The following is a 283,949-nucleotide window of genomic DNA, read 5'->3' as shown; positions in this document are numbered from 1 at the left end:
TATTGAAATTTTAGTATTTTTTGGAAGCACTGAAATTGGTACTTAGGTGACGAGGGTAAATTTTACGACGCTCAAACAAAACGCAATAATCTTCACACACTTTAGACCTTGACTAAAAATACTTATGACAAGTCAACTGCTAGTCATAAACAATCACAATCAAAAATACACACAGAGCATGCCATAATGTACCTGCAACCTTAGAAAAATACTAGTGACAACCTAGGCACTTAGAAGGACCCGTCAATCTAGGCATCCCCTGTGCTAGCAACAACTATGGTGAAAGTGTGTGAAATCATCATAACCAAGTAAACACCAAACAGCAGATACAGATGACTAGTCAACTACAATGACACAAACCCAGAATTCATTTGATGACTAGTGAACCACCAAGAACACAAACCCAGAAAAATAACAGAGTTGCAAATCAAAAATTGTTCACCCAGAAACCCACCATTGGGAAAAACTGGGAGTCATCAACCGACCAGGCAATCCACTAAGTAGAAAAAGATTCTTATAAAGGAATACAAACAAGTTCAAGAAAAACCTAAATCTATTTAGGAAGATGAGCTATACCTCCTTTGTGCAATCTTCTTCTCCAACTTAGCAAAGCTTGAAGCTCAGTTCTTCATGGTAATGGCAACTCCTTTTCCAGCTCGTTCATCCCATGGCACTAGCTTGCAAGCTCTAACTCAGACAGAAACCAAATTTGGATTCAAAGGAGAATGACCAATTTCTTCAAGAAACCATACTCTTGAAGAAATCAGTCTTGAATCTGACCTAGATATAAATGAGAGAGTGTTTGATCTAGCAAGATGAGGTTTTCATATTTCAAATGCAGTTTTTCAAAAGGAAACCATTTGGAAAACTCAAGGATGAAAAATATGAAGGTAGCTCTTGAGGAAGAAGCGATAGTTTCCAAGGAAACTTTCCAAAACTTCCTACAAAAGTGACGGCTGCCAAATGAGGAATTGGTTTGCCTTTACACCAAAATTCCTAGGTTAGAATCATACAATGGCAGCTCATAATTTTGCAAAATAAGACAAAAACATATGGGTTGGATCCAGCTGGAACAGTGAGCTGGAATTCCTACTAAGGCAGAGGTTGATTAGTCATACGAAGGAAGGATGACTAGTCATAATCTTCAGAAGTTAGAAAATGCAATGTAATGCAATGCAAAATTTACCTTAGGTCAACCCATTGTTGTCCATCATAATGTAGCCAATTAAGCATACCTAGAGATGTAATTCTTAATCTAGACTAGAGCTTGAGAAAATACAATGATTGTCCTATTACAAAATTGTCAAGGGAAGCCAAAAGAAATACTCAAAATGCATACATTAACAATCTCCCCCTTTTTGGCTTTCCTTGACAACACACTCTCTAAAAAGCACTCAACCCAAAACCAACTCATAGCGATGTACCTGCAAGAACAACCAATCTCCCAGGCACACAAACAAGCATATTATGTCACAGATATTGAAACAATATGCAATATGGGGTTGAGAGTGGTTCTCCCCCTTGTTGATAAGGAAAGTGCAAAAAGGCAAATATAGAGAAACAGTAATCAAGTGAATTAAATACAAGGCACAGAATCAGATTTGAACAATATGAACATAGCACAAGATGATTACACAGCAAATAGCACTTGTTCAAAACAGTACACAACAACTCCCCTTATCAAAGTACACAGACTACCTAAAACAAAAATGATCCCCATATCAAAGTGCACAGACAACCACAAATAACGTGAGGAGATGATGACTAATCAACCAAAGCACTATCAGAACAAGCATCAAATTTAGGAAAGACCCTGTGGAAGACTAAGAACTAAACCAAAGCACAAGGAAGAACCAGCAAACTATCAAGTGAACAAGGATTTCTTAGCAATCATTGGCTAGACCAAGTCTTCAAGCACATGAGTTTTAAAAAAAATAGAAGAAAGAAACTAAAAAAGAATTCACATGCAAGTAACATTGGCAATCAAACACTGAGAGAAAGAATATGAAATGCAGCTCATGCTCAGAGACAAGGCATATTCTAGAATAGGGAGGTTCAGAGCCAAGGGACACAAGAGATGATATCTTATCTCTTCTTGGAGAGACACGCAGATAATGAAATATAATGACATGATCAGAGTATAGGCTCAAAGTGCAAGTATCATCACTCTCTACTGACAAAATATTGGATTATTTCTTTTGTTTCACTTGCACATCCTAGACATAAGTGCTTGAATGGCCCAATTTTGCGGCTCTTTGCTCTAGATGCTTCAATCAAATCACCTTATACCTTCCTAGAGCCGTGACTACATTGGTCACACTTCTTTCCCTTTTTTTTTAAAAAAAAAAACTTGAATAGATTGGCTAGGAGAGTGAGACAAGCTAAGAGACAATAACAATGACAGTCCAAAATGAAGCATAGCCACTTGACTCACCAAGAGGATACGATAGCACAAATGAAGTCTCATCTAATAGCTCTAAACAAGAAGGGGGGGTTATGCACAAATCAGACAAGCACAAGAAGCAGTCAACCCTCACACTATCAAAGATGAGAGATGTGAAACCATGACATATCCATTAAACACATTTTAAAAAAATATATTAATTAGACTTGACTAGTCAACTTTAGATAATATGACTAGTCAACTTTTTGAAATGTGCTGGAGACGAGGAACAGACAAGCTAATCAATCAATTGAGCAAAGGCCAATGGACTGTCTGAGTGTGATATGTTTCTGAAAGTCCAAAGCCTTGGTGAGTATGTCTGCAAGTTGTTTCTCAGAAGGAACAAAACTCTAAGGTTAAAATTTTGTCTTCCACAAGATCTCTAATAAAATGATGTCAAATGTCTATATGCTTAGTCCTAGAGTATTGAACAAGATTTTTAGAAATATCTATGGCACTCATGTTGTCACAATAGATTAGAAAGCATGATTGAGCAAGACCATAGTCTTCCAACATTTGTCTCATCCAAAGGAGTTGATTGCAGCAACTCCCAGTTGCAACATACTCTGCTTCAGCAGTGGATAAGGAGACAGAGTTCTGTTTTTTTCTATGCCAAGCAACTAGGTTGTTGCCTACATAAAGGACCCCCTGGAAGTGCTTTTCTTATCATCACTACAACCTGCCCAATCGGCATCACTATACCCAACAAGAGTGGCACAAGTGTCATAGGTATACCACAACCCAAACTCAACAGTCCCACTCACATATTTTATGATTCTCTTAACAGCAAACAAGTGAGACTCTTTTGGGTCACTTTGAAACCTAGCACACACTCCAACACTATAAGAAATGTCTGGTCTACTAGCAGTCAAGTAGAGAAGACTTCCTATCATGCTTTTATAGAGAGTTTGATCCACACTTTTGCCATGTAAGTCTCTATGAATTTTAGCACTAGTGCTCATTGGAGTTCTTGCAGATTTTGCAGCTTCCAAACCAAATTTTTTCACAAGATTTTTTGCATATTTTGATTGAGATATAAAGATCCCATCATGGCTTTGTTTGATTTGAAGACCTAAGAAATAGTTAAGCTCACCGACAAGACTCATTTCAAATTCACTAGTCATGACATGAATAAACTCTTGAACATGCAAGTCAGAGGTAGAACCAACCACAATATCATCAACATACACTTGAGCAATCAAGACATCTCTTTTGAACCTTTTTACAAACAAAGTTTTGTCAACCAACCCTCTAACATAGCCATTTCCTAGAAGATGAGAGGATAATCTCTCATACCATGCTCTAGGAGCTTGTTTCAAACCATAGAGTGCCTTTGTTAACCGAAACACATCATTTGGATGATGTGGATCTTCAAAACCCTTTGGTTGCTCAACATAGACCTCTTCATTTAAAATACCATTCAAAAAAGCAGTTTTGACATCCATTTGATAAAGTTTGAATTTCAAGTGACAAGCAATAGCAACAAGTAATCTAACTGATTCTAACTTTGCAACAGGGGCAAAAGTTTCATCAAAGTAAATGCCCTCCATTTGAGTGTATCCTTGAGCAACCAATCTAGCCTTGTTGCTTACCACATTACCTTGTTCATCAGTTTTATTTTTGAAAATCCACTTAGTACCTATAACATTAGTGTTGACTGGTCTAGGAACAAGGTACCAAACATCATTTCTTACAAATTGATTCAATTCCTCCTACATTGCAAGAAACCATTCACCATGGTGCAAGGCTTCTTTCACATTTTTAGGCTCTTCCTTTGAGACATAACACACATGACTAATTTCTTGAGCTATTTGTTTCCTAGTTCTCACTCCCTGATTAAAAGGACCAATAATGACACTCTCAGTTTGAGTGAGAGGATTGTGAACAGCATGGGAGCTGGCAACCTGGACAGATGAGATGGAACTAGAGGTTGAAGGAGTTGACAGGTCAACCGGGACAGAATTTCCAAAAGTTGACAGGTCAACCACAAGATCTAGACCTGGAGATTTTTGCTCGAAAGGAGGAGGAAAAAGACCATCCTCATCTAATGCCATCTCAGTAGAGGCAGCAAAATCATCAATATTGATATTTATGGACTCAATGATGGTTCTAGTCCTACAGTTGTACATTCTATAGGCTCGGCTTGAAGTGGAATACCCTAGAAATATTCCCTTATCACACTTAGAATCAAACTTAGCAAGATGCTCCCTATCTCTCAGAATATAGCATGTGCTACCAAAGACTCTAAAATGTGACACATTAGGTTTCTTTCCTTTCCAAATCTCGCAGGGAGTTTGTTTGGTACCAGACCTCAAAAATACCCTGTTTGAGATGTAACAAGCTGTATTTACAGCTTCAGCCCAAAATTGTTTAGCAAAATTTTTGCTATTGAGCATCACCCTAGCCATCTCAACAAGAACTCTATTCTTGTGAGAGTTCGTTTTTTTTATAAAAAAAAATTAAAGAAAAATAATTGTTATATATTTATAAGTAATTATCTTGGTTAAATATATATATAAGCTCAATGGATCAATTCGGATATACTCATTTTGTATACTAAATAATATTTATATCTTATTATATTATATTATATATATATATGTATATTAATTAAATATTTTCTATTTAAAAGAAGAGGTGGCTGTAGCTTATCAAATATATTAAGTGACTTACAAGTGGCGATCATGAATGTTAGAATATAGAAGATATTTTTGTACCGTCATTAGTTTGATATAGTTATCCACAACTTGGATAACAAGTTTATTGCCAGCCAATAAGAGAACTTTGGTGCACCGCCTCTTCTTAGTATAAATAGGAATAGATGTTCATTCATTTCAAGCAAGAATTATTTGAGAAGAAGATGATAGTTCTTTTAAGTGAGAGAGAGAGAGAGAGAGAGAGAGAGAGAGAGAGAGAGAGAGAGAGAGAGAGAGAGAGAGAGAGAGAGAGAGAGAGGTGATTGTTGGAGGAGATAGGTAGATGGGTTGTCTTGCCAATTTATTTAAAGGGTTCTCATTAGCGAGGTGAGTGGTTTATGTAATGTGTTCTAAAAGTTCTTATTTTAAATATGAAAACCATGAATTATCGTGGATTTATTCTATTTACAAATATCTCTCTATTTCAAGTCAAGCATGTCTAATTTTGTGCAATCTTTCACACTATGTATATATATTGATTGGAATATGAAGTATGTATTATTCATGGAACATGAGAACTTCAATGTTGGAATATCCGAAGGATAGATGTACCACACGGGGACATAGGGCAGTGAAGCCAATATAGGGATCACGTGGTTGGTTACATGCTATGAAGGATAACCAAGATATGAAGGGATGATGTGATATGATCTGGATTTGGTGTATCTTTTCATTATATTTTCTAGAGTGTGTAAAACGGCATTGCTTGACTGGCATATTACATAATCTACTCACTGAGCGGTGGTTGCTCATCCCTCACCTTGTTTAATTTTTCAGATGAATTAGTGGGCAAGATGATCGGTTCATAATTGTATATCATTTTGTACCCTTCTAGCTTATGATTTGGTTATGTTTTTGAGTTAAACTTGTGCTTTTAATTCATTTTCTATTTTGATAAGTCCATAATTTCATACACTTGCATGCCTTCTTTACTTAGTGATTTTGCTTAGTTTCTCTTTATTTTGAGTCACTTACCTATGTTTGTGTGTTTTGTAGGTTAAGATAGCAAGAGATAACATTTGATGCAATACATGCATGTTAAGGGCTGATTGGCATATGAGGAATATGAGCTTAAAGACAAACACATTTTGGCTACAACCCCTTTCCAGCCCAATTTCGTAGGTCAACTTCTTGGCCTTGGATCAGCATGCTATGGGGCTCGAATGAGGTGAAGATCTTCATGAAACTTGTTCCAATGGGTGTCTACTACAACATATCCAAATTTCAGCCCAATTGGACATTTGTGGAGTGCTCAGCCCGTCCAACACCCAACCTTGCTCAGCAGGATTGGCAGCTGCCAGCTTTGAGCCTTGTCTCCTCCTTTAAGCCATGTGCCTCACCCATGCTGCAACTGACTATGGATCCAACATAATGAGTGAAGTGGGGAGGCATTCCAGCAATGAAATTCTAAAGGAGCAAGTTGGTACATAATGGAGCTATTAAAGAGAAAGCATGTGCATGCATGTAAAGCATAAATGAAATGAAGTCAATTCCAGTCTCTGTTCGGCAGCCAAATTACAAGGCCTAAAACGCACAATTCTACTGCTCCGATGGGAATACTTTCTTCATAGAAGTTGTTCCAATGGGTGTCTAGTATAACATATCCAAATTTGAGCCCCATTGGATACGTTTTGAAACCTCTGGCCTTCCTACACCAAGACTGGTTCAGAAAACTCGTTTTTCAGCAACCAAAAGGAAGACCACATGGGTTGGCAGCAAAAGGCAGCCACAATTGATCACCTTTGATCCCATGTGAAGAAAGCTTGAGGTGCAGCAAAAGAAGTATGGGATGAGATTGATTCCAACCACACTAACATAGACAAGATGAAGTGTGAGTTATGGGTTGTATTAAAAGATGAAGGATGGTGTGGGAATTCATCATGTTGTTCCTCCCTCTTAGCCCTATAAATAGAGAAGCCTTCAAGCTTCAAAACCACACCCCAAGGGGGGGAGCTCTCAAACACTTCTCTAGAGCTCCCTTCCCTTCTCTCCCTCAAATTCTCTTAGTTTCCTTTCAAGTTGTCAATTGTTGTAGTAAAATGAGTTTACTTAATTTTCCTTCAAGTTTTTCTTAGTTTCACTTTACTTTTATTTGTAATGTACATTCTTTCTTAAGTATTCAAGTTTAATTAGTTTCCAAGTTTTAATTATGGTTTTTGTTCTTATTCATTATGCTTATAAGTTAATAGGCTAGTTTGAATGATTGATCACCATTTAGGCTTGCATGTTAGCTATCTTGGTTTGAATTAAGAGTAGACACCATGCTTTAATTCGAATTGAACTATGAATAAGAAGAGTATGTATGGACATTCGACAACAGGGATTAGATACATGCTTGGTTGTTTAAATTGTTCTTCTATGCTTAATGGGTTCCTAATGCTTAGTTTTAGGTTAGACAACAAATGATCAAATTAGGGAATTAGGAACACAAGGTTATGACCAAACACCATGGCTTAATCATACTTTAGCTAGAATCAATCCGTTAATCTAATTGAACTTGGGAACTTATTTGCTTGAGTTATTTCATTTTTCTTGTTTTATTTATTTTCTTTTTCATTTCTGTTTTGTGTAGGGAAAATGAATTGGATCATTCAATCACCAATCCTCGTGGGATCGACCTCGCACTTACATATGCTATACTACCAAACGGCTCGTGCACTTGCGAGTATCACAAGTTGAGGATGCAGCTGAATCTATTTTGGTGCAGCTGAATCGAAGCAACAAGATTTTGGCGCCGTTGCCGGGGATCGGTAACATTGTTTGATTCTATTTGATTTTCCTATTTTTTATTTATTTATAATGTTTAAAGTCTACTTAGTTCTCTATTGTTCATTCCTAATCCTTTTAATTCCATTTCAAGTTTGTGTGTTGGTTTTAGCAATTTATGACAGCTTAATAAAAATGGAGAGAGATGGCAACCTCAATCGTAAGAATGGGAAGTGTGGAGCAATGGGAGAAGTCGACCTCCAAGTGCATCCATGCTCGACCTAATCGCTTCAAGAGGGAGCATTTCAATCCTTTCTCTTCTTTGAATTCTGTTTATTTCTGTTATTGTTTTTGCCTTTTGGTCTGCGCTAGGTTCTTTGTTTTTCTGTGCTGAATCCAACCATATAAAGAACGTGAAATTTGGACTTGCGGTTGGAAAGTTATGGCCTAAAAACTGAACACAGGTCGAAGCTGAAAAACAGAGAAACGAATCTGTCCAAATGGTGATAAATAGGTGATAGAAAGTGCTGTTTGTGTTTTTCTTTGGTTTCTTGGTTTGTTTCTTTTAGTACAACAATTTATTTCGTTTGTTTGAGTTTGTTTAGAGTACTTAGTTCATTTTCATTTATGGTTTGTTGTTTCATTTTATCTTAATTTGTTTTTGTTTTTTTTATCTTAAAAATTTAAAAAAGATTTTTCATATGAGCTGACTTATGGTAACCCCAGTGAGCACTTCTGTCAATACAGTGTCTAGGAGTTCTTTAGGCGACACCTTCGGTGTCTAAGAAGTTTGGGTTTTAAGCGGGACCATTGTGACCCCTCCAACCTTCCCGAATCCCCTGGCTGTGTTTTCTGAGGCCCTTAACTGGTCATCCGTGAGTTGCTTGTATATTCGTGTGTTTTTAAATTAAATTTTTTTTATTTTTTATTTTCTTTGTTTTCTTTTCTGTTGAGTCTTTGTTTTTGTTTTTGTTTTGTTAAGTTAGTTTATGTATTTATTTATGTGGTATGGTTAGTTAGTTTATTTCTGAGTGTTAAAACACATTTTTATTTTCACTCCAAACTCTACATTACAAAAAAAAAAAAAAAAAAAAAAAAAAAAAACACATTCAAGTAAAATTAAAAAACAACATCATCATCATCTTCTTCTTTATCTTCATCTTCATCATCATCATGGCTTGCCTCTATTGTCTCGCACTTGTAGAATCTGCAGCAGCTCTACATGGTCCTCATTCTTTCTCTGCAGTGCTTCCACATGCTGATTGGCACAGTAGAGCCGCTTCTGCAAATCTGCCACCATAGCCTTCAAGGAAGCCACTTCCTCGTTCAGCGCTGTGCACTCCCGCATCCTCGCCAGTAATCGCATGCCCAAATTGGTAGCCGAGACCGCATGGAGCACAGATAAAGAGTGGGACTCATCCACTGCCATCTTGTCAGACCTACGTGCCACATGCAGATGATCTGCCGGTGTGAGTATACTGCCAATCATGCCACCCAGCAGCACTGCTCTGTTCGGCCTTGCCTCAGCAAAGTTCGGTATTGCCTCAGCAAAGTTTGAGGCCGTGCCGTGATGATATGTAGAGTTTGGGAAGATAGGGTTTGGATGAGCTCTTGTCTGGGCATTCGGTGGTGCAAGTGAGAGCTCAAGGTTGAGATCATCAAGGTGAGTGCATGAGGATGCCATTTGTTTTGCTTCTGAATTTTTTTGATGTTTTTCCTTGAGTTTGCAGGAAGAAATGCTGGGTATCATCCGCTTGCAGAGGTGTGGTTTAAAAAGACATATGCTGATGAGAGAGAGCCAACACCATTTCGGATTTCCCGGGCATGCTCGACCTAATCGCTTCAAGGGGGAGCACATTAACTTTCACTTTACTTTTCTTTTTTCCGTGTTTTCTGGTGTTTTGTGTTTTTGCCCGTTACTTTTATTTTCTAGTGCTTTGTGTTTTTGCCTTTCCCTTTCGGCTATCATCTTTGTCTTATTTTAGTTAGGGAAATGTGTTTTCTTTTTCGTTTGTCGTCTTTGTTTTATTTAAGTTTGGGAACTGTGTTTTCTTTTCCGTTTGTCGTCTTTGTTTTATTTTAGTTGGGAAGTGTGTTTTCTTTTTCTTTTTCGTTCTGCAACCTTACTCTTTTATTTCCGGAAAAAAAAAAAAAAAAAACAACCAAAAAAAAAAAAACAACAATAATGCAGTAGAAGTCATTTCTTCACAGTGCTCGGTGTCTCGACCATTGGAGCTTTGAGTTTGGCCCTATGGTTGTCCTCTTCTGGATTTTCACGCACAGCCTCTTGGGGCTCATCACTTGAGCTCCCAAAGATCGCACTCTTAGCTTGAGCGTAACGTATCTCGCGATCTGCTTGCTTGCGTTTACCCGGTCGGTCTAGGTCCTCCAGCTGCTTTCGCATGTCGCGAGAATACAACTCTACCATCTTTGATAGGTTTTTATTCTCGTCCCGCAATACTTCTAGCTGGTGTCGATTCACCTCCACTATTCTTGCCCTCTCCCTTTTCAAGCTTTTTATAGCACTCTGACACTCTTCAACCATACTTCGCTCCGCCGCCAACTGACCCTTTAGCACCTCTACCTCATGGGACTTCGCAAGTAGGCGATGACCCAAACTTGCGACTGTTGCCGTACTCTGCACGCTCAGTGCCAGGGCATCGCTCACGACCCGGTTGTCATCCCTTGTCCCCAGCACACGTATATCTTTAGGAGTCACTAAATTTCTAGCCACTCCAATGGCAACATCGTTGTCCAGGAGTATTGAGTCAGTTACTGTCACAGGCCCCCGTGCGGAAGCAAAGTAGGGCATCCATACTGGTGCCGCTGCTTGGCCTCGTGTCTGAGTCGGTGGAGCTAGGTTGAGATCCAACGAAAATGGGTAGTTAGAGGCCATTTGATTTCTCACTCTTTGTTCTTCTTTCTTTTCTGTTTTGTGTGTTTCTGAGTTTGTGTTTTTCACCCGTTCTTTTTACCTTTTTATAGACTTAGTCTGCTAAACCCTAGCCGCTGCGGTTCTGGGTTATGCGCAGCCCTTACGGCTTATCTCTATTTGTCGCCGCACCCGTTTCCTAACCCCCCTTAATTGCATTTTCACCTTTCACCACCTTCAAAGTGAAAAAGTCATCCCGCTTCACCCAAGAGGCCAATAATTCTAGCTTGGGGGATGTGAAAGCGGCCTCTGCGCGCCGACACGTCCCTCACCTCTTTTGCCCGTGACTTCACAGGAGCCGAGACATCAGGGACCACATTCTCTCTTTTCAAAAATCCCGTCTTTGCACTCCCAATTCACGTGTCATCTTAAAAATTAAAAAAAATGAAAAAATGAAAAAATTTGTGGGCTTCGGATTTCGTTTTGGGTCGGGTTTTCACCGTTGTTTAGGTTTCAAAGTGGGCTAACTTTCTTTTGGGTTGAGCTTTGAATTGTTTGGGTTTTGGTTTGCATTTTGGGTTGAGCTTTGAATTGTTTGGGTTTTGGTTTGCATAAGACTGTTTAGGGCTTTCTGTTTCGTTTCTTTTGGTTGTTTGCTTTGTAATTTTTATTTTTGTAATTATTTTATTTTATTTTTATTTTATTTGTGTTTTTTTTTGTGGTTTATATTTACTTTAGTACCTTTCATTTCTTGTTATGACATTGCTTGTTCCTAATTTTTAAACATTGAGGACAATGTTCATTTCTAGGTTTGGGGGTATTGGAGTTTAGCATGTAAAATTGGTTTTTTCTTAACTTAATTTAAATTTTTATTTTTTATTTGCTTGTTTTTATTTTTATTTTATTTTGTTTAAGTCTTGCTTTTATTTTTATTTTTATTTTATTTTGATTTTGATTTTATTCATTTTCCGAACACATTTGATGAGATTGTGATAAATGTTTGCATGACTTAAATGAAAATTGAATTTTATTTTTTATTATTATTATTTTTCCTTGTAAATTTTTATTTCAAAAAAAAATTAAATAAAAAAAATTGGCATTGTTCTAGCATGATATGTTCAAAATATTTGCACTTGCCATTTGTTTCATAATTCTCCAATTAAAGGATTTGCATGACCCAAAGAATTGTATCAAGCATAAATTAGACTTATATAACCATATAATGTGAGCTTTTGAGCCGTGTGCTTCATTTCATGAGTGTTATACACATACTCTTATTTTCTTGTCATCAAAGTTGTTGTTTGATCTCATTATTCATTGATTTGGTTGAACACTTAAAAGTCATTCATTCTTTTGCAATTTGATTTCATGACATTTAAGAAATGATATTAAGGCCCTCTTTGGATCGTTTGTGCCTTTCAAGCTAACCTTATGCATGCTTAAGCATGATTTTCCATTGTTAACCATTTTGAGCCTACATGTAAACCTTTTCTTTCATTTTACCAATTATATTTCCTCACCTTAGCCCGAAAAACAAATATTTACCTTTCTAAGGAACTCATGAGCTCTAATTCGGATGTGTTTTTCATGCTAAGTTTGGGAAGGGATATTACATAAAAAAAAAAGAAGAGAAATTCACACAATTGGTGAAAGAAAAGAAAAAAAAAAAAAGTTGTGATTAAGTGGTGGTTGATTGAAAATTTTTGGGCCTTCAAAAATAAATTGGTGTTTGGAAAGGAGTGTAAACCATTGTAAATGAAGGTATAAGGAGTTTTGATCATGTAAAAGAAAAAAAATCTAATCGTGATGGTTCGAAGTCTTGTAAATTTTTTTTATGCTCTTACATTGTGAGTTCCTTGGACTTTGTATTATCCATACCTTTCATTTCTCACTCACCTTACACCCTTAACCCCATTACAACCTATAATAAAGACCTAAATTGATCTTAAATGTCATATGGTTGAATTGCATGCATTTTCTTACTTTTAAGTGTTTGGCATCCTTCTTGAGATCATATTAATGCAAGTTCTTCATCTTCCTATTTTGAGTTAAGTCTCTTATGGTTTAACTCTAATCTCATGTTTATAACTGAGTGATGCATTGTAGCCCTCTTCTGAGTGATTCATTTGTGAGAGGACAACTTTGGTGAGATTTGAAGTTGCATTTGTGCTTTGTATGATTTTTTTAAAATTGTGTGGAAACTAAGATTGGAGAATTTGTTGCATTTGGCTATCACACTATACACTTTGAGCATGTTGTGTTTTGAACTTTGCCACCTTGTGAATAATGTCTAAAATTTTGTTTTAACTTTTGAGTCCTGTGCATGAGTCATTTCTCTTCAGAAAATGTTCGGAAAGATTGTTTTGAGTTTTATTTTTATTTCTTTTATTTTTGTTTTTGTTTTTGTTTTTGTTTTATTTTGCTTAAGGACTAACAAATTTAGTAAAGTTTTCTAACCACTTTGTTTTGTAGAGTTAGTAAAACGTTTGTGGGTATCGTTTCTGTTAAACCCTCAGGAGACACAACTCCTCCTACTAGGGATGCCTAGAGGTTTAAAGGCTTGTTGCATATGCTCGATGCAATCGAGTTACCTGCGGAAGTGGTTTAGTTAACTTCTTGTTTTGTTTTTAACTTTGTTTTGTGTTGTTTTGCTCGAGGACTAGCAAAATCTAGGTTTGGGGGTATTTGATCGGTTCATAATTGTATATCATTTTGTACCCTTCTAGCTTATGATTTGGTTATGTTTTTGAGTTAAACTTGTGCTTTTAATTCATTTTCTATTTTGATAAGTCCATAATTTCATACACTTGCATGCCTTCTTTACTTAGTGATTTTGCTTAGTTTCTCTTTATTTTGAGTCACTTACCTATGTTTGTGTGTTTTGTAGGTTAAGATAGCAAGAGATAACATTTGATGCAATACATGCATGTTAAGGGCTGATTGGCATATGAGGAATATGAGCTTAAAGACAAACACATTTTGGCTACAACCCCTTTCCAGCCCAATTTCGTAGGTCAACTTCTTGGCCTTGGATCAGCATGCTATGGGGCTCGAATGAGGTGAAGATCTTCATGAAACTTGTTCCAATGGGTGTCTACTACAACATATCCAAATTTCAGCCCAATTGGACATTTGTGGAGTGCTCAGCCCGTCCAACACCCAACCTTGCTCAGCAGGATTGGCAGCTGCCAGCTTTGAGCCTTGTCTCCTCCTTTAAGCCATGTGCCTCACCCATGCTGCAACTGACTATGGATCCAACATAATGAGTGAAGTGGGGAGGCATTCCAGCAATGAAATTCTAAAGGAGCAAGTTGGTACATAATGGAGCTATTAAAGAGAAAGCATGTGCATGCATGTAAAGCATAAATGAAATGAAGTCAATTCCAGTCTCTGTTCGGCAGCCAAATTACAAGGCCTAAAACGCACAATTCTACTGCTCCGATGGGAATACTTTCTTCATAGAAGTTGTTCCAATGGGTGTCTAGTATAACATATCCAAATTTGAGCCCCATTGGATACGTTTTGAAACCTCTGGCCTTCCTACACCAAGACTGGTTCAGAAAACTCGTTTTTCAGCAACCAAAAGGAAGACCACATGGGTTGGCAGCAAAAGGCAGCCACAATTGATCACCTTTGATCCCATGTGAAGAAAGCTTGAGGTGCAGCAAAAGAAGTATGGGATGAGATTGATTCCAACCACACTAACATAGACAAGATGAAGTGTGAGTTATGGGTTGTATTAAAAGATGAAGGATGGTGTGGGAATTCATCATGTTGTTCCTCCCTCTTAGCCCTATAAATAGAGAAGCCTTCAAGCTTCAAAACCACACCCCAAGGGGGGGAGCTCTCAAACACTTCTCTAGAGCTCCCTTCCCTTCTCTCCCTCAAATTCTCTTAGTTTCCTTTCAAGTTGTCAATTGTTGTAGTAAAATGAGTTTACTTAATTTTCCTTCAAGTTTTTCTTAGTTTCACTTTACTTTTATTTGTAATGTACATTCTTTCTTAAGTATTCAAGTTTAATTAGTTTCCAAGTTTTAATTATGGTTTTTGTTCTTATTCATTATGCTTATAAGTTAATAGGCTAGTTTGAATGATTGATCACCATTTAGGCTTGCATGTTAGCTATCTTGGTTTGAATTAAGAGTAGACACCATGCTTTAATTCGAATTGAACTATGAATAAGAAGAGTATGTATGGACATTCGACAACAGGGATTAGATACATGCTTGGTTGTTTAAATTGTTCTTCTATGCTTAATGGGTTCCTAATGCTTAGTTTTAGGTTAGACAACAAATGATCAAATTAGGGAATTAGGAACACAAGGTTATGACCAAACACCATGGCTTAATCATACTTTAGCTAGAATCAATCCGTTAATCTAATTGAACTTGGGAACTTATTTGCTTGAGTTATTTCATTTTTCTTGTTTTATTTATTTTCTTTTTCATTTCTGTTTTGTGTAGGGAAAATGAATTGGATCATTCAATCACCAATCCTCGTGGGATCGACCTCGCACTTACATATGCTATACTACCAAACGGCTCGTGCACTTGCGAGTATCACAAGTTGAGGATGCAGCTGAATCTATTTTGGTGCAGCTGAATCGAAGCAACACAAGACAAGGACTAAACCAGTTGAGGATGGATTAGATGAGAGTGATAGAGCTTTATTTATTTATTGTAAAGTTGTAAGATTTTGGGAGCTATTTTTATAAGAAAAGTTTATTTTATGCTTCGGCTTCCTTTTTATTTTTATTTTATTTCACTCACGCACCGGGCGCGGGGTTTCCACCTACCCCCGGGTCCGGGGCGTGACAATTCTTTCTCTCCACAACACCATTTTGCTGAGGTGTAATAGGTGCAAAGAACTCATGCTTAATTCCCATCTCTTCACAAAATTTAGAAACTGAGAATTCTCAAACTCAGAACCATGGTCTGTTCTAATTCTAACAAGAGGCAGATGACTAGTCATCTTCTCTTTTTGCAAAAGATGACAAACAAACTTAAACCTTTGAAAAGTTTTAGATTTCTCACTTAAGAATGAGACCCAAGTGAACCTAGAGAAATTATCAACCATGACAAGAATATATTTCTTTCCACCAAGGGACAAGGTTTGGATAAGACCAACAAGGTTCATGTGAACAAGTTCTAGGCTTACTTTTGTTTGAATATGTTTGACCTTCTTGTGTGACACTCTAACTTGCTTGCCCAATTGACATCCTTCACAAACATGTTGATCAGATTTGTCAAGTTTTGGTAGACCGCTCACTAACTCTCTCTTTGACAATTTATGCAAGTTTCTAAAGTTTATATGTCCAAGCCTTTGATGCCACAAGACACTTGTTTCATTCACAACCTTGTTGCAAACTACTTCTTTTGCATCATTGACACCATCAATGCAATAGCAATTGTCCCGAGACCTTGCTACGCTCATAATCTCATTGCCACATTTTCCAATGATTTTACAGCCATGCTTAGAGAATCTAACTTCTACTACCCCTATCATCAGACAACTGACTCACACTAATGAGATTAGATGGGAGACCCTCAACAAATCTAACATTCTTAAGCTCGGGTAATCCAGGGATACAAACAGTACCTTTTCCAACAACTTGAGACTTGTGACCTCCACCAAATGTCACAGTACCTCCATCAAAAGGGCTGAGAGATGAGAACACACTCTTATCACCAGACATGTGTTTGGAACAACCACTGTCAAAGTACCAAGAGTTGGTGTTTGAAGCAGCAAAAGCATTTAGCACAACAAGACATTTGGTATGACCTTTTGCAATCCAAGTAGACTTAGGCACAATGGTTGAACTCATTTTAAGGGAGACAAGTTTGGCAATCTTAGTTACTTCATTTAGCAAATGATCAACCTGATCTTGCAAAGATTTGGGATTCCTTCTAGATTTTGAAGATAATTTTCTAGTCTTATCTTTTTTGTACATATGACAGACTGGTCGAATATGACCAGTCAACCCACACCTGTGACAAGTTGTAACAAACTTAGGTTTCTTGTCTACCTGCTGAACATTAAGAGGTGCAATGGCTGGAGTTTTTGACTTGACAAACTTAGTGGTAGAGCTAGACGAACTAGAATCAAAATGATTAAATCCAAGACCACCTTTGTCCCCATGAAGTTTTCCCATATTCAACATTTTGTCAATTTTTGAGGCTCCAATGGTCATAGATATAACCTTACTTTTTGCTTCATTCAATTCACCTAGGAGCTGTTGTTTGAGTTTTGAAAACCAATGTTACTCTCCTTGAGCACATTAACTTGATTTTCAAGATTACTCCTAATTGACACAAGTGCAACAATTTCTTTTTCTAGAGACTCAAATTTGTCACTCAACTCCTTTTTGGTTTCTTTTAAGATGAGAATTTCATGTTGAAGATCTCGGTTATTGGCCTCAAGTTTGAGACACTCTTCTTTGAAGGAAAATGTCTCTTTGAACAAGCAATCATATTTTCTTCCTAATGACTCGTATGACAAGTCATCTAACTCAGAATCAGATTCATCAGACACCAGCTGCACAGAGGCAACAAAGGCAACTTGTTGGTCATCATCATCAAAGGAAGATGAATCCTCTTGAGATACTTCACTTTCACTCTCACTCCAGCTCACTTTCATGGCTTTGTCCTTTCCTTTGGAGTATTTTTTCTGATTGTTTGCACAGTTGGTAGCATAGTGCCCAATGCCTCCACAAGTGAAGCACTTGACTGATTTTATAAAATCTTTAGTGAAAGGTTTGACATCCTTGTTCCTCTCATTAGACCGATCAGTTGATGGTCTAAATTGTCTCTCACTACCAGAGCTGCCCTCTCTAGCAAACTTTCCTTTATCCTTAAGAATTCTCCTAAATTTTGTGACAAACAAACCCATCTCATCCTAAAAAACTGAGGATTTATCACCACCTTTCAGAGATGAATCATATACTCCTTAAAGTGCAATATTTTTTGATTTTTTAGTGTCATTTTCTTCCATATTCAACTCCATCTCATAGGTTTTCAATTTTCATACAAGCTTGCCAAGCTTAATTTCATTTAAGTTTTGGACCTCCATGATTGCGGCTTTCTTTGCTTTAAACCTAGATGGCAGAACACGAAGGATTTTCTGAACAACAAAAAGCTCTTCAATAGGTTGACCAAGACTCATGGCTTCATTTGTGATCATTTCAACTCTCCCATAGAACTCAGAAATAGACTCAGTTTCAGACATCCTAAGTTCTTCAAATTGTGCAAGCACCATATGAAGTTTTAGGGTTCTAACTTGGTCATCCTCTTCATGAACCACTCTTAGTTTATCCCAAGCCTGTTTAGCATTAGGGATGTGTTGTATATGTGAAAACTATGTGCTAGACAAGGCTGTAACTAAGGCATTTCTGGCCTTCTTGTTTGAATATGCAACAAACACCTCAGCTTCAGTCCATTCCAACCTAGGCTTGCGGACAACTTTACTCTCAACAGTCTTGACTGGAGCAACCCACTCTTTTGTGAGATACTCACTTGCATACTTATCAAGGGCATCAAGGAATATCTCAAATTTTTCTCTCCATGCAGCATAGTTGTTTCCGTCAAAGTAAGGAGGAGAGTTGCAAAATCCAGCAACTTGATCCCTTTCCATAGTGAGCACACCTAAACACCAAAACAAATCCTAAGATCTCTCTATTTGTGTTAAAAGCTGACACTTGAAGCTTAGTTCTTCATGGCAATGGCAGCTCCTTCTCCAGCTCGTTCATCCCATGGCACTAGCTTGCAAGCTCTAACTCAAACAGAAACCAAATTTGGATTCAAAGGAGAATGACTAATTTCTTCAAGAAACCATACTCTTGAAGAAATCAGTCTTGAATCTGACCTAGATATAAATGAGAGAGTGTTTGATCTAGCAAGATGATGTTTTCATATTTCAAATGCAGTTTTTCAAAAGGAAACCATTTGGAAAACTCAAGGATGAAAAATATGAAGGTAGCTCTTGAGGAAGAAGCGATAGTTTCCAAGGAAACTTTCCAAAACTTCCTACAAAAGTGACGGCTGCCAAATGAGGAATTGGTTTGCCTTTACACCAAAATTCCTAGGTTAGAATCATACAATGGCAGCTCATAATTTTGCAAAATAAGACAAAAATATATGGGTAGGATCCAGCTGGAACAGTGAGCTGGAATTCCTACTAAGGCAGAGGTTGACTAGTCATACGAAGGAAGGATGACTAGTCATAATCTTCAGAAGTTAGAAAATGCAATGCAAAATTTACCTTTTGTCAAACCTATTGTTGTCCATCATAATGTATCCAATTAAGCATACCTAGAGATGTAATTCTTAATCTAGACTAGAGCTTGAGAAATTACAATGATTGTCCTATTACAAAATTGTCAAGAGAAGCCAAAAGAAATACTCAAAATGCATACATTAACAAGCACCGTATTCATTGATTTTGTAGGACACAATTGGATGCGGAAACGTTTTTCGATTTGTCTAATTTGTTTCAAGGATGATATATGAATGAAGACTTGAAACATAGATGGTTGAAAAAACAAATCGTGGGGTACCCTAAAGGGTGTCCCTTAAAATAAATTATTTGAGGGATCCCTCAATGTAAGGGGACTAAATATATAAGGTGTTTCCTTGTATATATATACATGCCTTACAGGTAATAGTTTTTTTCTTGAGTTTTCCAAAGCAATTTTTATGGTGTATTATTTCAATATACTTAAGTGTGAGTATACGTGTTGTGGTTGTGGAGGTATGATTTTCTTTTCCCTTTTTTTTTTTTTTGGTAACCTTTTAGATAGGTACGTTTTAAAGATCCATACCAAAGATATTATATGAGGCTTGCAGAACTGACTGTTCTTGCAGATAGAGGCTTGCAGAATTGCAATGTCCTTGAAACAAAATTTCACCCCTACTAAGTGCTTATAGTTTTGCAGGCATCTATCCCACCAAGATACAACTATCTAAATCAAAGTCCCAGTACTGGCAAAATCTATGTGTTTATCGCTTAGGCTTATACATGAATATGATATGAAGTTGTCTACGAATTTGATGTATATATCTCTATAAGAGAACATATGTATTTGTAGAGTGCCTGTATCTCACAAAAGACACAACCCAATCAGATAATGTTTTAAAGATAACGTTTTAAAGACATTATCTAATATTTAATCTAATTAACTAGGTTTAATCTAAATCACAGAGCCCAAGGCTCAATGCCCATCTTTTGATTAATTAAGTATATATTAATTAATCATTGACCCAACTAATTAGGCATTGACCCAAAGGCCAAACTCACAAGCCACTCAATTGGGCCACTTACATAACCTAACCCAAACTAATCTATTTCCAAGAGTCATTCTATAGTGAGGGCCTAATGTAATATCCCACATCGACCAACGGAGAGGGGGGTGATGTGCCTTATATGTGCATACCCTCATCCATCTAGCACGAGGCCTTTTGGGAGCTCACTGGCTTCGGAGTCGTAGGAACTCCGAAGTTAAGCGAGTTGAGGGCCAGAGCAATCCCAGGATGGGTGACCCACTGGGAAGTTAGTCGTGAGCTCCCAGAAACAAAACCGTGAGGACCAGAGAGAGGAGGTCAAAGCGGACAATATCATGCTACGGCGGAGCCGATCCCGGGATGTGACACCTAATATATGGCCCTTAGGTAAGGCCCTATATATCTTTTATCTATTGGATCAAATTGGTTAACTTGATCCAATGATTACGAGATAGGGCCTCACATAAGGGCCATATATAAAGCGCTCATTGTAGAATTTTTGCTACTTCCAAGTGGAGGTCTTACAATGTGGGACTAATTTCAACTCAAATATGCTTGCAATGCCTTGCAAAGCCAACAAACAGTACATTGAAATTATTCAATACATTATTGACCAATAAAACATTAACATCACAAAGACTGCCATGAATAATCTGGCCGAAAGAAACATAATAGAACAATTACACAACCTGTACTCCACATTACAGGAATGGGAAATTAGATACCCTTTTATTCTAGCATAATATCCACTGCTGCAGTGGTACTAAAAGAACGGAACCCAGAACTTAATGATGCACATTAGGAGCATCAATGTGGCAGCACTTGTAACTGATAAAAGTCTCCATGCTACGGTTGCAATCGGGACATTTCATTGTGTCCGGGACCTTCCCGGTAGAGCCTGGAATATCAAGGCGGCAGCAAGGTGTAAGGCGAATCTTCCCATGGTATGTTGTGAAACAAAACTCAAAGCCTTTCTCTCTCACTTGTCCCTTCCATTTGTCAAAGTCCTCTATCACCTTCAAAATTGAGATACCATGACCAGCGACAACCAAAGAAGACCCCTTGCTGAGCACAGCCCATCCACTTTCATTTTTGTAAGAAAGTAGCTTTTGGATTTCTAGTGTGGCTGAGTCGGCCTGCTTGTGTATCTTGGTGTGGAACAGGCTTTCTACTCCGGTCCAGAAGCGCCATAGAATGCCAAAGTCATCTTCTCCCTTGCTGTCTTTACCCACACAAAACAACTTTATGTTAATCTTTGCTTCTTTCAAGACGAGATCATTTGCAAGAGCAGTTGCTTTCTCTTTGAATTGTTTCATCCAGTCTTTGTCTTTGCCTCCATAGAAGAAAATGTAGTCATCCTCTTTCTGTTATTAAACCACCAAAACTTGCTTTGTCATGAAATTTATATCATAGATTCAAATACGGGTAATGTCAGAGGGACCCTAAATGTATGGCTTTGGTTCAAATTGCATGCATGCAATGTCATTGATAAATGTATGGCTTTTGTTGGAATTATTAATTAAAAGGAACTTACAGCGTCGGGTGGAGTCGGATAAATCTCTCTGATTAAATTGCCAAACCATTCGCGAGACTTTGAGATTTCTTTTTCTGTTGCTTCTGTGAAAGGGAAAGCCTTGGGTCCCCATACCCGAATCATGTGGAATGCGTTGTAATGTTCAACCTTTCCTTGTGGGCTCATCACCACCAATGTAGGCTTACCCTTGAAGTTCCACTCCTCCTTGATGAACCTGATACCAGCTATGGGTGCAGAAATCTGCACTGTGTACCACGGCATCTTGATCCTGAGGGTGTCGAACTTCTTTCGCAGCTCGTCGGTCCACTGCTCGACGATTGGAATCCACACAATCTTATGCTGGTCCTCTCTCTTAATGAACTCATAAATCGGTTTGAGGATGGAAATGTCATCGTCAGTGATTTCTAGGCTCGAAAGGAATAGTAGTATGTTTTTCTTCCTCAGGATGTCGATATCAACCTGTTTAAACAATTAGGCCACCACAATTTCACTCTATTTAAAACCTAATATACTTCTTAAACAACAATTTGTAAGGGCAGTAGAGCAAACCGTTTGTTTAGTAGAACCATCAATCAGTGGCTGAACATTGTCTTTGCTAAAGATCAGGGCCTTGAAAACCTCCTTGATTTCAGTAGGAGTTCGAAAGATTTTCCTTATCCTCCGGTAAGCTTCTGCGTCCTCTGTGGATTATACAGAAAATTACTTTCTTCAGCATTTCATTAATTGTACAACATATGATATTAATATGACTCCTAATGAAGGATCTGCAAGTAATTACACACCAACTTGTTTTCTACAAATTCTCAGATGTATGTTAAGCTTGTTCAGGATGAAATGGATTTTTTGAGCGTACGGGACTAGGTCATGCTCATGCTCCTTGTCCCTGAAACAAAGGCAACCATGGTCATATACTATTTTGAAGTACTAAACAAATATTGAATTTTTTTTGGTCAGATATCAATTAAGAATGAAGAGTTGACGTACTCATCACTGGTGAGAATAGTGACCTTAGTTGCGCAAGCAACAAGAGTCACAATAGCCCAAAACGCATCCACTGGAATATGTTCCATTGCTAATGCCAACTCCGGCACATCCTTTGGATCGTAACTGGAAAGCTTTTCGAACTGATCGAAGATCCCGATAACTTGCATTGTAACCTTGATCAAGTTGTTAAGCTCAAGCACTGCTTGCCTTCTTTCTTGCAGGTTTGAGGGCTTGAGGAGGAAAGGGACTCTCTTCAGGATTGAAATTGATTTGGCAAGTCGGTCCGATTCCTGAGCCTGGGCAAGGAGCCAGAACTCCCCATATTCCATAGCAAAAGCTGCCAGAGTCAGCACTGCCTTTGCTTCCCATGAATAGTTTGACAGCTTGTTCAGTATTGCAAGGGCAGTTTCATGGGCAACTTTCTCACCAGGAGGTTTGCATTGCATCTGAAAATTTCAAGTATTTAATAGTTTTAATATGAAAAATACGAAAGCAAACAATAAAATAAAAAATAATAATAATGTATGTACATGAAAATTGTTACAAGCAATATAAAAAAAATTTATTTATTTTGTGAGGTAATTACCTCGCTGGCTATGGACTTAAGTGTGCACAATGGTGTACTGTAGTTGGCTTTGAGGGGATTCTCCTCTATGTTTTCCTCATGCACTTGGATACCCTGCAACAACCCACAAGTTTACGTAGCAGCGCTTTGGATATTAATAATAATTAATAATGATCAATGGTATGATAATATAACAGATTATATATATAAAATAATAATAATTAATAAGAATATTTGTGATAAAGTACCTGCATAATTTTGTCGACAGTTCGGATTGCATGCTTGAGGATGTTTTCAACAATTTCGAAAAGAGAATCCTCATCAAAGGAAGTATCAACATTGACATGATGAGTTGCATAAATTTGGTCCAAGATTTTCTTATCAGACATGGAAAACAGGCTAGCCTCAACTTTGAAAAATAAATTTTTGGTGAGGTCGCCTAGCATGATGATGACTCTTGGGGATTTCAAAGGCTATAAGGCTAAAGAACGGGTATTGGTTCGTAGCTTGATGTGTTGGTGCAGCATCCTTGCAATATGCCTGCCCTATTTATAGCCATATTCAGTTTGCACTGGTCTAAACTTGTCCCAAATAAAATATTACTCCCCACGTTATCACCATGTGAAGCTACTGAAACTGAAAGAGACAATAAGGTTGAAAACAACAGACAAAAGGCCATCACAAATATCACAGTGGACACGTATATGTAAATGTACCTCGTCACATTACAAAAAAAAAAGGTTTATGTACACATTTCAGATTGTAATTTGTCTATAAGGAGTCAAGTATATATTTTCCTATCAAAATCCCAAATAGTAGGAACAGTACTTGAGTAAGGAGTCAAGTATTTTCCTATCTGAACTCTGGAACAAATATAGAACTTGGGTTCTAATTGTGTTAAAGAGGTTCAATATCATTTTGAAGGTTAAAAACAGAACTCACGTAATTGCTTCACCACAAAGACAATATAAATATAAATGCATAATCACATAATATAGAAAATAATTCAATTTGAAGTATTATAGAACTTTTCATGACTTTTTTTTTAACTTTCATATTGCACCTCCGGTTAACTATCACACTCACATTTTCATTCTCCCCCCTATAGATTAGTCGTGTTCACATAAATCATGCATTTTCAATTAGATATTCCAACTACTCTAATTGGGTGTTTTAAAGTATGATGCAAGAATGATGACAAGTGTCATAAGATTAGCTATTGTGTATATATTAATTCTTTCTTGTTTAAAAAAATTAAATGGCTTTGGACAGATAATCAATCAGAAATGATTGACATGGTCTGAAAGAGAAAAGCCCTACAATTAATTCTACCAGATTTTAGATTATAGAAACACATTGGTCAGTTTCGTTGATCCCACTTGGGCGCTTACAGTCTTGTCTAATAATTTAAAAATTCCCACTAAACTAACCATGGCTGACAAAGTGTGAATGTTTATGTACCTCGTATTTTGAAAATTGAACATGCATGATTAAATATAAAGACACCTGATTAGCGTACTAAAACAGTTTACTCTCTTTTTCTGTGCAGATCAGAAGATCATGAAATATATTTGTGCATGTATTATTAATGTACGCAACTCCACCACTTTTGTACATATGTGGCGAGTCGTCCGACGTCATCCATTTCGTTGTTGCCTTACGTCATTTGTCTTTTTTTCAATTTCTTATATCACCGTTCATACTTACGTGTTAATTAGTGGCTTCTTAGAAAACAGAACAATAAAATATAGGATATGAATTGTGTACATCAAATCATCAAACCCCAAATTGAAATTAGGATGCAACAAAATGAAACAATATATTAGAGCAATTGGTATAAAGGGGGTGTCTTATACGTTTTAAAACATTTATAGGAAAAGTATGGATTTAGCCGAGTTTTTGAGGGCCTAATGTGAAAGTAAAGAATTAAATCTCTTTCTATTGCTTTATAATTTTTTATTATTAAATACATCCAAATTTTTATAGACTCGTAAAAAATTCCGATTGACTACGTATATGAACTTTTTAAAAACTTCATTAAAATCCAAAAAAAATCCTGTATTGATTCTTCAACATAGAATACAATACAGACCCACATTATTTGCCCAAGAACCCCAACAAATTATAAAGATTAATCTACAGTATTTTAAATGTCCAGATGTGTTGTGTATTCCCGTTGGCCACTAATTGTTATTATTATCTCCAATTAACCATTCCCACTAACTAAACCATAATTTTCTTTTATGTCTTCATATTCACATGGCATCGCTTAGCAGTCTTAAATAATAAAATATATTGCTGCTGCAAAACATATCCCGACTCTTTCTGGGTAGATCCGATCAAAAGATCGTGAAATATATATTCTGTACACTTGTATTTTCTTTCATTCATCAATGACCATTTCACTGTTGCAACGTGTGAATATCATGCACGTCGGCACTTGTTAAAGATAAGATTAATTACCAGACCAAAAAAAAAGGTAAGATTAATTAGTGGAGTAGTATGACTATTTGTTTTACTTTCACACTGGTTATTAGTTTATACCACAAACACTGTTATGAAATTTGCATGATGTCATACCTTAATAGGGCCGAACTAAAATTTTTTCAATGAGTGGGCTAGTTAAAGTTATTAACTTCAAATCTAATGATAATTTTTCTTTTGGTATTTACATTTTTTATAAGTTTTCTAGAAATAAAAGTATACATTAAATCATATAAATCACGCTAATTACAAACACAAGAAAAAATAAAATTAGAGCCATATAATTCACCAAAGGGTGAATTTCATTTAGAAAAATGCTTCTCTTTTGGAGATAAATTAATGGAAAAAGATTAAAATTGATGTTGGGACAAACTTTGACACCAAATACAAATGTGGAAGACCTTTGACTATGCCTATTAGTGTTGAAAGGTATGAAAATGTATATATTTTTATTTATTTTTAGTTTAAAAAATTAGGATATATATATTGCATTTGTTTTTTTTTTTTTCCCAAACCTTCCCTAGGCTGAGGGCAGCCCTTGCACTGGTTCCACCCATTAATATGCAGCTAAGGGAAGAGAATAGTCAAATGAGTATCTTTGAGGATGCGTCCTTCAGAGAGTTGGGTGCGGATTTGTTAATGAATTTTAATTTTAATCCTTAGATAACTTGGGCGGCTGAGATGTAAAATTAAGGGTTATATACAGTTTTGCCCCATGAACTATACCATAATTGTCAATTTTCCCCTTAAATTTTTTCTCCAGTAAATTAAGGTAAATTCTAGACAATGCATATATACACCCTGTGCACGTAAATATTGTATTTACATTTTCACATAATATTAATTGAAGCGGAATGCGAGAAATGCGTGTACTCTAAATGTAGAGGCTCGCAATCCGTGAAAAAAAAAAAAAAAAAAAACACCCAATAACCTAGCTAGTCCTCCTACCCAGCAATACCCGTCACAAACATACTACAAACTATCAGCACTTTCACTTCCTTTTTCTACTGCTAAAATCTTGTAGATGTGAGATTGAGATTGGGTTCTTTTTCCACATATAATTGATTGATAAGGTTCAACTCTAAAATTAATTGGCAATAAGTAAGTGATAAGCTCGTTTAAAGTCCCTTAACTTTTCATTGTGACGTATAAATTAAAAGAAGAACATGAGTGAGCGACCATGAAAAATTTGCGGTGAAATATGTTTAAACGTAACTTTATTGAAAAGATTAACATAATAGGATTGCAATTTTCCAACATGCAGTACTTGAAACAAAAACAAGCATTGTGGGCATCACAATCACATTACGAACGTAATGGCTGCCCATTATTTTATCAAATGAAGACACGAACTCAAATGAAAACAACATGCATTCTTAACCCTTGCTGATCTCTCGGTGATCTTTTTGTTTCATGGTGCGGAGCGCGCAAGTAATTACCAAGTGATCGGAGGCGCCTACTTCTTGACATGGCAGCACTTATATCTAACAGATATCTCCATGAGATTGCCACACTCGTAGCAGATCATGGCCGCTAAGGTGCTTCGTGCTGCACTTGGGATGCTAAAGCAGCTGCAGACGTGACCAATTTTTACAACCTCCTCCTTATGCTGTTGCTCAAAAACTTGTCCAAAGTTTTCTATTGTTATTGTTACTTGCTGATTCCACGTGTAGTATTTCTCCAGGACCGTATAGATTGTCGAACCGGCACCAATGGTCACGATCCTACGGCCTTGGATGAGCACAGCCCATCCACTCTTGTCATCTTTGTAGGAAAGCAGCTTTTGAACTTGTCTTACCACGTCGTCAATCTGCTTGCTGCTAACCTTGATATGGAACATGGTTTCTATGGCGGACCAGAAGGTGTTAAAGCTGTCATCACCTGCATCATTATTTGCATTCTTCTCCACATGATATAACTCAAGAGAAATCTTTGATCTCTTTAGGATGTCATCATTTTTAAGGGCACTTGCTTTCTCCTTGAACTGATTCGTCCAAACTGAATCCCCTCCGTAGAAGAAAATGTACTTCTCCTGCTTGATCTGTTGGTAACAGAAATGTAAATGTAGAGTCAGTCGATGTTTACATTTAAGAAATGTGCGACCTTCACCGCACGATTCAATGACCATAATACTAATTTATTAAAGTTCTCCTTTAAAGATCATCCATATTTCAGAAAAGAATTAACTTACCCATTCGGTTACAGATGTGTGAATCCCGTCTATTACCGCGGTAAACCATGTATCTCGGAGAGAAAGTAAGAGTTCTTCTTCTTTTTTCTGGTCGAAAGGGAAGGCTTCTTTTCCCCATATTGAAATCATGCGCAGAGCGTTCGAATGCTGGAGCTCACTTTTTGAGTTCAACACCACCAGCATAGGCTTGCCATGGAAGTTCCAATCTTCCTTGATGTACTTGTTGAAGAAAAAAAAAAAATGGCTCAATTAAAGATACAAAAATGAAGACAAGCGACCGGTCGCAGGTTATGGGCGACCGGTCGGTTTCAGGCAGATTGCAAAGTCTGAATTGGTTTTCAACTCTGTGCCAAAGCGACCGGTCGCAAGGTATCTGCGACCGGTCGTAAGGTATCCGCGACCGGTCGCAAGGTATCCGCGACCGGTCGCCCTGACTTTGCTGTTTCAGTTTTCTACGCGTTTTCAAGTCTTCCTTTGTGTGCTATCACTTTCTATCGACTTGCAAGGATATTTCTGATCAATTCTGAGATATTAGAAGGTGGCAAGCAGCTGGAAAGATGGGGAGAACACTTTGGCAAATTGATGACTTGCTTCAATGAGTGAATACTCTCTTGGTTCAAGAGATATATGGCAGCTATCATCCATTGTTCCCTTGCTTTGTGAGCTGCCAAGAACAGGTGTCTAAAGTTATATAACTAAAGCAAGAACGTGCAGAACTTAATGATACCTTATCTTGGAGTCCAAAGGCCTATATAAGAGGGAAGAGGAAGCAAGAGAACATTAAGTTGTGAAGAGCATAATTTTGTGCAAAGTATAGAGAGTTGTAGAGAAGCTGGAAACTTATAAGTTCAGAAAATACCAAGGGGAGAGTAAAAGAGTTCTCTAAGTGTATCAAGTTGTTGAGCAAGGGTGAGAGAGAAACAGATTGTGAGGGTAGATTTCTAAGGGGGTTTCCTTCTTTGTAAACCAAAGTTGTAATCTATCTTCATTAGTGAAAGTTCTCAAGGAGATCACCAAAGAGGAAGTAGGCATTTGGCTGAACCTCTATAAACACTTGTGTCATTTCTATTTGGTTAAATTTCTGTGTGTGTGTAAGACTCATCCATCATAGAGTTTGTCACAAAGTTCATCAACAACAAGGTCCTAAGGGGAAGTGAGTTAGTCTTAATTCACAACAAGTGGTATCAGAGCTGTGTTTTGGCAGCTGGGCTAGTTCTTTTTGGAGTGCTAGTGTGTTGAAGATGACAAGTGAACAAGAAGCTGAGAGTGGTAGTAGTTCACAGCATGTGAAGCATCCACAGGCAGCAAGCATGAAGGTGGAGCTAAAGCCTTTCACAGGCAAGGAGAACTTCACCCTTTGGCAACGAAGGATGAGGTCTGCTCTTACACAACAACATCTCCATGTTGTGTTAGTTGGCAAGGAAAAGAAGCCAGCAGACATGAAAGATGAGGAGTGGAGTGTACTTGACGAGTTAGCCAGAGGAGCCATCGAAAACTACCTCTCCGATGATGTGCTCATCAACGTGTTGAAGGATACAGCGAAGCAAACATGGGAGAAGCTCGAAGAGATGTTTGCAGGGAAGTCGCTGTCCAACAAGCTCTTCCTAAAGGAAGAACTCCTAAATCTGAAGATGGAAGAAGGAGGTAATCTAATGGAACATTTAAGTAGTTTCAATAGATGTGTTGCTGATTTGCAAAGGATGGAAGTTATTTATAGTACGGAGGATAAGGCACTTATGTTGCTAACATCCTTACCTCCGTCCTATAAACACTTCCGAACCACTCTTATGTTCGGGAAGGTCACTCTGGATTTTGAGCCGGTGCTACAAGACATCATGACGCACCATAGGATGGCTCAACGTTCTGGAGAAAACTCTCAAGGTGAAGGTCTATTTGCTAAGACCGATGAGAGGGGTCGTTCAAAGAGGCGTGAAGGCAAGAAAGGCAACAAAGGAAGATCAAAATCCAAGGCGAAAGAAGGTTGTTTCGAGTGTGGGTCAAAGGAGCACTGGAAAAGGAATTGCCCCATATGGAAGGAGAAGAAAAACAAAGGGAAGAATGCAGCAAACACAGCTGAAGAAGTCACGGAAAGTGATGGTGAGCTTTTATGTGTTAATGGCCATGTTAAGACTAATACATATGCTAATTCTTCAAGGTGTTTCTCTTCCGATTGGATTTTGGATTCCGGGTGCTCATACCATATGTGCTCAAACAAGGAGTGGTTTGACACATATGAGAAAGAAGAAGGTGGCGAAGTTGTGATGGGGAATGGCTCGGTTTGTAGAGTCATAGGCACCGGTACAATCAAGATAAAGATGCATGATGGGACGGTTAGGACGCTTGGAATGGTAAGGCATATTCCAAAGTTGCGTAAGAATCTTATTTCCCTTGGAACTCTTGATAAGAATGGTTATTCTGTTAAGGCTAATGGAGGGAAAATCATAATCTCAAAAGGTTCACTTGTGGTTATGAAAGGAGAAGTTCAACCTAATTGTCTATATAGATTGTGTGGTACAACAATAACAGGTGGAGCAGCTGTGTCCACAAGCAAAGACTCGGAGGATGAAACTCAGCTTTGGCATTTGAGGCTAGGGCACATGAGTGAGAGGGGCATGCAGGAACTACACAACCGAAAGTTGTTGAAAGGTGTTCAAAGCTGCAAGCTGGAGTTCTGCAAATTTTGTACCATGGGAAAGCAATCAAAGATAGCTTTCAAGCTGCGAGACAAAGAAGAAGGAAGCACAGGGGTGTTAGATTATATTCACTCGGATGTATGGGGGCCATCACCGGTTAAATCAAAGGGTGGAGCTCGCTATTTCGTGACTTTCTTGGATGATTTTTCCAGGAAGGTTTGGGTCTACTTCATGAAGGAGAAATCTGAGGTCTTCACCAAATTCAAAGTGTGGAAGGCGGAAGTGGAAAATCTAACCGGAAGAAAAATCAAGATCCTAAGGAGTGACAATGGTGGTGAATATAATGGCAATGAATTCCTTGAGTTTTGCAGAAACGAAGGCATAAAGAGGCACTTTACCGTGAAGAAGACGCCCCAACAAAATGGAGCTGCGGAAAGGATGAATAGAACTCTCATGGAGCGTGAAAGATGTATGAGGATTCATGCAGGATTGCCCGAATCATTTTGGGCGGAGTCAGTTAACCACGCTGCCTATTTGGTTAACCGATCACCTTCAAGAAATCTTGAGTTCAAATGTGCAGAGGAGGTATGGTCAAATAAGTCAATAGATTTAACTAATCTTAAAGTGTTTGGATGCAGTGCATTTGCACTTATTCCTAGTGATGAAAGATCCAAGTTGAAGCCTAAGTCACTTGAGTGTATTTTCATCGGCTTTGAGAGCGGTGTGAAGGGCTACAAGCTATGGGATCCAGTGAACCACAAGAAGATACTCAGCAGAGATGTTGTGTTTGATGAAAAGACCATGCCTATGAACAAAGTCAAGAATTCAGAAGTAAAGGAGGATGTTGTTGGGAGAGAAACAATCATTGAAGTTCCACTCAAAAGGATGTCAAGGAAGACTTCACAAAAACAGCCAACTGAAGACGTTCAGGAGGAGGAGGAGTCTGACATAGAGGAGGAAGAAGCTGGGCAATATCAACAACAAACTCAAGAAGAAGAAGAGGCTCAAGATCAGGTGGAGCCGTCATCTATAGCTCGGTCCAGGCCCAAGAGAACCATCAAACCACCTCAAAGGTTTGGATGGGACACGGACTCAGTTCACTATGCCCTAAATGCAAGTGAAGAAGAACCAACCACGTTCCAAGAAGCTGTTGAGAATGAAGAGCGGGAAGGTTGGATGGAAGCTATGATGCAAGAGATGGAATCTCTACACCGAAACTCAGTTTGGGAGTTAGTTCCTAAACCCAAAAATCGCAAGGTTATTGGCTGCAAATGGGTGTTTAGGAAGAAAGAAGAAAAGCATGAGAAGGTAGCCACCATGTTCAAAGCTAGATTGGTGGCCAAAGGATACTTGCAAAAGGAGGGAGTTGATTATGATGAAATCTTCTCACCGGTGGTGAAACATACTTCTATACGGCTGCTACTCTCCATAGTAGCTCAAGAGAACATAGAGGTGGAGCAAATGGATGTGAAGACTGCTTTCCTCCATGGAGACTTGGAGGAAGACATCTACATGAGCCAACCTCAAGGGTTCATTGAAGCAAACAAGGAAAATCTGGTTTGCAGGTTGAAGAAGTCTTTATACGGGCTGAAGCAATCTCCAAGGCAGTGGAATAAGTGCTTCGATTCTTTCATGATGAAGATTGGATATAGAAGATGTGAATCAGATTGCTGTGTATATAGTCATGCATTTAAGGATGGTAACTTCATCCTTTTACTTCTTTATGTTGATGACATGCTAATTGCATGTAGAGATATGTCAAAAATCCAGGAATTGAAGATATTGCTTGGAAAGGAGTTTGACATGAAGGATCTAGGCTCTGCACAAAAGATCCTAGGAATGGAGATAAGGAGAGACAGAAACGCAGGCAAGCTATGGCTATCACAAAGTAAGTACATTTCCAAAGTACTTGAAAAATTCAATATGATGGATTGCAAGCCTGTGTCTACTCCTTTGGCGGAGCATTTCAAATTAAGTGCGCAGGAATGTCCTTCTACGGATGATGAGAAGGAAGAAATGAGCAAAGTTCCATATGCAAGCTTGGTAGGGTGTCTCATGTATGCAATGGTTTGCACACGCCCCGACTTAGCTCAAGCCGTAAGTGTGGTGTCAAGATACATGGCGAATCCGGGTAGACTTCATTGGACAGCAGCGAAGTGGATTCTCAGGTACTTGAAGGGCTCAAGGAGGCTTGGGATATTGTTTGAAAAACAACAAGGTAATGCATGTGTTTCAGGGTATGTAGATTCTGACTATGCAGGGGATTTAGACAAGAGGAGATCCACCACGGGATATGTCTTCATTTGTGGTGGAGGACCAATTAGTTGGAGAGCAGTGTTGCAATCGGTTAGTGCCTTGTCTACTACAGAGGCGGAGTATATGGCGCTCACGGAAGCTTCGAAGGAAGCGGTGTGGCTGAAAAGATTGGCTAAGGAATTCGGGATAGCCCAAAACTTGGTGGTGATACAAAGTGATAGTCAAAGTGCAATCTACCTAGTGAAGAATCAAGTATTTCATGGAAGATCTAAGCACATTGATGTCCGATACCACCGGATAAGGGATTGGGTGAAAGATGGAGACGTCATGATAGAGAAGGTTCATACAACGGAGAACCCTTCAGATTGTCTAACAAAGCCAGTCACAACATCAAAGTTCAAGCATTGTTTGGGCTTGCTCAATCTTGTTCCATGCTAAAGATTGAGGTGGAGTTCTTGAGAGTTATCCGGACGATTCTCAAGAAAGTAAAGATGTCCTGGAAAACCAATGATGTCCACAAGGAGTTTTAATCTCGCCATGGTGGAGATTGTTGAAGAAAAAAAAAAATGGCTCAATTAAAGATACAAAAATGAAGACAAGCGACCGGTCGCAGGTTATGGGCGACCGGTCGGTTTCAGGCAGATTGCAAAGTCTGAATTGGTTTTCAACTCTGTGCCAAAGCGACCGGTCGCAAGGTATCTGCGACCGGTCGTAAGGTATCCGCGACCGGTCGCAAGGTATCCGCGACCGGTCGCCCTGACTTTGCTGTTTCAGTTTTCTACGCGTTTTCAAGTCTTCCTTTGTGTGCTATCACTTTCTATCGACTTGCAAGGATATTTCTGATCAATTCTGAGATATTAGAAGGTGGCAAGCAGCTGGAAAGATGGGGAGAACACTTTGGCAAATTGATGACTTGCTTCAATGAGTGAATACTCTCTTGGTTCAAGAGATATATGGCAGCTATCATCCATTGTTCCCTTGCTTTGTGAGCTGCCAAGAACAGGTGTCTAAAGTTATATAACTAAAGCAAGAACGTGCAGAACTTAATGATACCTTATCTTGGAGTCCAAAGGCCTATATAAGAGGGAAGAGGAAGCAAGAGAACATTAAGTTGTGAAGAGCATAATTTTGTGCAAAGTATAGAGAGTTGTAGAGAAGCTGGAAACTTATAAGTTCAGAAAATACCAAGGGGAGAGTAAAAGAGTTCTCTAAGTGTATCAAGTTGTTGAGCAAGGGTGAGAGAGAAACAGATTGTGAGGGTAGATTTCTAAGGGGGTTTCCTTCTTTGTAAACCAAAGTTGTAATCTATCTTCATTAGTGAAAGTTCTCAAGGAGATCACCAAAGAGGAAGTAGGCATTTGGCTGAACCTCTATAAACACTTGTGTCATTTCTATTTGGTTAAATTTCTGTGTGTGTGTAAGACTCATCCATCATAGAGTTTGTCACAAAGTTCATCAACAACAAGGTCCTAAGGGGAAGTGAGTTAGTCTTAATTCACAACAGTACTTGATGCCTGCTATGTGGGCACCAGCCTGGCCTACTGTGTACCATGGCATCTTAACCCTCAGGGTCTCAAACTTGACTTGCAGCTCTGTAGTCCATTTCTCCACAACAGGAACCCAAACAATCTTGTACTCGTTACTTTTCTTTGTAAAATCATATATGGTTTTGAGAAGAGAAATATAATCTTCTGATATATCTAGGCTCGAAATGAACAATAACACATTTGTCGTCCTTAGGACGTCGATGTGAACCTGTTTAGATAATATTAATGAATTCAGGATCTTGATACATTCTATATATGGTTATTCATTCAAATTCAAAAGAAATATGTGCTATGATCAAGAGAGCAAACCGGTTTCTTAGTAGAACCATCCAAAATGGTCGTGTTGACATTATCCTTGAAAAAGATCAGGGTCTTCATAACCTCCATAATCTCAGTAGGAATTTGAAAGAGTTGCTTCAGCTTCATGTAGGTCTGTAGCTTCTCTGTATTAAATAAGACAAAAAAGGAATGTCAGCATTGCATTACAACTTACAAGAGCAACGTATAACCTTTCCTTGTGAGTTTTCATCATGCAACCTACCTATTTCCTCTTTGCAGATCTTAAGATGTAGTTTGAGTTTATTGAGGATGATTATGATCTTATGAGCATACTGGACAAGATCGGGTGTGTTCCCCCTGACATGAAGGAAGCAAAACAGTTATACTATGTACAAATCAGTTGCTTCATACATATACTGTTTTGGATGATGTACATGTTATTCGATTCGACTGTCAGTCTAAACAATTGAGTAAGGTACATGATGTATAAGCAAGGAGAAGATGGATGAAACTTACTCATCACTAGTAAGGAGGGTGATATTAGTGGCGCAAGCTACAGTTGCAATGATACACCAATAGACATTCACTGAGATATCTTTCCTTGCACTTGCCAAGATTTCTCTCAACTCCTTTACCTCATTATAAGTAATGGACAGCTTCTCCAACTCAAAGATGCAATCAATGACTTGCAAGGTGGACATTATCACATTGTTGAGCTGAGCAACTGCTTGGCCTCGTTGCTTGAGGTTTTCAGGCTTGAGAAGGACTGGTACTCCCTTGAGGAATGCCACGGACTTGGCAAGTTGGTCAGATTGTTGATGCCGGGCAGTGAGCCAGAACTCACCATATTCCAAAGAAAAAGCAGCCAGGGCCAGCACAGCCTTCGCTTCCCATGAATACTTTGACACCTTGTTAAGTATTTTCAGCGTAGCATCGTGGGCATTCTCTTCACCTGGAGCCTTACATGGCACCTGAAATGTCATATTTAATTACTATGATTATTAGTTAAATATGTATTAATATGGATAGAATTCATATTGTCCTAAAAAATGAAGAAAGCATCTATACACACACACACATAGATTCATAGGGCTTGGGTTTAGTGGTATTTATTGTCCCAAATTCTGAGTTCCTTCTCCCAATTGATAAAATGAAATTAATTAAAGAATCAAACCAATAAGGAAATTATAATGCAATGAAATTACCTCGCGGATTATGGACTTTAGAAGGCACAATGGGGTGCTGAAGCTGGGTGCAATAGTTATTCCATCCCTAGTGTCAGCATACACTTGGGTGGCCTGCAAAAGAAGTCACAAGCAATAAATTACAACCCCTTCTACTTTCCTTGTCCGATTGGTTTGATATATGATCCTAGATGAAACCCTAACCCACTACTTCCGGAATCTTCACACGCCCCACCCACTGAAGTTATTTTGGGAAAGCATGGTCCTCGTTCACGTCCACAGAACCGGAAATTCTTCCTTCTTCTATTTGATTACGGATTTGATCCATGGAAAATGTATCATAATTGGTTCTTTTTCTTTTGTTGCACTTGAATTGTTTGATGCAATTTTATTGTGTTTGTAGATGCATATTCGATTGATAAAATGAAAGGGTATATTATGTTGGAAAAGAATGTACCATTGGTTTGAGGTTGAGCATTATTTGGATTAAATAATCAAATACTCCAATGGGTTCCGTGACATTTGTAGTCTGTACACGTTAAATCAAATGAAAGATGTACACATTGTAATGTGCAAATTGTAGAATATATATATGTTCCCTAATGTGCCAAAAAAAAACAATTAAGAGCCATGTCGAATCACAACCAACATCAAAATCATGATACTAGCGCTGGTGATTTGCACCGTGAGTAAATTATAATTTTTATTTGTACGTACCTTGTGGTCAATATTATCAATGATCTGCTTTGAACACTTAATGATGCTCTGAGTGATGGAGAAAAGGGAACGCACGTCAAAGGAATCATGCTCATGACTAACTACATGAGTGGCATAAATGCCTTCCAAAATTTCTGTGTCACTCATGGCAAACAGGCTCTTCTTAGCAACCTCCATTGCTTCATCACTTGCAGTAGCACTAGTCACTACTTGAGAGACCGAGATCGAGACAGAGACCATGGTGATGGCTTGGTTGGAATGGAAACTCTAGGTATTGGGGTTTAAGGCGCAGAACACAAAATAACTAGGATGGCTTGTCTTTGCAGTGAGTTCAGTGCCTGCCTACAGCCCTATTTATAGTCTTCTAAGCTGATTCCCGTTGGACACCTTAATTAGGTCAGTAGCGTATAACAAGGATCCACCATACTATTTTATTATGCTCCCGATTTGCCATATGATATGTTTCACATTGGATCCAACTTCTTTTATATTTATTAATGCTTTCTTGTTTCAAAAAATTAAGGGAGTTTCACTAAAATACCCAAAATGGGGGCTGAAATTATAAAAATACCCAACACCCAAAACACTTTATAAACATACCCAAAACTCATCATTACACACACTCAAAACCCATTTATAAACATACCCAAAACTCATCATTACACACATACCCAAAACCCATTTTGGGTATATTTCTATGTTTAAATAGTGCTTGAGTATTTTTATAAATACATGTCTAGGATTGGGTATTTTTATAAATATCTGACAGAGGATAATCAATCGGAAATAATTGACATATAGACTTAACAAATAGATGGTTTGAATCGAAGAAACAATAATAAATATCGCTCACATTCTAATATAATTTATATCGCTCGAAGAAACAATAAAATAAAATAAAAAAGACTCTACATATCTCGTGTTTTGACTCTTGAATGAAGAATACAGTATATATCACGATGCCAGTTTGTGTTTGCAACAAAATGTTATTATTATTTTCTCCCGTCCAGTTAAGCATTCCCACTGCCTAACCATCCATGGCTGAGAAAGTATTTAATGTTTATGTTCCTCTTATTTGGAAATAAGAACATGCATGCATGATTAAATATAAGACACCTGATTAGCGTACCAAAACAATTTACTCTTTTTTTCTGTGTAGATCCGAAGATCACGATATATATATTTGCACTTGTCGTCTAACGTCATCGATGTCGTTCCTGCCTTACGTCACCACTAATTTTTTGTTAAAATATCCATGCGAGAATTCGTACTTACGTGTTAATTGGTGGCTTCTGATAAGTTTTTTGGCTTATTATCACAAAAGGTCCCTAAGGTTTACGAAACTATCAGATTGCATCCTTAATGTTTTTTTGTGTCACTCGTGGTCCTCAAGATTAGTATGTATAATCACAAATGGTCCTTACCGTTAGGTTCCGTCAAAAACTCCGTTAGTTTGCTGACGTGGCATATATACATATCACAAAACATCCCTAAGGTTTACACATCTATCACAAATGGTCCTTGCGAAATTTTTTAATTTTTTAATTTAAAATTCATAACATTTTGGTTTTCTTTTTTATATTATTTAAAAATATATATTGTATTTTAAATACATATGACACTATATTTTTGAAGATGTGGGCTCCACATATATGCCACACCAACAAACTAATGAAGTTTTTTTAAAATAATTTAAAATTCATAAAATTTAAAAATGAAAAAATCATTTATATAAGGATTTTAACCTTAAAGACCATTTATAATCCCTAAACCCTTGGTTTTTTTCATTTTTAAATTTTATGAATTTTAAATTATTTTTTAAAAACTCCATTAGTTTGTTGATGTGGCATCTATGTGGAGCCCACATCTAAAATAATATAGTGTCATGTGTATTTAAAATACAATATATATTTTAAAATAATTTAAAATTCATAAAATTTAAAAAATAAAACCAAAATTTTATGAATTTTAAATTTAAAAAATTTAAAAAATTTGCAGGGACCATTTGTGATAGGTGTGTAAACCTCAGGGATGCTTTGTGATATATATATATGCCACATCAGCAAACTAACGGAGTTTTTGACGGAATCTAACGGCAGGGACCATTTGTGATCATACATACTAACCTTGAGGACCACTAATGACACAAAAAAACATTAAGGATGAAATCTGATAGTTTCGTAAACCTTAGGGACCTTTTGTGATAATAAGCCAAGTTTTTTTTATAGTGGAAATGGCTTCCGATAAGTGGGAACGAGAATAAAATATAGGATATTAATTGTAGGCATCAAATCATCAAAGCCCAAGTAGAAATTAGGATGCAACAAATGAAACAATAAAATAGCATTTGTGAATAATTAGAAATTTTTAACGGGTGAGCTAGCTAAAGATGTTAACTTAAAATTTAATGATTAAGGACATAACATAACTATGCTTTTAAAATTCCAGCCCAAAAAAAATTATAGACCAGCCATCCAATTGAATAACCTACCCTTCCAAGGAATTCTTTGCTTGCACTGCATTGCACGTGGAGAATAAAAGAGAGAAAAGAAAGCTTCAGCATGTCTCTAGTATACAACACAAAAGGGGGAAAAAGAGAAAACTCATATTGCACCCTTGCACACGTAAAGGAATGCTCTTGTTGCCGTTGCACTCTGCCTCCTCCAATTTGTGAGGAGCAACCTCATTCTAAACCTCAAAGAGTTGAATTTGAAAGTGTAAGAGCTTAGTCTCAAAGAGCCAATTTTGATCATACTTATTCTCTTGAGTGTGATCCAGGATTACGTTCTCAAAAATCGGGTTCAAAACAAGATAAGTGATGAGTTTCTTGATGATTGTATGTCACTTCACATTAAAAGAGAATTTGATGATAATATAGATAAAAAAAATCAATAATTAATGATTTTAATTCTATGAAGACTAATTAAGGCTCATTATCCTCCCCCCTCCCCTGCGCGCGACTAGGTGTATTATTCATTTTTTGTTATCAATGAAATTACATCGTACTATCGAGTTTTCTATATATTTAGTATTTTTATATGTAAGGTAAATTTAGCCTAGTCAAGTTTGAAATCTTGGGTCCGTCCCTGCTAATAATCAATTTTTTTTGTACTTGTCATTTATGTAGTCTTTTTATAAATAAAAGTATACCTTAAATCATATAAATCACACTACTTCATAACTTCATTGACTAATTTTCAATAAGCTTTAACATAAAATAAATACATATTAAATGTGACCAAAAAACACTTCAACAACATAATTAAAAGTGTACCTATTCAAGTTGTATCATACAATCTTTGAGAGAATTGAATTTTTTTGTTATTGCATTTGAATCAATAAACATTTTTTTTATTAATTATAGATAGAAACTCGTTCTCCATTTTGTTGCTAAGAGCTGTTTTAACAAGTTAGAGAGTTAGGGTTAAGCACTTTACCCTTATAGATTAGTCCTGGTCGGTTGATTGACAATAATGCATTTTCAATTAGATATTCCAACTACTCTAATTAGGTATTTTAAAGTACGATGCAAGAATGATGACAAGTGTCATGAGATTACCTATTGTGTATGCTGTACAAGAGATTTCTGAGTCTAATACAATAACAAGGATCCACCTCATTTCAAATTGGATCCAACTTCTTTTATATATTAATTCTTTCTTGTTTAAAAAAATTAAATGGCTTTGGACAGATAATCAATCGGAAATGATTGACATGGTCTGAAAGCGAAAAGCCCTACAATATTCTAAATTTTTGTTAGTGTCCGACTTTGTAATAGTAGATATAATTACTTATCTTTTTGAGAAAACAAAAAATAAAAGACATACAAATCTCGTGTTTTGACTCTTGAATATAGAATACCGTAGAACATACAAGTGTCAGTTTATCTCTGCCTCAAATTATTATTAATATTTTCTCCAGTTAAGCATTCCCACTAAACTAACCATGGCTGACAAAGTGTGAATGTTTATGTTCCTCGTATTTTGAAAATTGAACATGCATGATTAAATATAAGACACATGATTAGCGTACTAATTAACAATTTACTCTCTTTTTCTGTGCAGATCAGAAGCTCGTGAAATATATTTGTTCATGTCTTATTTAAGTACACAACTCCACGTTTGTGCATATGTGGCGAGTCGTCCGACGTCATTCATTTCGTTGTTGCCTTACGTCATTTGTCTTTTTTATAAAAATTTTATGTCTTCATACTTACGTGTTAATTAGTGGCTTCTTAGAAAACAGAACAATAAAATTTAGGATATGAATTGTGTGCATCAAATCATCAAACCCCAAATTGAAATTAGGATGCAACAAAATGAAACAATATATTAGAGCAATTGGTATAAAGGGGGTGTATTTCATGTGTGTTGGGGCCTCTTACAAATTATAAATAATCAAAAATTCGAACTCACAATACATACGAAAAATAGTATATATATTAAAGACTAAAATACCCTTCAAAATGGATGGAAAATTGGATGATGTTAAAGTCAGGTGACAAATCATGGATTTTGAAAACTTAAGGTGACATTTTGCTTAAATTTTTCTTTAAGGTGACAAATTGAAACTTATATATAAGTTCAGGTGACATTTCTACAAAAATCTCATATATATATATATCACATATGTCAAGAATTATATTGCTTATTGGTTGCAATCATAATTGTCCTCAACAAAGGGATAGAAAAATACATTCTGAGCAAGAAAAATTGCAAGAGATAGACAAATAGTAGCGATTTAGCAAATATCTTTAAAGTTTTTCCCCCATTAAACCCAATAGAAAGAAAAAATCAAAATTTCACAAACTAAAAAAAACCTTAGGTCCCTTCATGCATTCATATCATACATGAAAAAATATTTTATATAAAAATATTGACTAAGTATGAAAAATAGTTTTTCGGAATAATCATTTTCTCAAGATAATTTTTCGGCTAAAGTATGGATTTAGCCGGGGGCTGATTCTGTGTTTTTGAGGGCCTAATGTGAAAGTAAAGAATTAAATCTCTTTCTATTGCGTTATATTTTTTATTATTATTAAATACATCTAAATTTTTATAGACTCGTGAAAAGTTCCGATTGACTACATATATGAACTTTCTAAAAACTTCATTAAAATCCAAAAAAATCCTGTATTGATTCTTCAACATAGAATACAATACAGACCCACATTATTTGGGAAGGTCTATGCCCAAGAACCCCAACAAATTATAAAGATTAATCTACAGTATTTTAAATGTCCAGATGTGTTGTCTAGATACAATCAGAGACAAGTACCCGTTGGCCACTAATTGTTATTATTATCTCCAATTAAGCATTCCCACTAACTAAACCATAATTTTCTTTTATGTCTTCATATTCACATGGCTTGTCTTGATTATGTTTCTCGTTTTGAAAATTGAACATGGTTAAATAATAAATATACTAGCCTCTCCGTATGCGCTTCTGCGCCTATGAGAGGTTTTTATTTTATTTTATTTTAAATTTAAATTTATTTTAGAATTAAAAAAGATAATGGGTAGTTGTGTTCCATAAAAATAGGATCCATTATCTTATATTTCTTTTAATTTTAATCTTGTTTAATATGAAAAAGTGTGAATTTACCATATTAATGTTTGCATTAATTAAGGGCATTTTCTAACAATTTTGAATGTTTTACTATTTTCTACCTTTTATTTTATATATATATATATAGATGACGTATCATTAATTAGCATACGTGGCGAAAAGATATTACTACTGCAGAACATATCCCGACTCTTTCTGGGTATCCGATCAAAAGATCGTGAAATATATTTCGTACACTTGTATTTTCTTTCATTCATCAATGTCCATGCCACTGTTGCAACATGTGAATATCATGCACATCGGCACTTGTTAAATATAAGATTAATTACCAGACCCAAAAAAAAAAAACAAGATAATAAGATTAATTAGTGGAGTAGTAAGACTATTTGTTATACTTTCACACTGGTTATCAGTTTATCATAAACACTGTTATGAAATTTGTATGATGTCATCCCTTAATAGGGCCGAATTAGAAATTTTTCAATGGGTGGACTACTTAAAGTTATTAACTTAAAATCTAATGATAATTTTTCTTTTGGTACTTACATTTTTTATAGTTTTTCTAGAAATAAAAGTATACATTAAATCATATAAATCACACTAGTTACAAATACAAGAAAAATATGAAATTAGAGCCATATAATTCACCAAAGGGTGAATTTCATTTAGAAAAATGCTCTCTTTTGGAGACAAATATTGTTGTAGCCGGCAATGTTAAGTAATACAACCCCCCTATTCATTTACCATGTCCAATCGTCTCGTGAGTCCTGAGATCCTGAAAAGAGCAATGGGTAGAAAAGAAAGTAGCATATGCGTTAAGTGTATCGAGTAAATGACCAATATATAATAAATTGCAAACGAATATTAGGAACCAAAAATGCACGAGACAAAGGCAAAGAAGGGGTGAGATGGATGGTACCTTCACCGGTAACAAGGGAAGGTAAACCATTAGTGACAGGACCCGCCCCGAAATTCTTCGGAACCCGAGACGAATCCTGTGGAAATTCCGGCATCACACCAATGTCGGGCCCACTTACTAAAAACCAAGACTTTCTGCCGAAAATTCGGTAGAGTCTCCCTTGTAAATTTGACTTTTCCCAAAATTTCAACTTGAAAATTTAAACACAATTTATAACACAACTGGCAGCATGCACAAGTTATCAACATGCAAATACAAAATAGGACTCCGGCCTTCAAATAATTCAAAACAGGACCAGCAATGTTCTTATGTCAATTAATAAATAAACCATACCATTTATGATCTCAAACAACTATACGATTACCCCCAAAATCATTAAACCGGATTCAAATCCAATAACTACATCAGAATCCTATCATGTACTCAGAATCAATCAAACCTTTTACACACAATATAATTCACGGCTGCACCTAGGTAAGACCTCAGGCTGCCTACGTACCCTTGGACAAGGGATCAAGCCACACGTAGTTCTCATCAATGGTCACAACTCCGATAATAAACAATTATTTACAGCCGAACCAACTATACATTCCAGATCTATCACAATTCTAAATCCGATAAAAACACAATGAACATATTCTCAAACTCTCCCTTTATATCAGTTCAATCCCACAACCATACCCTATCCAAGGCGTATGTACATTAAACACATCATCAATTTATTCCCTTTATATCAATTCAATTTTTTTCCCAAGGCATCGTATTAAGAAGACATCCGAAGGGCCTGGACAAACTCCGACGGGCCTGGGCAAAATAAATAATCTGAAGGGGTTGGACAAATTCCGACAGGCCTGGGCAAAATAAATAATCCGAAGGGCTTGGACAAACTCCGACGGGCCTGGGCAAAATAAATAATCCGAAGGGCTTGGACAAACTCCGACGGCCCTGGGCAAAATAAATCAATCTCCGAGGGGCCTGGGCAAACTCCAACGGACCTGGGCAAAATAAATCAATCTCTGAAGGGCCTGGGCAAAATAAATCAATCTCCGAGGGGCCTGGGCAAACTCCGACGGGCCTGGGCAAAATAAATCAATCTCTGAAGAGCCTGGGCAAACTCCGACGGGCCTGGGCAAAATAAATCAATCTCCGAAGGGCCTGGGCAAACTCCGACGGGCCTGGGCAAAATAAATCAATCTCCGAGGGGCCTGGACAAACTCCGACGGGCCTGGGCAAAATAAATCAATCTCCGAGGGGCCTGGGCAAACTCCGAGGGGCCTGGGCAAAATAAATCCTCAAACATAAAACCCATAACCGGGGAGGTACCGAAAGTAGTACTAATAGCACTCAACTAACATTCCAAGTACCCCACACAAAATCAACAAAGATAGCATTTCCTCAAATATTATATATATAACTCAAGAAACTCGAAATATTAACAATAATAGGATTACTCACAAAATAACAATCTACTTATAACTATAAATATAAATCTCACGGCAAACTATTAAAACGATATGCATAAACTTTCCATCGCAAAACCATAAAAATAATTTCATAGACCCATAAACTCAACATCCAACAAATGACGGTCAAGACCCGTCCAAAAAGGGTCATCCTAGTACTTTTCGAATAGTAAACTACTTCGGAAGACTTACGGTCAACCGAGGGTCAAACCTTCCCAATTTGGTCAACCGGGCCCGTAGGCCCCACGACCTCCGTTTTACGATCCAAAAGTTCCTATGGGTTCCACAAGATCTAGGAAATACATCCTACAAGTTTGGTTCAGATCGGACGGTCGGATCCCTCGCGATCGCACAATCGGACAATTATCGTAAAACACAAATTTCAAGTTATTGAATCGGAACATCCGAGGCTCCGATTCACGATCCGTCGAATCCTACACGATCCTAGGAATACCTAGATCAACATATAATAATTTGGAAGCAATCCAACAGTTCTAACGTATCGAACCCGGAAATCACACAATATGTAAAATCCGTTTGGGGTTCAAACGTTATCCAAATTGAGATCCGCAAATTCCTATGCACTCGTGGCAACTAGGAGATCATCTTAGGACACAATGACAGGCCAACATGTGGCCCACGCGCCACCCCACGCGCCGGCAGCGCGTGGGTGTCCAAAGAAATTTCCGGCGATCGGAAAACTCCAAACCGGCGGCCAAGCTCCCCACCCTAGGTAAAACCCCTAATTTGGAACCACTTTTGTTCTTGAACCTACCCCAAAAAGTGGCCGGAATCGGAAGCCGAAATCGGCAGATTTTCCATCGCTTAATTGACTTCCAAAACTCAGAAATTTCTCCAACCTAAAACAACCAGCAGCTAGTACGTCTCGAGAGGTTGAGAAAGCATACCTGGATTGACGGAAATGGTGGCCGTAAGCGTCCGAACGAGCTCCGTGAATTTTGGGTTAAAACCGGTCGGATTTTTGCATTTTCCGGCGATCACAAGTGGTTCCAACAGCTGAGATCGGTCAAGATGGAAAGAGGGAGGTGGCCTGGTTCTTTTGGGACCGGTGCCACCCCAAGTGGTGGCCGGATGCGACGGTGGTGGCCCAAAAACCCCGGCGGTGAACAGTAACAAGGGGGGTTTTCTTCTGCGCGCAGGGAGAGGAGGAAGGAGAAGGAAAAAAAAGAAAAAGAAAAAATATTAAACTCGGAATTGGGCATTCAAAAAAATTCCATATACGTCCATTTCGTTTCCAAACTTTTCCTCCTTCGTTATAACTCGGAATTGGGCATGCCACATGTCTACGAACTCGTATCAACGAGCTCTACGCAACGGTACCACTCATTTTCCCAAAATCCTTCCGGATTAAAAAGTGACCAAAATACCCCTATCTCCAAGGGTAAAATTGTAATTTCAATTAAATAATTTAAATGGATAATTAAATTTGGAGTCGGGGTGTTACAATTAGCACTAGTAATATAGGGGTCATGAGGGGTACAAGACAACTCGTTAAACATATTAATATCACAAGTCATTTGATTAGAAGCACCAGTGTCAATTATCCAAGTGTTAGAGTCCATACCTTGCATAGTCTTAGAAGCACACAAATTTGCAGACGGGGCTTAAGGATTGGCCTCGTCTTGGGTCATAGTGCAAGGGGCCTTAGGATCGTACATACGAGCTTTGTAGTCAGTAAACCAATCAAGGTAACCATTGTTAATGTATGCATTTTGAGTATTTCTTTTGGCTTCCCTTGACAATTTTGTAATAGGACAATCATTGTATTTTCTCAAGCTCTAGTTTAGAATAAGAATTACATCTCTAGGTGTGCTTAATTGGCTACATTATGATGGACAACGATGAGTTTGCCAAAAGGTAATTTTTGCATTTGCATTACATTGCATTTTCTAACCTCTAAAAATTATGACTAGTCATCCTTCCTTCGTATGACTAGTCAACCTCTGCCTTAGTAGGATTTCCAGCTCACTGTTCCAGCTGGATCCCACCCAAAGGTTTTTGTCCTATTCTGCAAAATTCTCAGCTGCCATTGTACGATTCTAACCTAGGAATTTTGGTGTAAAAGCAAACCAATTATTCATTTTGGCAGCCGTCACTTTTGTAGGCAAGTTTTGGAAAGTTTCTTTGTAAACTTTCGCTTCTTCCTCAAGAGCCATCTTCATATTTTTCATCTTTGAGTTTTCCAAATTGTTTCTTTTTGAAAACTGCTTTGAAAAATGAAAATCTGCATCTAGCTAATTAAAACACTCTCTCATTTATATCTAGGTCAGATTCAAGATTGATTTCTTCAAGAGTATGGTTTCTTGAAGAAATTGGTCATTCTCCTTTGAATCCAAATTTTGGTTTCAGTCTGAATTAGAGCTTGCAAGCTAGTGCCATGGGATGAAAGAGCTGGAGAAGGAGCTGCCATTGCCATGAAGAACTGAGCTTGAAGCTTTACTATTCTGAGTCACAGTTTAGGTCTTCCGAGCGGCCTCTCATATATCAAAAGCAATAGCATCTTGTTCAAATAAGGCACGAACTGGTTTAGTAATGGAATTGAGAAACCATAACTGCACCAAGCAATTTATCTTCTTCCCATTCAGCATATGCAGCAGAGGCTAGAGACGGAGCAGGCTTCTTCCCATTGATCCAATTTGCCATACGACAACTATTAATCGTAATACGCGCACCACGAGACCAAGAGCATAATTGGAGCCATCCAATTTGTCAGAAGTAATCGGGGTAGAGTAATCACGCGAGGGACGTTCCTCCTTCGTTTCAGATGCACTAGAACGCGCCACGACTTTAGAATCATCACCCATGATAACAGCGGAAACACAACATGAAGCAGATATGACAAACAGGACACATGCACGAGCACAATAGGAAAACCCTAAAAGAAATTAGGGCACACAGTAGAACATGAGTGGGCACAACACACACAGGTCACCAGAAAGTCGGCTCTTATGCCGAGTCAAACAATATGGGTAGAATATTTTCAAATTGTATTTGATTTTCCGAAAGGAGGTATTTATAATACAAGGTTACAAATCCTAGTATAGTTAAATTAGGAAATAAGATAAAGTCCTAATTACATAAGATCTATACAAAAGGGAAATAAATTGAATCCTAATATACTAGGAAATAAATCTCCTAATTACACTAGGATCTCACTAACATGGTGTTGTCACAGAATGAAACTATATATATATATATATATATATATATATATATATATATATATATATATATATATATTAGTTTAAAATATTAGGCTATATATACATTTAATTTGTTTTTTTCCTAAACCTTTCCTAGGCTACAGTCAAGGGTAGCCCATGCACCGGTTCCGCCCATTAATATGTAGCTAAGGGAAGAGAATAGTCAAATGAGTATCTTTGAGGATGCGTCCTTTGGATGAGTTGGGTGCCGATTTGTTAATGAACTTTAATTTTAATTGTTAGATAACTTGGGTGGCTGAGATGTAAAATTAAAGGTTATATGCGGTTTTGCCTCATGAGCTATACCTCTCACCGTTAGGATTTCAAACTCCATCCAATTTTCCATCAATATTAAAAGTAAATTCGTAATTTTCAAAAATGCACCTTATTAAATAATAATAAAAAAAGTCAAAAACAAAATTAACCAAAAAAACGTAGGCCCTCCCTTTATACACATTTGCACGCTCCTCCGCTGACGAACCCACCCCACCCAATCCTGATCTCTCTCTCTCTCTCTCTCTCTCTCTCTCTCACTTACACAGATCCACAATGCTGCACCTCTTTCAATGTTAAACTCAATTAATTAGCCTTGAGCAAGTATCAAAGCCCAAATCTAACAATAAGAGGTAAATTGGCTATTTTTAAATAATTCATGCCCTTAATTTACCCAAAAAATATAAGGGGAAAATTGACAATTATGGTATATTTCAGGGGGAAAAACCACATATTAGCCTAAAATTAAAACTAAACCAAGAGAATGCCCATAGCCCATGTTTCACACCTTGCTGAAGAAAATAGAACTCATCAAGAAATTTGTAGACCGCACCCGACCCTTTATTCTTTCATCCATAATGGACAAGGGTCAGGTGCGGTCTACAAATTTGGGGATATATTTCTATCTTAAATCAAAGATAATTTCTCTAATTAAATAGAATAATTAGTTGACCTAAGGAATATTCCTTTTTCACGTGTCATCTTCTTATTGGCCACCAAAATATGTGTTCCCACAAACATCTAGGACCAAATTAGTTGGGTTGTTATAGCACGTGCTATTAGTTTTAACTTTTAACAGTTAGAGCTGAATCAGTTGAGTTGTTATAGAGAGAATTAGCTGCTAAGTAATTCTGTTAAGCTAGTTCTCTATATAAAGCACTAAGCTGATGTAAACATTTGATTCATTAATAATAAAAATATTTTTATTATGGGTTCTTTAGAACCAAGCCAAATCGTTCCCTTTTTTTATTACGATTAATCCATGGTTTTTCTGTCGTTGATGTAGATTTAGTGGCATTTATATCTTAATTTTGGGATTTTTGTAGAAATGTCACTTGCACTTGTACCTCAGTTTTAATTTATCATCTTAAAGAAAAATTTAAGACAAATGTCACCATAATTTTTCAAAATCCATGATTTGTCTTCTGACTTTAACATTATCTAATTTTCCATCCATTTTAAGGGTATTTTAGTCTTTCTATTTTCAAAGGGAAAAAAAAGAGAAAAAAAAAGAATTATTTTAAGGGTTTTAGGCTTTTTTTTCCTAATTATTTTTTTTCATTTTTAATTGTTTAAAAGATATACATTTTTTTAATAATTATTATTTTCATTTTAAAAATGCCCTGGAAAATTATTTTTTTCATTTTTAAGTGACAAAATCAAACTGAGATATAAGTTCATGTGACATTTCTACAAAAATCCCAATATGCATTTTGCCCTTTGAAATACATATAGTAAGAAACTTAAAATCCTGATTAAATGCATCTTTTACTACTAATTCAAAATTTGAATTATGAACTTGGTAATTTTCGTCATATAATCCACCCTACAGAGTCTATAATAAGAAATTAGAAAGACATTGCGAGGGAGGATGAAAAAGTTGTATCTGTGTGTAGCGAAACATGACATGGATGCACTGATATTCAAAACATGAACATAACTACTTGATCTTGTAGTTCTGGAAATCAAACCGACGAACATATACATCGGTGATTATCACATTCACAATCATATTATTAAAACGAGGACATTCGAAAATCCTCATATTATTAAGGACCGACGTTCACTGAAAAATTAAACACATGCAAATATGAACTACGAACTCTGAACCCTGGATGGAGTTGGTAACCTCCCTCGGTCGTATCTAGTACCAATTGCATGGCGACAATTAGTAGGGAGTGAGATTGCACATGAGACAGCACTTATAGCTCACCAATGTTGCCTCGATGGGGTTCTTACAGACTGGGCAACACTCCATGTTTCTAGCATTGCCAAAGCTGCAGCCGGCAGAGTGGGCACCAGAAGTTGTAGTCTGAGCTATAACCTTTTCGTGGTATGCTTGGAAACACGTTCCGAAGTTCCCTTCATGTGAAATCTGTTGCTTCCACTGGTCAAATTCATCCAAGACCCTAGAAATTGACCAGCCATGACCACTGGTGACGACACTAGACCCTTTGCTAAGCACACACCATCCACTTTCATCGTTTTTGTAGGAAAGTAGCTTGTGGACTTGTTTTCTCAAGGCCGTGTGCTCCCCATGCAGCTTAAAATCAGATAAGGTAGACAACAAGCTTTGTATGCTTGACCAGAAGCCCCCAGCATTTGAGTCATCTGAGAGGCTTCTTCCTTTTTCCATTTTCCCCACACAAAATAACTTGATATGGATTTTTAATTCCTCAAGGATGGAAACCTTTGCGGAGTTTGCTTTCATTCTGAACCGCTCCATCGAGTAGTCATCTGTGCCTCCATAGAAGAAAATGTATTCTCCCTCTTTCATCTATCGACCGAACAATAAGTTATATACACTAATTCGGGATTTGCGGATAAAACTCATATACATTTTATTTTTGGGAAATATTAGCTAATTTGGACATCATTTTAAGGCATCAAACTATTATCAAATAAATAGACGAACGAACGCTGTGTTTTTATGAACATTAAAATTTCATGATGATAATTAAATGGTTTCCAATTAGGATGATTTTTTGTTTTGTTTAAAGGTGATCTTTGAATGAAGACTTAAAAATAGATGGTTAGTGTCGAACAACTATTACATACTTACCCAGGTATCTAATGTCGGGGTGATAATTTCTTGCACTACGGGCGCAATCCATGTCTTGACATTAACGTTTCGGAAAGCAAAGAAATTGATTCCGTGTATCCGAATCCAGTTGAGTGCATTCAGATTTTCAACATCTCCATGTGGGTTCATCAGCACCGACAAAGGTTTATTCTGAAAGTACCACTCCTCCTTGATGTACTTGATGGTTGCAGGCGATAAATACTGCACTGCGTACCACGGCATCTTAGACCTCCATTCCATAAACTGCTCCTCTCTTCCATATTCAGTCCAGTCCTCCACAATAGGAATCCACACAATCTTACACTGGTTGTTTTCAGTTCCCTCATAAACTTCTTTAAGACTTAAAATATCTTTATGAGAAACATTGTCTAGGGTCGAAATGTAAAATGTTATGTACTTTCCGTCCAGCACGTCGATATCAAAAACCTGTGTGGAAAAAAGAAAAAAGAAAAAAGAAAGAGGAAACAAAAAAAGATTTGAAATGGTGAAGTGTCAAAATTAGTAACAGCATACTAAATATTACAAAAAGCAATGTGCTATGAGAGCAAACCTCCATGTTGGTGTAACCGACACTAAGGGTTGCTGGCTTCGCATAAGCATCATCCTTGAAAAGAATCAGAGTATTGAAGACATGCGTAATTTTACGAGGGGCATGGGCTACATGTTTCAGGAGCTTCCAATAGATCTTTGGCTCATCTGTGTCAAATAAATTAGAAAGGAAAAAAAAGAAGAACGAAACAAAATATTCAGTGTTGCATGCACTGGATTAAATGTCAAGTTCAATATTATATAATTCATCCACAAGCATCCCACCTATTTCTTTTCGACAGATTGTAAGCTGTCTCTTAAGCTTGGCTAGGATGTCGTTGATTCTTTTAGTAACAAAGTGGGATAGAATTGAAACAGCTTGTGGCTTCTCTCTGAAATGGAGGAAATCATGGTCTCAATGAGTTAATTGTGTCTATATGGTTACGACATGAATAAAAGAAAGCATGCCCGAACTACTTACTCATCTCTAGTAAGATAGAAGACCTCCGTGGCGCAAGATACGATGGTTAAGATTGACCAATATGTATTTATTGGGACATCCTTTTTGGCACTCTTCAATGATGCATGGTTTGGATCAGTATGTGCAGAAAGTTCATCTAGCTTAAGGATGCACTTAATCACTTGCAGCGTCGTATTGATTGTTTTGTTGAGCTCAACAACTGTTCCCTGCTGTTTCTTAAAATTTGCGGTGGAATTGAGAAGGAGTGGAACACGATTAAGGATTGCGAGTGCAGTGGTAAGCTGGTCAGATTGGGGGTAAAGCTGGGAAAGGAGCCAGGAATTTCCATATTCCATAGCAAAGGCTGCTAGGGCCAGCACTGCTTTCGCTTCCCATGAATACTTGGTTAGCTTTCCAAATATTCCTAGGGTTGTGGTTTGGGCACTATTTTCACGTACAGCCTTACATGACATCTGAAATTTCAAGAGCAAACAAAGACTTAGATGTGTAAGAAAGTAAATAATGATCATGCATATGCATATATCATTTTGGTCATGCAATTGAATTAAAAGAAAAAGAAATTGGTATGACCTCGCATCCAATGGACTTGAGAGCGCACAGTGGGGAGATGAAGTTGTCGAAGTTTTGGGGCTTGATCTCATCACTTTTCGATACGATTGAGGTATGGGTCGAATGGTTGATGATGTTTTCAGTGATGAAGAAAAGAGAACGGACATCAAACTTGGGATGGTTTTGCCAAACAAAGTGTAGAGATTTGTGTAAAGATTTTCTGGTTTAGAATTCTTTCTTATATCTCTCATTACTTACAATCAACACATATATATACAAGTTCCTAAGCCCACCAAGTTAGGCAACCAACCTAGTTAGGCAACCAACCTAGTCAAGCCCCCCAAATATTGTAGGTGCCAAACATAGTAGGTGCCAAACATTAATTGACTACATAATTAACACATTAATTGACTACATAATTAACACATTAATTGACTACATCATTAACACTCCCCCTCAAGTTGGTGCAAAGATGTCACGCATGCCCAACTTGTCAATAGACTCATTGAAAACTCTACTTGACACTGCCTTTGTCAGAATATCAGCCAGTTGATTTTCTGAGTTTACGAACGGAAACTTAATCATCTTTTTTTCCAGTTTTTCTTTGATGAAGTGTCGATCGACTTCCACATGTTTAGTACGGTCGTGTTGTACTGGATTATGTGCTATCTCGATGGCAGCTTTATTGTCACAATATAGGTTTGTGGCATTCACTTGTTTAATGCCAAGATTCTTTAGTAATCTCCGCAACCAAAGCAATTCACATACTCCTTGAGCCATTCCTCTAAACTCAGCTTCAGCACTGGATCTTGCTACAACTCTTTGTTTCTTACTCCTCCAAGTAACTAAGTTGCCACCCACAAATGTAAAATATCCAGAAGTTGAACGTCTATCCGTGATACACCCTGCCCAATCAGCATCAGTGTATCCTTCAAGATCCATGTGTGTATGTTTGGAGAACATCAATCCTTTTCCAGGGGCAGTCTTCAAGTATCGCATTATCCGTATTACTCCATTCATGTGAGCTTCACTTGGTTGATGCATGAATTGGCTTACCATACTCACAGCATAAGCTATGTCAGGGCGTGTGTGGGATAGATAAATCAATCGCCCAACTAACCTTTGATACCTTTCTTTATCAGTAGGAGCTTGATCTGGATACATTCCCAATTTGTGATTCTGTTCAATAGGTGTGTCAGCTGGCTTGCAATCCAGCATTCCTGTTTCTGTCAACAAATCTAACACATACTTTCTTTGGGATAGAAATATGCCATGTTTAGATCTAGCAACCTCAATGCCAAGAAAATATTGTAACTCACCCAGTTCCTTCATCTCAAATTCACTTCCAAGGAGCTTCTGTAGATTATGCATCTCTTCATTGTCATTACCGGTAACCACCATATCATCTACATAGATGATCAGGGCCGTAAGCTTTCCACCACGATGCTTTAAGAATAATGTGTGATCTGAGCTACTCGGAGTGTACCCAAATCGCTTCATGGAATCAGTAAATCTCCCAAACCAGGCTCGGGGTGATTGCTTTAGCCCATACAGAGATTTTCTTAGCTTGCATACGGTATTAGGACCGGATGTCATAGGAATCCTTGGTGGTGGATCCATATATACTTCTTCTTGTAAGTCCCCATGAAGAAATGCATTCTTTACATCATATTGCAGTAGTGGCCAGTCAAGATTTGCAGCCAAGGATATGAGAACACGTACAGTATTGATTTTGGCAACTGGTGCAAACGTCTCCTGGTAGTCAATTCCATATGTTTGTGTATATCCCTTGGCCACTAATCGAGCTTTGTATCGGTCTATGGATCCATCAGCTTTGTATTTAACAGTGTATATCCACCGACATCCAACTGGTTTCTTCCCATGTGGTAAAGGAACCATTTCCCATGTAGAATTCTTTTTCAAAGCTTCCATTTCAATTGCCATTGCTTCAATCCATCTAGAATCTGTCACAGCATCCTGCCACTTACTTGGAACACATACAGTAGATAATTGATTGACAAATGATGCATATGACTTTGACAATCTATGAGTGGACACATGGTTATTGATGGGGTATTTAGATTTAGCATTAAGGTCAGGGCAATATTGAGGTTTAGGTTTTCCCCTAGTGGATCTAGGTGGAAGTATATATGGTGCAACATTAGGTGGCTCAGTGATTACCTCAAGTACTTCTTCATCACTAGACGAATGATGCTGTGGCAGGGCAAGAGGGGTTGTATTTTGTAGTTGATCATCTGGGGCATCTGGATCACCTTCTGGTTCCATAGTCTCAAGGTCTTCACTGAGGTCAGAACTGAGAAGATCAAGATCTTCAGGATTTTCAACTCTGTGAAAACGCGACTGGTCGCTGGATTCTTCGTGACTGGTCGCCTCAGGCACTTCTCCATTTTTTTCAGTATATTTTTCGATCGTTTCTTCAAATGATGAGTCCTTCTCTTCACTCCCCCTCTCCCCCTGAAGAGAAGGGGTCTTGGAAACCACAAAGTAGGCCAAATCTTCATGAAAAGTGGCATCCATAGTGACAAAGAGCTTTTGAGTAGGAGGATGGTAACACTTGTATCCTTTTTGATTCAAGCCATATCCAACAAACACACATCGGAGGGCACACGGATCCAGCTTACTCCGTTGATGAGAAGGAACATGAGCATAAACAACACAACCGAACACACGAGGAGGCAACTTAAGGATGGTAGGAAGAGAGATGTGATGAGCCAAGGTATCTAGTGGAGTTTGGAAATCCAGAACACTACTAGGCACTCGATTAATCACATAGACTGCAGAGAGAAGAGCATGACCCCATAAGTGGTGAGGAACTGATTTATCAAGCATGTAGGCACGGGCAACTTCAAGTAATTGGCGATTCTTCCGTTCGGCGACACCATTTTGTTGTGGAGTGAAGGGTGTGGAGGTTTGATGGATGATGCCTTGGTCCTTGAAGAATTGAGCCAAGGCACCATTTACATACTCCCCACCATTGTCGGACCGGAACACTTTGATGGATGCTTGGAACTGAGTGGTGATCATAGCATGGAATTCCCGGATTGTGGTAGTAACATCACTTTTATGGGCGAGCAAGTACACCCATGTCATGCGGGTGCAGTCATCTATAAATGTAACAAACCATCTTTTGCCATTAGAAGAGATTTTAGCAGGACCCCAAACATCAGAGTGAACCAACTCAAAAGGAAATTCTGTTTTATTATCACTTGAGGGAAATACGGCACGATGGCTTTTGGCCAATACACACGTTTCACACTGAAATTTTTGATCAACTAGACCTCGAAATAAAGATGGAAACAACCGGCGAAGATAAGCAAAAGATGGATGTCCTAAGCGACGATGCCAGAGCCAAATCTGTTGGTGAGCATGTGAGTTTGGAACATGAGTATGAGCGGCACGTGGTGGTGGCGGTGGTGAGACTGTCAAAGAATACAACCCCCCTCTCCGTTTACCATGCCCAATCGTCTCGTGAGTCAAAAGATCCTGAAATGTACAATGAGAAGGATAAAAGGTGGCATAACAATTATGTGAATCAAGTAATTTTCCAACTGATAATAAATTGCAATTAATAGACGGAACTAAGAGTGTATGGGGTAAAACTAGAGAAGGGGAAAGTGATATGGTCCCTTCTCCAGCAACATTAGAAGGGACCCCATTGGCACTAGTAATGTAAGGATGGCGGGACTGAGTAGACAGTTTAGAAAAAAGGTTAGAGTCAAAAGTCATATGATCAGTGGCACCAGTATCAATTATCCATGTAGTGGGATGCGTACCTGAGTTGGGGTTGGAGTTAGATAGCAAGGCAGGAGACGGGGATGCATCGGTAGTCATGACACAAGCAGCTTTGGGTGTCATATTGCGGGTCTTGTGTGTATCCCACCACTCAGGATAACCATGAAGTTTAAATCATTTTTCGACAAGGTGATCACCACCACAATGGGTACATTTTCGAGTTCCTTTTGCATCATCAGGTTTAAGGCCACGAGGGGGCAGCCCAGAGGATGCACGGTGGGGTGCCCGATAGGGCTTGACTGCCATGGCACTGCTACTTCCAAGCATGGAGGATTGGCGACTATCTTCCTCCATCACAAGTGCATAAGCTTCAAGGACAGGTGGTATTGGGTTCATAGCAAGGATCCGGCTACGGACTGAATCATATTGAGGATCGAGTCCTCCCAAGAAATCGTACACTCGATCGGCATCGAGTGCTTGTTGGTGAAGCGCCACACCATCAGGATTTGTGTGCTTACAAGGACGAAGGACGTCGATTTCCTGCCAAATTAGATGCAATTTTTCATAGAAAACACTCACAGGCTCACCATTCTGAGAGGTGGTGACTGACTGACGGCGGAGCTGGTACAACTTAGAGCTATTCTGAGTAACAGTATAGGTTTTCTGAGCTGCTTCCCACACCTTACAAGCTGTTGGGCAGTGATCAAATAAGGCACGAACATTCTTGGTCATGGAGTTGAGGAGCCATGACTGCACCAAACAATTGTCTTCATCCCAAGTGTCATAGCTGGGGTCATCAATGGCAGGGGCAGATTTTTTACCATTAATGAAACCAGCCATACGCCGACTTGTTATGGCCAAACGAACACTACGAGACCATGCAGAGTAGTTGGACCCATCCAACTTATCTGGAGTGATTTGAGAAGGGTAGTCGTGAGAGGAGCGGACTGGTGGAGTAGAGGAGTTAGCCTTGGAGGAGTCGGAGGCGTCACCCATGAGATAAGTCGGGATAAGTATATGCAGCGGAAGGATAAAACAACCAAGGGAACTCAACACAAGTTTTGTGTTGGAACAATATAGGAGCAAAGAAGTAAAGGCAAGATTAAGTAGAGGCAAGGTAAGGCAAGAATAAGGTAAGAACAAGGTAGAACAAGGTAGAACAATGTTATGCAGAGGCAACCAAAATCGATTGCTCTGATACCATGCCAAACAAAGTGTAGAGATTTGTGTAAAGATTTTCTGGTTTAGAATTCTTTCTTATATCTCTCATTACTTACAATCAACACATATATATACAAGTTCCTAAGCCCACCAAGTTAGGCAACCAACCTAGTTAGGCAACCAACCTAGTCAAGCCCCCCAAATATTGTAGGTGCCAAACATAGTAGGTGCCAAACATTAATTGACTACATAATTAACACATTAATTGACTACATCATTAACAGGTTTTCAGGAGCATGGTTTTCACAAATGATCTCCAAGATTTCTGTCTCGGTTAAGGTAAACCCGTTATGGCTGAACTCATTTAGCCGGATGCTGTTCATGATTAACAACTAGGGATGGCTTCTAAGTGTTGCAAGTGTTGCAAGTGAGCTCAATGTGCCTTGTCCACTATGAAACTATACCTTTTTATAGCCTTTGCTTCTTCATCTGACGGATGGACGGTAACATGTAAACTACGCAAAAAGCGGATCGCCCTCAAATTTACTATATATAAAATACCCAATTTGCCATGTAGCACAGTATTTTGAAATGACCAGTCTACGGTTTCACACATGGATCGCGACTTGATTTATATATGCAGCTCATGAATGGAAAGTCAGTGCTCTCTCCCTCAGCCTCAACTGTCTTCAGTTTATCGATTTGATTCTCCAATATTATTTTGAGTCACTCGATCATATTCTTAAATAGCAATTGCTTATGAAATAGGAGCAATTAATTCCTCTTTGCAATTGAGGATCTGAGGTGGCTCAAGATTGCAATTGAAAGAAGTTGAGGTTTCGATCTCAATACAATTTATAATGAAAAAAGTAGCTCAACATCTTATAAATCCGGCTGTGTAAAGTTTCTTAACATTCAACTACTCTTCACATCTGTGCACCTATGTACATAATAATCACATTCCAGAACCCCCCCAGTTAGGCACTAATAATATTATATATTTCATTAAGTTGAGGATTGCCACCCGCCATGGAAAGCCACATGCATGTGAGTTTTTGAGTTTTAATAAGATATCATGAAATATGCTTTCTATATGCCTATCGAAAAGATTGAAACCCAATTTGCCGGCTTCAATCCCAACAAGTTAATCTTTTCTGCCGTGCTGATCGGATCCGAAATCACAAAATATACTTTGTATGCGCACAAGTCCACGACTCTTCACAAGTGACAAAGTCATCCACCGTTAATTGCCGACCTCATAGTAGTCTACGTCATTATTTTGGGTCAGTGTCTACGTCACTTTATTTATTTATTTTCTTCCTGTTTCAGAGAAGTATCCACCTCAGTATTACAATTGTTTACTAAACAAATTTTAAGTGGGGTTACAGGCGTGTTGGACAGGTTAGAGGTCACAACTATGTTACTTTTGTGCAAGTTTTGTAGAAAAAGATATTTGGCTTGAATGAATATTTCATTAATTAATATAAAATATATGCATGAGTTTTCCTAGTACAATAAGGAATTCTACAAGAATTCCATCTAAGGGAAGGATTGGATATGAATCAATTACAAATTTTTTTCCTATCTAAAATATATTTACTTTCTAACACTACCCCTCAAGTTGAAGAGTAAATGTCATCAAGAACGCCCAATTTGCGTAGCATAGCTGAAAACTTCTTTTTGCCCAAAGGTTTCGTAAATGTATCAGCTAGTTGTTGTGAAGAATTCACATGCCATGTAGAAACAGTACCTTCAAGTATTTTGTCACGAATAAAATGACAATTCATCTCAATATGTCGTGTTCTCTCATGGAAGATTGGATAAGCTCACCGGTAACTTGAAACAAGACATGGCATGATTTGGCATTGCCATGGCCACAGCTTTGATCAAAATCTCCTTCCCAACAGCAGATAAAAATTGCTCAGCCCATCCGTGTAGCCGACCACCAATTTTCTGATGCACAAATTCAAAAATCTGTTTTTTAGATGCACCAAAATCTGCTTCAAGGCCCAAATATTTGCCGAAACCATCCTTACACTGTTTAACTTGGAGGATGAAGGATGACTATTCATAAGAGGTTGATAACTGAAACTTATCCCTCATAATCCCTCTATTTTCAAGGGGATTAGATGGGATAAGTTTTAGCCATCAACCTCTCATAGTCCCATTTATCCACTAAGTTAGACAATAATGTCCATATTATGCTATAAATGTGCATAAAATATAGGCATTTTCCAATCTAATCTAGTGCTCCCCATAAATAAATAAATAAGTGTTAATGCTGCAGTGGGTATTACGGGAAAGCAAAATGTTTAAACTTGTTAAAAATCTTATTGGAACAAGACATATGGCTCTAAAAAGAGATAGAGTTTGATTTCTCGGTGAATAGCAAACCACAACATGGCTAAACATATAAATTTGAGATATCAAACCAAATTTATTGAACCAAAAGTTTTGGGGTTTGCACCCTTTTGGGATTTGAACCAAATTTGTTGGACCAGAAGTTCAATTCAAGTTTTTTTTAAGGGAGATTCACTATTATACCCAATATATGGGTCCAAATTAATTATTAAAACAAAAATACCTCATATGAAATGGACTTTAGAAACACATCCAAAGCCCATTTACAACATAACAAAAAAGCTTCGAACTTCTTATAAATTACAAAATTGCCATCGATTTCTTAAAACAAGCGCAACCCCAAAACCTCATATAAAAAAAAAAAACCAAAAACACTTAATATGGCATCAAAGTAATTTAATAATCAAAATTAAATTAAATAGGTCCAATTGTCATTTTTTGGGTTTTTTTGGGTTTGTTTATAGAAATTAAATGGTGTAGGGTTTATCTATATCACTAGTGCTAAAAATAGGTATATAACTAAATATCCCTTTTTATTCTTATAATTATATTATATACAATGGAAAAGGGGTATCTCACACATACAATATCAAGGTGTCATAGAGTTTCAAACCTGAGATCACTAGTCTGCAAATCAATGCCTTTTTCCACTGAGCTAGAACTCGTTGAAGTTCGGTTCAAGTTTCCTTATTCCTTGTAAAACAGTCAATTTGAGAAACACTACACCGCATGTACCTCCCTCAGTTTAGATGAGAAGTGTCGAGAAAATTGTTGCCACAGTTTCACCTGCATAGGCTGGCTACCTTGTGATCAAGGCCGTAGGAATTAGTTCCGTGTAGAATAAAAGGTTGAGGCCCCCTTTATGTACTAGTAAAAAGTTGAACTAAAACCAATAAAACTACTGCCAACATCAATAATGTCCCAAACTTAATCGTCCGCACAATTGGATATTTGTGTAGTTTTATACAAAAAGTCTTGATGTTATTAATCGTGATATCATTCATTATATGTACTTATTTTATCAAATATTTGGTTCACATAACTCAACAAAATAGACCCAATCAAGTTTCCCTATTCCTCGTAAAACAGTCAATTTGAGAAACACTACACAGCATGTACCTCCCTCAGTTTAGATGAGAAGTGTCGAGAAAATTGTTGCCACAGTTTCACCTGCATAGGTTGGCTACCTTGTGATCAAGGCCGTAGGAATTAGTTCCCATGTAGAATAAAAGGTTGAGGCCCCCTTTATGTACTAATAAAAAGTTGAACTAAAACCAATAAAACTACTGCCAACATCAATAATGTCTCAAACTTAATCGTCTGCACAATTGGACATTGTGTAGTTTTATACAAAAAGTCTTGATGTTATTAATCGTTATATCATTCATTATATGTACTTATTTTATCAAATATTTGGTTCACATAACTCAACAAAATAGACCCAATCTTTTCACAAAATTTAAGGAGTCCCTTTTAATGGAAAAGAGGTAGAAAGCCCAAAACTATCAACCAAATACTTGCAAAAAGGCCTTTTTTGCTCTCTTATTTACTAGGCTTACTCATCTCTAAGAGGCCTTTTATGTTTAGGCCCTGTGTGAGTTCACAGACTGCACAATAGCTCTAATAATGAGGGGTTACAATGAGGGGTTCAATTCAACAGTCCAATAATAACTCTGCACTGAATCGAACGGTTATTAAGGACACCCTCATTATAACCCCTCACAATAACCCATCATTCTAGCATCCATGCAAACCGCACAGGCTTTGGGCCAGACTTGCTTGTGATATTGATGTCATGAAACTCCTATTAATGCTAGCCATGATGTACTGAATTGGTTGTTGGATGACGTAAACTTTGTTAATATTTTGTGGAGTATGAAAGCATAACTTGACAGGTTCTTCTGAGTGCATAGGATGTGACATGATTACTCTGTGTTTTTTATTTGATCCATCCTAATCTGTTTCTGTGATTTACCGTGTTTACAGTTTTTCTAGGTAGTTGTCTAGTCGTAGCAGCTACTCACCTAGTGGTCTTTTTAGAACAATTGTTGTAACAGAGTCATTTGGTTTTAGTCTTAATGGTCTTGTCACCTACTACCAATTTTTTCCCTATTGGCATCACATAAATCATAGTCTCAAGAGAAACAACCATTTCGAATGGCTTCTGATGCTAAAATATTCATTTCTCCATGCCTAGAGCACATATAAGAAGCAACAACAAATCTTGAAGTGGCTACTAATTCGAGGAAAATACATATTATAGCGATGATGAAAAAGTTGTGGCCGATCACATAACATGACAACATCCAACAACAAAGATGAACATTACATTCGCAATACTGGACACACACACAACACTCAGACTCAGACTCAGACTCATACTCACATTGGTGGACATCACATTACCAAAGTAATGAAATGCCCATGATTATTGTAGAAGCCAAAACAAGAAGAAAAACAGAAAGCATAATACTTATTCTCATCTGATGCCCTCATAAACTCAACAATAACAAGAGCTTTAGTGATGTGCGTTAATGGGACCATCAGTGTGGCAACACTTGTAGCTCACATATGTCTCCATGGTGCGAGGACACTCGGGGCATTTCATGGTCTCAGGCACCTTCCCAGCAACAGTCGGGATATCCAGGCGGCTGCAGTGCTTCACAGTCTGAATCACCTTCTCATGGTGTGCTTTGAATGCAAGTTCGAATCCCTTTTCCTTTATGAAGTTCTTCCATGTGTCGAAGTCGTCGAGGACCTTCAAGATTGTGAAGCCATGACCGCTCACCACCACGGTAGACCCTTTGCTAAGCACGGCCCATCCACTCTCGTTTTTGTAGGAAAGCAGCTTTTGGACTTCTTTGGTCACAGTGTCAGTTTGCTTGTTGACATTGGTGAAGAACAAGCTCTCTATGCCATTCCAAAAGCGCCCAAGAATGCCAAGGTCTTCCCCTCCTTTGGGGCTCTTCCCAACACAGAACAGCTCAATGTTGATCTTTTGGTCCTTTATGAAGGGATCATTTGCAATGATGGTTGCTTTCTTTGTGAACTGCTGGATCCAGTCATTGTCTTTGCCTCCATAGAAGAAAATGTACTTCTCCTCTTTGATCTGTCAATGGATCAAATCAAATATGTTACAAGTTAAATCGAACCATGAATTTATTTGTGCACATTGTAAAACTTGAGTTAAAATGCATGCAGTTGTGAAAATTAATTTAATTACCCAGGTCTGTATGCTTGGGTGAATATCATTCACAATGGGGGTGATCCATTCTCTGTCATTTGTGATTTTATCTTCTATCCCTTTGTAGAAAGGAAAGGCCTTCATTCCGTGAACCCGAATCAAGTGGAGGGCATTGGTGTTTTCCACCTTGCCCTGTGGGTTCATCACCACCACTGCAGGCTTACCCTTGAAGTGCCACTCCTCCTTGATGAACCTGATGCCGGCTACAGGTGCAAAATACTGCACCGTGTACCACGGCATCTTGGCCCGCAAGAGCTCGAACTTCTTTCGTAGCTCATCAGTCCATTGCTCCACAATGGGGATCCACACAATCTTATACTTATCCTCTTTCTTTGTTCCCTCATAAACCGGTTTGAGTATCGCAATGTCATCATCAGAAATATCCAGGGTGGAGATGAACAACAGCACATACTTCCTCCTCAGCACATCAATGTTAACCTGTTTGAACAATTAGGCACAATGGCAAAATTAAGTGCCAAACTACAAAGAGCAGTGGTTAAATTAATTTATAAGAAATGTGCTATGAGAGCAAACCGTTTTGTTAGTAGAACCATCAATGATTGGCTGCACAGTATCCTTGGTGAAAATCAGGGCCTTGAAAACCTCCATAACTTCGGCAGGGGTCTGAAAAAGTTTCCTCAACTTTCGATAGGTCTCTGCCTCCTCTGTTTCAAATAGAAAACAGAGAACAGACTTTAGTCTTCAACAACAACGCATTTATAGTGCAACATATACAAGTAGTGAGTGATATGAATAAACTAGTACCCACCAATTTGTTTTTTGCAGATCAACAATTGTATCTTAAGCTTGTTAAGGATGTAGTGGATTTTTTGAGCAAACTGGGATAGGTCATAGGGTTTCTCCCTGCACCAAAGTAAACCAAAGTCATGTACATAAACTAGTGCCAATAAAATCTCTTGCATATTGTTCAAAGAACTCATCTTGCACTTCTCCAAGGGCAATTTCTTTCTTGTGTTTTAAAAATGGCGGAGTGCTGGATGTTCTTTTTGGAGTACTGATACGAATTCCTTAAACAAAGACTATAACTTGTATAGACATGAACTTACTCGTCACTAGTGAGAAGGGTGATCTTCGTGGCACAAGCTACAATAGTTATGATAGACCAATAGACATCCACAGGGATATGATCCATTGCAATTGCCAGTGCTGGCACATCCTTTGGATCATAAGTAGAAAGCTTCTCCAGCTCAAAGATACACTCAATCACTTGCAATGTGGTCTTGATCAGAACGTTGAGCTCAACAACCGCTTGCCGGCGCTTCTGGAGATTGGCAGGCTTCAGAAGCACCGGCACTCGCTTAAGGATTGCCACAGACTTGGCAAGGAGGTCAGATTGATGAATGTTGGCAAGCAGCCAGAACTCTCCATATTCCAAAGCAAAGGCTGCAAGGGCCAGCACAGCCTTGGATTCCCATGAATAGTTTGAAACCTTGTTAAGTATTGCTAGTGTTGATTTGTGGGAAATCTCTTCACCTGGAGGCTTGCATGACATCTGAATTAACAAATATAGCAGATTAGTTCTAGGAATTATGTGGAAGAGTTAAAAAAATGCGAATTAAGAATTAATTACTATGCAATGTAATATTTAATGACCTCGCAGCCAATGGACTTAAGAGTGCACAATGGGGAGCTGAAGCTGGCTTTGGGGGGCTTCTCATCTATGGTGTCAACGTGAACTTGGGTGCCCTGCAACAAATTCACAAGTAATCAACAATAGCAGTGTTCTATACTCAAAAAGCTCAACGAACTGGTTACTTTTACTTCTTCTAACTATATAACCAGATATTGTTTGATCAGTACCCAAAAAAAAATATTCAGGCATTGGTGGAGAAATAAATAAAAATACTCTCATTTTCTCCATTTTACAATTTTTTTAGGGATCCATTTTACAAAAATTATAATTTGAAAGTTAACTAATATATTTTTGTAAGAGCAAGTTAGCTACTCATTGAAAATGCAAAAAAGGATACGATAAAATAAAATAAAATAAAAAATAAAAAAATTTGTTGACAAAGTGGGAATAAGTTTTTTAAAAAAAATTTAAATTTAAAGAATCAATTCGGGGGAATAATTTTGTTTTCTTTAATTTCAAGACCGATGTGGGGTCAAAACTCATATCCATTTTTCTTTGCTTTTTTTTATTATTTTTTTTTTTTAGGTTTTGTTTCCTGGCATTGCAAAAATGGTAGACCCCATTCCCCTTATCTTGAAGACCAAAAAGGTGTTAGTTTAGAAAACCAAATTACATGGATGGACCATGCAATAATGCAGCATGATGATTAGGGTGACTTTGGGTTAAATTTGGTGCGATAACTCAACTTTTAGAAACAATTACAAAAGAAGCTGTAATGTTGGGGGACCGGGGCCCCTATAAGATTGGGGCCTCAAACGACTAAATTGTCCCATTTACTTGTCCTATCCTCATTTCTTCTGGTGCCATTAAAGTAGGACAAAGCCAACTCATAACTCAACCATATGAAGAATCAAAGTACTTGTAAGAAATAAAAATAAATCAACATCACCACTAAGCTACATGGTCTGTTATTCACGCGTCTTAAATGACTGTAGCTAGCATTTTTCTTATAATAAAAATACTAGACAAGACGAGTAGCAGCATACCTGCACAATGCTATCAACGATCTGAGTTGAACGCTTGATGATGTTTTCAGTGACCAAGAAAAGAGAGTCAACATCAAACGAGTCGTCCTCATGAACATGGGTTGCATAAATGAGCTCCAAAATTTTGTTGTCGGACATGGTAAAGAGGCTCAGCTCACCCTCAATGTGGTGAGCAGTGTTGGTGACTACTGAGGTCACCTTGCTCACCGCATTTTGTGCCAAGCCTAGCATGGTGGATGGAAATGGCTTACAGGTTTAACAACTCTTGGAAAAACGCTTAATGGTAGAAGAAAACAGAAAGACGGTTTATGGCTTATATGAACCTATGGCTGTGCAGTTTAGTGCTTCCCAGTGCCTCTATTTATAGCCATGTTCACTTTGGACAGTAGCATATAAGTGTGGTCCAGCTCAATAAAATATTTCCACGTGTAGAATTTGGATTGGGATATTTCCCAACAAGGACCTGTAGAAGCATTTAGAGAGATGATATGCAATATTGTCTTCCATACTTTTTTGTGCATATTACAATGAAGAAATAAATTATCAGCTAGGTTTATGTCTTGTTAAGAGAGGGCGATTCCACTTTCTTGAAAACAAATTAAACAATAACCTTTTTATTTTTTTTGTTTTGCAGAAAGGATACTTGGATCTTTCCTGTTTGAAAATTGGCTAAACACGCTTATAATTTCATCATATTCTGAATCACAAAATACCCTTTTTTTGGCCTCCAGAAAGTCCCTTTGTATGATATTGAAGAGCATCCGTGTTTGCAATTAAGAAGTAAATTCTACAAGTTTCTCAAAGAAAAAAATAAGTGCCCCTTTCTTGGTCTCTGTTGAGGAAGGAACTGGTGCCCTCCCATGAGGTCATGAACATGATGACCTTCTTCCCTTTAATTATTTTAGTTGTTTTGCTTCTATTTTAAATCTGTGTTGGATGTGAAAAGCATGTGGGTGTGTGGATCCCTTTCTTGGATGCAAATATATCGACATTTGTCTACTTTTATTTAGATAAAGTTAAAAACGTGAACGCGTAGATAATGATAATCTTATTTTGTGATTCACATGTGATGTTTGGAGTATGCATAGTTTAACGTACCAAGTGTCACAAATATCACAAATGTCACTATGTGAATGGGAACACTATCATCTTCTAACAAACCTGCTAAGTCTCATAATATGAAAAATGCTAAGAATATCTCATTTATAAACCACAATGTGTATCAACTCTTTAATAAATGCCGAATCAATTATATTGGTGGACTCCATCAATATTAAAAAAATTGGTAAAGTGGTCTATTAATAGTCATATCATAATAAGCATTGCCTAGGCTAAAAGTAGATTCCAAAGGATAATGCAAACTAATTTCAAACATGACAGAAAGCAAAGCAGGGCAATAATTTGCGGAGTGAAGACCAAAGTGTGGTGCAGAAGCAGATTAAGTGTCTTCGTTTTTATTTTTGTTTGTTGTTGTATCTAAAATGAGTGTAGAGTTCGTAGACTCGTATTTTTCTATTGTTGCTTCGAAGCGTATAGCTCAGTTGGTTGAGCTCTTCCACCTTAACCCATGTGAAGCAGAGGTTCAAAACTTCTAAACACCCAATGAATATTTGTGTAAACCCCCCCTTCCCCCCCAAAAATTCTTGTACTAAAAAAAAGGAAGACATTCTTCACCTCAAAACTCAACTCATCATTTTTTTTTGGTCTATTCCAATTAATTTTTTGTTGATTATAAATAATCTAATACAAAAATTATGTCTTATATAAGAGCATCCATAATGGGCTCCCTAAATCGTCTTTAGACAAATTTTACAGAGGAATTGGAAAAATACAACTCCAATCATGCCATCTATACACCTCATAAAATATGAGGAGTGAGAAAGGACTCATAGTGTCTCCCTATAATTTAATGCTGCTTTGTTTTAGGCGTATTTTAAACTTTTAATTAATATTAAATATTTTTTATAGAGATTAACCAATTATATTGAATTAAAAAATAATTATAATATTTAGGACTCCCTAAACAGGGAGTATGATCGGAGTTCAAATTTTTTAGAAAGTTTCAAAAATAATTTTTGTGTGTTTTTCGTTAAATTTTAATTAAAAAATAGGAAACATAATTGTAAATGCTCTAAGTCATAACAATGTCTTTTAATTGAGATGATGGATCACTCTTGAGTTAAAGAAGTTGTACTTAGCATCTAATATTTCATATACATTAGCCTCTCTGCACGCGCTTCCGCGTCTACAAGAGGCTTTTAAAAAAAAAATTATTTTATTTTAGAATTAAAAAAGATAATGGGTAGTTGTGTTCCATAAAAATAGGATTCATTATCTAATTTTTCTTTTAATTTTAATTTTATTTAAATATGAAAAAATGTGAATTTACCATATTATCCTCATTTAATTAATAATTTCAATTCTTAATGTTTGCATTAACTAATGGCATATTTGGGGTTTTTGAATGTTTCACCATTCTCTGCCTTTTACTTTATATATATAGATATAGATAATAAATAGGGGCATCCAAAATCAATTGGGCGAGACAAATAATTACTTTTTTAACATTCCTTCTCTCAACTTAATAAATTTGTCAGGAAATCACAAATTAGAAAATTTTAAATTTTAAAAAAAGAGAAGAAAAAAAAAAGGAGAGAGATCTCTCTCTAGAGAGGGAGAGGACCTTTTGCTTTTAAAAAGGCGACATGGAGTGGAAAAGTCTAAAGAAAAGCAATTATGGTAATTCAATTTCATCCACATGTGCAAAGCAGATCAACCCTCGTGTTGCGCATGTCTCTCTAAAAAGGTTTTTTTTTTTTTTTTTTTTCTCGGAATGAGGACCAAACAGAAAACATCAGCTTTACAGATTTTGAAGTTTGCTCTCAAAACCATGAACCCATAGCTGCTTAATTAAAAGATTAATTAACATGGAGAATGCATAATGTTCAGACAAAAAGAAAATAAAATCATGATTTACAGATAACAAGAAGTAAGAAATTTCTCAAATATTTTGTATTATATTTTAACGATGTCTATTTTTTAGGTCTTTTCTCAAAAATTATGTGTGTAAAAAAATCACTTCAAATTTTTTATTTATCTCTACAGCTGCAACCAGAATTCGTTTTGGATTTCCAACCACCACCTTATATGCAAGCCACAAATAATTTTCTCAAATTATTTGTTGCCATGGGGAGAAGGAGGTTTTTCACACACACATTACCAAAGTGTCATGAGAATTTGAATATGATACTATTCATATTGCATTCATTTGCATAGTTTGTGACTCATACAGTTGAGGGTATCAAGATCGTGGTGGCGATTTTTCTCCCGTAAGCTTGAATCGATCGTGACCAATATCGGGTTCAACATAAGGAGAGTTGGAAGGTCATCTCATGGCAGAAGTTGAGATACGAAGAAGTCGGTAAATATTATCTAGATTAATGTATCTAGGATAAGTAAGTGAGTACTTCTTGTAATCATCATTCTCTAGTGAATTTGTTTTGAACTGAGGAGTCTCATAGATTTCCTTCATAGATGAGGTTTTACTATGTAAAATAACTCTCTCTGTGTTCTTTTATTTTATGCTCTGCACGTTTCAGAATTGATAAGCATATCAATCTTGATACCAAAGTTTATTTTTATTTATTGATTATAATTTTAAATTGGCATATTCACCCCCTCTAGACATATCAGTCATCCTACAGGTAATTTTAATTTGGCATAGCATTTTTGGTCCATAATCAATTATCAGACACTCGTTTTGCTTCATGAATTTATGATTTATCATACGATAACGGTTCCATGAAAAGATATACATAAAATCTTAATAAATAAAAAAAAGATATACATAAAACATAGAGACCCTACCACTACTATCCAGCGACATCATAACAATTTCTAGACTCGAAAGTCGTAGCCCTACCTAAACTCTAAGGTACCAGCTAGGGCTGTGGATAAATTTAAAAAAACTTCAACCATAAAAAGGATGAATGGAAATGGAATCAAATTAATGAAAAAATATAAAATAAGATGTATGTTGAAAGTTGGATGATCAATGCAACTGTTCAACTACTGTTCAACTGATCACGTGCTGTAAAACCAAGAACATATATTTAGGTCATGGCGTGACACCGGACAAACACATTCTCATAAACAAAGTCACAACACAACCACAAAAATCTCACCAGTTTTCATGTCTTTTCTAATTAGATGAGAAATTAATGTAGTATTGTTTTCTCATATTTAGTAATGCATATGAAAAGATTAAGAACAAAAAAAATTATATATATAGAAAAACAAATAAAAGTATTTATCAGGTTACAATTAAACCACATAGATTGGATGAGACTTCGTGGATCCAATTTATGAACGTAGATAAACACTTATCAAACGACAAAGGACTTATTATAGCTCCAGTGATTAAGAGCATTTCTTTTGAATATTTTTTATAAAAAAAAACATGCATATGAAAAAGATTAAGAACACAAAATTATATATAAAGAAAACAAAAATGTCTGGTTATAATTAAACCGCATAGCAGATAGGATAAGACTTTGTGGATCCAATCCAACGAACTCGTAAGATTTTTTTTTTAGTTGAATGGAAGATAAAAGTTGCTATTGCCATGGGAGCCACTCTCGACAACAACTGAACACTAGCAATCTTCACACACACAGCACGGTTTTTTGGGTCTAAAAATAATAAGCAAGTACGTGGAACAAAACAAGTGAGTAATTTGAGAAAGAAAAGAGGTTCCAACTTTTGGATGTACCTATGGAAGGGATTCTCATGGTGCGTGCTTAACATTAGTATTGAAACTCAAGGGGCTTAAAATAAAATCTAGGAAAATATATATATGCGATGACGAAAAAGTTTAGTGCATAGCATACCATAAGTTTTATGTATTTATTATACATTCATTATTTTTTATTTATATGAACGTAAAGATACACACATTGGTGGGCATCGCATTCGTATTTCTCCATGGTGCGTGGACAGACGGGGCATTTCAGGGTCTCATGGACCTCTCCACTCCAGCAGCACTTGGAATGTGCACGCGGCTGCATTCCATCACAGATGGAATCACCTTCTCCAAGTGTGCTTTGAACGCGAGTTCGAATTCCTTTTTCTCAAGTTCTTCCATGTATTGAAGTCGTCGAGTACCTTCAACATTGTGGATCCGTGGCCACTCACCACCATAGTTGACCCACTTACTGGCAGATCCATGAATTTTTTTAACTGATGTGTACTTTTGAAAGGCTAAAAACTTTATGTAAAAAAATATTGACAATCAAATATCCATATAATTTAAACAATACCATTATCATTCGTAAGTTAGAGAAAAAAATAGCATCATAGATAGCCTACAATTGTTGTAGAACAAAAAGAACGTCTTGTTGATAAAAGCCCTAGAGTTAAAAGTCTTTTGTCCTTTTATATGTAGGCCCTAAATGGAAATAGGTTAAAGCCCATGAAATGGCAGCCCAGGTTTCCTTTATTTATTAATTATTATTTATATATATATATATATTTTTTTTTTTTTGGATGAGATCCAAGGGTGTCCACCGCCGACAGTAGTGACTAATCCCTTTCGCCGCGGAAGCTCTCCAAAGGAGGTAAACAGCTAGCCACAATTTAAAACAAAAACAAAAACAAAAAGAGACTCGCTGCGGGCAGCAGCGCAACGCAATACAGACTTCGTTTAAGCTTTTTGTTGAAATAAATAAATAATTTCCTAGTTTAAATGAAAGTTGTACTTTCTTTTCTTGTCAATTTATTTGGATCATTATTCTTAGAATATTAGTTACTGTACACTAGATATTTTTGGTTTTCTATAAAGTTGTTCTAGATACAGCGTTTTCTTATCCATGTTATTTTTCTACTTGGGGGCTGTGTCTGTTTTATTCTCATTTGTTCATTTGTCGTCTATGTTCAACTTTTTAGGTGACATGTCTTTTCCTACTTTTACTTTCATTAATTTAAACAAAAAGCGCGGGTATTTTCACCCCATTTCTATTTTTCCTACTTACTTTATCTTACCATTCACTTTGTAAATTTAAAATAATATAATCTATTTTTTCCGCACACTATTATCCCTGAAATGCCCTTTCATTATTAATTCAAGAAAATTCTCTTCGCTAACTATTAGTAGTTGAGATATGTTTGTATAATATCTGGTCAAGCACTCCCCAAACACTACCAAGTCAAAGGGAAGGGAGTCCCACATCGACAAAACACAAGAGGAGGGGACTCTCCCTTCTTTATAAAAGGAGACCTCTCCCCTTCAGGAGGATGGATAGGGAGTTTGGGCAGGCTACTGGGGCCTCATAGGCTTACCCATGAGCCCACTTAAAAACCCACAGATCATACCAGATCCTCAACCTTCGGCCTCCAGCCTTCGGCATCTGTCTTCGGCCTCCAGTCTTCAGCATCGGCCTTCGGCCTTCGACATCTGCCTTCGGCCTTCGGTATTCTTCCTCTTCTCCTTGAGTTTAAACCTATGTGCAATGTATACTCACATTATCGTAATGAGAACATACTTCTCCGTGGACGTAGCCCATTATTCGGGTGAACCACGTACATTTGTCTTCTATATGCATGCCTATTTACTTACCGAATGCTCTCACACACTGAGGGTTCTTACCTTCATCATCCACCTCATCTTTAAGTTGGCCTATTTACTATCCATCTAGTTTTAGCGCAAACAAGATAAAAAGGATCAAGTTGCGTTTGACAGACTGGATAAATATTTTAGTCTAATGTTTTGATTTTCTGGATCTTTTAGTTTTTTATTCTTTGCCTTGTAGCTTATGAAAATATTAAGGATTAATGTTTTAGAGTGGTGATTTCCCCACTCCAAATTTATCCACCTACATTCCATTTTATAACTAAAAAAGGAGTGTAAGTAGATAAAAAGGAAGTGGGGAAATCATTACCCATGTTTTATAGAGAAAGGCGTACATTTGAAGGACAATTTTCTATTGTTGTGTTCCGTTTGTGCGTAACAATATGATGAAAAATACTACAATTTCCTTACCATTTCATTGGAATCGTTCTCTTCAACATCCATTCCCTTGTTGTTTTCTTCTTCAGAAACAATTTGATTGAATGAACAGAAGAGAGAAGAAAATTGTTTGAGAATGGAGTTATGAGCACTGAGGTGTCGTATGCTTTCTTCTTTCTTTCTTTTTTCTTTTTGTCAAATGGTAGAATAGGTGGGTTACGTGAGCTGAGGTTTTTTCACTAAGTCCTTAGAAGTCATTTTACAAAGGAGTAAATTTGTCTTTAAATTTTTGAAGATGAGGAAATATGACAGGAGGTGGAAATAAAAGCACTTCAAACAAATTAGATACCATTACCGATCTTTAATCACCATTAATAAAATATTGGGTTTTACCTTCCAAATAATAGAGAGATTTGTTTTTCAAACACAAGTTATAGGATCAGAACTTAAGATAGTTTAAAATATTATGGGTAATATGATGAGCAAATGATTTTTTGTACAAAAAAACAATTGTTGGAAAGGAGAAATTTATGTAGTAGAGTACATAATCAACACACCAACACAAATGTTCCTAACCTTTTAAAAGAAAAAATCTCTAGATAGGTTTTATCCAACCTCTCCAGTACTCTCCAACAACAATGGCCCAAATTACGTACACATAAATTAGACTGTATGATGGGGTCAAGAGTGGTGACGGGAATAGAATCTGGACAATTTTCCCTTTGATCCTGGAGATTAGAAGAGCAAGTGCTATTTTCAACAATCTTGAGTGGAGTTGGATCCCTGTGAGAAGAATCGAGCTGCTCATGCAGCAGCTTCGATTGGTGCTAAGGTGGTGGATCTGCAAAGTTGGGCCAACAGGCCACCTCCGTCTTTACTGCGTGCCTTCGTTTCTCATGGCCTACCTTCCCTTCCAAGTTAACGTATGGCTTTTGTCCGGTATAGAACCTGATTCAAGCCTTGCCTTTGAGGTCTAGTTGTTTCTGTATCGGTTATTATGGTCTTATTGTTTCTCTTAATGAATGTACTGTGTCTTTCTACACCTATTTTGGGGCTCCTAATGAAATCAGTTTGTGTCCAAAAAGTAGACTGTACATTTTGACAGTCTTTAGTGAGTCAAGCATTTGATGTTTTGGCTGTCATCTTCTACCAAAGCTGCCAAATCGTAATAGGCATTGCCAAAAAGCAGTAGATTCCAGAGAGCACAGCCTAAATCGTACATGACAAAGCTCTTTGTTTTTTGGTAATAAATAAAGGACAAAGCTATTGAAGATAAGAATGGATTGGAGAAGCGTTACTTTAGACACACATGACAGAAGACATCAATAATGGAAGGGAATGCCAAAGAGATCGATAATGAAATGAAAGGGAACAACATAGATGGGAAGAAAAGACGATGAATTTTTCTTCAATAGAAACTCGTGTTCATTGTGTGTGTTTTCATTTCGGTTGGTTTTTGGTTGTATATTCTGTGCTTGTTAGCGCGGATTTCTGATTTGTGGGATGGGATGAAGGTTTTTTTTAATGATCCATAAAAAGAAAATATTGCACGTTACAATAACATACAAACAAAAGAATCTAAGCCTTTATGTTTAGCATTTGTGCATTAATACGCATTTTAAAAAGATTTATAATTAGGACTTGAAGCTAAACCAGTTCAAGTCATGGTTGATGGTAACGAAACCAAACCACCACAATTCTTGTACATGCACCTTGCTTCATTAATTTTCTTTTTTCTTAGTCACAATGGATAAAATTAGAAAAACCCTATGCATAAAAAAAATCCATAGAATAAATGTGTTAGATAATTAGAAAAGTTATCAGCTGAGAAGATATTAATACAGACAAAGAACAGTATTTGCTCCATCTCCCAATGCTCCCAATATAATTTGCTTTTTGCAAGGCCAACATAATTTGTTGGGAATGCACTAATTTAAAATTGGAAAATAAAATAAAATAAAATAAAGGAAAGGTAAAAACAGAGAGAAATCTAGAGAAAGACTTTGCGTTGGAAAAGGAGACGGAGATTAGAAAAGGGTAACTATAAAATGATGTGGTGGTTCGATTTTGCTCCCTCGTGCTGCACATGCCTGTAACGGAAAAGACTAATTGCAGTCTGGACCATTGACCAATAAAATATTTCTAGTGTGGTCCAAAAATGAAAATATCAGCTTTGCATTTTTGCCCTAACCATGAACCCGTAACAGCATTTATTAGGTGACAAAGTAGAATATGCATGAAATAGAAATTAAATTTTGGAGGTACATTATCTGAAATATAATTTACCGAAAAATTAATAACCTGAAAATTAATTTTCTTGGAAAATATAGGTAAGAGATGCTACAACAAAAGTACAAAGATGCTTGGAAAAATAATTTACCAAAAACAATAAATAAGCTGGAAATTAATTTGCTTGGAAAATATAGGTAAGAGATGCTACAACAAAAATAGTTTACCTACAAAGACAGGTAAATTATTGTACATGCCTGTGAAAATAATTAACCAAAAAATTAATAACCTGCAAATTAATTTATCTTGAAAATATAGACACCTAAAAAATAATTTACTTAAAAAGATAGGTAAATTATTGTAAATTATTGTACATGCCTGGAAAAATAATTTACCAAAAAATAAACAAGCTGAAAATTAATTTGCTTCGAAAATATAGGTAAGAGATGCTACAACAAAAATAGTTAACCTGGAAAGATAGGTAAATTATTGTACATGCCTATGAAAATAATTTACCAAAAAGTAAATAACCTGAAAATTAATTTATCTGGAAAATATAGGTACCTAAAAATAAATTACTTAGAAAGATAGGTAAATTATTGTAAATTATTGTACATGCCTGGAAAAATAATTTAGGCACCATCTTTTCTCTCTCAACAGAAGAATTTCAACCCCCCCAAAAAAAAGCATGCGATACATAATGGAAATTAGGCACCATCTTTTATCTCTCCCATTTGAATGCAATAAAGTAAAGTTGGGAGATACTCAGTAAATAACTCATCATCATGCATGGAGAGGAGTGCTGAAGACATCTTCCCCTACTGGTGAAGACAGTAGATGGCCCTACTGAACGAGACCAGAAGAAATTTGAGAATGAATTGTTGATAGGGATTCGGGCTCTCGTGCTACACGTTTAGAAAACTTTTTTTGTTTTTTTGTTTGAGAAATTTTGGGACTGCATTCATAATTTAGCTACAAAAGTCACTAGATATAAAATGCCAATATAAACTAGTCATAAAGGGCCATTACAAGCGATCTAACATCAAAATTAAGACAATCTGGGGCTCATCCATTAACGATCATGCCTGATCGAAGAAACTCTAGAATAGGTATCCCAACTAAGGGAGCAAACTCATAATAATAAAAAATAAATAAAACTTGAAAAAAAGCAAGTCATAACAATACAAATAAAACTCTCACAAAGGAGATATGAAAAGCTCTCATAAAAGAAAACTGAAAAACTCTCACAAAAGGAGAGGTGAAAACAACATAGAAAATCTAAAGAGTCTTTGCGACTTATTCCAAACATAACGAAACTACAAAAAGGATGGTTGTAGAGATCCGACACCGAAACGCATGTGGAGATCCGATGCCTAGATGCATCCGGCTATGATGAGTGGAGGAAAATCATCACAAAACGAAGAAAAATATGGGAAACCTTATGTCTCTGAAAATTGGACATCTAATTATGTCAACCTTTCATTCATAGATCATCCTTACAAAAAATTAGACAAATCGGAAACCATTTAGACATCTAATTGTGTCCTACAAAATCAATTAATACAATACTTCAAGAAAGTACTATAATTTTAATAATTTAATTGAAGGGTCAAATAATATCGGATTCATATGTTTTTTTGTAGAAATGATCTTTAAATGAATATCTATCAAATAGATTGTTTGGATTAATGAAATACAATGCATGATGGGCCTTACAAATATGTTTCTAAAGTAAGCTTATTTGAAAAATCCCTCAACGGAAGCTAACTCTATATATATATATATCCAATCCACATCGTGCAATTCGCAAACCCAACAATTAGCAATGAGCTATTTCTGAATTCCATCGTACGACTGCCTGGACCACGAGCACGACTATCAATTTCAAACATATGTCTCTATTTCTTCTTCACCTTCATGCTTTTCCCGCTCTTGAAAACTTAAAAAGAAAAAAAATCGAAAACGTGTCCTCAATATTGTGAATGAGGATTTGATAGAACAGGCCTTTTTTGTTCGTATATTCCACAAATCTATCACCTCTCTTGTGCTTGTGCCACATGGCTCTGGCCTCTGCCAAAACTGGAAGGACCTCACCTCAACATGATTAAAGTTTTTTTTTGTGTGCCCTATATGACAAAATAAAAATAAAAATTCAATCACTTTAATGGCGTGCTAAGATAAATGTACGTAAAACTGATATGAAAAGTCAACATGATCATTCACACCAACTCACATAAAAGCTTAGGATGAGGATATAGGATAAGGTTTCGATAATAATAGGTGATGAAGTTTGGAAATGAGAGGTTGCTTGAATACCACACACTTGTTGGGAGGTTTTTTTTTTTGGCCAAATTGTTGGGAGTTTATGCAAAACAAGAAACAACATTAAAATGTTATGCAAAGTTTTCAATTTTCAACGCGGGACAAATATTCTCAACAAATACGCAATAAAAACAGAAAATTTGCTTCTCATGTTTTCCTAGCTTTGTTGAGTTAATATTACAACAGATTCTGTTTTTTCATATGAGAGCGCTTCACTCTCTTACAAAACAGTAGTTATGAGAATCTTCATCTCTAACAAACTATTTAAGTTTCTACCTTAACAATTCAAACCATTTCAAGTCTTTATTCAAAGATCTTGTTAAAAAGTTGGACAAATTAGAAATCATTAAAGCATCTCGTTTCAAGGGACTACCTAAAAAATATACATTGGAATCATTAAAGTACAATGAAAAGTGGGTATATATGCAATGGGTGTGTGTAATGGGTGTGTGTAAACACTCTAAAACAGTACATTGAAATTATTCAAACATTGAACAATAAAACATTAACATCACATAGAGTAGACTACCATGACTCTGACCAAAAGAAACACCACCAGTTCTCAACATTACAGGCATGGAAACTACCATGCATCAAAATGCATGAGTTACCCATTTATTCTAGCAATAATAAGTAGTACCCATTACATAGTAGTGGTGCTAAAAGGAGAGAGACCAAGAACTCAATGGTGTGCATTAGGACCATCAATGTGGCAGCACTTGTAACTGATAAAAGTCTCCATACTACGGTGGCAATCGGGACATGTCATTGTTTCCGGGACCTTCCCGGTAGAGCCTGGAATGTCAAGGCGGCAGCAAGGACGATTTGCAACACGAATCTTCTCATGGTATGTTGTGAAGCAAAACTCAAAGCCCTTCTCTTTCACATGGTCCTTCCATTTGTCAAAGTCCTCTATGACCTTCAAGATTGAGACACCATGACCAGTGACCACCAAAGAATGCCCTTTGCTTAGCACCGCCCATCCACTTTCGTTCTTGTAAGAAAGCAGCTTCTGGATTTCTTGTGAGACTGAGTCGGGCTCCTTGTGATTCTTGGTGTGAAACAAGCTTTCTATGCCAGTCCAGAAGCGCCCGAGGATGCCATGGTCATCTTCTCCCTTGCTGCCTTTCCCCACGCAAAACAGCTCAATGTGAATCTTTGCTTCCTTCAAGATGGGGTCGTTTACAAAGGCAGTTGCTTTCTTTGTGAATTGGTTAATCCACTCATTGTCTTTGCCTCCATAGAAGAAAACGTACTTATCGTCCTTCATCTGTTTCATCAAAATAATTCAACCGCAAAAGCGTGCTTTATCATCAAATGCACATCATAGATTCAAATAATATATACACTTGGTTAATTACTTAAAATTAACTTACCATGTTGGGTAGAGTCGGGTGAATCTCTTTGACTACATTGCCAACCCATTTATGTCCATGAGAATTAGAGAGTTCTTTTTCGGTTGTTTCTGTGAAAGGGAAGGCCTGAGCTCCCCAAACCCGAATCATGTGGAATGCGTTGGAATGTTCGACCTTTCCTCGTGGGCTCATCACCACCAATGTAGGCTTACCCTTGAATTTCCACTCCTCCTTGATGAACCTGATGCCGGCAATGGTTGCAGGGTTCTGCACTGTGTACCATGGCATCTTCAGCCTCAGGGTCTCAAACTTCTTTCTCAGGTCATCGGTCCACTGCTCGACAATTGGAACCCACACAATCTTATGCTGATTGTCTTTCTTAGTGAACTCGTAAATCGGTTTGAGGATAGAAATATCATCATCGGAGATTTCAAGGCTTGAAATGAACAGTAGTATATTCTTCTTCCTCAGGATGTCGATGTCAACCTGGTATAAAAGATATATTGCGATTAACTAACATGTAATGTTATTGTTGCGGTGAACAATATAAATACTGTACGTACTACAATCTTGTATGACAAAAATAGTGTTCTTAAAAAAACAATTTACTGTCATATTTTATTTTAAAATGTCATGACTCAGAAGTAATAAGGTCAGTAGCGCAAACCGTTTGTTTAGTGGAACCATCAATCAGTGGCTGAACATTGTCCTTGGTAAAGATCAGGGCCTTGAAAACCTCCTTTACTTCAGTAGGGGTTCGAAAGGTTTTCTTGAGCTTCCGGTAAGTCTCCGCCTCCTCTGGATTAAACAATAAATACTTTCTTCAGCATTTCATTAATTGCAAGGTACTACATATAGTTTATATGATTCCTAATGAAAGATCTGCCAGTAATTACACACCAATCTGTGTTCTGCAAATTTTCAGCTGTATCTTAAGCTTGTTCAGGACGAAGTGGATTTTTTGAGCATATGGGGCTAGGTCATGTTCCTTCTCCCTGAAACAAAGGCAACCATGGTCATATTATAAAGTATCCTAAACATATATGCAAATAATTAATTATTTTTCAAAGTTCTTGAGAATGAAGAACGTACACATCACTGGTAAGAATAGTGGCCTTAGTTGCACAAGCAACAACAGTCACAATAGCCCAATACACATCCACTGGAATATGGTCCATTGCTGATGCCAACTCCGGCACATCTTTTGGGTCATAACTAGAAAGCTTATCGAACTGATCGAAGATCTCGATAACTTGCAATGTAGTCTTGATCAAGTTGTTAAGCTCAAGCACTACTTGCCTTTTTTTTTGCAGGTTTGAGGGCTTGAGGAGGAAAGGGACTCTCTTCAGGATTGAAATTGATTTGGCAAGCCGGTGCGATTCCTGAAGCTGGGCAAGGAGCCAGAACTCCCCATATTCCATAGCAAAAGCTGCCAGAGTCAGCACTGCCTTTGCTTCCCATGAATAGCTTGACAGCTTGTTCAGTATTGCCAGGGTAGTTTTGTGGGCGACTTCCTCAGTAGGAGGTTTGCATTGCATCTGAAAATTTCAAGTATATCATAGTGTTAATTTGCAACACAAAAAAGCATACTAATGTATTTTGTATGTATATGAAAAATGTTACAATAAGTATATAAAAATCATTTATTTTTTGAAGTTACCTCGCTGGCTATCGACTTAAGTGTGCACAATGGTGTACTGAAGCTGGCTTTGGGAGTGTGCTCCTCTATGTTTTCCACGTGCACTTGGGTACCCTGCAACAACCCACAAGTTTATGTAACACATTAAAATCACAACATAACTAATAATAATCAAGAATCGACAGTTTGATAACATAATAGATCTCATACTACGAAAATAAACGTACCTGCACAATTTTGTCAACAGTTTGGGTTGCATGCTTGAGGATGTTTTCAACAATGCCGAAAAGAGAATCGTCATCAAAGGAAGTATCAACATTGACATGATGAGTTGCATAAATTTCGTCCAAGATTTTCTTGTCAGACATGGAAAACAGGCTAAGCTCATGGTGACCAGTGACGACTGAGGCCACCTTGGTAACCACATTGTTTGCTAAGCCTAGCATGGTGATGGTTGGCTGAGGAATTTCAAAGGCTAGGGCAGGGCTAATAATGAACAAGGAGAATTGGCTCTCGTAGCTTGCTGTGTTGGTGCAGCATACTTGCAATAACCTGCCCTATTTATAACCAGTTTCAGTTTGTACGGTAGTAACACGTGAATGTCGTTCTACTAACTTACTTTCCATATTATCTCCGCGTCAAATTACCCACAGAAACAGACAATTTTTTTTTGGTCGGTCACTGAAACAGAATTCAGACAAAGGGCCATCACAAATATCAGAGAAGCCTCGAGTAGTGGGAACACATATAGAGCTTTGGGTTTTAATCTTTAATATATTTGCCACACATACATAATTGCGTTGAAGAAGTTCATGAGGGTGCAAGGCCACTTCCTCTGCGTGGGAGCAGAGAAATAACCTCTTTTTTTTTCTCTTTTTCTTTTTTTTGAGAGAGAGAGAGAGAGAGCGCAAAGGCCAGTATTCAGTCCTTTCGGTTTTGAATTTGATCAGGTGCAAGCCGCGTAGCCGATTATCTTGTTGTCTTTTATCCCCTAACATTTTTGTTTGGGGAATGCTAGCAACCTTCTCTTTAACCTTTTCTTTTGGACATTCTCTATTTTTCTCATGACATGTGTCACTCTATTTACACTTGAAACAATGCCATTAATTATAAAAATAATAATAATAATAATATTTCCATATTTGCCCTTGGTAGAAGCTAAAGCATATGCTTCTCCATGCTTTTTTTTGGGACGTCTTCTCCTTGCTTTGTCGCTCAGAAGAATTCTCCGTGCCTATTCAACTCTCAATCACAAAATGCACTCTTTTTATGATTCTCTATCTATGAACTGATTGACTATGTTAATAAAATTTATATTCAACCAACTTTGTTCTTTGCCAATAGTCTTCTTGTTCAGCTTCTCTCGCTCCAAGTCTAAGGCCAAAGGTATGGTTTTTTCGTTTTTGGAGTATTATTGTGCTGAAAATTGATTTGTTTTGGAAGTATTTTCTTAGGTTAATGGGTATTTGTTTGCGGCTTGCATCTTTGCATAAGTCATTTATATGGGTATTTGTTTGTCGGTATGTGAAATTTAACAGATTTGTTGGTCTTTGCTTATTGTTTGCACAGGTTTTGGCTCTCCTTTAAGCCTTTTACCTTGGGTTGTTATAAATGTTTATCTTCATGACCATTAAAAAATAATAAAAATAGAGATGCAGACCATTCTTTCGTTTTTCTTTTGTTAATCTAAACTGTAATATATTTATTTTTTTTCATATTGAATTCGATGTTGTTAGGGGATATTTTGGTTTATTTAGTAGTATAAAAAATGCAATCAAGCAATTTCCAAAGCAAAAACCAAAGCAAGAATCATGTGATGTGCATAATGATAAACTATATAAGCTTAGTGATAATGATAAATGAACCAAGAGTAGTCATGACCAGAAAAATAATAACAATTATAGTAAGGCAAAGGGAAGATATCAATCAATTTACTTGGTGATATATGTGGCCATAGATCTAAATTTATTGTTCGAATTTATTGTGAAATCTTGACTCCGTCATTAATATTGTCGTTATATTATCTCCATGTGTGAATGTGACACGAAATTTGTTTGTTTCTCCTTACGTCAATGTCACTTTAATCAAAGACATGCCTCTGCAATAACTGGAAGGAAATAATATTACCCTTTTTTGGACCATCTTGAACCCTTGCATGTGACATTAATGCCATTGTCACTTTAATCAAACGTCCAAAAATCAAAGGACCACCATGATAGCCCCACGTACTGTTCTTAATAATTAAACGCATGCAAATTATTAACTTGTTTGTCTGTATGTACGTACTCCATTACTGGAAGGAAATAATATTAGCTTTTCTGGCCGACCTTGAACTATTTCCATGTGACATCAATGGCATTATCATCACTTTAACCAAAGGGGCAAGAGATTTCGTACTCTTTGTTCCACGCGCTCACGTCAGATTTCAGACTTCCACAGAGATTAAATTATGAAAGTGATACAACAGGCTTTACTTTACCTTCTTTTAATGAATATGAAGAAGCCAAAAAGATAGGTGAGGCGTAAAATGAAATAAGAACAACCTCCACGATTAGAGAGGATATGGATCATGTTACATGAAGAGGTTTAGAAATGAGTGGAGGAAATGTTGAATGTAAAACTAGGTTTATTTGGTGATGCGTAGTCCTTGAAGATTTTGCTGGGTGCTGAGATTAAATTATTTAGTTTCTAAAATCTTGTTGGGTGTAGAAAGTTAGTTTGCTAGGTGGGAAGAGTTAATAATAACCAGAAGGACATCGGGAAATAAAAGTATAGCCTTAAGATGCCAGTAATCTCATGTTTGAACTCCAATAACAAACAAAACCATATATATATAATGTAGGATTGGATTCGAGCTCCATGCTACACATGTACATGTCTAGATACAATTTGTATGTATTTGTCTATGAGAATGGTAAGTTGTTAGTGGAAGCAAACAAAACAATGGATATTATATTGAAGTTTTAATTGATTGTGTTCCGTTCTTATTTTTCATCCTCTCGTTTCCATTCTCATTTCATTTCATTCCAGCAATCAGCATTAACAACAGAATTATGGATGAATTCCATTGAAATGTTACTCTGTAGGAAAATATGTTTCCAGTTGATGTGGGTAGTAATTCACTCAATTATGCTCCTCTAGAAACCCTAAATTTACTACATAAAAAAACAGTATTTGGGGGTGACAGATACCACCAAATAGGGTTACGAATTCAACTACTGTTATAGCATGAGTGTAGTGAGTTGATCCTTACAATGTGAGTATTTAACTTAAAACTAATTGACAATTAGTCAAAAAAGTAAAAACCAAAGGACGACTACAATTTTCATCTCAACAGTTTGGATTGCATGCTTGAGGATGTTTTCAACAATGCCGAAAAGAGAATCGTCATCAAAGGAAGTACATTGTTTGCTAAGCCTAGCATGGTGATGGTTGGCTGAGGAATTTCAAAGGCTAGGGCAGGGCTAATAATGAACAAGGAGAATTGGCTCTCGTAGCTTGCTGTGTTGGTGCAGCATACTTGCAATACGCCTGCCCTATGAGAATTTTTTTGAGTAATGCTATTTAGACACACAATATTGACCACTTTAGCTGATCACCTTATATGGCAATTGATGTGTTATGCTAAGTCAATTAATGAATATCGCCATGTCAATTAAAAAACCCTAGCGTTCCTAGTAAGTGGCTTCATGGCAACATTCATTAATTGACATAACATGACACATCAGTTGTCACATAAGGTGATCAACTAAGGTGGTCAATATTGTGTGTCTAAATAGCATTACTCAATTTTTTTTTCGGTCGGACACTGAAACAGACAATTCAGACAAAGGGCCATCACAAATATCACAGAAGCCTCGAGTAGTGGGAACACATAGAGCTTTGGGTTTTAATCTTTAATATATTGGCCACACATACATAATTGCGTTGAAGAAGTTCATGAGGGTGCAAGGACACTTCCTCTGCGTGGGAGCAGAGAAATGAACCTTTTTTTTTTAGAGAGAGAGAGAGAGGGTGCAAGGCCAGTTTTCAGTCCTTTCGGTTTTGAATTTGATCCGGTGCAAGCCGCGTAGCCGATTATCTTGTTCTCTTTTATCCCTGAACATTTTTGTAAATGAGTAGCTTTATCGTCTTCCTTTTTTAAGGGTGCATGTGATACGAAATATGAATGCAGCAAAGGTCAGGCAAGTCCAAAGGGTCAATTTCCCCTTCCCTTCCTGACGACCCCCAAAAAAAAATCGAGATGCCATGTATTACCCAGAGCATTGTTGAGATGACACATGTACCCCCATGCGGACGTATAATAATTGTCTGAAGTCAGGGAAACATCAAATTCAAACAATGAACAAGACGTCATATTCTCTCGCCAGTTTTTAGGGAAAAGCACTCCCTCGTGTTACACGTTCTGTTCTGGATCCTTCTTATTTCAATTCAAACCCAAAATAATATGAGCATAAAAGATTCTTAATTCTTAATTATTTAAAACACACATCGTTTTTACAAATGAAAGAATAAATTTTATTATTATTTTCATTTACTGTTGATATGCCCTAGGAGCTTACATTTCCTAGAGTTCTTTAGAGGTATTGGTGTATTATTCTTATTAGAGCTGTCTTATGTCTTTCATAATTTTAATACAAGCGATATTAAAAGAGAGGAGAATCAAACACAACACCTCGAGTGAATGATCATTTCAGTTATAAGCTCTTTGACTCCATAGTGTAATTTAAGAAGACATCATCTTAAACTTGTTGCTTGCTAGTGTTAGTTGGGATTTGATAAAGGACTTATTTATTTATAATAAAAGTAATGATTTTCTAAGGCATTATCCTTTGTGCATGATGCTCAACGTGGGAATGCTTTTATCCTTTTCAGTTTTGCGTCAGTCTCCAGTCTCCACTCATCATTTGTATTTGCAGATTGCCTATCTATCCCTGACTTCCTTTGGACCACTGCCTTGATCAAATAATTAAATATAAATATATAAATATATGTCCTCCATTATCTAGCTGGGACTGGGAGCAGGACGCGTGAAATGTTTACAGCACGTGCTTTAATATCTTCATGCGGTGTGAATTGAATTATTATAGTTAGTAGAAATGCAAAATCTTTGACAAATTCATAAACGCCCTCTTTGCTTGTGCTTGTGCCACATGGCTCGGCCTCTGATAAAATTGGAAACAATTATATATATATATATATATAGTTATTCTCTTATCCGGATGTCCGCACATTATTATCGTGCGGATCCTATTGTAAACATGCAGGAAAATAGAAAGGGGTAGTACAAAATACATAGCGTCCGCACGATAATAACGTCCGGATGTCCGCATAAGAGAATTTCTGTATATTGTTTTTATAAAGTAAAAACAATATTGTTGTATTTTATTTTTCAAATGTGTTATCACAAAATTGATGTAGGTGTAAGATTTGAATATCCTTCTCTTAAAATTGGTTTATGATATTGTTGCTCAAAGTATTTAACAGACCTTTTTCTTTTGTTTTCTAAAAACATTATGCGACTATATAAGGATAATGCAGTTTGGATTTACTAGTATTACTAGGCTCTTTACCCTCACCTTCAAACTGAGAGTTCGAAAATCGACCCAAAAAAAAACACTCAGAGTCTGAACTTCTCTCTCTCTCTCTCTCTCTCTCTCTCTCTCTCTCTCTCTCCTTTTTAATAGAAGAAAAGATATGTGAAACAAAGAACCAATTATGTGAGACAGAGATAAAAATGACAAAAAATGAAAATGATTTTGCTTATAAAAAAAGGACATGGAATTGAAAAGGGAATTGTGGTCCGCTTGCTTGAAGAAATCGACTATATATGTCTGTTTCCCCTCCCGTGTTGCACATGGATCTGTAAATTCATCAAATTAATGGTTAAATTGTTAAACCAGGGCAGTGACATCAAGGGAGGCCCTGAGCACAAACAGGTAAGGCCTGCTTAGGGTCCCCGAGTTGAGAGGTCCCTCAACTTGTAGAAAGTCCTATATATACATATTTATGTTAAGTTTTTTAAAATATATATAAATATTATGTTAAGTCCAAGTATTGTGTCCGAGAGCATCTGAGTATTTTTCCATTCAAACTAAACTTCCATTGACAAGCGCATCTGAGTAACATATAATTCCGCCATATATCAAATTCCTCTTGGCACTTATGACTGAATTTTTTTCAAGTACGTACCATGGTAAAGTATCCAACCCATAGAGCTTAAGTACTTATGATGAGAAACCTTAATGGGTTCAAAAGAGCGGGTTATGGCAATGAGCAATTTAGAATATCACATTCTTCAAAAGAACGGATTAGAGTAGTGGGCAGTTTAGAATATTGCATTGTTAAAACAAAAGTATGATATTGCACAAAATTAATTCATAAATGAAACTCATTATTTTTCGAGCCCTACCTAACTTCGTATATTTCTCATGTGCCTCAATTAATTTATGGCATGGTTGTATTTTTTTTATAAAGGTAATTAATTGATTTACAGCTCATGTATTTCATTCTTATCTTTTAGCTAGGTCTACAAGATTCTAGAATTTTATTGTTTAGCTGCTTATAAGTTTGTAGTTTGTGCAAAGAACCCACTAATGTATTGCATTCATATATCATGCATGGACTGGAAGGAAACGATGTTTACTTCACTACTAAAAAAACACACACTAGCCACTGATATGAATTTGTCTCCTAAGTTGATTTTAGAGACAATAAATTGTCTCCATTAAGCAATAGAGACTATGCAGCGACTATTTTTGTTTCAGTATCCTAGTTTGGGGTTGCTATTGCTTATTAGGTACAATTTTGGGAGTCAGTCCTTCAATATTTTCAAATAAACAAATACATTATCAGCCAAGCCCAGCCATATTGAATTCTTCCAAGCCGTGGGGTCTTGGGAGAGGGTCTGATATTTGAGAGGCTATCTTCTAAATTAGGGACTAATGACATGTCAGTATCTCATTACTTTATTACATATGTTTAACTAATAATACAATTAAACCCATCAGTCCCCAATTCCATATATCCAAAAAAAAAATATATCCAAATATATGCACCATTTCTCTGAATATTAATTCCTAATTTTCAAGATGGATTTTTGGGTTCGAATCACTCCTACAAAAACTGCAAGCCATATATGCAACAATTCCTCGTCCTCGAAGTCAACCATTTCTTAGAGGATCACCAACCATTTGAAGTCACAAACCTGAAGAAAATATATTCAGAAAATCTCCATATGAGCAGAGAATCATATACCGAAAACCCTAAACTTTCTTTTGACCAAAAATTAAAAAAAAACCCTAAACTTTATTAGAAATATATATTATATCCAACTGTAAATGAGCCTTACAGTATTTCCTTTGGATCATTAGGTGATCCTGGCGTTTTCTCCTTTAAGATCTAGGGTTGCTCCAATCGTGTGAAGGAGCTGAAAAAAATAATGAACAGGTTAATGTAACTAAACTAAAACCAAATTTTATACAAAATAATTATATAAAAAATTTCTTACAAAGATTTTGAAGCTCCTCTGTTCAATGTGCTTTCCAAGCTCTCCATTGCCTTTCCTCAAAAATTAAAAAAGAAAAAGACAAAAAGCATTCAGTAACAGCCATATATAAATAAATATCAGACCAAAGTCAAAATCAGATGCTGGAACCAAAATAAGTAAAGGCACACTGAAAAAGAATGATATTATGATTTTTCAATTACCAGTTCATCAGCGCCTTCTTCCATAACGAAACCATCACGGTATTTGTCCCAGATTTTCTCTCATCAACTTCCAGATAGGCATCTTACCAAGTCACACTGCTCCAACTCTTCAATTTCCAGATCGGGATCTCAAGCCGCAGCCTAGTATTTTGTGACCAGATGGCTTTGTGATTCACGCAAAAAGAATAAGAGAGAGAGAGAGAGAGAGAGAGAGAGAGAGAGAGAGAGAGAGAGGTGAAACAAATCATTCTTTTTTCTCTCTTTTGCTTATGTCCAAGTGTTTGAAGTTGAGAAATAAAAAATGTGTTTTAACATTGGGCTGTGTGAAAATATCCAATGGAAGAAACTACCAAAAGCAATCAGTATCCAATTTAAGGCCAAATGCCAAAGCTTTTGAGTGAAGGGAGCCAGCCAAGCTTGTTTGTGTTATTTGTGAATGGAGCCGGCTTCTTTTGATAAGTTGGGACTGATAATAACAAGTTGGGACTGATAAAAATGCCCAAATATTAAGGAAAAATAAAGAAAAATACTTTTTTGTATTACACACTAATATCTATCCCAAATACCTTTAATAGGCATGATGGGAGAATTAGTATCCAAAAAAAAATCACAAGGCACTTTTATGAATTTGTATCTAAATAATCAGTGGCTAGTAGCCATATTTCTAGTAGTGCTTTCTCTAACTCATGTGACATTAATAGCATTATGTCTTTGTTCCACACGTTCTTGTTTAGACTTCAGATTCAAACTCCATATTTAATCTTGACATGCATACTCTACCTACCTTCTTTATTGGAAAATAATAATGGATATATGAAGAAGGACAAAGGTAGGCAGTGGCGGAGCCAGAAATTTATGTGTTGGGGGGCCAATATATAAACCAAACAAGACATTAAAAAATTTCACTTTTTCAACCTTAACAATGTTTGGAAAAATTAAAGGCAGAAAATAATTGTTTATTCAATTTGGTATCAAAATAACACTCGTCGTTCTTTCATATCTCGAAAACCATCTATGATTGAGTCAGTGCTAAACTTTTCTGCAATTTCCCTTTCGATGTACATAATCAAAGAGTCTGTGAGAAATTCATCTTCCATCTTGTTACGAAGCCTAGTTTTTACTATACGCATAGCAGAAAATGATCGCTCTGCAGTTGCTGTAGAAACAGGAAGAGTAAGCACAAGCACAACCAATCTATAAACAAGTGGATATGTAGTTGATCTTCTAGTCGTTACCATCCATTGAGATAGATCAGAAATTGTTGACAAGTTTTTGAACTCTGGAAGTCTAACGACGTCACTCTCAAAATGTTGAAGTTGTCTTCTCAAACCTACCTTCTCATGATCTTCAAAGTCTTGTGGATAGAACTTATCTACCAATTGACAAATATCATCAATTCTAAAAGATTTATTCACTTCACGAGGATCCAAAGCCGACCCCAGAATAAGCAGCTCTGTTGTTTGATCACTAAATCTGCTATTTAATTCTTGAAGTTGAGAATCTATTGCAGCATAAAAAATATCTATCATGTAATAATGCTTAATCGTAAAATCATCTTGTTGATGGCGAGCTCGACCTCGTCTTGCAACATAACGAGCATTCATATCTAGGATATCTATGTTCCGTGCTTCACAAAAAGAATTCACCTTGGTAAGCAAAGAATCCCATCCATCATCTCTTAATTCTTGGAAGAGTGCTTTAGTGGAAGAAACAAGATTCATGGCATTTATGATGTCTTGGGATTGACATTGCAAAGCTTGACAAAGATCATTAGTGATCTCCATAAGTTCTTTCATAAGATGTAAGATAAAGACAAATTCATATGAAGTCATTGCCTCATAAGCTGCATCAGCATCTCCTCGTTGAGAATAAGTAGTTCCGTTATCAATTATATTAATTAGAACTGTGCATGTTGCACTAAACATATTTACCAAGCTTGTAATTGATTTCAAATGAGAACCCCAACGAGTATCACCAGCACGTTGTAAGGTGCCAATTTGGTTAATTCCTTTCCCAGTCTCAAGCTCATCAATTGCAATCATGTGCTCAATTTCAACAGCTTGAGCATTTTTCAGTTCATCATTACGCTTACATGAAGCACCAACAATATTGACAATAGAAGTCAATTTAGTGAAAAAGTGGTGAACATGAATAAGTTCTCTTGATGATGCAATTAATGCCAATTGTAATCGATGTGCTAAACAATGAACATAGTAAGCATATGAGCAATCATTCAAAATCAAAGCTTGTAACCCATTCCATTCACCTCGCATGTTACTTGCACCATCGTATCCTTGTCCTCTAATATTTTGAATATTTAGTGAATTATGAGACAATATAGAGTATATACCTTTTTTCAGAGTTAATGCCTCAGTGTCTGACACATGAACAAGCCCAAAAAAACGCTCCTGAATAAGACCTTCTTTGTCAACAAATCGCAACACTATAGCCATTTGCTCTCTCTTGGATTCATCACGCGCTTCATCAACAATTATACAAAACTTTGATTCCCCAATTTCTTCACAGATTGCTTTCTTCACTTTAGTTGAAAAAACATGTAAAATTTCTTTTTGGATATGTGGTGATGTGTAAGAGGCATTTTTGGGAGCTTTATCTAAGATAACTCCAGCAACTTTTTCATTATATGCAGCCAATATTTCTAACATTTGAAGAAAATTTCCACGATTGATTGAATTCCTTTTTTCATCATGGCCTCTAAAAGCACATCCTTGGAATGCAAGCCGCCTGACTGCTTCAATTGTTGCCTTAAGTCGTAGTCGATTGTCTGCAATTTGTTGGGAAGAATAATTCTCAACGACTTTCTGTATATGCTGGGATTGATTCATCAAATCCAAACATGATATTTCAGCAATTTTATGAGGGGAGTTAGGATCTTTCCCCTCGTGATTTAGAAAAGAACAATTTTTTCCATCTCTAATTTTCTTCCAACTTTGAAATCCCTCAAGAGTGAAAGCATTTTTCCCAGTATGTCCAGATGGTTTGTTAAAAAGATAGCACGGTAGACAAAAAGCTGCATCTTTCACAGGTGAATATTCTAACCATGAAGGAAATAGTTTGAACCATGAACTTTGAAAGCTACGCTGATGTGTTACTGATCCTGATTTTGGATACTTGGAAAGTATAGGTTGGTATGGACCAACGTTAATGTAAGCTCGTCAAATTTCGTCACGTTGATTAACAGGATAATTCCATATTTGTGGACGTAGCCCTGGGTCGCGCTCTAAAGTACTAATATCAACTTCATTATCAGTAGTCTCAATTCTTGGAGATCCAGAACGATTTTCAGATGCTACTGTCTCAATATTAGAATCAGGTACAGATGAGGTAACTTCAGTGTGTTTTCTTTTGAAAAATCCATCAATTTTAGGTTGTTTCTTCATCTACAAACCAATTACAAATTTTATTAAGAACATGATTCATAAATTATACCCAAAAAAAAAAATTCATATTCTATGCATAGAACATATAAGATACGAAACATATAACTATAACAATGAAAACTTCAATTTTCACTCATATAAACATATACAAAAATATTCTCATAAAAAGTAAATAAACAAAGGAAAAAAAACTATGACCATGTAAAGTTATCTAACCTGGAATTAAAATTTTTGACACAGGAGGTTGGAGAGCAAACAACGAAATTCAATTATTTTCTTTTGTTGTGTGCGGCTGCTTCGAACTAAGTTCATGTTGCTTCATATAGGAACAAAAATTAAAATCCCAATCCTTTTTTATTTAGGTAAAAGTCTACTTCCTATTTGATAAAGGAAATTCTGTGAAACTTTATTTGATTGGCTGCTTTTATTTTTTTATTAATATATTGATGGGACATTTAAAAAACCAAAGCTGGCGTGTGGATTCACAACCTTCAGTCAAGTGGTGAATTATATATGCTTAATTTGGAAAGAGAAACACATCTTGAGGGGGCCACAAGCAAAATTATAATATATAATTCCTAAAATCTGTAGGAATAAAAGACCAAACATAAAATATTATAAAACTTTTGGGGGGGCCCAGGCCCCTTCAGACCTTCACATACCTCCGCCACTGAAGGTAGGTAAGGCGTAAGTGAACAAACAATTCAACAACGATGATAAGAACCAACTCACCATATGCATGAGAGTATACAAGAGGCTTCTAGAAGACCTTTAATTGGATCATGTTACATGAAGTGGGGGTGGAGGGTTTTACTCCTCTTTCTCATGTGCCAAGAAATCATTTCTCATGCATGAACTTACCAAACATAGGAAATCATCAAATGATTTCAATTTCCAATCTCATTTTCCTATAAGCTAAACACACCCTTACACTGCCCTTTTAGTTAATCGCAGTGCAACTGAACATACTGTTGATTACCTTTGTTTTTGTTTTTTTTTCTTTTTGGTGAAACTCTTTATTCATTTTTTTGGTGAGTAGAAAATTGTTAATTAGTTGTACTGATGACTAAACAATCGATTAGATGTATTATTATTTTTTGATACAAGCAATAATCTAAATTATTCTAAATTAATGTAATCTGGAGATAAATAATTTGAACTTCATGCAAGGGGGTGGACTCATTGCTCTCACATCAGTATTACTATTTTACTTGTTGAAATAATATCTCCATATCTCTAATATGCATGGACTCACTGCCACGTACAGCCCCGTGGCGGGGACATATAATAAGGGAGCTGATTTTCTCACTCCCCTTTTCTCCACTTACACTCCTTTTTGCTTTTTAATAATTTTTAATCAATATTGTTATTTTCTGTTATTTATCTTTCCTATTCTACTATTACCCTACATTAAGGAATTCATAACTGAAATTAAGAAAAGTTAAAAAAAAATAAAAATAAATTTTGTAAATGGATAGAAATGTAAGTATTTGTAAGCTAAATTCTTTAATTTTTTTTAACCAAGTACTGCTTATCTTTGTTGTAGTTAATAGATAATAAATTTTATGGGCTAACATGTTTACTGGTAGAGGACCTAAAGAATGTTGCTAACCAAACTGTCATTAAGAGCTTAGATATGCAGAGAGCAAGGTATGCATAATAGTCTCAGATTTGTATTCTTTTAAAATATTAGTAAGTGATTGTACATGTCTTTTTATTAAAGGGAATTGTTGAGTAAGGGTAGAATAGGAAATAGAAATAACAAAAAAGAATAAAATTAATTAAAAAGTATTAAAGAGCAAAAGGGAGTGTAAGTGGAGAAAAAAGGAGTGGGAAAATCACCTCCCTATAATAATTGTATGAAGTAAGGAAAACTGTTTGGTTTAATAGGCTTTGCCCAATTGCACAAAACGTGTAACACGCGCAAGTTTTCACACATCATAAATGATATTTGTTTTCTCAAATAGTGAAATTGATTGGAATGAATATGTAGCTTAAGTGGTTTAGAATAGTTATTCATGCACTTGAAGTTCTATGTACAAATCCTCCTCTTCCAATATTACTTGTATTAAAAAAATTGTAACGAATGTTCTTTTTAATGTTGCAGTTTGGGTTTAGAAGTATCACTAGGCTCCAACACATATATTTTTAACCTTATTTGAAGTGCATCAGTCTTGTGGGAATTTTTTATCTCAGTATAACAAAAGGTATTTCACAATCAAACTTAGAGTTTGTGAAAGAAATATACATCTAATGCTTAGGAAATGAACTTTAGCCACAACCTATACAACAAAAACATTCTAAATGGCGGATTCATTTTGTTTATACTAGTTGAGCTAAACCTTTTTCATTTTAAACCAAGTATCTTAGACTAGTCTTTTTGAACACAAATAGAAAAGGGAAAAAGGGAATAAATCTTTACCCTTGATAACCGTTTCTTGATTTCTCAAGAATGAACACCTTTGTTGGAAAGACCTTTTCTTTCTCTTGATTTTGACTCCTTCACCTTAAGGCTCCAAGATTGGAGTAATCTACCTCATCACACCAAATGCTCCTAGAGATGAAGAGAAGGCAATTAAGAAGTATGGATGCTAGTCTACTTCTTGATTAGACCAATTTTTGGTTTATGGAAGATGAGATACAAAGATGATCACTCATCAACCAAAGTAGGAAAACCAAAAACCCTAGCTAGGTTTTCTCCAACACTTAGCTTATATAGAAGGGTATACTGCCAAATTGCCCCCTGAACTTGTACATAACTCTCAATTTACCCCCCGACCTTTTTTTTTAGCGAATTAAAGGCTCGAATTAAATTTTATTCTCAATTTCCCCCTTGCCGTCTAAATCAACAACATGTCATCCAATAATCCGTTAAATCATTAAATTTTTTTTTTTTTTTGAAAAGATTAAAGAAAAAAAACAAAAATGAAAAAAAAAAAAATCATATGGCTTTTCTACACAGAAAAGAAGAATTCTGAAAAATCTGAAGAGATCGAAACCACGAACCACATCAAAATTTTGCAATGCTCTGCTGAAGAGATCGAAACCCTTCACTCCAGACCAATCCACCTCGCTTCCTTCAGTTTTTTTTACCCCCAGACCATTCACCCCTTCCCATCCTAACCCGATTCCCCCATGACTAGCACCCATCAACGAACCCAGAACCCGATTCCCCCCTGCGATTTCCTTCAAATCCCGACCCGCACCCTTCTTCCTCTCCCACTTGAGATCTATCAGCTCCTTCATCGTCTTGAACTCCGCATCCGAATCCAAAACCCTAGCTTCGTCTCCACTATCGTCTCTCTCCTCTTCTCCTCTCAGTTCGACCTCAAACTTTTTGGGCAGGCCTTTGCGGTCGTCGTCGATGTTGAAGAGCGCCGACAAAGTATTCCGAGCTCGAACATTGCAGGACTTGCGCCGGGTCGGGTCGGGGGCGTTGGCCGACAAAGACTCAGGTCTCTAGTCGGAGCATGACTTGCTGCGCCGAAGCTCGGACCCGGAATGGGGGTTCCGGGTCGGTGATTGGGGGTGAGTGGCAGCGGAGTCGAGGCCGGCGAGGCGTTCGCTGAGGCAGGGGGCGCAGAAGCCGGTGATGGGTTTGGTAGGGTGGCGGTGATAGGTGGAGAGGCGGTGAGTTTGGCGGTGTAGGGCCATGGCTTTTTTAGGGTTGCAGATGTGGGGTGGTGGGTGCAAAGTGCTAGCAAAGGTGGATATGGCTGGGGAAGGCACGAATGGGTCTTGGGTAGCAGAGAAAGAGAGAGGGCAAAAGGGGAGAGGCGGAGGTGAAGGGGGTAGGGTGGGTGGGTCCCACTCCTTTGTTTATAAAATATTTTTTTTCATTTGTATGTCATTTTATTTTATTTAAAAGTATTTAATTATTTTAAACATATGAAATGACCAATTTGCCCTCATATTTGACGGATTATTGGATGACATGTTGTTGATTTAGACGGTAAGGGGGGAATTGAGAATAAAATTTAATTCGAGCCTTTAATTCGCTAAAAAAAAAGGTCGGGGGGTAAATTGATAATTAGGTACAAGTTCAGGGGACAATTCGGTAGTATACCCTATATAGAACAACACAAAAGGCAATTGGGTGGGAATTTAAGGCTCCATTTGGTCCATGGGTCATGTCATCTTATGCCACTTATCCCTTGGGTCCAATAGCCTTTTGGGCTATTGTGTCCTTTTCCTTTTAAATCATATTTAAAAACCCAATCCAATATTTCTATATGTCAATATTAATTCCATAATTAATCTTTTAATTATAATTTAACTATTAAATTATAATTATAGTTTTACTTAATTGACCCGGTCGAACTATTTGACTTTAGTCAATTGTTCCGGTCAACATGTTGACTTTTGACTATTGACTTTGACATTTGATTATCTACCATTGACTTGTGTCTCCTCATTTCATTTCTCCTCATTTGTACCTCTAATCACTTTCTTTGGGTGTGCAGATCTGTAGGTTCCCTTTAGCAAGGTAGTGGGTTGACTCAACTCTTCAGAGATGATATATGACTTAAATTCCTATTAATAAAGGTTAACTGAAACTTTTTAGGACATCCACAAACCATGGTTGTCGCTTAGCAGCAAGTTACAGTTATCCGAGCTAAATGAGACATTATGAAAGAACCTATTTAAATTGGAATGACCATGCAATTGAATCCTTTTTTTTTTCAATACTCCTTATTCACATTATTAGATCATGAAATCCGATTGTCAATATCCTAATGTGAATCATTCCTTTTATATGATTATCCTGGTAAGATTTGAAGACTTCTTCTTTCAAGTCTTATCTATTACTCTGCGCAGAGATTTGACCAATCATATCTTGGAGTATTCTCTCTCCTTTACTGAGAGTAGAGATTCCTTGTTGTACATTTATTTGCTTCCATGACTCTATTGAGAATCCTGATGAGCACCTTTAAGTTATGCCTAATTCAGCATGACCGTATAGTGCCCTCAAAAATTAACAACATAGCCACAAAACATCTATGATGCCTCAGGTCTAAGGATTAGTTTGCACCATTGCAATTTATGAGTTCCAGCTTGACATGTGAATAAAGACTTCCATGCTGTAACTCATGTATTGGATCGCGTTCAATGTACTTGTTCTTCTACAAGCACCTACACACATATCGATGTGTCTCCACACTTAATGACTTGAGACCTTGCCATTCCCCACATATAGAGACGATACTGTGTGTATTGGTCTTTGTAGAATATTGACGCTTAATCAATATTCCTATGACCAGGAACATATTCAGGATTTAGGGAGGATGAGAAGTCTCCATGTATGCAATCTCATTACATAGCTCTCACATCCACTTGTGTATTCCTTGGACTATGGTTGTTCTACATATTGAAAGATAATGTAGGATGATTTAATGCATAAAACAACATTTCTTGCCCATTGATAACATAATGTGTCTTTTATCAAAAATTTCCTTAACTCTAACTATTACATAAATAGTTGGTTTTAAGGGCATATTTCTAACAAGGCTAAGGCCATCCTCTGTGAAAGGTACGCAATTCTAAGCACTAGAACCTATTGTGAAATTTTATTCTCAAACACTCGACTGACTTAAACATCAGAGGGTCCTTGGCTGGCACCACACCGGTGTCACCCATTGAAGCTATCTTGTTTTAAAGGTTCTGAAGGACGACTTGATTGGTCACGCTGACCTAGTCCGGAAGAATTGCCCAACCTCGATCTCAAAGAGGTCATCTTCTGTTGAACCAATTTTAGGCATCAACAAGGTATTTCTTTAAAGATCATCTCTTCAAAAAGTACTTAAATCAAAAATTATTTAAGCACTCAATTAAATGTTTGTAGTAGTTTAGAATATTTGAATTGGAGTCCTTTTTATAGATTAGAGTAGTTTATTAAAATATGGTCTTGTCAATTAAAACATTCAAGCAGTTAGATTGAGAGGTTTCCAAGCTCTCTCTCTCTCTCTAATCTATTATTTCTTAGTTCATCTCATCCCTCTTTTCTTATATTCTAACCCTAAAAATTTGATTCTTTAAAAGATTCTCAACCAAGTTTTATTGCGCTTTGTTTGTTGTTCAAATATTTTTTTATTGATAGTACTTTGGTTCATTGATTGTGTTTGCTTCACTGGTTGTATTTGGTGTGTTTTGTGATTGTCTGTTTTCTTTATAGACTTGAGACTTGCAGTAGAAAAATGCTTCCTAAGAAATATGAATATGGAAGTGAAAAAAAGAAATAAAAGGAACAAATAGAATTTAAAAAAAATTCAAACTCAAAAAGGAAAGGGCCTCATTTTGTGTATTGCTTTGGCCACCCAAAAGTCAGAATCGGCCTTAAACTCGAGACTTTTAATTTAAGGGAAAGCCATGATCCAAGAGGATCATTGCATGTAATCACATTTTTAATAGGCATTAGTTTCTTTCTTAAGCATGTAGTTCACCACCATTAATATATGGTTTTAAACTAAATAGTCTTTTTTTTTTCTGCGTTTGATACAAAACTAATAGTAGTTATTCTATTCAAAAAACCTAGAGAGCGAGAGAAAAAAAAGAAAGAACCAATAGTAGTTATTCTCCTCTCCCTCACCCCTCCTTTCCTAGCCTTCCCCTCTCTCTATCTCCTTCCATTTTTCTCTTTTGGCCCGTTGTTGATGCTTTATTGTTTTGCTTAATTTTTTTTTTTGGCAGATTTGAGATTCTCACTGTATTTTAAGCCCAACCCACAAGGTGTGCGGACTGGACGATGGTACAAGGCTGCCAAACAATGAGACCTCCTACACACCTCCAGTCCAATTAGTATACTAGTAAAAAAATGCCTTTTATGTGTGAAACTAATGCTTTTTTGACCTTTATTTGGGCCTTTTTATTTATCTGTCATAGAATGGGCCCTTTATATATATATATATATATTAACTTAAACTAACCTACTTACCACCTAAGTTTGAAATTTTTTATTATAATTTTTGTTCAAAATGAGGTAAGAGTTCAACCAAAAAGGCTTCAATTTTCATTTTGCTCAGGGCCTCCAAAATCAATGGACCGGCCCTGCTGTAGATCCACTTCATATATGTGGTCTGTTTCTATTTATGATTTGAAGACAGACGAAGTGACTGAGCGGCTTGTTTTTGCAGTTGTTTGAGTCACAATAATTCCATCAACTCTTTGTAAGTTGGGTGTTTATTTGTGTTTTAGTCTATATTCTACTTGTGAGATTGTTGTAGTTGTGTTTGTAATTTTGGGCATTGTATAACATATGTCTGATTAGCTTAGGCGCGTGACTGTTAAGTTGAAATGTATTTGGTCTTTTAGGGCTATTAGTGGAGATATAAGTTGTGCGATGTCGCAAATGTATCCTCATATATTTAGATTAACCCTTTGCGGTTACTTTGCATCTAACTTTGTATTAACCACGGAACTGTGTATAGGCTAGTGCAAGACTTTTGAAATACTAAACTTGGTGCAAATTTTATAAGCTATTCTTACCCCCACAAATATTAGCCCAACCCTTGTTTGATTTTTCTATTATAATAAACCAATCAAAAACATCATGAGATATTCAATAGTATATCATCTTGATTCCTGTTGTCTTCTTTGTCATCTTAATAGCATTTTTTTTTATGTAGATTGCTATTACAATTTACATCTAAATAACAATAGCATTGTCGAATTCGTTTCACTCCGATAAGTAAATTTTTTTTTGTTGACAAAAAAAATTTGATTTGGTGTTTATTTAAATATTATTATTATTTTTAAATATAGGGCTTATAAATCTCTCATTGAAAGAAAAAAAATATTAGTCCACTCATATAAAACTTCCTGATTCCGTCCTTGGTATTAACTATTTATGGGTATTTGGTCTTTGTGCCCAATTATTGAATGCAATTATGGCTAATTTTCAAAAAAAAGCAAAAGAAAACCAGTAGTAGTTTGCCATTTATAATGAATTTTCCCTTTCTTTTAATAATAATAATAATTTTGGGATCACCAAATGTGTATTTCAACACCAATCATTGACTTGTTGGCGTTTCTCTCAACTTTTCGAAGAGTTTTTAATTCTATTTCTGCTGCTCATCGTAAAATAAATAAATAAATAAAAATGTTTATTTAAACCTGAAAAGTCCAATCAATTAGACAAACAATTCAAAGCTATTGCCTTGCTTTATTGTGTTTTAAACTCCCTGCTATACCCATCTCTCAAATGATCTGTTTTTTTATTATTATTGTGCATCGTAGAAAGGAAAGGCCTTCATTCCATGCTTCCAAATCCAGGGGAAAGCATTGGTGTTTTTCACATCGCCTTGAGGGTTCATCACAACCAAGATAGGCTTACCCTTGTAACGCCACTTCTCCTTGAGGTCTAATATGGGTGAAAAACACTGGGCTGTGTACCACGGCATCTTAGCCCTCAACCTCTCAAAATCCTTTTGTACTTTTTCATTCCAATGCTCCCCAACAGGGATCCATACAATCTTATGCATGCCCCTTCTGTTCTTTACCTCATCATGAACTGAATTCAGACTTGAAATATGACGGGTAGAAATGTTCAGGTTTGAAAAGAATAAAAACAGAGTGTTCCACCTTAGCTCATTAAGGTTAACCTGTTTGAAAAGAACAAAAAAAACACACACACACAAGGGTAAAATGAAGCCAGGAGCAATCTAAAGTAGCAGCAAAACTAATAAAAACTCAAAAGCAATAATATTAATGTGAAAACAAGGCCAGGAAGAGGAGCAAAACCTGCTTATTGTTAGCAGAACCATCAGTAAGTATGGGATGCACTTTATAATTGGGACAAATGAGGCCCTTGAAAACCTTCACAGGTTCAAGACGCTCTGTGAACCTGCATTCAAGCGCCCTGCCCCCTTGAAAACCTTGTCGGCTTGTCACCGCTGACATAGGAATGCCCTTGAAGTAGTCCCAGTCCTTGTTCTTGGGGAAGCTGATGGCCATGGCTGGGGGTGAAACGTACCCAACTCTGCAAGGCACATTAGACCTAGTAAACAGGCTTCGATTACATTCCGTGTACTGTTGCATGATGATCAAGAGTAATTAAGATATTAACTCTTGGGGCTTGGGACCGGCGTAGAGTTTACTTCTGCTAAGGGTTTGTAAGTCTTGCAGATAGTGCGATGCCCTATTTATACTTGGGATTAATTGCTCTAGGTCGATGCCTGCTCACTCCGTTTGTAAGTCTTTCAAGGGGCACTGGAGCAATTAAGCATTTGAACTGTACAATAGCATATGTCGGAAAAAAAAAAAGGTCGGATTAGTGTGAATGACTAAATATTTTCTGTAGTGTGAATATGGTTGATTAAAATTTTGTTTGGCTCATGTGCAACGTCGAAGTCTGATCATTAAATTTATTTCATCCAATGGTTCGATACTCCCACAAATAATAAAAAAACGACTTGGTTTATATTTTTCAGTATTCAACACCGACATCAGGCAGCTGCCAGAAGGAAGAGCAATCGCCCTGTTTTATCGGCATCCCACAGTCAAGGTCTAACAACCCTCTATTTATTCCATCATGTTAAAGCTAGTTTATAAACTTATAAATATTTCAATGGAAATAAAATTAATCAAACGCCATAATATTACTTTATACAAATGGTGATGAACTATGCTTTGCTTTCCACTGAAAACTATTTCAGAAATTGTCTATTTCTACTCGACGAGAAAGACTTGTGTGAAACAGGAATATCATTGTTTTACTATATCTCTGGTCCAGCCAATCACGGTATGTCATCCATGATAACTTTTTTATTCAGCATACCATGATTGATCGGGGATAGCAAAACAATGATATCCTTGTTACACACAATTTTTTTTTTTTTTTTTTTTTTTTTTTCAACTCCTTTAACTCAAGTCTTTTGCTAGTTTTTTTTAAACTTGGATAAGTGAAGGAGAAAGAGACGAAGGCAGGGGAGGGTGACTTGCAGGTTTTTCTCTTTTTTTGAAAAAAAAAGATTTTTCATGGTTGTCGAAGAAAGGAGAAGGAAAGGGAGAGGGAGAAGGAGGAGAAAGCTTACATGCTAAATAGAGGTGAAACCAAAAAAATTTGCTGGTGCCGTTTGGTGGGCTGCCTTATAGGTTCAGTGGTTTTTGAATTTTCTTGATGGGTTATAAGAAGACGAAAGGAAAAGGCCAAGGATCAGAAGCAGAGATTGCAAGATTGAAGAGGGGGAGGGCGGAGTCGGTTAGAGATCTTGGAATATTGCTCATGATAGATGAATATCAGATTCAACAACCCACATATATGAGATGATGAACAATAAAAAAAGATAAAGTGAGAGGTTTTTGGAGAGGGCGAGGTTGGTGATGAGGGTGGATTTGGAATAGGGGTGGCGGTGTCTTTGGGAGCTGCAGTTAAAACCAGCCAAAAGGTTGGAGGAAGAGGAAAGAGGAAAGAGGGAAAAAAAAAAAAATACACACGTGTTGATTTTTTAAGAAGCCACGTCATGGTTGAGGAGGATTGGCTCTTGATACATCAAGAGCCAAGCATTGTCCAAACTTTCCAAACTATTTAAAGCAGACTCGTTAAGTCGTGCCTGATAAAATAAATAAATAAAGACTCGACGTCAGTGTCGATCACTAGTAAGTCTTCGTCCATGAATAATACAAATACAAACATCAACTTGATCAGCCAGGAAAAAGAAAAAGAAAGGCAACAAGTTGACTCATAAATCTATAAAATGATGAAATATATTGAGCAATTCTCTGTACTTTAACAGTTTCTATATCAGTTTTGGCTTCAAATACTAAAACCTAAAAAGAAAATTCAATTGTTGCGCCGCTCCTTTACTTAAGCAGAATCTGCCTTCTCTTTTTGCATCCCGTAGGTCAGTTGCTGGAGCTGGAGCTTTACGGAAGCAAATACTGTCTGTCTGCTCTCAAGGTACATTTCAACTGGTTCCCTTTTTCTTCCGAACCAGAGTGCGATATTTTCTCATTGTTTATTTATTATATTTTGGTGAGTATATGTTGTCGTTGTTAGTCATCAGTGTTTGTGAATGTTAATTTTGTTAGTCAAATCTACAATTTAATTAGAAAATAAAAAATATATGTTTTCTCATCTTCCAGATTTTAAATTAATTTGTGTGTAGAGAATGTTAATTGGTTAGACTGCATTTACTTCTTGCTGCAGACTTTGAGGACAACAGAGTTGTCACCATGGCAAATGATATAGAAATCACTAAAGATCATACTTCAATTGCTGTAGAAGATAATTTACTTGAAGAATTGAAAGAGAGCATGAGAGGAAAGCTTGGCCCTGATAGATCACCCTTGCCTTCCACATGCTGCATCTTCAAAGTTCCCCAAGTGCTCCGCAGACATAATCCAAAGGCATATCAACCTGACGTTGTCTCCATCGGACCCTTTCATCGACACCGTAAACAACTCCAACGCATGGAAACTGTGAAACAGTGGTATTTACGAAACCTTCTCTCCCGCATGAATATAAGCTTAGAAATATTCATCACACGCATTAACAAGTTTTTAGGTAAAAAAGAAAAAGGCATCGTTGAGTTTGAGAAACGCGCCCGTGAATTTTATGCAGAATCACTTGTTCACCTTACGCATAGTAACTTGATAGAAATGATGATACTTGATGGTTGCTTCGTAATACAACTACTTCGGAAGTTTATCCACCGTGAGGAAAAGGAAGATGACCCCATATTTAACATGGATTGCATGTTCCAATATGTGTGTCACGATCTTTTGCTCTTAGAAAATCAGATTCCTTGGTTTGTTCTCAGCTGTTTATATAGCGTTACCTTGGAAAGCTACCCTAGTGACCGCTCCCAGTTCAGTAAAGTCCTGCTCACCGCCTTCAGCAAGCTAGACTCGTTGTCGCATAATTGCAACTCCTATCTCGAATATCTTGATCGTGATGATGACCACAAGGTTGATGAGGATGGAGTTTTGCACATACTTGATCTCCTAAGAACTTCCATTGTTTTCTTATATAAATCTTTTGTACAGTAGAAATTTAGAAAATGACAAAAAATGTCGTTGGTGGTTCGCAAAAAAGAAACAACAAAAGTTGGGACCGGCAACTGCTCTCTCAGAAGCAGGCATTAGATTTGAAAGGGGCTCGTCTAATAATGCAAGCATAATGAACATAGACTTTAAGGATGGGGTTTTAACAATTCCAGCACTAGCGGTTGGAGAATTGACCGAACCATTATTGAGGAACCTCATTGCCTTTGAGCAATGCTACCATGGTCGTTCTCATCAAATAACATCGTACGCCGTTTTAATGGATAAACTCATCGCTTCCAAAAGTGATATGGAGTTTCTTTGCCAAGAAAAAATAATTGGTAACTGGCTGAGCGTTGAAGATGGTTCTGAGTTCTTTAACAAGCTTTACGTTGGCACACCCTAGTAAAAAAATTCGACTATTATCATCTCTGCGTTGAAGTGAATAAATATTACGATGTTACATGGAACAAGAACGTTGAAAAATTGAAGCGCGACTACTTTGGTAACCCATGGAAAATTACTTCTTTGATTGCAGCGAGTATCCTTCTGGTTCTTACCTTATTGCAGACCATATTTACCATTCTTAAATAGTATCCTGTCGTCCGTAGTTGTTAAGAGAGTTATTAAGAGTGTTGTAAGAGAAGATAACATAGATATATAATCTCAATCAATGTAGTGACCGATCTACCTGAGAAATAATACAAGAGAATCTCCCCTTCATCATATCTTCTCTTTTTCTTTCTCTCTTCCTCTTTAGGTAGCAAGGTAGCCTCAAATGCTCAACTTGATTTACTATTAATTAGCTTTCTAGTTTGTACATATATATGACTAATGAACTATCGGTTTAGCAGCATTATTATTTAGTTTTTCACAAATAGGTCCATTCTAACATGACATTATTTTATAATATATAAAAAACACATCAATCCAATTCTTTATAAAAACTTCATGTTATATTTTCACGTGAAAATATTGTAATACATTGAAAACCAATTAACACTACTAGAAATTGGGCCAATAAGGACCCTTGTAGTAGGCACTGATATGAAACCAATCTTCAAAAAATGGTATTTGGAATGGAAAGTAATATTTCCATCTCTAGAAATATAAAGACACATAAAACCGTTCCTATTGTAAAATTGAAGAGCCAAGCCGTATAACACGATAAATTCCTTGCTTCATTTATTGTCTTTCGGCTTCCTACTATATTATATGTTAAGAAATCTACTTCATATGAAATGCAACCTCTTAACCTTTTTCTTTTTCTTTTTCTTTTTTGTGATGAACAATGGGGGCAAAAGCCCCAACAAAAACAAACTGCATAACTTTTAAGATTACAATATCCATACCAAATGATCGATCCGTTTTTAATTGGAAACATCGTCGAAAGGAAAGTTCTGCACTCCCTTGTCCCGAATCAAGGGGAAAGCATCGGTGATTTCCACATCGCCATATGCGTCCATCACAACCAAGATAGGCTTACCCTTGTAACCCCACTTATTCTTGATGTCGCCTTCTAATTTGGGTGACATAGTGTACCATGGCATATTAGACCTCAACATGACAAAATCATTCTGTGCGTGTTCATTCCACTGCTTCACAACAGGGATCCATACAATCTTAAATTTATACGTAAGGCCTCTGTTTCTTACCTCATCATAAACTAAATTCAGAAGTCGAATATAATCACCGTTAGAAATGTCCAGGCTTGAAAAGAACAAAAACAGATTCTTCCCTTTTAGCACCTCGACATCAACCTGTTTTAAAAGAAAGGAAAAAGAAAAGCAAAGTGAAAAAGTGTTTCATTATTAATAATGTACGTGAAAATAAAGCCAGGACCCAGGAGCAATCTAAAGTAGCAAAACTAATAAAAATTGGATTAAAAAGCAATTTTATATTGTGCTAGAGGAGTGCAATTAAACCTTCGCGTGGCCATCAGACCCATCGGTAAGTTTGGGGTAATCCTGTTTGAAAGCACAAGTGAAAAAGTGTTATTAGTAATAACGTACGTGTGAAATAGCAAACCTAACAAAAATTGAATTAAAACGTAATTATATATATAATTGAGGGATCCTCAATTGAGGAGTGCAATTAAATTAAACCTGTTTACGGTCAGTAGAACCATGGGTAAGTTTGGTATCCACTTCATAACCGGAGTCCATCAGGTGCTTGAAAGCCCTCAGATGATCTACCTTCTGTTCTGCAAGCGTCCTGCTCCCTTGAAACCAGCGTCGGCTCGCCACCGCTGACATAGGAATAATACCCTTGAAGTAGTCCCACTCCTTGTTCTTAGGGTAGCTGGTGGCGGCTGGACGTGAAACATAAAACCGCCGGACTCTGCACGCCACGTTAAACCTAGCAAACAGGCTTCGACTACATCCCATAAGTTGCATGATGATCGATCAAGACTTGGGGCTTGGGGCTTGGGGATTTGGGGACAAGCTTACAGCTGTAAGTCTTGCATGCAGATAGTCCCATCCCCTATTTATATTATAAACTTAACCTTCCCCGTAGAAGCAGTAAATAGTTGTTGTACAATAGCATATGCCGGGGAAACAAAATGGTTGGATTATTAAGTATGAATGAATGAATAAATGCGTTTTCTGTAGTGTGAATGGTTGATTAAAATATTAAAGTATGATATTGTACAAAATTTATTTTTCGGGTCCTACTCCTTAAATTCCTTAGTTATATATATATAAAGATGTCTGCACATTATCACGCGGATGTCATTGTAAACATAAAGAAAAGCAGGAAGGATAATAGAAAATGCATGATGTCACACAATGATAAGATATGGATGTCCCCATACGAGAATATATATATAAACGTCACACAATAAAATATATATCTTCTCTTTCTCTGAAGGTTTAGGGTATAAGAGGCGTAAATGAACAGACAATTCAACAACGATGATAAATAAAAAATCAGCCCACTAACCATGATTATAGAAGACCCTTCTAGACTAGAAGAGGCTCACTACAAAAGAAAGAGAACAATTACAAGCAATCAATTGTTTTTCGTATTATTCATAATACTCAACATTCCACCAGGATAATCTATTTTCATGACCTTGTTTTTATTCTCATGTCTCTCTATTTTTCGTTGTTTTTAACCAAAGCACTATCATTTCAAATACGTTTTCTTTGTTTTAATTATGAACAGTGCTATTGGGTGAGTCCTGAAGTGTGGAGGAGGTATATTTGGTGTGGGAAGTATATGGGCGTATGGGCTCTTTACATACACATAAGGGCGGAATTAGGAATTTTTCAATGGGTGAACTAGCTATAGAGTTAGGGTAAAATCTAATGAACATTTTTTTTTTGTACTTGCAATTTCTGTAGTCTTTGTAAAAATAAAAGTATACATTAAATAATATAAACCACGCTAGTTCATAGCTCTATTGACTAATTTTCAATAAAATTTAACATAAAACCAATATATATTAAAATGATTGATGTAGTGTTGTTTACATTGAGAGATGTTTTTTCTTGTATTAATAACGAAACTATCATGCAACGTTTTCAAAATATAAAAACTCATCGTGGACAATTGAAGCTTGTATTGTTATTTTTGCCATTAATTATGAACGTAAGTACTATTTTTAGTGTTATTTTTTTCTTTAAAAAATTTAAGAAAATTTTACACCATAACCCCTCTGATTGAATGCCAATCTTTAGAAAGCATTTGAGGTCACAATTCTAGCTAAATTTTGAATACGCCACCGAGTGGGGACATATACTAATTGTATGAAGTAAGGAAAATTATTTATCTTTGTCACCTTCAAGATAATCCCAAAAGCCATTTTAACCTCTGGCACAGGAAGTAGATAAATGTCATATTCTGTTGCAAGTTTTTTAAGGAAAAACACTACGTAAAGTTATCTAATCTGGAATTAAAATTTTTGAAGCAGAAGGTTGGAGAGCAAACAACCAAATTTAATTATTTTCTTTTGATGTGTGTGACTGGACTGCTTCAAACTAAGTTCATCACTACCAAAAAAATAAGTGGTAATAGTTACCATTATTTAGTGATATTTGGTGACTGTTGTGGAGGTTACTGAAGGCTTTAGTCACTAAAAAAAGCAAAAAAATGTGATTAAAAGCCTTTTTAGTCACCAAAAAAGTAAAAAAAAGTGACTAATGCCTTTTGTCACGGCCACAAATATCACCAAATAATAGTGACTATTGCCACTTTTTTTACTAGTGTATGTTGCTTAATATAGGAACAAAAATTAAAATCCAAATCCTTTTTTATTTGGGTAAAAGTCTACTTCCTAGGGGATTTTTTGAAACTTTATTTGATTGGCTACTTTTATTTTTTATAAATATATTGGTGGGCCCAAAATTACTTACTCTTTTGCTTGTAAAGAGAGAGAAACACATCTTTTCTTATGTGAGGGGGCCACAAACAATTTACTATTATATAGACTTCCTAAATGTGTAGGAATAAAGAAAGACCAAAAATAGTTGTTGTTGTTTTTTTTTTAATGTGTAGGAATAAAGAAAGACCAGAATAAAGAAAGACCAAAAATAGTTGGTTTTTCTTTTAATGTGTAGGAATAAAGAAAGACCAGAATAAAGAAAGACCAAAAATAGTTGGTTTTTTTTTAATGTGTAGGAATAAAGAAAGACCAAAAATAGTTGTTTTATTTATTTATTAATGTGTAGGAATAAAGAAGAGTGCTGCTAAACGAACCCTGAAATTAACTGAGTACACCCTACTACCAAACTATTTATTGAATTACTAATTTACCCTAATATAAAATGACCAAAAAAGATATATTGAATTATGAAACTCCGTCGTCGTCTCCTCCACCAGACATAGCAACACTTCCTTCATAACATCGTCTCCTCCACCGTCACACTAACACCGTCGTCGCATCCGCTTCTCCACCATTACAACAATGCCGTCGTCGTACCATTATACTGGTGTCGTGGTCGTCTCATATTGGTAAATCTCATTTTGATTTTGTTATCAAATGGGTTATACTATCTTGATTTGTTCTTCACTGCCCACAATGTTTCGTAACCTTCCTCTGGAAATTGGTTTTAATTTGTTCTTCAAAGGGAGCAGTTTCTGGGTTGTTTAATATTGATGATTTGAAGAGATCCACGACCATGTGGGTATGCTGCAAACTTGCTACAAACATCGGAAATGCCTTTATAGCTTTTCTGGTTTAGATCCAAATAATATGTTGAGGGCCCATGAAAATTCCTTCATATAACTTGTGAAATCAAATAATAAGTTCAATGTTTGTGTCTGTAAATTCAATACATTTATAAATATAAACATAGGGCACAAATTCATGTAAAAAGAGAAATTTGGTTTATGACTGGTATTAAGGTGTTGTGTGATAGAGTGTATAGGTGTATCATGGGTATTTTTGGTAGTTAAATAGGGTGTACTTAGTTAATTTTATATTTTAATTAAAATATTAGGGTGTACTTAGATTATAGGGTGTACTCAGTTAATTTTAGGGTTCGTTTAGCAACACTCATAAAGAAAGACCAGAATAAAGAAAGACCAAAAATAGTTGGTTTTTTTTTTTGAATGTGTAGGAATAAAGAAAGACCAAAAATAGTTGGTTATGTTACACGTTCTGCGCAGTTGGACAAATCCAATTAAAATGATTGATGTAGTGTTGTTTACATTGAGAGATTTTTTTTTTTAATTGATTATGAAACTATCATACAACGTTTTCAAAATATGAAAACTCATCGTTAACAATTGAAGTTTGTATTGTTATTTTTACCATTAATTATGAATATAAGTACTGTTTTTAGTGTTATTTTTTTCTTTAAAAAATTTAAGAAAATTTTACACCATAACCCCTCTGATTGAATGCCAATCTTTAGAAAGCGTTTGAGGTCACAATTCTAGCTAAATTTTGAATACGCCACCGAGTGGGCACATATACTAATTGTTTAAAGTAAGGAAAATTATTTATCTTTGTCACCTTCAAGATAATCCCAAAAGCCATTTTGACCCCTGGCACATGAAGTGAAGTAGATAAATGTCATATTCTGTCGCAAGTTTTTTAAGGAAAAACAGTAGGTCATGTTACACATTCTGCGCAATTAGACAAATCCTATTAAAAGTGAACATGAATATTCATGTAGGAAGGCTTTTGGTGTATGTCTAGTGATGGTGGGTGTTACGTCCCCACCAACCCATCATGATTCAAGTTTCCACACATTTTCTTTTTTATTTTATTTATTAAAAAAACAATATGCTAGTATTGTAACTGATTTTTCAAATGTGCTATTAGAACATCTGTTATAGGATTTTGTTTAGCTATGTTTTGCTCTTCTCTTGACAAACTTAATCTTGATTGTAATCTCTTATGAACATAAACAAGCTCAATTAGCTAGGTTAGGATCACTCTTTCAGCTGAGATCAAGATTCGACATGGCAAGGTGCTGGATTAAAGTAAAATCATTCATGGTTGCATTGCGTTAATTAGTTTTTTTGTACTTGGCGTGTTTCATTTGTATGAATTAGTTTTGGGCTACTTCTTCATTCTCAATTAATTTTGGGCTGGAATCTCAACTTCCTTCATAATACAAGATGAGGTTATATATTTACGTTTGTTTTGAGTTTTTTTTCAAAAATAGCAACGATGAAAAAAATAAAACCCACATAAAAGTTAAAACTGCTACTATTTGATTATATATATATATATATATATATTTTGGATGAATTCGGGAAACATTAGGAAAAGGAAATCACACTTGTGGATCCCATTTCCATCTTCTAACCAACCATCCATTCCATATTACTCACGTCCTCAGCCCTGAGGCAGCACTCATCACATACAATACTATACACACTTTTTTATTCAAGTTAAAGTAACTGATTTCTCAAGTCCATCTTGGTTGTACAATGTTTCTAAGAGGATACTATGTAAGTTTTGTTTTTAAAAAAAATTCTTCCATCATGAACATTAAAGAAGCATGCTGGATTCTAGTAAAAACAAGAAAAATAACCATGCTGGTCTAGTAAAGGGATGAACATATACGGATCTGATATTACAATATTTAAGAGGATACTATGCAGTGGCATATCATGTATGTATAACCCATTTCATAAACAGGCCCAAATTATTATAATATAATTGGATATTTAAGGATCAAAACCTGTAAAACATATATATGTTGTGGACTATTAAGATCCCATGGGCACGAACATGCTTAGTCCTGGAAAGGGCGGAACAAGGAGTTTTTCAATGAGTTTAAGGTAAAGTCCATGTAGAGCACTCATCCGAGATGCACATGTTGGTTACGACTTTGATTGGTGTTTTAAGATAGGATAAGTAGTGAGTTGTAGGATATAATTGTTCCTATTTTCTCCCATGTGCAGAGGTGTAAACGTTATTACTATGCGGATAATATGTATTTTCTACGCCATGTTTACATTAAGAGATGTACTTTTTCCTTGCATTGATAAAGAAGCTGTCATGAAAAGTTTTCAAAATATGAAAACTCGTTGTGAACAATTATACTATAATTGTTTTTGTCATGATTTATGAATGAAAATACTATCTTTCTATTTTTTTCAGTATTATTTTCTTCTTAAAATAATTTCAGAACTTTTACGATATAACCCCTTCAGGTCACAATTATGGATCTGTCATTGAGTGGGGACATGTAATAATTGTATGAAGTAAGGAATACGGTTTGTTTTTATCTCCTTCAAAGATAATCCCAAAAGCCATTTTGGCTTCTGGCACACGAATTGAAGTAGATAAATGTCATATTCGGTCTCAAGTTTTTTAAGGAAAATCCTTGCTCGTGTTACACGTTCTGTACAATTGGACAAACCCCATTAAAAGTGAGCACTGTTGTGAATAGTCGGATTGGAAGACTTTTGGTGCATGTTTAATCCCATCAAGATTCAACTTTCCACACACTTGCTATTTTTTTATTTCAACATGACTGCATTGCATTGAAGGTAAATCATTCATGACTAGTGCATTTCATTAGTGTGTTTGTGCTTGGCATGCTCCCTTTTTATGAATGAATTATAGTGTGGAGTTTGGATTATGTGGATTGTCAATAGTGTACTAGAAATGTCAAGCCAGAAGTTTCTTCCCAAATCCAATCTTCATTTCTCAGCTACATGCAATTGAATATTTTTATTTTTGGGTCGAGTTCTTATGTCGTGAATATGAATAAGTTTTGAACTAGCACAATTTCTAGTTATGATGCAGTTGGGTGAAAGTCATACATCTTTTCCTTGTCATTTTTATCACCACATTATTGTCTGGGAAGCATAGCGATTTAAGTAGAGCAGCAATCATTGATCTGGATAAAGGAGAAGATATATATATATATATTACCCTTTAAGGTTCTCTAAATATTTTTTCAATGATCCAAACCATTTATTGTTGAAGTCTACATTCATAGATCATCTTTGCAAAAAATTAGACAAATCAAAAACCGTTTTAATATCCAATAGTGTTCTACAAAATCAATTAACACAGTTCTTTAAGAAAGTACTAAAATTTCAATAATTCAATTGAGTGGTCAAATGATATCTGATTCAAGTGATTTTTTTTTTGTAGAGATGATCTTTGAATGAGTATCTACAAAATAGACGTAGGGGCGGCCCTGAGGGTGTGCAAGTGGTGTCACCACATAGGACCCCTAATTTTTAAAGGCCCCGAAATGTTTTTACGTGTATATTACCTATATTAATATTATAGGTGTTATATATATATACTTAAGCGTGCAGGAAAGTAACACAAGTGTGTATTTGGTTGAGTTGGAATTCATCCCTTTGATTTTAGTAGGTAAGTTAGGTTCGAATCCATATTGTGTCATTCAGTTTTTAAAACAAAAAAAGTTCATGTCTTCTTCCTCTTCCATTTTCTCCAATTGAAACATTAAAACTTTTTATGAATGTTATTTATGATTGCTATTGCATGCTAATAAATGATGAATTTTAGTAGTTAAAAAAATTATTTTAATGGTGTTAAGTCATGACAAATTTATTTATAAATATTTTCATATTAGATTGAGAGCTACAACAGAGTGAGCACTATAATGATATCCCTCAAATAAATATATTTGAGAATCCTTCAACTAAAGCAATATATATATATATTGACATGGACAAAAGACTTGCCTGTCGGTGGTGGTGGGTTGGCTTTCTCCACCTTAATATTTACCGACTGATGTGTAGAATTGGGTTTTCTTTTTAAAACACTTGTCGTATGTTTGTATTCGATAAGGTTCACATCAAAATGAAAAGTTGTGAACAATGCACGGAATGTTCCTGAAGCTCCTTGGTTAATGGTACTAGCGGTCATGACTGTTAATATAATTTCTTCAAGTTTTATTTCCTTTTTCTAAGAGTGGGGTGGAAGGAAAATTTGAGTGAGTAACATAAGCATGCTATGTATATCAAATTATCAATCGAAGGAGGACACAGCAAAGATGAGCACGACATCAACCACTCAGTTTTACCTTGTTGATGGATTTACGCGTCCTGTTAGGCATATGACACGTCCTGTTTGCTTTGCATATGGAAAAATATGAGGGAAAGTGAAGCCCTTCTATCCCCTTGGGTTTTGTTTTCCTCATCATAGGAAAGTTTGGGAAAATGAGCTAACATTAAATACACATTTTTCATGACCATATTGTCCCCAATAACAATTTAGAATTACAATATAGCATGAAATGCATTCTTTTTTTATTTGATTTTAAACAAACTTTTTTAACATTCCTACACAAACCAAACAAGTGAAAAGAAATAAAGTGGTATTTCTTAATTACTTTTCCAGGATTACCAAACATAATGTATCAGAAAATGAAAAATGACATAGGAAGTGATTTCCCCTCAGGTATTAGAAAATGAAAGGGTTGGTAAGCAATTATAAAAATATATTTAAAGCAGAGCACTAGGAAGTCTTCGTCCACGGATAATACAAACAAAAAAATTAACTTAATCAGCGAGGAAAAAGAAAACAAAGAAAAAAAAAGACAAAAAAGGTTGACTGATAAATCTATATAAATTGATGCAATTGAGCAATGCATAAGACACCATTACTGCCTACTCTTGTTTTGTCGCTCCTTTACCTGAGTGCGTAGAATCTGCTTTCTCTTGCTGTTCTACTACCAGTTGGAGCTTTACGCAATTACAAATACTGTCTCTCTGCTCTCGCTCTCAAGGTACAATTGTCAATTGGTTCCTTCTCTTATTCCCAAGCCCAACTAGGGTGCGATATATTTTCTCACTGTTTCTTTTTAGTATATTTTTGGTGAGTATATGTTGTCGTCCTTGTTGTCAGTCACCCGTTTTTGTGCATTTCATTTTATTTTTGTTAGTGAAATTAAATATATATATATATATATATATTTATTTATTTATTTATTCTCTCTTTTATTTGGCTTTTTCCCTTCAAGTTATTTTTTTCTTACCTACAGTCCATCATCTTATTTTTATTTTTTTATAAATCAAACCAAATTTTTATTAAGTAAAATATGATGGCTAGGATCCAACTCAATAAGTTATTAAATTTAACTTAAATTTTAATTTATTGTATTTTTCAGATTTCAAAAATAACCATAATTACAGTTTAGCGTGTCATGTGGTGTGGGGTGCCAATCTTCGTTAAAGAGAGGGGAAAGAAAAGAGACCCGTCCCAAATACAATCTTCATTAAAGATATAAGTAAAAAAAAAAAAATTCAGATACATTACTTTTTTCAAGAAACTAGGTAGTATGCAGTACACGTGAATTATTTGTTTACCTATATAAACTACATACACGTGAATTATTTGTTTCTATATAAGCTTTAAACATCGATCCCATATCTTTTTACTCTATCTTGTATAAGTTTTTCTGAAAAATAAAGGGCATACCTATATCTTTTTAGTGATATTTAGTCATATACCAATTCTTAGCACTAAAACTATAAATAAACCCTACATAATTTAATTTCTATAAACAAACCCAAAAAAAAAACTCAGAAAATGACAGCTGACCCTATTGAATTTAATTTTAATTATTAAATTACTTTGATGCCCTATTGAGGTCCCGTTTGGGATTGTTTTTTTTTGCCAAAAACCTGCTTCATTTTAAAGTTAAGCAGTTTAAGGTGTTTGATAAAAATAAAATATCCCGATTATTTTAAAAGCAGTGGCCTTTTGACAGCAGCTTTTAAAAGCAGGTTCTGAGTTGCTTTTCAAAGTTGCTTTCAAAAGAAGCAGAAATGAACTTTTAATGAATTTTTTTAATTCCCAAAATACCATCATTCATTTTAAAAAATGACACCACCTCCACTTCCACATCCAACTCCACCACTTGCACCGCCGTCACCACCACCACCACCACATCCTCCTCCTCCTCCTCCTCATCCTCCGCCGCCACCACCACAACCACCACCTCCTCCACCTCCACCACCACCACCACCACAACCACCACCTCCTCCAAAACCTCCACATCCACCACCACCTCCACAATAGCCATCCCTGCCACCACCACTACCACAACCACCAACTCCACCTTCATCACCACCACCACCTCCACTCTATCACCACCACTACCACCACATGATTAGTACATAACACTTTCAACATCATGTCTATTTTAGTCATTATTCACAGTTACAACAATTTTATATTAAAATTTATCAAACGATTTTGACATTGTTTTTTGTACTAACAACACTTTAAAAATATTGTTTACCAAACATGGAGCTGCTTTACTTTACAGGTAATTATTTTCAAAGAACAGCAGAAGCAACTTTTTTTTAAAAGTGACAGCAATCCCAAACTGGGCCTGAGTGTTTTGGGCTTTTTTGTGAGGTGTTGGGGTCGGGTTGTGTGTGTTTCTAACGTCCATTTCATATAGGTTTTTTTATTTTATAATTTGGGCTCCTATATTGGGTATAATAGTGAATCTCCCATCTTTTTACCTATCGTGTATAAATGTAAGTAATGTACTTATATACATATTTTTAATGAATTATGCACCTATCTTTTTCTAAACAAATAATTGTAGGTAAATTATGTATAGCATTTATCACCATAATTTTCCAATAGACAATTACCAAATTAACGCCTTTTTAGACAAAAAGATTAATTTGTATTAGGTATTTTATCATTGTTTAGCTATAATATTGTTACTATTTATATGTATTGTATGTATGAGGTGTATTAACCTATTATTTATGTATAGTCCTGATCTCTTGGACCACAGGGGTCCAAGAGATTTGTGGTCACTCACCGTTGGATGTAAATTCAATGGTTCACTCACTCTTGCACTCCTTTTAAGAAACTTTTTTGAACCATTGGATTAATATCCAACGGTAGGTGACCACAATTTCTTGGACTCCTGTGGTCCAAGAGATCAGGACTATATTTATGTATAGTCGAAACGTTTTATTAAAGGTGCCCAAATTAAAAATAATTAAATAATTATGCTAAAAATGAGGGATTTAACAAGTAAGATAGATGGCATATTCTGTAAATGCTTTATATTAGGATAACTATTAACCTGTATTCAAATTTTGGTTTTTCATATTTGTTGGAAACTAGGTGGGTTTTTGTCTGGGATATAAGAGTTACAAGGGCATATCTAACAACCTTTTTTTTTAAATAGAATATTTTTGCTTGCTACTTTAACCCAAGGTATATCTTTACCACTCTTCTCAATATTTGACATGTATCCAAATGCATAATCATAGTTTCATAAATACAAAATAAAAAGTTAATCATGGTTATGCTCATGGATATGTGTCAAGTATTAAAAAGAGTAGTGAAGATACACCTTGGATTAAAGTGGTGAGCAAAAATATCTTTTTTTTAAAATTACAATAATGCAGTAAATTTGTGTACGTAGTGAAGATTATTGCATGAGTGCTACCTATATACTACATTCGCGCTTTTGAGATTTTATGCCATTTCAACTTGCTTCAGACTTTCAGGACAATATATACATAGTTGGACTGGTCATCATGGCTATTGAAACAGAATGCAGTACCGATGGTACTTCAATTATTGTTGGAGAAAATACTTTATTATTTGCAGCATTGAAAGAGCGCATGAGAAGAAGCCCTGCTATACCACCCTTGCCTTCCACATGCTGCATCTTCAAAGTTCCCGAAGTGCTCCGGAGGCATAAACCAAATGCGTATGAACCTGACGTCGTGTCAATCGGACCCTTCCATCGAGGCAGTGATGAAAGATTCCAGCTCATGGAAACTGTGAAGCAGTGGTATTTAGATACCCTTCTCACCAGAATGGAGATAAGCTTAGACGAATTCATCGTGTTATTGCATAAAGAAGGCATCATTGTTGAGTTTGAGAAACGGGCCCGTCAGTTTTATGCAGAACCACTTGATCACGATACAGAGAGTAAGTTCATAGAAATAATGATACTTGATGGCTGCTTCGTAATACAACTAGTTCGGAAGATTGTTGATGTGCATGCAAGAGATGCTGGGGACCCCATATGGAACATGGATTGCATGTTCCAATATGTATGTCATGATCTTTTGCTGTTAGAAAATCAGCTTCCTTGGTTTGTTCTCAGCCGTTTATATGACCTTATCCGGAAAAAACTACCCGGTGAGCATGAGCCCAAGTTCAGAGTAGTCCTGCTCTTCGCCTTCAGCGAAGTAAAATCGTTGGAACAATATTTGAAGCCCTATCGTGCACGTCACCACAGGGTTGATGACAAAAAAGTTTGCCACATACTTGATCTAATAAGAACTTGCATTGTTTTAGACTTCAATGAAGAGTCTGAAGAAGAGTTCGGATTGGATATTCCTCCAGCCACTGCTCTCTCAGAAGCAGGCGTCAAATTTAAAAAGGGCGACTCGGCTGATAATCTACTGAACATCAAATTTGAAAATGGGGTTTTAACAATTCCAGAACTAGCAATTGGAGAGTTGACCCAACCATTATTCAGGAACCTCATCGCCTTTGAGCAGTGCTATCATGGTCGTTCTCAACAAATAACATCTTACGCCTTTTTCATGGATAAACTCATCAGTTCCGATAAGGATATAAAGCTCCTTTCTGAGAAAAAAATCTTAGCTAACTGGCTCAACGTTGAAGATGGTTCTAAGTTCTTTAACAGCCTTTACATTGACACCACACTCAAAGATTTCCAGTATGCCAAACTCGGCGCTGAAGTGAATAAATATTACCAAGTTAAATGGAATAAGTATTTCGAACAATTGAGGCGCGACTACTTTAGTAGCCCATGGAAAATTATTGCTTTGACCGTAGGGATTCTCATTCTGCTTGTCACCTTAATGCAGTTCATCCTTAGTGTTCTGTCCTCAACACTTTTTACGGGTATAAGGGTCCATGAATTAAGTGCTGATATGTAGTTGTATGTATTGTTAAGAGTTTGTTTAATTAATAAGCTGAGAGAGTTGTTAAGAGTTTGTTTAATTAATAAGCTGATAGAGATGTTATAAACTTGTATATATATATATATATATATATATTGTAAGAGGAGAGATATATAATCTCGGAGCTAGAATTGTAAAGGTGGGGGGCCAAAGTAGAAAATACAAGTATATATATAAAACACCTAAGTATATACTTACATGTTTAGAGCTAAATATTTCTAATTGAGTCATGTCTAATTTGTTTTAGAGGAAATTTTAACTTAAATACTAAGTTGTTTATTACAAATTCTATATATTATATATAATAGACTAAATTATTGAAATACCCCCTGTAACTTAATTTCAGTCTCATCAGTTTCCCCCCTAAAACTCTAAGTGTCTCACTTTCTCCTATGAAACTCCATATAGTGTCTCACTTTGTATGGATTCCATCCGGCCTAAACAGAAGTCGTCAAACTTGCACACGTGCCTCCCATGTGCTATTTTTCTTGGTTCATTTGTCCATATAAGAATTTATGGGTATTAATTAACTCTGTAAAAATTGGTCCCAAATTGCAAACAATTGTGGACCCTAAAGACCTCCTTCAACAATTGAATTGAAGCAACGATGGAGGGTCGACAACGAAAGCATTGCCATTGTGGGAAGCACTGCCGAGTTCAGACCTCGTGGACAGATTCCAACCCAGGTCGGAGGTTTCTAGTCTGCCCACTGGTAACAACCACTTTAAAATTTGTAGATTTTTGCTTGTTTATGGTAGTTTTTGATGATATTATGGTGTTACAGGGAAGGAACAGAGGTTGTTGCTTCTTTGAGTGGTTTGATCCACAGATGTGTTCTCGTTCAAAGGATATAATACATGGGTTGCTGAAGAATAGGGGAAGACTGGAACATGATCTAGCCAAGCTTTGAGGAAGAGAGAAATTGTGTGGGGATTTCTGTTTCTTTCTTAGATAATGTTGATTTCCATGATGGTTGCTGGTTTAAGGGATAATCATCATTAGGTTTAGAGTTGACTATTTAATGTAGGTTTAGTAATCTTAATTGTAACAAAGGGGAGGAGGTAGGTTTGTAATCTGCAAGTGTTTTGGGAATGGTTGAGCACAATGGCATTTGTGTGTTATGTAATCTGGTGTTTTTTAGAACGGTTAATCCAATGGTATTTGAATATTGTCATACTTTTTGTTGTTGTTTAATGTTTCTCTGTAAAGTGGTCTTACTTTGTTTTTGTTTTTTTTTTTTGGGTATCAACTAACCATACTTTGAGATAGTGAGCAAACTAAACAAATAGGTAAATGAGTTCTGAAACTAAAAAATCACCACTGGCTCAATTTACTTGACAAATAAACTTGATGCCAACATAGGCTTAATTCATTAAGTACATTTCTACTGTGAACATCAGTTTACACATTCTAATTCGACAAGAAAAGACCACGTCCACATCAAAAACCCAAAAGGACATATAAAAAAACTTAAATCCACATTAACTACAGCCAATTGTACATCAAATCTATTTCAAAAGGCTTACAATTCCACATCAAGAACACGAAATGCCAAAATTATTAGTTCTTTCACATGAACAACAGTGATTGTTTTCTCCCTTTCCTTATCAAAACATAATTCCACATCAACTGTGTTGGCACTAAAACTGAACAGATAAAGATAGGTGCAACTTACAAGTGTTGTGGACGATCTAGGGATCGATTGAGTGTTCGATGCAGGCTCTTCCCGTCCCGGGATGCCGATCCTGAATCAAAGGAAGCCAAGACTCGTGAGGTCTATGGCACCGGTGAGGAACCAGCCTAAGACCCTCCGATACCGAAGTAAGTTTGTTTCTAAGAGTTTTTGCTACTGACAATGTATTTAGCATAAAAGTCAAGCTGAAAAGTCTTACCCTCCGTATTTTAGTGAATGAGCCTATTTATAGAAGGCATTTGGTATGCTCTTAGTACTTAATTTTGATGTGGAACTCATGGGAGGGCCTTACGAGGTTGACACGAGTCTTTGGATATTTCGGGCGGGGCCTTCGAGGTTTGTTCCGCAGAATCGGTAGGTGATACCGATTGTTCGCTGCCTTAGGCAACTGGGGGGTTTTACTAATCCACATGTCACTGTATGAGTGGAGGGTCAGATATGTTACAAACAAACTGCAATCAACACAATTGCAATCTTCTTCATGGACATCAAAATCACCACTGCCAAGGTTGCATAGTGGCCCTAACTTCCTTTAGCCACTCCTTGTTTTGTAGCAGATGTCAACCTCTTTCTTTTGGTTGAGCACAATGGCATTTGTGTGTTATGTAATCTGGTGTTTTTTAGAATGGTTAATCCAATGGTATTTGAATATTGTCATACTTTTTGTTGTTGTTTAATGTTTCTCTGTAAAGTGGTCTTACTTTTTTTTTTTTTTTTTTGGTATCAACTAACCATACTTTGAGATAGTGAGCAAACTAAACAAATAGGTAAATGAGTTCTGAAACTAAAAAATCACCACTGGCTTAATTTACTTGACAAATAAACTTGATGCCAACATAGGCTTAATTCATTAAGTACATTTCTATTGTGAACATTAGTTTACACATTCTAATTCGACAAGAAAAGACCATGTCCACATCAAAAACCCAAAAGGACATAAAAAAAACTTAAATCCACATCAATTGCAGCCAATTGTACATAAAATTTATTTCAAAAGGCTTACAATTCCACATCAAGAACACAAAATGCCAAAATTAGTTCTTTCACATGAACAACAGTGATTGTTTTCTCCCCTTCCTTATCAAAACATAATTCCACATCAACTGCAATCAACACAATTGCAATCTTCTTCATGGACATCAAAATCACCACTGCCAAGGTTGCATAGTGGCCCTAACTTTCTTTAGCCACTCCTTGTTGTTTGTAGCAAATGTCAACCTCTTCTTTGAAGGACCTCCCTCTTTATCAGAAATGATGTGGGCTTGCAGTGACTGTGATTGAGCTCGGGATGATTGGCTTGGCTATGAAAGATGAGTTGATTGGCTTGGTTGTGCATTAGGTTCGATTGAGTGACAATTTGAACGAGCTCTCCTCACCTACATAAATGACATATTAGTATGTATGTTTTTGAAAAACTAGTCTATATGTTTTTGTAAAATTAGTATATAAATTGAGTTACAGGAAGCTTATGTCTTGGCTGTGAATGAGGTTGGCCTGACTGTTGTTGCATTCCTAAAAGGACACAATTTAATGTGCAAACAACCAATTAAAAATACCTGCAAGTGCACGAATCTATCGAAGTATAGATTATGTAAGTACGGGGTCGATCCCACAAAGAACTTGTCGGTTGCCTATAAGTTCTAATTCGAGTACAAAGAGAACACTCAACTAACACACCACAATGCAAAAATGCAAATTTAAAACTAAAAAGAAAGTAAAGAAATGTAAAAGAAACAAACAAAACACAAAAAAAAAGGAAATGTGCTGTGAACAGTGACCAGCGACCGGTCGTGAGGTAAGAGCGACCGGTCGTTTTTGGTCTGGCGACCGGTCGTTAGGTAAAAGAGACCGGTCGTTTTTGGGCAGAGTCGAAACTCAAATTTTGACGTGAAAAGCGACCGGTCGTCAGGTAAAAGCGACCGGTCGTTTTTGGGCAGAGTCGAAATTCTCTGTTTTGACGTGAAAAGCGACCGGTCGTCAGGTAAAAGCGACTGGTCGTTTTTGGGCAGAGTCGAATTCTCTGTTTTTCAGTTTCGACCTCTGTCCAATATTTTGCCTATAACTTTCCAACCGTACGTCCAAAATTCACGTTCTTTATACGGTTGGATTCAGCACAGAAAATGCAAGAACACAACGCGGACCAAAAGTCCAAAACAATTACGGAAATAGATAAAATTTAGTAACAAAGACACATAACGTGTCAAACACGCAACTCATACACACATTTGGGGGGGGGGGGGGGGGTTTGATTTGTTTGAAGTGACCTATTTCTATTGCATGAAAGTAAATGGACTTTAAAATTGAATAAGAAAGGCAGAGATGAATTATCAAAGAGTGGAATCAAGATGTAACAAACACTAGGGTTTCGGAATCCACCCTAAACAATTCTACCAATGTTCATGAATACTCAAGTGATGAACTCTAAACGTGTTGATGAAGATGTTCGCAATCAAGACCAGTACGAGTGGCTCAAGACGCATTGATTCTCTCTAATGTACGTAAAGTGCAGTACGAGTGCTACAATACTTGTGCCTTCCCTATAATCGAATCTAGGTGTGCTTAGTACTTTGATTCAATTACAAGAAAAACCCATTAAGTTCAAAGAGAATATGAACATCACAAGAACCCTAATAGCATGGTGTTTACATTAGGTATTCAAGAAACCAATTCACATGGATGATTCTTACTTCATCCATTTATTGCTTAGGATAACATGAAGATACACATAATCCCAACAATCTCAAGAAGCATGCTTTCAAAGATGGCCAACCAAGGAAAAACACACATCAAGGATAGATTAATTTGGTGAATTGGAATTCATCAACAATATCTAGAAATTCATACACTCAAGCATCAAAACAATAAGGTAATCATGTTTAGGGCTTCAACCTAAGCCCTAGCTATGGAGTTTAGTTGCTCATACTCATTCCAAATACAAACTCAAAATAAAATTAGAAAGAGTTTACAGATTTTGAGAAAATGATGAAAGCTTCAAGGTCATCAATGGTGGAAGCTTTCTTCTCCACTTAGCTTGGCTGCACCTTGGCCTTCTCCAAGCTCCAAGCTCTCCAAAATCTGCTCTCCTCTGTGTAATCTCTTCAATGACTTCCTTTTCCACGTTCAAAAGGCTCCCCCAACTTCAGATTGCAATTCCTTTCCTTTCCTCTCTCCTCCTTTCCAGCTTTTACCTTTTAATATTAAACTACCACCTTTGATAAAGCCTTAGCCCATTGTCCCCTTGCCATGATGAAGCTTTGTCCTCAATAAGATGCCAATTGCTTCAGAAAATATCTCAAAGCTAAGGTAACTTCTTGTTACCAAGAGTTATGGTAACAAGAAATTAAGATGACACAAAGGAGGTAAAAGCTGGCCAAATCCGGATTTCCAGAGCTGTGGTAACATGCTGGACTGGTTGGATAGGCAATACTTGTCCAATGGAGCTCAAATTTGGATATGTTGTAGTTAACATCCATTGGAACAAGTCTCATGAAGATCGTGACCTCATCCGAGCACCAGAGCATGCTGATCCCAGGCCAAGAAGTTGACCTACGAAAATGAACAAAAACAAAGTTTATAACCAATAATGCACTTTTAGCTCATTTTCATTCCAACCAAGGTAAAATCTAAGAAAACACAAAAAGGAAGTAAAAAGCTATAAAATGTCAAGAACTAACTCAAAATAGTGGGTTTATAACATGAAAAATCATGTGTAAAAATGAACCGAACAACTGTCCTAGTGTATTAGCTCTCCTCACCTACACAAATGATATATTAGTGTAAGTTTTTCGAAATATAATAAATAAATGGTGCAATTGTAATGAAATATAATAAGTAATACTTATAGATTGCTTACACCTTGGCTGGTTCTTCATTGGCTCCTTACATTTAGTTCTGTTATGGCCCTCTTACCCACAATTGCTACACTTGATGACAGTGTGGTATCTTTGGAGTTTGTTAGGATTTGATTTCTTTTTAGGCTCATCAGATGCCTTCTTCCTACTCTTCTTTGGCCTACCAGGTTGTTTATGGTAAAGAGGAGGCTTCAAAGGAGGTAAACCACTTTTAGGCCACAAGTCTTGGCTAGGCAAAGGGTGAATCATGTCCCTATAAGTTGTTAGATAAGCATCCTTCTTGTAGAAGTCATGCACATAATCTTCTGAATTCCCATGGAATCTACTCACTGCAACGCAAGCATGGAGGCAAGGAAGACCACTGAGATCCCATGCTTTGCAAGAGCATGTGTGGGCATTCAAATCTACCACAAACTGTCTCCCACTGTGATGCATCACTTGGAATTTATTTTGCCCAGCATGCCTTGGAATGCACCATTGCCCAACTGCCTTATTTACCTCCAATACCCCTTGTATTCTAGGCCCAATGCCACTTAATCATGGCTACTCTCCTTGAAGCCATTAAGATCATTAAATACATTCTAATCCTTTCCAATGCAATCAACACAGGCTTGTTCCTTGCAGGCATTATGGATGAGTTAAAAGCCTCACTTAAGTTATTCATCAAAATGTCACACTTAAAGTCAGTTCTAAAATGGGATCTAGCCCATTGACTTGCATCCCCCTCACATAACCAAGCATGTGCTGCTGTATCTAACTCTAACATCTTCTTCATTTCCTCAACAAACCATGGCAGTGTAGTGGCCCTTGCTATTGATTCCATTTGCAGCTTTAGGGCCAATCCTTTATGTTCCTTCAAGAAATTTGCATATAAATGCTTCAAACAACACCTATGCTCAGCATTTGGGAATAAATCATCCACAGCATCAATTAATCCCTTTTGTTTGTCAGTCATAAACAAATAGCTGTGGTTGTTCTCTATCTTCAAATCATGACTTAATAGCTCCAAAAACCACTTCCAAGTATTGTAACTCGCAACTTCAGCTACAGCATATGCCAATGGGAACATCCCATTATTTGCATCAACTCCTACAACACATAAAAATTGTCCAGGGTGAGGGCCTTTGATGTGGCAACCATCCAACCCTATATAAGGCCTACAACCATCCAAGAACTCTTGCTGACAAGCTTGCAAGCAAATGTAAACCCTCTGAAATCTTGGCATATCACCTTCTAACTTAGACTTTACCACCACCGAACTACCAAGATTTGTCCTTTTCTACTCCTCACAATAATCCCACAAAAGTTCATATTGTTCGGTATAACTCCCCTCAATATTGCTGGTTGCCAAGCTTCTTGCCCTATAAGCTTGTGCCCTAGAATGATAATAACCAGTTTCTTGGTTCACCTTCTCTTGAAAAGATCCCACATCCCAATTAGGATTTGTTAAATTGCTTTCATACCAGTTTGAAAAATACTTTGCATTGGCATAAATATTCGCATTCCCCTGCCCACAGGTATGTTTCCCGACATAGGTTTTCAGTTGAACATGCTTGTTTCCATGCACAGATGATGCATATAGGTGAAATGGACTTCTCATCACAAATTACTCGAATCCTACTGCCATCATTCACCTTAAACTTAAGCTCTCTGCCAATTAGGACAGAATGCCTCCTCACAGCTGCCCTAAAGATTTCACGACTAGGAAATCTTAAACCGAGCTCAAATTGAGGATTTTTCATATTGATGGATGGGATGAAGTCTTTAAAGTTAGGGAGCTTCCTCTTTCTCAAGCAGTTTCCAGTCACAACCTCAGACTCAGAAAAAGAGTGCTCTACATCCTAGGTGAGGCAAGGTTATTATCTTACTCCTTATCCTCTTCACCTGCATTAGGGTCTATGTCAATTGCATCATGGTCTACATATCCCTGAAACTGATTATCATCATCCCTCAACAATCTCACATCCTCCTCACTTTGTGCATAGGCAAGGTCTACAAAATATGGGTCTTCATCCAAATCCTCGTCACTCTCACTGCTAGTTTGTTCTTCTTCCTCACTTGTCTAATTTGATTCTACATCTACAACACAAAATAAAGCATAAAACCTGAATTTACTCTACCAACCAATCATTTGCAACAGTAAAAAGCCACAAAGTCAAATTAAAAGTATCATCTTCATGTTGGACAACACCCATTTTAATATTCCTTAAAGTTCAAAGCCAAATACAATAGTACAAACAAAGCCTAATAGTCATATTCGAACCCAAGGTCAAGAATAAATAAAGAATCACTAGTTGGACAACACCCATTTTAATATTCCATAAAGTTCAAAGCCAAATACAATAATACAAAGCCTAATAGTTAGATTCGAACCCGAAGCCAAGAATAAATAAAGAATCTGAAGGTCCACTTACCTGTGAAAGCTTAAGGTCCTCCTGCTTCTGTCATTGTCAAATTCAGTTTACACCTTCACTGTTGAAGATTCTATTGCTTTACTCAGATTTTGAAATCACCCAAAATATCTCTCCTTGTGCGAAGATTTTACCCTAATTGAAGATATGGTCGATGTTTTACATCTGTTGTGGGTCCTGCCTTTTTGGCACTTCAAAACCTACGAGTACAGAAGAACCCAGAGAAATGGCACTTCGGCGTCACGTGTGCAAATTTGATGACTTTTGTTAGGCTGGATGGAATCCAGGCAAAATGAGACACTATATGGAGTTTAATAGGGGAAAGTGAGACACTTAGAATTTCAGGGGGGAAACTGAGACTGAAATTGAGTTACAGGGGGCATTTCAATAATTTAGCCTATATAATATAATAGAATAGTGGTAAAAATATGGGGGCCACTCCAGGTCTAGGAGTGGCTCCGCCATTATTCAATGTAATAATCTTATCTATCTAAGCAATAATACAAGAGGGATCTTCCTTCGTATCTTCTCTCTTTCTTTTTTCTTTTTCCTTTGTCCTCTTCTGCTTTCCACTTTGAAATATATTTAAAGCAATCTCGTCAATCGCAAGCAACAGCATAATACAAACAAAAACATTTAACTTTATCAGCGAGGAAAAAGAAAAGAAAAAAAGTTGACTCATAAATCTTTTTTTTTCTTTTTTAAATACAAGAGATATTTTAAATTACAGTGGAAGATTTCTCACACACACACGACTATGATGCCATGAGGATTCGAACTTGAGAGTTTAGGTCATTTTTCACTGGGCTAGACCCATTGACTTGACTCATAAATCTATAAATTGATACAATTGAGCAATGCATAAGACACCAGTACTTTAAGTTTCTATTGCATCTGCCTACCCTGCTTATGTACACACACACACACACACCCCTTCCATTGAGGGATTGAGGGATCCCTCAAATAATCCTTTAGGGTACCATACCCCACAACCCCCACCCCGCTGCCCTAGCCCGGCACTTCCTTCCTCTCTTCCTCTCTCTCTCTCTCTCTCACCCTCAATTTCAAAAAGTTATTTTATTTTATTTTATAGTTTTTATTTATTTTTAACATACGAAATGATGATTCTGCCCTCATATTTAACGGCAAATTGGCTGAAATGTTGCAGATTTAGGTGTCGGGGGGAAATTGGCAAAAAAAAAGTTATATCCTTAATTTTCTAAAAAAAAGTATAGGGGATAAATTGGAAGATGCTAAGAACCAACTCACCAAGAGGGGATAAATTTAAAGTATAGGTACAAGTATTAATAATTAAACCTAAAATGAAAAGAGACAAACTAAACAACGATGATAAGAACCAACTCACCATGATTAGAGGCCTAGAGGCTGATAGAAGAGCAAAGATTCTGAAGACTAGTCACGCCCAATATCCGCATGGGATTTTCGGATCACTTTAGAAATGTGTATAGTTCTTGAAGATTTGCTGGGTGTGTAGAGTAAATTATTAAAATCTTGTTGGGTGTAGAAAGTTTACTAGGTGAGAAGAGTTAATAACCAACGGGAAACAGGGAAATAAAAGTACAGAAAATGAAAGAGACATACGGACATATAGAAGTTGAGGAGTTTTACAAATATATTCTGTCTTCTCTTTAGGACAATAATCTAAAAATTACTTCGGTTTTATTTTCAAAATAAAATAATATCAAAGTAGACTATAATAAAGAATATAAAGTAGACATGTCTGCGTGCATGTGACCCTGTGTGGGATCGGTATCGCGAGCAACAGGAAGTCTTCGTCCACGGATAATACAAACAAAAACATTTAACTTGATCAGCGAGGAAAAAGAAAAGAAAAAAAAAAGACTCATAAATCTTTTTTTTCTTCTTTAAATACAAAAGATATTTTAAACTACAGGGAGATTTCTCACAGGGCTAGACCCATTGACTTGACTCATAAATCTTTGATGCGATTGTGCAACGCATAAGACACCAGTATAACAGTTTCTATTGCATCTGCCTACCCTTGTTTTCTCACTCCTTTAATTGACTAGAATCTGCTTTCTCTTGTTCTTCTACTACCAGTTAGAGCTTCACGCTATTACAAATACTGTCTCTCTCTGCTCTCAAGGTACAATTGTCAATTGGTTCCCTTCTCTCCTTCCCAAGCCCAACTATCAGGTGCGGTATTTTTTCAGTATTTATTTTAAATATTTTTTGTGAGTATGTCGTTGTTAGTCATCAGTGTTGTGAATTTTGTTTTTGTTAGTGAAATTAAAATTTAGAAAATAAAAAATATTTACTCTCTCTTCCATATTTCAAATATTATTACGCAGAGAAGATTATTGCATTAGGAGTGTTATGAATTACATTCTCTTATTTGATTCTATGCCTTTGCAACTTACTTCAGACTTTCAGGACAGTACATATATAGTTGGGCTGGTCATCATCATGGCTATTGAAACGGAATGCAGTGCAGATCGGACTTATATTGTAGGAGAAGATACTTTATTACTTGAAGCGTTGAAAGAGAAGATGAGAAGAAACCCTGGCCCTACTATATCACCCTTGCCTCCCGCAAGCTGCATCTTCAAAGTTCCCGAAGCTCTCCGGAGACATAATCCAAAGGCATATGAGCCTCACGTCCTCTCAATCGGACCCTTCCATCGAGGACGCGATCACGAAAAACTCCAGCACATGGAAACTGTGAAGCAGTGGTATTTAGGTACCCTTCTCACCCGCGTGAATATAAGCCTTGAAAAATTCATTGAAATAATTCACAGTGAAACGAAGGAAGGCATCATTGAGTTTGAGAAAAGGGCCCGTGAGTTTTATGCAGAACCATTTGATCTTACACAGAGAGAGTTTATAGAAATAATGATACTTGATGGTTGCTTCGTAATACAACTACTTTGGAATATTGTCAATGGGGTAAAAGATAATGATGACCCCATATTGAACATGGATTGCATGTTCCAATATGTATGTCATGATCTTTTGCTATTAGAAAATCAGCTTCCTTGGTTTGTTCTCAGCGCTTTATATAAAGTTACCTTGGGCAAACGCCACGGTAGACCACCGTTCAGTAAAGTCCTGTTTGAAGCCTTCTCCTCACAAAAGTCGTTGAAGAAATATTTCAACTCCTATTTACGATCTCTTGATAAAACTTGCCAGAAGGTTGATCAGAAGAGTCCGAAGAAAGAAGAAGAGTCTGCTCTGCACATTTTTCTGAAGAAAGAAGAGGAGTCTGCTTTGCACATACTCGATCTACTCCGATTTTTCATTGTTTTGGAATTCGAAGCAAAGGAAGATCCAAAGAAGGGAGAGTCTGAAGAAGAGTTAGAATCGGATATTCCTCCAGCCACTGCTCTCTCAAAAGCAGGCGTCAAATTTAATAAGGACGACTCGGCTGATAATCTACTGAACATCAAATTTGAAAACGGGTTTTTAACAATTCCAGAACTAGCAGTTGCAGAATTGACCGAACCATTATTAAGGAACCTCATCGCTTTTGAGCAGTGCTATCATGGTCGTTCTCATCAAATAACATCTTACGCCGTTTTCATGGATAAACTCATCAGTTCCAATAAGGATATAAAGCTTCTTTCTGAGAAAAAAATCTTAGCTAACTGGCTCAACGTTGAAGATGGTTCTAAGTTCTTTAACAGCCTTTACATTGACACCACAGTCAAAAAGTTCCAGTATGACAAACTCTGCGATCAAGTGAATAAATATCACCAAGTTAAATGGAACAAGTATCTCGAACAATTGAGGCGCGACCACTTTAGTAGCCCATGGAAAGTTATTGCTTTGACCGTAGGGATTCTCATTCTGATTCTACAATTATTGCAGTTCATCCTTCGTGTTATGTCCTCAACATCATTCTGATTTCAGAGATGTCAATGTAGTTGTATGTTTAATAAGCTGAGAGAGTTGTTAAGAGTTTGTTTAATTAATAAGCTGAGAGAGTTGTTATCGGTTCTTTACCAACTCGGTTAACAACTAGGTTGCATCAATAGTCGTCATGCGCCTCAATGGCATGGTTGTTGTTTTTTTTTGTTGTTGTTGTTGTTGTTGTTGAAAGTTATTAATTGATGGCAAGTTGGCAAATGGAAATGGTTTTGAAAAAAAAAGTAAATCCGATAGTTCATAAAGAAATAAAAATGTATGCTGTCATGTCGATCCACCATCCAATAATTCATGATTTCGTGCTGGCCTGGATAAAATTAAATCAAACGCCATAAATTACTTTATAAAAATAGTGATGATCTATGCTTTGCTTTCCACCGAAAACTGTTTCGGAAATTGTCTATCTTTACTGAACATGAAAGGGGATATTATTGTTTTACTATATCTCTAACCAATCACGGTATGTCATCCATGATAACTTTTTCACTCGGCATATCATGATTGATTGGGGATAGCAAAACAGTAATATCCTTGTTACACACAAATTTTTCTACTACTAAAAGGTGGCCCCATCAGAAATTCATGTTGTGCATCGATCACCTTTTGCTACTAGAAATTAAATTAGCCTCCTTGGGTGCGGGCCATGATTGTTTACTTTTAAAAATATCAATTTTATGTAGTTATTATTTTAAGATCTGGAATCCTGTTTCAGGTAAAGTCGTTTTCAAGTTGAGTTGTTATTGGTAGTATTCAACGGAAATAAAATTAAATCAAACGTCATAATATTACTTTAAACAAATGGTGATGATCTATGCTTTGCTTTCCACTGAAAACTGTTTCGGAAATTGTCTATCTCTTTGGACGAAAAACACTTGTGTGAAACGGAGATATCATTGTTTTATTATATCTCCTGCCAATCACGGTATGTTATTCATGATAACTTTTCCACTTCACATATCATGATTGATGGGAAATAGCAAAACAGTGATATCCCTATTACACACAAATTTTTCTGTTACCAAAAGGCGGCCCCAACAGAAATTCATGTTGTGCATCGATCACCTTTTGCTACTAGAAATTAAATTAGCCTCCTTGGGTTTGGGCCATGATTGTTTACTTTTAAAAATATCAATTTTATGTGGTTATTATTTTAAGATCTGGAATCCTGTTTCAGGTAAAGTCGTTTTCAAGTTGAGTTGTTATTTGTAGTATTCATCTTAAACTCAAATACAAGTCCGTTAAGATCATTTGCAAATTTTGCGTACATACTGTATACTAACGTGTCTTCATAGTGTTTCTCAAAGGAAGACAAACCAGACTGATTAACTCGATCTAAACACGAAATTTTTTTAACTTTCCAATGTGGGTGGAGATGTATTCGACTCTTTGTTTTGCTATTGGTTTTGCTATTGGTGGATGGAGATGTATTCGACTCTTTGTTTTAGTTGACCCTGCAATTCTGTGATCAAAAGATTCAAAACTATAAAGATCTCGTCTGCAATCAGAATATAATACTTACAGCTGCCACCAGGAAGAGTAATTACCCGATCACGGTTAATCGAGGTCAGAAAGTCAAGGGGTTGATAAGGAATTAAGAAAATATATTTGTGAATATGCATTTGGCTTTCTTAAACCTCAATCATGGTTCGACCAAAAAAAAAAACCTCAATCATGGAGGAACCAAAAGAAAAGAAAAGATTGTAACATCATTTTCGTCAAAAGTGCATGAAACTCCAAAAGCCTTTTTGCTTTTTTTTTTTTTTTTTTTTCCTTTTTTTTTTCTTTTTTTCTTGGAGATGACAAAAGGTTTTGGTTGTTGGGACCAACAGAGCACATATATATAGTGAGAGAGAGAGAGAGAGAATATGACCAAACGTTATCCTTTTGGCTTTGTTTGACTGGTATTTATAATGTGATATATATATATATATATATATATGTGACTGCCATTGCCAAGCATAATCCTTTCATAGTTTGCTTTTTGGTGTGTTAAATGTACTCAATTTTTTGTCCCCTTTGCGTTCAATCCAAACCATGAATTTAAGCAATTAATACTCTAATTATGCAGCTTTTTATGGCTGATTAAAGATATATACCTCTTATAATAAGGAAAGTATCTAAAGTCACATATTTATCCGGTTTAAGTTGAAACATGATTACGTCTACATTGCCAACCAAAAGTAAACTCAAGTATGGAGCACATTACACACATACACACACTCCTCACTTTCAGTCTTGATAGATGGACAAATTTGACCCCCCAAAATTTCATTTCTAAGTTCCACATAAAACTGAAAACTAAAAACTGAAATGATTATCAAACAAGCTCTTAAAATTTTGTTCGGCGTAGAAAATTTGCTAGATGGGAAGAGTTAATAACCAGCGAGAAACAGGGAAATAAAAAGTATAGAAACGAAAGAGATATACAGACATATAGAAGTTGAGGAGTTTTGCAAATATATTATGTCTTCTCTTTAGGACAATAATCTAAAAAGGACTTTGGTTTTATTTTTAGTAAAAGTTCATACCTGTATTCAATCGGAATTCTTACCCGAGTGCAACCCTTCAGTTGCCGCCACAGCCTATAATTTCAAGTGAGTAGAATTTATATTTTTAATTAAATTGATATATGTAGTGTTTTTTATGGAATAGAATTTATCGATATGATATTGATATATTGATATTTGGATTAGAGAATTTATAATTGATTGATGTAGTGACGTTTTCAAAATATGAAAACTCGTTGTGGACAATTGAAGTTTGTATTGTTATTTTTGCCATGAATTATGAATGGAAGTACTATCTTTAAATTTTTTTAGTGTTATTTTCTTCTTAAAAAAAATTTGAAACTTTTACACTATTACCCTTTGAGGTCACAATTCTTGCTCAATTTTGGATCTGCTATTGAGTGAGGACATATACTAATTGTATGAAGTAAGGAAAATTGTTTGTCTTTATCACCTTCAAGGTTGTTGGCGCTAAATCTGAACAGATAGAGATGAGTGCAACTTACAAGTGGGATGGACGATCAAGAGATCGATTGAATGTTGGATGCCGATTCTTCCTGTCCTTGGATGCTGATCCTGAATAGAAGATAAGCGAAGCTCGTGAGGTCTATGGAACCGGTGTGGAACCAGCCTAAGACCCTCCGATGCTCAAGTAAGATTGTTTTTAAGAGCTCTTGCTGTTGACCATATAGTAGTATAAAAGTCAAGCTGAAAAGTCTTACCCCTTTGTTGATGGTGAAGGGGTGTATTTATAGAGGGCATTTGGGATGCTTGTGGTGTTCATTTCCGATGTGGGACTCGTGGGAGGGCCCTGTGAGGTTGACACGAGTCCTTAGATATTTCGGGCGGGTGCTTCAAGGCTGATTATGTACAATCGGTATAGGATGCCGATTGTAGACGAGCTGGGCCTGTATCGGTTGTTTGCAGCTTTGAGACAATGTCATCGGTAGCCGATGCCGATTGTTCGAGGCCTTGGGTACTTGGGTGGGCTTCTCTGATCCACGTGTCGTTGTACGAGTGGAGGGTCAGATATGGTACAAACAGTAGTCCCCCAAGTTGCCGATTGAGAAGCTTCTCGGTTGGGGACTTGAATGTGTATTAGGCATTCTGACCCGGACACAATGGTCCCATAGTTGCCGATGGTGGTATGTAGTCCCCCAAGTGCCCAAGGGAGTGAGCTTGGATAAGAGACGGCATGATGTGCCGATGGCCGAAGGCTGAAGCTGATGGCCGAAGCTGATGGCCGAAGGCTGAAGCTGATGGCCGAAGGCAGAAGCTGATGGCCGAAGCTGATGGCCGAAGGCAGAAGCTGATGGCCGAAGGCTGATGGCCGAAGGCTGAAGCTGATGGCTGAAGGCTGATGGCCGAAGGCTGAAGCTGATGGCTGAAGCTGATGGCCGAAGCTGATGGCCGAAGGCAGAAGCTGATGGCCGAAGGCTGAAGCTGATGGCCGAAGGCTGATGGCCGAAGGCTGAAGCTGATGGCCGAAGCTGATGGCCGAAGCTGATGGCCGAAGGCTGAAGCTGATGGCTGAAGGCTGATGGCCGAAGGCTGAAGCTGATGGCTGAAGCTGATGGACGAAGCTGATGGCCGAAGGCTGATGGCCGAAGCTGAAGCTGATGGCCGAAGCTGATGGCTTCGAGAAAAGGCGCTGGAGAAGTGTCTCCTAGAAGGTGCCGTTCGGCATGGCTGAAGCCGATGCTGATGGCCGAAGGCTAATGGCCGAATCATTGGGGGGATGTGAAGACATCGCACGCGCCGAATGATGATGGGTGCCGAAGGCCAAAGGCAGATGCCGAATCATTGGGGGGATGTGAAAACATCGCACGCGCCGAATGATGATGGGTGCCGAAGGCCGATGGCAGATGCCGAATCATTGGGGGGATGTGAAGACATCGCACGCGCCGAATGATGCAAGGGTGCCGAAGGCCGTAGGCCGATTGTAGGAGGTGCCGAGGGCATGGCTCAAAAGGGTGCCGAGAGCACTCGTGAAGGAGAACGACATAGCATTTTGTGTCGTTTCCCACAGACGGCGCCAATCTGTTGGCGCTAAATCTGAACAGATAGAGATGAGTGCAACTTACAAGTGGGATGGACGATCAAGAGATCGATTGGATGTTGGATGCCGATTGTTGGATGCCGATGATCCTTACCAATGGCTATTGCCGAACGGCACCCCAACATTCTCAAAAATTGAGGGGCCCCATCGGTAGTTAAAATCATCTACCCACGGTAGCATTATGGGCTTTATTGCTCAGGGCCATATGGAGTTATAGTGGCCCCAGCCACCTCTCCAAATCAAAAAGGGCACATGCATGGGTTCATCCAAAATAAGCACTGCATGCCTTATTAAAGTCTTTGGCAATAACCACAAAATCTAGTGGAGGCCCACTTGCGGCACTTGGCATTCATGGGAAAACCCAAGACTATTAGCCATCGGCAATAGCCATTGGTAAGGATCATCGGCTTACACACCAAAGCAAAGAATCAAAGCCTATTGACCATCGGCAATAGTCATTTGACGCGAGCGATGCCTTCGGCACCCCGTCATCATTTTGACATGAGCGATGCCTTCGGCACCCTGTCATCATTCGGCAGAAGCGATGCCTTCGGCACCCTGTCATCCTTAGGCAAAGGGAAGCCTTCGGCACCCTGTCATCATTAGACGCGAGCGATGCCTTCGGCACCCCGTCATCATTTGACACGAGCGATGCCTTCGGCACCCTGTCATCATTAGACGCGAGCGATGCCTTCGGCACCCCGTCATCATTTTGACACGAGCGATGCCTTCGGCACCCTGTCATCATTCGGCAGGAGCGATGCCTTCGGCACCCTGTCATCCTAAGGCAAAGGGAAGCCTTCGGCACCCTGTCATCATTAGACGCGAGCGATGCCTTCGGCACCCCGTCACCATTTTGACACGAGTGATGCCTTCGGCACCCTGTCATCATTAGACGCGAGCGATGCCTTCGGCACCCCGTCATCATTTTGACACGAGCGATGCCTTCGGCACCCCCGCCATCATTCGGCAGAAGCGACGCCTTCGGCACCCTGTCATCATTCGGCAGAAGCGACGCCTTCGGCACCCTGTAATCATTCGGCAGCAGCGACGCCTTCGGCACCCTGTCATCATTAGGCGTGAGCGACGCATTCAGCATCATCCACACCACACTATACGACTTGGAAGAAGACTAAGGTGTTGCTCGGTCAATGCACTGAAAATTGCAAGTCCCCAACTAAGAAGTACCTCCTTACTCGAGAACTTGGGGGGCTTCTGTTTATACCCTATTCGACCAAGCAACTAGAAGCAATTCTAAGCAAGGCCAAGAGTCCCACATTGAAATATTGCAAGAAGTGAAGACTCCCTCTCACCTATAAAAGGAGACCACTCTCCACCTAGGAAGGGGATCCCCCCTTGGTTGGGCTTGATCTTTAGTCTCTCTTCTCTTTATATTTGGGCCCAGCCCCTTGTATAAATGTAAATACACATTGTTATAATAATGAGAATACACTTCTCCGTGGACGTAGCTCATTCATTAAGGGTGAACCACGTATATCTTGTCTTCTGTATATTTATCGCTTGTCAAATCCTCACACACTTGATGAAGGTCCTAACCTTCACTCATCATCTATCACACCTCATCTCTAAGTTGACCGTAAAAGTGTTGAACCATTTTTTAGCGTCAACAGTTTAAATCTGTTGGCGCTAAATCTGAACAGATAGAGATGAGTGCAACTTACAAGTGGGATGGACGATCAAGAGATCGATTGGATGTTGGATGCCGATTCTTCCTGTCCTTGGATGCTGATCCTGAATAGAAGATAAGCGAAGCTCGTGAGGTCTATGGAACCGGTGTGGAACCAGCCTAAGACCCTCCGATGCTCAAGTAAGATTGTTTTTAAGAGCTCTTGCTGTTGACCATATAGTAGTATAAAAGTCAAGCTGAAAAGTCTTACCCCTTTGTTGATGGTGAAGGGGTGTATTTATAGAGGGCATTTGGGATGCTTGTGGTGTTCATTTCCGATGTGGGACTCGTGGGAGGGCCCTGTGAGGTTGACACGAGTCCTTAGATATTTCGGGCGGGTGCTTCAAGGCTGATTATGTACAATCGGTATGGGGTGCCGATTGTAGACGAGCTGGGCCTGTATCGGTTGTTTGCAGCTTTGAGACAATGTCATCGGTAGCCGATGCCGATTGTTCGAGGCCTTGGGTACTTAGGTGAGCTTCTCTGATCCACGTGTCGTTGTACGAGTGGAGGGTCAGATATGGTACAAACAAAGGTTTCTAAGGTGAAGTAGATAAATGTCACATGAAGTAGATAAATGTCATATTCTGTCGCAAGTTTTTTAAGGAAAAGCAGTAGGTCATGTTACACGTTCTGCGCAATTGGACAAATCCTATTAAAAGTGAACATGAATATTCATATTGGAAGGCTTTTGGTGCATGTCTAGTGATGGTGGGTGTTACGTACCCACCAAACCATCATGACTCAAGTTTCCACACATTTGCTACTTTTTTTTATTTTTAAAAAAACAATATGCTAGTATTGTAACTGATTTTTCAAATGTGTTATTAGAACATCTGTTATAGCTAGGATTTTGTTTAGCTATGTTTTTAGCTTTCCTTGATAAACTTATAATCTTAATTGTAATCTGTTATGAACCTAAACAAGCTCAATTAGCTAGGTTAGAATCACTGTTTCAGTTGAGATCAAGATTCAACATGGCAAGGTGTTGTTAAGCCTCATTATAAAAGAAAAATCATTCATGACTGCATTGCATTAATTATTGTGATTGTACTTAGCGTGTTTTATTTTTATGAATTAGTTTTCACATACACACTCACTCACTCCCCTTCCATTAGGGATTGAGGGATCCCTTAAATAAACACACACACACATACTCTCTCTCTACCCTTCCATTGAGAGATTGAGGGATCCCTCAAATAATCCTTTAGGGTCCCCAACAATTATTTTTTTCAACGATCCAAACCGTATATTTTTCAAGTCTCTATTCATACATCATCCTTGCAAAAAATTAGGCAAATTGAAAATCATTCAGGCATCTAATTGGGACCAACACAATACTCGAATATGGTGCTTCAAGAAAATACTACAATAACAACCATCTAATTGAGTGGTTGTTATTATAGACTTGCTAGGAAAGCTAATTAGAAAACAAAAAGGAAAATAATAAAAAAATTCCAAAATATTCTAAAAACTTTAAATGCTGAAAAGTCAAAGTAAACGATAGAATTTGGTTAAAATAACCCATATATCACAACCAATTAGTGAGTTGCACTTGTCACACCGTTCTCTTTGAAACGATAGGTCATCTCAAATAAGCTTATTTGAGGGACGCCCTTGTAAGGCCCATTCCGTATTGTATTTCACTAATCCAAGTCTATTTTGTAGATACTCGTTCAAGGATCATCTCTACAAAAAATCACTTCAATCCGATACTATTTGACCACTCAAGTGAATTATTGAAATTTTAGTACTTTCTTGAGGCACCATGTTCATTGATTTTGTAGTACATAATTGGATATCAAAAAGTTTCCAACTTGTCTAATTTTGTGCAAGGATGATCTATGAATGTAGAGTTAAGAAATAGATGGTTTGGATCGTTGAAAAAAAATTCATAAGGGACTCTAAAGGGTGTCTCTCAAATAAAATTATTTGAGGGATCCCTCAATATAAGGGGATTGTATATATAGGTGAAAAAGGACAAATATAGGTGAAGCATAAAATGAAAAGTGACAAACTGAACAACGATGATAAGAACCAACTCACCATGATTAGAGGCCTAGAGGCTGATAGAAGAGCAAAGATGCTCAAGACTAGTCCTGCCCAATATCCGCATTGGATTTTCGGATCACTTTAGAAATGTGTATAGGTGTACAGTAAATTATTAAAATCTTGTTGGGTGTAGAAAGTTTACTAGGTGAGAAGAGTTAATAACCAGCGGGAAACAGGGAAATAAAAGTATAGAAAATGAAAAAGATATACTTCGGTTTTACTTCGGTTTGGATCATTAAAATCTTCTCTGTAGGACAATAATCTAAAAATTACTTCGGTTTTGTTTTCTAAATAAAATGATATCAAGTGGACTATAATAAAGAATATCAAGTAGACATGTCTGCGTGCATGTGATGTGACCCTGTGAGGGATCGGTATCAGAAAATGAAAGGGTTGGTAAGCAATTATGAAATTATATTTAAAGCAATCTCGTCAATCGCGAGCAACACGAAGTCTTCGTCGTCCATAATACAAGCAAAAACATTTAACTTGATCAGGAGGAAAAAGAAAAGAAATTTTTTTGACTAATAAATCTTTTTTTTCTTTTCTAAATACAAACAATATTTTAAATTACAGGGGAAGATTTCTCACACACACATGACTATGATTGCATGAGGAATCGAACTTGAGAGTTTAGGTCCTTTTTCATTGAGCTAGAGACCCATTGACTTGACTCATAAATCTATAAATTGATGCAATTGAGCAAGCATTTGCCTACCCTTGTTTTCTCGCTCCTTTAATTGACTAGAATTTGCTTTCTCTTGTTCTTCTACTACCAGTTAGAGCATCTCCAGCGCAGCAATAGAACCAGGCAAAAGGCCCCCCTCGCAAGCCCAAGGCAGCTCCAGCGCTGCAGCCTGCAGCCCGATTTGGCATGGGTCCCACCAGCCCGGGCAAGCCCAAGGGCAGGTTTCGCATGGGCTTCAGCCCGAGGGCTGTGATGTCAACAAGCAAAAAAATATTTTAAAAATCCAAAAAAATTCAAAAAAAATCCAAAAAAATCTCAATTTTTTTTTAAATACCAAAAAATTATAGATGCTTTCCCTATAAATACATAACAATTTTATTCACTTTCTAAATTGTTTATATTTTGTTGCATAATCTTTTTTTCCTTTCTTGCCCTTGCCCTAGCCTTTTGGGATGGATTCTTGCCCTAGACTTAGCCCTCATGGGTGGAACCACAAATGGCAAGGCTGACACTATTTATGTGAATAGTGGCAGCCCTTGCCCTAGACTTAGCCCTTATGGGTGGACATGCTCTTAGAGCTTCACACTATTACAAATACTATCTCTCTCTGCTCTCAAGGTACAATTGTCAATTGGTTCCCTTCTCTCCTTTCCAAGCCCAACTATAGGCTGCGATACTTTTTCAGTATTTATTTTAAATATTTTTGGTGAGTATGTCGTTGTTAGTCATCAGTGTTGTGAATTTTGTTTTTGTTAGTGAAATTACAATTTAGAAAATAAAAAATATAGTAAATTGAGCTTAGACTCATAAAATTCATTTTAAATCACCTACAACCCTTTCCTTTAGTTTTCTATTTAAAATACCCAATTTTTTCAAATAATACCCAATGACTAGGATCCAACTAAGCAAGTTACCTAATATAACTTAAAATTTGATTTATTGTATTTTTCGGATTCCAAAACTACCTCTATTTATGACTTAATGTGTTATGGGGAGGGTGTAACTAATGACACATGTTGAATTTGGAAAGATCTTTAAATGGTTGTAATGGATGTAGGAATTAATTTAGAAACTTATTTGAAATTAAATATTAAATTCAACATTAACTTATTAGTAATCTATTTTTGAATTAATGTTGTTTTCCTTTTATGAATTACAACTAGTAATCTATTTAACGTATTAGTAATTTAAATTCAATATTAAATTTAGGAATTAATGTTGTTTTCCTTTTATGAATTATACGACTAGTAATCTATTTTATTATAGTTTTATGAATAATAGTGTACATTTTAATTATGTTGAAAAATAATTTGATAATCTATTTATTGGTTTTTTAAAAATTTTTTAAATGAATCTATTTTTTCTCTAAATAATGTACCTATTTTTTCTCTAATAATGTACCTAGTAAAACAATTTACCTAGTATAATGAACTTATTTTTTCACTAAATTTTGTATCTATTTTTTTCTCTAAATAATGTACCTATTTTTTTCTCTAATAATGTATACCTAGTAAAAAAATTTACCTAGTATAATGAACTTATTTTTTTCTTCTAAATAATGTACCTATTTTTAATTTATAAGTGCATAAATTTCAATTATACAACGCACCTATTTTCTATAAATTATTGTGTACCTATATTTAATTTGTGAAAAATGTACGGAAATTTCAATTACAAAGTAACTGACCTATTTTTTTTAATAATTTTTTTGGTAATGAATATACCTATATTTTTATACGTATATATTTATATTTATATTTTTCATATATACATAATTGGATATGTAATTTACTCTTTTTTTTTGTTGCAATTTTAGGGGGCGATATATTAGAGGGAATGGCAACCAAAAGAAATGGGGTGATTGATATGCTATTAATAGGGAGTTTTAATTACATTTATGGTAGTTAATGAAATGCTTGGAATAAATTATAAATAAAATATGAAGTCTGATGGCAAGGATGTAAAAACGTAGGAATACTATGACCTCTTATATCCTACTGGTCATTTAAGTTTGAAATTGGATTTTATACATAGATTTATAGAGTGATGGGTATATATCTAGGAAATAGAAATTGTAGGGACCTATATTGGACAAGCCCTAAAAAATATTTACTCTCTCTTCCATAGTTTAAATATTAGTACGTAGAGAAGATTATTGCATTAGGAGTGTTATGAATTACATACTCTTATTTGATTCTATGCCATTGCAACTTGCTTCAGACTTTCAGGACAGTACATGTATAGTTGGGCCGGTGATCATCATGGCTATTGAAACGGAATGCAGTGCAGATCGGACTTTTATTGTAGGAGAAGATACTTTATTACTTGAAGCGTTGAAAGAGAAGATGAGAAGAAACCCTGGCCCTACTATATCACCCTTGCCTCCCGCAAGCTGCATCTTCAAAGTTCCCGAAGCTCTCCGGAGACATAATCCAAAGGCCTATGAGCCTCACGTCGTCTCAATCGGACCCTTCCATCGAGGACGCGATCACGAAAAACTCCAGCGCGTGGAAACGTCGAAGCAGTGGTATTTAGATACCCTTCTCACCCGCATGGATATAAGCCTTGAAAATTTCATTGAAAGCATTAACAATGAAACAAAGAAAGGCATCATTGAGTTTGAGAAACGGGCCCGTGAGTTTTATGCAGAACCACTTGATCACCTTAAAGAGAAAGAGTTCATGGAAATAATGATACTTGATGGTTGCTTCGTAATACAACTACTTTGGAAGATTGTCCATGGGAAAGAAGATGATGATGACCCCATATTGAACATGGATTGCATGTTCCAGTATGTATGTCATGATCTTTTGCTATTAGAAAATCAGATTCCTTGGTTTGTTCTCAGCTGTTTATATCGCCTTACCTTGGGCAAAATCTACGGTGGACCCCCGTTCAGTGTAGTCCTGCTCAGTGCCTTCCGCTCACAAAACTCGTTGGAGAAACATATCAACTCCTATTTCCAACATCTAAAGGAGGAATGGGTTAATAATGATCGAGTTGATGAGAGTCGATTTTTGCACATACTTGATCTAATCAGAACTTCCGTTGTTTTCGCATTCAAACCTTTTGAACCTTCCAGTAGAAATAACAAAAAATGTCTTTGGTGGTTCGCAGAAAAGGAAGAAAAAGAGATTGGACCGAAAATTCCTGCAGCAACAGCTCTCTCAGAAGCAGGAGTTAAATTTCGAAGGGGCTCGGATAATAATCTAATGAACATCGAATTTAAAAGTGGGGTTTTAAAAATTCCAGAACTAGCAGTTGCAGAGTTGACCGAACCATTATTGAGGAACCTCATCGCCTTTGAGCAGTGCTGTCGTGGTCAATCTCATCAAATAACATCTTACGCCGTTTTCATGGATAAACTCATCAGTTCCGAAAAGGATATAAAGCTTCTTTCTAAGGAAAAAATCTTAGCTAACTGGCTCAACGTTGAAGATGGTTCTAAGTTCTTTAACACCCTTTACATTGACACCACACTCAAAAATTTCCAGTATGACAAACTCTGCGCTCAAGTGAATAAATATTACCACGTTAAATGGAACACGTATCTCGAACAATTGAGGCGCTACCACTGTAGTAGCCCATGGAAAGTTATTGCTTTGACCGTAGGGATTCTCATTCTGGATCTACAAAATATTGCAGTTCATCCTTCGTGTTCTGCCCTCAACATCATTCTGATTTCAGAGATGTCAATGAATTAAGTGTTGATATGTATTGTTAAGAGTTTGTTTAATAAGCTGAGAGAGTTGCTAAGAGTTTGTTTAATTAATAAGTTGGGAGACTTGTTAAGAGTGTTTAATTAATAAGCTGAGAGAGTTGTTATAAACTTGTATATATGTATATAAATTGTAAGAGAAGAGAGATATCACTACTAAAAAATCACCTACTAGTCACTGATATAGAGAGACAAATTCAAATAAGTGCCTTTAAATTTTTTTGTGGATACTAATAATACCACCATGCCTATTAAAGTAATTAGGCATAGACATCAGTGTCTAATACAATTAAAGTAAATTTCAGACTTTTACTTAATATTTAGACCTCTTTATCAGTCCCAAATGATGTTGAAATAAGCTGTCAGTCCACTCCCAATCGGCTCCACTTACAAATAACCCAATTCAGCTTGGCTTCCCTTGACTCGGAGCTTCTTCTAGCTTAAATTAGTTGATGACTTTTAGGGTAGCCCCAAAGGGCTTTGATGACAGAAGTACTTCAACATAGGCGGGAAAATAAGGGCCATATTTTCCCGCTGGTTCCTATTACCTTGACTATGAAATTTGAAAGCAGGCGGGAGAATATAAACACACACACATTTGAAAAGCAGAGCAGCCTATAAAGTGGAATCATTTAACCATACATGCATTGTATTCCAAATTAGGGTGCTTCTGCTCTCAAGAGATGCAATGGGCTTCCCAGCTTCCTCCCTCTATGGTGCTTCTACTTTCAAGAGATGGTCTTCTAGGTCCCCTTGGTGATCCTTTTTTTTATGTTAATATCTTTTGTATAATTCTGTAAGCTTATTGTTGGCCTCATGGATTTGTTTCTACTATGTCTTTGCTTGCCTGGGTTCTTTGGGTTTCCTTATCAGAGTTCTAAATAGGGTCGTTCACCTGAGTGTATTTATTCACGTTGTACTCTTATGTATCCATCTCCTATTGCTGGAGGACTCATGTAAAGTAATGAGCATTATGTATCTGAGGTTTACCAAATTTCTATCTCTCTTCATTTGGCCTTTTATGGAATTAATTTTGAAAACAAGATAATTAAGGGGAAGAAACCAGAAGAATTGGGATATAACTACCTTGAGAATGTACAATTTAACTAACAATGACAAGCTGATGCACCAACAAGACTCGTAAGACTATTTAATTAAAGAATTTTACATAACCTTGAGGGGTTTAATAATTAAAAGTTGTTTGGATAATATGAAATATTGGGCTGCTGTGTTCAGTTTTCATTCAAGGCAATTACATAACATTGAGGAATTAAATATAGTCAATAGAATAATATGAAAATGAGCCTCCAAATTGTATTTGAAAAGTGCATATTATTAAATTAAAATACACATTCTTGTGAATATTAAAAGTAATATATGAATGGAAATTGATGGCTTTAAGTGTATTACATAAATGGTAGGGTGTTATTAAATAGGTACTCATACAATGGGGACTGATATTGAACCAACATGAACTGATATATTTTTACGTTTCTAAGGGAGAAGATACTAAAACTCATATCTGTCTTATTTGAAGAGTACACAATTGCAAACTGATATGTCATGATTAGTGCCTAATATAATAGACACCATTCCAAATATCAGATCCCAAGCTTGAAGCCATTGAACATGGCTTGGCTTAACTCAAAGGGCTTGTATCTTAAAAGGTATTTATTTAATAGAAAATAGGAAAGGACTGACTCAATAAATGGTACCCAAAAAACAATAGCAACCCCAAACTAGGATATTGATTTAAAAATAGTGGCTGCATAGTCTCTATTAGTTAATGGAGACAATTTATTGTCTCAAAACTTAACTTAGGGGACAAATTTGGATCAGTACATAGTGTGTGTATTTTTAGATTATATATATATAATCTCAATCAATGTAATAATCTTATCTAAGGAATAATACAAGAGGTATCTTCCTTCATATCTTCTCTCTTCTTTTTCTTTTTTCTCTTCTACTATGGGATTGTTATGTTAACATGGTATATCATGAACCATTTGGCCAGACGCTGGCATCTCTGTCCTTCTCTTCTGCTTCCCTCTCTGAAATATATGAAATCAAATTCGAGAAATTCGATTTCACAATCAAGAACAGTGACATTTTTGAAATCATGTCAAGATTCAAGAACACAAAATCCATAGAGTTTGTGTCCCAATAACAATCATACTACTCCAATCGCTGCTCAGATCTTATTCTTCTCTCTAATTACTAGACATGTCATGTTCAAATTCTCATTGCACCTTGGTAGTGTGTGTGAAAAACCACCATCTCCCTTGTAAACTTGAGACCTTTTTTACTGAGTTAGACCCCATTAACAAATGTGGTTAGAAACTTAGAGCAGTTAGATCGAGAGGTTTTAGTGTAGATATATGATATCAACCTTTTTATTTATTTAACATAGTTCAGATCTGAGAGAGCTTTAGAGAGAGAGGCTCCTCCTTCTCTCTAGAACTTCTCTCCTTTCCCACCGCCCTCTTCTGAGCAGTTGGTGGCTGTGTCACCGCCCTTCGGGGCGGCTCCTCCGCCACCTCTTGTGTGGCTTCTCTGCCACCCTTTGGTGTGGCTTTCCTTTTCTTCTTTTTTTTCAGTTTGCTTTGGTTTGCCCTTCCTTGTATGCTTTTCCTTATGTAAGCCCAGATCTCCTCCACATCCCCTCCATCACTACTCTTCAGCCACTTTGCCTCTCTCACCCTTTTTCCCTTTCATACACTCACCCCCAATCAGTCCATTTCTCTCCCCATCCCAGGAAAACTCAAACCCTAAAATCCTCCTTTCTCCCTAGAATTTTCTTGGTTGTCTACTTGTTTGCTGCTGCTGTTGTTTCTCCCCTACAAACCAACCTCAGATATGAGATCAGGTTATGGAGGTGTTGGCTTTGTAGTTTAATGGTCCATTTGGACCCATACCTGCTACTGGATCGCTTGAGCATGATGCATGTTGGTGGCTTGCTTCCCCAATTCCATGCTCTACAGATCCCCATTGTTGGTTCCCCTGAACCTTCTTGCTCTTCTAGTTGTGGCGGCGGTGGCAGATTAGGTGGCGGCGGCTGCTTGGTGTTTCTAGGGTTGATTCTAGGGTTTTTGTATTTTTGGGGTTTTTTGGTTATTTTGGGCTTTTTTGTATTTTGGATTGGGCTTGTATTTTGTTTGGTTGAACCCTTGTTTTTTATTTCTGACTTTTGTATTGGGCTCTTGTGTAACCCTATTAGGTAATGACATGTTCATTTCCTTGACCCAAAAAAAAAAAAAAAAAAAAAAAAAAAACTTTTTATTTATTTATTTTGATAAATTATCAACCATTTTAATAAGTTAAAGATATAGATTTAAAACTGAGCCGTTTGTAAGAAACAATTTTTATTTTCTTTAATACTGGGCTTTGCTTAGCCCAAATAGCCCTAGTTGGATTTAGGTTGGGCCCCAAATTCTTGGGTTGAACCAACTGTGATGTGAGTGACCAGTCCAAACCCATCAAAGAAAATCCGATTAATCCCAGGCGTAGGTCAACACCGTTGACCAAATGCCATTTCGCCATTGGCAAGCGAGACTGAAACGAAAGAAACGCAAAGAGGAAAGACCTATCTTCTGATTTGCTCGGATTTTAGCATTCTCCGCCCCAAAATCGAAGGCTTTTAAAGAACCCCTTTCACAATGTCCACCGGATTGGTGTCCCAGGTGAAGGAAGTGAGCCAATCAGCGATTGCCACGCTTCGGCCATGGGGGGAGCTCCTGGAGCCGACCGCACTCAGCCTCCCCTCCAATCTCTCTGAGGTCACGACCCGACTGGCCCAGAACTTGACCCATTTCCGCTCCAACTACACCTTGGTCCTCTTGATCGTGCTCTTCCTCAGCCTCATATACCACCCGGTCTCCATCATCGTCTTCTTGATCATCTTTGTCGCGTGGCTCGTTCTCTACTTCTCACGTGACCAGCCCCTCGAGGTCTTTGGCTTTACTGTCGGAGACCGGGTTGTGATGGTTGTTCTTGGGGTGGTTACGGTGTTAGCTCTGGTCTTGACCCATGTGTGGCTCAACGTCGTCGTTTCAGTGGTGATTGGGGTGGCTTTGGTTTCCTTGCACGCGGTGTTTAGGGGCACGGAGGACCTTGTTATGGATGACCAAGAATCGCCTTATGGCGCTCTGCTCTCGGATGGTCAAGACCCAAGTGGGAATTATACCATTATGTGACTGTTTCCATGGTGTTCTCGAGCTTTTATGAGGTGGGTTGGTTTTGAATTTTTTTTCCCCTTTCTGGGGTTTTGTTGAATTTTTGGAAAGTTTTGAACTTTTGGTGGAAATTGTTACGTATGATGCATTGTGTTCTTAAGCTGGTTTAGGTTGTGTCTACACTTTTAGTAGTGTTAGTTAATGAGAAACTGCAACTCAATTGGGTTTTTATTCGAGTTTATTAATGACTTAGTCATACAATGGGTTGTGTATGATGACAAGCATTACCATTGGATTGATTGTGCTTCTAAATACTTGTTTACAACAGGGAGTATAGAATTTTAATAGATATACTTCACTTTGGTTACTTCATTGGTATCTGTGATATTCATCTGTTTTTGTTTTTGGTACTAAATTCATTTGAGAATGTCCTTATAAAATTATTTATTCGACTGTATCAAATGTCAATTGCCTCCCTGAATGCCCTGTTGCAAAAAAAAAAAGTGAATGTTGCTGTTATGCTAGCATAGCTGCAAATATCTTTTTTGCTAAGCATAATGTTTAGCATGATGATGATGATACCTGAAACTGTATTCATACTGCAATGATTAACTGTGTACCACTGGCATATAAATCATGTAGAGAATATGTAGATGTGTTGGTGTTGTGGTCTTCACAGTAATCATACTGCCTTGATAGTTTTTTATTGTGTCAAAACAGTCGGAGCTTTGTTTGTGTAAGCTGAATATATACCCATATATAGACGATTTATGTTTGAATAATTGACAAACATATGATCTTTCTATCAACAATCTTTTCTGGACGAGCAAAAAGAAAAAAAATCTTTTGAGGCAGAACTGAATCTATTTCAGGATTATGTATTTTATGTCCAAACTACCATATATAACTCTTTTTCATGTACTTAGTTCAAATCTCAGTTTGCTACATACCGCTTCCTATATAACATGTAAACATTTTGGTGGGGCAATAGCAAGAACTCGTAGCAACTTGTTTGTGGCTATTACTTGGTTATCCCTGTTAGTTCTAGTAACTGTAGTTTGAATTGATCAGTGCCATACCTTACTGATGAAAAATTGCATATATTCCTATTTCCCTTTCAGTTCTGAGTTCCAAAAGAAGAACATAAAATTACTTCTTATGAACATGACATTCTTTTTTTTTGCTCTCCATGTGTAAGTTGGATTATCTATTCTCTGTGCATTTGTTTCCAATTGAACAAAATAGAATGTAGTTTTCCAAGATGGTTGTAATGAACGTTAGTATGGTTGGCATCACTTTCTGACCATATTGCTGCAAGTGCCAAATAATAGTATGGTTTGGCTTTTTCCTTTTCAGTTGGATTGTTCGGCAATCTCGGCTATAAATTAACAGTCTCCTAAAAAGAAAGAAATGGACTGGCTTTCCTATAATTTCTTGTTACGGTACTTGAGTCATATGTAGAAACTAGTAGATGTTTGATAATCTGATGCCTTTCTACAATATATGGTTTTTTTCTTTTGAATCCTTTCGCAACTTTGAGTTGGGGAATTAGAGTTTCTTTCTCTCTCGTGAAATGGGTCTTCTATATTTTCTTCTCCTTTAGTGTGTGCTGGCCATTGGTCAAAGAGAGAAACGTTGCAGTACCACTGCAGTTGAGAAATGATTTGTCTATGCCATATGCTTTATGTAATATGAGCGCATACATGGGACAGTGACATGAATAACTTTTTGTTAGAATATAATTATTGAAATTCTCTATCAGGACTTGGTCAGGGATTGGATTTAGCTGAGTTTTCTATTGCATATGACTTCTTATGTATATTGGATGCATACACAACTACCCTGGGAATGTTCTGACTTGATCATTTGTTGATGCATGATTACTAGTGATTACCATGGTGAATTTGTTTCCAGACATCCTTGTAGAAATAGGTGTTAAGCTCCTCCTGCACATCTTTAATTGGAGAAAGAAAAAATTTTGTTTCCTGCCATACATCAGTAATGGTTGTTTCCTGAGTTTGATCTCATCTATGCCAGGCGAAATCTGTTTCTAACTGATGCCATTAGATGATTCCTGCTGTACGTCTTTAATGTTTGATTTTTAGGATGACCCTAGAAAATACAGCCTCAAGCGTGGAATTATAAGAAATTTGTTATCTTCTTGTTTTTATTTGTTAGTTGAAAGTAAGAAGACTCTATTTCAAGGTATTGGTTTCATGAATTGGCGATTGGGCTAATGCTTTTTTGCTTGTTTTTATGTATTTGCCTGTTTGCATGCAGACGGTAGCATTTCTTCGTTCTTCGGTCAGGTACCTAGATTACAGCCTCCTGGGGGGCATGCCTCTAACCAACATATCCACTTCTGATGCCAACGCCTTGCTTCTGAAGCCTGGAATTGTGTTCACGCCACTGTAATTGTTGTTCAGCTTTTCTTCTTGGTTCAAATCATGTTTTTTAGTGCTTTTAAAAGAGAAACTTGTATATACCATTGTTTTCTCATGGTAATGTGGAGCAAACGGGGAAATGGGTCACTGTGTCAGTTCATGCCATTTTGGAATACATTGGAACCTTGCAAATTGTAAAACTGCAGTTTTTGTAGTAATCATGTATGCAGTGCTAATTCATTTTCATCGGTGATTGTGAGCCGTCAGATACTGAAGCAAAATTGTGCCATTTATCAGTTTCTGTCCATGGGATGAGGCTGCCCAATCGTAACATTCATGGAAAATTCACGTTTCCTTTCCCACTCAATCGCATTATGGCACTGATTCAAAGTAGAATTGAGGTTCCAATTAAGGGTTGAGAGGAAGTCATACCATTGTTTTGATTTTGAAATTGTCAGAAAGGAGGAAAACCTATGTTTTATGTTTAATCGGATTAACAAAAGTGAAAAGCTCCAAGAATTATATTGGTTTTGTGCTTTATTTTGTTATATTTATAAGTTAAACTAGCATCTCTTTTCAAAATCTGTGGTTTTGCTGTGAGAAAATTCTACAAACGAGAAAACCTGCTAGAGTATGAACTATGAAGTACGGGGTACATCACACTGCACGCAAAGCAGTATATGCATATAATGCATGCAGGGATGAAGAGGAAAAACAAATGAAATGTTCAGTGCAGATGCGTGCTGACAACAAACAGTGAAGGCAGCCGAGACTGCAGTCCCTTTTAACGGGAATTGCGGCTATAAGGACAGCCAAAACAGGTCTACCGGAGCTGCATTTTTCGACCGTATGTGAGGGCCATCACATATTCCTTTGCTGAGCTTCCTGGGGAGGTCTGTATTATTTGTGATGCTGGTGTTGTCCGTAACCACAAGTCCACCAAGTTCTGCAGCTGCAATGTAGGAATTACCGGCTTACCTAGCAATGAGATCTCCACCTGTTGTATTAAGCATCAAATGATTTATTTCAAGTCCGGCCAACTTACTAGGCATATTGATGGGTACAATGGAAAAATGAAATGGGAAAGAATTGATATTAATTGAAAAGGGACATCGATGACGTTACCTCATCCTCGCTAGTAAGCTCCAGCTTTTTTACCAGATACTTTTTTATGAAAGAAACAGGTAAATTGCCATCCCTATGGAATTTGGAAAAACAAAATCAAAATTAATGTCTGTGCTTCCAAGAAACTAAAAATAGTAATTACACTAAGCATTGCCAGACAATTTTAAGAGATCATTTTAAAAAGTTATCATCACTTGACAGTGTCTTATTTTGAATAAATAGCAAGGCAACAAAAGGCAAGTAAAAACAAGCACATACACCGACCATACAGAAAAAGAATAAAAACTTCTATTTTAACCCATGAACTTAAATGTAGCACAACCTCTGCATAATCTACAATGTAACTTTTCTTTTACTACAAGGACTGTAGCACAATTTTTCATTTTCAGTATTGAAAGGCTTACTAAGACGAAAGAAAGAAACACTGCTCCCAGTAAAAAAAATTGGAATAATAGGCGAACGACGGAGGCGGTATAGTGTTGTACAACAATTAAAATTGGAATAAAAGGTTCTTTTTAGCTTCTGAAAATATGTGGCATCTGTCTCAAAACCAAAAAATTTCCCAAATACTATCAGTTATTGCAGTAACAAAAGGGAACAGTAGAAAAAAATTTCCTTTTTTGTGATACCAGAGCAGCATTTTAAAGGTTACGAGAAGTTGATAGAAACCTTGTTAAATAAGCAAGCATGTTATAGACATGTTAATCAAATCAGTGTGAATTATCTAATACTGAGACAAGAATGTTAGAAGTTGTCATATGTTGAATTTGTCTATGTTAATTATGTTGTCTAGTAGTCAATTAATGTGGCTAGTAATAGTCAATTAATGTTTGGCACCTACTATGTTTGGCACCTACAATATTTGGGGGGCTTGACTAGTTTGGTTGCCTAATTAGTTTGGTTGCCTAACTTGGTTGGTTGCCTAACTTGGTTGGTTGCCTAACTTGGGGGGCTTGACTAATGTCTTAGGAACTTGTATATATATGTGTTGATTGTAAGTAATGAACATAAGTGAAAATCAGAAAATATTCAACAACTCTCATTCTCTCTACTCTTTCCACTCTCTTCTCTCAATATTCTCTATGTTTTGACATGGTATCAGAGCAGCGATCTTGCTGACTCTAGTCTTGAATTGTTGTTTCCATCATGGGAGAAGATGATTTTTCCCATGTTGAAAGTAGCACCACCGATCCTACTACTTTCACCGAATTTGCTGCTCAAATGGCTGAGTTGATGAAGATACAAGCATCAACATCGAATACGACCCCGACCCCGACCCCGACTATTACCTACGAAACCTCTCCTGCACAAATTGGCATTAAGTTGGATGGCTCCAACTATGCCTTATGGTCTCAAGTTATTGAGATGTATGTTGCTGGCAAGGATAAGCTGGGATATCTCACTGGTGAACTCCCAGCACCTTCTCAGACGGACTCGACATTCAACCGATGGCGAACAGAAAATGCAATCGTGAAAGGGTGGCTAATCAACTCCATGGAGCCAAGGTTAATTGGCAACTTCATTAGATTCTCGACGGCCAAAGGAGTTTGGGACGCAATAGCCACAACTTACTTTGATGGCTCTGACACCTCCCAGGTGTATGATCTTAAAAGGCGAATCTCCCGTATGCGACAAGGGGGAGGTTCGATTGAAGCTTACTACAATGATCTCCAAGGCTTATGGCGAGAAATCGATTTTCGCCGTCCAAATGAGATGAAGTGCGAGTTGGATATCAAAAAATACTATGATATCATCCAAGAAGATCGAGTTTATATTTTCTTGGATGGTTTGGATGATCGACTAGACAAAGCACGAAGTGATGTGCTCCAAATGAGTCCATTTCCTACAGTAGAGCAAGCTTATGCTCATGTTCGACGAGAAGATATCCGACAAACTGTGATGTTAGGAGCTCCAACACCAACCGGAGTAGGATTGGTAACAAAAGGAACATACCGACCCTCTCGCCCAATTCCAACTGCTCATCTCCAGCTACAGACAGCTGCCAATAAGACTACTCCACCTTCTCGACCCAAGGCTCCCACAGATGGGAGTGGTTGCACTCACTGCGGGAATCCAAAGCACACTCGAGAAACTTGTTTTAAACTACATGGTTATCCAGATTGGTGGGATGGTCTCAAGGCTCGTAAACTTGCTGCTGGAGGAACGGGTCGTGCTGCCCTTGTCACCTCGGATCCTCTGGTAACGTTAATTCCTCATGAAGAGTCTACCTCAACATCAGAAAAGGACTCTTCATCTTTCAGTAACTCAGGTAACTGTGGATATGTATTTCATACATCATATACAAGTGACTCCACAGGTTGGATTATTGATTCAGGAGCCACAGATCATATGACGTTTGATCCAACCGATTTTCTAAGCACAACCACACCACAACGAACAAGTATTGCCAACGCAAATGGTGTTACCTCTCCTGTGATTGGTGCTGGAACCATTGGCCTCTCTCCATCCCTTACTCTTCAAAATACTTTGCTTGTCCCATCGTTGTCTAATAAATTGATATCTGTTGGCCAAGCTACTGAGCAACTAAATTGTTGTGTACTCATGTATCCCGATTTTTGTTTATTTCAGGATATTCTCACCAAGGAGATCATTGGTCGTGGTACTAAGAGAGGGGGGTTGTACTATGTGGATGATTTCAGTATGGGAAGGGCACATAGTGTGAAGCACTCATCGACTTGGAAGGATCGACAACTTTGGTTATGGCACCGGCGTTTGGGGCATCCGTCTTTTGGCTATATGAGACATCTATTTCCAGATTTGTTTTCGAATTCCTGTACAACTGATTTCCAATGTGATACTTGTATCTTAGCCAAGAGTCACAGAGTCTCTTATCCATCAAGTACAAATAAAAGTGTTGCTCCATTTGCTTTGATACATTCTGATGTTTGGGGTCCTTCACCTATCTCTACAACTTCTGGCTTCCGGTGGTTTATCACCTTTGTAGATGATTGTACCCGCATGACTTGGCTCTTCATGATGAAAAATAAAACTGATGTGTTCCCTATATTCCAGTCATTTCACAAGCAAATTGAAACTCAATTCTCTACCAAGATTCAAGTCCTTCGTTCTGACAATGGGGGTGAATATATCAACCATGATTTTCAGACTTACTTCCAGATACATGGCATCATCCATGAGACCACTTGTCCTCAAACTCCCCAACAGAATGGTGTTGCGGAACGAAAAAACCGACACCTCCTTGAAACAGCACGAGCTCTTTTGATTGGCGCTCATGTTCCTCGCCACCATTGGGATGATGCTATAGTCACCGCAGTGTACCTCATCAATCGAATGCCTTCCAAAGTTTTAGACTTCCGGACTCCATTACAATCACTTGCCCAACATGGGCCCTTGCCCTCCGTTCAGATGCTTCCGCCCCGAGTTTTTGGTTGTGTAGCATTCGTCCACTGATCGGTTCATAATTGTATATCATTTTGTACCCTTCTAGCTTATGATTTGGTTATGTTTTTGAGTTAAACTTGTGCTTTTAATCCTTTTTGTGTTTATCTTTCAGTTCATTGAGCTTTAGGTAATAATGATAGCTTTGGATAGTAAATGATGCAATCCATGCATGTTAGGGCCTAATTTGGATGAATGGATGAAGAGCTTAAAGACAAACTCAATTTTGGCTACAGTCCCCTGCCAGCCCAGTTTCGTAGGTCATATTGCAAGCTTTGTTTCAGCAACCTACATAGCTCGGATGAGGCCACATTCTTCATGAAAGTTGTTCCAATGGGTGTATACTATAACATATCCGAAATTCAGCCCCATTGGATAATTTTGGAGTCTGTTACCTAGCAAACACAGAACCATGCTCAGGATGGATCTTATCAGCGCGGAAAATGAGTTAGCAATTTGTTTTGGCCTTAACTTCCTCCTCCGACCTTGGATTGGCCCAAATAACATATGGCTGGAAAGAAGACATTCTGAACTTCAATTTCGAGTGCTTAAAGTCCTAATTTGATTAAGAGAAGCCCAAGTTGTAAGCCCTTGAAGTTGTTGGTCATGCTGATCTCAGCATGTGCTGGTTGGATGCTTGGTCATGGTGAGCTAGGTATGAGCTATCATTTCTGGTTGGAAGCTTGGTCATGGTGACATGAAGATGAGCTAGGGCTGCTGGTGGGATTTATTAGTGAAGTGCATCAACCATTTCAGATTTTATAATGGAAGTGTTGTATGCATTAGTGAAGTGCATCAACCATTTCAGATTTTATAAAACAAGTGTTGTATGCATTAGCCATACTTAATTCAGATTTTCAGCTTCCTTAGGCCTATATATAGTGAGGTTTCCCAAGCTTGTAAACAGACCCCAAGGGGGGGAGCTCTCAAACACTTCTCTAGAGCTCCCTTCCCTTCTCTCCCTCAAATTCTCTTAATTTTGCTTTCTAGTTCTCAATTCTAGCTTTCCTTTTGCTTCTTAGTTGTAGTTTATTTTTCTTTGTAATGTAAATTCTTTTCTTAAGTTTTCAAGTTGAATTAGTTTCCAAGTTTCAATTATGGTTCATGTTCTTATTCATTATGCTTATAAGTTAATATGCTAGTTTGAATGATTGATCACCATTTAGGCTTGCATGTTAGCTATCTTGGTTTGAATTAAGAGTATACACCATGCTTTAATTCGAATTGAACTATGAATAGGAAGAGTATGTATGGACATTCGACAACAGGGATTAGATACATACTTGGTTGTTTAAATTGTTCTTCTATGCTTAATGGGTTCCTAATGCTTAATTTTAGGTTAGACAACAAATGATCAAATTAGGGAATTAGGAACACAAGGTTATGACCACACACCATGGCTTAATCATACATTAGCTAGAATCAATCCGTTAATCTAATTTGAACTTGGGAACTTATTTGCTTGAGTTAGTTATTTCTTTCTTCCTTGTTTTATGTTCTTTGTTTTTGTTTCTATTTTGTGTAGGGAAACTAAATTGGATCATTCAATCACCAATCCCTGTGGAATCGACCTCGCACTTACATATGCTATACTACCAACGGTTCGTGCACTTGCGAGTATCACAAGTTGAGGATGCAGCTTAATCCATTTTGGTGGAGCTAAATCTACGCAACATCCACCTCCATAAGAATCAACGTGGCAAACTTGATCCATGTGCTCTCAGATGTGTGTTTGTAGGCTATGCTGCCCATCAGAAGGGATACCGATGCTATCACCCCTCCAGTCGTCGTACATATGTCACTTTGGATGTCACTTTTATGGAATCAGAAATGTTTTTTCATGATCCGATGTCCAACTCTCCGCCTCACAGAGACATACAAAGAGAACCACTGGGCAAGGAGGCCCTGGAAATTCAAGAACTTGAAGATTGGAGCAAAACGGATCCCAAAAGTCCAGAAGAAAATGTAACCTGCCCAAAAGCGACAGGTCGCCAGGAGCCTAGCGACCGGTCGCATAGAAGTTCTGAAGGTGAAATTCGAACCTGTACAAAAACGACCGGTCGCCAGGAGCCCAGCGACCGGTCGCTTCCAAGCGCTAAAACTGAGTTTCGAATCTGTCCAGAAACGACCGGTCGCCAGGAGCCCAGCGACCGGTCGCTTCCAAGCGCTGAAGCTGAAATTCGAATCTGTACAAAAACGACCGGTCGCCAGGAGCCCAGCGACCGGTCGCTCCACAGCAGAGAGCACAATATTTTTTCCTACTTCGCCGACGATAATGATGAAGACCCCCCTCACATCTCAGTACCAGCTGATCAATCTCCTGAGAATACTCCTGAGGTACGTGATTCTACTACATCTACTGTTTTAGTTGATGAAACTGTTAGTTATAAATTACCTGATAGACAGAATCGTGGAAAACCGCCAATTCGGTATTCACCGGATAATGGCAAGGTATCAAAGTATCCAATTGCAAACTATGTTTCTGCGGAAAAATTATCTGCACCCCTCCAAGGCTTTGTACACCAGTTATCCGCAATTCATATTCCAACCAAAGTGAGTGAGGCATTGAAGGATCCAAAATGGGTTCAAGCAATGAGGGAGGAGATGCATGCTCTGGAGAAAAATCACACATGGACACTGGAGAATTTACCTCAAGGAAAACGGACTGTCGGATGCAGATGGGTTTACACTTTGAAATACAATGCTGATGGGTCAATTGAACGATACAAAGCACGACTTGTGGCAAAGGGATACACGCAGACATATGGTATTGACTATGAAGAAACATTTGCCCCAGTTGCAAAACTTAACACCGTTCGTGTGCTATTGTCCATTGCAGCAAATCTCGATTGGCCTCTCCACCAATTTGATGTGAAGAATGCCTTTCTCCATGGAGAACTCACAGAAGAAGTCTACATGGATATCCCACCAGGATACGTTACATCTACTCCTGCTAATGTGGTGTGCAGATTGCGAAAGGCATTATATGGATTGAAACAGTCTCCCCGAGCATGGTTTGGGCGTTTTACCGTGGCAATGAAGACTTATGGTTTTAAGCAGAGTAATTCTGACCATACTCTGTTCTTAAAACACAAGGGAGGAAAGGTAACTGCTCTCATCATTTATGTTGATGATATGATTATTACTGGGAATGATAAGCAGGAAATTTCTCAACTACAAAAATGTTTGGCAAAGGAGTTTGAAATGAAAAATCTTGGTGGACTCAAGTACTTCTTGGGCATTGAAGTTGCTCGAGCAAAGCAAGGCATATTCCTCTCACAAAGGAAGTATGTTCTAGATTTATTGGCAGAAACTGGAATGTTAGATTGCAAACCTGTGGACACTCCAATTGTTCAGAATCACCGCCTTGGGGAATATCCCAATCAAGTACCCACTAACAAAGAAAGATATCAAAGATTGGTGGGACGACTGATCTACCTATCCCATACCCGACCCGACATCGCGTATGCTGTAAGTGTTGCTAGTCAGTTTATGCATTGTCCAAGTGAAGATCATATGGATGCGGTTCTTCGGATTCTTAAATATTTGAAGTCCGCACCAGGAAAAGGACTTATGTTCTCTAAGAATGGTCATCTGAATATCAGTGGCTATACAGATGCAGATTGGGCAGGGAATGTCACTGATAGACGATCAACATCAGGGTATTTCACATTTGTGGGAGGTAACTTGGTTACTTGGAGGAGCAAGAAACAGAATGTTGTTGCTTTGTCTAGTGCAGAAGCGGAATTCAGAGGAATGACCAAAGGAATTTGCGAACTTCTTTGGTTGAGAAAATTGCTTACAGAGATTGGATATGCACCTACATTAGGAATGCATCTACAGTGTGATAACAAGGCTGCAATATCCATTGCACACAATCCAGTTCAACATGATCGCACCAAACATGTTGAAGTGGATCGACACTTCATTAAAGAGAAAGTTGAAAATAAAGAAATTCAGCTTCCGTTTGTCAAGTCCGAAGACCAGCTGGCAGATATTTTGACAAAAGCAGTTTCTAGCAGAGTATTCCACAACTCACTGATCAAGTTGGGCATCGGTGATATCTATGCACCAACTTGAGGGGGAATGTTAGAAGTTGTCATATGTTGAATTTGTCTATGTTAATTATGTTGTCTAGTAGTCAATTAATGTGGCTAGTAATAGTCAATTAATGTTTGGCACCTACTATGTTTGGCACCTACAATATTTGGGGGGCTTGACTAGTTTGGTTGCCTAATTAGTTTGGTTGCCTAACTTGGTTGGTTGCCTAACTTGGTTGGTTGCCTAACTTGGGGGGCTTGACTAATGTCTTAGGAACTTGTATATATATGTGTTGATTGTAAGTAATGAACATAAGTGAAAATCAGAAAATATTCAACAACTCTCATTCTCTCTACTCTTTCCACTCTCTTCTCTCAATATTCTCTATGTTTTGACAAAGAATACCCTGGACATGGTGCAGACTTAAAATCTAGTCGTTTATAAGATATGATCTGTGTCTATTAACTTCCACCAAGACTGAAAGAGCCGCGGTGCATGGAAACATGACATTGAACTATGTGATTTCATTTCCAAAACCAAAATGGGCAGGAACAAGCAAAAAAGAATATAACAATATAGAAGAGCATGAGGTTAATGAAACTTACTTGACTCTCAAGTAGCATGAGGGTATCTGTGGCAAGGGCGCATAGCCGTCCCTGCAACCATGAATTACAAAATTATAAAACCAATATATGAAGAGGGGAAAAAAAAAACAATCAAGTTCAGTTCTGTTATGCCAAGGGAAAAAAATCTCACTGGTGATTGGAAGCAATTAACGAGAACCAAATTGGCCTAAATCTTCTTTCACATTTATTATTTGCATCAATGACATACTGTGCTGAAATATTAAGGCCCTGGGATGCAGCTGGTTTTCTTTTTCGGCCACGTGCTGCTTTCCTAAATGTCACTGAACCTGATGGTGCAGGATTAGATTCATTTTCATTGCCATGGACTTTGGATATGTTATCATGTTCCGGAATGGCTTTAATCTCACGTGTCTCTTTGTTGAGGTTATCAGGCAACACTGATTCGGCAGCAGGAAGTTGCACAGGAAGCTTGTCAGCACTTGTATTGCTTGCAGCTTCCACCAAGCGGTTTAATGGTTTCCACAAATTAGCTTTCCCATCCCCTGGTTGAGCATTGTCCTCTACACCCTTGTTAACGATGTGTTGCTTGGATGATCCCTCAGTAGAATTCTGCATAAAAATGAAATTCAACATGTTTTAAAAAATAAAATGAAGAAGTAAATGCATTAAATCAATTTTTTTTCCTTTTCTTGCAAAATAGTTATTATTGTAATATCAAAATAATAAGCACAGATAAACCAAAGCTTAGCCCTCTTTCACCTGTCTGGTGTATACTGCATCTTTCTTTAGAGTCCCAGATGAGTTAAGTCTCTCCAGGAAATCTTCCTCTTTCTTCTCAGGCTCCTGAATGGAAAGAGACTCTCGTAGAGTAAAACTCCTTCTTGTAGGATACCTTCTTCTTCCACTCATTTCAGAGCTGGACGATACTCGAGGTGTACTTATCACCAAAGAAGACAGATACCTCTCCTTTCTTTTAGCTGGCAATGTTACTGCAGACACAGAGGGTGCCTTAACCTGTTCTCTTTCAGAAGGAAAGAGCTTTGGCGTTATTTCTTGCACATTGCCGTCTGCAGGTGCCGTAAACTCTTTTGTTTCAGAAGGGAAGGTCTTTTCCATTATATCTTGCACATTGTGGTCTGCAGCTGCCTTGACCTTTTTTCTGTCAGAAGGGAAGAGCTTGGCCCTTATATCTTCCCAATTGTTGTCGGCCCTGTAGACAAGAAGAAAAAAAAGCATAAAACAAGCATGGATCTCTGCTCTAGTCATATTATCAATTCTCAAAATTGTGTCTCTCTCAAGTGGATAAGATATAGATTGAGCCATGGCCTCAAGAATAATCAACGACATCTTGCAATAAATACACAGGCTCACATTTGATCAAGATTCAAAGATTGCTGATATTTACAATTGCTAGTGTATGTTAGGCCATCAAGAAATTTCAATAGAAGAGAAATGAAAATTTCCGAAGACAACTATATATTTGGTCACCAGTTGAGGTAACAATGGAAAATGGAACAAGTAAGAAACATTCACACATTAGGCAAATGTCTTGTAAAGTCTCTAAAATGGCTACTGCTAGTTCAGAACTCATATTTCTCATATGCAAAGTATTAACATCTTCTTATCGAGTAAAATTTATCTCATGGAAGATTGAGAAAGATCCCCTGCTGTAACTGACAAAGAAAAAAAAGGGTCCCCAGCAACTTAGTCGAATCTTTGCAACAAATCGTTGCATGAACCAATAATCTTATTATTATCATTTGAGTTTTGGTCATAAGATGCATAACAGGAATTGATTACTAAAAGAAAAGAAAAAATTTATCTGGTGTCCAATAGAGACTCGAATAACAGGTAAGTGGCTACTAGACTAGTAGTTTCCCTTTAAGTATCTTCAGCTTGCAGGGCCTTTGCTACTAATTGAGCAGTTTGTACATCAAATAAAAGGTTTGTATAGTCCAGATTAAAATCTAATCATTTTCTAGAATGGCATATAGTTAGTTCATGCACTGTGGGTAGCCAATGTTTAAACATTTATAGACATAGATTAGGTAATCAAATACCTGAGTTTTTCCAGTGGAGAAACCCCTAAATCACCCTTGCATTTTGGACAGTAATCCACCTCTTCATCTATTATCTTCTTATATATGCACTTCCTGCAAACTGTTCTCAAAACCGAAATAAACGAGTCATATTGATTCATAGAACGAAAATTAACATGCAGCTCATTTGATCTGCATTCCATGTAAGAATGGGGCAAAAAAAACATTTAATGCAGATCATATCCAAATACTTGAGTCAAAATTAGAAAGAAACCAACAGGTTGTGAGAATGGGCACATAAAACATTTAACGCAGATCACATCCATATACTTGAGTCAAAATTAGAAAGAAACCAAACAGATTAGAGGAGGAATGAGTAAAAAATACATGGCGAATTAAGTAAAATTTCTGACAATCAAAACCCTTAAAAGGAGAAACAAACATTGGAGGCATGCATGCTACCTACATGAACTTACCAAGTCCTCTAAGAATGCGAGTAAATCTTTAAAGTCCTATTCACAATTACAGTCCCGCAAAGTATAGTGGCTCTGCAATTCTTCCATATTACCTAATAATAATATCAACATGTATATGACTCACACTGATTCAAAAATAGCTTTTTCTTAAAGCACAATCAAACCTATAAACCCAGAGCCATTGTGCCAACAAGATCATAATTTTCCGGGATTTTCTAGGAAAGTTAATGACTTGCCACATATGTAGTATGTACCAAAAGAACCCATGTCAAGAAAAGGAACTCAACACAAGAAATCAGATCCAAAAAGACATAAAATTGAATCAACATGAAAAGCAAAACACAGAGTGAGAGAGAGAGGTACTGACAGGTATGAAGGCATTCGGATATGGTTGTGGCCTCGCTGAAGATTTTATTGCAGAGTGGACATGTCATGCAAGCTTCGAGTTTTGCTCTCTCTCTCTTCACCACCTGGCTACTCATCATTGGCATTGGACACTGACACAGAGCAGAGAGAGAGAGAAGAGAGAGAGACTCAAAACAACATACAGAGACAGAGTTGTATTCTTTTATTTTTATAATTCACGTACCAACAACAACATCATCACATGGTGCATGTCACCTTCAATATTCTGGACGAGAAATTAAACAACTAGAATTGAATCACCAAGAAATCGAGCATCCAAACAAAACCCAATACGGGGTTTCTGATTCTATGCCTTGACGATAGCTATTGGGTCCTGTTTGGTGGGCGAGAAAAAACAGAGAGAAAAAAAACAGAGGGAGGAAAGGGGAGAGTGTGTTTGTTGTGTGGAGGGAGGGTGGGATTTGGAGGTATTCGAAGAGAAAAGGGTCTTGTTCGATTTGGACAATGGACAATGGGATTGGTGTTGAATTGATGATCTGTTCGAGGCTCAATAGCTAAAATCTCACCTCCAAAAACATAAAAACAAACCCACAACACAAACGCACGCATGAAAAAGAAAACTACAACTATGTGTATTGTTGTTGTTACGAAGGCCAACTGAGTTTAAAGAAACAAACACATATAGGCATTGTGTTAAGATACGCCCATGGTGTCCAGGGGGTTAAACTGCAGCTTCCCTCCGCCCACAAGTTTTTCTTCTTTTCTTTTTGGTGGGGATTTTTGGGTGTGCGTGTGTGTCTACGTAAAGGGTTTATTTCAATTTCAAATTAATTCTTACCCAAACCAAAAATCCAAAAAGGGGTTGTATTTTTCTTTTTTCTTGGGTTAGTTTGTACTTTAAACTCTTTTTAAGTTTTCCCCTTTTTTCTTGTATTTTTCTCTTTTGCTATGGGATTTCCAGCGCACGTTAGCGAGGGCCACGTGGAAATCATGTGTTGGTGCTGTAGATTTTTTGGCATGCCCTAAAAATATGTCTGGGTTTTCATGTAGACTTGAAGAGATAAAACACTTCATGTTAATAATCTAAATTAGTCTCATTTAAAAAAAAATAATAATGAAGAGAATAATAATACTCATGCATTGTGGATGTGGATGTGTATGTGTTAGTTGAAATTGGATAAGAGAGAGTCAAAGACTCAAAGTTTTGTGTGAGCTTTGAGAATCACGACCGACCTTGTCTTTAATGCAAAGCACTTTCTTATTCATTAGTGGATTGGAATTGCATGAGGCAATTATATAAGACAAAACAAAAATAATCAAGTAGCTGCGTGAGACGATGAATGAGTGAGATTCTTTGGGAAAAAATGAGAAATAAATTCTGCATTCTTAAATTCACCACCAAAGAACACACCAATCCAATCCAACTTGCAAAATCTATGTCCAGAAACTGCTCTTCATGACAAAAATGCTAGGAAAGGATGATTTGTTATTCCATAACTCAAACAAATGACAGAAACAACATATAAGAGTATGGAAGTGTGATTTGTGTATAAGATTGTGGGAGAGAATAATGGGAGTAGAGTTTTTTTTTTTAGCACAAACAATCGTCTAAACTACAGGGGGAGGATGGTTTCTTGCACAAACACTATCATAGTGCCATGAGGGTTCAAATATGGAACTACTAATCCGCAAATCAATGTCATTTTTTAATGGGCTAGATCCCATTGACAATAGAGTTTTAAGAGAGGGAGAGTTAGAATTTTATGTTTGGAGTGGATACCTAGAGTAAGTTTTACACTTTTCTTTTTCTCCCTTTTGTCCTCCTTGGTAAGTTTGTTATTTTTGCAAGTAGAAGCATTCGTCATACCTTCTACTTGGCCATGCGGGAATTGCAAATTGAGGTTCAATATAATTATAAAAGAATAAGGAAAAGTGAGAGGAACAAAGTGATATTATTTGGTTCCAATTAGGTCAATTTCATAGCAGGAAGATGAACAAAGGGGAGACAAGAAAAGGAGGGCTTTACAGATTGACGGATGATTAAAATGAAAAGTAAAGAGGGTAACTTTGGTGTTTACCTAATCATGCATTTTGTGCCGTTTGATTAGCTACTTATTTACCTCATTAGAAAAAAGGAAAAAGAGAGAAATTGAATAGGATGCAAAAGTGGGACGGTTATAAATTGTAAATGTAGCCAAAGCCATGCAAGCGTTTTGGGTATATGCAGGCAGTGTGCCTCCAAGTGGCATCTCAGTGAGTCATATTTGTCAGCCTCTGGTTTAAAGCTGAGGACCGGATGACCTCACCTCACCAACCATGAAGAAAGAACAATTTCTCTGTGTTGGATTATTTGTATAATTTTATTTTTATTTTCGAAAAACAAGAATTATGTGATACCAAAACAAAAATTTGGGGCTGATACAAAAAGCAAAAAGGGAATTTTTTTTATAAAAAATAATAATAAATAAGATATGGTGCAATGATCAAACACTTGGGTAGTAACACAAAATTTGTTTAGTGTTTATATCAGTGAGGGAAATTTTTATTGTGCACATCAATTACATCAACGGAATTTTTTATAATAAAAAAACAATTTCTCAGCAGAAAAGAAAAAAGGAAGAAGAGAAATGTGTTTACTTCTTTTATTCTTGAAAATCTCTTGTTTCCTTATCAGAATCATCTTTGCAACCAAACAATATAATGCAGACCTTGAATGCAAAAGTTAACAAGAAAGGGATCATGGAGGACATGCGCATCTAATTCATGATCTTCCCTCATCTCTGCTTAATTTCTTACACTTAAACATATCTACAAACATGAGGAGGAAGAGATAGAATACCTGAATTTGAATCGATTTCTTTCTCGTCTTTCTTCTGTCTTCACATCTTCATACGATCTACACTCCTATCGCTCTCCTTTCAGTCGCTTTCCTTCCAGGATTTTCTTTCTTGTGGTCTGGCGAATGTATATAAGCGCTTTTCTGACTCTCCCAAAGTGCTACATTCAATGACACTACGTGTGACTACTTGGGTAACTAATAAAGATAGTAATTAAACAATGGCAATACCTCTTGTTTTTAATCGATTTTGTCAACTAACTCTCATCGCTGTCAATCAGACTATGTAGATTTTGTACACGTTATAACTTAAATGAAAAAGAGTGGTGTTATTTCTGAAAGAACATCATTTACTAGTCGTTTTGATGTGTTGATTTTGTACTTGTGTCTATAATGACTTGTTTAGGCCAATGACCATTTCTTCTAGTGGCATCTAGTCTTCATCCTATTGGATGAGGTCTTTTAGTTCAAATTTCATGGCCAATAGTTGTTAAAAGAAAAAAGGATCAAACATGTTATGAAGTAACATGTTTATTTACTTGGAATGTGGAACGTCACAAATCTAGGAGAGAAGGAATCAGAGTTGGAATTGGATGAACTACTCCAATACTCATCACAACTCATTCCCTGTAATTAAACATGTCATAAGAGTTAAGCATTTGGGTTTCAATTTTGGTATTTATCAACAACTCCATCTGTCTTTCAAAAACGCCTAATTACAGTTTTACCCCTCTATTAAATTACATAAATGAGCAATTTAAATATTAAAAACTTTGTGTTGTGATATTTCTTTTCGCAATATTATAGGAGGTTCAACATTCATATCTCTCATCTCATTGATTAAATTTGAAGAAAAATGGTGGCGGATTGAGTGATATAGGTGTAGACGAAAATCGCCCAAAGCGAACCTGTACTAGAAGATGAATGTTCCAACAACCAGGTTCCAAGAACAAATCACTTACCACAGCATCCAATTCAAGTTGTAATGGAGACAAAGGAGCCACAAAAATACCAGATAACAACCCCACAGTTTCACCCTATCTAACATTAGACCAGAGAAGCCTTCCTCAAACTGGCGCAAAAATGACCAGATGGCCAGTGCCTAAGAAATCATTCAAATTATGATTTGCCAATGTGAAATGAACATAAATAGTGACTTATTATAAAGAAGAGCTTAAAAAGATGCAACCAGGGAAGAAGCTAATATCATAAACACTAGATACGCAGCTACTTGTATTCATTCAAAACTGCGGGAAACTGAGACAACCGCTTGAACTCTAGTGACAAAAATGATAAGAAAAGAGACAACCGAAAACGCAAAAAAAATTAAAAAACATATGATTCGTACTCAAAAGCATCAACTGTTGGTAAATACAAACTACACACCTTTCTCTCTTCAAATATACACAAAAATTTCTTTTCTATGACATCGGTTAATCAAAAAAAGCTATATACAGTGCTCCTCTTCATCAGCCTTGCACTGCCAGGACCTGCAAGTGATCTAAAAATACTTGCAAGCTCAAATCATCAGTAAAAATAATATCTGAGCCATTAGAGTATGTTGAATTTTGGGTAACAGATGGATTCAACTTTGCAAGAAGAAACCTTGCCTGGCTACCATGCTGGTCACATTTAATAAGCCTAGGTGCAGGAACTCGGTCAGCCACCAACTGCTCTGCATCTATTTCCGGGGCTTCCAACAGCTTCCTCAAATTCTCATGGTTTGAATCCTTGTCATACCCAAGCTTCCTCCATTGAGCAATTTTGGACCCGTAATGAATAACCACATGAAAGTATGAATCAAAGAGCAAAATAACATCTGGAGATATGGAGCAGATATCTAGGAGGACGGGAACAGGTGGACCATCGAAGGAATATTGGAAAAGTGTGGGTTGGATCATGATAAGAGAACCCACCACCCCCTCACGATTCAGCATCAGCCGGAAGAAAGCTGTCTCATCCGGACTACAATTAAAGACATCAATAAACTGAGACCTCCTCAAGTAATACATGAATTGAGGAAACAGGGAGAAGTTGGATGTCAAGCGGAAAGAAGATGGATCTTCCTCAGCGTAGTCTCCAAATTTGGAAGCAAATCGGATCAACGTGTCATCCAGCCATCTGATAACATCTCGAGCAAAACAAGTCTCGGCTCGGTGAATAGCAAGTCTGGCTATCACTGAGGCTGCTGCTTCTTGATCAAACCCAGCAGCAATTTCTGGTGAACGGTTCCCAACCCATCTTCTCGCAGCAGTTGTCACCCTTTTCCGGATTCCCATGTTCCCATATCGGTATCGTGTTATGAACTGTATAAAGAATGCCGACCCAGGTTGAACATTCTGCTCATTACTCACTTGGAAGAAAAAAGCAATGCATGTTTTATTGGTGATTGTACCCAACTTCCACACGTAGGTACCACCCTCCCCAATCTCACTGCTACTCACTAAATTGTTGACTTTCCGAAGAGATACACAAGGACCTAGGGCTCCACAGATTTTAACATCTTTAGTGGTCACTATCTCAATAGTAGCATCCAAATACATCTTCAAATACCCCTCTTCATCATGAGTAAAAATGTGGCGCAAACATTTTCTGAATTGATTTGACGCAAATGACTCACCTAGCATCATGAAACCACCGGAACTCTCAACAGGGGCTTTCAGCTCTGCAACTCCAGCTTGATCAAGAGAACAAGCAAACAAATCGAGAACAATAGATGCATCAGTTAACCTCTGTGACACTTGCCTATAGAAGCTGCATGATCTACCATAAAAAGGTGTGTGACCATTGATGAGGTCTCGGTGAGTTCTGATGGAATTGCCAAGATTTGAATCAACAATAATTCCTGGACCCAAAGTTGCAGGTCCAGAAGTGAAGACCATGATCCTGGAGCCCGTGCTCACAGAGCATCCTTCCAGAAGTCCAACTGCAGCTGATATTGCTACTCCTGTAGACCTTAGCGGGCGATGGCCAGGCTTGCCTAGAAGTGAAGAATTGATCTCTTCAATTGCAGTAGTGATGTTGAACTCACATTCAGATACCGGTACCAAAAAGCCCTGCTTTTGATTAACTGACATCTTTCCGAGTTGCTGGTATGTTGGTCGTTTAATGCCCAGAAATTGTTGGGTCTAAGAGTTCAAAAACGTGCAACGCATTAAATTCCTATTACATATATGATGAGTTAACATTTCTATAAGCAAACTCAGAAATTCATATTAAGGCACAGGACACTCTATCAGGAAGAATAAAAGCAGAAGTAAGCTGGATCAATTGGCCAAGAAGAAATTTCAACTTCTGACCAAACATGGAGGCCAATGCCTAAAGGGCAGGAGCATTTCTATTTTTTGGGAACATTCAAGAAACTGAACCTGAATGGCAATGGGATTTCTACAGATACTGCTGGAAGTAGTATAACTACTTATTGGTTAAAACTCAACTATTCTCAAGGTATTAACTACAGACTACCAAATGGACTGCTTCAAAATTAAACTCCTAATTCTACATATTTCCACAAAATGTTTAAAATCTTCTAAACTACCTAAAGCAACTCATTCATATCCAAGCATTATTACCCCCAATACAAAGCACCTTCATATTGAACCATGCACTGAATGCTAAAGAAGATAATTAGAAGCACGAACAATATAACTTCTAATGCACATTTCTACTTTAACACCAATATGGCGAGTGAAGAAGAACCAAGTACCTGATGTGATGAAAGCTCCCGTGCTCCGTGAAACACCACGGCCCTCGAGCACTCCGAAAACCCAAGATCATGAACTCGAACCATTGAATCAAACGTGACCAGACCCACCAAAGCAGTCTCTGGGAGTTGCTCCACAACAAGCAAGAGCTCATTTTTAAGAGCCCCAAGCTCCTCCCCAGACGTACAGGCGTCTACAACGAACACAAACGCCGGTCTGAGCCCCCTCGGATCTCCATCCGGCAGAGAAGAGGGCACCGTCGACACCATAGACGACAACGACAAGGAAGAAGAGGACAACCCATTTGCCCAGTTGTGGTTGGGCCCGGAATTCGCTACTGGGCTCGCGGTTTTGGCGTACTCGACGGCGCTGTAAGTCGGGAAAAGCTCTGCGGGGAGATTTGTCTCGCCGATGTTGGAGTAAGAGTGAGGGAAGGAGTTCTTGTGGAGGCAAAACGAGCAGAACCAGATGCGAGACGTGTATTCGACCCGGGCATATGGGTTCAATACGGCGCCGCATTGGCGGCAAGTGACTGGGTCGTAGGGAAGTACTGGGAGCTCAGCTTGTTGCATCAATGGCGTGCACATGATGCTCAAAGGGATCACTAGATCTGCGCTCTCGGTTTTTGAAGCTGGCCATGAGTTCCAGCACCATCGGAGGCCTTCGATTGCCTCCAATTCCACGAAATCCATGGAGAACTCAATGAGGGTTTGATAAAGTTTCAGCCTTACTGTTTGGTTTCATGGGTTCGCTTGTGGGTTAGAGAAACCCTAGCGCCAAACTGAAGCAAGCCCAGAGATCCGGCCGGCCACGTTTCTCGTCTGAGTATGGAGGGTCTTTCTTTTTCGTGTGTATTTTTGTTTGTGTATGGGTATGGCTAATGGGTTATTTCTATTTGTAAAGAAGGTAAATTTCTACCATGATAAAAATGAACAGTAAAGAGGGTAAATTTTTTTGGTTTTTACCTACTGGATGCATTTTGTGCCGTTTGATTATTAGGATGCAAAATTGGGACGGTTATAATTGTAAATGCAGGTGTACCCAAGCCATGCAAAGCATTTTGGTTATATGCAGAACTCCAAGTGGCACCTTAGTGAGTCATATTTGTCAGCCTCTGGTTTAAAAATGAGAACCAGATGACCTCACCACACCAACCATGAAGAAACAACGATTTCTTTGTGGGATTATATGTACAATTCTAATTTTCTTTTTTCTAAAAACAAGAATTATTTGATATTAAAAGAATTGTATGTTTTTTGTGATAGGAATTAGGTGAAATGATCAAACATTTGGGTATGAAACTGTGACTATGTTTATCTGATCAAACTAGCAAGAAGGGGGTATATCAATGGAGATTGGAATAACATCAAATTCTGAGTGTTTATATTGGTGAGGGATCATCTTTGCAACCAAATAATATAATGCAAACCTTCAATGCAAAAGCTAACAAGAAAGGGATCATGGAGGACATGCACATCTACTTAATGATTTCCCCCCATCTTTTCTTAATTTCTTATGCATGACACATACCAAGTAGAGGAAGAGATAGAATATATGAATTTGAATAGATTTCTCATCTTTCTTCTGTCTTCACGTCTTTATATAATCTACACTCCTATTGTTCTCCTTTCAGTCTCTTTCCTTTCAAGATTTTCTTTCTTGTGGTCTGACAAATACATATAAGCGCTTTTCTGACTCTGACATAGTGTTACATTCAGTGACACTACGTATAACTATTTTGGTAACTAATAAAGCTAGTAATTAAAACCATAGCAATACCTCTGGTTTTTCATTGATTCTACCAACTAACTCTCATCGGAGAAATTTTTGTATGTTTCAGTACCATCCAATACACATAGGACATGTGGAAATATATTATTTTTATGTCCTATGTGTATTGGAAAATATTTTCACATGTCTCATGTGTATTGGATGGTACATCTAGAACATACAAAAATTACTCCTATCATTGCTGTCAATTGACTAAGTAGATTTTGTACACGTCATAACTTGAATGAAAAAAAGTGGTGTTATTATTGAAAGAAGATCATTTACTAGTCGTTTTGGTATGTTGATCTTGTACTTGTGTCTATAATGACTTGTTTGGGACAATAACCATTTGTTCTAGTGGCAGTTAGTCTTTATCCTATTGGATGAAGTCTTTGAATTCAAATTTCATGATCGATGGTTGTTAAATGAAAAAAGTATCAACGTTGTTATAAAGTTTAATAGTATGTTAATATGTTTAGTAACTTGGAATTGGATCAACTACTTCCCTAAACAATTTAATTATTGATTTTTCAGTTATTGGATAAATCGAATGAATTCGGTTTGCCAAAGTTTTAGCAATAAGTTTGTCAAGCACTGTCCAATGACTAACTGGCCTGACTTTATGGACATGATGGGGGTATGGTTCTGAACCTTGGGAGTGTGAAGCAATAAATAACAACGCCTAAACTGCACATTGATTTGGTTTCTTCACTGGTTTTAGCTCGAAAATTGCACCTCTTAACCATCATTCAGTTCAACTAATAATTAGAAGTCACCAAGGAGTAAACCATCATCACCAGCTTCTAAAGAATCCACGGACTTCAAGATTGACACGGGCAAAAAAGGCATTCAGAAAACAGATCATAGGCATAAACAGATGCGCAATTTGAAGAATGCATTAAATTGTTGCTGAGTACAGTTACAGTATTGTATGTTTGATTGAATACTTGTGTGTAACAGAACAAGAATTATGAACTAAAATCAAGAAATATGTATTCATTCTGTAATTGGTTTTACAGTCTGTGTTGGTGACTGAATCCAGTTAATCAAGTTGTTGACAATTATTAAACTTTGCAATATCCTTGGATTAGAAAGGCTGCTGCCAGATCTGATCCGATATAAAATTTCCCAGAGTGAGACTTTTCCCTCTTCAACCCTAACAGCCATCATCGACAGTCTTTAAGGGCAAAAGAATTATCAAAATTCCTTCACATATTTGCTAAAAACCCTTCGACACTATTTCTCAGACGATCCAAAAGATCAATCTCAGAATTCCTTCATAAAGTTCACGACCCGACCAACCCCTTGAAGCGAGCATATGACATGATTATTATGAACACACAAGCACAGACTATTCCCGTGACAATGCAAACCTGTCAATTCAAAAAGATTCAATCTCAGACATGTTCATTAAAGTCATACTAGACAAGATTGCCAGCAGAAATGCTTTGCATACCCATTTGAACATGTATCCGTAACCATCATTCCACGTATATGGGATATTCATGCCAAAAATTCCAGCCACCAATGAAAATATGGCCATACATAGAGTCCCAGCACTGAGAAAAAGCTCAAGCTGTACCGTGAAACATGAAGAAAATAAAAAGCACGTCTTACACAATACAGAATACAGAGACTCCAGAGGAAAAAATAAATAAAAGAAAATAATCCTGCATAGTGATCAGATAACTGCATAGGATGAAAAAAGCACCTGAATCAGCTGATTCCTGTGGTTATCAAGCTGAAATATGGAAGCACAAGTTATATCAGAAAACTTTAGTATGTTGCCATAAAAATTTAAGATTGATGAATCAAGTACCTGAATATTGATATAATCCTCTGTATCATCAATATATTCACGCAGCTGCAAAATATCATATTTTAACAGTCAAATTTGTTTAGTATATAGTGTAAATAATGTGGAAAATATGCCTAAATGTATTCCACGCTTAACTGTAGGTCTATGAAATTCCTTTTCTATTGACACAGTGAAAAATTCTTGTTGGACTATTTACGTGCATTTAAGGGAATTTTTTATGTGTTCACCCAATATCATCCCCTTCCTATCACATTAAGGTGTTGAAGACACAATAAGATGAGGTTCATGTTTCCAAGTTTCTTTAAAGTCTTTATCCTTCTCTTTACTGTTCTAAAACTCAGATCTTTACACAACATTCCTATGTCCCTTCCTTAATAGTGTATATAGAAGACCACTCTGTACACCCTCACTTGCAGGTTCTCAGGGTCATTATAATTCTGCTTTGATCAGTAAGGCATGATGACTCATAGCTCTGTTTTTTATTGGTTCTAAGCTGACCTAGAAATCACAGGTATTCTAGAAGTCACAATCTTGGGACTAGGGATTCTGTTAAAGGTAATATGTATAATGGCTTCACTGGATGTGTTGAAGGACCAGCTTACTCCATAGACATGCACCCTTTAAAATCTTTTGGTGGTTCTTACTTCCGCCTATCCCACCCTCCCTCTCTCCCAAAAAAAAAAACAAAACTTCAGATTCAAATGTCCTTGGACCTTAACAGGTTTGCATAGGGTCCAAGAGTGTTGGAGGGAGGGAGGGCGTGAGATAGGCTAGGTCCTAGGTTCAATTCTCCTTGTAAGCCAGAGAGAAAGATAAGTACGCATCTAAAACAGCACATACCGTAGCTAATTTGTTCAAGGTGCCATCAATCTGCATAAAATAAGCCTGCAGAGGTATTATTAGCAGATTAGTATATACACAGCTTCACTAAAACAAGACAGAAAAAGTATGCCAATGTTATACCTCAAGTAGCATTTCAAGTTCCTCAACATCATTCTCATCTCCACGAACAGTGGCAATGCTTGCTCTACTTGCCCGAGATATTTTTGAGCCTATGGTAGGGGAGGCAGGATACCAATTGGGAGGACCAGAGACACTAACTGGTGAAGATGCACCAGCCAACTTTCTTGACAAGTAAAGGTCAGCCATATCATCGTCATCATCCAACAGCTGTTCAAGCTCATCCCTTACCTGCAACAAGTAATACAGGATTACTTATTACCATGATTAACAGTAGTAAAGAGGAAACTAATGTTTTCTTTAATTAAACTCTGACTGGGAAAGTTTGTCTCATCTCAACTCCATACCACAAGTTTGGATAGCATAAGGCTGCAAATTCAATATGAGATACACAGCAGAAGACTATGTCTTACAGACATAAAAAGAAAGTGCATTCATAATGATACTAATTTAGACTGCAAGTATGAAGAAAACCTAATTGCTAGCTTTAGCGCCCATACAGCACAGCTCTTGGGGCACCCGAAGAGGGCTTCTGTGAAGCCAGTGTTTTAGGCGTTGACTCTTAAAAGTAATTTTGTGCCCCCACAGAAGCTGAAATATGCATATTTGAAAGGCTAAAATTTGAAGCTGTTTCTAGTTTTATTGAAAAAATATATATTAAAAAAGATTGTGCAGGAAGTTTCTATTTAAAATGTATTAATTTACACCATTACCGTTAAATTTTAACTAAATTCCATCCATGTCCTTTTGAATAACCCAAACAAAAAACGACTTATTGTTATCAGAACTTTAGAAAAAGCTATACTAACAGCGTAACTTTGCCACAAAACATCTACTTGTCAGATATGGATGACCAAGAAGTACAGTGGATGCACCTCAACCATTCATTTCTCATCTAACAATTGACCAAGGAAGTTAAATATTATACATATGTATGAGTGCTCAAATGCATCTAGCAAACTTATTAGTCATCTAAACAATGTTACTTTCATGAATCAAACATCTTATCTTATAATGTAATGCTTAGAAAATAGAATGAGGACAGTGGGTGGCATTGAGTATAACTACTCTCTCATCTTCAACACACACTAATGTGACAGAAATAGCATCTTGTGGTGATTGCATTAAAGTTCACTAACTCTCATAAGACATGAACTACGATGTAATTATTCACACCCTACAGGGAGATTATATACCTTTTGTACGCGAGCAGTCAACCTTGTCATTGCACTCTTCAATTTACGAACCCTGTCCAAATTGCGGCTGCTAATCTGCAGGTTGCATTGGATCAAAATATTGTCCAAAAGAAGTAGGCATAAGAAGTCATTCTATCATGGTTACAGATGCTAAGCTTAGAAAACCATTCAGGCAAGTATGCAAGCCAAAATTTATCTGAACCCTGATATCTAGAATCTCTTCTATGACACAATTTCACATTCACACAAGATGGCAGACAATTATCCCTAGACTTCATCGTGTAGTGCTTTAAGCAGAATTTTAGCATGCTGACAACTGAGACACCTAAACCTAATAACAGTGAGTTACCTAAATCAAACCAAACCAGTGAATGGAAATACTATATTCCTGTTCACTTTCTCTATTTTTTTTCCATTTAGCATTCCTCAAGAGGTGGAGACAGGCAACAACCATAGAGCCCATACAAAGACGCAAAGAAAATGAGAGAAAACACAAGTCCTACCTTTGAGGTAAGCTCATCTAAAGCAGGATAAGCAGCAGTCTCCAGTTCTGTCGTACGTGCAGAAAGATAACTGCAAATTGCTTCCAAAGCTACCTCCAAGGCCCGGAACTCAAATGGAGACTCTACATTGCATAATCTAGATCACTCAGACGTCAAAGAATAAAACCAGAACTCAGAAGTTTTGATGTTTAGGATGTTAGTGATAGATGTAAACATTTGTATATTTCCAAGAATACTAAAGACAGACACAACTCATCAATGATAAACTTTGAAATTACTAAGTCATACCATCTTCTTCACCGGCATCTAAATCAATTTGCCCAGCTGGGAACTCTTTCTCATCTTTTTGGCTTTCACGTATGGCATTTACAGGAGGCAACCGTCTTTGAAGCTCTTCAACAACAGGGATAACATTTTCATCCACTGGATCCCGAAGCAGCACCTATCCCATAACAAACTAACAATCACCATCTGCAAAAGAACCCCAACTCATAGAAAGTTGAAAGCACCACATTTTTTTCCTCTCTAGAACACCAGGACATAATACAGGTTTGATTTTCAATGTCCTGAATTTGCACCATCTATTTAGTTCCTCCTTCGATTAATTCCCCCTCCCCCCCCCCCACAAAAAAAAAAAGGAAAAAAACAATTAATTCCCGGGTTGACCATTATGTACTGGTCTCTTAAAATACATATACTACTTCGTCTCTTAAATCAGCAATCTTTAACTACGCAACAAAAGTAAAAATTAAAAATTAAATACTGATGGCTATTCAGTTCTCTGACCCCTCAAAAAACCCAAAACAAAATCAATTCAGCAGAAGAAGAAAACGAATTTATTTACAGAAAGAGAGAGAGGCTAACCTCTTCAGCAGTGATTATTGCTTTAATATGCTGCACACCCAGATACAAACAAACCCAATTCAATTAACAGCAAAAACAAAAACACAACAGCCAAAAAACTTTAAAAAAGCAAAACAACAAAATTGAAAATTGAAAAGAGAAGAGCACCTCCAAATTGAGAACTATAGCCCTGTCGCGGCCGAGAATGGTGGAAGGGTAAGAGAGCAAAGGATCGACAATGCGAAGATCGCGAGCGTGAATGTGAACTCTGTGCATGATGGCATACTTGTCCACGTCCAAGACTGTAGCTTTTCCCGTACCGTCCAGCAAAACCCAACTCCGAGACGACTTCTTCTTCACGGCCACCACCGCTTGTGGGTCCACCGGCACCACTTCCCCATCTCGAGCCATATCTGACCATCCCCGAAACCCAATCTCACTCACATCCCTCACTTTCAATTTTCAACAAACCCAACAACTCCTAATCTCAATTATAATACAATTTAGTTTGTATCATTGAGAATTTTAATGGGGAAGTGAAGAACTTGGCGTCAGAAAAGCCAGGGGCGGTGAGTTGTTTATGTTTATTCAATATTTTATTAGTATTTTCGTTTTTGTGTGATTGTTAATTTTGGGGATTGGATTATTAGGGATTTGGATTGGGGCAGTTGTGTTTGTTGGGAGAGAAAAAGGAGTTTGGGCTGTGGGTTGCGTTTATGTTTAGGGTTCATATGGTGCGGTTTGTTAGGGGTGAATTGGGAACTTGACACGCAAGAAAAGGTTTCTCAAAAGGTAAACAAGAAGAGTGTGGGGCTGCTTGGACCACAGGATTTCTGAACCTGCGGATCTATTCTTCTGGGGTAGGACTCTGTTCTCGTACGACACCACCCTTTGACGGTTGACTGATCATACAAACCGTATTCAAATTCTCGTCATCGTCGCGATTATACCAATCAATTATATCACATGATTATATTTTAATGCTAAATACAATAATTTGTTAAATTTTACAAAAACAATTTTAAGCGCATCTTTGCAGCCTAAAAAAGCAAAACAAAATGTTTTTTTTTTTTTTTTTTTGTCACATAAGATTTGGTAGTTATAAATGACATCAAGGCCTTTTTAAGGGAGCAAATCAAATCAAATCTGTGTTTCGTTCAAGTCGATGGTTTTCTGATCACAGAGTGTTCCAAAAGAGGCAAACAGACTTTACCTTGTTTTTCAGAAAACAAACAAACTTGTCTATTTGGGTATACAAACAAACTTGTCTATTTGGGTATATAAGCCGTCCCCAAGTCTTTTGTTTTTCTAATGCACCTTTTCCAGTCCATGGAATTAGATTTTTTTTTTTTTTTGCCCCTTTATCAAACGTAAGCTAACCAACCAAAACACTTACTATGTCCTTTTTTGCTTGTCTTGCTTTAGTATCGTATGGTTCATGCAAGCGAACAAGAGGCTATGGTTAGAGGATGGTTCAATTCAAAAGCTTTCTTATTTCTCCATTTTCACCTATTCCACCAAACATTAACAAATAAAGAGGCCTACATGCACTGCTTGTTTTTTACACTTAGGATTGGTTGTGCCACCGTACACCGTGTGAAAATAGATGTATTTAATACGATGGGTTCGTAACATTTTTTGTGCATATAGACAAAAGCACCGTAATGCCCCCAAAAAAAAAAAGGGTCTAGTCCAATGAAAATGAGCTTTGACTTGTAGACTAATTGTCTTATGTTCGAACCCTCATGGCACCTTGATTGTGTGTGTGTGAGAAACTCTCCCTCTTGTAATTTAGACTATCGCTTATATTAAAAATATAAAATAAAAAACAACCGTAATGGGTTAAATACCCTTTGTATTAAAAATATCCGGTTTGGCATAGAAGCACCTTTTACATCGACATTGAGGAGCTCGTGGACTTGTTGAGTGTGACATTGAGGGGTTGGAGTATCTCATGGACCCTTCTTCTCTCCTTCTCTTATATGAATTGACACTGACCGTTACTGAAGTCCCCACCAATCTTCCTTTGTCCAAAATCCTTCTGATGTAGGACTATTGCCATAGAAGGAGATATTCCGGAGGTCATGTGAAAGATGCTCTTTTATCTTTTATGATATAGACATCAAACTACATGACAAGATAATAACAAAATACAGCGAATGAGCCAGAGTCCAAGGCCCAAGGAGTCCCAATTCAAAACTTATACAAAACTTTCAACTGAAAGGCCCAAAAGCCATATTTAATTGGGTTTGGGCTCCACTTAATGTGAGTTCAATCCATTTCTCTTGTGCCCACCTGTTATCTATCTAATTTTTTGACATATATCCTTCTACTTTTTATTTTTGGTTTCCGAATGTATCTCCAGGCATGGCCCAGGCCTAATCCTTCGAAGTACTGTCAGGCGCATATGAGGGGATTTTTCCCAAAAAAAGTTTTCTGCATCCACAAGGGCTCAAACCTGAGACCACTTGCTTAAGTGACCAAAGCCCCTTCCACTCTGACCAACCCTCATTGGTATATGTCCTTCTACTTAACTCTAAGTTAACAATGTTAAGTTTAATTAAATTAAATAATAAAAACTAATAATTGAAGGGGAATAAAACACCCAAGAGCGAACTTGCACCCACTCTCAATCCTCAGTGAACCCAAACCAGCCGGCCACCAAAACTCTCCTTCTCGCCCCCGCCAAAGAATCCTTTCTACCTTTGTCCCCCTTCTCTCTCTTTTTCCCTTGATTTCTCTTCTTCCCTCTTAATCTCTTTCTCTCTTTCAAAGCACAGGCTAGAAGAGCAGGGGAAGAATATAGATTTGGATCTAGAATAAAGGGGGAGAAAGATAAAGAAGAGGCTTTTCCGACGACAAGGAGGAGAGGGGGATGCGCCGGCAAGGTGGGGATGTTGACGGATTGGGGGTAGTGGGAGTTCACTATTGGGTTTTCTTTTGTTTTAAAAAAAACTAGCCTCTCCGCACGCGCTTCCGCGCCTGCGAGAGGCATTTAAAAAAAAAAATTAAAATAGGCCATTATCTGATTTTTCTTTTAATTTTAATTTTTTTAAATATGAAAAAGTGTGAATTTACCATATTATCCTCATTTAATTAATAATTTCAATTCTTAATGTTTGCATTAACCAAGGGCATTTTTTGGTATTTTGAATGTTTCACCATTCTCTGCCTTTTGCTTTATATATATAGATAGATAAACAGAAGTTATCTTATTCAAGCCATAAACATGGCCACATGGCTTCGCACTGCTTCAGAGCCTTTGCCTTGTCTGGCTTCTTCAAGAACATTCCCGACATTTTGATTTCTCTGATGCTTTCACTTAATTATTAGAGTTTTTATTTTTTTAAATTTAATTAAAAGTTTACACTGTTAACTTAGGTTAAGTGTAATGACATGTCTTAAAGAGTTAGATAGGTAACAAGTGGACACAGAAAAAATGGTAACAGAAAAATTGAACTCCACTTATGCAACCACTCATGCACTGCCACTACTTCTGTTATGGAAAGTAATGTGGTAATTAATATGCTAATTAACAATTTGGCTATAATAGTTTGTTTTTTATATTTTGATACCAGTGATATTGATGGAACGGGTTTTCTCTCGCACACTGTCAAGGTGTCATAGAGGTTCGAACTTAAAACCCTTTCCACTTAGTTAGACCCTGTTGGCAGCTATAATAGTTAAAATAAAACTATTTTAACCATATTTACAGACCACTTTGGTTCCTCAAGCAAATATACATCACCATAGTCTGCAGTCAGAAAATTACCTCAAGAAGTTACCATTTCGTTTGTTTCCTTTTCCTATAAAAATAAGTATATCGCTTTGTCAAAAAACAATGCTCAATAAAATAAAATAAAATAAAGAGAAAGGAAAAGAGCAAACGGTTCTTTATGAAAGCGCCAACAGAAGCCTATGCTCACCCCTGATCAAGTCCAAGGCCCAAAATGTTGGGTATTTCCTACGGAGAGCTCTTCCTCTTGATCGGAGCCACAGCTGCTCTAGTCGGTACTCTCTCTCTCTCTCTCTCTCTCTCTCTCTACTTTTATTTGTCAATTCAAAAGAAATCTGCTTTATAGTCCAACATTTCTCTGAATCGTTTTTTTTTTTCTGAATTCTCTCGCATGTTGTATCGGCTCATGTGAGAAAGTTGGGCTCTAAAGCATCTTCATTTTCAAATTTGGTTCTGATTTTGTTTTAGGGAAGTCAAAGTCTTTCTGGGTTATCTGAGATTGTGGGTTTAATCATTGGGTAATTTTATTGGAGACAGAAACTGAAAATGTGAAGTTGGTTTGGTTTGTAATGGGTTGCTTGCAGGACCAAAGGATTTGCCTAGAATTGCTAGAACAGCGGGGCGGCTAGCGGGTCAGGCAATCGGGTATGTTCAGTTAGCTCGTGGCCAATTCGAAAATGTTATGCAGCAATCTCAAGCTCGCCAGGTACTTCTTTCTAAAAACTAAAACTCCTTATAAATGAATTAAAAGACTGACAAACTGATAACTGTCATGAGCTAACATGCCATTGAACCAAAAGGCCTTTTGTGTTAAGTAATTTATGTCCATTGCATGATCTTTTAGGTTCATAAAGAACTTCAAGATGCTTTGGCACAATTAGAGTCGATTCGATATGAAGTTCGAAGCATATCACTTGTGAATCCTGGTCCTCTGACTCGAAAGCTGATGGACAAACCTCAAGACCTGGCTCCTACAGGTAATGGCACTATTCTTAGCAGCCATGCATTGTTGCCAAGTAATGTTTTTGCTTCTCAAATGATTGCCAGTTTATGTGTTTTCTTGTTAGGGGCCAATAGGTCACTTGAGAAGCCCAAGGAAGAGCTGAAGTCAACAAGTACTGTGCTGAAGGTTTTAATATTATAATGTCTTGTTATAAATAGCCCACTTTGCATAATGTTACATTGCTTGTATGTATCATTGGCAGGATAGAACCCCAGAGTCAGTTCATTTGCATAGCTAAGCAACTGCTTATGAAAGATTGGCTGAATCTGATGCCGTGAAGACTGGCTCTTTGAAGAGAAGTACAGAGAAAGAGAACCTTAGTGATGAAAGTGGTCTTTTTGCTGTTCTCCCAGTTTCAGCTGAAAGCACTGGGATGCTACCAAATCGCAAGGGTAATAGTCTTCTGAATTATAACACTTCAAATTTATGATATCAATGACCTGTGGTTCTAATCTGAACACACACCACAGGGAGCAGTCTGGAATGGAAATTCCCTTTCTAATATCTTTAGAAACAACAAATTTTGAAATTTTCGTCTCTAAACTATATACTTTTCTACATTGTCCAGATTATCTTCAATAATAGAAGTCATCACGGTGTGTGCTGCAAATCCTGTGGTCCTATCTTCAATAATATAAGTAATTGTCTTACTTATGCCTTTGTATGGTTGGCCAACATAGATGTCACTCATGCTCATGGCCTAAATGTGTATGATTACTCCAATATGGAATTGATTTTGGTTGGTTGTGGTGGGTGTATTTGGGATTGCGAGGTCACAATAAGTGGGCTGTTGGGTTAAACACATGCCATAGAAATAATCTTGAACTTTTATTGTACCTTCTCCTTGATTACATAGCATGTAAAATTTGCACATTAAAATCTTTATGCAAGATCCTTTGTTTGACAAGCACACAAATATAAGAAGTTGTTTCAACCTATAAGTTGAACATGCCATTCTTTTTCTTAATAGATTTTGCAAGTAGTTGAGCTTTACATCTGATATTTATTTTTCCAAATAAATAACCCATGGTTGTGATGACAGAGAATGTTGAAGGATCAGACGTTGTGTTGGAAGCGATACTTGAAGCAGAGGTAGCACGCAATGCCAAAGATTTCTTTTCACAGCCTGCAATTCAAATACAGTGAAATGAGAAGGTTTTGCTTTATATACTCAAAGTGCTTATGTCTGGGTATTTTTTTGTAGTATTATTAGATATATAATTGGACAAGGTTTGTATTAGGGAATGCTCTGTTTCATTGTAGATGTAATTGAACAATGTTAAATTACTATTCTGAAGATGTAAAACTTTTGGAGATCTTTAAAATCGTTATTTCTTCTATCACAGGGACAACTTTCATCAACTTCATCATGTTGAATAATTGAATTTGAATATTTGATTAGCTAGCTAAGTAATGATTAAGTTATAATTAACAAGTTTCAAGATCGAATTATTCGAGGGTATATGTTGAGTGATGTTAACCACTTTAGTGAGCTTCTTATTTACAGGTGATTGATCGAGCTTGCTCCTAAATATTGTTTAACTAAACACCTCTCCGGCATGATCAGCTGAAAGATGAACATGCTCTTTCCTTGTTGAGAAATGGAGGAGAATATGTAGGGATTAGTTTTGAGAGAATTACCGGCTACAATGAGGGCTGCACTGGTTTGTTTGTTACAAAAAATATAACGGGGGTCATGGGAGAGGAATAGTATTGGGTCAAGACTGGGCTCAAAAGTAAAGCCCAGATTGAACTCTTCTGAGTTGGGTTGGCTTGTTCTAATACTGGGTTTGGACAAGGCCATTACCCACTAGGGCCATGCCCTTTATTTGTTGAAGTATGTAAATGAAATGTTAATATTTTCATCAAATTTTTTTACAAGCCATAGTCTAAACTATTCTAATTCAATCTAATCTTCTAGAAGGAGAATTCGAACTTGGGTGCAAGGGGGCGGGTTCACCCCATGAGCAACTGGCCTAATACACGTTTGCAGTACTCCAATCATTTTAAGTACATAAGATACGACGAGGGATGAAGGCAAAGCCAACTTTATGGTACTTCTGAATTATAGTAGTATATAGGTTATGACTTGATCATTTACCTATTGCGAAAACTATTGATACTCTGAATCCAGTGTAATTAATAGGAGATGGATTGGACTTCTCAATTCGATAACCCAATTATAATCTGAATCCAGTAATCCGATTATAAATGGATTCGAATATGGATTATAGTTTATCCGATCCGATAATAATATGATCCGACTTAATATGAAGTATAATTTAGTTTTTCTATGCTTTATATTAATATTTTATATGTGAAAATGAGTAATTTAGTTTTATATGCACTAAGAATACACTTGAAACTATTTAATTTTTATCAAACTTTGATGTAAAAAAATAGATAAATACAATAAAAGAACAAGACTACAAATGAAATATTTTTTTTTGTACATCTCAAAATAAATATGATAATAATCCAAGCTGAATCCGATTCATAACTGATATGGACTGATAGGTGCAATCCGATAATCCAATTATAAATGAATTCGGATTTGGATTGAGTTATATCCAAATCCGATCCATTTACAAGTCTAACCCTAAGCACTGGGTGGAGCCATACATTATTGGTAAGGGTGGCACCTTAGATCACTCAAGCTATTTTTTTATGTGGAAATTTATAGAAGTTTTTAACTTATTGCAAAATTATTTTGGGATTTCTTCTCAGTTTTTTTACTTTCACATTTGTCCAAGATCTGAGGTCTAGATATGGCAGCAAAAAAGATATGGCAGAGGGGAAGAAAGAGAGAGGATCTGAGATAAGAGAGAAGAGGAGAAGAGAAGAGGGGAAGAGAGAGAGAAGAAGAAGAGAGAACAGAGAAGAGAGAGAAGAGAGCACAAAGAAGAAAGAGAAGAAGAGAAGAAAAGAGAAGAGAAGAGGGGAAGAGAGAGAGAAGAAGAGAGATGGCTGGAGGCATGCTCTCTAGCTTCGAAACCCACATTTGGGGTTGGGTTTCTAAGCCCTAATTATGTGGGACTTGGATTCAAGGCTCATATCTAGTCCTAGACACACTTTAAGCTCACCAAACAATGGCTAGGACTCATGTTCATTTTAATTGAAAATATCCAGTGCAATCCAGCCTACCAAACGGGGCCAAAATTCTCCTTTTTTCAAAACATAGAAAGAGCTATAACAATAATATAGCTTTTAATTCGTGAACTAATAAATGAAGAACCGAAAACAAAGTTTTAAAAAAGATTAATTTTAAAATATCAACATATATTTTTTTTTTATACAAGCAATATTATTGGGGAAGGGGGGAATCAAACCTAGGATCTCATGTGCAAAGGTAAATACTCTTAACCACTTAAACTACAAGTTCTTTGTAAAATATCAATAAATTTTTGTCTTCTTACCTATTAAAAAAAAAAAAAATCAGATATACAAAAACCTATATAATTAGAATCTCACCAAACAGATAATCATGTAAGAAATGTGTTGGGGATCACTTTGGGAAGGGGGCAAGTGCCCCCGATTGTGCTCAGGTGGTTCCTCCTTGAATATGATTGTAGTTAGGTAAAAGACTAAAATAATATAGTCACTATACATTGTCCCTATAATTTTTCTCCGTCTTTCCTCTCTAACCAACCCATTCGATCGATGCCCCAACAACTCAAACCTTTCATCTTTTCAGCTCTAATTTTCTTTCCATCAAATATATGGCGTGTGCATGAACTTGTTACGCTCTAATTATAGCAAACTTGTTTTAGTCCGGAAAAGAATGGTTTTCAATTCAATCAACTTTTCTAATACCAAATCGGTGCTTGAGCTTTCATTTGTAAATCCTCACTTGGAAACTTTAAAAAAGAGTGGTTTTGTTGCCTTCCGCGATCATTCGGTTCTAGTTATTTTATTAAACTGTAGTACCAACCTGTCAAAAATAATTGTTTTCCAATGAAAGATATGACATGGGGCTGCTACAGTGTCAGATCCAAGAAATCCATATTTGGTGGAAGAGAGAGAGAGCCCATAGACTTGTGATTTGCTTTATCTTGAAAAGATAAGTGCTACAAAATTATTGGCCTAAATCAAATGTTAGTGATCTCATGAAATTCAATCATGGTTATAAATTAATATATATATATAGTCCCTTTCTATTGAAGGATTTTTTAAATAATTTTATTTGAGGGACACCTTTTAAGGTCCCCTACAAATATTTTTTAATGATCCAAACCATCTATTTTTTAAGTCTATATTCATAGATCATCTTTGCAAAAAATTAGACAAATCGGAAACCGTTTTGATATCCAATTGTGTCCTACAAAATCAATGAATACGGTGCTTCAAGAAAATACTAAAATTTCAATAATTTAATTGAGTGGTTAAATGATATCGGATTCAAGTGATTTTTTGTAGAGATGATCTTTGAATGAGTATCTACAAAATAGACGGTTTGGATTAGTGAAATACAATACGAAGTGGGCCCTACAAGGATGTCCCTCAAATAAGCATATTTAAGGGATCCCTCAACTGAAGCTCCATGTATATATATATATACTTCCACGTTTGGTGAGTCAGATTGAACTGGACTATTTCAATTAAAAAAAGGGCATTATTTTGCAAACTAGTGGTCTTAAGATTTGAATCCTCATGACACCTTGGTACGTAGTGTATGTGAGAAAACCTCATTCCCCATTCCTAACTTTGGCAACAAAAGAAAAACAAGAATTCTGGCTGCTTTTTGACGAACTTATAAATGTTAAGACTAGACTTATTAAAATAGACAACAATCCAACATAAAAATAAAAATAAAAAGTCTCATCTATAACTACCATATCCCATTATAGAACTCAAACCACGTTCACTTAACACAGCCTACTTTCACCAGTCAGATACAGATATTTGATTATCATGAATTTATAAACAAATGGAATATAAATAAATGGCCATAAACGAAAGCCCCATCAATATGCACATGGCCTTGTTCCCTTCGCTCACTTGCCTCATCAATCTATTAGTACCCTCCTCAGGAAAATTATTGCAAAAATGCAATAAATTATTGGATACATCAACAGGAAATTGATCAGAAAATGAATGAAGAATCTTTCGAGAGGAAAAAAACGTAGCATTAATTTGAAGGAATAAAACACACAACAACTATGACAACAAGGTCAACAATAAAAAATAATGGGGGTAATTATAAAGAAATCCAATAGCAATAAACAAGGCAGACACTAGGTTAAGTTTATTGCTTCTTGTCCATTACAAATGTCCAGCATCTTTACTATCTATATACCATCGCATAAAAATACAGACACATTCAGAGAAACACACCCTGCTCCATCTCTTGGACACAGCATGCGCTTAAAATACTAGACCGACTGATCGAACTCAGCTTCTGTTTTTGCATTTCTCCATAGCCCTTGGAGCTGAAAATAAGTGAAACAAAAATAGTATTAGTAATATATAGATGAATAGAGTTAAATTTTCTGGTAGTATGTGGATCCGAACGGTCCCATGGTATTTTGAACCGAAGACTTGATGACCTTTAGCTATATCACAAAGCCAACAAATCTTGGAAACGGGCATTTTATACATGTGTAGAGGCAACTTATATAGAGAATTTTAGTAGTAATTTTATGCGGGCACATACCAAGTCCAATTGCTTCTGATCCTTTCATTATTCGCAGGCGCTTGCATGAATCAACAAACATCCTGCATATACAAAGTGAAATAAAGTTTGTCAATTAAGTGTAGCAGGATTTTTTTAATGCTCTTGAAAAAAAATTCTTCTTATTTTTTTGTGATTATTATTTGATTTAGGGTTTGTAGAAATAAGGGATGAAGAACTTACTCCCACGGAACATCACCCACGAGCATCCAATCGCCATCCTTATCCTCATAGGTTGGCACATACTCAGAACTGTTTAGTAGATCCATCAACTTGCTCTCATTCATGAAATCTATCATTCCTTGGGGCCCATAGTAACCTGTAAATATTCAATCCCAATATGATAATTAATTAATTAAAGAGTTAATAAAATAATAACAATGAAGTGACAATTAACAACCTATAGGTTGTAATGATCATATACCAACAAACGATTTCATCATGTCCACTAAAAAAAACAATTGCTACTCAAGATCTAAATTAAGGTAAATCTACAGTTTCTAAAGTAGGAAATTAAACATGTATTATTTCTTTTTCTGTACATGTTTTGCTAAGTAATTAATTTTTTGTGTTTTGGGTTTGTTGTCGAAGAGTTAATTTGATTGAATAATATATTTTCAAACTTACCCATGGTGAAGGAACTGAACATCTTGGCCAAGGAATTAGACAGCTCTTGGTAGCTCTTGTACATCTTCAAATCCACCTTACGAAGATATGGAGCACCATCCATGCAAACCTTCACAAACGCAGCGCTGCAGCCGCTTCCCTTCTCAGTGCTCTCCTCGCTGCTGCTCTTCTGCGCCATTATGTTCTTCCGGTATGATCGCACTGGTGGCCAACCCACAACTTGTGCCCTGAATTTTTTGGATTAATCATTTAATTAGTGCATGTTATAGCTACATAGAAATTATGAAGCCCTCATTGATGTCCTTATTCAAACACTACCCACAAAACCAAATGAAAGGAAAAATAAACTTAGAAAAACAAAATTAATTTACAAAATTTTCGGATCAAAAAATGAAATCAGTTTGTTGGAAAACTCCAGAAAATATACAAAAATAAAAGGGCAGGCTCACTGCCCTGGCTAACTGGCCTAACTCACAACTTTTGTAAATTCAAACATAGTAATTTATCAATATGTGCGACCCTATAAAGAATTGAGGTTAGATTATGTGCTAATATGCAGATAATCCCACTTACTTAGCTGGTGGCTTTGCTGGATCTTTTGTGCAAGTAAGGAGGTTGTTTTTTTCCTTGGAAGCAATATTTTTGACGTTTTCGTTCAGATCTTCCTTGGACTGAAGGTTCAGTTTGAGATCAATGGTCTCAGAGAAGCCTCTCTTTCCAGTAGCCCTGGGAGTCTCTGGCTCAGGCACAGTGCCCCCACCAGGCAAACCAAGGCACAGCTCAGTCTCTTTGAGATTCAGATCGCGCTCGACCCCAAGCATGTTCGGCATCTTGCGGCTAACAGCAGAAGCTGCCATGGAAACTCAGCCACGGCCAAAGAGAAAAGAAACAAAGAAAATGGTTTGATATAAAAAAAAGCTGTGCTTGCGCTAGCTTGTATTGGTGGTGATGCGTAGAGAGCTGCTGCTGCTTCTTTTTTTCTTGTGTCTTGTTGTGTTGTTGAGTTGTTTTTGGGCAAAGAGAGGAAGACCCCCACTCAATAATATAACTGCGTGGGACGCTTGTGTCTGTGTCTGCATGTGTATGTCATATCGAGTCTCTGATGGCCTGATGATTTGACACGTGGAGGTATTGGGAGCGTTGATGTTTTGAGGTTGTGCAGATGGTGGCAATCATTTGCCGACGGGATTAGATTTGGAGGTAGTGGCTAATATGGCTTCTATCTCCTGTTGTTGAGCCTTCAAGCTAGCTAGCTGTTTGTAGCTCTCAGAGTCAACCATCACATGCAACGCAAGGCAGCGGTCAGATGATTCATTTAAAATTAGAATAAAACTATTTCAATGATATTAAGAGTTACCAAATTAGAGATTTTGTTTTGATGTCTCTAGCATTAACCGTGATCTTCATAGTGATAGAATTTGTATGTAGGACCTACTTATATGAATGAGTTCCATAGTGCAAGAGATGTGGTTATTAAATAGTTTGTATTTTCAATCCTTTCAATATCCATCAAATGTCACTAGAGGTAAGGTTTATCGATATTGTCTTTTGGGAACTGCATGTTAGCACTCTAGAAAAGTCAGCATCTACATTTTATAGATATAATGGAGAAATTGAACTGTGAAAAGTGCATAATGACTTTCGATGTTAACACTCTAAAAAAGTCAGCAAGTATGTTTTATAAATATAATGGAGAAATTGAACTGTGAAAAATGCATAATGACTTTCGATGTTAACGCTCTAAAAAAGTCAGCAAGTACGTTTTATCAATATAATGGAGAAATTGAAATGTAAAAAGTGCATAATGACTTTCATAGGGTGTCAATAACAGTTCCCTTATCTTTTCTTTTGCATAACCATTAATTTTTTTTTTATATATATTTTAAATATGTTCATAATTGAAGGATTCCTGGTTATTGCAATATTCGACGATTTATTATCAACTAACTTCAAGTTTAGTAACTTTTCTCTTCATTTTTTTTGTACGTTCATAATTGAAGGATTCCTGATTATGGCAATATTTGACGATTTATTACCAACTAACTTTAAGTTTAGTAGCTTTTCTCTTCTCAAATGTTCAGAAAAGTTCTAAGTTGAACTCCCAATAATACTTATTCCAAATTTACAAATACAGTCAAGGTTTTAGGCCGACCAAAAAAAAGAGAAGAGAGCTGTTCTGAATTTTGTTGTGTGACGTTAGTTAATTAAATTGATTTGTCAAGAGCTAATTATGCACCAACCAAGGCACCGCGCTAGGTTTGTGCACATCTTGCTTTACTATATATCTTAGTTTCATGTGAGTGCACATGCCATCCCACTACGTGTGGCAGTGCTGCGCCAGCTACCTTGATTGGTTTTTTCAAGTTAGGAAATTTAGGCCCAAAAGGAAGAAGAAGAATGGAAAATAAAAATTTTAGAAATAAAATTAGTATTGTCTGAAATCTGGGTTCATGTTGGAACATGATTACGAGTTTAATTTGAGTATCATATAGTATATAGATTATGAATCTCCTATGGAATGAAATGTTCCACCCGACCAAGAAACGAAAAAGAAAAAGTTTGGTTCAAGTCACATTATATGCGTATTACTCTTTATGAAACTCACCAAACATTTATGAAGTACATATGTCTATCATTCAAAACATTTCTTAAAAATATACACTGCGAAATTCGCCCATCATATAACAATTTAAAATTATTTACGTGTATTAATCGTGTTAAATACATTTTACGTGTATAATTCATGAATAATACGTTTGCTCTCAAAAAACATGTATATTCTGTATAATTGAGAAGTTTACATGAAATATAAGTATTTTTAAGATATACATATAAATGTGTATAAGACGCATATTATACGCGAATTTACTAACTAGGATTTAATCCATGGGGCTGCAACATCAGTGTCATCTCTTATTTTTGTAATCCAAAAAACATAGAAGAGTGACAATACAACATTGATCAATTTAACAAAGGTGAGAATATTTTTGCTTCAACATAAGATACAAAAATCATATAAATTAGAAGCCACGTGTTCACTCGTTGATATATTGTGGATACTTTCAAAAGTCAAAACTATGTTGTTTTGGAGTATAAATGTTGAATATTTTGGAGAGTTTTGAAATTTTTATATTAGAATACAAGCTAGAAACGACGTACTTTCTTATATAAGTATAAAATATAGTATTTGGTATAATGATAGTTATTTCCATTTAATTGGATCTCAACTCAACTAGCCCTCATTCCATCTATCACATACCCATATATATATATAGTTATTCTTCATCCGAATGTTCGGACATTATTATCGCACGATAATAAAGTGCGGACATCCAGATGAGAGAATAATTTTATTTTATGCTGACATCCGTACGTTAATACCGTGTGGATGCCATGTGTTTTCTACTAACCCTCGCTATTTACAACGACGTCTGCACGGTAATAACGCGCAGACGTTCAAATGAGAGAATAACTTATATATATACATATTTTCTCCTATGTAGACTTCTGAATGTTATTACTATGTGGACGTCATGTATTTTCTATTATCCCTCCCTGCTTTCCTTCTTATTTACAATGGTGTTCGCACGGTAATACCGTTCGTATGTAAGAAAATCTCTATATATATAATAAATTAATCGTAACAAATGATGTATATAAAAACGTATTTCTTACATTATCAATGCACGTTCCTTTCACCCTGCCCTTTCCTTTTCTATAAATTTAATTAGTCAGTTGATAGTCGGGAGAAGCATATCATCACCACGACTAAGCCATTTGTAATCCTGTCCATATAGTACATGTGTAAATAGTTTATAACAACATCAATTTTCCAGGAACCTACCAATATGCATAATAGCACATGAAAGAAAAGTCATATCTTATACACTCGAAATTAAGCTAGCTACCCATAAAATGAAGCACATGATTGGTTAAATCTAAACTATATTAATACAAATTTCCAGTTGACGTACGTAGTGAGTCTCCCTTTCACACCACTACAGAAATTCATCTAATTTCTTATAAAAATATATATATATATATATATATATATAATATTTATAAATAACATTTTGACACATGTACGTAAATATATTATTAATTTTTTTTTTTTTGGTGAAAACCAAGGTATCCCCCGCGCGATTGCGGGGACTAACCCTCGAGGTACTGTTGGGCGCAAAGCGGGGACCTCTCCCAACAAAGTCTGCTCTATTCGCAAGCGCCTGGGATCGAACCCAAGACCTCTTGAATATATTATTAATTTTTAATATATGTAAAATTGTGATTTACAAGTAAGGGGGAATAACGTCACAAATAGTGTATGCCTTGACTACTCATGAACATCAATCCCTAACTAGTGTTGGACATCATTTATCTTAAAAGTTTGAAGGCATGGTGATGACTTAGAGACAGGTCACATCCCCAGAGAAGGAAACATGCCAAACCCTAGCTGTGCCCTTGCCCTGTCAACGTCTTCCCAACCCCATTCTGGGTTGTTTCTAACCTACTAGTATATCTTAATTATCTCACTGTCTGATGATCAGGCATTATCCTGGCCACGAATTCTTGGAACAGTGGCCCAAAGGAAAAACATACCCTCTCCTCCTCCTCCTCCTTTTGGACTTGGTGGAGTCCGAATCAGATAAGAGTACAAGAAACCAATTTTTTCCCTTGAACTCCCAAACAGGTCCTTATCTAGTAGTAAAGAAAGTGACTTCTTTCGGATTACTTTTGGCAAATCTATTTTACAATGCACTGACCTAACCCAACAATTAATGGAGAGGTTTGGTGGTCCTGCTGCGGCTAAGCTTAAGATAGTATCAAATATCAGATCAATTCATGTTGACCATGTCTTTTTAAAAATAAAGAAAAGAAATACAAGTGGTAGTATAAACTACAAAGGGTAGGGGGATTTTTCATACATACACTACCAAGACGTCACCAGAGTTCAAATATGAGATTATTAGTGTGCAAGTCAAAGCCCTTTTTCACTATATATGCTAGACCTCGTTTATCATGTCTTTTAATTAATGCATACTTTAAAGAGATTACTTATCATTTTGACTTTATTCTTTTTGGGTAATAGGCATTAACTTCTTTTTCTTTTGATATAGTCATTAGCTAATTAACATTATGGCAGTCAGATAACTCTTGCCCTTGCATATTCATTCAACTTTCGTTATGAGAAATATTTTTTTTAATCAAAGAACAACTTAATTAAGTAGATAATCTTCAACAATACAAACTAAGACATCAACACGACATTCAAAATATCAAGCTCGAGATGACAACAAAAATTAACATGCTAAAAAGCAGACAAAAGCTGCACTAACAACTACTAGTCCACATCACTACAATTAAGCATAATCTCAATCAAAGCCCACAAAACCCAACATAATTGAACCCCAACAACAACTCAGGAACCTAAATGAACATGATCAGCACCACTTGAAGAAGAAGTGTCGTCGCGGTCACATGTACATGATAATTTATTCAATGTGGGACAATTCTTCATACATTTAAAATAATTTCAAAATGACACCACTCAATTGCCACCTATATCCATATCATTTTAGGTTGGTAACACTCAAAAGTGTGAAGTGTTTGTTCATTAATATATAAGGTTATATAAGATACACGCGTAATGGCTTTTGAGCTTAGGCCCTAAGGCGTTTCAAAATCCGTTGCTTTACAATCCAAAGTTGATCTGTTTTGATACTTTTGCAAAGCAGATACATGTACGAAATTAACTAATGTTTTGCATTGCCTAATAATTAATTCGATCAAAGCACTCACAATGAGCTAGTTTATTCAGAAGATGGCCCCTACCTCCTCCCAAACAAAATGTACAAGAATCTTCTCCGCAATAATATTATTCCATATGTTGGTAGAACTTGGGACAGTGGATACCACAGTGGGGGCTGATTAGTACACTTCTTGCTCACAATTCTGAGTTTAAAAATATAGCCTGGCAAAGTGACCAGGCTGCCTCTTTCCTTCATTATCATCATTCTTCTAACTTACGCGGTTTGCATAAAACTATATAATCAAATCATCAAACTTTCATAAAATATGTAACTGATATTAAGGAGGATACCGAATCTGTTAGTGGGTGACTAGAGAATGAATAAATCTTTCCGGTTAGGTTCCCTAAAAAGTTTATCTTCCTTATTGTTTTCTTTAGTATAGAAATCTTTGAAAGTGATTTCAAGTTATACGTGCATTAATTAATTGTGTGACGTTTGTAGCCCTATATCAATAAGTTTCTCATCTCAAGTAGTTTACAAACACCATGAGACATACCTATACATATAATGCATCAACGATCTTGTACAAGGTCTTGGTTCAACTGGTCTTTTGGTTTATCCCGACTGGTCGATCATGTACGCAAGCACGGATTCGGGATTTAAAAATGGAAGAGTTTTACTTTTAAGTGATTCTTCTCTGAATTTCGGTGGAATCCCCTTTGTTTTTATTTATTAAGTACTTTTATTATATCTACATCTTCAATTATATTCTCAAGAACAATATACTTCCCAAATTCAATAAGAAACAAGTGGCTTCGTGCATTTGCGAACCAAAAATCTTATCAACATCATCGTTGTCTCCATAATACTCCACATCTGTTGGGCTATGTAGTTTGGTTAAATTGTATACATTTGACAAACGTAATTAAATGAGTTAATTTGAAATTAACTATTTCTTAACACGATGTAACCATAACTCGTTCACACGAATTGCCACCCGTACGTACTCACAAATTGAGCACTAACATCCGAGTCAACCATGCATAGAATCTTGTAAAGTTTTAAGGCCCGTAACAAATTAGCTTAAAGCAAAGCATCATCGGCGGCCTTCTTCAGATTGTCCAAGTCCCAACTTAATAAGAGTTATCTCTTACTCCGACAGCCCATCAGCTATCCTCCAATAGCCTTGGCCCGAATAAGAACCTTGATAGCAGCCATGTCTCTACCGTTTGTTTTCCCTTCGCATTTCAAGTCGTGTTGTGTCTACGACACAAATTATAAGACCGGAGTAAAGTAAAGTGGGAAAGATCGTGTCCTACAATATTTACGTGGACAAGACTGGAGAGAAGCAAAGTGGGCCCAGTTATGAATGATGAATGATGGTGTTCCATTTTCCTAGGTTAGTGGGGCCCTACCTCTGCAGGCATGGTTGCAACCATGAATGGTCATGGGTGCGTAGACGTGGCTGAGTCCAACAACCAGTTGGAGTTTTGCATGTTGGTTCTCAAATTATTTGCTCTCTCTCTCTCTCAGCCGGTGACAACCAGGCAAACCAACAAACAAAAAGGTCTGCTCCCAGATATCATGGCTCGGGGCCAGCAGCCCAGCCCAACCCTCTCGTGTGGCTGGTTTGCTTTGCAAGTTTTCAGAGATCCACACACAAATCAATCTTTTCATAGACACCACACGTGTGTGTGTGCTACATTACGTTTTCCGGGGCCACAATAGGGTTTGCAAAAGAGAACATTTTAACCCCCGCTATGGTTCAACTTTAAGTTTTTTTTTTTTTTAATACAAGCGATAGTCTAAGTTGGAGGGAGGTTTCTCACACACGCACATACACATACACTAGCAAAGTGTCATGAGGGTTTGAACTTGAGACTATTGATTTGTAAATCAAGGTCCTTTTCCATTGAGTTGGCAAGTTCAAGTCAATTTAAAATACTTGATTTGTTCAAATTGTATAATTGGAGCCTTTTTTTCTCCTACATCTCTCATTCCCCATTCTTCCCCTCATACATTTTCTATCTATCTTTAACTAAAAACCAAAAATGAAAGTGCTATCAACCATACCCTTAGCTTTGAAAAGTATTTGAATCCGTTTAGAGTACTGTACTAATTTCAAACACCCTAGTTCCGCTTATTTGACACATTCTGAAAAATTATTGAAACAAATTGCTTAAGAGCATCTCTTGGAGATGTTAAATCGAATGTGGCAATTTTAGCATGTTGAAAAAATAGTTGGGACTCACTCCAACTGAAAACATTAAAGCTCAGGTGAAATAACGTTGTCATTTTTTATAGTTTTGACTTTGTGATATTATTTTATTCATTTTTTCAATTAATGTGCCCAAAAAGTAATATATAAAAATCAACACTAATGTAATAAAATAATATTTTAGTTTGACATATCAAGTGAAATGTAAAACTTTATAAAATTGTCACATAAGCCATCAAATTTAAATTTAATATTTGGTATTTGACATTTTCTTGAAAATCCTCCTTAAAGTTGAGTTGATTCGATATAAGAAACTAACATCACACTTTTCAAGCCAAAATATATAGAAAAAAAAAATTAGGATTGTATAGAGTGAATGATGATATAATTATCAATATAACTGGAATACCTCACTTATTATTTGTTGGAGTTGTAATTACTACTTCATGATATATAGCAATAAGTTAACAAATTATGGTCTATTGATGTAAAGATCCATATCTGCATAGTTTTGTGTGAAGCAATATGCATGTATTTGTACATATTTTTGCGCAATGCACCCCACACTATATGTGAATGATGATAGAGTACTTGTCTTTTTGGCTTGGGAACCTCCTACAATTGGTCAACTTAAGCTGAATGTGGATGGTTCTAGAAGGGCTGCCACTAATATTATTGGAGCAGGAGGTGTTATTCGTGACTCCTCAGGTGACTGGATTGCCGGGTTTGCTGTGAATTTGGGCCAAGGTCATATCTTGGAGGCTGAGGTTTGGGGCCTATATTTTGGGCTAAAACTTGCTGTTGAAAAAGGTGTCACTAACCTTGCTATTGAAATGGATGCTGCTGTTGCTGTCTCACTTGTTCAACAAATCAATTCATTGCAATGCCATCCTCTTGCTGCTTTGGTGCATAGTTGTTGTGATCTCATGCGACAAATTGGAACTTGTCACCTTGTCCACATTTACAGGGAAAAGAATTGTGTTGCCGATTGTTTGGCAAACTGGAGTTATAATCTGGATTTGGGAATTTGCTTCTTTGATGAGGCTCCTGTCTGGGTTAGCTATCTGTTGATGGATGACTTACTTGGTCTTGCTAGGCCTCGACTCATGTGCGGGGCTTAGTTGTTTTCTGGGGGTTTCCCTTATTTCACCAAAAAAAAAAAATGTACATGCTACATTATTCAACTATATATCTTGGAATTTGAAGTGAACAAGACTATATAACAAGCATACCCAATAAATAATTACAAGAAAATAAAATTGATCGCCTTTTGTTGGGTGTTGGGACTACACTCCCATCTCACACTAGAATTAACCAAGTATGCTATAGTAAAATTTAAACCTAAAAATTGGAAACTGTGATGAACAGAGGGATTCAAACAAATTTTCTTGGTACCAGTTTTGTTAGTCTAAACCAGGTACTATGTTCAAGTAAATGTATACAAGTGATAATAGAGAAGGGGATTCGAATACTAGACTTCGAATGTAGCGATAATTTTTCCTAACGACTTGAGTAATAAGTCCCTCGATAGATTAAATAGATGAAACAGAGACAGCAGTGGAGTGGAGTGGAGTGGAGAGTGGGTGAGTAGGGTAGGATTTGGATTGGGTTTTTGCTGATGACCACATATGGGTCGGTTCATATTAATTGAAGATGTACATAATATTATCCGAATGAGGAGCACAATGTGGTAAAAATTGATGGACCCAACCCGACCCAAGTGGAATATTGGTGCTCGAAAGATTGAAATGATGGTACAGTCTGACACATATACATGTATATATGTATGGAAATAGAGTTAATCAGACGATGCCCACGGATTTATTGCACAAAGGTGAACCGGTGAGGCAGTGACCCTCCCTCTCCCTCCCCACCCTACCCTTGAACCCTCCCCAATTTTGTCTAGTGCTCCTCAACTCCTCCCCGCTTTTAGGGTTCCTCTGGGGGGGACCACTGCCACAAACTTTACTTGTGCTTTGTCGTTTTGTCTAGGCCCATGGGGTACCTTACAGCAATGAAACAGAACAGTCGACCTTATTATTCTTAAACCTCTCTCCTCTCCCCTCTCCCCTCTCCACTCGGTTTGGGGTACCCCAAAGATATTATTTTAATTACAATATACTGACCCAGATGCTTAATATCGGTTTATGTACACCATTTTTAATTCTGAGTTGTATGATTTTGTTTCTCATTTGGAGTATGATTAGTGAACAAGAAGGGTCCTAAGAAGAATAGCTGCAAAATTAATATATATATATATATATATATATATATATATATATATCATATATCATATATCTCTGTCTCTGTGTGTATATATATATATGCACCGACTTGCTAATTTTCATTCAAGAATATATTCCAACCTGCTTTGACATCCTGTATTGGGCCTCAGTGTCTCTTTTGGTAGCCACCACGCCATAATCAGAGTTGTCAAGTTTGCTTTTAGTTTTCTTATTGGGTACTGAAATGTAATAGGTAATTTGAATCTCAGTCCCAAAAGGATATTTGCATGCATGGCAACATACCCACAGGACAACTAGAAATTATAGAATGTGGTAGGGGTGGTTGCGGTTCGGTAACCGCGAATTTTTGTCCAAACCGCAAACCGACCGACTATTTGCAGTATGGTGATTTTTGAAACTACAAATCGACCGCGTTTTGTGGTTTACCGCATTGCAGTAAACCGCAAAAAGCGGTCGGTTACCGTGACTTAGCGGTTTAAAACCGCAAGTTCTTTTTGTGTCATAAAAATCCAACTTCTCAAGCATATATAAATTCACAATCTCCTCAACTTCTCAAGCATTCACAACCTAAAGAAAATTAAAGTTCAATTCCAAGCATTCCAATTAAAGTTAAACTTCTCAAGCATTCCAATTCCAAATTCTTTAAAGTTACAAACCAAAAGGAAAATGCAATGCAAAATGAATTAAAGTTACAACCCAAAAGAAAATCCAATTCAAAGTTAATTAAAGTTACAAACTAAAAGGAAAATGCAATGCACCAATGTTACAAACTCAAGTGTTGGTGGTGGTGAGTGGATTTGAAGAACCCCGTTGTGTTGTTTGAGCACCAATGCTATCTACAAAATAAAATAACATAAGTTTAGTACATTTTATTATAAGAAGAAGCATAAATAACATGAGCATAAATAATGGGTGTGAATAGAAAATATTGTATGAAATATGTTGTATGAAATATATTTTACATATAATATAATATAGACAATATTATTTAAAATATATTTGCGGTTTGCGGTAACCGCAAGTTTTGAAAATCAAATACCGCAACCGCAACCGCAAATGCGGTTCAGTTCTAAATACCGCAAATGTGGTTCGGTTTACCGCGATTGCGGTTTCATTGCGGTAAATTATCGGTTGGTTTTTGCCGTTTTTCGGTATAAAATGCCACCCCTAGAATGTGGTACCGTGAGATTGATATTTCCCCCTTTTAAGAAATAATATCAATAAATATTCACTTTTATTATAACACGTAGACAAATTATACCACATGACCATTTATCGTAAAAAAACCTCCACATGTGAACATCCAGTTAGGTTTCATAATTAACTTTGTTAGTTGAGGAAGCTGCTATAAAACCCAATTTTTTTCCTACGCGTATTTTTCGTCTCATATAAGAGATTTGGAGTAAGAAAGAAAAAAAGTTGGATTCTAAAGCATTTTTGTTTGGCTAAACTCGACTAATTAGTAAGCACTTGAAATGTTAAAGTAATATTTCCCTCAGGCAACTTGAGGGCTGATATATCTTGGGCTGGACTGGAGCAATTACAGCTCAAAATAAGGATATATACAATTAGGTTTTGATATATATCAAGTCAATAAAACATAGCAGGCAGGAAGGAGGAACTTATATATCAATGCTTCATATCCAAATCTCATGCAGAGCCATCACCACCACACGTCTCAATTTTCTTGGATTCCAAACATTAATTACAATCTTTGTGCTCCACGAATGCAAATCCATAGTCCATATGCAACCCTATACTTGGTCAAAGATTGTCGACCTGGAAATCTCCATCTCTCTCTCTCTCTCTCTCTCTCTCTCTCTCTCTCTCTCTCTCTCTCTCTCTCTCTCTCTCTCTCTCTCTCATGCATGCAATTTACTGATGAGTCATATCATGTCCAACCTGGATTTCAAGCGGTCCGATCAAAAGCTGAAAATTTAGACCTAATGAAATTAAATTTGATTATTAAATAGTAGTTGTGCATCGTTTTCTTTCTTAACTTGTTGAGTTTCTTGGCTTGATTGATCAGCAAGCGGCCAAGTTTATAGTTCAGGCACCACAAGTGCAAGCAGCTTGGATACTGATCTATCTGAATCACTGAATTCTGCCATATATGTTCGTGGCTTGCATGCCACAAATTTCAGCTAACTTTGTGGATTTCAGCATGAATATATGCGTTGCTATCTGCTCATTGATAAAGCAATAATGACAAAATTCCCGACAAGGCCAACAGGGTGAAATTGCTTAACGTTGAATTCGTACAATGCTCATCCTGTTCCTTGATAGAAATGCTTCAAAGTTTCAGACTGGAAAATAACAATATTTTGCACTATAACATGCAACTATATTTATATTTTTAATCCTTTTTTTTTTTTTTGTGTTAGATACTTACGGCGAAAATTATAGAATTTCAATATTTATATTTAGCATTATCAAACGAACTAGCTATTAGTCTAATGATGTTTTAATCTCAATGTCAGAAGAGGTTCCAAGTTCGAATACCTCCCTCTATTTTTTTTAAAAATCATTTGAAATTCAATATTGAAAGGGATAATTAGTTGGAGGCCTAAAAATGACTAAGTTTTGGCCATATATGTGAGATTATGAGGCATAATAATATCATAGAAAATATAAATAGATAATTTGAATTCATTGTCGTTTAGTAAGTTGATTTTGTAACAAAATTCTATAAATATGGGCATTGCAAGCATACTATTATAGGAAAATAAAAAATAAAAAAAATCAAGGAAACCAGTTCGAAGAATCTTCAAAAAGGTTAACAAAGCTTTCTAGATCATATATCCAGAAAGGTTTCTTTCCTTACTCATATCCAAATGATAGCAAGTTTGGTTCCAAACGACTGAATGCTTGGCATTCAACCAAATTGACAAGATTGTTATAAAATAGTTCATACGATGAGATTAATATGTTGGTTTCGCTAATGTGTGGATAAGAATATGAGAAGTTGAGATTTGAGAAGAGAGCATTAATTCATGACAATAATTGATCATCTTTTTAACGCGCACGAGTGCGGCAGGGAAGGGATGGACCAAAATGCAATAATATACGAGTAGGTTAAGATGCATTGAACAAGCACTACTATATGAGCATGAAGATGGTCCAATTGAAAGGGTGGGACTCACCCGATTAAGGTCATGATCAATTGCAAGGTAGTGTTTTGTTTTTGTTGATACAAACGATATTGGGGAAGGGGGAATCAAACCTAGGATCTAAAATTGATGCAGGGAGTCAATACTCTTAACCACTTGAATTACAAACGTTGCAGTGTTTCATCTTGATAAGGAGAAAAAAGGGTAGTGTTTCATTGTTTTTGAGCCCTTTGAATTAGTTTTTAATTAATTGACCAACCTTTACTTTTGATCCCCCATATTAAAAGGACATAATTTAAATAAACATAACCTTGCTTTGCTAATGCCTAATCCCCCATAAACCATGGCACTAAGACTTAAGATTATACAATTGTGTTATAATAATCAGAGCTCCATAATTTTCTCCTATAATGGATCTAGGTCTGCGCTTTTGAAAGCAAAATAAATTGGTTATTGAGTCACAACAGTTCTTGTTATAGATTAGATACTTAGAACAAGAAAAAGTCCACTCTTGTTTTGGATTTCATATGCTTGGCTATGAAGGGTCTTTTTTTTTTTCTCTTACTAAGTCATCTTATCTGCAATATTCAGTCAAACAATTGTAATGCTTATTATATACACATCAAGATTGAATTGCACGTAAATCGGGTCAAACCTGTTCTGGAATTCGGTGTTACCAGACAATAAACCCTAAACTGCAGGCCTCCCTGGTGAAAGAAAAATTGTATTGCTCTATACAAACTAGGCAAGGGTTTGTAGTTGAAGTGGTAGCGTATTTGCTCTTGCACACGAGGTTTTAGGTTCGATTCCCTGTTTATAGCAAAAGAATACGAACAATAAATTGAATATAATGAGTTAAATTTAAAGAAAATAAAGTTTACATAAACTTAGGAACTGGTTATGAGTTATGGTAAGAGTGGTTGAGTCAGGATTTTTAACTTCCCTGATTTATTTATTAAAAAGAAAAAAGTAAAAGAGGGAGTGCCACAGTTTAGTCTCACATGGTGATGCTAATGCTCATACCAAACATCCATGTGGTCCCTTTTCACATGGAGATGCTCCCCAACCCTCCCTTAAAACCAAGGGTCCCGATTGCTTCCCCACAATCCCCCAAAACGCATCTTGACCGTCCTTCTGAGTCCACAGTCTTGCATAGGGGTGGCTGAGCTTGTCCCATTCTTGTCCCCCAAACGCAGGGGCAAATTGCCTCAAAGGTGCTGCTATTGCTACCGACAGCTTAGCTTTCCTTTGTCCATAATTCATGCAATGGAGAGAGAGAGAATAACAATTAAACAAAGGGCCTTTCACAGCTCTACGCCTTCCTTTATCATATCTATAAAATACAATACAAACCTTGCATTCCCACCTCCCCACAAACCAAACACATTTCTCAAACTTCTCTGCAACAAACAAAAGAAGAAAGAAGGAAACTTGCCTCAACCAGAAAGAAGTTGGTTTTCAATTGGGTTTATTGGTTTTGCTAGAGCAGATCATTGGGTTTTGTTTTTGAGGTTCAAGAAGTTCGTTTACTACTCATCTGTTTTCATTGAAGATTGTTGGAAAAAATGGAAAGCAAGACACATGAGAATGATCTCAACCTTAAGGCAACAGAGCTGAGATTGGGGTTGCCAGGAAGAGACGAAAGTGATGAGGTTCAAGCAGTAGGGCAGCTGCCTAGTGCTCTTAACAAGAAGAGAGCTTTGCCTGATACAAAAAGTGAAGAAGAGTATGCATCAAAGGGAACCTCTGATGCTCATAAGGAAACCCCTCCTGCAAAGTAAGTCTGCTTTTTTTTTTAGGACTAATCTTCTTGTTGAGATGAATTTCTAGTATTTAAGAACATTGGAAATGGTATGAACTAGATTTGAAATATTGTGCTCATAAATTTGAGTTTTTGATGTGACAGGGCACAAATAGTGGGCTGGCCACCAATCAGATCTTACAGGAAGAATAGCCTTCAGGCAAATAAGACTGAGGCTGAGATTTCTGGGATTTATGTGAAAGTAAGCATGGATGGAGCACCTTACCTCAGAAAAATTGATCTGAGGGTTTACAAAGGCTACCCAGAACTCCTAAAGGCCTTAGAAGTCATGTTCAAATTCACTATAGGTAAGAAAATATTGACTATCAGATCTAATCTATTCTTGTTGCTTGATGTAAAGTTAATTCTTGATGAAAAATAGAATATTAGTAATTGATTATGACCTTGATTTTTTATTTTTTCCAGGCCAATACTCAGAGAGGGAAGGCTACAAAGGCTCAGAATATGCACCTACTTATGAGGACAAAGATGGCGACTGGATGCTGGTTGGAGATGTTCCATGGGAAATGTTCATGTCGTCCTGCAAGAAGCTCAGAATCATGAAAGGATCAGAAGCCAGAGGCTTGGGGTGTGGTGTATGAGGGAGAGAGGGCAACCCATAAGAGCAGGGAGAAGAAAAGAGATATCTCTATATATCTCTCTCTCTATATCACATGATATGGAGAGCAAATTAATCTCACAGCTTGGGTTATCGAAGAAGATATTCAGATCTTAGTCTCCTTGACTTCTGGCAGGTCTTCTCTGGAGTTGATTGGAATTGTAGACAGAAGCAGAAGATATCTAGTGGAAGTAATTACAGATTCATTCCATAAGTTTGGAAGCAAGATTTGTTGTGGATTGAGGATACAGAGAGAGATTTTGGTTCCAAAGAGATTGTATAAAGGGAAGATGTGACATGTTTCATGTTTTGGTTATGAGTAATGTACTATTTGATATGGATATATATATATATATATATATATATATATTATAAAGTTATACATATTTGAATATATGTGTAGAATTTTCAGATTGCATGCAGATTTTGTACCCCTTTCTTTCTGGAATACATTTAAGTGTTATGAGCAAAAGATAATGTGTAAGGTGTTATCCAAATTGAGAAAGATTTGGATGTTCAATAATTCAATGTTCAATTTCATATCCACTTCCTAAACATGATTGAGTTGTTGAGAATATGAATCCCACGTCGAGGAATTAAAGCATTACCAAATAGTTTAAAAGATCTTGGGCCTCTCTACTCCCTAAACATGATCAAATTTCCAACCACATGCAAACATTTTACAATAGTAGCAGATTCAGATGTTCATGACAGGGGTAGTGAAATATTTGACTGGTTACCGATGCATCGAATCCTATCAATTAATCATCTTCCATCACAAACTACAGTCTCCATTAAATTTCTATCTACCAAGCACTTGCTGGACATCAAGCATAGTTGAAGGCTATATAGGGCAATCTATATGGGAACAAAAACTTCTCAGTTATTTTGCTATCTGAAGATGACAATCATTTAAGAGAAAGAGGCAAACAAAAATCACAAAAGATTTCTTTGTTTCTGTGGATAATTCATCCAAAGCATAGACAGCCATAGAAATATCACCATACCATTAGTTTTCTTAACAATTAAATGGGAAACATCATGGTCATATATGTAGTCACACAATTGCAATTTGGTCATCCAAAGATGTTGATAGTTCAGCTTTGATGTTTTTCTTTGCACATGGTCCTCGAGTCATTTGTATTGTAGAAATAAAATATTCAAGGGTTTTCCAATTCCACCAGAACTAATTTTTTGAGTAAGATTTTAGGATCAATGAGTAGAGAGACTTAAGTAAAACATGTAAAGTCTCTTCAAGTTGAAAAGTTAAGACTTCAGCTAAAATAATCATTAACATTTATATATAGGGAGGGGTAGTACCAAATACACGGAGGGGTAGTACCAAATACACGGCGTCCGCACGATAATAACGTCCGGATGTCCGCATAAGAGAATTTCTGTATATATATATATATATTTTCTACTCTTAAAACACTTTTTTAAACCCAGCAAATGGATTTTCCTTTTCTCCTGGCTTTTTAAGATATGGCTGTCTATAAATCTACCCTAATTACCAGACATGTCAGCAAAGTCGGTGATTAAGTAAAATGATTAAATTTTGTTTCTTTTGTCTGGAAATCTTAACAGGAAAAGAGAAAATTTTTGGGACTTCGTAAACATTGTATTGACTAATATTGTATTACTACATGGGTCATTAGCAGGGGATGCATCTGACTGCAGTGTATTCTTTGTTTATATTACAAGGTCATCTTTATTGAAGCATTACAACTTATATTTTAGATATAATGTTTCAAAGCTTTTAACTTTCCCTTTTTCCTTTTTTATTCTAAATGGCTGCATATTCCATGTGATCTTTTTCATTCAATTACACTTTTATAACATTTTATTGCTAACATGTCAGAAGTTTTGATGCAGGGTTTTGAAACCCCCTTTATTTATCTTTTAAACATCAAAATTATCTTCTATTTCACTCTTGTCTTTTAGTTGACATGTTAAAGGTGATTTAAGCCTTGACTCAAGTGATTATGAGCTAATTCAGATGTAAGTTTGATGCTTAGATCCAATTGCAGCAATTTATTAGAAAATGGTTTAGCATATTCTACTGGAGTTGCATATTCTAAAAGAACCAGCTACAGAAATAACAACCTATTCTGCAGTCAGATAAATTTATAAAAAAAAGAAGATTAATAATATTATTTGAAAATCTCAACAAAGAAAAGAAAGAGAAACAAAGGTGAAGATATAAATAAACATGTTAAGCAAAGCAATAGAGCATACCTCTGTCATAACTTCGTATTACTGATATCTTGAGCTACTCCAGCAAGATGAAAACCGAAAAATGCAACCTTTAGCAATTAATACAGCTTGTTTGGCCCGCAAGGCAAAGCGAAAGAGTCCTCATCCCTAGATTCTCTCATAGTCATTGAGTTGCACTTCAGGATTGGGCTATATGGACTTCACTTGGTTGAGTCTGATGGGAAACTCTTCTTACTATCACAAAATTGGTTATCGGCATATTATACCAATTTGATAAGTCACAAAACCCTTCGACTTGATTTAAAAACTTGGGAATCAAAATTGGTTCTTGCCCAGGAATTAAATTAATTGTGACCTTATAAGGTGTCCTTGGTGATTTTTGACAGTTCAAAACTGAGATTAGTACTATTCTGTGGCTCTTGAAAATGAAGATCAAACACTCTTAGAAACCATTTAATTCAAAAAAAATATTCTCATCAGAGGAAGATACAACCTTGCATTATTATCGTAGTTAAGTGTCCCCTTACAGAAAGGAAGGGAAACGGAGACACTGGTGGACAGCATCCAACAAAAAGCCATATAGGGGACCTTTAAATCAGAAGACTTCGAAAATATCATGCCAGAAAATCCACACAATTTCTTCAGTATATCATATCATATCATTTCCATCATCCATCTTCCAAATATATTGTAAGAGAACATATCAGAATGCCATGTAGAGGTTGACAATTCTTCTTTCTCTTCAAAGTCCATTAAATATCCCAGGAACTTCATATCTTCCTTAAGCAAATCCAATATAAGGTATATCCATTCTGAATCAAAATGGGACATATCTCCCTTAACAAACTCATGGACTTCACTTCCCAACTCAATCCAACTAGAGCCTCTATTTTTCCTAACCCTGTGCTCTCTAATCAGCGCTCTCACTTTCGCAACACCATCCCATTTTCCCGCAGCAGCATAGATATTGGATAACAAGATATAGTTGCCAGAATTGTCCGGCTCAATCTTGAATAATTCAGATGCGGAAACTTCAGCCAGTTGGACATTGCGATGGACCCTACAGGCTGCAAGTAAAGCACCCCATACAGCTGAAGGAGCTGCAAATGGCATCTTACATATAAGGTTGTAAGCTTCTTTTAAGCACCCGCCACGACCAAGAAGGTCAACAATACATGCATAGTGCTTCTCAGAAGGATGAATTCTATATTCAACTGTCATTTGTTTAAAGTACCTCCTGCCCTCCGTGACTAGACCAGCATGATTACAAGCACTCAGAATGCAAAGAAAACTTACACCATCAGGTTTTATGCCTTCCTTTTTCATCTCCTCAAACAAAGAAATGGCATCCTGACCCAATCCATGATTAGCGAAGGCTGAAATCATGGTGCTATAACAAAGCAAATCTTTTTTACGGGTCATTTTAAACAGTTGTGTAGCTCTTTCAATGCTTCCACATTTTGCATACATGTCTATCAAACTTGTCACTACTTGTAGATTAGACAGAGTTGATTGTCCAACATAATCACCAACTATCGATTCAGCTGTACCTAGAATTCCTAACTGTGAGCAAGCCGATATGATTCCCAATATAAAAGTCTCATCTGGTCTAACTCCTAGCTCCTTGAAGTGTTTATACATCTCTAAAGCACTGTGGGGCTCCCCATTTCTTGCATAACCCCCAATTATGGTAGACCAAGAAACCAAATTCTTCTCCGGCATCTGATCAAATAAGCTCCTCGCACTATTAACGTTGCCAGATTTTATATAACCATCCATCATTATGGTCCATGAAGCAACATTCTTATTTGGCATCATGTTGAAGAAATCTTCTGCTCGTTTAATATCTCCTGCTTTGCAGAGCCCTGAAATCATCAGATTCCAAGTCCCAATATCACGAATTGGCATCACTTCGAATAAACAGAGAGCTTTGTCAACATCACTAGCATTGGTGTACCCAGAAATCATCACATTCCATGACACCAAGTCTTTAGTTGGCAGTTTCTCGAAAAGAACCCTTGCCTCCGCCATGTCCCCAGACTTAACATATCCACAAATCATGCTTGTCCATGAAACTGTATTCCTCTCAGGCATCCAATCAAACAGCTGCCTTGCAACATCAACTCTGCCATTACTTCCGTAGCCGGAGATCATCGAGTTCCAAGAAACCACATCTTTTTCATCCATCTGATCAAATATCCGCCTAGCAACATCAACTTTACCGCATCTCATGAACAAGTCAAGTACCGCATTTTGAACAGTAAAGTCAGAACCAAATCCAAATTTTAAGACCAACCCATAAATTGTTTCCCCATCTTTAACTCTACCCTCCCGAGCTAAAGCCTTGAGCACAGACGCAATAGTAAAATTCAAAAGCTCAATGGACTCACCATGCATTTGGGTAAATAGAGAAAATGCTTCTTCATATCGACGATTCTCAACATGCCCATGAATTAAGGCTGTCCAAAGAAAGGAATTTGGTTCAGTAATTTCATCAAAAAGCTTGCGGGCATAACTGATAGCTCCGAAGCGCGAGTACAGCCTGAGGAGCTTGTTGAGGATAAGGTTGGACGAGACGACGGAGCTGGTGACTAAAAGATGGGCATGGATGGATTTCAAGGATCTGAGAGTTTGGCATTTATTCACAGTTTTCAATAGCGAGTGATTCATTTCATGGCGCCAAATGGAAGGACGAAATTCTAACGGTCACGGGAAGTATTTAAATTGACGGCGAGATAGAAAAGAAATTGGGCATGGTGAGTGGGCCCAAATAAAGTTCAAGCTTGTTTTGCATAGTAGGAATAATCAAACTTTTCTATAAATGAAAAGAAACAATTTAACCAAAAAGAAAAAGGGGGCACCATCATTCAATTAACTTTAGTGTTGTTGTTTAGGTCAAAAAGGGGTACAACCTCTCTCTTCTAGCTTTTTTATCCATAAAAATGAATTCCTATACCTTTTTTTTTTTGGATACACGTGATTTGGGGAAGGTTTGAACACTTGACAATATATGAATAACTGCTCATAACCACTTGTGTTCGGGCACATAAATAACTGCTCGTAACCACTTGAGCTACAAGCCTCTTATACCACATTTCTTAGCACCACAGTTCAAATAATTGATATGGAAACTAAAAAACATAGAGATTTAAAACTACCGTAATCCTTCAAAAAGCTTGAAACATCAGAATCGCCAATCGTCAAAATAGGCACAAGCCCACGAAGAATCAACTCTAACTCTATATGTAAGAGTAAGATCAGCTAGATTAAGCCTCTCTCGCCTGTGTTGTATTTAAGTACATATTGTGAAACTAAGGTATCTCTCTAAATCAGGGTCCTCTCACATGAGTATCATGGGTGAAAATGTCCAGCCCCTGCCGCCTACACATATTGGACTCTGTTTTCTCTAAGCAGACGACCCCCGCAGATAATCAAACTTTTGTGACCTACCAAAAATAAAATAAAAATGTACATAAATTAAGTTACTATGCCAAGTAACATGAGCCTAACAGGTGAAGAAGTGCCGGTGTTCGGGTCTCAGGGACAGTACTATAACCAGCAAGGCAGATCTCTGACATAGCCTCATTCTTCGTGTCTATATTTCTACCCTAAAGCTCCATGCTCATTCTGTAAGCAATTGCCGCATAATTTATATGAAGGCCGAATCTGAGAATCTCAAGCAGTTCCAAGGCTTCCAATTAACAGCCTCAATCAGTTTGACATGCCAGACCCTTCCCAGAATCATTCTTTTTGTTGATGATCTTTTAGCAGAAGAATATAGGACGAGCACCGAAGGGGCTGAAATGATTATTCTGAGGCTGCAATTCCAACCAACTACAAAGAAGTTCAATTTAATAAAAAAGACGCCATCATCGTTTTTGAGGTGTATCACTCACTGATCCTCCCTCACTCGATTCGGAGAATTTCTCGTGGTAATTCTTGTTCTCTGATGGTGAATACTCAGAAGTTTGGCCCGGGACAACCACCAGTGAATGGCTCTCTGCAACAGTTGGTTTTCTTTGGTTCCTGGACTCCTCATGAGCTCTGTGGCTTGATGCCACATATGATATACCGAACTTTTGCCCATGAGTTAGTCCTGGGCAAACACCCTGCAAAGTGACAAGAAATTTTCAATAGACTTCAAAGTGATACTTTAATAATGCATAAACTTACGGAGACCTAGCCCCTATACTTATGTAATACTTCGAACTTTATAATGCTTTTAGAGAAATGCCCAGTATGCAATACTCACTTTTATCAATCCTGATACAGGGGTTGAATCAGAAAAAGTGGAGCCTGAAGGAAATCTAGTGCAAACTCTTCCATATAAGCTACCATCATTAGTTTCTTGAGGATTACTTGCGACATCTGATGCATGAGATTCATTTCCCATGTTGCCAGTGTTACAATAAGCCCCAAAATATGAACAATGTTCCTGCACAAGAGATATTTCAGGGGTTGCAGGCAATAAATGGCCTTCGGTACTAAAGATGTACCTGCAGAAGGAGACATTTCCACCACACATGTAAAAAATAGATAAGTTAGCTCTTTTATGGAAATAAGTTATGGCACTAAAGCATAATGATAGGGGTGTGCAGAACTTACTTGTATGGCCCATTTTCAACAAGGTTATCTGGTCCCACAGCCAAATCAAAAAGAAGCCACAAGTATTTAACCTAATTGTGTTACAAGTTGTTAATAACATGTAATGAAAGAGAAGAAAATAAAATAAATGAATGAAAAAATGGAACTGAAGACAAACCCGTAGGAAAGCATTGAATGTGTTAGACAAAGGAGTTAAGAAATTAATCCCCAACAACATCTTGTCACAGAGATATATTTGCAAAAATTGAGACCCACCATCCTCCGTCCCACTCCCAACATAAATTCTTAATAAGTTTTATATTCTTACAAATTCGTCTTCTAGCAATAACAAAACAATTCAATTAAGATTTTCATATGTATTTTTCCATAATAATCTTACTCTACTGAGAGACATATGAAGATAAGATATTTGAGTTCTAAGCTTTTACTGTTTCTGCTAGGAAAAAGCTCTCCATATGATCTTCCTGCTTGTGGAACTCAACGTCTGATATATGACAAAATCCACAGGGGCATCGTGCACTGTACTGCAAGCTGGCAACCATGTCTCGTCCAGCATCAAGATATCTACAAAGAAATACATAAGACATGGTTTTAAAATGCCTACTCTGAAGTATACATTTTTTTTTTGGTAACAGAAGTGTCCCTCTTACACATGTTAACAAAAGACTAAAAAAGGATCCACAAATCAGAGGTATTTCCGAGCTTACTTGGGATCTCTAGTGGCTTTGTAGAGCCAATATGTGCTCTCCATTAACTCTGGACGCAGTGGATAACTTCGTTGCCCATGCTAAAAACAAATGTAGACTTAAACATTACACATGCAGTTGATATAATAAAGTGAAATCTAAAATCTATAGTACTATAAACAAAACCATTGATTAGGAAATGTATTCTTGGAAAGTTATTAAAAAAAAAAAAGAGAGAGAGAGAAAGAAAGACGCTAATTAATTGTTAAATAGGGGCATTGGCCTAGAGGTTTTCATGGACTGCCCTACTATTCGTACCATCACAGAATGACTCCATACACAGAGGTTTAACTAAGACAAAATGTTCACACCTCAAACTAAGACCTGTCTGACCATCTGTTTGGCTAGTGGGATGGAAAGAGCAGTACGGCAATTTTTACCAAACCATTCATGAATAAAAGCTAGACCTCAAGTTCTAATAATAACCTTATGGTAAAAGATTTTATCTAGCATACTCCAAAGTTGCACAGCAGTTTAGTTTTCACTTATGAAAAAATGGATGTAACTAGATGCATAAAACCATTAAATGAGACACCAGCATGCACCCAGTAAAAAAAATCAAACAATTCGAATAAGAGTAAATAAAAATTGTATTCGGGTTCAGAAAAAGTTGATTATGGTACCTGAACACTGAGCGTAGCAAGATTAAAGCCCTCTGGAGTGAAACCATATCTTTTCCACACACTAAAGAAGGCAGTATGGGTTCGAATTGCAGGATCAATATCTCCCGCTAAAACCTTCCAAAAGATAAGGTAATCAATCTCACTGAAACCTAATGAACAAATTTTCAACTATCCAATGTCAACAGTATACATATTAATATCTTATGACAAAACATATTACAAACCTGAAGTCCTGGCCAGAATGCCTGTAAACTGTTAAATAATGGCCAGACAACAGCAGCAGAATCCATATTTACCTCTACATACCTACCAAACAAAAGTACAATTGAAGTTCTATTAAGTTAAAGGGAATGTATAACTACAAAGAATCATATACTAATTAGTAGCATTTACCATGGATCATTGTAAAGATAGTGCATAGCAGCAGCATACGCTTCTTGAAATATGAATAGATACTCTTCATCTCCAAATAATAAATAAGCCTGAAATGGTAAAGAAAAAGGATAGAAAGAACAAGAAAAAACAAAATCACCATTTGTCACAACTCCCTTTTGTTAGTGAAAATGAATATATCAGATATGCAGAACTTGAAAGTAAAGAAAAATCATAAAATATTCATTCCCCATAAAGAAAGTGAAAGACACTAATCAACAGAGGCATAAAAACCATTAGATGTAGAATTCCAAAAGTTGGGACTATGGTTTCTCTGCTAACATAGTTATGAAAAACAAGGAGTTCTCAATCTCTAAATTGATGGTTATTATTGCAAAGGTCCCAAAGCTAAGAGGCACACCGAATTACTAAGCAAACACTCAAACTTCCCGGCTAACTGATTGCCACAAGACCATAAAACTAGTTTATTGTAGGCAATAATTTTATATGATGTCTCCCTGTTAACCCTGCAAAGCAACAAAACATTCCCACATAACTTTTCAGCACCACTTATCCTTTCTTTCCGATTTAATTTCTAGGAGTTTTTCTCATCAGTCATGACATAGAGATATCAACTATTTGATCTAGTGCCTGAAAACCTGATACTTCCATTTCAAATAATCTAATTGCATAGCTACAAGAAGGTTTCAACATTCCAAGTGATCTTACAAACCTTTAGAAGATACTCATAGAAAGAGTCAATACTAGTTCCTATTCCAGCATCCTGCAAACAAGTAGTGAAACATAAGTATAGTTAATGCCACACAAAGAACATAGGAGAGAAGAAAAGCAACTACTAATTATCCTATCATCTAGGACATTTTCGAAGGTCGGACTAGAGGGGAAGATAAGATTAAATCCCAGTTCTGCATTTGGCGCATAAGGTAGGTAGCTTAATGGGACTGCGCCAGCCTTGCAAGATTATAATCCCATTTTAGCAGGATGACCAATGCATTTGGTCCACTTAATAGTAATGGATGAACTATAAGCATTGGGTTAGGATGTTCAGTCCAGTGTGAAAAATGGACTAAGGGGGACGCCCTACATAGAAATCAATTATTTGGTAGTAGACCAATAGCTGATTAAAGAAGGTTGATCAGCATTATTCAAATAAAATCTAATGAAGAGGGACAATCATGTTGTTTATAAATACTAAGGCGTCGCCGTCTACTATTATAAAATATGCCAACTTCCTTTTCTTAAAGCACGGTTATTTACACATAAATCCTCAAGCCAGAGAGGAATTAACAAGTATGATTATTAGACTCAGCTTTTCAAACTCCAGATAAATCAACTAAAGTTTTATATTTGACTGGCAAAATATATCTTCCGATGATTATAGAAGAACCTGCACATCTAAGACCAAAAAAGTGATGCCTGAAAACTAAAGCAGCAACGAAAGAAGGGGAAAAGAGCATCGCCAATCAAATAGAAACCTTAAGACATTTTATTTATCTTCAAAAATCTTAACAATAGAGGATGAAACTATATTTGAAGTTCATTTGTTGCCTAATGTTCAATACAAGCAATAAAAATCCAAGACCCAGTCATATAATTCAAAGGCTTGTTTCAGCCCCGGAAAATAGAAACAGCCCACAATTCACATGCAGGTTTTCCTGCTTAGTTTTCAATATTCCATTCATGCAAATAAAATTTATGCGGATATTATTATTTATCTTGATGGTAAATCCACTTCCTCAGAGTTGTATGTTTCTCAATGTAATCATGTTAAAGGAATGTTACCTTCTGTGTCCATTCACCTGTAAAAACATTGATATGAGCACCAACTAAATTGAGCCTTGAACGGCGAGCCCAAAGTCCATGAACTGCATTCTTGGTAACTTGTTCAAAAACTGCAATAAGAAAGAAATCGCAAAACCAAAACGACAAAAGGAAAAAACCAATCAGATAAGGGAGGAAAAGAAGGGGAAAGTAAGATGGTAAAGAACATCCTACTTCAAGAATCTGCTCTAAAAGATGAACTATGAGGAAAGAGATCACAGTTACAACATCAATACCAAATAAGATTGCAAGTAAAATAAAATATAATGTATCTACATGTTTCAGCATGAATTCTGTCCATTAAAGGCTGCAACAAAATGCGTCTTTGTCTACTGGTGAAGTCCAAGAGCATACTTCTTTAGAAGTCAGATCCCCTCAAGTTAGATGGATTATACTTTTAGCTTTAAGGAAAGATAGCTACTACTTACTGGGATCTTTTGTCAATCGGCTGAGCACTCCAAACTCCAAAGTCAAAGTCCCACCACCGGCTGTTGATGTTATCTAGACTATCAAGTAAATTTGAAATCACAAAATGTTTGCCCAAACTAACAAATAACCAGTTGTGGTTAAGATTCTACATCTTCACTTACAATTTATCCTGAACCTAGAAAATTTACTTCTCATCGGAGGAAAAAAAAAAAAAAAAAGCAGATCTACTCATTAATTGTCCTACAATATGCGTAAAAAACACAGTGAATAAGACAGAAACTTGCACAGAAAAGAGAAAATGCACAGAAGCTTTGCCTTGCTTTCATGTTCATCAACTCCATGCATCAGATTGACAGATCCGAAAGGAATTCCTGCAATGCAAGACCACTTATAAAGGATACTTATACAAGATAGCTTAAAAAGGACACTTGAAATGCCAGCACTTAAATACCTACACTTCAGCAACTAGAAACAAAAAGTTTCTCATTCATGATCTATCTCTACATAATGCTTTTAGGATTTGTTTAGCTACAATAAGCTTCCCATCAAGTTAAGTTTCCAAAAAATCCAGTATTCAGTCATTAAAATAGAATAAACTAGAGCCAATAACAACCATATGGATTTATGCCCTTTTAAGCCTTTCCATCACTCCATGGTGTTCTTCGAACATAAACACGTTCTTATCTATTACTATTTGGCTAGGTTAACAAAAGACATCCATAATCATATTCCTGCAGTATCTACCAACAAATGTCACCAGTTTCCTCTGAAACACTGGGAATGACAAAGAATGCAAAACAGTGAAAGTTCAGCCAGAAACATCTTGCATAGAGTGTTGTGTATACTAAATGAAAGGGATAATCTAGTAGGCATACCTGAAGGAGTGTCAAATGCAGGCAACAATCTCCGGGCTAGATCCTCAGCTAAGTTAAGTAACTCATTGTTATAGGTTGGAATTTTCATGCCCTGCAATAGAAGATGTACAAATAATTCAACAATGACCTTTAAATATCTATATCCTATAACACTGCACTCCTACCAGACATAAATATTTAACCAAATAGCTTCCAGTAAACTCTGATAGCGAAAGAAACATACATGATATTGCTATGTATCCTTTTGTACAAACTAAAACAACCTCTTTTTTTCTTTTCTTTTTTTGTCAAAGTTTGGAAGGGGGAGGGGGTGGTGCCATTGGGGTTAGAACCTGAGACCACTGATCTGCAGGCAAATGCTCTTACCACTGAGCCATGGACCCGTTGGCACCTCTTTTTTCTTTTTTATCCTTCTAATCTTTTTGTATTTTCTTTTCCCAGAAGCGTAGTTAAGCCAGGGTCAAATGTGAGGTCATAAGTCTATCAACAAACAAAAATAATATATCTGATCTTATACGGATGCCATATATGATGATAGGGCAGGCAGTAGAGCATTCACCTAGTGTTAAAGATAATCGAGAGTGCCAAGGTATAGTGTCCAAGAAATTGATATTTTAAATCCATATCAATGCACCTAGATTCCTAAAATGTGAAACATGAGCAAAAACTTATTTGTAGTTAGAATTCCAACTCTTTTCTGCCTGGAAGATTTGCTTATAACCAATTCCTTTCATAACTCATTAGCTTTAATCTGACCAGGTAGCTTTCATTTTTCTACACCCAACTTCTGCTTATATTGGTATGCATATATATCACATAGTTTGGCAAGTTGCAACACAATATGTGCTAGCTCAAACAAAAAGGCACAGTACAATGTTTGCTTATGGCATTAAAAGGTAATTCATGGATTTGTTAAAGATGGGAAAGTTTGAAACATAGAGGTACGCAACTAATTACTACCGTAGCATAATCACTTGCTATAAGATGTGCGGAGAGTAGACCCCCAAGGACACGGATGGTAGTCTCAAAAACAGATACTGTCTTATTCTGCAACATTTGCAAATATTCGAAAGTTAGATTGACAATTTCATCTATTATTGCTAAGGAAATATTTAATTGCAAACCTTTGCAATAGTAGCAAAACAAATGAATGTACGATAACAATAAGATAAGGGTCCTATGGAAACAGAATTCCATAAGCAGGACAAGACTGATATATAAATAAGAGATTTTGAATGACAATCAATATTGACAATACATCATATTAGAATGGGAACATTCTGCCACTGCAATTCATGCTACATTATTACATGACACGTAACATGTCAACAATAATTGTCCCATTTCAAATCATGTAACACAGCCTATTTCGGTCTTAAGAACCATACTTTTTGGATAACATTGATTGGAACTAGTAAGCTCATCAAACTAAAAGCCCTATTGTCGAGTGAAATAGTGAGATATCTACAGCAAAAACAAAACAAAACAAAAAACAAACTTGGAAGTCTACCCATTTATTCCTAAAAATAAAAAAGTTCAATGTGAATGTGAATAACGATCATCACATTTCAAATCATGTAAAACAGTCTTAAGAACCAGACTTTTTGGATGACCATGATTTGAACTAGTCAGCTCATCAAACTAAAAGCCCTGTTGTCAAGTAAACTAATAAGATATCTTCCACAAAAGCAAAAAAGCTAAAGAAGTTCAATATGAATCCGTGTACATAAGCTAAAACACCACTTGCAATATCTTGAGTTTAAAACACCACTTCAGACAGAAAAAAAAAAGGAATGAAAAACACTACTCACAATATCAAACTGAAGGTTTTTACCAATCCATTCAACAGAGGCAGCAAAGCGGTCTCGATCACCAAGTAAAGCTAGTGTATCCAAGGAGTCAATCTGTGACAATGACATGGCAGAAACATCACATAAGAGCTTAACAAAAACACATACTTCAAACATTAAAACAGAAAGTAAAAAAAAAAAAAAAAATACTTGCAGTATAAAATTTTTCTTAAAAGAGTTTGTGATTTGTATTACCAAAGTTAAGGCATAACCACCAAGCGAATCTTCACCCCCACAAGACTGAGGCCTTAATTCATCAAGTGGAAAAGCATGCTCCATATATCCATTAAATGCATGATAAAACATTTCCCTAACCTGCATTTGAAAATATATATTATATATATGTCCGAATTGTTATAACACCACATTGTAACTTGCAATACCTGACAAGCAGTATTTTGTGAAATTTACAAATTTTACAAGTAATGAAAAAAATATATAACTGAAAGAATTCGCTAAATATACTTTGAAGCAGCATATAGCGAACACCAAAAGTAGGAATCACAACCTACACTGAACATGTAGACTATCAAATACAGAAACCAAGAACCAAAGGCTTCTACTGTGTTGTTGATTCAAATAGAATACAAGACAGTATGAAGTTAGAGATTGTGTTCAACAATACGTAAAACTGCAGAGAAAGTTTAGGGCTATAATAAGAAATTCAATAAAATCTGAAAATTTTCAAAAATGAGAAGTCCTGATTTTAACCTAAGATCCAGAAAATACACTATCACAGAACCATGGTTGACCTTCCAAACCACCTCAAATCCAAATTTTCCCTCAAAGTTACTAATAAGCTAAAACTTCTCGCAACTGGGTAAGTGAACTACATTACACTTGTACTAAAATGCTTAACAGTCAACAGATTAATTCGAAAAAGGGAAAACATCCCCTGCCTTATGCAAAATTGAAAATTTGGGATTTTCTGAAATGGGGTTTAGAAGACCAAAGGGCCCCAATTTGCTTTAATCAGTACAAACACAGCAACGTTTTCAATCACAAAATAAAGTTAATACTATATAAAACCCAATGGCACTGCCAAATTGAACCCAAACCCTAATCGGACTCAACTTTAGAGGATGATTGGAAACGATAATTGCGAGAACTGGATGGGGATTACCTCGTTCCTGAGCTGTTTAGCTTCCTCCGGAGTGACGCCATCGGCCAGAGCTGTGTGGATGAAAGTGTTGGAATATAGTGAGAGCAACAAGAAGAACGATAACATTGGAAGTGAAGGTTTTAGAGCTGCCATTGTCTCCCTTCTCTATCTGTAACTCTGTCTCGATGAGTTTCTGAACTCACCGTTGTTTGTTGTTGCCTGTTGGAGAAGGAAGAGTTGCAGTAGTAATTAACTCCGTTAACTCTGTTAACGTCTGTTTTCTCCTTTTTGGCTAACTTTTTGGTGCACTCTGTCTGAGCGCTTGCGGCAGGCAAGCAATACTTATCTAATTAGATATATTTGTTTAACAAATAATGAAAAATTCAGCCACAAAATGCAGAAGCTTTAAGTTTTATAAATTAATTATTTTTACTTGAAGCTGCTTATAATGTTGTCTTTTTTATTTTATCAGTATGTACATTATGTTGTTTTTGAAAATAAATAAATATAATTTCATGTACAATTACAAATTAGGCGAAGATACCCGTATTTTTCCTTATTTTTTCTTAGACATTTTTTATATAAAAACTAAATACAGGTATTTTTCAAGACAAGCAGATGACAATATATTCCATATCTTATAAAGGAATGTAAAAGGCAGTATAAATCAAAATCCTAAACATATGGTCTTTTAAAGGAACTTACAGGTGTTTTTTCAAGACATTTTGAAAAGGAACTTACAGGTGACAATATAAATCAAAATCCTAAGCAGATGACAATATATTCCATATCTTATAAAGGAACTTACAGGTGTTTTTTCAAGACATTTTTTAGTTAAACTCCTTTTACATTTCATCTAGTCCCCTTGATCCTTTGTAAGTTCTTTTGTAACTAAAAAATTTAAATAAACATATATACAAACATCCCTTCAGAAAAGGGTAAAATTATCATTTTATTACAGTAAACAATTCAACCATCAGAAAAAGGGTCAAATTCCATTTTATAAACAAGAAAAAGGGTGGTTGGTTGTTGGGTTATATCCCTACCAAACTTAATTGATTATGATCGTTGTGTGCAGCATAAAAACAAGATGGAGATGAATGAAATGCATGACAAAACATTGCCTAGGCATAGGCAAGAACTTGGCAAAACGGTCCTATGAAAGAAATTCAGTATATTTTCATTTTTGTATCCAAACAAATTGCCTTGCAAAGACACAACTATGTAAACAAACTAGGGCACAATCCAAGATCTCAATCAGTACAAGTCTATGCCATCCAGGGATTGTCACTAGATCTGGCTGAAGTTCGTAAAATTACAGCAGAGAGACATTTTCGAGATAAATCAAGCCTAGCTCGGAGTGACTAGGCATGGAGTAAGACCAATTGTTACAGAGAGCAGTAAGCACAAGCTTCCAACTATTTTACCCATGGAAAAAGGAATTACGCACTTCAGCGTCAAGACTGAGCTGTAAGAATTTCGCATAAACAACTCAAAGTGATCAAATCATCAAAACAAGTTCGCATCAGCACCACGCTTCTTCGACTCATCCCTGCAAATATACAAGTAGTTGTTTATGAAAAAATGTTACAATTGTACAACAAACACCAGTAGAAGTGAAATGAGTTCTCACCAAAATAAAGTGGGGAAGAGAAAGGTATATTATAATAGAAGAAATCACTTAGCACAGTACAGGGAGATGAAGAATCAAGTATACAAAAAAGTAGATGAAGAATAGAGGGCCCAAGAATAAACAAACAATAACAGTCCATCATTGAGTTTTACTTAACCTCCAGCTTGAATAATTAGCTCAAATCAATCGGGCTGAGATATACATCCAACTTCTTTAAGTAAGCCAAAAAAATGCCCATCCACTCTATTAATGGAGTTGCCTATTAGACAGACCATCACCTCAACTGACACCCTTTGGGGTTGAGTCTTGACCTTGCACCCACCTCATAAACTAACAAATGAATTGAAGCAACACTTATACCAATATGGCATATCAATTTCACAAATCATGAAAAAAGGAACTTGGAAACTTACTATCCAACCGGCCAATTTTGACCCTCTGTGCAAGATGAAACCCAAATCCCCGGGTAATTGTACAATGATAGCATATAATCATCATAGACAGAAATGTAGTGTGGGTAATAAGTGCCATCTATGCATGCTAAACCCAATAACCATACCCCAGTGAGTGGGATAAAGAGCAAATACTCAATCTAGCTCTTGTCAAGCAGCTCTGTAGCTGAAAGTATGACAAGGATGTATATTTTTTTGAAAAATAAAAACAGAAGCAAAAATCAGGTAGCCTTAGGTCAAACCATGACTATCTAGATAAGTGGCTAATTTCAATGCTTTTTCTTATTATATTAGGAGAATTATTAACAGTAGGTACACTTTAAAGCATTATAACAAATTTTCAACAGAATAAACTATAGATCTCATCAAAAGAAAAGCAAACTGTTCAACATATCTAACATTAACAAGTAACTCCAACCTGCTGCTTTTTCTTCTTTGGCCTCCTCTTTCTACGGGGTTTATGAGCATCAGAGTTGGAGCTCAAATTACTACTTTGAGCAGCCGTTGAATTTGAGGATCCCCTAGCTTTGAAGGAAGTTGCACTTCTGTTAGTTGATGTACTGAAGGAAGTCCCACTTCTGCTATTTGATGTATTGCTGGATGTAGACATTTCAGCACTCTTTTTTGAGGAATTTTTGCTTGATGAAGGACCAAACCTTGACTGAGCACGAACTGAACTTGTGCGAGAATTGCTAGATGGCCGGGGAGGAGGCATCAAAGCTCTAGCAGAAACCTGCCGCTATTTAAGAAATCCAGGTGAGGAGATAGAAATATAAACAACCAATAAGCAAATACGTGTAATCACAACAGTGCAATAGTTAAAAGATGGAAACCTGATTTCTCTCATCACTGGACATGCCAGAAGTTGCTTTTCCAGAAGCACTGGAAGCCTGTTCTCTGAAAAAACAGATGACAAAATTATGATGCAACTTCCATCAGAACAGACCATATTTTTAATACACACATAAAAATGAAAGAACAGTCTACATACTAATTCAAATAGGCTCTTTTAAAATTTTAGCTTCCCCGGCTAAAGTACAAACAGTGGGCTCATATTAAGAAAAGTGATAATTATTGAAGTGCACTGTCATCTAATTCATGAATGATCCTTCAAAAAAGGAAAAAAAAATATTCTCAAATATAACATCACTCACAGTTAGATAAATACCTTGTACTCTTATCCGTCCATTCATCGTCTGCATCTGCTTCATCACTTGAACTCCCATTTAGGAAGAAATCATCTTCACTCAGATCCAGAAGCCCATCGTCCTCGCTCCCTGTTTCTGTAAGAAATCCAAGAAAATACAGCATGCTTGTGAGTGTAACAAAATTGTTTGATGATTTGCAACCCTGAGATTATGTTCATAATTGACAACTGCAAGATGAAAAGAGAGGTGAAAAGCATCCCTCAGAGAAAACATAAACATCATCTACATTTTACAAAGAAAATGGTAGCATGGCAGGAATGCGGAAAGAATAATTTGGTATAATGTTTTGTTTGATAGGTTTAACATCCATTTTTCTTGCAGTCATTTTTACCTCTACTATTAATTTCATCTGAAGACTAGACAGTTCGCTAGGTATTTATCCTACATTATTTTTTAAGTGGTATATACCTTTATTGAATTTTGAACGAAGGCTGCACCAAGTTGGGCTTTCACCTCTTTATTCAAACAATGACTCAAAACAAATTTAGATAACTAAAAAAGATGTATTGTGCATTACAACAGATGGTTATTGCTTATGAAGAATACCTCTATAAGAGATATTTCTGGTGGAAGTAAATAAAGCATAAAAGAAATACCTTCAACATCCTTTCCACTAGCTGCTGCAGCAATTAAATTGGCCTTAATCTTCTCGCGCAACTTATTTCTCTTATCAACTATATCTGAAACTTCACCACCAGTAAACAAAGGGACATACTTCTCGGTCTTGGGAAAGAACTGATAGTAAAATAAAAATCAGCCCTTTGACATTATTGGAAACAAGTATGTGTTATTTCAAGAAACAATTCAAAGCCTGTACCAAGTAAAGTAAAATACATTCAGCCCTTCACCATAAGGCACAAGGTCAAGTGGAAGTTCACATTTCAATTCCAATGAAAGCTTATGATATTCTCATGACAGAAAAACATACCAAATTCTCAATTACAAATTCCACAAGCATGCATTCACATAAAACCAGATAGACCAAGGACCACTATATACCGCTATATAGCTTACCCTAACATATTCAAGATCTTCTTTCAATTTGGAAAGTTGCACAGAACTCTCTGCATCTTGTGCCTGACCAGACAAAGAAGCACGTTGGAGTTTCTCCAAACGTCTTATTCTTCTCTCTATTTTTCTTCTCTCTGAAAAAAGTCCGTGTTACTTATATGATTTGAGTAAATCACACTCCACCATGCAATTAAGCCGTAAATCATGCCAGAAATCAACTCTATACATAATAAATAAATCAGTAAATCATACCGAAAAACTTAATCTTCCTGTCGCGCATAAATATCTTGCGCTCCACAGCGAGACGAAACTGAATCTCCTGCTGTTTCTTGAGTCCTTCTAACTTCTTTTCCTGAGCTTCCTTCATTTCAGCTGATAGATTCTTGGTACAATAATCGTCGTGTTAGGCCATATTTCACAATGATTATGACTTCACCAATAGCTAAAACCACAAAGTTTCCTATTATAATCTTAAGAAATCGACTGAATACTGATTCAAGCTGTATTAGGTCAGAAGACCCATTATAGGAGGAGGAAGGGAGCGGAGTGTTTGCGAGATAAAGTTCAATTTGGGGCATTTCTATGGGCTTCAATTTCCTTTGAAATTCAGTTATGCACCTTTCTCTCTTGTTGTGTGTATCACTGATACACAAAAGGGGTAGCAAAGAACTCAACAAAATTGAAGCCCCCAAAACCATACAAACCCTAACCCTAAGAATCAACGAGAACTGCAGCAGAATCGAAATGGGCAGTAACACATAACTGAACGAGATGAAAGAGTAGATTGTGAAGAAAGAGAGAGTACCTTACGGAGCAGGCGCTCGATGGAGCGAATCTGCTTTTTGAGGTTGACGGTTTTGAGCTTCTTCTCTGGGCCCAACGCCGACTTGGGCCGTCGTCCTCCCGCCGGACTCACCCTCCGCTTGGCGTAGCCACCGTGAGCCATGGCTTTGCCTCCAAAATAATCGCTAAGACACAGACAGCAAAAACAGCGAACTTCAAGAAGCAACTGGGTTTTGAGTTTTTAGTTTTTGTAAATTATATACATACTAAAACTCAGTTACTGTGTAGCTTAGCAATAGTAAAATGGCGGTTTTGCCCTTTACTTAATTCTTCCCTATGTTCCCTTTTTGCCCCTTCCCATTCAGATCTCTTTCGATTCTAAGGTTTCGTTGGCTCTCAGCTTTCCAGTCCGTTTCGAACCAGTTGGTTGGGCTGATTGGGGGCAGCCATGGAAGATCAGAGTTCACTGTTCTGCATGCGTGGGGAGCCGTCGATTTTCGTTTGGGGAGGCGCGCTGCAAATCCAGCCGCCCTTTTGGTCTTTATCTCATCGGTTTTCCTCTCAGATGATGCGTTCGTGTGTTGCCGTTCCAGCTGCTTCATCCTTCTTCTCATCGCACGGGTTTAGCTCAAAGGATTTCTGGGTTTCGTAAAAAGAGGTTCGTTTTAACGTTCGTTTGGTTTTCTAGGTTGGTTTATTCATTTGTCATGTCGAAAATTGAGAAGTAAATCAGAAATTGAGTTTGGTTTGTTGTTATAGGGAGGAAGATCTAAGGAAAAAGAACTGGAGTAATCAATATGAGAACCCCCAGTCTGCTCATCAATCTGGTAATTGATGTCTGTGTGGCTGATATTCTGTTTGCCTGTGGTTATACACTCCTGCTTTTTTATTTATTTTTTATTTTTTATTTTTTATGACTCCAGATCAGAATTATAATTCTAATAGATGTTATAAACAAGATCAGAATTATGATTCCTTAACCAAAAAATTATTAAGCAGGCAAGATCTCTCTGTCTCTCTCTATTTGAGCATGTGGATAATGAACCCTAGGAGCTTAATATATATTTGCATCTAAAAGGAAATATGATTGGGAGCTGATATTCTGAACTGATCGACCAATCTCTCAGTTGGAAGGTAAAGATATAAGATCATTCAAACAAAAAATCGGATTTAACACTGTATAAAATATGTAGAAACCTACTTACCCTCCGTTTGTTTGCTAACAAAATGCAAGAAAAAAATAGAAAATTTCATCTTTTTAAACATTTTACTGTTGTTTTGTAGGTAGGAGTTCAATAATTATGCTTATAAGAGCGTTTGAGGTCACCCACTTAATAACATTAGTACTTTTTATTGAAATCACTTGGGTTTCTGTGGAAACTCAAGGACATAAAGGCAAAAGTTTGAGTCTTTGTTCTATAATTATGTTGGATTGAAAATTTGGTGCCTTTGTACTTTCTTGCATGTGCTTGGAATTACAATGAAAATTTCCTTTCATTGTTTTTTGGTTGTTGAAGGGTTTGAGCATGAGGAAAAAGGTGATTTTGCAACCTCACCAAAGCATTTCAAGTAAGAACCATATCCTCGAATTGCCCTTTTGGACCAAAATTAAGCCTTTTTGTGTGATGGTTTATCATATGATTGGGTTCTATGTTTGAGCTTATGGATTGGTTCATGGTGGATTTGAATTGGCACACAGAGTTGCTTGGGTGAAGCTGATGACTGTGTGCATTGCAGGACCACAACAAAATGGTGCAATTACATCTATTCCTGGACTTTGAAATAGAAACAAGGTTTGCATCTTTTAATCACCTCCACTGTATTTCAATTTCTTTTCCTTTTATTAATTTTGATTGTATTTCTCCCCTGTGATGGGATTGAACAGGCTTTTGAATTGGTTATTGCAGCTGACTGTTTGTGCTTGAATAAAGGCTTGCCATTGCCCTTGCTACTGTTGTGGGACAGAGCCAGTGTATATGTACAGAAGTTGCGGTATACAATGTTCTCTCTCCCTCTATTTAATTTCAGTTTTTTTTTCTTTTAATAGAATTTCGTCAAATATTTTGGTTCTGGATTTTTTGTGTTGAAGAAATTTACAATAAAGGTATTTTATGACGTTCTGTGTTCGTAAATGTCTTTTGTAGGACAACACAGAATGTTGACTGACTTTGAAGGTGCTACAAGAAAAAACGAAGTAGGGTTCCGCATTTGGACTAGCAAAGAGGTTTGTCAATCGTTTTCTCATCCTCAATTTTTTTTTTCAATAAGTTGATTACATCTCAACCTTAAATTCACTGTTTTTTATTTCTGTTTAATTTAATGAGACAATTTCTGTTACAGAATTCTAAATTATGCATTTTTTTCCATGTTAGGGTACTGGGATGCTAGGGGGTTCTTTTTATTCTCTTTTCCGCTGCATATTATAACTTAGATGGATATGCTTCAAGAAGGTTGGTTTTATTCTTGAAGAATACCCATTTGGTTTTAGACATAGTTTATTTAGTTAAATATATGGCTACTGGTGAAATGGATTAGCCAAATATTGCATATGTAATATGCATACAAATTCTTAGTATTGTTGTAAACAGTCGGTTTAAGTGGAGGATTGTTGTATGAAATTTGGTAAACAAATATCTAGAAATTATCTTCACAGTTTCTTAGGTTCCATTTAATTTGGTATTTGTTTTTGTGTGATATATTTCTCTTAGGGCATGTCAAATGGTAAAGCTGCAATTAACAGTGTCTTTTTTGTGTTGCAGTTCCACCAGTACCAGGTTGTTGGGAGGAAGCTCCCTACGGCATCTGATGAGCACCCCAAGATTTACCGAATGAAGCTCTGGGCCACCAATGAGGTTCGCGCCAAGTCGAAGTTCTGGTATAATCCTTAGCGGCCTTAGCTCGGCTTTTGTGATCCCAAATATACAGTGGGGAATTTTGGGTTAAACTTAATATTGTTGATTGATTTGTTTGGATTAAGTATTTCCTGAGGAAGCTGAAGAGGTCAAGAAGAGCAATGGCCAAGTGCTTGCCACTAATGAGGTTTGTTCTCTCAGCCGTATATTTTATTTTTTCTAATTAATAAATTTGTACCCATTTTGATCATTTGTCAGTGTCTAATGTAGTCAATGTTGTTTTGCGATGGGGAAGTGGTTCCTCCTCAACTCTCCTCCTGGCGAAATCCAATTTGTTGCCAAAGGTCTCCACCTTTGACCCCAAAGCGTCGCTCTTTTATCAAATTTATTTCGCTTTTTTCTAATTATGTTTTGATCATTTGAATCGTATTTTGTATTTGATGTTTGGCTTTGGTAGCAGATGTGAAGGAGGCTGCGTCAGAGGCACCCCCTCAAAATGACCAGTCAAATTGGAGACGTATGTTTTCTTTTCTTTTTTTCTGTTTTTTTTTTCCCTTCAAAATTGGAGCCTCCACTTTGCTGAATAAAGGCTCCTCCTGGCTTTAGTGTTTCGTTTTGATGAATTTTGGGCTCTCACATGTCTGCGAAATTGCTAACCTTTCTTTTGTATTGGGGTTCCAATTTTCCAAAATCAGTTCTCCCTAAGGTGATAAGTTTTTCCTCTCTTTTTTACTTTTAACTCTGAGGTCTCTGTCCAAAACAATTTTTTTTTTCATAGTACGTTTTATGCAATGTACAGATATATTATAGGAATGAATCTGAGTTATCTCCTCTGTTCAAGAAGGCAAATTCATAGGTAAATACATAGCTTTAATTACCTCCTCTGTGCAATTGGGTTTGGCCAATATCCCAACCCAGAAGAAGTTGTTCAAGAAGTTCATAGGGAAATACGTAGCTTTAATTACCTCCTCTGTTTTCTTCTCTTTCACAGCCTTTTGTAGATCTGAGTTATCAATCTTTACTTCTTTTTTCCCTTTATTTTTCAGGAAGGTTTATGCTTCTTTGGCAAGAAGGCAAATGCTGCAAGGAACCCAAAAATACCAGGACTCTTCATGCCTAACAGAAACCCAATAGATGACTGTTGGGAATGTGACTCAAATTGGCCAAACAACAGGCAGAGCTTAGCAGATTGTGCAATTGGGTTTGGCCAATATGCTCTTGGAGGCAAAGGTGGTGAGTATTATATTGTCACAGACTCTTCTAATGATGATGCTGTGAATCCAAGGCCAAACACTCTGAGATATGCTGTGATACAGACTGAGCCTCTCTGGATTGTGTTCCCTGGCAACATGCTCATCAAGCTCTCCCAAGAGCTTATCTTCAACAGCTACAAGACCCTTGATCGCCGTGGAGCCAATGTCCACATTGTGGGCGGTGGTTGCATCACATTGCAGTTCATAAGCAATGTTATCATCCACAATGTGCATATCCGCCACTGTTATCCGTCAGGTACATGAGTTTTCCACTTCATTTCATGAATTTTTATTTACCATATACGCATGGTTTGCTCATAGTCATGTTTATTCAGATTTACTTGATACATTTAATTTATGAATGATTGCAAATATTTAGTTTTATCTAATACATGTGACTTATAAATAAGAGATTGCGCGTATCTAGATTTACTTCAGATTTACCTTAAAACCCTTTGCCAGGTTGTTTTTGCTTTTACTCAAAAATAATTTCGGTGTATGCTCTTGGAATTAGCTCAAGTAGCGGAGAAGGTGTTTGTTAAAAATTGGTTAGGATTAGAATAAGTTAAGATTTTGATCCATTCCATGCAGGTGACGCTAATGTGCATTCAAGCCCACCCCACTACGGCTACGGCACAAAATTAGACGGATTTTGACTGGTAAAGGTATTGTAAAGGAAATTAACCTTTTAGACTTTATTTACTCTGTTTAAAATTGGCTTTCTGAAAGGGAAGATTTGAATGACTGATGAAACAGAGAATATGATTATATGTCAAATATTATATTGTTGTTTTTCAACTAGCATTCGTCTTCTGGCTGCTCCTATATATAATGACAAATAGCATATTTGGATAATCAAATTTGTTCTTTTTCTTCCTTTTCGAAGTTACTAGGTTTAATTGTAACCGAAAAGAAAGTTACTAGGTTTAATTTGTGCTTGCACACAATTTATAATTTATTATCCATTTAGCTTAACAAACTTATTAATGGCACTCTCTGCATATTTTCAGGATTGATACTCAATCAAATAAAAGGCGATTTCAATCCCTCTTTCGTGTATGAGCCCTCATAAAGATGACATTTATATGCTTTTGTTGAAGAACTTTACGAAATATTCATTACATTTTTGCGTTGTTTTACCCGACATTGTATTTCAGTATCTTCTTGAGGATGTTGCTCTGGAGCCCAAACGGTTGAATAAAATCCCTGTAGGTCAGGAGTTCATGCTTTTTTTAAAAAAACTTTTGCTGGGAACTTTTTACTTGATGTGGATAACTATCATTCTAGCCATAACATTGATTGAGGAGCCAATGTGTTGATTCATGCAGTTGAAAAACTCGGGAGCTTCTTAAGGCAATTTCCTCTTTTTCCAAATGCTTTTCTGGTTGGTGGTGCAGAAGACTTCTTTATTATTGAACTTGCAGTTCAGGTAAATTTTGAAGCACTCTGTGCTGCAAGTACTTTTGTTGAGTTTTTGTTCTCACATTGCATTGAATGAGGTCGATATTTTCTTTACTGGTCAGCTTCAAAAACTGAAGGTGGAACCAGCACATAAAACTTCTCCAGGTAATATTCTAACCAATTTTTAGGTTTAATATTTAAGGAATCATGTGAACCTGGTATTATGGTGGCTTCGGATTATTGACTTATTTATTGTGGTGCTGATTAATTAAACTCAATTTATTTGTGCCTAATGAACCACAACTGTAATAATTTTAGTTGTAATATATGTGTTTGTGTGCCTATTTGTTTTTTGGTATATAAGCAGACCGCTGTCTTGCATTCTACATGCTGAGGCTGATAGATAATTTTGATGAATTAGAACTTTATGATAACTTGAAGAAGACTGGTTTGGGAAATATGTGGGATTTGAAAATCTGACTTCATGTGGGTTTGATTTACCAAGCAGATTTTTGCTGATTTTTGCATTGAATGGAGACTTAAGAAACTCAATTACATACATTTTCCCTGTGGTATCTTTCCGTACAGATTTTGCTCAAGCTAATTTTTTGGTTTAATGAAAAGATTGTGCATGCATAAAATACTCAAGCTAATTTCTTCTCCGATTTTTCTGTTTTTTCTTCTTTTTTCTTCTTTTTTTTAAAGCCATGTTTTCTTTTGATATTTTGCAGGTGGTCTTTCGTTGTTTTGGAATGAGCGGTTTGGTTGGTGTTTTCAGTTCTGTTAAGCAAGGGGTGAGTTTCTAGGGTGAAATTTCAATTAATTGTTTTAAGTTTTGGGAATAGAGCATAGGAATTAGCTAATGGCATCAATTGACAATTGGTTGGTGTTAATTTGTTGTTGTAATGATATGTTTAGATGATTACAATATTTGAACATGTTGGTAAATCCTTTTGAGTGTTTTGGCAATTGGGTAGTTGATATGTTCCCTGTCTATTTTCATCGCTTGATACACATTTCATGCAATTTTAAAACCCGCAGCATCGCGCGGGCATATTTTGCTAGTGTGAAATAAAATAGAAATTTTAAAAATCACCTCCATTAATTCTACGGGCATCCCTAAGCTTTTAAGGTATTTTTTTATTTTGACCCTACACTTTCGAAAATTACAATACGATTAGCGAGCTGCCTAAATGATAAACTTCTTTTTTATTTTAAATGATAAACTTCTTTTTTATTTTGAAAAGAAAATACGAATATGTTACAGACCCACTAAATATGAATTATTGTAAGATTGAGTTAGTATCAAACTTAATAACTCGGGGTCTAACCCAATGAAAAAGGGCATTGACTTACAGACTGTGGTCTCAGGTTGCTTAGTGGTGAAATTTATTTTCTACTCTCGGTTTCCATGTACATATAAGCAGAGAACTCACTAAAGGATGCGAGAGAGATGCACCATAGGCCATTGCCATCTCCATATCCAACACCATCTTCGATCACATAGGGGAATTCACGGGTTAGGGGATGAGTCAATGTGTAGGGGCCTCACAATTTGTGTCATTCTTTTTAGGTTGTTGCGGTATAATCAAGATAGTATGGTGGGCGCTAGTGTAGTGGTTTAGAGCAATTGCTCCCTTATGAAAGGTCATGCTCATTGTAACCCCTCATTACAGGCTCCCTGTTAGGTGTATAGACGAAAAGAATTGAGACATTGGCATGAAATATCTAACTCTTCTATTGAGGATTGAGCTAGTCTGCTGATTCTTCCAACTCCCTTAATAGCTCATGGTTTATTGAAAATGGTGTAGTTTATGGCATAACCTCAAGATTTCTTTTATTCCAATTCTCTTTCAGTTTTAATGCCATTTCTATGGTACAAGCTCAGAGAACACTTACAATGTCAAAAGAAATGAGTGCTTCTATTTAAGAAGGGATTTAGATTTTTAAAAGGAAAGTTTGGGTGATAGTTTCAGCTTGAAATCATATAAACATAGCACCAATGAAAACAATGGGGACAGGCAACAAAGTGAAGACCAAATGTACTTTCTACACAAGGATGGGTTGTTCTCCTTCAAGTTCAGATATAACTATTAATGAATCTGTCAACTCAAGGGAGAGGGGTTCTGACTTGGGATCTGGATTAATAACCTGCAACATCACATAAGACGTGTATGAGAAGTCTAAAGCAATTTCAGAGTCAAATCCAAATCAAGATGTTTTTACCTTCTTGTTGTCTTTCACATAACCTATTGCAACTTCTTTCCGTAATTGCGCTCTTTCGGCAAGCTCAAAGAATGAAGGATTCTCTCCCTCTTTAATATAGAGGCTTATATCCTGTCAGAACAAACACATGCAAAGTATAAAATACAAGGCTGTGATGGATATTAAATCAGGATCTTCTGGCAGGAAAAGAAAAAAAAACGACATCCAATCGGGATGTAACCAAATCAGTATGTCTCTCATTCCGAATGTGACCAAGCCCTCCTAATACTTCATTCCTTTTCTTTTATTTTTCTTGGAAAAATCTATTAAAATTGAGTATTAAAAGCACTTACCTTTACATATATTTCATCACCCTCTGCATTTAGAATGTCTTTCCACACCTCATTTAGTTCACTGTTCTCAGCAACTAGTATGCACAAACAAACGATCACTTGTTATTATGGAATACGACTGGTATATATGTTATGAGAGCTAAGTGTAGTACAATGATTCAAGACCTTGAGCTGTTACGAGGCTCATTACTTCCTCTGCAGCAATGTAAGTCAGGGACGGCTTAATTCTTGTGATCTGCAGAAATTTTTGGCGTATAATATTTCAAAAGTAACACTAATGTGAAAAAATATCCGTAGAAATCATAAACATCAACAAAAGTCTGCTGAAGTATACTTGTTTGCCCAATTTTGAGTCCACGATCTCGGCAACTAAATTCTGTACCTGCAACGCCACAACCTTGTTACTTTACTTTCTCTAGTGAAGATTATGCCTTAGTTATTGTGAAAGCTATTTAATTAACTAAACTCAGAGTCTGAATTTCACAAATTGAAAATGAAGACTGGTACTGATGTTTAACTGAACTAGACCTACCTTTACATGAAGTTTGTTGCAAATATTCTCAGCAAGAAGAAGAGAATATGCAGATTGCTTGTCTGCCCTGGTTGGATCTGAGGGGAGAATACTTTAATGCAATGCAACCTCAGGCTAATTGAAACAACACAAAACCAAGAAAAAAGGGGGAATTCATGTATGTTCACCTCCAAGAAGCCATTCTCTATCAGATATTACAACGATGGACAAGGGAATATCTTTGTTCTTCAATGACTTCTGGATATTCATTATGGTTTCTTGTAAGGTGTCAAAGTTCATTGGATTCCCAATCTGCAGCATATGGAAATAAATAAATGAAGTTTTAGAAGGGGAAAAGGAGACTTCAACAAAAACTAATTATAAAACAACAAAGATAACGGCAGAGAAGGTTCAACTCTCTAGGTTGAAAGAGTGAGGTAGTACCCTATGAGAAACCTTGACGTTTTTGAGTTTGCCTTGACCAGAAACTTGTCTTGCCCTATTTCTGTCATCTAATGGTACATCCGATAAAATTTCCTGCATGCATAAAGATGATAAATTAAGAGTGATGTTATGTCTAGAAACTTAGCTAAGTGACCAATGAAAATTATCTTTCATCAAGTGTCAGAATTTATAACAATGACAGCTCATGAAGGCATCAGATTTAACATCCATATACAATTATATATAGAACAACAACCCCGATTGTAAACCAGTTGATGAGGAAATGCATCTTAGGCTACATGCTGAAAAACGTAATAGCAAAAAATATAGGGACACATCTCAAAAGTACTCCAATTAGGCTACATGCCTCTTAGTCTCTGTCATGCATCTTAGTCTCTGTCATGCTTTCCTCAAGGTGGAGAAAATTTCCCAGAATCCATTAAGTTCCTAAATCCCTTCCCCATTGATTCATTTACAATTTGAAAGCCTTCATCATGCATGTACTTGAGTAAGTAGCAAGTAGCTGTGCTAAGTTTTTACAGTTCAAGGCAAGAGTTGCTGAATGCTTACTCAATGCATATAGGACTCACAACAAGATTCCCAAGAGATAAGAGCATACCACGACACTGCCAGGTCCAAGATAATTGTCATATTCTTCAATCATTTCTATGATGTCGGTGCGCCATCCAAGCAGAAGTATAAATTCTTTTGGTCCTAAGGTCCAGTCTGAGCCCTGCATTATAAGAGAAATCAGATTTCGAAACCAAATCTTTCAAGCCCTGGTGGCCTTCAAGCAATTAAGTCGTAGTAAAGTCGCACCTTGGAACCTGGTTTATTGGGACGCCTTACAATGTTTTCCAGTCGTGTTTTCAATTGTAAAGCATGCGATTGGGTACTACCATTCTTTTCTTGATCTTCCAAATTTTCATTAGCATTACCTATTTCTCTCACAACATTTGAATAAGCAACATGTGGTTTCTTAGTCCCATTAACAGGTGCAACGAACAATACCTACATGAGGAAAGTGCACAAAGTTGAGAATTCACAAATAAAACTACGGGAGGAATTTAACAGTTTCATCAATGCAGAACATTTCATAAACAGATAGCTGAAAATGATGGTTAACCACAACCCAGTCAGCCAGCAAACAGCATAATGAAAATACCAAAACAAATGAACCAGTCACACAGTGAATCCAGTAAGGCTTCCATGATCCTCTTAGTTCTTTCTTCTATTTTTGTAACGATTAAATTAATAGTAGTTTTGTCTAACTGTCCAGTCATGATAAATAAAATAGGAACTGGTGAAAGTTAAAAATCTAGTTAACCATCAGTTTCTAGAGATATTAACAAAAAGAAACTTTAACTGACTTCATGATTCAAATTTTCACAAGTCATAAGAAATTTCAGAGCTATTGGTTTAAATTAAGTCGAGAACTTCTCATACTTTGTCAGTTTCCTGCAAGATTTCATCGTCATAAGGGTGGAAGTCTATCTTCCCGTTCCTATAAAGCCCACAAACAACTGCCTGAAGGGATATCCAGTCAGAGGAAGAATAAAAATCAGCCAACTGCAATCAATTTTACACTAGCAGAATTACATTAGGCAGGTAATACCTTTTGAAACCCATGCCGTACTCTCCTATACTTAAGCCCTGCTAGACTTGGAAAACTGCAAAGATTAAATACATTTTCTGCAATGAGTAGAAATGATATTAATTAGTGTGCCATCTCAGAGCTGAACAGGGAGATGGTTCCAATTACCTAACAATAAAACCAACCTAATGTAAAAATTGCCACCACAAATAAGAACAACTACACGCATCCATGTCTGAGTTGATAGATCAAAGTTCTAGTGCATCGGTTCAAACCAAACATTTCAATTCATGTTTATAAAGATATTAGGGTCTAAAGGTATGGAATTATCCACAGAAGTAAATATATTATGGGATAAATTATCAACAAAAACTAAGGCATTTCATCTGTAATTTTGCGAATGTTGATTGTTAATCTTTGTCCTTTTACTTAAATAATTTTCACTCTCCCTCTAATGGGAAAATAACATCAAACATATATAAAAACAAGCATACCAAAGCATCACAGGCAGAAGATAACTTAGTGCCACATGGAATAACAAGAGGTTGAGAATTACACAACACCACAATCTCTCTCTCTCTCTCTCTCTCTCTCTCTCTCTCATGGTTAGATTTTAAGACGAAAATGAGTTAAAAGGTTATGCACAAGCTGGATCTTCATATCCATAATGTTCTGTAAATTCAATAGGGAATGATAAAGAAAATATTTCAAAAATGGTTATAAGAATCTCCCCATTCTCAATATGTCAAAAAAGTCCTAAAATATATCAAAAAAGTTTACTGAATAAAGCACCAAATGTTTTATTAAACATATCATTAATGGTTCCACCAATATTTAGTTCAAATAAAACTTAAAGAGTAGTTTTATTGGAACTCTCCCATATCCAAAATCTTAAAATATATATTGCTTATGTAACCAATGGTAAAGGACCTACTGCTAATTGCATTCGGTAATCTGAACCAAACCAACACATGAATTTGGAATGGCCATTCTAAATTACCTTGACCATAGCATTCGAGAATGTCTATTATTCTTTATCCTCTTGAATAACAATTCAAAGTTTTGGAAATGTAAAATTGAGGAATAAAAAATAGAATGTAGTAAATGTCTTAATGAAAAAACTAGTTTCTCCTTGTAGAGAGACTTGTACCATACTTCGATAATTAAGCAAGTGCCTGTAGATCTTTATCAGTCCCTTTTGACGAGAGCATTGAACAAATAATTTGGATGCACCATTTTCTACAGGCTCTACTTTTAACCCTGAGATTGACTTCAAGAGCTCACATGTATTAGAACTTGAGACCTGCATTCATTGGGGAGGGCAAATGTAGCATGATTTTAGCAAACTTCACAATGTAGTTCAGTGCAAAGATTGATTAGTGATATACCTCAACAATTGTGGGGACAGATTCCATATTGGGGATGGGTTGAAGAGCCAGAACAGATAAAAAAGCATCGGTGTCAACTTCATACCTAAACAGTGGAAGATGTCAAGTCAAACAAGTTCAAGAGAGTGGAAATTTTCAATGTGGTAAAAAATTCAATGGCATTTTCAATATAGCTCATAACTGCCAATGGAATGATATACAATTCCAAATAAACTTTGACAAAAACCTTGTATACTCTAAGATGACTTTTCAGATAGAAGTAAATGTTGATCAAGTTCTCACCGATCTCCCTTCGTTGGCAGTATAATTATGGCACGCGCCTTGTTGGCAGCGGCTCTTTCAAATGATTTTGTTAAACTAAGGCTGCAACTGTAACAGTACAACCTCAATGTAAGAATCAGAACACAAAGCCCATCATACCAATACTTTGACAACTTTTTATTGCAACATTAGATAGAGATGAATTTTACAAGATTACAGGACTTTAGTTATATGATTTCTAAGTAGTCGTACCTCTTTGTAAGGATATCAATATGAATAAGATCTTTGGCTAAATTGTCAGCTAGCTTGTCCATCTGCTTTCTTGGGAGATCCGACATAAGAAGAATTCTCTGCCTCCTGTGAACATATACACAAGCCAGTAATTTAGCCATGCAATCCTGGTATAAGAACCTCTGTTGGCAGTACAGAATTAGATTACCTAGCTGTAGCAGTACCTAAGCGGACGGCAAATTCATGATACTTGTTTAGTTGCTTTAGTATGAAAGAAAGATGACTGTTCACTCCACAAATAATGATATGATCACTCTCCAGAACTTGCATTTGTGCGCCTTCTCTGAGCCTGTACATATTATTCTGTGCAAATGATGGTCATAAGGATGAAATCTACATAATGTTAGATGTACGATAATGTGTATTGATTCAAGAACTTACCCTGAACTGTTCAGTCATTGTGCTCAATAAGCGAGTGTAAAATAATATGCCCCATATTGCAAGAATGAAACCAATAACACGTTCAACGCGTGTTCTTTGCTGCAGAGTACATGGTATTTACAATCATATAACCAAATACGAAAAAAAGTGAAAATTATGACAAATGAACCAAATCAGAAAATCAGAAAACGCCATCACACTTTTAGATGTGTCGATGATGAACACAGACATGCCCAAGCCTCCCAGAAGCAGTCCTCCAAAGACTCGTTACTACCCCTGTGTAATTTGAAATGCATTCAGATTGCAAACAAGCATGAGAATTAAATGCAGAAATAATAAATTCACTTGAGAAGACTAGTACCGAAATGGATTGTCAACCAAACAAAGTTGCTCAAGAGATAGATGGATTGATGGGAAAACAAAGTATAGCAATCTAATATTCTAGATGCTAGAAGAAAAGAAATTTGGCTAAATAATGAAATACCATAAACCGACATGAAGCAGACAATGCCATTACCATGTGAAAGTAATTAGAATTGCTGTTAGAAAGGAATATAGGTTACCTGAACTTGAAGAACAGGAAACCACCAATGATAACAAATGAGAAGCATGCTACCAGGAGCACTAGAAAGAACCTAGAAAACATTTACAAAAGAATTCAGTCAAATGAGAACATAAAGGCCAAATAAATTACATGCACGAAATGATGAATTAGAAAAAATACTTTTGAACAGTCAGAGGAACAATGTTGACCATTCACAACTGAAATTAACCAGAAGGCTGATTTTATCATTAAACTTTAGATTGTCACAGAAGCATACACAGATCCACGTTGAATAATATACATCTTTTATGGAGCTTCTGCATGATTATATAAGCCCAAGCACAGAATGCTTTTGACCATTTAGTGTCAAAGAACGCACTATTATGTAAACCTAACCTAAGTAAGAATTAGCGAAAAAAGATAAAACATTTATCATTATTATTGTGTGTACACCCTGAGGGCATCATTCGTGGCCTTCTAATCCTACATGATTCTACAAAATTCCAATTTCTTCCCAATCTGCCAAGTTTTAAATAGTACCAAAACAGATAAGTGCACAATCAATAGAGTTGAGCAACTAATAAAATTCAACAGATTAAATTTATAGTGTGGAAAAGAATATGATGCAAACCTTTTAAACTATGTTTTATGGGACAGGATGAAATGGAAGGAAATTTCTGGATCAAAATATCATAATCTATTCTACATAAGTTTTTAATATCACTTTCATTTTTTCCAAAACTAGCTTGAATAAAAGTGAACCTTTTGGATCGAGTGACCCTAATCGTAGTTCACTGGGATACTTGCCTATTCTGGTAACTTACTGAACAAAATGCTTGAAATCTATGCCATTGCATCTTTATTTCAAACAAGAAGGCAATAATAAAGTAGTTCAGTTACCCTATTGTCCACTCATGTTGATGAAATAATCCCAGGTTGATATCTTAACATCTGATGCCACAAAATCTTAAAAAAGAAACCAAAACATGAACTTAACAATTCAACAGCAAAATAACCAGATGATTACAAGGTGAAGGGTTATGAACAAGGGCAAAAACAATTATATAATTCACTTACGTGGCAACATTTTTCTCAAGTTGGATGTTAAATAGATACAATAACCGGGCAAAGCTCCACCTAATATCTTGAAATGAAGGCAAAGACACATCCAACCCAAGAGGCATGGGTTTATTCAAAGAATTAGAAACGCAGGCAAAAGGCAAGTTGGCAGCCCCAAAATTTTGAACAACACTGGGAAGTTTCTCTTGGACAATTTTAATGAAAATGTTAAAAACATTTGACTTTGCCAGTCTAATTGACAAATATAAGGACACCAATCCCATCACGACTTTAGCAAGGTGAACCTGCACATACAGCAAATTCCATCAAGAAATTTACTAAATACCAACAGCACCATGGCATTAATCAAGTGAAAAATCTGAAGCCAGAAGGTTCTACCAGATTAAAAAGATTCAGATTAGAATGAGTTTGTACAAGTTATCATGGATACAGATACTTTGTAACAGAGAGTAAACAAGTGAATTCACTAAATAGAGGAACATGGAAAGTGGTGTAAGCTTTTATTCAGCTATGAGAGCAATCAAACAAAATATATTCTGGGGACAAGCTTTGTTTAGAAGTTGTCAACTTGACAGAAGACTAAACACGGGTGATACAAAGAGGTTTGGAAGAAAGTATAACTGGTGAATGATAGACTTCAATATGCATTTTCTCACAAATCTAAGAGTCTTACCTTGCATGGGCAAATGAGGAATAATTTAGTAAATAAAAAAGCTTAATTCGTATGTATAGCTTGAAGAGTAAATTCCAGAAAAAACAGAATACAGACATTTTAGCCATCTTTTACAAGAAGAAGAAAAGGTAGAGTAGGTTGTCACTGCTATGGCATGGTTTTTCTGAAATATTATCAAGCCTTGTAATGATTTGTGCTCAAAATTTAGCCTTTTTTGGTACTGTCATTGTTGAAGTAGAGAACAATGCAAGGGCCAGCCAGAACACATAAATTATTAAGAGCAGTGAAAAGAGCTTTGCAAATATCAAGTATCATTGCTCCTTAACTTGTAGTTATCAATTTGTAAGTATTGTGTGCCATTGTAACATCCCTTTCTTACATAGGCATGTTCTCATTATGGTAAAGAGAGATTTCCCAAACATAAAGGAACTTTATTCTTGTGCTTATAGCTATGAAGATTAAACCAAAGATCCCATGCAACAAAAAATAATGACAATTTTCTTTAAGCAGATTCATACATCTAATGCTATTGTCATAAATATAAATAAAAATAAATAAAAAGAAGAATAAGAAGAAAGCTTACATCAAATGCTCACCTGAGAAATATTAATCTGATCTGTACCAGGGAGTTTGTCATTCGAATCATCTGCAACATTTATATACACAGTGGAACCTAACTTATTTCCTGCCCTTTGAGAACTGACCTCACATTTTCCTGTAACAAAAATAATCACAATATGTGTGAAATATAAAAGAATGCAAAATATTCCCTAGGGAATCATCAGAATATAAAGCCAATTAATAGACCTGATCTTTGGCTGTGTTTTGGGTGATTTGGTTGGAAAGAAAAGCGAACTTTGACAGCTGTAGGGGTGAAGAGGTGGAGAATTTGTGAAATAGAGTTCATTTTTGGGGATCATTATGGGCTTCAGTCTCTACAGAATCTCAGGGTATACCTTTCTTTACAATTTTTCCAGATTTGAGGGTTGCTGTTTTTCAAAATAAGTTTCAGTGCATGTAATATTTTCATCTCTGTTTTCAGTGGACATAATATCCTCTGATCTGTAATCATTTTTTTCAATAAAATTGTGTTCTTGTAAAACAAAAATAGCATCAAATTGTTGAGATTGTTGAGGTAAGTCCTCTACATAGTCATAAACTAATTTAAAAATTAATAATTGGCAAAGTAATCCAACTCGCTTCCTCATGTGAATCATGGACCTAAACTTCATATAAGAAGCTCGACAATTTCTTAAATCAAATATCAATGCTTTCATACTTGATAAAATAAACATACAACATTCCAAAATCTTATTAGTATAGACAGCTTATTCTCACCTCTGTTTTGTACTATGAAATTACTTGCATGTAAAGATGAAGATTTTATCCACCAAAATTGGCATGGCATTGATTTCCTGAGAAGTATCATGTCAAAGTTAGCATCAAATGGCTCATCTCCACTCAAATTCAGGATAACTATAATTCAATACGTGCTCCAGTACGTGTAAACGCATGAGCAAACGCATTCTAAATTACAATTTCTCTCTGTTACATAACATGGTATTATCACACAATACGCTTCAGACAGAAATAGGAAAGCTTTCATGCATAATACTATATAATCAATCACGTCGTGCAAAAACTAAATCTGATATTCCTGCATACTGGTTCCTCAACTACCTAGCAGTTTGATCAGCAATTATAAAATGGAACTCAACCATGAGACATTTATGTGTGTAACATCAGACATTAACAAATCATTCTCATCAATAAGTTCCTACTCTACAGGAAGAATGCATACTTCCAAAATCCAAGCAGGCAACGATGTGAATGTCACTGTACGGCAGAAACCAAAGCATGCGAAGGGCAATTAGTAAACTAGTACTTAGCCAAAATAATAAGTTAGCTTATGCAGAGCATTTCATTCAAGATCCAAGGAATAGTAAAACATTTGAGCCAAAATATTTAGATTATCAATGAAATCTAGTATGTCATTCTGCAAAGGAAAGGCGAACCAAAACCTAGAGAAGTCCTCAAGAAATTCATGATGATCACTCCCTTGCCCTTGCCACCATACTTCAGCTCCATCCAGTTAAACTTAGTAACATAAAAAAATTGAAATCCTTCTAGGCAAACCAACACACTCCCTTTGTCTACCAAACTACCGACTCCAACAAGTTCACACTTTTATTTATCACAGAATTTGGCATTACCCAATAGGTAAAAACCTGAAATCTCTTGGTTCGCATAACATTCACCTCACCTGCTAAGAATTTCAAGCACTCCCCAGTTCCCAAATAATTAAGAAGATTAAAATCTACCCAGAACACCAACCAACAACCAAATGATGGGGTTGCAATTAGTTTGGTCAGAGCATAGCAGCAACAAGAAACTAATTCATAAACCAGCAAATAAACCCTTTTGATCTTGAATGTCCAGAAAACCAACCGCACTAAAATTCTCATATGAATGCCAATGCCGTATAATCAAATACCACAAACACACTGTCACAGAAACACACAAAGAAAGCCAAAATGGCATCAAGAAGAACTGCCACTTTGGTAATTGAAAAGATGAAGAACAAATACCTCTTTGAGGAAGAAAAACGGTTGGGTGAAGGAGGAACCCGACGAGGCAAAACGCATAGCTGCAAGCTCTGCAACTGACTCACAACCATTTCTGTGTTTAGTGTCAGAGATGTTTGAGTTTGAGGTTCGGAAGAGAGAAACTGGGGCCGACGAGAAGACAGAACACAAAGGCAGCAGCAACACAAAGAAGAGTGAGAAAAGTGAGAGAAAAGCGAGATTCATTAAAGTCTGAGCTGTCTTTTTCAATATTAACAGGCTTTTGGTAATCTACACGAGGCTCCAACATGAACCACCTGGTCCCTCTCAAAGTCCTCGCAAACTTACAGTCCTTGTCAGCCCTTTGGAAACCCACTGTGCTTCAAGTTTAAGTAATGACCACCACGCACCTTTGGAAGTTTTTTTTTTTTTAATGCCATGATATGTTTGTTGTTTATCCAAGTCTCAGTCAAACAAGAACAGCAAAAAGAGAAATTTTTTTATTTTTGTTTTTGTTTTGTAAAGATAATGTCATGATATGTTTGTTGTTTGAGGATTGGAACAAGGCTCCTTTCAAGTCAAACGGCGATTACCGGTTCCGGAGGGGCCAACCATTGTACTTCTAGGGGAGGGTCTAACATAACGGAAGGCCACGGCTTTTGTGATTGCCAATAATAATGGCATGATATTTTCTATTTTATGAGAAGAAGAAAAAATTTATTTATTTGACATGGCAATCCATATATGAACAATGATGTGATTTTATTTTTCACACAAAGATTTCATAGAATATATGATTGAATAAGAAAACTTCAACAAATTTTATATATGGAGTTTTGTTGGACATTTTATTGCTTGGAAATTTGGATGCTCATAAGTCTTAAGTGGTTTTTTAATACAATTGAAGTTAGAGAGAGTAACTCGAATTTGAGTGCAAGAAGGCGAACTCACTACCCTAATTAACTGATCTACTTCACCCTTGCCCCTTAAGTGGTTTGAGATGGATAAGATTATTATCATTGAACTTATATATATATAATATATATATATATATCTTATATAAAACTTAGGGTTAATTACTCAAATGGTCCCTAAACTTGTACGCGATTTACATTTTGGGGCCTGAATTAAATTTTTCGTTCAAATGGTCCATCAACTCTATATTAATTACTCAAATGGTCCCACCGTTACATTCTGTCAATATTTCCGTTAAATATGAGGGCAAATTAGTCATTATTTACCCTAAAATTTGGTTAAATCTAACAGAAAATTAGACGGTGGGACCATTTGAGTCATTAATGTAGAGTTGATGGACCATTTGAACGAAAAATTTAATTCAGGCCTCAAAATGTAAATCGCGTACAAGTTTAGGGACCATTTGAGTAATTTACCCTAAAACTTATGACCAATCTGCAATTTCACACAAGTCTAATTTAAGATACAACGTAGCTTATTTTATGAACATTAGAAATCCCTTCTCGTTTTTTGGGGTGTACTAATATTATGAATCTTTGAAACTTTCTCTAATATACGATTGAATCTCCACCCGATGGTACATTGAATTGACGAATCAGTCACATGGTTTCTGTTTTCAACTTGTCACTTGTCTCTCTTTATGGTTTTTATCATTCCACTACTTGATTGACATCACGAAAATGATACATGAAAAGGGCACGCAGATAATGGCAACTCAAGTGAGTGGAGGAGGTGAATTGTTGAAGCACGAAGCACGAAGCACGAGGGAAATCACTAACATAAAGTAACAAAATAATTTTAAAAGACCATTCATAATAAGAAAAGCTTTGATTTGACATGCACGACTAAATTATGCTTTAGTGTTGATAATCATTAATTCCAAGTCAAACGTATGGTCAAGCCTACATGAGCTATTCATTTTAAATTAAAAAAAGACCTAAGAGTTTAGTCAAATTGGCTAGAACGGATATGCTCTCTCATTATACATCCGAGTTCCAATTTTCTCTTCGTGTAGTTTAGATTAAATTAAAATATAATGTCGTTTGTATAAAATAAAAAATTCTTGGTTAGTTGATGGTACAACAAAATAATCAATTAGGACTCCTCAAATAAAAAATTTCCACACCCATAGAGGATATCAAACTAAGTTAAAAGTCTTATATATGCTTAAGGTCAAAATTTTATGTTGATTTAAGCTTCAAATAAGGGTTTAATCCAAAGGCTTATTTACACAAATACCCATTGAAATTACAGTTAAATCTCACATTGCCCCCTCCCTCCCTCCCCTAAAAACTTAAAGTGGTCTATTTAGCTCACTTGACCGTTGTTTGGTGACCCATTTTGCCCCTTACCGTTAACTATGATGACGTGACAAGGACATTTTTTTAATCTCATACACATGGATTAGTATCCACCAATTAAGGGGGTGACGTGGCAAGTAGAGCCCACCTCCACATAGATAAGAATATAATTAAATATTCTGATGATTAAAATTAATTTAAAAATTAAAATAAAACATTAAAAAATAATTTAGACCCCAACCACCCCAATCCTCAACCTCCGTCCACACACACCATTCTCCTCTCCTGTAAATACTCTTGGAAGAATTTCGTCCAAAAATAATAATAATAAATACTCTTGGAAGAAACAAACCCATCTCAGCGTCCCCAACCACCGTCCCTCCTCCTCCCTTGACCAGCCTCAACAACAGACACCCTTACCTCATCTCACGAACACATCCCCATCCTAAACCCCAACCCATCCCTCAACATCTACCAAACAGACTCGAAATTTTCCCTTTTCCAACATTCCACCTCCGAACAACCAACATCAAATGTTTGGCAATCGGTTAAATTATAATGGCCACAAGGGAGCTGAGATTGATTGCACTCCTCCTTCAAAATACCTGACCACAAAGAGACTACGAAATGTCTATTTTCCGTGGAAAAAGTTCACCCAAGTCCACCTTAAGATAAAAAGCATTGATGCAACAAAATGTTTGGGGAGGGGTTGTGGACTATGAGTTAATTAATCATGTAATCTCTCAGTTATCTTATTTTAATTAATCATATGTGGTTTGGGGTCTGTTCGGTGGATGTGGAGGAAGGGGTGGTGGTGGGCTGAGCTAGGGTTGAGGATGGGGATGGGTTCTTGAGATTGGCTGGGGGTGGCTGTTGTTGTGGCTAGTCAAGGGAGGAGGATGGACGGTGGCTGGGGAGGCTGAGATGGGGTTGAGATGGGTTTATGTTCTCCCAACGGTATTTGGAGGAGAGGAGAAGGGTGTGTGTGGATGAAGGTTGAGGATTGGGGCGGCTGGGGTCTAATTTTTTTTATTTTTTAATTTTAATTTTATAATTAGTTTTAATCATTATAATATTTAATTATATTCTTATCTATGTGGAGGTGGGCTCTACTCTATTTGCCACGTCACCCTTTTAATTGGTGGATAATAATCCATGTGTATGAGATTACAAAAATACCATTGCCATGTCATCATATTTAACAAATTTTTGGATGGAGTTGATGGCAAGGAGCAAAGTGAGTCACTAAACCACGGCCAAGCAGGTAAGCGGGCCACTTTAAATTTGGAGGGGCAATGTGAGATTTAACCGTAGTTTCAAGGAGCATTGGTAAAAATAAGCCTAATCCAAATGTAAAGAATCCTATTATTTTAGAATCTCATTTGAAAAGTTGCAACAAAGGTCATTGTAATAGTCTCCTAATAAGGATGTTTTAGCAGCTAGCTAAAACAGACTAAAATGGAACAAACAAGTTCTCACACTCAATGAAGAACAAGGACCACTGTGACAACCCACTCACTAGGAGTTTCTAGCACCATGCCTTATCTTGTATTAAACATAAACAAAGTGCCAATTGGGGTTTCAGCTTTTTGAACATGATTGAATGCTAGATTTGTAATTTTGCAAAGTTGATGTGGTTGGAGAGTGACCTCCTATACTAGCTAGCACAATTGTCTGGTCCAGCGGATGTCTAGTCACACATTGGATCTCACACTTGTCTAATCTCAATACATAAATCTTTTTGTTTGTGTGTGCCGGACAAGTGACGTGATATACTGGACCAACGAGTTCTGTTTTTGGGTAACAGACCAAAGAGTTCTTACTTCCTAAACTCTTGCTGTGTTCTTGGTAATTCAATGGGCCTTAAATTAGAATTTTGGCACCTAATGCTTATCTTTCCCAGCTATTAGGTTCCCCCAACCCTTTTATTTCTTCGCTGATAGAACTCAAATCAAGTTAACAGTCGGGTTTTAAGAAGCTGGGAGGCTAGAGCTGGGTCCTGTCCTTTTCACTTTCTTTGCCCCACTTGGTTCATAGGCTTCCGTCAGTTGTTGGATTTGGTCGCTACTCTGACATATTCTTTGCTGCTATAAAGTAAAACTCCGTATCCTGTTTCACCAGCTACATATGTCACCATGACGAAAATGTTACAAGTAGAAACAGATTTATTTTATTTATAGGTACATAATGTGACTCAAACTTTTACTGCTCATGGTTTTTTATTTTCTTGTACATTGTCTTTACTAGCAAATTCAAATAGGTGCGAAACTATATAGACGATACTACACACTCGTATTCATGATGAGAATTCGACTCTTTCTTTCTTTAAACGAGAAAGGAAAAAAAAAACCAAAGAGAAGGAATCGCTTAGTTCATTAGGATTCACCTCGCTCGTACTGGGGGAGCCGATGATCCATCATCGGAGATGTCAAAAAACAAATCATCACTCTTGCACAAGGCATAAACAATGTCCACCATACTTGGCCTTTTTGAAGGATCTCTATGCACACAAGCAATGGCAACAGTCACAACATTCACTACGCTTTCCATTGAGCAGGACTCCAAGAAAAGTTCCCTGTCCACCCACTCATGCAATTTCCTTGCCTTCTCTTCCTCATTCCCCTCCAAAATCCTACCAGCGCCTGCCCACAAAACATTTCCATCTTCATCAATGGCCGGCTTCCCCGAAACAAGCTCGAGCAAAACCACCCCGAAAGAGAACACATCCATTTTTGTTGACACCACCCCATCAGCTAGATACTCCGGTGCAATGTAGCCTTGAGTTCCAACAATGTGCATTGTTATGGCATTGCAACCAGTCTTTGCTAGACCAAAATTGGCTATTTTGGCTCTCATGTTTGAGTCTAAAAGAATATTGCTGCTCTTGACGTCTTTGTGCACAACCTTTGGCCTTGTGTGCTCATGAATGTATTGGAGACCATTAGCAACATCAATAGCAACTCGCAGCCTTGTTTTCCAACCCAATTTTTCATTCTGGTTTTCATGCAGCCATGAATATAGAGAACCATTTTCGACAAACTCGTAAATTAGATAGCAACAATCATCCTCATGGTCTATGCAGAAGCCCTCTAGCTTCACCAAATTTCCATGGTTTACCTACAAAATTTGAAACCCATTGTTTTGTCAATTATAACTCCTAAATTTGGCCAAGAATAGTAAATTAAGGGAAAATAATCTTCAAATTTTGTTGGGTTCTATTTATTTTTCTGGGAGGGAAATTAGTTAAAGGCCCATACTCATGAAGATTGGGCCTTTCAACTCCAAGGCTGGACTTTTATCTAAACATAGAAGGGCAAGGAAATGTCCTCTTTGACCTCAGCCAGACATGAAAAATGATTCCAAGCCTAATACATACCGTCCAACTCCAACTATTGAACCAAAAAGAATGACTATAAAACAAAATTGCAAGGGCACGTTTCGAAGTTTCTGCACATGGTTTATGAACACAATATTTAACTTCATTAAAAGTCCAATGAACACAATATTTGACTTCTTGTTTTATCATCTGGATTATGACCTCATCATCATTTTCTCTTATGTGAACGTCCGAACTTCGGACATTCTTACCGTGCGAACGCCATATATTTTCTAAATAAAAAAGTATTATATATATGAATATCCCTTTCTCTATTTGAGCATATTCAATGTCGAAATGGACCCAAATGTGACACCACTGACGGCAAACAAATTTTCTAGCATTGTTTTCTTCTGTGGTATGCGTTAAACCTAACTAATATTTCAAAGCTTCCTACCAAATGAGATACAATGTTTCAAAACTTTAAATAATAAAACAAAACCCTAATAAACAGACAAGTCACATTACCAGATTACCTAACCATATTTATATTAGCAGTAAATAATTGAATATTAGCAACCGAGCAATTTTATAATGAGGTTTTTTAACAGCTGTCCTATTCTGCATCCTTAATCTTTTGGAATGATTCAACCTTTTCCTTCAAACAATTATGCATCTTCCACTATTTGTGACTTTGTTCTTGTACCTACCAGCCAAAACATGCTTACGAACCCTAATTGTACTACTAATTATTAATCAAAAGATAAACAACTCACATAAACGCCGTGCCTTGCTTAACTGAGCCTTTTTGGTTTAACGTAATGAGAAGAATCATTCAAATGAGCTGACATCGACCACAGTTTATTTTATATAACACGCTTGTTAATAAAGTTTTACGGCAGAGCAGTTCAAATTGGGTGGCCTAATTTTTATTCTTTCCTTCTGGTATTGCTATTGAGTTTAACGTTCAGTTTTTTACCAGAGATCTAAAAAACTTAGAGTGGTTGTTAAGAGGAGTTATCCCTACATTTGACGACCCTATTTTTCATTCCTTCCTGTACAAAAATAAATAAAAAAGCTCTAAACCTTAAAACAAAATCTTTTTGGGTCATATAGCAAAAGGTGGCTAATTTATGTAGAAAAACTTACTTATAACGGGAATAACATTATTTTGCTATCTTAAGCGATAATACAATGACATGTGAAAAAGTTATCTAACATGTCATTACGTCATTGGTCAGGATTAGCAAAAAGTGATATCTCTGTTGAACACCAATCATGACATGTATGACGTGATAACTTTTCATGTGTCAGTTGGTGATTGGCTGGGATTTCACACCGTTTTCCGGTGGAAAAGTCCTTGTTTCTATGTTTCTATGTGGACCTGTGTGAACCTAACAACAAAGGGTAAAAAGAAATACAGAAGCAAAAAGTTAAATTACCTTTTGTAAGATCTTGAGCTCCTCATAGGCATTCCACTTCATCTTCTTGATGGCATAGAGCTCTCCATTAATGGAACCTCTGTACACAGAGCCTTCGATCAAGCTATTCTCTCTGAATCCATTTGTAGCCTCTCTCAAGTCTTCAATTCCAAACACTCTGTACTTGTCCAAGCAATCTGAAACATCAGCCATCAAACTCACCTCCATTTCCTTTGACTTCTTAGATCCCTGCTTGCTCCTATACAGAACCTGGTTCTCCTTCTCCTCATCTCCCTTCCTACCTACCCTCTTTTTCAACTTACCATCTCTGTAAATTGAAAACCCAACAACCAAAATCAACAAAAACCCAGTGATCCCCAACCCAATTGCCAATCCTCTTATTAACCCTTTTCTCTCAGTCTTCACAGAAGTTACAGCAGAAGGAGTAACATCAGGCTGTGAAAGCACTGGAAGCTGAGTCACTGGTACAAAAATGGTGTCAAAAGGCTGAATGTTATTGCCATTAACATCAGTTATAGATTTTGCCTGCACCCCAAACAGTGAAGCAACTGCTGATATGTTATCAGAAGGCTGAAACACATAGGAGATGAGATAATTGACTTGGTTCTGCAACTGGGTTCTGTTTGGGCACTTGCAAAAGATTGGAAAATATGCAGTGACACCAATTGTCAAGTTGGTAGCCACAAGATCAGGGTTAACAAGCTCAACAGATTGGTATGTGGTGAGGTTTTGAAAGCTGCGGCTTGAGAGGCGGAAAAAAGTGTCACCTGATTTGATTGTTACTGAGAGATTGGCATAAGAAATGGTCATGGTGGCGTTGGGAGAATTGCAGGAACAAGGGATTGGGATCAAGAGACGCTGGCCAGGGACGAGAGTTGCGTTTGAGGAGGAGATGTTGCTTGGTTTTGAAATCATGAAGCGGCTAACAGAGAAGAGGTCACCTATGGAGCCAAGGTCAAGGAAGTCAGGAGCCGAGGCTCTGTAAAAGACATAGGTTTGGCATGGATAGCTGCTCTGGTTGGCTGTGCAGGTGTAGCCTTCAGTGACTGGTCTTGATACTATTTGAGCTTGTGAATGGTGAAGAAAGAGATGGTAGCAGAGGAAGAAGAGCAGGGCAGAAGAGACGTACTTGGGTTTGGTACTCATTTTTTTCTTCTTCTTTTTAAGTTCTTGCTCTTTGTTTTGTCTCTGAATTAGATCTACATGTATATATATAATGTAATGTATTGGTGTTATTTGAAGTGAAAGAAAATTAAGAATTGGAAAACCGTGTCAAGATTGTAGTCAAAAGATGCTTCTGTACAGTGTAGTGATCTATTTTCCAATCGTTGGATCAGGGGCCCACAACATAAATTTTTTCCAACTTATACAAATTTTCTAGTCAGCCAGGTCAATCCGTCTAGTCATTAATCCATAACCATAATCCAGTGGATTTGTTAATATGATTCGTTTTGTTCAGATCAAGTGGATTTAATAAAGTTTGGATTTCTGATCAGAACCTCCTATGATAGTAGAACCACTGAATTGTTAAGACTTAATGGGTTTTGCTAGGAACAGTGGATGTTATATTTTTTAATATGCGTGTTCATGATCTTTCACACAATTTGAAATACGTAAAGACATACCTGGCGCCATCTTTCTTGAGTACACGACCTCTAAACTCATTCAACCGCAGCAACAATAATCTCAGCAAGAACAGGAACAGCTCAAGACTTCTGCTCTCTCTCAGAATCTATTTCAGCTCTCTCTTTATGATGAGATTAGGGTTAGAGAACGTATCTAATGAGAGCAGGGCCTTAAGTTTATATAGGGCTAGGTCAAGTCATCTCTACTCATCACCGAGGGCCGACTTAACTAATCTTCCAAGCCCACCAAATTGGTTCACGCAAAAAGGGAAATAAATAGGACCCCTTAATAGGCTTCAAAACCTTTCCTTATTCCACAAGGTTTTGGGCCTCAAGGTATAACTTAATTTAAACTCTTATCAAAACCTGATATAACTTAGTATCTAGTGTACCGATCTAAATATGAAACATAACAGTTGAGAGTTTGAGTGACTGACTGTAGCATACTTCATATTCCATACTAACGGTATGAATTATTTATGCCAGTTTGAGCGATCTAAATGACAGCTAATCGTTTTAGGATCGAGTTTCTTCTCTTGAGGGTTATAGATTCTAGCTTCAGCCTTGCAACCCCATATATGAAGATGTCGCAGGCTAGGCTTTTTGATAGTCCAAATTTCGAAAGGTCTCTTAGGCACGGACTTGCTAGGCACTCTGTTAAATATGTAGTTTGCTGTTTTGATCGCTTCTCTCAAAAACCGTAGGCAAATCAATTTTGGAAATCTTGCTAAGAACCATGGCCTTCAAAGTTCGATTTCTTCTCTCAGCCACACCATTTTGTTGCGGAATTCCTGGCGTTGTGTACTGAGCAACTATTCCATTTTCTTGTAGATACCTAGTAAAAAGGTCTAGCACGTATTCCTCCTTCATCAAACATCCATAATATTCACCCCCTATGTCTGACCTAACAATTTTGATTTTTTTCTCAAGTTGTCTTTTTACTTTAGTTTGAAATTTTTTGAAAATTTCAAAAGCTTGAGATTTTTTTGCTATGAGATATAGATAACCAAAACGAGATATAGATAACCAAAACGAGAATGGTCATCTATAAAAGTGATGAAATAGCGATTTTCATTAATTGTTTGATGAGGGAATGGTCCACAAATATCTGTGTGGATGATTTCTAAAAGATCACTACTGCGAGTTGCTCATTTCTTCTTAGTCTTAGTGAGTTTTCCTTTAACACATTCAATACAAATTTCGTTATCACCGAAAGTCAATAATGGCAAGATTTGTTCCTTAACAAGAATTTTCATTCTTTCTTTTGAAATGTGCCATAAACTAGTGGATGTTCCTTCACTTCTAATCTTTTTCTCACTCGATTTAGCTATTAAAACTTCACCATCTTTATTGTAATTGAGACAATATAATCCATCTTTATTGTCCCTAAATTCTAAGATACAAAAACATCTTTATTGAATCCAAAATAAGACAAAGTCTTAATAATCTTGAAACAGAAATTAAATTTCTCTTTATTTGGGGTACTGAAACTACATCATTCAACTCTAAAATAAATCTTAAATCCAACTTAAAATCAACTACTCCAATAATATTTAATGAAAACAACAGGTAGCTATCTAATCCTCCTTGTCACAACGTGCTGCCATGAAAGTGTTGTTCTCTCTAGCTGGGAACGGGTCAAGTACCACTATCTCCCTATTAGTGGTGGTATCAAAAATCTCAACACTAGAATGCCATTCGTGACAAGTTGACACGAGTGACACCTATTAAAAGCCAAATGCTTCTCATTTTTCCCAAACTTTTGGAGTCGTTCTACAGGATATATAAACGAACAAATAACATGAATGAGATCATAATTGATCTCATTCATTCCGAGAATATCTTTAAAATCAAACTTCCATCTTTTGAAGTTTGATTAGTGAGTGTTTTAATTTGCTAGAAATTGATTGAGGAAAGATTCGATGCTGTAAGGATTTGCAAAAGAAAGCATAATTACTTTCCAAGGAACCGATTCTCAATTTGTTAAGAGAAAACATTTTTTCCATTTAACTTTATTGACAAACTAACAAATAACATATGCAAGCTTTCTTAATTAAGTATCACACCTTTGTGGCAAGAGATTACTTATAGCTTACACAAATTACGTGTTATCTTGTGCCATCATAAACAAATTACAAGATAGATTCTATTTGTTGAAGAAACTTATCAAGCAATTTAGGTGTGATGCAATTTTGGTTATTTCTTTAGGATTAGAGTATTTATGTTTAGTTTTGCTATGAAAATTTTGTTGATTCTCAGAACAAAGACAAACACCTATCTAGCTCAAAAAATAACCAAACAAACATAGTTCGAGAGAGAAAACCCTAAATTGCAGTGAATAGTAACTTCTACAATGAACAATATTTTAGGGGTTTTTGGTGTTCCTTTTTGACGCAAAATACCATTCTGAATAGGGAATGACCTAGTTAATATAACTCACTACTATGATGTGACATATGGGCATTTTTAGGGTTTTAAGGTCGTCTAGTAGGTCAAAAACGTGTTTAAAGTTTTGAAGATATGAAAAATCAAATCAAAACATGCTTTTACAGATTCTTTAATATTCTAAATATTTTAAAAAACATGTTTAATCCATCTTCAAATTTTAAACATAACCAAAAAACTCATCATGACATAAGCAGATAAGAAATTGTAATAGGCATGCTTGAAAAACAATTTCAGTGTGTGTGAATAACTAGGCTCTGATACCAACTGTTAGATTTCTTTAATATGCGTGTTCATGATCTTTCACACAATTTGAAATACGTAAAGACATACATGGCGCCATCTTTCTTGAGTACACGACCTCTGAACTCATTCAACCGCAACAGCAATAATCTCAGCAAGAACAGGAACAACTCAAGACTTCTGCTCTCTCTCAGAATCTATTTCAGCTATCTCTTTATGATGAGATTAGGGTTAGAGAACGTGTCAAATGCGAGTAGGACCTTAAGCTTATATGGGGCTAGGTCAAGTCGTCTCTACTCATCACCGAGGGCCGACTTAACTAATTTTCCAAGCCCACCAAATCGGTTCATGCAAAAAAGGAAATAAATAAGACCCCTTAATAGGCTTCAAAATATTTCCTTATTCCACAAGGTTTTGGGCCTCAAAGTATAATTTAATTTAAACTTGTTTGTACCATATCTGACCCTCCACTCATACAACGACACGTGGATCATCTAAACCCACCCAAGTACCCAAGGCATCGAACAATCGGCATCGGCTACCGATGGCATTGTCTGAAAGCTACCAACGGCTGCTGCAGGCCCATCTCGTCTACAATCGGTACCCCCTACCGATTCTGCACAATCAACCTCGAAGCACCCGCCCGAAATATCTAAGGACTCGTGTCAACCTCATAGGGCCCTCCCACGAGTCCCACATCGGAAATAAGTACTAAGAGCATACAAAATGCCTTCTATAAATACACCCCTCCACCACAGTACAGAGAAAGACTTTTCAGCTTTGACTTTTATACTACTATATAGTCAACAGCAAGAGCTCTTAAAAACAATCTTACTTGAGCATCGGAGGGTCTTAGGCTGGTTCCACACCGGTTCCATAGACCTCACGAGCTTCGCTTATCTTCTATTCAGGATCAGCATCCAAGGACAGGAAGAATCGGCATCCAACATCCAATCGATCTCTTGATCGTCCATCCCACTTGTAAGTTGCACTCATCTCTATCTATTCAAGATTTAGCATCAACAGATTGGCGCCGTCTGTGGGAAGCGACACAAAACGCTATGTCGTTCTCCTTCACGAGTGCTCTCGGCACCCTTTTCAGCCATGCCCTCGGCACCTCCTACAATCGGCCTTCGGCCTTCGGCACCCTTGCATCATTCGGCGCGTGCGATGTCTTCACATCCCCCCAATGATTCGGCATCTGCCATCGGCCTTCGGCACCCATCATCATTCGGCGCGTGCGGTGTTTTCACATCCCCCCAATGATTCGGCATCTGCCTTTCGCCTTCGGCACCCATCATCATTTGGCGCGTGCGATGTCTTCACATCCCCCCAATGATTCGGCATCTGCCTTTGGCCTTCGGCACCCATCATCATTCGGCGCGTGCGATGTTTTCACATCCCCCCAATGATTCGGCATTTACCATCGGCCTTCGGCACCCATCATCATTTGGCGCGTGCGATGTCTTCACATCCCCCCAATGATTCAGCATCTGCCTTTGGCCTTCGGCACCCATCATCATTCGGCGCGTGCGATGTTTTCACATCCCCCCAATGATTTGGCATTTACCATCGGCCTTCGGCACCCATCATCATTTGGCGCGTGCGATGTCTTCACATCCCCCCAATGATTCAGCATCTGCCTTTGGCCTTCGGCACCCATCATCATTCGGCGCGTGCGATGTCTTCACATCCCCCCAATGATTCGGCATCTGCCTTTGGCCTTCGGCACCCATCATCATTCGGCGCGTGCGATGTCTTCACATCCCCCCAATGATTCGGCATCTGCCTTTGGCCTTCGGCACCCATCATCATTCGGCGCGTGCGATGTCTTCACATCCCCCCAATGATTCAGCATCATGCTTCAGCCATCAGCATCAGCTTCAGCCATGCCGAACGGCACCTTCTAGGAGACACTTCTCCAGCGCCTTTTCTCAAAGCCATCAGCGTCGGCCATCAGCTTCGGCCATCAGCCTTCGGCCATCAGCCTTCGGCCATCAGCTTCGGCCATCAGCCTTCGGCCATCAGCTTCGGCCATCAGCTTCAGCCATCAGCTTCAGCCTTCGGCCATCAGCCATCAGCCATCAGCTTCAGCCTTCGGCCATCAGCCTTCGGCCATCAGCTTCAGCCATGCCGAACGGCACCTTCTAGGAGACACTTCTCCAGCGCCTTTTCTCAAAGCCATCAGCTTCGGCCATCAGCTTCGGCCATCAGCCTTCGGCCATCAGCTTCGGCCATCAGCTTCAGCCTTCGGCCATCCGCCTTCGGCCATCAGCTTCAGCCATCAGCTTCAGCCTTCGGCCATCGGCACATCATGCCATCTCTTATCCAAGCTCACTCCCTTGGGCACTTGGGGGACTATATACCACCATCGGCAACTATGGGACCATTGTGTCCGGGTCAGAATGCCGAATACACATTCAAGTCCCCAACCGAGAAGCTTCTCAATCGGCAACTTGGGGGACTACTGTTTGTACCATATCTGACCCTCCACTCATACAACGACACGTGGATCATCTAAACCCACCCAAGTACCCAAGGCATCGAACAATCGGCATCGGCTACCGATGGCATTGTCTGAAAGCTACCAACGGCTGCTGCAGGCCCATCTCGTCTACAATCGGTACCCCCTACCGATTCTGCACAATCAACCTCGAAGCACCCGCCCGAAATATCTAAGGACTCGTGTCAACCTCATAGGGCCCTCCCACGAGTCCCACATCGGAAATAAGTACTAAGAGCATACAAAATGCCTTCTATAAATACACCCATCCACCACAGTACAGAGAAAGACTTTTCAGCTTTGACTTTTATACTACTATATAGTCAACAGCAAGAGCTCTTAAAAACAATCTTACTTGAGCATCGGAGGGTCTTAGGCTGGTTCCACACCGGTTCCATAGACCTCACGAGCTTCGCTTATCTTCTATTCAGGATCAGCATCCAAGGACAGGAAGAATCGGCATCCAACATCCAATCGATCTCTTGATCGTCCATCCCACTTGTAAGTTGCACTCATCTCTATCTATTCAAGATTTAGCATCAACAAAACTCTTATCAAAACCTTATATAATTTAGTATCTAGTGCACTGATCTAAATAGGAAACATAACAGTTGAGAGTTTGAGCGACTGACTGTAGCATACTTCATATTCCATACTAATAGTATGAATTATTTATGCCAGGTGATACTCCATTTGAATGATCCTACTTTTCAAAACACAAAGCAGACGCAGATTGACTTACTTGACCTACTACTACAGAGGTTTAAATTGGATGACAGAGGTAATACCACAAAGAGCTGGAAAATTTCTGCCATAACGTGCCTTTCAAGCTAATTACAGTTGAGAGAAGAAAAATATCTGTGAGAAATTGAAGTCTTTTTTTGGAGGTCAATGTGAGAAATTGAAGTCATGCGTTTGATTATGATTTCACTGGCATTAATGTTGACGGTAGATGCCAAGATAGAGTGCCGTATGGGAGAGGTCGCCAATAGAAGTCTTTCTCTTTGGGGACTACGGTGGCCACCAGATCCAAAATGCTTACAGAAGATCATTAAGTTTACAGTTGACATTTCCATCCACTGTTTGACTGCTTCTAGATAACATAATAGTCATGGGACATGGGTTTGAATTTAAAAACCAAATAAAAAAATAATATTTGGTACAAATAGTGTCTTGCAAAGCTGAAAACCAAAGACAACAGAAACGATAGATATGGGTCTTAGTTTTTTTTATGGTTTAGAACACTTTTACCATGACAGGAAGTAGTGCCTGGCTTGGATTGGATTGGATTGAAGTTAAGTCCAAACCAGTTTTCATGAATTCCACCCATTTAGGTGGGACTATAAGACACAATATATTGGGTTATTGTTCATTTTAAAAAGTTCAGTCTCAACCCACCAAACAATGACCAAAACTCTTATCCATTTTAATTGGAAGAGAACAACATGCACCAGGATGAGCAGCAATATTTGATTTTGTGTCACTTGTTCTTATTCTTAAGGAGAAGCAGAGCTGACAAATAGGTACATGCTGCATATCTTATGTAATTTGTACACCATCCAAGAAAATGTAATAAAATTATGTGTTCCCATTGGCTTCGGAATTTACAATTACAAAGCCTAATATATAAACAAGGAAGTCAAAAGGACAATGCAGAAAGAAAGGACAACATAGAGAATTGGAGAATATTAAAAGAGGCCTTAGAAAATTAGCTAACCTTTCATCCACAAGTTGGTTGAGAATTCCCATTATGGTGGGATTTAAAGAACATCAATCATCTCTTCATTATATCTTCCTTCTTCACAGTCACAGTGAAATCCCATAGATCTCCATATTTCTCATTAAAATCCCAAATGTTCATGGTATTGTAGTCAGCAATCAACTTGTCACGAGCTCCCCTCTCCATGGTGTATATCTGAGGCTCAAAGTTGTGGGGTTTATCTGGCTTATCCATCTCAATGATGCAAAATACAATCGTAAACAGACCGGCTCCGATGTACAAGTACTCCCCCTGAAAAACAAAGTAATTGTATAAGATTTCCCACTGACGATGAGCAAAAACATCATATTTAAGATGGCCTAAATGACTCCATCCTTCATATATGTCACATCTAAAAGTGGAATTACCGGAACGTGGAGAAACATCCCAGTAGCAATTGCAGGGAGAAAAAGCCATGATATAAGACCTGCCAAAACAATCAAACCAGATGATGTTCATTGTAATGTAAGCTAGTGATTTATCAAAGTTTGGCTGTAAGTTGTTATACCCTGAAAACCCGTAGGGGTTTCTACTGCTTCAATGTCTTCTGCTATGGATCCCCAAAAAGTTCCTGGATCAGAGAGAGAGCAGTTTGTGAGAATCTCAACCATAAGGAGGGAAAATTGAACCAAACTCATAGCTCTAAAATGACTCCTTAGATGTTATTGCTCAATAACCTCTTGCATACTACTGTGTTTTGGTTGTCTAATATTCTCTATAACTGGCTCTAGCGGGGGAAAACACTGCGAATTTAATTACCATCCCTTGTAAAGTCCTTAAAATCTTGTTAACATTACATTTTAAGTACAAAAAGACCAAAACAATATATTTGTCAATCATAACAAAAACACCATATACTCTTAAATGTTATTTTATCAAACAAGCTAATATGTTACATCGCTGCACTGGTAAACATCGATTAGAAGAAATCATATCTGATGCGGTTCTAATTCAAAATTTAACAATATAACATGTCACACTCCATGCTTAAGTGCTAGCTAAAAGGAATATTACTCATGATTTCATAACTATGCTAATTGTCAAGTTCAACTACTTTTTTATATACAAAATTAAAGTAAGAGTACCTTTGTCCTCGCCTTCGTGGTAAGTGTGGTGCCCATCATACTCACCGAACTTAAAATCTTCCTGAAAAATAAACCACATTTGAATTCTTAATTAATCATCAATCGAGATAAATTCATCTAATTATACATATATATATAGTCTGTGAATGTTTGTACCATGCTGATACTGTTAGTCTCCCAACGATCATGGGGGTCTTCGTTGAGATCAGGCTCAATCTCCGCGAACCCAGCATTCAACCTAGTGAGCCTTTTCTTCCCCAAGTTTCCGTACAATTTGGAGGTTGTGAAACTCTGATCACCTGAGGAAACCCTAACCCTAGTTTTCGATAGCTTGGAGCTGAGTTTGGGCACAGCGCAGGGGCAGACGACTGCGAGGGAGGAGCAAACCGCCATTTCTGGTTTATCTTCGATTTTGTGGCCGTTGTGTGAGGTTCAATTGCGCGCTTCTTTTCTGCAGTGGTAAGGTTTGTTAAGGTCACTTGCAGTGATCTTTAAACCTTGAGAATGACTAATTGTATTTTGCCACGTATTGAGGAAGAAGGATTTCTCGGTATTTTATTGACATATGCGTGCACGGTGGCTCTCTCTGTTGGTCTTTCCAGAGTTTGGGTCAGAGGAGGTAGTCTGATCATGATTTATGTGTATGTGCTTGTTGGGCTGTATATGGATTTGCTTTGCTTTGTGGGCGGGGTGACTATTTGAGTAGTGTTCTATCCAACAATGTTTTTTTATATTTTATAAATAGTATTAATAAATATCTACTTACATTATAATACGTGTACAAGATATATCAAATTACCATACAAAATATATCAAATAACCATACTACGTAGTACCCTTTTATATGAGTGGTGATTTTCCCACTCCAATTTTATCTACTTACACTCTATTTTATAACTAAAAAAGAAGTGTAAGTGGATAAAATTGGAGTGGGGAAATCATTACCCTTTTATATTCACTCATAAGTTATAACTCAAGTGATTGAACTGCAAAGAATGTTAACCACAACACTCGAGGGCATGTTACTATTTTCTCCACACAAGTATCTCTTGTATAAAGTACATATACCAAAAAAAAAACTTCAGTTGAGGGATTTCTCAAAATAAAGTATTTGAGGGAAAACATTGTGGGACTTTAATAGAGTAATGCTAATAAAGTTTATTAGCCATTTGCCCATATTACAGTACAAGCCTATTTATTTGGTTCACATCTCAAATTTGGTATACAACACAGAGCTATATTCCAGTTGCATGCATATATTGAAATAGGAGTGTTAGTTCTTACTTTCCCATTTTTGTCTTCCTCATTCATTTTTGTGCCATGTATATTTTACTTACACATAAATATATGTATTTAATACAAAGTACTAATATTTTGCTTGTAAATAGAATAAACTTTTTTTAACATATTAAGGCCCAATTTGGGATTGCAATCATTTTTTTAAAAAGCTACTTCTGTTGTGCTTTTAAAAATAATCTATTGTAAAGTAAAGCAGTTCCTTGTTTGATAAACAATATTTTTTAAAGTGTTGTTAGTATGAAAAAAAGGTGTAAAAACCGTTTGGTCAATTTTAATATAAAACTATTATAACTGTGAAACTGTGAATAATGACTAAAATGGACATGATGTTGAAAGTGTTATGTGCTAACAATGTGGTGGTGGTTGTGGTGATGGTAGTGGTGGTGGTGAGGTGGATGTGCATGTGCATGTGGTGGTGGAGGTGGATGTGGTAGTTGTAGTGGTAGTGGTAGATGTGGTGGTTGTGGTGGTGGTGGTAGAGGTGGAGGTGGATGTGGATGTGGTGTGGTGGTAGAGATGGAAGTGGAGGGTAGTGGTGGTGGGTGGAGGGGTTGATTGTGGGTGGTGGTGATGAAGGTGGAAGTGAGGGGGTGGTGATGAAGGTGGAAGTGAGGTGGTGGGGATGAAGGTGGAAGTGAGGTGGTAGTGGTGGTGATAGAGGTGGAGGTGACGGTGGTGGTGGTGGTAGACAATGTCGTTTTTAAAAATTAATGATATTATTATGAGAATTGAAAAATATTCATTAAAGGCTCTTATTTGCTTCATGTGAAAGGAGCTTTGAAAAGCTATTGTCAAAAGATCATTGCTTTTAAAATAATCAGAATATTTTATTTCTATCAAATACCTTAAAACGCTTAACTTTGAAGTGAAGTTGATTTTTGACCCAAAAAAGCAATCATAAACAGGACCTAAATACATAAATGTATGTGTGAGTGGAATACAGGTAGCACAAGATGAATGAAGAATGTAAGGGGAAAATGTAGCTACATTTCTCAATAAATGTTGAACCCAAATAAAAGATTAAAATTGGGTGAACCCAACAAAAATTATCACAATGCTAATAAACCAAATGACATGAGTGGGTCAATATGTTGTGGTGGGTTACTCAACCTGGCCACCTGGTTGGGGAGACTGTCACAGTGGCTTAGCCTTGAGGCTTGAGCATGGACATCCTAAAACAGCCCAACCTTACCTTAGCCGTAGAGTAATACCTACAAATGGCCAAGGATTGAAATATCAGCCGATACACCGATATATAGGCCGATATATCGATATTTTCAACTGTCGATATTGATATTGGGGGGTAAGGCCATATCTTCCCATGTATCGACGATATATCCCCGATAAGTGCGATATCCTCGATATTTTGCCGATATCCCCGATATTTCCCAACACCCATAACATAACCCAAAAAAAATTCAGAATTTTTGAAGGCAATTGAAGCAAATTAGAACCCAAAAATAGCTAATCCTTGCCCAGAATCCTATAATTTATTAATATGAAGAATCTATGCACAGTCCACTGCCCACATACCTCCAATCCATCTGAAGAGGACATGGCAATCAGTTTTGTATCTATGAGCATAGGAACTAGACCTAGTACTAATGAGTCTTATGATGGCTACGGTTATGTCATGTCTGATTATAGTGGAACTAGTTATGAAGCTCAAGATGATGAAACAGATTATGGACCTACTAGTTTGGTTAATCCTAACTATTTCATATATAGGAGGACATTAGGGAGCTCAAGAGAGACGTATGTGCACCATGTTCAACACATGGCTTACAAAGTTGTTCCTCGTTGTTTCAACCTCATAGGAGCTCTTCATTTATGTAGATGGATACTTATCTAAATTGTAATCCAATGTTTAAACAAACTAAGGATTTATGCATGGTTTATTCATTCTAATCAACATTTTATTTTCAAACTTTTCATTAACGCGCATTACATACCACTTATATTTCATCATATGAATATCTTATTATTAGTAAATTTTGAGTTTTATTTGTTCAATACATTCATTGATAATGTAAATAACATTTATGAAAGTTTTACACCAAAATTATGTGTTTCAATGCCTATATCTATCATTTTTGTTGATTTTTTCCCGATACCTAAACCGATAATGATATATCCCCGAAATATCCGTAAATTGGAGGCCCGATATTATCTGCACGGCCGATATTTTAATCCTTGCAAATGGCCAGTGCATTATTGAGCAAAACCACCTCGGATTGGTGCTTCAACTTGCTTCGTCCAAGATACCCTTCTCTCCCTCCTCCTATCTTATCTCACCCTCCCACTCTTCTTCTCACTTGGAGGCCCTTTCGCTCTTTTTTCTCTACGTGAGCTCTCTCTTTCGCCCTCCTTTTTTTTATTTCCTCTACGCTCTTCTTACTTCAATTCTGTTGACTTTTAGTCATTCAATCTAGTTTTTGTGCTGAACTGCTTAGATGGTAGCTGTTATTTCTTCTTTTCCTTCTTTATCTCTCTTAGCTCAATACTTTGATTCATATTGCTTGTTCTGGTCTTCATTTTTTTTGTTGGGTAGAGTGGAAATCTTTGAATTACACGTTCCTTTGAAATCTTGAAGTAATGTATAATGTTTTTGATTGTTACTTTGGATTACCATTTTCCCTTTTTCAAGATTATGTGTAGCATATTGTCTCTAGATCGATGGAGGAGCCGCCTTATAGCACATTTGGAATTAGATTCTCAATACCAACATCTCAAAAAGGATCATTGGTTCTGGGCATAACTGAGCAATTCTAAATTTCAAGTTAGTAACAGAATTTGGTCAAATTTGCTAGTAAAGCCTTACTAAATGGAATCATGGTGATGGATATGAAATTTTTTTTGTGGGATTAAATTTTAGCGATTTGTTCTACTTTCCATTATATTTAGTTATTTGAGAACCATGAGGGCCCTTAATCTTGATACTGCTTTCAAATTCTCGTTAACTGTTTGCACAAGGCAACCTTAAAGTTATCAACTGCAAAGTACTTGTTTCTGTTATTGGAATATGGATCTTCTATATTCTGTTGAAGAAGGAATGACATGCTAATTCTCATTGCATCATTGCAATCTACTCTGTAGTAAAAGATTGTCAACATTTTTAGCCATGGACGGTTCTAAAGCTGGTCCATTAAAGGAGCTGCCTCTGGGGATAGATGCAACAACTGAGGAAGAATATGCTTCGCAGTCTAGGTTACTTCAAGAATTCACTAGCATTTCCAGCATTGACAAGGCATGGATTTTTAAATCTGACAGTGGTATGATTTCTCATTTTTCGAACATGCATGTCCTTATACATACATATAATACATACGTATGGAAATATCAATATATGAATACAAATTCCTTCAAAAATATATTATGTGTATAAAAGTTTATGTTCCTCCCCTCCAATTGAAAGCCAAAAACCCATTTCTGATGAAGATATTTGTACATTAAACTTGGTTACAGGAATTGGCTCCCAGGCAATGTTTTCAATTAGTCAACCAAATCTATTGGCAAACAAGGGGAAGAAATTCATTCTATCCTCTCATATTTCAAGAGGAAGTAACAATTCTGTAAACTTCCAATGGGCCCCATTTCCTATTGAGATGACAGGAGTCTCTGTAATTGTTCCATCCCCGTCTGGGGCAAAGCTTCTTGTAGTACGCAATCCTGAAAATGAATCTCCCTGTCAATTTGAAATTTGGGGCCGAGCTCAAGTGGAAAAAGAATTCCACATCCCCCAATCTGTTCATGGCTCAGTATATGCTGATGGATGGTAATTAATCATTTGAATGTAGTATTTCCGATGATCGCTTTATAGGATATTTGATGTTAGCATTGTGTACTAGACACTTGCCTATGTCTATAGTGATTAGTAGTGGAGATGCACCTCAATTTTGAGCATTACTCCTTTCAATTATCTATATTTTCTCTAAACATAGAAGAGATCAAACTTTCAATTATACAGGTTTCAGGGAATTTCTTGGAACTCTGATGAAACTCTCATTGCTTATGTTGCTGAGGAACCATCTCCCTCCAAGCCCACATTTACAGGCCAGGGCTACAAGAAAGGGAGCTCCACAGAAAAGGACTTCGGTAACTGGAAAGGTCAAGGGGATTGGAAGGAGGAATGGGGGGAAACCTATGCTGGAAAAAGGCAGCCTGCACTTTTTGTCATCAACATTAACAGGTCTTGTGCAATTGGTTTACTTTTTATCATACAGGATTAAAATTAAGGATGTTTTTTCTTAGGATGTGAAACTTATTAAAATATCCTATGATGTACAGTGGAGAGGCACAAGCTGTTAAAGGAATTGAAAAGTCTTTGAGTGTTGGTCAAGTTGTGTGGGCGCCACCAGTTAGAGGTTCACATCAATATTTGGTTTTTGTTGGGTGGTCAGAAGGTACCAGAAAGCTCGGTATCAAGTACTGCTTTAACAGGCCCTGTGCCTTGTATGCAGTTAGGGCACCAAATTTTGAATCAGAAGCTGATGGACCTGAACTCAAGTAAGTTGCTTTGTGCAATGCTAATGTCTCTTTTTTTGGACCCTTATTCATGTCAATGGTTTAGGGAATTCATTGTGCTTAGACATATCATATAACTATCAATTTCTTTAACTGTTCCAGAGATAATTCAACTGAAGATGTTCCTGTGATAAATCTAACTCAAAGCATAAGTAGTGCTTTCTATCCACGGTTCAGGTATTGTGTTTTTCCCCATAGGCACTTAGTTCTGTCTTTGCGTACCCTTTACAGGGGTCTGTAACCTCATGTGTTACTTAAATTTAGTCTGTGATATATCTTATGTGGAATGCTTTTTTAGATTTTAGAGAATTGTTCATAACTCTTTAAATTCTGCCTACTGGAATATATTTTCTTAATGTCAAGGACATTTCCGCTTGAAGTGCTACTCTAGATATAACTGGAAATTAATTTTTTGGCACTCGTTGCCTTTCTTTCAGTTTCAAAACTGAAATTGATATGTTAATTTCAACAGGAGTTTTATGAACAGCAGAAATGAATGTAATTTTGCCGATTTTTCAAACATTATTTAATAGATTGCTGATTGTTTCAAACATTATCTATTACATGGCTGATTGTATCTGAAGCACAAATGAATGTAATTTTGCCAGCCCAGATGGAAAATTCCTTTCGTTTTTATCTGCCAGAAGTTCTGTGGACTCTGGGGCACATTCTGCAACAGATTCTCTTCACAGAATAGATTGGCCAATTGATGGACTGCTATCCTCATCTGCAAAAATTGTTGATGTGGTGAGCTCTTCAGCTTGTCTCTTTTTTTATTCGAGTATAATAAACTTTCTTTTTATGCGTGTGCAATTCTTGACTTAATTCCTTGTGAATGTAAATTGTGAACAAAGATTAATTTGTTAGCATGTGGATATGAGCATTAAGTGTTTTCCTTGTAAAGATGACAACTTATACAGCTCACATTCCAGAATTATTAGAATTAAAAATCATGGTTTATGTCTTGCTCTGATCTTTTTCGCTTTTGGTTAGACAAGAATGTGCTGCGTTGCTACTATATACCAGTGGTATGTTGTGTTGTATTTGGAATTTGATGCTGTTATCCTCGGCTTGTTCTCTCTCTCTCTCTCTCTCTCTCTCTCTTTTTGGTGCATGATTCTTATGTACATGGTTAGTCTCCCGTTGATGCTTCATTGGTGAAATGTTATATGATCATATAAAATGTACCTTTCTGAAAAAAAAGGGAGGGGAAACATTTGAACTCTAGGTTAACTTTTATTTGACAAAAGGTATAAGTGTCACGAAGTTGATATTTCACAACATAATAATAGAAGATTTAGAACATTTTGTATGAGAGTTTATCTCTTTTATCTCTCTCCCTCCCTATATAACTACACTTAATACACTTCTTGTTTGAAGGTTCCCGTTGTAATGTGTGCTGAGGATGGTTCCTTCCCTGGGCTTTACTGGTCAAGTTTCCTAAGTAATCCATGGCTTTCGGATGGATGCACGATGATCATAACTTCCATATGGGGCAGCTGTCAAGTGATACTTTCTGTGAATGTGTTGAGGTAACTGTAATGATCTATCATATTCTCTCTTGTATTTGAATACCTTTGTTACCTTGTTTTTATAATTTACTAATGAGATTTATGAAATTACAGTGGAGAAGTAATACGTATCAGCCCTACTGATTCAAATTCTTCATGGAGTGTTCTGACACTGGATGGGAACAATATCGTTGCTGGTAACATAAACTACCATTTTTTACTGATAACTACTCAGACAATTATACTGAAATATAAACAATTGCACTTCTTGTTTGATTTCTGAAGTGTCTAGCAGTCCAGTAGATGTACCTCATATCAATTATGGTTATCTTGTTGATAAAGAAAGTAAAAGTACTGCATGGAGTTGGCAAAATGTACCAAGCCCCACAAATGAATGTTCCGAGAAGGTCTGTCAATTCGCTTTTCCAAAGCCAAATATTTCTACATATCAAGATTATCTTCAAACTTTACATCTGTTTACTCAAGTTTCTCCTTGCTACAGGTTAAATCTTTGCTCTCATCTCTTCAATTCAGTATAATGAAGATTCCCCTCAGGGATGTTTCTGATAGCGTAACAAAAGGTATTATAAACAAAATCACTTTCTTGTGTCTCAAAAGATGGTTGATTTTGACGTCCTTTATATGCTTAAAACCTTTCAGGTGCTGCCAAACCATTTGAAGCTATATTTGTGTCTTCCAAAACTAAAAGAAATGATCCATTTGATCCATTAATTGTAATTCTTCATGGAGGCCCGCATGCTGTTTCATTGTCAAGCTTTTCAAAGTCCTTAGGATTTCTCTCTTCAATTGGGTTCAACTTGTTACTTGTAAATTATAGGTAAGTTATGATTCTCCCTTTTCCCGTAATTCTGATTTTTCTTAGGATATAACACAACATCGTTGCAATATTTACCTTGCAGCATATCTGATTGAAGTTGTTCACCTGATGAACCGATTGTATTCTTACTGCACGTGACAACACTCTTGTATTTGTTTTTCATCCTTTGGGATTCTAGCATCCCCTACTTGAAAAAAAAGCCTGTTTTATATATTAGCTTCCATCATCAGCTTTTGGCCTGCATTGTTCTGACATATTAGTTTATCTCAGAGGTTCACTGGGCTTTGGTGAAGAAGCACTTCAGTCTCTTCTAGGGAAAGTTGGGTCCCAGGTGCTTACTTATACATATTTACCTCTAATTTGTTTTATAGCAATCTTACTTTTGTTATACTAGCTGGCATTATGCCTTGGGGGTACATACTCTATACCACCTGTGTGCTTATGTGGCTTTGTGCACCTATGGAACTATTATTTACTTTATGTACATGGTATTTCTGGACCCTAATCTCTTAGTTGCTTCTCTACAGGATGTGAATGATGTACTGGTGGCTATAGATCATGTAATTGACTTGGGCCTTGCCAGTCCATCAAAACTTGCAGTTCTTGGTGGTTCTCATGGTGGCTTTCTCACAACCCACTTGATTGGCCAGGTGTGGTAGTTTATCAAAAAGCATGACTGTGTGCCTTTAAATGTACAATGCACAGACACGCAGACTATCTTCATATGTATTCTATCTTGTTATTATTATGCATTCCAAGTCCTGGATACCACTAGTTGGTGGTTCAACTTTTGGACAGCTTCTTTTTTGTGTACATAGACTGGTGGTTTGGAGCTTTCATGCGTAAAGTTTTCATTTTTATTTTTAAAGCATCTAACTTATGCAAGGTTGGTAGATGAGTGCTTTAAACGGTGGATGGTATATGTGGTTTTAGGTGTGCTTAAGAATTCAACAATATTATAACTGAAATGCTGCAGGCACCAGATAAATTTGTTGCGGCAGTAGCTAGGAATCCTGTTTGTAACCTCACATTAATGGTGGGTACAACTGACATCCCTGATTGGGTCTATGTCGAGGCCTATGGAAGTGAGGGTAAAAATAGCTTCACAGATGCACCTTCAGCTGAGCATCTGACTCTCTTCCAGAGCAAATCTCCTATTGCACATGTCTCGAAGGTATATGCTTTGTTTAGGCTCCTTTCATATTACAATATTATGATCCTACTCTGGATTTTGAAGCTTTTACTAGAAGTATATTGGAATAGACGGAAAATCTACAGAAACATTTAAAACCAAATAATCTCAACCCAACATCGATTAACTGCATGCACTTTCACATTTTAAGCAACCACAAGGATATCATAGCTGCAATTCGCAACCGTGCATTGACTTTGAAAAAGCAGAGTAGCATTATATTTGCCATTTGCACAGGCAAGATGTGTATTGTCACTGCAAGATGTGAAGAAAAATATTAATTGAAGTAAAAAACAGAAACAGAAAGAGTGAAGAAATGGGAAAGAGTTGGTACATGTCATGATGTCAAATACATCTGTGCAAGTTCAATTCTTGACTCTTGAGAGTGGGTAATTCAAGCGAATCCATTCCAAGGGTTAAGATTGTATCTAGATATTCCCTCCTATGACCACTTTGCTGGGACCAGTACTGAGATTTTTATGTTACTCCACCAGGTTGAAGTTTTCGGTAATATATATATAATTAACATTCAGTCAAGAAACGTGAAACATGCAATTAATTTTCCTTTTCCAAAAACAGCTAATATTTAGAACGATATTATCTAGTAAGGAGTTTGCTATTTCTAACTTTTTGATTTTTGATTCTCTCTGCAGGTCAAAACACCCACCCTCTTTCTTCTGGGTGCTCAGGATCTTCGTGTTCCAGTTTCTACCGGGTTGCAAGTAAGCTAATATTTTCCCCTCCTAATGAACTACACATTGAACACTATATTCTATTTAAATGATTTTACAACAATAACAAGTGCTTGGATAACAATTCTTCTTGCTGCATTGCAGTAGAAAGTGAATGAAACATAAAATACGCAAACAATTGTAATGATGTGAAATTAGAAAAGTGATCTAGATGTTTATTGTTTGTAGTATGCTCGGGCATTGAAAGAAAAAGGAGTTCCTGTCAAAGTCATTGTGTTTCCTAATGATACTCATGCCATTGAGAGGTAAAGTAAACACATGAGCCAAACTTGCTTCTGCGTTGTAGTAGTCTTTCAGTCACTACTACAATCAAGCTCATAAAATTTCGTACTTGGGTTTCAATTCCATCTGATTCCAACTCCTGTCTGCAGGCCGCAATCTGACTTTGAGAGCTTTCTGAATATTGGTGTGTGGTTCAAGAAGTATTTATCGTAAATGAGCCGGCATTTCTCCCCTGCTTTTACCGCCACAATTCGACTTCAAGAGCTTACTTAATATTGCTGTTTTTATGGGCAGTAGAAATCTATAATGCAATGCTGTTCGTTAAAATTACACTTTCACAAAAATAAAATAAAATAGTTACACCCAATAGGTTGGATCTACTTATAACCAAACTCTGGGCTTTGAACTTTTTGAACTGCCCCAGCCTTTGTCCATCATGTATAATCTTCCGTCTGGATGAGATGTTAAAAGTTACAGTTATTGAAATCACTATAGAATTGTGTAATTGTTTCTTTGAATCATACTTGTCGTTGGCTTGTTTACGTACCATATAGAATTGTGCATTTCATGAAAAGAATTTAATTGAAAACTACAAAACAAAGTCGGTATAGCTAAGCATGCGTATTGTGAATGTAATCATTAGACCCCAATCACTAGCTAATGTAATTGCTTCTAAATCTCTTTATATTCAATGGGGGTGTTAGTTGGATTGACCCGAACTTTTGTTGTGCTCCCAAATGGTCATGGATATAAATATACGCATGTGTGTGAGTTACCCTTTCCCCTTCCTAACTTCACCCAAACCCCCTAAACCTTTCCCCTTCCTAACTTCACCCAAACCCCCTAAACCTTCTCAGTCAAACCTTTCCTGTCTCTCTCGGGTTTATTTTTTATTTTTATTTTTTGGGTTTCCTCCCAGTTTTGATTTCTCAAGCGTAGCACAGGCCATCATCCTTCTTAACAAATTCAAATCAATCCTTCACTGCTGAGAATTGGCTTTTGCGTTCTCTGGATTTTTGATTTGGGTTCTTCAGAAACAGCTCAAACTCTCTCGCTGAATTTGGGTTTATAATTTCTGCTGAGAAATAGATGGAGCTCATCATTCTCTCCGTGCCCAACTGTTGAATCTGTGCCAACCTCTCATCACCGCCAAAAGCAAACATTCGAACGCGGTCACACGAGGCTGCCACCATAGCCACGAAGCACGCCGCTGCTGGTAATTTCATTCTCTGATTTTTCAAGAATTTATTTGCTTGCTTGTGAGAAAATACGGAAAGGAGAGAAAAACGACATGTCTTCACAAGGATCTTAACAGAGAACAGAGAAGGCTGTGTCTGTGCGACTATACTTAATTATTTTTTAATATTCTAGCCGCGCGGCTATACTAATTTTGACACGTGGGCACCTAATCGTAATTTGGTACTTTTTTTTGGGGTTAATCGCAGCAATGGTCCCTCAACTATACCCGTAGTTACACTTTGGTCCGTCAATTCAATTATTAGTTGCAGGGGTCACTCAACTAGGTGCTATGTTGCACCAGTAGTCCTTTCGTCAAACTCTGTTAAATTTTCTGTCAAAAATGAGGGTAAATTCGGAAATTCATCCACAACCCTCCCTTCCTCCACAATCCTCCATTGCTGCAACAGTCGACGAAGCTCGCTACCACAACACAACCCACACCCACCATTTCTCTGCCCACTACATCCCCTTCAACGGCGACCCTTCCTCTGCTGCCGCCGTCGACTCCGAGTCCTACTCCCTCGATGAGATCGTCTACCGATCCGACTCCGGCGGCCTCCTTGATGTCCAGCACGACATGGCCACCCTCAAGAACTACGATGGCAAGTACTGGCACGACCTCTTCAACTCCCGCATCGGCAAGACCACCTAGCCCTAAGGCTCCGGTGTCTGGAGCAAGAAGGAGTGGGTCTCCGCGTTTGAAGATAACTCCAATCTCTTCTGGGCTGAGCGTATGCCGACTCCAAATCCTTTGATCGAACCCCAGCAAATGATTTAGGGACATGAAAACCGGCACACAACACACACAATTGAGGCATGTGGCTTCCTTGATCAGAGGTGTAATACTAATATAGGCTTCATTTTTTGTTGGTCCAAATGCATTCTTCTTGCGATATTAATTGTCATAATTAATTGTATCACTGATTTAAATTAAAAATTTTGCTAGATACGAGTTTCCTTGAGTTTTGTCGACTACAAGGAGTAGCTATCGGCTGATGTCCTTGAAATTGCGTTTTCAAAGTCAGAATGATCAAAAGCTCACCGGGTTTGGTGGTGGAGATGTGAATTCGTACGGTGCAGAGGCTGGGATGTTGACCAAGATGGGTCCTCCAAGGGGGGTGGCAAGAAGAAGGGGAAGAAAGGGAAGAAGGTTAGCCCTGCTGTCTTGGGATTTAATGTGGTGAGTAACCGCATCATGATGGGTGAGATCCAGACAGTGAAGGGGAAGAAAGGGAAGAAGGTTACTGCCCTTGGTTTTGATGAAAAAAGTTTAGATTCGTTTAGAAAGAAAACAGAAACCTCAAATACATTTGATTGGGATTAGGCACACCGATTTATTTGGCCAACTCTTCATAATCCTTCCTCCATTCATTAGGTTGCGGCAATGGAGGATTGTTGAGGAAAGTGAGTGTTGTAGACGAATTTCCGAATTTACCCTCATTTTTAACGGAAAAAGCCACAGACTTGACGGAAGGACTACTGGTGCAACATAGCACCTAGTTGTGTGACCCCTGCAACTAATAATTGAATTGAGGGACCAAAGTGTAACTACGAGTATAGTTGAGGGACCATTGCTGCGAATAACTCTTTTTTTTTTTTTTAACAAATAGTATAGCCGCACGGCTATACCCGGTTTTCCTATATATTTTTTTTTCTAAAAAGGGTATAGCCGAGCGGCTATACGTATTTTGACACGTGGCGTCAAATCGCAAGGAGGGTCCTCTTTTATATATATATAAATAGTATAGCCGGTCGGCTATACACGGTTTTTCAATTGTTTTAAAAAATAGTACAGCTGCGCGGCTATACCTATCGCAGGCGGTCCCACTTTTTTATATAAATAGTATAGCCGCGCGGCTATACCCGATTTTTTCTTATTTTTTTAAAAAATAGTATAGCCGCACGGCTATACGCAGTTTTAATTAATTTTTCTTACAAAATAGTATAGCTGCACAGATATACTCGATTTTTTTCTAATTAAAAAAAATATATATATAGTCTCGCGACTAGACCTTTAAAGTATTCTATTCATAGCTATACTCTTTAAAAGAATTTATATACTACATAGAATTGTGCATTTCATGAAAAGAATTTAATTGAAAACTACAAAACAAAGTCGGTATAGCTAAGCATGCATATTGTGAATTTAATCGGGCAACTCCCGACGAAAGTCGGTATAGCTAAGCATGCGTATTGTCGGATAGACCTCTCTTGACGAAAGTTAAATCTGAAAATGAAATTTCGTTGGAAGGGGTCTAACACGGCCATTTTCGCCGGAATGGATATGTGCTGACGAAATTTTGTCGGGAGAGGTTTAAAAGAAAATAATAAATAAATAAAAACTTAGTATGTTTAGGTTAATTAATTATTTTTAATTTTAGTTTTAGTAATTAAATAATATATTTTGCCTTATTTAATTAGTTAAATTGGTAATTATATTTTAATTATTATTTCTTTAGTGAATAATTAGTATTAAATATTTTAATTAACTTCATGAATTATATTACTTGATAAATAGTAATTAAATTTTACTTTTTTTCTTTAATAAAATATTTAAATACTAATCATTCACTAAGTAAATAATAACTAAAACATAACTACAAATTTTAGTAATTAAAAAAGAGAAATCCATATTATGCTACTTAAAGGGTATAGCCGAACGGCTATACAGTTAAAATATTCTATTTTTGAAGTATTGCCCATCGGCGATACTGTTAAAATATTATATTTATGCAGGTATTACCTTTAAAATACTAATTATGGTGGGTTCCTCAACCTGGCTACCTGGTTGTGGAGACAGTGTCACAGTGGCTTAGCCTTGAGGCTTGAGCATGGACATCCTAAAACAGCCCAACCTTACCTTAGCCGTAGAGTAATGTCTACAAATGGCCAGTGCATTATTGAGCAAAACCACCTCGGATTGGTGCTTCAACTTGCTTCGTCCAAGATACCCTTCTCTCCCTCCTCCTATCTTATCTCACCCTCCCACTTTTCTTCTCACTTGGAGACCCTTTCGCTCTTTTTTCTCTACGTGAGCTCTCTCTTTCGCCCTCCTTTTTTTTTATTTTATAATTTTCTCTATGCTCTTCTTACTTCAATTCTGTTGACTTTTAGTCATTCAATCTAGTTTTTGTGCTGAACTGCTTAGATGGTAGCTGTTATTTCTTCTTTTCCTTCTTTATCTCTCTTAGCTCAATACTTTGATTCATATTGCTTGCTCTGGTCTTCATTTTTTTGGTTGGGTAGAGTGGAAATCTTTGAATTACACGTTCCTTTGAAATCTTGAAGTAATGTATAATGTTTTTGATTGTTACTTTGGATTACCATTTTCCCTTTTTCAAGATTATGTGTAGCATATTGTCTCTAGATCGATGGAGGAGCCGCCTTATAGCACATTTGGAATTAGATTCTCAATACCAACATCTCAAAAAGGATCATTGGTTCTGGGCATAACTGAGCAATTCTAAATTTCAAGTTAGTAACAGAATTCCAATAAAACCATTTTGGTCAAATTTGCTAGTAAAGCCTTACTAAATGGAATCATGGTGATGGATATGAAATTTTTTTGTGGGATTAAATTTTAGCGATTTGTTCTACTTTCCATTATATTTAGTTATTTGAGAACCATGAGGGCCCTTAATCTTGATACTGCTTTCGAATTCTGGTTAACTGTTTGCACAAGGCAACCTTAAAGTTATCAACTGCAAAGTACTTGTTTCTGTTGTTGGAATATGGATCTTCTATATTCTGTTGAAGAAAGAAGAACATGCTAATTCTCATAGCATCATTAAACGAAAAACAAGAAAACATATTTTCTTTTAGATGCCATTTTCAGTTCTTTTCATCTTATGTGTTAGACTCTCCCCCCAACCCCCTTTTTCCAGAACTTGTTGATTATCTATGTACTTTCATTACCCCTTTTGATTTCATATATTAACAATATCTTCCTTGCAATCTACGCTGTAGTAAAAGATTGTCAACATTTTTAGCCATGGACGGTTCTAAAGCTGGTCCATTAAAGGAGCTGCCTGTGGGGATAGATGCAACAACTGAGGAAGAATATGCTTCGCAGTCTAGGTTACTTCAAGAATTCACTAGCATCTCCAGCATTGACAAGGCATGGATTTTTAAATCTGACAGTGGTATGGTGTCTCATTTTCGAACATGCATGTCCTTATACATACATATAATACATACGTATGGACATATCAATATATGTACACAAATTCCTTCAAAAATTTATATATGTGTATAAAATTTTATGTTCCTCCCCTCCAATTGAAAGCCAAAAACCCATTTCTGATGAAGATATTTGTACATTAAACTTGGTTACAGGAATTGGCTCCCAGGCAATGTTTTCAATTAGTCAATCAAATCTTTTGGCAAACAAGAGGAAGAAATTCATTCTATCTTCTCATATTTCAAGAGAAAGTAACAATTCTGTAAACTTCCAATGGGCCCCATTTCCTGTTGAGATGACAGGAGTCTCTGTAATTGTTCCATCCCCGTCTGGGGCAAAGCTTCTTGTAGTACGCAATCCTGAAAATGAATCTCCCTGTCAATTTGAAATTTGGGGCCGAGCTCAAGTGGAAAAAGAATTCCACATCCCCCAATCTGTTCATGGCTCAGTTTATGCTGATGGATGGTAATTAATAATGTGAACATAGTCTTTCTGATGATCGCTTTGTAGGATATTTGACGTTAGCATTGTGTACTAGACACTTGCCTATGTCTATAGTTATTAGTAGTGAAGTTGCACCTCAATTTTAAGCATTACTCCTTTCAATTATCTTTATTTTCACTAAACATAGAAGTGATCAAACTTTCAATGATACAGGTTTCAGGGAATTTCTTGGAACTCTGATGAAACTCTCATTGCTTATGTTGCTGAGGAACCATCTCCCTCCAAGCCCACATTTACAGGCCAGGGCTACAAGAAAGGTAGCTCCACAGAAAAGGACTTCGGTAACTGGAAAGGTCAAGGGGATTGGAAGGAGGAATGGGGGGAAACCTATGCTGGAAAAAGGCAGCCTGCACTTTTTGTCATCAACATTAACAGGTCTTGTACAATTGGTTTACTTTTTATCATAGGATGTGAAACTTATTAAAATATCCTATGATGTACAGTGGAGAGGCACAAGCTGTTAAAGGAATTGAAAAGTCTTTGAGTGTTGGTCAAGTTGTATGGGCGCCACTACTTAGAGGTTCACATCAATATTTGGTTTTTGTTGGGTGGTCAGAAGGTACCAGAAAGCTCGGTATCAAGTACTGCTTTAACAGGCCCTGTGCATTGTATGCGGTTAGGGCACCAAATTTTGAATCAGAAGCTGATGGACCTGAACTCAAGTGAGTTGCTTTGTGCAATGCTTTGTCTCATTTTTTGGACCCTTATTCATGTCAATGGTTTAGGGGATTCGTTGTGCTTAGACATATCATATAACTATCAATTTCTTTAATTGTTCCAGAGATAATTCAACTGAAGATTTTCCTGTGGTAAATCTAACTCAAAGCATAAGTAGTGCTTTCTATCCACGGTTCAGGTATTGTGTTTTTCCTCATTAGACACTTAGTTCTGTCTTTGTGTACACTTTACAGGGGTCTGTAACCTCATGTGTTACTTAAATTTATTCTGTGATATATCTTATGTGGAATGCTTTTTTAGATTTTAGAGAATTGTTCATAACTCCTTAAATTCTGCCTACTGGAATATATTTTCTTCATGTCAAGGACATTTCCTCTAGAAGTGCTACTCTAGATATAACTGGAAATTAATTTTTTGGCTCATTGCCTTTCTTTCAGTTTCAAAACTGAAATTGATGTGTTAATGTCAATGGGAGTTTTATGAACAGCAGAATTGGAATTTTGCTGATTTTTCAAACATTATTTAATAGATTGCTGATTATTTCAAACATTATCTACTAGATGGCTGATTGTATCTGAAACACAAATGAATGTAATTTTTCCAGCCCAGATGGAAAATTCCTTTCGTTTTTATCTGCAAGAAGTTCTGTGGACTCTGGGGCACATTCTGCAACCGATTCTCTTCACAGAATAGATTGGCCAATTGATGGACTGCTATCCTCATCTGCAAAAGTTGTTGATGTGGTGAGCTCTTCAGCTTGTCTTTTTTTATTCGATTATAATAAACTTTCTTTTTATGCGTGTGCAATTCTTGACTTTTAATTCCTTGTGAATGTAAATTGTGAACAAAGATTAATTTGTTAGCATGTGGATATGAGCATTAAGTGTTTTCCTTGTAAAGATGAAAACTTATAAAGCTCACATTCCAGAATTATTAGAATTAAAAATCACGGTTTATGTCTTGCTCTGATATTTTTTGCTTTTGGTTAGACAAGAATATACTGCGTTGCTACTATACGAGTGGTACATTGTGTTGTATTTGGAATTTGATGCTATTATCCTCGGCTTGTTCTCTCTCTCTCTCTCTCTCTCTCTCTCTCTCTCTCTCTCTCTCTCTCTCTCTCTCTCTCTCTCTCTCTTGGTGCATGATATTTGTGTACATGGGTAGTCTACCATTGATGCTTCATCGGTGAAATTGTATATCATCATATAAAATGTACCTTTCTGGAAAAAAGGGAGGGGACAACATTTGAACTGTAGGTTAATTTATATTTGACGCAAGGTATTAGTGTCACGAAGTTGATATTTCACAACGTAATAATGGAAGATTTAGAACATTTTGTATGAGAGTTTCTCTCTTTATCTCTCCCCCTCCCTATATAACTACACTTAATACACTTCTTGCTTGAAGGTTCCTGTTGTAATGTGTGCTGAGGATGGTTCCTTCCCTGGGCTTTACTGGTCAAGTTTCCTTAGTAATCCATGGCTTTCGGATGGATGCACGATGATCATAACTTCCTTCTGGGGCAGCTGTCAAGTGATACTTTCTGTGAATGTGTTGAGGTAAGTGTAACGATCTATCATATAACTCTCTCTTGTATTTGAATACCTTTGTTACCTTGTTTTTATAATTTACTAATGAGATTTATGAAATAACAGTGGAGAAGTATTACGTATCAGCCCTACTGATTCAAATTCTTCATGGAGTGTTCTGACACTGGATGGGGACAATATCGTTGCAGGTAACATAAACTACCATTTTTTACTGATTTACTCAGACCATTATACTGAATTATAAAAAATTTCACTTCTTGTTTGATTTCTGAAGTGTCTAGCAGTCCAGTAGATGTACCTCATATCAATTATGGTTATCTTGTTGATAAAGAAAGTAAAAGTACTGGATGGAGTTGGCTAAATGTGCCAAGCCCCACAAATGAATGTTCCGAGAAGGTCTGTCAATTCGCTTTTCCAAAGCCAAATATTTCCACATATCAAGATTATCTTCAAACTTTACATCTGTTTACTCAAGTTTCTCCTTGCTACAGGTTAAATCTTTGCTCTCATCTCTTCAATTTAGTATAATGAAGATTCCCCTCAGGGATGTTTCTGATAGCGTAACAAAAGGTATTATAAACAAAATCATTTTCTTGTGTCTCAAAAGACAGTTGATTTTGACGTCCTGTATATGCTTAAAACCTTTCAGGTGCTGCCAAACCAATTGAAGCTATATTTGTGTCTTCCAAAACTAAAAGAAATGATCCATTTGACCCATTAATTGTAATTCTTCATGGAGGCCCGCATGCTGTTTCATTGTCAAGCTTTTCAAAGTCCTTAGGATTTCTCTCTTCAATTGGGTTCAACTTGTTACTTGTAAATTATAGGTAAGTTATGATTCTCCCCTTTCCCTTCATTCTGATTTTTCTTAGGATATTGGCATATGGATGGGAGAAAAAAGGAACCATTTCTTTTAAGATAGTTTCCTTCATTTTTGTCATGGTGTTGCTTCTGGCCTGAAAAATAAAGACAGGTTGTTGCTTGATGAGTCAATGGGAGGATTATAATACTTAAGAGAAAGTATAGAGAATTAATAATTCTACCTTTAGCAGAAGAACAATTTGGCTCAATGCTTATTAGTCCTTTCTGGTATTTATTGAATTTGTGTTGGTTCTGTACCTTGAAATATTTGAAATCATCACATTTTGTATGCAGTGTGATCTGTTTACTATTCTTTCGTACTCTCTTCTCTTCACCACACAATAGGTCAGCGAATAAGAAAATCCCTTACATTGATAATATTATATCTCCAGCTTTTAAATTTATTTAAAAGTGACCTTCAAGTATGGAAATTCCCCCTTCATTTGTTTTCTTATACTTTGTCAAAAGCAGTGGATATCACCTAATCTTTGTCAACAGGGAATGTTTGAAACAAACAAACTCAAATATTTTTTTTAGGTTTTAGTTTTTAGTTTTCATTTTATGTACCATTACATATATGTTTCTTCCTCCTCTCATCACCCATCCTCCCTTCTTTCTCCCACTCTATTTCTAACAAAAACTGATAACCAAACACCAAAAACAAAAAGGTACAAAAAGGTCACCAATCGGACCCTTAGTTTTCACCCTCGGTATTTAAAGGCTGTTTCTGCCATAGGAAATTTGAGAGATAGGTTAGGGGTGAATGTGAATACTATGCATCGAACAAATGAGCTGCTTTGACTGTAAAACCACTTTCAGACAGTTATAGTGATTGCACAAGACTTGTAAGGAAGATTATAAAGTTGGAGAAATAAATCCTTGGTATATGAAGGGTACAGGTGTTTGTGGGCGGTTGACCTTTTTTTTCTTCTTTCTTTTGAGTCATCTTTCTGCTCTAAGGCATTTGTTGCTGGGGTTGGGAGGTATAAAGTCAAGATTGTCAAAGTTGTCAATGGAAAAGATAAAAGTATTCCTGAAGTGTAAATGTTCATTTGGCCTGCTTCAATAAATTTTTCCTGCCCAGCAGAACACCTGATGTACTGATTGTATTCTTACTGCACGTGACAACACCATTGTATTTGTTTTTCATCCTTTGGGTTTGTAGCATCCCCTACTTGAAAAGAAAATTTAGCCTGTTTTATATATTAGCTTCTATCAACAGCTTTTGGCTTGCATTGTTCTGACAAATTAGTTTATCTCAGAGGTTCACTGGGGTTTGGTGAAGAAGCACTTCAGTCTCTTCTAGGGAAAGTTGGGTCCCAGGTGCTTACTTATACTTGTTACCTCTAATTTGTTATACCTTGGGGGTACATACTCTATACCACCTGTGTGCTTATGTGGCTTTGTGTCCTATGCAGTGCAATTTTATACTAATGTAGTATCATACACAAAACACATATGTATATACTTATGTAATTTAAGCATTTACTTTATTAATGCACCTATAGAACTATTATTTACTTTATGTACATGCTTTAGTATTTCTGGACCCTAATCTCTTAGTTGCTTCTCTACAGGACGTGAATGATGTACTGGTGGCTATAGATCATGTCATTGACTTGGGCCTTGCCAGTCCATCAAAACTTGCAGTTCTTGGTGGTTCTCATGGTGGCTTTCTCACAACCCACTTGATTGGCCAGGTCTGGTAGTTTATCAAGAAGCATGACTGTGTGCCTTTAATGTACAATGCACAGACACACAGACTATCTTCATATGTATTCTATCTTGCTATTATTATGCATTCCAAGTCCTGGATACCACTAGTTGGTGGTTCAACTTTTGGACAGCTGCTTATTTGTGTACATGGACTGGTGGTTTGGGGCTTTCATGCTTAAAGTTTTCATTTTTATTTTTAAAGCATCTAACTTATGCAAGGTTGTTAGATGAGTGCTCTAAACGGTGGATAGTACATGTAGTTTTAGGTGTACTTAAGAATTCAATAATATTGTAACTGAAATGCTGCAGGCACCAGATAAATTTGTTGCAGCAGCAGCTCTCAATCCTGTTTGTAACCTCGCATTAATGGTGGGTACAACAGACATCCCTGATTGGGTCTATGTCGAGGCCTATGGAAGTGAGGGTAAAAATAGCTTCACAGATGCACCTTCAGCTGAGCATCTGACTCTCTTCCAGAGCAAATCTCCTATTGCACATGTCTCGAAGGTATATGCTTTGTTCAGGATTCTTTCATATTACGATATTATGATCCTACTCTGGATTTTGAAGCTTTTACTAGAAGTATATTGGAATAGACAGAAAATCTACAGAAACATTTAAAACCAAACAATCTCAAGACAACAGCTCTCCCAACATCGATTAACTACATGCACTTTCACATTTGAAGCAACTACAGAGATATCATAGCTGCAATTCGCAACCATGCATTGACTTTGGAAAAGCAGAGTAGCATGATATTTGCCATTTCACAGGCAAGATGTGAAGAAAAATATTAATTGAAGTGAAAAACAGAAACAGAAAAGAGTGAAGAAATGGGAAAGAGTTGGTACATGTCATGATGTCAAATACATCTGTGCAAGTTCAATTCTTGACTCTTGAGAGTGGGTAATTCAAGCGAATCCATTCCAAGGGTTAAGATTGAATCTAGATATTCCCTCCTATGACCACTTTGGTGGGACTAGTCCTGAGATTTCTGTGTTACTCCACCGGGTTGAAGTTTTCTGTAATATATATATATATATATATATATAATTAACATTCAGTCAAGAAACGGGAAACATGCAATTAATTTTCCTTTTCCAAAAACAGCTAATATTTAGAATGATTTTATCTAGTAAGGAGTTTGCTATTTCTAACTTTTTGATTTTTGATGCTCTCTGCAGGTCAAAACGCCCACCCTTTTTCTTTTGGGTGCTCAGGATCTTCGTGTTCCAGTTTCTACTGGGTTGCAAGTAAGCTAATATGTTCCCCTCCTAATGAACTACACATTGAACACTTTATTCTATTTAAATGATTTTACAACAATAACAAGTGCTTGGATAATAATTCTTCTTGGCTGCATTGCAGCAGAAAGTGAATGAAACATAAAATACACAAACAATTGGAATCTACAAATTTTTGTTAAAACTCTTTGTTTTTTCTTTTAAAGTGATTTCCTTTGTCCCCCAAGTGGGTGGGAAGAATTTGATGCATACACGGTTACATAATTGTAATAATGTGAAATTAGAAAAGTGATCTGGATGTTTATTGTTTGTAGTATGCTCGGGCATTGAAAGAGAAAGGAGTTCCTGTCAAAGTCATTGTGTTTCCTAATGATACTCATGCCATTGAGAGGTAAAGTAAACACATTAGCCAAACTTGCTTCTGCATTGTAGTAGTCTCTCAGTCACTACTACAATCAAGCTCATAAAATTTCATACTTGGGTTTCAATTCCATCTGATTCCAACTCCTGTTTGCAGGCCGCAATCAGACTTTGAGAGCTTGCTGAATATTGGTGTGTGGTTCAAGAAGTATTTATCGTAAATGAGCCGGCATTTCTCCCTTGCTTTTTACCGCCACAATTTGACTTTGAGAGCTTACTTAATATTGCTGTTTTTATGGGCAGTAGAAATCTATAATACAATGCTGTTCATTAAAGTTACAATCAGTAGGTTTCTCAAAAATAAAATAGTTACTCAGTAGGTTGGATCTACTTATAACCAGACTCTTGACTTTGATCTTTTTGAACTGTCCAAGCCTTTGTCCATCATGTATAATCTTCAGTCTGGATGAGATATTAAAAGTAACAGTTACTGAAATCTTCAGTCTGTATTTTTTTTTTTTTTGGGTTTCCTCTCAGTTTTGGTTTCTCAAGCGTAGGCCATCATCCTTCTTAACAAATTCAAATCAATCCTTCACTACTGAGGATTGGCTTTTGGTTTCTCTTGATTTTTGATTTCGGTTCTTCAGAAACAGCTCAAACTCTCTCGCTGAATTTGGGTTTATAATTTCTGCTGAGAAATAGATGGAGCTCATCATTCTCTCCGTGCCCAACTGTTGAATCTGTGCCAACCTCTCATCACCGCCAAAAGCAAACATTCGAACGCCGTCACACGAGGCTGCCACCATAGCCACGAAGCATGCTGCTGCTGGCAATTTCATTCTCTGATTTTTCAAGAATTTATTTGCTTGCTTGTGAGAAATACGGAAAGGAGAGAAAAACGACATGTCGTCACAATGATCTTAACAGAGAGCAGAGAAGGCTGTGTCTGTGCGACGAAAATCCAGACGAAGAAGAATAGATTTCAAAGCCATGCAAAGCAATGCACGAACCTTTTTTCAATCCCATGCCTACCATCGGCTCCTGCTCGTCGTTAGCTTCACCCAATAGCTTGCCCAGTTCGTTTTTAGCCTCAATCGCGACTTTGCTCAAAGCCTGTAAAACCCAATACCATCTACAACAAGTTCATGCACAGATTATACACAAGGGATTAGAGCAAGACTGCTTCCTTATAACCCAGTTCATTTGCCTCTCCAACACTCTCTCTTCCCTCTCTTACTCCACCGCCATCTTCGACAGTGTTCACAGTCCCAGTACGTTTCTCTGGAACACTTTGATCAAAGGGTACTGCGAAAGGTCGAGTTTTGCCGATACTGTTGGCCTCTTTGTTCGGATGAAGAGAGAGGAGGGTGTTCCCGATAGGTATACGTACCCGTCTCTCGTTAAGGCCTGTGCGAGTGAGGCGAAGGTCTGGGAAGGCAGGGCAATACATGGGTCGGCTGTGAGGTGTGGGGTTGATGGGGATGTGTTCGTGAGCACCAGTTTGATTGACTTGTATGGAAAATGTAGGGAGATTTTGTGCGCTCGCAAGGTGTTTGATGGAATGTCTGAGAGAAATGTAGTTTCTTGGACAGCTATGGTTGTTGGGTATGCGAGTGTTGGGGACTTGGATGAGGCCCACGGGCTGTTTGATCAGATGCCGCAGAGAAATGTGGTGTCGTGGAATGTGATAATCAGTGGGTTTGTGAAATTGGGTGATTTGACAAATGCTAGGAGGATCTTTGATCAGATGCCTGAGAAGAATGTGGTTTCTTTTACTACGATGGTTGATGGATATGCCAAGTACGGAGATATGGCGTCTGCAAGGTTTTTGTTTGACCAAGCCCCTAACAAAGATATTGTTGCGTGGTCGGCATTGATATCTGGGTATGCACAAAATGGTCAACCCAACGAGGCTTTGAAGATATTTCTTGAAATGAGTACGAGTAATGTTAAGCCTGATGAGTTTATAATGGTGAGCTTGATGTCAGCTTGTTCCCAAGTGGGTTGCTTGCAAGTGGCCAAATGGGTTGATTCTTACCTGAGCCAGAGCTCAATTGATGTTCGTCAGGATCATGTTATTGCGGCTCTAATTGACATGAATGCAAAGTGTGGTAATATGGAAAGAGCAACAAGTTTGTTCGAAGCGATGCCTAAACAGGACATGATTTCATATTGTTCTATGATACAAGGGTTGTCGGTTCATGGTCGAGGGTATCAAGCTGTTGCCCTCTTCAATAAGATGTTAAATGAAGGTTTGGCTCCGGATGAGGTTGCTTTTACAGTCATCCTTACAGCCTGTAGCCGGGCAGGGCTCGTTGAGCAGGGTTGGCACTTCTTTGAATCAATGAGACGTAAGTACCATTTGACTCCCTCTCCTGATCATTATGCATGTATGGTTGATCTTCTTAGCCGGTTGGGACGGTTAAATGCAGCTTATGACCTTCTAAAATCAATGCCTATGGAGCCTCATGCTGGTGCTTGGGGTGCACTCCTTGGAGCCTGTAAGCTAAATGGCAATATAGAGTTAGGTGAATTGGTTGCTAATCGACTTTTTGAGATTGAACCCCTAAATCCTGGTAATTATGTGCTATTGTCCAACATTTATGCGGCAGCGGACCGCTGGTTTGATGTTTCTGCTGTGAGGGACAAAATGGAAGAGCAGGGAATTAAAAAGATAAGCGGTTGCAGTTGGATTAGTTCAAAAGGCTGAGCTTCTTGCTAACTCTCTTAATGCAATGCATGGAGTTTATGCAGATGACAGACAATGTTCCCTGACGTCTACATTATGGAGTTGGAGTTTGATTAACAAATTTTAGTTGTGACTCCTAGCTTATTGGTGCTTAAGGAACCAAGCTTTTGACCCTGCCTTTGACGTCGCTCCTACAGATGCAATTTCATGCGTTTCAACAATGCATGAAGGCATTCTGGTAGCTGAAAGTCTAACTTATCACCTCAAGTAAGAGAATGGCAACTTGAATGTTGCTCTTTTGAAATCCTCATACTTGGAGATGTGTAACCCAACGCTTATATAACATGGACTTATCACATGGGGATCCAAATGTGCTTGATCTTTGCACCTGAAATATGTCAAATTAAACTGATTCAATGAAGCTTTTTCGTTGGTTCCTGCAGCAAACAGTTTTGGCTGCCCAACCATGTACATGAATTTCTGTTCCTTGATAGAATAAATTTATCAAATCTTGGTTATGGGTGGGTGCCATTTATTCCAGACAGTTATAGTGATTGCACAAGACTTGTAAGGAAGATTATAAAGTTGGAGAATCAAAAGAGTACAGGTATTTGTGGAAATTGTCAGAATTGAGTCATTTTTCTGCCCTAAGGAATTTGTTGCTGGGGTTGGTATAGGCATAAAGTCAAAATTGTCAAAATTGTCAATGGAAAAGATAAAAGTATTCCCGAAGTGTAAATGTTCCTTTGGCCTGCTTCAAGAATTTTTCCTGCCCAGCAGAACACAACATCGTTGCAATATTTACCTCCCAGCATATCTGTTTAAAGTTGTTCACTTGATGTACAGATTGTGTTCTTACTGCACGTGATGACACCATTGTATTTGTTTGCATCCTTTGGGATTCTAGCATCCCCTACTTGAAAAAAAAGAAGAAAAACCTGTTTTATATATTGGCTTATATAATCAGCTTTTGGCTTGCATTGTTCTGACATATTAGCTTCTACAAAAAGATTATATGAATAAAGTGAAACTCTGATGAGGTTCATTGTGCACAGATATTTCTGTAACCAGTGTTACAGGTACCATCTTACCATTTTCAGTAGGAAATGCAAGACAATCACTCTAGCAATAATTATGACGATAACAACTTTGGGCACTTACAGGTATATTTTCCTCAAATGGTGTTGAGTAGAAGTGTTGATCAATGCCTGAAGCTCCCTTTAAGAACCGAGTAAGAAATATAACATCCTAGTTAGTATACACAGATCATTTCACCAATTGTTGAAACATGAAGCTAGTAAATTAATAACTATAAAATATAAACTGATGGAAGTAGGCCACAAAATTTCAAAATTGTTACGGAAAAGAGAAGCTTTGAGCTCCAAGTGTCACTCTGGCCTACTTGGAAATCGCATAATCTCTAGGTGGGTCTTTTAAAATAATAATAATAATAAATAGTACAACTGCACGACTATACTCTTGACATATGTTATTATTAAAGCATATAGACACGCGGTTATACTCCCTAAATATATTATTTTAAAATGTATAGCCGCGAGGCTATACTGGGGTCCTTTAAAAAAAAAATCCCTGATTTTCATTTATCGTAAGAGTAGTTTAGAGCATTAACCATTACTATTAGGCCATTACATGAGTCTATAATGTACCCTTTTGATTTTTTATTTTTCTAGACTTATTACCCGTATATAGAATTTTGCATTTTCTCCTTTAATACTCGTGTTATACACATACGTATGTATTTTTCATGTTTAATACAAGTGTTTTTTTACAAGAAGACAAAATACACATATTATACACACTAATTTTCACATATTATACATACAAAATTCACGTATTAATATATATTAAACATAATTTAGTAGCACTAAAAAGAACGAGGTAGATCAAAGGCAAACATTCCCACGAAAAAAAAAGAAAAAAAAATTGAACTCTCAGATTGATTTAACATGAAATTCCTCTCCCTTCAATATCTATTTTGCATATATTCAAGCTAGCAAATTAATAACTTTAAAGTATAAACGAATCGAAGTAGGCCAAAATATTTCAAAATTGCTACACAAAAGAGAAGCTTCTAGCTCCAAATGTCACTTTGGGCAACTTGGAAATCGCCTAATCATTAGGCTGGTCCTTTTTTGTTTTTTGTTTTATTTTTTAAATTAATAAATAGTATAATTGTGCAGCTATACTCCTAAAATATATTATTATATTTAAAGGGTATTGTCGCTCGGTTATATTGAGTATAGCTGCGCGGCTATAATGGGGGTCCTTTTAAAAAAAAAATTTCCCTGCTTTTCATTTATTGTAAGAGTAGTTTAGAGCATTATCCATTATCGCGTGGCTATACGCCTAAAATATATTATTATATTTAAATGCCACTCGGCTATACCCCTTAAATATATTATTTTAAATAGTATAGCCGTGTGGCGATACTCTTGAAATATATTATTATATTTTTTTTGGAAATAATATATTATTATATTTAGAGGGTATAACCACGCGGATATATTGGGGTCATTTAAAAAAAAAAATTATCCCTGATTTTCATTTATCGTAAGAGTAGTTTAGAGCATTATCCATTACTATTACTCAAGTCTCTGTTGTACCCTTTTGATTTTTTTATTTTTCCAGACTTATTATACGTATAAAGAATTTAGCATTTTCTCCTTTAATACTTGTGTTATACACACACGTACGTATTTTTCATTTTTAATACACACATTTTTTTATACAAAATTTTCAATAATAGAGACAAAATTCACGTATTATATACATAATTTTCACATATTATACAACCAAATTCACGTATTAATATATATTAAACAAAATTTAGTATCACTCGAGAGAACGAGGTAGATCAAGGGCAAACATTCCCACGAAAAAAATATTAAAAAATTGAACTCTCATATTGATTTACTGTGACATTTCTCTCCCTTCAATATCTACTTTGCATATGTTGAAACTAGGAAATTAGTAACTATAAAGTATAAACTAATGGAAGTAGGCCACAAAATTTCAAAATTGCTAGGGAAAATAGAAGCTTTGAGCTCCAATTGTCACTTTCGCCTACTCGGAAATCGGCTAATCGCTAGGCGGGTCCTTTTTTTTTCCAAGTTTTTTTTATATAATAATTAGTATATCTGCGTGGCTATACGCCTTAAATATATTATTATATTTGAAGAGTACAACCGTGCAGCTATTTTGGGGACCTTTTTTTCTTTTAATTTTTTTCCCTGATTTTCATTTATCGTAAGAGTAGTTTAGAGTATTATCCATTACTATTAGGCCATAACCCGAGTCTCTACTGTCCCTTTTTATTTTTTACTTTTCAGAGTTATTACTCATATAAAGAATTTAATATTTTCCTGTTTAATACTCGTATTATACATGTACGTAC

The 283,949-nt window shown here is 36.9% G+C and overlaps 28 protein-coding genes, 1 long non-coding RNA gene and 3 pseudogenes across 53 annotated transcripts; 11 read left to right on the top strand and 21 right to left on the bottom strand.

Moving 5' to 3' along the window:
- Positions 1-16,942: 16,942 nt before the first annotated feature.
- On the bottom strand, positions 16,943-18,346 carry LOC110763575 (uncharacterized). The gene is made up of 3 exons (XM_021966385.2): positions 18,137-18,346; positions 17,744-18,034; positions 16,943-17,611 (listed from the first exon to the last, which is right to left on the bottom strand). The coding sequence occupies exons 1-3, from the start codon at positions 18,344-18,346 to the stop codon at positions 16,943-16,945; spliced, it is 1,170 nt and encodes a 389-aa protein (XP_021822077.1).
- Positions 18,347-20,777: 2,431 nt separating this feature from the next.
- On the bottom strand, positions 20,778-23,521 carry LOC110763548 (protein SIEVE ELEMENT OCCLUSION B-like). Its single transcript, XM_088246946.1, has 7 exons — positions 23,324-23,521; positions 23,097-23,189; positions 22,511-22,956; positions 22,309-22,409; positions 22,076-22,206; positions 21,527-21,985; positions 20,778-21,356 (listed from the first exon to the last, which is right to left on the bottom strand). Exons 1-7 carry the CDS (start codon positions 23,519-23,521, stop codon positions 20,778-20,780), a joined length of 2,007 nt encoding a protein of 668 aa, XP_088103072.1.
- A 3,494-nt stretch (positions 23,522-27,015) lies between these two features.
- On the bottom strand, positions 27,016-36,606 carry LOC110763574 (protein SIEVE ELEMENT OCCLUSION B-like). The gene is made up of 9 exons (XM_088247009.1): positions 36,367-36,606; positions 36,107-36,178; positions 35,671-35,763; positions 34,982-35,436; positions 34,728-34,822; positions 34,496-34,629; positions 34,182-34,394; positions 27,751-27,969; positions 27,016-27,600 (listed from the first exon to the last, which is right to left on the bottom strand). The coding sequence occupies exons 1-9, from the start codon at positions 36,604-36,606 to the stop codon at positions 27,016-27,018; spliced, it is 2,106 nt and encodes a 701-aa protein (XP_088103135.1).
- Positions 36,607-49,701: 13,095 nt separating this feature from the next.
- LOC148297131 (protein SIEVE ELEMENT OCCLUSION B-like) lies at positions 49,702-57,471 on the bottom strand. Its single transcript, XM_088246945.1, has 7 exons — positions 57,378-57,471; positions 52,196-52,359; positions 51,626-52,077; positions 51,430-51,536; positions 51,167-51,312; positions 50,596-51,042; positions 49,702-50,310 (listed from the first exon to the last, which is right to left on the bottom strand). Exons 1-7 carry the CDS (start codon positions 57,469-57,471, stop codon positions 49,702-49,704), a joined length of 2,019 nt encoding a protein of 672 aa, XP_088103071.1.
- A 4,218-nt stretch (positions 57,472-61,689) lies between these two features.
- Positions 61,690-65,684, bottom strand: LOC110763567 (protein SIEVE ELEMENT OCCLUSION B). Its single transcript, XM_088246505.1, has 7 exons — positions 65,334-65,684; positions 64,308-64,400; positions 63,761-64,206; positions 63,463-63,557; positions 63,228-63,358; positions 62,673-63,131; positions 61,690-62,558 (listed from the first exon to the last, which is right to left on the bottom strand). The coding sequence occupies exons 1-7, from the start codon at positions 65,562-65,564 to the stop codon at positions 61,968-61,970; spliced, it is 2,046 nt and encodes a 681-aa protein (XP_088102631.1). The 5' UTR covers positions 65,565-65,684; the 3' UTR covers positions 61,690-61,967.
- Positions 65,685-77,335: 11,651 nt separating this feature from the next.
- Positions 77,336-80,427, bottom strand: LOC110763584 (protein SIEVE ELEMENT OCCLUSION B). The gene is made up of 7 exons (XM_021966398.2): positions 80,109-80,427; positions 79,903-79,995; positions 79,335-79,780; positions 79,143-79,237; positions 78,910-79,040; positions 78,264-78,728; positions 77,336-78,157 (listed from the first exon to the last, which is right to left on the bottom strand). The coding sequence occupies exons 1-7, from the start codon at positions 80,325-80,327 to the stop codon at positions 77,570-77,572; spliced, it is 2,037 nt and encodes a 678-aa protein (XP_021822090.1). The 5' UTR covers positions 80,328-80,427; the 3' UTR covers positions 77,336-77,569.
- Positions 80,428-86,650: 6,223 nt separating this feature from the next.
- LOC148297130 (uncharacterized) lies at positions 86,651-88,162 on the bottom strand. The gene is made up of 4 exons (XR_015836807.1): positions 87,592-88,162; positions 87,392-87,441; positions 87,233-87,310; positions 86,651-87,088 (listed from the first exon to the last, which is right to left on the bottom strand). It is a non-coding gene; the product is annotated as an uncharacterized LOC148297130 (long non-coding RNA).
- Positions 88,163-88,562: 400 nt separating this feature from the next.
- On the bottom strand, positions 88,563-94,238 carry LOC110763573 (uncharacterized). The gene is made up of 3 exons (XM_088247007.1): positions 93,999-94,238; positions 90,782-90,992; positions 88,563-90,646 (listed from the first exon to the last, which is right to left on the bottom strand). Exons 1-3 carry the CDS (start codon positions 94,236-94,238, stop codon positions 88,563-88,565), a joined length of 2,535 nt encoding a protein of 844 aa, XP_088103133.1.
- A 4,832-nt stretch (positions 94,239-99,070) lies between these two features.
- On the bottom strand, positions 99,071-101,470 carry LOC110763572 (protein SIEVE ELEMENT OCCLUSION B-like). Its single transcript, XM_088255722.1, has 3 exons — positions 101,021-101,470; positions 99,729-100,218; positions 99,071-99,589 (listed from the first exon to the last, which is right to left on the bottom strand). The coding sequence occupies exons 2-3, from the start codon at positions 100,023-100,025 to the stop codon at positions 99,209-99,211; spliced, it is 678 nt and encodes a 225-aa protein (XP_088111848.1). The 5' UTR covers positions 100,026-100,218; positions 101,021-101,470; the 3' UTR covers positions 99,071-99,208.
- Positions 101,471-101,667: 197 nt separating this feature from the next.
- Positions 101,668-103,673, top strand: LOC148297129 (UPF0481 protein At3g47200-like; annotated as a pseudogene). The gene is made up of 2 exons (XR_015833099.1): positions 101,668-101,886; positions 102,136-103,673. The product of XR_015833099.1 is annotated as a UPF0481 protein At3g47200-like (transcript).
- Positions 103,674-103,993: 320 nt separating this feature from the next.
- On the bottom strand, positions 103,994-105,448 carry LOC110763594 (protein SIEVE ELEMENT OCCLUSION B-like). Its single transcript, XM_021966413.2, has 3 exons — positions 105,077-105,448; positions 104,897-104,938; positions 103,994-104,731 (listed from the first exon to the last, which is right to left on the bottom strand). The coding sequence occupies exons 1-3, from the start codon at positions 105,365-105,367 to the stop codon at positions 104,342-104,344; spliced, it is 723 nt and encodes a 240-aa protein (XP_021822105.1). The 5' UTR covers positions 105,368-105,448; the 3' UTR covers positions 103,994-104,341.
- Positions 105,449-113,039: 7,591 nt separating this feature from the next.
- LOC110763558 (UPF0481 protein At3g47200-like) lies at positions 113,040-118,473 on the top strand. The gene is made up of 2 exons (XM_021966351.2): positions 113,040-113,149; positions 115,900-118,473. The coding sequence occupies exon 2, from the start codon at positions 115,938-115,940 to the stop codon at positions 117,318-117,320; it is 1,383 nt and encodes a 460-aa protein (XP_021822043.1). The 5' UTR covers positions 113,040-113,149; positions 115,900-115,937; the 3' UTR covers positions 117,321-118,473.
- Positions 118,474-122,942: 4,469 nt separating this feature from the next.
- Positions 122,943-125,083, bottom strand: LOC148297128 (uncharacterized; annotated as a pseudogene).
- A 2,138-nt stretch (positions 125,084-127,221) lies between these two features.
- On the top strand, positions 127,222-129,312 carry LOC110763597 (UPF0481 protein At3g47200-like). Its single transcript, XM_021966419.2, has 2 exons — positions 127,222-127,477; positions 127,707-129,312. The coding sequence occupies exon 2, from the start codon at positions 127,748-127,750 to the stop codon at positions 129,182-129,184; it is 1,437 nt and encodes a 478-aa protein (XP_021822111.1). The 5' UTR covers positions 127,222-127,477; positions 127,707-127,747; the 3' UTR covers positions 129,185-129,312.
- An 11,084-nt stretch (positions 129,313-140,396) lies between these two features.
- Positions 140,397-141,902, top strand: LOC110763571 (UPF0481 protein At3g47200-like). Its single transcript, XM_021966381.2, has one exon. It carries the CDS (start codon positions 140,397-140,399, stop codon positions 141,900-141,902), a length of 1,506 nt encoding a protein of 501 aa, XP_021822073.2.
- A 3,526-nt stretch (positions 141,903-145,428) lies between these two features.
- On the top strand, positions 145,429-148,718 carry LOC110763590 (PRA1 family protein D). Its single transcript, XM_021966407.2, has 2 exons — positions 145,429-146,141; positions 148,369-148,718. The coding sequence occupies exon 1, from the start codon at positions 145,573-145,575 to the stop codon at positions 146,107-146,109; it is 537 nt and encodes a 178-aa protein (XP_021822099.1). The 5' UTR covers positions 145,429-145,572; the 3' UTR covers positions 146,110-146,141; positions 148,369-148,718.
- A 359-nt stretch (positions 148,719-149,077) lies between these two features.
- Positions 149,078-163,543, bottom strand: LOC110763557 (E3 ubiquitin protein ligase DRIP2-like). Of its 2 annotated transcripts, none has more exons than XM_088247105.1 (8): positions 163,366-163,543; positions 160,528-160,657; positions 159,706-159,805; positions 158,405-158,855; positions 157,815-158,254; positions 157,664-157,714; positions 149,598-149,670; positions 149,078-149,469 (listed from the first exon to the last, which is right to left on the bottom strand). In XM_088247105.1, the coding sequence occupies exons 2-8, from the start codon at positions 160,649-160,651 to the stop codon at positions 149,296-149,298; spliced, it is 1,413 nt and encodes a 470-aa protein (XP_088103231.1). In that variant the 5' UTR covers positions 160,652-160,657; positions 163,366-163,543; the 3' UTR covers positions 149,078-149,295. The 2 variants fall into 2 exon arrangements, with proteins under 2 accessions (XP_088103231.1, XP_088103230.1); XM_088247104.1 differs by lacking the exon at positions 163,366-163,543 and adding an exon at positions 160,782-161,286.
- Positions 163,544-164,688: 1,145 nt separating this feature from the next.
- On the bottom strand, positions 164,689-167,946 carry LOC148297127 (Sec23/Sec24 protein transport family protein). Its single transcript, XM_088247472.1, has 2 exons — positions 167,069-167,946; positions 164,689-166,490 (listed from the first exon to the last, which is right to left on the bottom strand). The coding sequence occupies exons 1-2, from the start codon at positions 167,756-167,758 to the stop codon at positions 164,832-164,834; spliced, it is 2,349 nt and encodes a 782-aa protein (XP_088103598.1). The 5' UTR covers positions 167,759-167,946; the 3' UTR covers positions 164,689-164,831.
- A 1,858-nt stretch (positions 167,947-169,804) lies between these two features.
- On the bottom strand, positions 169,805-174,990 carry MGT9 (magnesium transporter 9). The gene is made up of 11 exons (XM_021966405.2): positions 174,326-174,990; positions 174,179-174,208; positions 173,603-173,756; positions 173,315-173,436; positions 172,812-172,886; positions 171,619-171,846; positions 171,496-171,540; positions 170,656-170,700; positions 170,548-170,577; positions 170,293-170,412; positions 169,805-170,209 (listed from the first exon to the last, which is right to left on the bottom strand). The coding sequence occupies exons 1-11, from the start codon at positions 174,566-174,568 to the stop codon at positions 170,123-170,125; spliced, it is 1,179 nt and encodes a 392-aa protein (XP_021822097.1). The 5' UTR covers positions 174,569-174,990; the 3' UTR covers positions 169,805-170,122.
- Positions 174,991-178,008: 3,018 nt separating this feature from the next.
- On the top strand, positions 178,009-180,777 carry LOC110748119 (uncharacterized). The gene is given in 7 exon segments (XM_088253129.1): positions 178,009-178,168; positions 178,478-178,599; positions 178,738-178,870; positions 178,961-179,022; positions 179,099-179,288; positions 179,939-180,051; positions 180,404-180,777. Coding segments are annotated over 6 exon segments (672 nt in total). The 5' UTR covers positions 178,009-178,107; the 3' UTR covers positions 180,043-180,051; positions 180,404-180,777.
- Positions 180,778-184,000: 3,223 nt separating this feature from the next.
- On the bottom strand, positions 184,001-186,246 carry LOC110763555 (auxin-responsive protein IAA14). The gene is made up of 5 exons (XM_021966347.2): positions 185,768-186,246; positions 185,195-185,421; positions 184,751-184,886; positions 184,550-184,611; positions 184,001-184,325 (listed from the first exon to the last, which is right to left on the bottom strand). Exons 1-5 carry the CDS (start codon positions 186,049-186,051, stop codon positions 184,288-184,290), a joined length of 747 nt encoding a protein of 248 aa, XP_021822039.1. The 5' UTR covers positions 186,052-186,246; the 3' UTR covers positions 184,001-184,287.
- A 13,189-nt stretch (positions 186,247-199,435) lies between these two features.
- On the bottom strand, positions 199,436-206,161 carry LOC110763580 (putative pentatricopeptide repeat-containing protein At3g15930). Its single transcript, XM_021966395.2, has 2 exons — positions 203,174-206,161; positions 199,436-199,761 (listed from the first exon to the last, which is right to left on the bottom strand). Exon 1 carries the CDS (start codon positions 205,820-205,822, stop codon positions 203,807-203,809), a length of 2,016 nt encoding a protein of 671 aa, XP_021822087.1. The 5' UTR covers positions 205,823-206,161; the 3' UTR covers positions 199,436-199,761; positions 203,174-203,806.
- Positions 199,758-201,278, top strand: ATAUX2-11 (AUX/IAA transcriptional regulator family protein). Its single transcript, XM_021966396.2, has 3 exons — positions 199,758-200,292; positions 200,422-200,624; positions 200,743-201,278. The coding sequence occupies exons 1-3, from the start codon at positions 200,081-200,083 to the stop codon at positions 200,916-200,918; spliced, it is 591 nt and encodes a 196-aa protein (XP_021822088.1). The 5' UTR covers positions 199,758-200,080; the 3' UTR covers positions 200,919-201,278.
- A 138-nt stretch (positions 206,162-206,299) lies between the features above and the next one.
- LOC110763585 (Glycosyl hydrolase family 47 protein) lies at positions 206,300-215,893 on the bottom strand. The gene is made up of 17 exons (XM_021966401.2): positions 215,618-215,893; positions 214,690-214,809; positions 214,456-214,548; positions 213,605-213,691; positions 212,645-212,735; positions 212,085-212,140; positions 211,769-211,841; positions 211,302-211,411; positions 210,232-210,282; positions 209,520-209,608; positions 209,351-209,432; positions 209,127-209,240; positions 208,465-208,544; positions 208,186-208,321; positions 207,758-207,828; positions 207,405-207,648; positions 206,300-207,261 (listed from the first exon to the last, which is right to left on the bottom strand). Exons 1-17 carry the CDS (start codon positions 215,747-215,749, stop codon positions 207,022-207,024), a joined length of 1,869 nt encoding a protein of 622 aa, XP_021822093.1. The 5' UTR covers positions 215,750-215,893; the 3' UTR covers positions 206,300-207,021.
- An 862-nt stretch (positions 215,894-216,755) lies between these two features.
- Positions 216,756-220,925, bottom strand: LOC110763591 (rRNA-processing EFG1-like protein (DUF2361)). 2 transcript variants are annotated; one of them, XM_021966410.2, is made up of 8 exons: positions 220,706-220,925; positions 220,153-220,282; positions 219,904-220,034; positions 219,486-219,624; positions 218,850-218,964; positions 218,515-218,578; positions 218,100-218,414; positions 216,756-217,148 (listed from the first exon to the last, which is right to left on the bottom strand). In XM_021966410.2, the coding sequence occupies exons 1-8, from the start codon at positions 220,844-220,846 to the stop codon at positions 217,143-217,145; spliced, it is 1,041 nt and encodes a 346-aa protein (XP_021822102.1). In that variant the 5' UTR covers positions 220,847-220,925; the 3' UTR covers positions 216,756-217,142. The 2 variants fall into 2 exon arrangements, with proteins under 2 accessions (XP_021822102.1, XP_021822101.1); XM_021966409.2 differs by having other exon boundaries at positions 218,100-218,420; positions 220,706-220,924.
- Positions 220,926-221,050: 125 nt separating this feature from the next.
- LOC110763579 (putative pectate lyase 12) lies at positions 221,051-227,158 on the top strand. Of its 18 annotated transcripts, none has more exons than XM_088247253.1 (19): positions 221,052-221,341; positions 221,443-221,510; positions 222,201-222,252; positions 222,383-222,476; positions 222,569-222,675; positions 222,828-222,907; positions 223,056-223,133; positions 223,443-223,558; positions 223,661-223,722; positions 223,806-223,879; positions 223,996-224,052; positions 224,231-224,241; positions 224,582-225,044; positions 225,380-225,453; positions 225,799-225,844; positions 225,946-226,000; positions 226,117-226,217; positions 226,312-226,354; positions 226,921-227,158. In XM_088247253.1, the coding sequence occupies exons 9-14, from the start codon at positions 223,697-223,699 to the stop codon at positions 225,442-225,444; spliced, it is 696 nt and encodes a 231-aa protein (XP_088103379.1). In that variant the 5' UTR covers positions 221,052-221,341; positions 221,443-221,510; positions 222,201-222,252; positions 222,383-222,476; positions 222,569-222,675; positions 222,828-222,907; positions 223,056-223,133; positions 223,443-223,558; positions 223,661-223,696; the 3' UTR covers positions 225,445-225,453; positions 225,799-225,844; positions 225,946-226,000; positions 226,117-226,217; positions 226,312-226,354; positions 226,921-227,158. The 18 variants fall into 18 exon arrangements, with proteins under 18 accessions (XP_088103385.1, XP_088103382.1, XP_088103379.1 ...); XM_088247262.1 differs by lacking the exon at positions 223,056-223,133 and adding an exon at positions 221,683-221,817 and having other exon boundaries at positions 222,421-222,476; positions 222,591-222,675; XM_088247260.1 differs by lacking the exon at positions 223,056-223,133 and adding an exon at positions 221,683-221,817 and having other exon boundaries at positions 222,421-222,476.
- A 934-nt stretch (positions 227,159-228,092) lies between these two features.
- Positions 228,093-238,809, bottom strand: LOC110763568 (ion channel POLLUX-like protein, putative (DUF1012)). 2 transcript variants are annotated; one of them, XM_021966377.2, is made up of 24 exons: positions 238,503-238,807; positions 237,253-237,329; positions 236,511-236,629; positions 235,239-235,525; positions 234,181-234,252; positions 233,818-233,893; positions 233,618-233,716; positions 233,385-233,539; positions 233,198-233,302; positions 232,967-233,053; positions 232,685-232,769; positions 232,452-232,599; positions 231,318-231,394; positions 231,149-231,229; positions 230,522-230,713; positions 230,322-230,435; positions 229,703-229,795; positions 229,447-229,570; positions 229,280-229,356; positions 229,082-229,129; positions 228,913-228,982; positions 228,748-228,821; positions 228,416-228,526; positions 228,093-228,340 (listed from the first exon to the last, which is right to left on the bottom strand). In XM_021966377.2, exons 1-24 carry the CDS (start codon positions 238,589-238,591, stop codon positions 228,239-228,241), a joined length of 2,562 nt encoding a protein of 853 aa, XP_021822069.1. In that variant the 5' UTR covers positions 238,592-238,807; the 3' UTR covers positions 228,093-228,238. The 2 variants fall into 2 exon arrangements, with proteins under 2 accessions (XP_021822069.1, XP_088103376.1); XM_088247250.1 differs by lacking the exon at positions 229,082-229,129 and having other exon boundaries at positions 238,503-238,809.
- Positions 238,810-242,901: 4,092 nt separating this feature from the next.
- LOC110763550 (serine/threonine receptor-like kinase NFP) lies at positions 242,902-246,732 on the bottom strand. The gene is made up of 2 exons (XM_021966344.2): positions 245,513-246,732; positions 242,902-243,871 (listed from the first exon to the last, which is right to left on the bottom strand). Exons 1-2 carry the CDS (start codon positions 246,656-246,658, stop codon positions 243,137-243,139), a joined length of 1,881 nt encoding a protein of 626 aa, XP_021822036.1. The 5' UTR covers positions 246,659-246,732; the 3' UTR covers positions 242,902-243,136.
- Positions 246,733-253,841: 7,109 nt separating this feature from the next.
- PNSB5 (NAD(P)H dehydrogenase 18) lies at positions 253,842-255,716 on the bottom strand. Its single transcript, XM_021966346.2, has 5 exons — positions 255,329-255,716; positions 255,173-255,233; positions 254,596-254,658; positions 254,456-254,514; positions 253,842-254,339 (listed from the first exon to the last, which is right to left on the bottom strand). The coding sequence occupies exons 1-5, from the start codon at positions 255,563-255,565 to the stop codon at positions 254,103-254,105; spliced, it is 657 nt and encodes a 218-aa protein (XP_021822038.1). The 5' UTR covers positions 255,566-255,716; the 3' UTR covers positions 253,842-254,102.
- A 2,939-nt stretch (positions 255,717-258,655) lies between these two features.
- Positions 258,656-266,028, top strand: LOC110763562 (acylamino-acid-releasing enzyme). Of its 3 annotated transcripts, none has more exons than XM_021966355.2 (18): positions 258,656-258,816; positions 259,568-259,743; positions 259,937-260,246; positions 260,439-260,660; positions 260,759-260,977; positions 261,098-261,172; positions 261,604-261,742; positions 262,376-262,527; positions 262,621-262,703; positions 262,792-262,913; positions 263,009-263,087; positions 263,167-263,344; positions 263,615-263,675; positions 263,872-263,994; positions 264,321-264,518; positions 265,190-265,258; positions 265,457-265,533; positions 265,660-266,028. In XM_021966355.2, exons 1-18 carry the CDS (start codon positions 258,671-258,673, stop codon positions 265,721-265,723), a joined length of 2,493 nt encoding a protein of 830 aa, XP_021822047.1. In that variant the 5' UTR covers positions 258,656-258,670; the 3' UTR covers positions 265,724-266,028. The 3 variants fall into 3 exon arrangements, with proteins under 3 accessions (XP_021822047.1, XP_021822050.1, XP_088103169.1); XM_021966358.2 differs by having other exon boundaries at positions 258,810-258,927; XM_088247043.1 differs by lacking the exon at positions 258,656-258,816 and adding an exon at positions 258,999-259,250.
- Positions 266,029-269,515: 3,487 nt separating this feature from the next.
- LOC148297126 (acylamino-acid-releasing enzyme-like) lies at positions 269,516-278,341 on the top strand. Of its 2 annotated transcripts, none has more exons than XM_021966356.2 (18): positions 269,516-269,780; positions 270,716-270,891; positions 271,085-271,394; positions 271,587-271,808; positions 271,877-272,095; positions 272,215-272,289; positions 272,716-272,854; positions 273,522-273,673; positions 273,770-273,852; positions 273,939-274,060; positions 274,156-274,234; positions 274,314-274,491; positions 275,788-275,848; positions 276,103-276,225; positions 276,551-276,748; positions 277,426-277,494; positions 277,800-277,876; positions 278,003-278,341. In XM_021966356.2, the coding sequence occupies exons 1-18, from the start codon at positions 269,635-269,637 to the stop codon at positions 278,064-278,066; spliced, it is 2,493 nt and encodes an 830-aa protein (XP_021822048.1). In that variant the 5' UTR covers positions 269,516-269,634; the 3' UTR covers positions 278,067-278,341. The 2 variants fall into 2 exon arrangements, with proteins under 2 accessions (XP_021822048.1, XP_021822051.1); XM_021966359.2 differs by lacking the exon at positions 269,516-269,780 and adding an exon at positions 269,991-270,223.
- A 149-nt stretch (positions 278,342-278,490) lies between these two features.
- On the top strand, positions 278,491-281,522 carry LOC110763565 (putative pentatricopeptide repeat-containing protein At5g37570 pseudogene; annotated as a pseudogene).
- The last annotated feature ends 2,427 nt before the right edge of the window (positions 281,523-283,949 follow it).

Source organism: Prunus avium, chromosome 1 (assembly GCF_965620075.1).
Source record: "Prunus avium chromosome 1, drPruAviu1.hap1.1, whole genome shotgun sequence".
Lineage (NCBI taxonomy): Eukaryota > Viridiplantae > Streptophyta > Magnoliopsida > Rosales > Rosaceae > Prunus > Prunus avium.
The sequence above is the reverse complement of the archived record's forward strand: the minus strand, read 5'-3'. Positions and strand labels throughout refer to the sequence as shown.

Coding starts and splice junctions, on each gene's coding strand:
- LOC110763567 (XM_088246505.1), bottom strand. CDS start 65,564: ATGCTAGGCTTGGCACAAAATGCGGTGAGCAAGGTGACCTCAGTAGTC. Junction 64,401..65,333: donor TCGTTGATAGCATTGTGCAG/GTATGCTGCTAC, acceptor AATTTGTTGCAG/GGCACCCAAGTTCACGTTGA. Junction 63,558..63,760: donor ACCCTTCTCACTAGTGACGA/GTAAGTTCATGT, acceptor ACTTTGGTGCAG/GGAGAAACCCTATGACCTAT.
- LOC110763550 (XM_021966344.2), bottom strand. CDS start 246,658: ATGAGTACCAAACCCAAGTACGTCTCTTCTGCCCTGCTCTTCTTCCTC. Junction 243,872..245,512: donor AGCTCAAGATCTTACAAAAG/GTAATTTAACTT, acceptor CAAATTTTGTAG/GTAAACCATGGAAATTTGGT.
- LOC110763555 (XM_021966347.2), bottom strand. CDS start 186,051: ATGGCAGCTTCTGCTGTTAGCCGCAAGATGCCGAACATGCTTGGGGTC. Junction 185,422..185,767: donor CCAGCAAAGCCACCAGCTAA/GTAAGTGGGATT, acceptor CAAAAAATTCAG/GGCACAAGTTGTGGGTTGGC. Junction 184,887..185,194: donor GTTCAGTTCCTTCACCATGG/GTAAGTTTGAAA, acceptor GAATATTTACAG/GTTACTATGGGCCCCAAGGA.
- LOC110763548 (XM_088246946.1), bottom strand. CDS start 23,521: ATGCTAGGCGACCTCACCAAAAATTTATTTTTCAAAGTTGAGGCTAGC. Junction 23,190..23,323: donor CTGTCGACAAAATTATGCAG/GTACTTTATCAC, acceptor GGGTTGTTGCAG/GGTATCCAAGTGCATGAGGA. Junction 21,986..22,075: donor ATGGTTCTACTAAACAAACG/GTTTGCTCTACT, acceptor TTGTTTAAACAG/GTTGATATCGACATCCTGAG.
- LOC110763562 (XM_021966355.2), top strand. CDS start 258,671: ATGGCCAGTGCATTATTGAGCAAAACCACCTCGGATTGGTGCTTCAAC. Junction 260,247..260,438: donor TCAGTATATGCTGATGGATG/GTAATTAATCAT, acceptor TCAATTATACAG/GTTTCAGGGAATTTCTTGGA. Junction 261,173..261,603: donor GCTTTCTATCCACGGTTCAG/GTATTGTGTTTT, acceptor TAATTTTGCCAG/CCCAGATGGAAAATTCCTTT.
- LOC110763591 (XM_021966409.2), bottom strand. CDS start 220,846: ATGGCTCACGGTGGCTACGCCAAGCGGAGGGTGAGTCCGGCGGGAGGA. Junction 220,283..220,705: donor TCGAGCGCCTGCTCCGTAAG/GTACTCTCTCTT, acceptor TATTGTACCAAG/AATCTATCAGCTGAAATGAA. Junction 218,421..218,514: donor CCAGTGATGAGAGAAATCAG/GTTTCCATCTTT, acceptor TTTCTTAAATAG/CGGCAGGTTTCTGCTAGAGC.
- MGT9 (XM_021966405.2), bottom strand. CDS start 174,568: ATGGCTCGAGATGGGGAAGTGGTGCCGGTGGACCCACAAGCGGTGGTG. Junction 170,701..171,495: donor CCTTGAACAAATTAGCTACG/GTATGTGCTGTT, acceptor GATATTTTGCAG/CTGCGTGAATATATTGATGA. Junction 170,578..170,655: donor AGGATTATATCAATATTCAG/GTACTTGATTCA, acceptor TCCATATTTCAG/CTTGATAACCACAGGAATCA.
- LOC110763584 (XM_021966398.2), bottom strand. CDS start 80,327: ATGCTAGGCTTAGCAAACAATGTGGTTACCAAGGTGGCCTCAGTCGTC. Junction 79,996..80,108: donor CTGTTGACAAAATTGTGCAG/GTACGTTTATTT, acceptor GGGTTGTTGCAG/GGTACCCAAGTGCACGTGGA. Junction 79,041..79,142: donor AATTTGCAGAACACAGATTG/GTGTGTAATTAC, acceptor TGTTTAATCCAG/AGGAGGCGGAGACTTACCGG.
- LOC110763590 (XM_021966407.2), top strand. CDS start 145,573: ATGTCCACCGGATTGGTGTCCCAGGTGAAGGAAGTGAGCCAATCAGCG.
- LOC110763580 (XM_021966395.2), bottom strand. CDS start 205,822: ATGAATCACTCGCTATTGAAAACTGTGAATAAATGCCAAACTCTCAGA.
- LOC110763558 (XM_021966351.2), top strand. CDS start 115,938: ATGGCTATTGAAACAGAATGCAGTACCGATGGTACTTCAATTATTGTT.
- LOC110763585 (XM_021966401.2), bottom strand. CDS start 215,749: ATGGCAGCTCTAAAACCTTCACTTCCAATGTTATCGTTCTTCTTGTTG. Junction 210,283..211,301: donor CAGGTGAATGGACACAGAAG/GTAACATTCCTT, acceptor ACTTGTTTGCAG/GATGCTGGAATAGGAACTAG. Junction 207,649..207,757: donor GTTGAAAATGGGCCATACAA/GTAAGTTCTGCA, acceptor CTCCTTCTGCAG/GTACATCTTTAGTACCGAAG.
- LOC110763568 (XM_021966377.2), bottom strand. CDS start 238,591: ATGGTTGTGAGTCAGTTGCAGAGCTTGCAGCTATGCGTTTTGCCTCGT. Junction 233,303..233,384: donor TTAGGTACTGCTACAGCTAG/GTAATCTAATTC, acceptor ATATGTTCACAG/GAGGCAGAGAATTCTTCTTA. Junction 232,770..232,966: donor CTGCCAACGAAGGGAGATCG/GTGAGAACTTGA, acceptor TCCACTGTTTAG/GTATGAAGTTGACACCGATG.
- LOC148297127 (XM_088247472.1), bottom strand. CDS start 167,758: ATGGATTTCGTGGAATTGGAGGCAATCGAAGGCCTCCGATGGTGCTGG. Junction 166,491..167,068: donor GGGAGCTTTCATCACATCAG/GTACTTGGTTCT, acceptor TTGAACTCTTAG/ACCCAACAATTTCTGGGCAT.
- LOC110763594 (XM_021966413.2), bottom strand. CDS start 105,367: ATGCAACTTATGGGATGTAGTCGAAGCCTGTTTGCTAGGTTTAACGTG. Junction 104,939..105,076: donor GTTCTACTGACCGTAAACAG/GTTTAATTTAAT, acceptor GCTTTCAAACAG/GATTACCCCAAACTTACCGA. Junction 104,732..104,896: donor GGTCTGATGGCCACGCGAAG/GTTTAATTGCAC, acceptor CTTTTAAAACAG/GTTGATGTCGAGGTGCTAAA.
- LOC148297126 (XM_021966356.2), top strand. CDS start 269,635: ATGGCCAGTGCATTATTGAGCAAAACCACCTCGGATTGGTGCTTCAAC. Junction 269,781..270,715: donor TTTCGCTCTTTTTTCTCTAC/GTGAGCTCTCTC, acceptor TCTACGCTGTAG/TAAAAGATTGTCAACATTTT. Junction 271,809..271,876: donor TTTGTCATCAACATTAACAG/GTCTTGTACAAT, acceptor TATGATGTACAG/TGGAGAGGCACAAGCTGTTA.
- LOC110763597 (XM_021966419.2), top strand. CDS start 127,748: ATGGCTATTGAAACGGAATGCAGTGCAGATCGGACTTATATTGTAGGA.
- PNSB5 (XM_021966346.2), bottom strand. CDS start 255,565: ATGGCGGTTTGCTCCTCCCTCGCAGTCGTCTGCCCCTGCGCTGTGCCC. Junction 254,515..254,595: donor AACCCCTACGGGTTTTCAGG/GTATAACAACTT, acceptor TTGTTTTGGCAG/GTCTTATATCATGGCTTTTT. Junction 254,340..254,455: donor GGATGTTTCTCCACGTTCCG/GTAATTCCACTT, acceptor TTTGTTTTTCAG/GGGGAGTACTTGTACATCGG.
- LOC110763573 (XM_088247007.1), bottom strand. CDS start 94,238: ATGAAGGAGCTGATAGATCTCAAGTGGGAGAGGAAGAAGGGTGCGGGT. Junction 90,993..93,998: donor CATTGCAAAATTTTGATGTG/GTTCGTGGTTTC, acceptor ATTGGTTTGTAG/ATGAAGAAACAACCTAAAAT. Junction 90,647..90,781: donor GAATTATCCTGTTAATCAAC/GTGACGAAATTT, acceptor CTTCATGGTTAG/AATATTCACCTGTGAAAGAT.
- LOC110763575 (XM_021966385.2), bottom strand. CDS start 18,346: ATGGAAAGGGATCAAGTTGCTGGATTTTGCAACTCTCCTCCTTACTTT. Junction 18,035..18,136: donor TGGAATGGACTGAAGCTGAG/GTGTTTGTTGCA, acceptor AATGCTAAACAG/GCTTGGGATAAACTAAGAGT. Junction 17,612..17,743: donor AAATTAAGCTTGGCAAGCTT/GTATGAAAATTG, acceptor TCAGTTTTTTAG/GATGAGATGGGTTTGTTTGT.
- LOC110763557 (XM_088247105.1), bottom strand. CDS start 160,651: ATGCCAATGATGAGTAGCCAGGTGGTGAAGAGAGAGAGAGCAAAACTC. Junction 159,806..160,527: donor ATCCGAATGCCTTCATACCT/GTCAGTACCTCT, acceptor TTTTGAGAACAG/TTTGCAGGAAGTGCATATAT. Junction 157,715..157,814: donor TTAATTGCTTCCAATCACCA/GTGAGATTTTTT, acceptor TCATGGTTGCAG/GGACGGCTATGCGCCCTTGC.
- LOC148297131 (XM_088246945.1), bottom strand. CDS start 57,471: ATGAACAGCATCCGGCTAAATGAGTTCAGCCATAACGGGTTTACCTTA. Junction 52,360..57,377: donor TTGTGAAAACCATGCTCCTG/AAAACCTGTTAA, acceptor ACTTTGTTTGGC/AAAACCATCCCAAGTTTGAT. Junction 51,537..51,625: donor TTCTATCTTACTAGAGATGA/GTAAGTAGTTCG, acceptor CCTCCATTTCAG/AGAGAAGCCACAAGCTGTTT.
- ATAUX2-11 (XM_021966396.2), top strand. CDS start 200,081: ATGGAAAGCAAGACACATGAGAATGATCTCAACCTTAAGGCAACAGAG. Junction 200,293..200,421: donor AAGGAAACCCCTCCTGCAAA/GTAAGTCTGCTT, acceptor TTGATGTGACAG/GGCACAAATAGTGGGCTGGC. Junction 200,625..200,742: donor CATGTTCAAATTCACTATAG/GTAAGAAAATAT, acceptor TATTTTTTCCAG/GCCAATACTCAGAGAGGGAA.
- LOC110763572 (XM_088255722.1), bottom strand. CDS start 100,025: ATGCAACAGTACACGGAATGTAATCGAAGCCTGTTTACTAGGTCTAAT. Junction 99,590..99,728: donor GTTCTGCTAACAATAAGCAG/GTTTTGCTCCTC, acceptor CTTTTCAAACAG/GTTAACCTTAATGAGCTAAG.
- LOC110763571 (XM_021966381.2), top strand. CDS start 140,397: ATGCCATTGCAACTTGCTTCAGACTTTCAGGACAGTACATGTATAGTT.
- LOC110763574 (XM_088247009.1), bottom strand. CDS start 36,606: ATGGTCTCTGTCTCGATCTCGGTCTCTCAAGTAGTGACTAGTGCTACT. Junction 35,764..36,106: donor TGCTCAACCTCAAACCAATG/GTACATTCTTTT, acceptor CTTCTTTTGCAG/GCCACCCAAGTGTATGCTGA. Junction 34,395..34,495: donor ATGGTTCTACTAAGAAACCG/GTTTGCTCTCTT, acceptor TTATCTAAACAG/GTTCACATCGACGTCCTAAG.
- LOC110763579 (XM_088247259.1), top strand. CDS start 223,697: ATGGCCAAGTGCTTGCCACTAATGAG. Junction 223,880..223,995: donor AATCCAATTTGTTGCCAAAG/GTCTCCACCTTT, acceptor CTTTGGTAGCAG/ATGTGAAGGAGGCTGCGTCA. Junction 225,045..225,379: donor CCGCCACTGTTATCCGTCAG/GTACATGAGTTT, acceptor CATTCCATGCAG/GTGACGCTAATGTGCATTCA.